The 248,505-nt window shown below is 34.8% G+C and overlaps 22 protein-coding genes and 2 long non-coding RNA genes across 33 annotated transcripts; 6 read left to right on the forward strand and 18 right to left on the reverse strand.

The window, feature by feature from the left end:
• Positions 1 to 2,843: 2,843 nt before the first annotated feature.
• On the forward strand, positions 2,844 to 6,934 carry LOC120337817 (uncharacterized). Its single transcript, XM_039405707.2, has 8 exons — positions 2,844 to 3,031; positions 3,492 to 3,553; positions 4,050 to 4,158; positions 4,939 to 5,026; positions 5,282 to 5,454; positions 5,881 to 6,026; positions 6,125 to 6,202; positions 6,755 to 6,934. Exons 1-8 carry the CDS (start codon positions 2,917 to 2,919, stop codon positions 6,926 to 6,928), a joined length of 945 nt encoding a protein of 314 aa, XP_039261641.1. The 5' UTR covers positions 2,844 to 2,916; the 3' UTR covers positions 6,929 to 6,934.
• A 3,805-nt stretch (positions 6,935 to 10,739) lies between these two features.
• On the forward strand, positions 10,740 to 14,741 carry LOC144428184 (uncharacterized). Its single transcript, XM_078117068.1, has 8 exons — positions 10,740 to 10,921; positions 11,371 to 11,432; positions 11,919 to 12,027; positions 12,620 to 12,707; positions 12,980 to 13,152; positions 13,576 to 13,721; positions 13,821 to 13,898; positions 14,456 to 14,741. The coding sequence occupies exons 1-8, from the start codon at positions 10,807 to 10,809 to the stop codon at positions 14,627 to 14,629; spliced, it is 945 nt and encodes a 314-aa protein (XP_077973194.1). The 5' UTR covers positions 10,740 to 10,806; the 3' UTR covers positions 14,630 to 14,741.
• Positions 14,742 to 20,222: 5,481 nt separating this feature from the next.
• Positions 20,223 to 23,194, forward strand: LOC120337832 (ubiquitin carboxyl-terminal hydrolase 16-like). Its single transcript, XM_039405726.2, is given in 2 exon segments — positions 20,223 to 21,048; positions 21,050 to 23,194. Coding segments are annotated over 2 exon segments (2,478 nt in total). The 5' UTR covers positions 20,223 to 20,292; the 3' UTR covers positions 22,772 to 23,194.
• Positions 23,195 to 24,170: 976 nt separating this feature from the next.
• LOC120337221 (AFG1-like ATPase) lies at positions 24,171 to 29,922 on the reverse strand. 2 transcript variants are annotated; one of them, XM_039404946.2, is made up of 11 exons: positions 29,786 to 29,922; positions 29,299 to 29,399; positions 28,935 to 29,120; positions 28,228 to 28,384; positions 27,169 to 27,296; positions 26,543 to 26,642; positions 26,140 to 26,281; positions 25,537 to 25,714; positions 25,112 to 25,252; positions 24,591 to 24,716; positions 24,171 to 24,500 (listed from the first exon to the last, which is right to left on the reverse strand). In XM_039404946.2, exons 1-11 carry the CDS (start codon positions 29,916 to 29,918, stop codon positions 24,348 to 24,350), a joined length of 1,545 nt encoding a protein of 514 aa, XP_039260880.2. In that variant the 5' UTR covers positions 29,919 to 29,922; the 3' UTR covers positions 24,171 to 24,347. The 2 variants fall into 2 exon arrangements, with proteins under 2 accessions (XP_039260880.2, XP_039260879.2); XM_039404945.2 differs by having other exon boundaries at positions 29,756 to 29,922.
• A 13-nt stretch (positions 29,923 to 29,935) lies between these two features.
• On the reverse strand, positions 29,936 to 32,311 carry LOC120337223 (uncharacterized). The gene has a single exon (XM_039404948.2). The coding sequence runs from the start codon at positions 32,279 to 32,281 to the stop codon at positions 30,764 to 30,766; it is 1,518 nt and encodes a 505-aa protein (XP_039260882.2). The 5' UTR covers positions 32,282 to 32,311; the 3' UTR covers positions 29,936 to 30,763.
• LOC120337224 (uncharacterized) lies at positions 32,311 to 37,072 on the reverse strand. Its single transcript, XM_078117217.1, has 2 exons — positions 35,474 to 37,072; positions 32,311 to 34,617 (listed from the first exon to the last, which is right to left on the reverse strand). The coding sequence occupies exons 1-2, from the start codon at positions 37,070 to 37,072 to the stop codon at positions 33,127 to 33,129; spliced, it is 3,090 nt and encodes a 1,029-aa protein (XP_077973343.1). The 3' UTR covers positions 32,311 to 33,126.
• Positions 37,073 to 37,101: 29 nt separating this feature from the next.
• Positions 37,102 to 40,623, reverse strand: LOC120337218 (uncharacterized). 2 transcript variants are annotated; one of them, XM_078116732.1, is made up of 2 exons: positions 40,425 to 40,623; positions 37,102 to 39,426 (listed from the first exon to the last, which is right to left on the reverse strand). In XM_078116732.1, the coding sequence occupies exon 2, from the start codon at positions 39,394 to 39,396 to the stop codon at positions 37,855 to 37,857; it is 1,542 nt and encodes a 513-aa protein (XP_077972858.1). In that variant the 5' UTR covers positions 39,397 to 39,426; positions 40,425 to 40,623; the 3' UTR covers positions 37,102 to 37,854. The 2 variants fall into 2 exon arrangements, with proteins under 2 accessions (XP_077972858.1, XP_039260875.2); XM_039404941.2 differs by having other exon boundaries at positions 40,362 to 40,623.
• Positions 40,624 to 44,269: 3,646 nt separating this feature from the next.
• LOC120337219 (uncharacterized) lies at positions 44,270 to 47,227 on the reverse strand. The gene has a single exon (XM_039404942.2). The coding sequence runs from the start codon at positions 47,165 to 47,167 to the stop codon at positions 45,302 to 45,304; it is 1,866 nt and encodes a 621-aa protein (XP_039260876.2). The 5' UTR covers positions 47,168 to 47,227; the 3' UTR covers positions 44,270 to 45,301.
• A 4,473-nt stretch (positions 47,228 to 51,700) lies between these two features.
• Positions 51,701 to 54,337, reverse strand: LOC120337225 (serine/threonine-protein phosphatase 6 catalytic subunit). Its single transcript, XM_039404950.2, has 2 exons — positions 54,197 to 54,337; positions 51,701 to 53,737 (listed from the first exon to the last, which is right to left on the reverse strand). Exon 2 carries the CDS (start codon positions 53,727 to 53,729, stop codon positions 52,812 to 52,814), a length of 918 nt encoding a protein of 305 aa, XP_039260884.1. The 5' UTR covers positions 53,730 to 53,737; positions 54,197 to 54,337; the 3' UTR covers positions 51,701 to 52,811.
• A 482-nt stretch (positions 54,338 to 54,819) lies between these two features.
• On the reverse strand, positions 54,820 to 56,609 carry LOC120337220 (RNA polymerase I-specific transcription initiation factor RRN3-like). Its single transcript, XM_039404944.2, has one exon. The coding sequence runs from the start codon at positions 56,540 to 56,542 to the stop codon at positions 54,824 to 54,826; it is 1,719 nt and encodes a 572-aa protein (XP_039260878.2). The 5' UTR covers positions 56,543 to 56,609; the 3' UTR covers positions 54,820 to 54,823.
• LOC120337222 (17S U2 SnRNP complex component HTATSF1-like) lies at positions 56,588 to 64,620 on the reverse strand. The gene is made up of 2 exons (XM_039404947.2): positions 64,423 to 64,620; positions 56,588 to 59,312 (listed from the first exon to the last, which is right to left on the reverse strand). Exon 2 carries the CDS (start codon positions 59,267 to 59,269, stop codon positions 57,701 to 57,703), a length of 1,569 nt encoding a protein of 522 aa, XP_039260881.2. The 5' UTR covers positions 59,270 to 59,312; positions 64,423 to 64,620; the 3' UTR covers positions 56,588 to 57,700.
• Positions 64,621 to 65,796: 1,176 nt separating this feature from the next.
• Positions 65,797 to 68,121, reverse strand: LOC144428293 (uncharacterized). The gene is made up of 3 exons (XR_013478247.1): positions 68,003 to 68,121; positions 66,945 to 67,130; positions 65,797 to 66,795 (listed from the first exon to the last, which is right to left on the reverse strand). It is a non-coding gene; the product is annotated as an uncharacterized LOC144428293 (long non-coding RNA).
• Positions 68,122 to 79,885: 11,764 nt separating this feature from the next.
• LOC120337547 (DBH-like monooxygenase protein 1 homolog) lies at positions 79,886 to 100,704 on the forward strand. Of its 2 annotated transcripts, none has more exons than XM_078117519.1 (15): positions 79,886 to 80,184; positions 80,651 to 80,767; positions 81,529 to 81,678; positions 83,373 to 83,463; positions 84,991 to 85,056; positions 86,775 to 86,884; positions 90,899 to 90,976; positions 91,555 to 91,738; positions 93,657 to 93,823; positions 94,265 to 94,353; positions 94,620 to 94,776; positions 94,919 to 95,018; positions 99,162 to 99,220; positions 99,302 to 99,385; positions 99,463 to 100,704. In XM_078117519.1, exons 1-15 carry the CDS (start codon positions 79,894 to 79,896, stop codon positions 99,667 to 99,669), a joined length of 1,950 nt encoding a protein of 649 aa, XP_077973645.1. In that variant the 5' UTR covers positions 79,886 to 79,893; the 3' UTR covers positions 99,670 to 100,704. The 2 variants fall into 2 exon arrangements, with proteins under 2 accessions (XP_077973645.1, XP_039261304.2); XM_039405370.2 differs by having other exon boundaries at positions 79,889 to 80,184; positions 86,772 to 86,884.
• On the reverse strand, positions 96,525 to 98,808 carry LOC144428325 (uncharacterized). Its single transcript, XR_013478274.1, has 2 exons — positions 98,233 to 98,808; positions 96,525 to 97,986 (listed from the first exon to the last, which is right to left on the reverse strand). It is a non-coding gene; the product is annotated as an uncharacterized LOC144428325 (long non-coding RNA).
• A 4,347-nt stretch (positions 100,705 to 105,051) lies between the features above and the next one.
• On the reverse strand, positions 105,052 to 112,106 carry LOC120338144 (uncharacterized). 2 transcript variants are annotated; one of them, XM_039406080.2, is made up of 8 exons: positions 110,838 to 112,106; positions 110,472 to 110,609; positions 109,869 to 110,037; positions 109,407 to 109,515; positions 109,083 to 109,254; positions 108,485 to 108,689; positions 108,039 to 108,181; positions 105,052 to 106,353 (listed from the first exon to the last, which is right to left on the reverse strand). In XM_039406080.2, exons 1-8 carry the CDS (start codon positions 111,446 to 111,448, stop codon positions 106,239 to 106,241), a joined length of 1,662 nt encoding a protein of 553 aa, XP_039262014.2. In that variant the 5' UTR covers positions 111,449 to 112,106; the 3' UTR covers positions 105,052 to 106,238. The 2 variants fall into 2 exon arrangements, with proteins under 2 accessions (XP_039262014.2, XP_077973647.1); XM_078117521.1 differs by lacking the exon at positions 105,052 to 106,353 and adding an exon at positions 106,423 to 106,881.
• Positions 112,107 to 112,245: 139 nt separating this feature from the next.
• On the reverse strand, positions 112,246 to 188,570 carry LOC120338145 (uncharacterized). Its single transcript, XM_078117522.1, has 9 exons — positions 188,555 to 188,570; positions 120,205 to 120,814; positions 119,547 to 119,684; positions 119,024 to 119,192; positions 118,549 to 118,657; positions 118,150 to 118,321; positions 117,526 to 117,730; positions 117,080 to 117,222; positions 112,246 to 113,134 (listed from the first exon to the last, which is right to left on the reverse strand). Exons 2-9 carry the CDS (start codon positions 120,804 to 120,806, stop codon positions 113,020 to 113,022), a joined length of 1,653 nt encoding a protein of 550 aa, XP_077973648.1. The 5' UTR covers positions 120,807 to 120,814; positions 188,555 to 188,570; the 3' UTR covers positions 112,246 to 113,019.
• Positions 128,621 to 131,913, reverse strand: LOC120338330 (large ribosomal subunit protein eL24-like). The gene is made up of 4 exons (XM_039406311.2): positions 131,762 to 131,913; positions 131,380 to 131,566; positions 129,437 to 129,573; positions 128,621 to 128,780 (listed from the first exon to the last, which is right to left on the reverse strand). The coding sequence occupies exons 1-4, from the start codon at positions 131,764 to 131,766 to the stop codon at positions 128,648 to 128,650; spliced, it is 462 nt and encodes a 153-aa protein (XP_039262245.1). The 5' UTR covers positions 131,767 to 131,913; the 3' UTR covers positions 128,621 to 128,647.
• Positions 141,956 to 151,072, forward strand: LOC120338121 (integrin alpha-X-like). Its single transcript, XM_078117063.1, has 10 exons — positions 141,956 to 142,218; positions 142,867 to 142,952; positions 143,818 to 143,969; positions 144,139 to 144,256; positions 144,637 to 144,811; positions 145,791 to 145,863; positions 146,190 to 146,332; positions 146,485 to 146,590; positions 149,644 to 149,761; positions 150,591 to 151,072. The coding sequence occupies exons 1-10, from the start codon at positions 141,956 to 141,958 to the stop codon at positions 150,755 to 150,757; spliced, it is 1,401 nt and encodes a 466-aa protein (XP_077973189.1). The 3' UTR covers positions 150,758 to 151,072.
• On the reverse strand, positions 151,211 to 161,547 carry LOC120338133 (DBH-like monooxygenase protein 2). 3 transcript variants are annotated; one of them, XM_078117064.1, is made up of 9 exons: positions 160,993 to 161,547; positions 160,689 to 160,763; positions 159,475 to 160,127; positions 159,128 to 159,211; positions 158,853 to 159,009; positions 155,824 to 155,920; positions 152,551 to 152,690; positions 152,307 to 152,402; positions 151,211 to 151,679 (listed from the first exon to the last, which is right to left on the reverse strand). In XM_078117064.1, the coding sequence occupies exons 4-9, from the start codon at positions 159,145 to 159,147 to the stop codon at positions 151,476 to 151,478; spliced, it is 714 nt and encodes a 237-aa protein (XP_077973190.1). In that variant the 5' UTR covers positions 159,148 to 159,211; positions 159,475 to 160,127; positions 160,689 to 160,763; positions 160,993 to 161,547; the 3' UTR covers positions 151,211 to 151,475. The 3 variants fall into 3 exon arrangements, with proteins under 3 accessions (XP_077973190.1, XP_077973191.1, XP_077973192.1); XM_078117065.1 differs by lacking the exons at positions 158,853 to 159,009; positions 159,128 to 159,211; positions 159,475 to 160,127; positions 160,689 to 160,763; positions 160,993 to 161,547 and adding exons at positions 156,389 to 156,538; positions 156,657 to 156,744 and having other exon boundaries at positions 151,225 to 151,679; XM_078117066.1 differs by lacking the exons at positions 158,853 to 159,009; positions 159,128 to 159,211; positions 159,475 to 160,127; positions 160,689 to 160,763; positions 160,993 to 161,547 and adding exons at positions 156,398 to 156,538; positions 156,657 to 156,744 and having other exon boundaries at positions 151,227 to 151,679.
• LOC120338129 (DBH-like monooxygenase protein 1 homolog) lies at positions 161,861 to 168,294 on the reverse strand. Its single transcript, XM_078117523.1, has 7 exons — positions 167,530 to 168,294; positions 164,788 to 164,898; positions 164,338 to 164,484; positions 164,002 to 164,142; positions 163,460 to 163,695; positions 162,968 to 163,330; positions 161,861 to 162,180 (listed from the first exon to the last, which is right to left on the reverse strand). Exons 1-4 carry the CDS (start codon positions 167,656 to 167,658, stop codon positions 164,134 to 164,136), a joined length of 396 nt encoding a protein of 131 aa, XP_077973649.1. The 5' UTR covers positions 167,659 to 168,294; the 3' UTR covers positions 161,861 to 162,180; positions 162,968 to 163,330; positions 163,460 to 163,695; positions 164,002 to 164,133.
• Positions 169,311 to 179,096, reverse strand: LOC120338125 (DBH-like monooxygenase protein 1 homolog). Of its 2 annotated transcripts, none has more exons than XM_039406061.2 (21): positions 178,977 to 179,096; positions 177,832 to 177,989; positions 176,658 to 176,768; positions 176,247 to 176,393; positions 175,891 to 175,978; positions 175,477 to 175,521; positions 175,240 to 175,406; positions 175,009 to 175,119; positions 174,750 to 174,896; positions 174,187 to 174,277; positions 173,926 to 173,976; positions 173,115 to 173,245; positions 172,828 to 172,902; positions 172,273 to 172,477; positions 171,897 to 172,060; positions 171,657 to 171,751; positions 171,376 to 171,526; positions 170,950 to 171,046; positions 170,350 to 170,489; positions 170,097 to 170,192; positions 169,311 to 169,809 (listed from the first exon to the last, which is right to left on the reverse strand). In XM_039406061.2, exons 2-21 carry the CDS (start codon positions 177,973 to 177,975, stop codon positions 169,606 to 169,608), a joined length of 2,460 nt encoding a protein of 819 aa, XP_039261995.2. In that variant the 5' UTR covers positions 177,976 to 177,989; positions 178,977 to 179,096; the 3' UTR covers positions 169,311 to 169,605. The 2 variants fall into 2 exon arrangements, with proteins under 2 accessions (XP_039261995.2, XP_039261997.2); XM_039406063.2 differs by having other exon boundaries at positions 178,991 to 179,093.
• Positions 188,571 to 203,069: 14,499 nt separating the features above from the next.
• LOC120338127 (DBH-like monooxygenase protein 1 homolog) lies at positions 203,070 to 218,302 on the forward strand. 3 transcript variants are annotated; one of them, XM_078117083.1, is made up of 21 exons: positions 203,070 to 203,166; positions 204,189 to 204,346; positions 205,340 to 205,450; positions 205,724 to 205,870; positions 206,118 to 206,205; positions 206,588 to 206,632; positions 206,704 to 206,870; positions 206,998 to 207,108; positions 207,221 to 207,367; positions 207,770 to 207,860; positions 207,990 to 208,040; positions 208,642 to 208,847; positions 209,072 to 209,146; positions 209,757 to 209,961; positions 213,223 to 213,386; positions 213,639 to 213,733; positions 213,869 to 214,019; positions 215,411 to 215,507; positions 216,840 to 216,979; positions 217,127 to 217,222; positions 217,521 to 218,302. In XM_078117083.1, exons 2-21 carry the CDS (start codon positions 204,203 to 204,205, stop codon positions 217,581 to 217,583), a joined length of 2,394 nt encoding a protein of 797 aa, XP_077973209.1. In that variant the 5' UTR covers positions 203,070 to 203,166; positions 204,189 to 204,202; the 3' UTR covers positions 217,584 to 218,302. The 3 variants fall into 3 exon arrangements, with proteins under 3 accessions (XP_077973209.1, XP_039261999.2, XP_077973210.1); XM_039406065.2 differs by having other exon boundaries at positions 208,717 to 208,847; XM_078117084.1 differs by lacking the exon at positions 203,070 to 203,166 and having other exon boundaries at positions 204,161 to 204,346.
• A 19,081-nt stretch (positions 218,303 to 237,383) lies between these two features.
• Positions 237,384 to 243,613, reverse strand: LOC120338126 (DBH-like monooxygenase protein 1 homolog). Its single transcript, XM_078117520.1, has 17 exons — positions 243,496 to 243,613; positions 243,320 to 243,364; positions 243,083 to 243,249; positions 242,836 to 242,946; positions 242,579 to 242,725; positions 242,025 to 242,115; positions 241,761 to 241,811; positions 240,972 to 241,102; positions 240,676 to 240,750; positions 240,234 to 240,438; positions 239,847 to 240,010; positions 239,485 to 239,579; positions 239,204 to 239,354; positions 238,726 to 238,822; positions 238,125 to 238,264; positions 237,870 to 237,965; positions 237,384 to 237,761 (listed from the first exon to the last, which is right to left on the reverse strand). The coding sequence occupies exons 2-17, from the start codon at positions 243,336 to 243,338 to the stop codon at positions 237,558 to 237,560; spliced, it is 1,944 nt and encodes a 647-aa protein (XP_077973646.1). The 5' UTR covers positions 243,339 to 243,364; positions 243,496 to 243,613; the 3' UTR covers positions 237,384 to 237,557.
• Positions 243,473 to 245,286, reverse strand: LOC120338134 (DBH-like monooxygenase protein 1 homolog). Its single transcript, XM_078116647.1, has 4 exons — positions 245,152 to 245,286; positions 244,135 to 244,245; positions 243,692 to 243,838; positions 243,473 to 243,583 (listed from the first exon to the last, which is right to left on the reverse strand). Exons 1-4 carry the CDS (start codon positions 245,278 to 245,280, stop codon positions 243,473 to 243,475), a joined length of 498 nt encoding a protein of 165 aa, XP_077972773.1. The 5' UTR covers positions 245,281 to 245,286.
• Positions 245,287 to 248,505: the final 3,219 nt, after the last annotated feature.

A 248,505-nucleotide genomic window follows, 5' to 3' on the forward strand; every position in this document is an offset into this window, starting at 1 on the left:
GGTGAATCATTGTCAGCTTGCTGCAAACCACATGCAACAAAATTATTACTTGTCGACGAGATAGTAATGGTGAGCGGTGGTTGGGAAGTGATGTTGCTAGGCTCTAATAAATCGAGGTTTACTAAAGTTTGACAGGGGCTGCGGTTTTCGTATATTTATCAAGTTTCATATATCGTTCCCGAAACCAGCCTTTCCTGCCATTTTAGCAGATTCTGAAAATTTATTAGAAATTTTGTTCACCATTGCAAATTCATAAGCCAACTTTCGAATGTCTTTAACCGTTAATGGGAAGCGTCTCTTTTCAAATTCGAGTATATGTTGCAAATGATCCTTTTTGTTCTGGCCCAAGGTAGGAGAACAACCAAGACTCCGTGATCCTGAAGCCTTCTTCAGCGTTCGATAAACATGACAGCGAAGTGTAGCCCTTGGAACCGAATATGTACTTGCTTCAGTCAGGAGTTTTCCTCCGCTTCGTACCATTTCAATTGCTTTTTTTATGTTTTTTCCATCCATTTACATCTATTACTACTTCTCTTCCATTTACGAGACATATTACTCGAACAACAATTCAAAATCTGAGACAGTGTCCCATTTTGGGGTGAAATGGACACTAAAAATAAGAAAGCATATTGTTTTGTACTGTTAGACTGAAATGAAACAACTTATATCCCAAATAAACACCACTCAGATAGTGTATAAATCTGACCAATTTTTATTTTGTAATTGCATAACCACAGAGCCTACGATAAAAAATTAAAAAATCACCCCCCTAATTGTTATGACGTCATGAAGTTTATTTCGAGCTCCCACAAGCAATCATCTGCGCAGTCGAACTATGCAAACGCCCTTAAAACCTCATGAGGTAAAGTAAAAAAGCAAACAAATTGTTTATTACCTTATACTTGGTGTTTTGGTCCCACAATTGACGTTGAAACTGAATATGATAGTAAATACCCACTTTTTCGCCCCTCCAAAATCGACCCCTTCAGAAAATCGCAAGCATGTTGACGAGATTTGCGGCAATGGCGACGTATTCGCTTCAGCGAAACTATGCTTAGTTACGTAACAAACGAGCAGTGAAACCGCGGCCGTAGCTCTTTTGGTGTCGCTGTAGGATCAAATCGAAAAAAGGTGTTCGCATTACCCCGCCTGTCCGTTCTCCCCCGACCTACTATATCTATAATTTCATGGAGGGTACAATATATTGAGATTATAGTCTTTTCAAACCCAGTGAGTGACTGGCTGACTGCACGATCGTTAACTGGAAAAAGTGTGAAACGAAAACATTTTTGAGTGATTGGATCACATCAGTACTATATTGGCAATACATAACACGCGACCATGATTCATTGAATGCAATGTGAGAGGCGTAGGATAGATGATTGTCGGAAATCCTTTCCCAAACATCGTCACAATGAAGCGTGGCTTTCTCGGATATTTTGGCCGCTCAAAATATTTTTCTATCAAGATTGTGCTTCGTCTACTCGCAGAAGAAATTTTAATATGACTAGAAAAGATTAGTTGTGTATTTGATAGAAGAAATATTTATATATATATATGGGAAAGCTTAGATATATATTGTTATGTGTAGCAAACGGAAATCACTTAAAATAATACTGAAATTATGGAACCAGTTTCGATAATACAGTTTTCGTACGGCATGGGTGAATATCTCAGAAGCTAAATAAGTTGAAGTGTATCAAATATATCTAGCCTCAGTATTACGAAACTAATATCCCCGACCTTTCAAATTAGATATTGGCCTTTGTTTCCGGCAGCTTTTCGTCCTCATTGAAATTGAGTGCTAACTTTGTGTGGTAATTTGGGTACGATTGGTTCTTGCTGCAGACGAAAATAAGCTTGACATGACTTCATTGACGAGTGAGGCGTGCAAAGCAAGGAAGGATAGATATAGTCATTTTGATTTCGTGATAAAAATCACGAATTTGTAATCATTTCTCGCCCATGTATTTGAGTCTGTCCTCGATGCCTCGGGTTTACTTGATTGCAAATTGACCCCTTTGAAAGATTGTTTCGCTTGTAATAAATGATATTTTCAGCTCTTTTTACCCGTTGCGAGGGCGAATATCAGTATTTTTTACAGCATGTGCATCATGCCCATACGTTGAACGAGAAAATAAATAATAGAACGTCGTGGTCCGAACCATGTTATTTGTGCAATCAATACTCCCGACCCTGGTTTTATATTACTAAACCTGTGGGAATTGTTGTTGATGATGTTTTATGGCTTATATAGTATTATTGATAATTTGTGAAAATGATTTTATGGCTAAAGTCGGTCGTTTTTCCAAATTTCGATCCGGTACTGAGCTAAAAAGTGACGCGACTTACTACTTTTGTCGTGACATAATCTTGATATTAAGAGTCAATTGTAAACAGTATTATACTGGTTCTTATAGTATTTTTGTGGCATTGACCAATGAGAAATAAAAATGCCACCCTTGGTCCTTTTTGAAATTTCGATCAGGTACGAATTTAAAACCCGATGCGGCTTACAAGCGAAAACAGCATTATACTATACGCATCAATTTCTATTCGCTTATCACTTTCATCACGTATAAACGGCTCCAATTCTCGTGTCAATGCGAAACCATATTTCGTTTTTTATATAAATATCCGGCAGTTCATTTCATACATTTGGATAATGAGGATTCTTGCGAGTGAATTCTTAGTGAGAGCTAGTAGACCTTGAATGAATGAATGCCAAGAAAATGATTCAATCACCGGATATTTGGAACGATTGATATCAACTGCATATTGTTTTAAACATATGCTTATTATAATGTTCGACGTTTATAAAATACGCTGTCGTTCATATTCTTAGCTATTGTAAATTTGAAAGGAATAAAACTCCTTAGAAAATATTGGAACGGTTCAGAAGAAAATATTGCTAACATGGACTCTTATGCTGAACATAACTTTCAATGGTATAATTATAAACGTCCCACATTCTGTGATCATTGTGGGGGTCTGCTGGTTGGTGCGACGAAACAAGGGAAGAGGTGCAGGCGTGAGTAAAATATATACGGTATTTATGTTGTACAATGATGAAATTTTAATCCGCAAGAAAAAAAATCTGTGAATACCAAGCGATCTTATACGCGGGGCTGACTCGGGTAGAATATTTGTAGAGTACTCGTTTTTATTTTTCAAAAAACAACACAATTATTATGATATTCATATTACTTCAATTACTATATGACATTTCAGGGCGCTCCAAAAGTGTGTGTACCAATATGGGGGTAACTAATTTTGTTCGCCTACTTTACATCAAATTGTGTAAAGGGAGTGGAACTTATGGGCAGGGGGTATATTCACTTGGCTAACATAGACAGTCCCCGAACTCGTAATAGAACTAAAATATCGAAAATCGGAATAAAATTATGGCCTGACACGAACCTGGTACATACACTGCGGGAGTGGTGTGCATATATATTTTAGTACTTTTGACTACCATGTATACAATTTAGGGTGCGATCTCGATATTCACGAAAAGTGCGAAGAAATACTTGAAAAACCCTGCATTGAGTTGGTAAGTCAGATATCTACTTGTCCCCACCATCCCATATTCTTTTCTCTTCCTCCACCTTTGTGGCAGAAAACAGCGACAGTGGAGTGAGTAATATCAGTTTCTAATAAATAATTCATATGGAACCAGCCAGTTTGCAAATCAAAAAAATAATTTGCAATAATATGAGATACCATTTCACGGATTCTTTTGAACCGTTCATCACTGCATTTCAAACGCGTTCCTTAGTATAGCGCATGGTGTTTGAAATGAAAGTGTTGAAATAATATTAAAAAGGTTGCCTTAAAGCCAGTCTGAATATGAATGCCTCCTCAGACTAGTGCTTCCTTTTTCTGTTACAATACATGACGTACACTTTGCAGTGTAGCGTCGCTTTTCGCTCAACTCAGTCTCAAATACACTCAAAATAGATGAAATCTAAATTCTATTATGCGTGTTGTTGATTCTAGCTTCGATAAAAAGATTCAAAATTCTGGCCTTTTATTATTTATTTGCCCAGGTGACAGGACATCACAACTTTCGAGAAAAGACTTTCACACAACTAACATACTGTGACTTTTGCAAGAATTTGTTGGTTGGATTTATCAGACAGGGAATGAAATGCTCAGGTTTTTTCGAATTTATTTTCAATGGAAATCGGGATATATTTATTCTATCTTCTTATAACGTTTGTAATAGTCAGAACTCAATTGTTTGTAGTTTCATACAAAGTTACATTTTATGTTTTATAGGGGCGATTAAACATTTTTATCTTATTGATTACATTTGTTGATATGCTAGCTGTTTCTTGGCTACTCTTAAAATAATTATCATGTTCTCTTTTCAATGCTACTTGATAATCACAAAATGTATATCTAAAATCTACCCAATTCATTTTAAATATGCCGTGGATGACGTAGAGAGGTACCAACATCATATTGATATATTACATTAGCGATTTACATATATATATAATATACTTCATTATTCTCCTCCGATCCTCAAATACGCTTGAAAGACGTGACATGCTTATGGCATTGTGAAATATTTGTATTGTTAGCTGTCCAATTTGTCGAAACTGAAGAATTGTTGATTTCCCCCTTGCCGACACAATTTTTTTCATCGATTTAACGAATGGCAGTGAAAGTTTAAACAATAACAGTTATGTATAAAAATGAATATATATATATATATATGACGATGACCGTACATTTGAATCCATGTGTATATCGCGGGTTCAATCAATAGGCGGGTGCTAAAACCCATGGGTTAGGTTAGTATGGGTACAAATATCCGTAAAACCAAAAAAAATTCCATAGGTGCAATGGCATGCAGCTGCAATTGTCGTGGGTTCAAATGTAATGGAACCATATATGACCCCGGTAAAATAACTCTTTATTTTCTCAAAGAATGTGGAGCGAATGTGCATGAAAAGTGCCAAGAAAAAGTTGAAGCCTTCTGCAGACAAACACAAAGCAGATTAAACAGAGAAACTGTGTAAGTAAATCATTCTTTGGTTTTTGAAAGGAATAAGCACATCAGTAAATAACATTTGCTTTAGGTTACTCATCTTTTTTATTTTACAAAGGCTCATTAGCTTCTAAAATGCTAAATAATGGTAGCTAATCAGATATGTCCAAATGAGAACTATTACTGTCGCGTTTCATAACCTACACAATATCTTTAAACAATTCATTTTGCGTCATCCAAAGAGTTTATTTAATTAAATTATCCATATTTTTCTTAATTTAGGCCGAAAACTAAACCACCACGATCGCCATCGCCGAGGCCGAAATCGCCACTACCGCCAAGTGAATTTCGTGTTGACCAACCTGCCGATTTTCAAGTAATGAAACCAAAATCACGGACTCCTTCAGTAAGCAGATACTCAGATGATATGGATTCTTATCCAGAATGTGATCACGGTATATACATTAATGTGACGCTAAGGTTTTTTATTCTGAAGAATTTTTTTTTAGTGAGTCCACGAGGATATGATAACATCAGCTTTTAAAGATATAAAAACGATTATCTCTAGAATTTAGCTTAGACATTTTATTTTTATATATATGTACAAGGTTTTGTACGCTTTTCACTCCAAAAAAATCATGAACTCCTTGGTAAGGCGCTACCATACTTTGAAAAAGCTGGACTATTTGCGGTTCATATTGATTCTCCAATATACTACATCATAGATATTACGATATATGATTACTTGTTTTTTTATATTCAACCTACGATGCAACAATGATAAGAGCGGCGCTTCAATCACTAAACCATTACACCCAGAAATTAAATAAGTATGTATGGAAAATAAAATGCAATAGGAAGACTTGTAAACGCTTTTTAAGATTCTATTGGCACTTCATCTTTGAGCCGACAGGCGTCTTCTACAACTGGTGCATCAAGTCGCCATGATTCAACAAATACACCTAACACATCGTATCCCTCAACGTCGAGTGAAGAGCCAAACAAAATTGAACAAATGAAGCAAACGGTTCGTACCAAATTCGAATACTAGCATAAACAGTGCGTTCTTTGTATGTCCTACCTCTCCAACTCTAAAGTAGTTTCACAAATTATTTCTCATTCTAGGTCGACGATGTGTTCGGAATAATGAAGAATACCTTCAACTCTGCTCTTCATAGGGGAGAAAATTTGGACAAGTTGCAAGTTGGTATCAAAATAAAAATAACTTGAATCGACCCGTCATCGTAATATGAACAACAACGTATCTAGCAGAAAACAAATATTTGTAACTGTATCTTCTACAGCAGTGGTTCTCAAACTTTTTGAGTCGCGCACCCTTTCTAGAATTTGTGAAGTCTCGCGCCCCACCTCAAAAATAACTAGCTAACAATAGCTACAAATAATAGATAGTAAGGCAAAAGTATGTTTTAATAAAAAAACACGTGAATGGAATGTAAATATCCAAAATAAAGAAATGTAAATATCTAAAATAAGTCGGAAATATCAAATGTAACAAATATTTTTTCTTTTAATTAGCTTAACCCCTCCTCAAAAAATTGTCTACGCCCTCCTACGTTTGTTTCTTACTATATATCGAATTCTCAGTAAAATTGTTAAATTCATTCCATTCTATATGCAGATATGACTCGTGCTTTGATATTGACTAAAACAAATTAATGATTTCCAAACTCTATTGTGTATATTTTAGTTTAAGTTATGCATAACATGGTATAGATTGCACATTCCATTCTACAGAAAAAGTCAAAAGATTTGGAGGAGAGAGCTAATCTTCTGGAAAAGACAGCCAAAAAAGTAAAATACAAGATGATGTGGAAAAACTACAAACTATGGGTCGCCTTAGCTGTTGCTGCCATTATACTAATTGTTATTATATCTGTTGCTGTGGTATTTAGTAAAAAGACTTCCTAACTGAAATGCAATTTGTCTGCACGGAGTCTTTTTAATTTTCAGCGTTTGCGATTTTGTTCTGAATGGGATTTGAGGTCACTCTTGGGGATAATATATTTGGAATTATACCAGTTCCACTTCGTCTATCCCAATTTTTTACTAACACTTCGTGATGTTGAGTATAGATAGAGAAACATTCAGATAACAGGTTGCCAATGCTCCCATGTTCTCCATTTCTTACCCCGTAAGGATGGTGTCAAATTATAGCAGATTATACCAAGACCATAATAACCACGGTAAAATAAGAACAAGACAAATTTCCAAACAAAGAAGTTCAGTTACCTCAAAGAAAAGGTCGAAAAGCTTATCGAACATTACACCAATGCGTGAATAAAAAGTTGTTCTGAAATACATTGCTTATATCTACATGAGGCATGACCCTAATTGCTGACAAATAAATTGATTAAAAAATAATATTTAATTTTATGCAATAAATGGGTCTACGATAGAAAAAGATTTAAAAATAGTAAAAGAAAGAAATTATTCTTAGATTCGGCATTGCTTAGATCAGGGTTCCCAAAGTTGACCGCGGGTCAAATTTCGAAGCAGAAGGATATTCGCGGGCCAGAAACGGGGAGCAGCAAAAACGGCTGGGGTTCAGGAAATTTTGAAAAATAGTCACTAAAATAGGTTGCAAGCTTGATTTTATATACACCCAGCATAGCAGTTTGTTTTGTAATAAAATTAATAATTATAATAGTCAGGTGATAGAATACCCGAGGAATAACAAGCACGACTTTCAACAAGGAATTTGTAACTGATAGTCACCAATAAAGTTACTTGCTCATTTTGCATACTTGGCTACTTATGGTTTGTTTTGTTACACAAAAAACATCCCAATGTATATAATATAAATATAAAAAAACGAAATTCCAACATTATTAATTGTGTATTTTTGTACAAACGTGTAATTCGGGTTGGCTCGAAATCAGATGTTCAAAACGTGGCTTCAGTTCATTACATTGTATCCACAACAACGCATTCAATTGATTATCTGCCAATCTGGACCGAAGTTTTGATTTGTTCGTTTTCTGAAATCGTTAAGCCATTTTAAATCGTTACGCAGGCCGTAATTAACCCGCGGTTTGGGAACGCCTGGCTCAGATAAATTAGTATAGCTACATATTTCACAATCTTTTCGTGAAATAAAGGAATTATTAGGGTGGAAACTGTCCAATTAATTTTAATTAGTATATTTTGAGTCTTCAAATTTAGAAAAATCCAGTCTTTCGCTTGTATTTAATAACACTGTAAACGGAAAATATCTGAGACGAGAATTATTGACCCTGTTAAAAAAATAAATACCTGTTGAAAATGTTTTGAACCGGTTAAATTAAAAAACGGAATAAAAAATTAAAGAAAATGAATAATACATACATCTCGTTTATTTTTGTATACAATTGACGCAAAACAATCATTGCGTTCAAAATGTCAACATTTAGCTGATTTTGACTTTTGTATAAAAAAATAAACATAGCAAAAAATGACCCCTGTCATTACCACAGATGTCGGTCTAATTGCGCGAGTAGAAATGTGAAGGTTTCCACATTTCATTTTCCAAATTGTATTCAAAATGCTTTCAAGAATTCTGAATAAACACATACATACAAATCAATTCCGCTGGATCAATTGGTAGACCGTAAAATGTCATATTCATTCCAGGGGGAGGAAACCCGATAGATGACTTAATCATATGGCGAATCACTGGTCACGGCCTTTTCTCCAATGACCAGTTCATGTCGGGCATGATAGATAGATTGTTTTGCAAACACCGCAATGCACACAAATTAAAACTTGAGAATTCTAGAGAGCGAGCAAAACATTCAAACAAGTTAAAGCATGATAGATATAATGTTCCCGCTCACCTGCACACTCACAAAACATACAAGAAACACAAACCTATTTAAACAATAATAATAATAACCAATTCATTCTGATACAGTATATGAGCATTAACCGTCTTAGACTTAGAGGGATGCAAATATGAAATTCAATTTTCAATCTTTTCGTCAGTGCGTCAATTCCATATGAAATAACTGTACCACACAATCAAACACTTTGTGTCAGAAATCATCACAAAATATGTCAATTATACCAAAATTTCTACATTTCAGGCCATTTTTTATAAACCATCAAAAACCTGGTTGAAATTTAAAATTGTTCGATGAAATGAATGCAGTCCAATAAAATTCCAATGTCTTTTGATATCAAAAATAAAATAAAATTACTTTCACTACACTTTTTAAAAAATTGATGGAACTCAACTTTTGCTTGGAATGGCGCATAACATGTCGCTGTAAAAGGCTATGGTAACCTAAAATTTGCGCTTTCGTGTTAGCAAACTCATCCACCATCTTCGTCATATCATTTTTTTCAAAAATCAGTAGCTTACCTGTTATAATTGTCGTGTAAGTTTTGGAAGAAAATTCATTCGCGCGGGCGCCATCACTTTTGGAGATTGAACACGCATCTGGTTTTCTACCGATACCACCGGTGCTAGGCCTAATTTCTCCTCAGTTACGTTCGGTATTAATTGTTTCAATTTTGGTTATATTTCGTTTATCTTGGTTACTTTAATTACTTTAATCGTAATTTCGCCGGTGCGATCAAACCACACGACGCCGAAAATCAACGACTCCGGCATTGTTACGTAATAAAACGATTTGGGCAGAACTAACATCAACATTTATAGGATGTGCATTACTGCTTTTGCGGCTTGAATTTCTAAATTTTAACCGCTTGGGGCCCCTTTTCGCTGTGCCCAAAAATTCCAGCCCGAAATTTCATATTGAGGGGTATATTGAGCATATGGGGTTAATTGAGTACAATGTATAAAAACCTCGCTAACTTTTTTGTATGTTGAGTGAATGGTTTGTACTTTGTAGCGACAATATTTCATATCCTATGCTTGCGTATAACTCACTTACCTACCAATGATAAAATTATTTTAGATGTTTGTATGTGAAATTTTGTTCGTGAAAAAAATTGTTTTGGAAACTTTCACGGGACACTTTTCTGATAGTATATTTTAAACTTTTTGTGATGCCTTTTAGTACCCTAGTAAAGACTCTCTTTGCCCCAGTAGATAATTTTTGTGTAACTCATTGACTTTTTGTTGTATTGATGTTTGAAAAAATCGAGGTGGCTCATATAGTATTAATGATATTTTGTTAAAATGATTTTATGGCCAAATTCGGTCGTTTTTCCAAATTTCGATCCGGTACTGAGCTAAAAAGAGACGCGACTTACAACTTTTGTCGTGACATAATCTTGATATTAAGAGCCAATTGAAAACAGTATTATACTGGTTCTTATAGTATTTCTGTGGCATTGACCAATGAGAAATAAAAATCCCACCCTTGGTCTTTTTTGAAATTTCGATCCGGTACGAATTTAAAATCCGATGTGGCTTACAATTTTTGCCATCCTAGTATTGAAGCCGAGCGAAAACAGCATTATACTATACGCATCAATTTCTATTCGCTTATCACTTTCATCACGTATAAACAGCTCCAATTCTCGTGTCAATCTCAAACATATTTCGTTTTTTATATAAATATGCGGCAGTTTATTTCATACATTTGGATAATGAGGATTCTTGCGAGTGAATTCTTAGTGAGAGCTAGTAGACCCTGAATGAATGAATGCCAAGAAAATGATTCAATCACCGGATATTTGGAACGATTGATATCAACTGCATATTGTTTTAAACATATGCTTATTATAATGTTCGACGTTTATAAAATACGCTGTCGTTCATATTCTTAGCTATTGTAAATTTGGAAGGAATAAAACTTCTTAGAAAATATTGAAACGGTTAAGAAGAAAATATAGCTAACATGGACTCTTATGCTGAACATAACTTTCAATGGTATAATTATAAACGTCCCACATTCTGTGATCATTGTGGGGGTCTGCTGGTTGGTGCGACGAAACAAGGGAAAAGGTGCAGGCGTGAGTAAAATATATATACGGTATTTATGTTGTACAATGATGAGCTTTTCATCCACAGGAAAAAAACTGTGGAAACTCTCATTACTACACCAAGCAGTCTTATACGCAGGGCTGACTCGGGTAGAATATTTGTAGAGTATTAGTTTTTATCTTTCAAAAAACAACACAGAAGTGTGTGTACCAATATGGATATGGAAGTAACTATTTTTGTTCGCCTACTTTACATCAAGTTGTGTAAAGGGAATGGAACCTATGCGCTGGGCTATCATGCGCTATCATGTTCACTTGGCTAACACAGACAGTCCCCGAACTCGTAATAGAACTAAAATATGGGAAATCGGAATAAAATTATGGTCTGACCCGAACCTGGTACACACACTGCGGGAATGGTGTGCATATATATTTTAGTACATATATATGCACTTTTGAATACCATGTATACAATTTAGGGTGCGATCTCGATATTCACGAAAAGTGCGAAGAAATACTTGAAAAACCCTGCATTGAGTTGGTAAGTCAGATATTTACTTGTCCCCACCATCCCATATTCTTTTCTCTTCCGCGACCTTTGTGGCAGAAAACAGTGACAGTCGGGTGAGTAATATCAATTTCTATTGAATAATTCATATGAAATCAGATACCGGCTAGTTTGCAAATCAAAAAAATAATTTACAATAATATGAGATACCATTTCACGTGATTATTTCAAACCGTTAATCGCTGGGTGTTTGAAATGAATGTGTTTAAATAATATTAAAAAGGTTGCCTTAAAGCCAGTCTGAATATGAATGGCTCCTCAGACTAGTGCTTCCTTTTTCTGTTACAATACATTACGTATACATTTGCAGTGTAGCGTCGGGCGTGTAGCTTTCATTTCGCTCAACTTAGTCTCAAATACACTCAAAATAGATGGAATCTAAATTCTATTATGCGTGTTGTTGATTCTAGCTTTGATAAAAGATTCAAAATTCTGGCATTTTATTATTTATTTGCTCAGGTGACAGGACATCACAACTTTCGAGAAAAGACTTTCACACAACTAACATACTGTGACTTCTGCAAGAATTTGTTGGTTGGATTTATCAGACAGGGAATGAAATGCTCAGGTTTTTTCGAATTTATTTTCAATGGAAATTGGGATATATTTATTCTACCTTCTTATAACGTTTGTAATAGAACTCAATTGTTTGTAGTTGCATACAAAGTTACATGTTATGTTTTGTCTGATTTATAGGGGCGATTGACCATTTTTATAATATCGATTACATTAGTTGATTTGCTAGCTATAGTTTTTGGCTACTCTTAAAATAATTATCGTGTTCTCTTTTCAATGCTACTTGATAATCACAAAATGAATATAAAAAATCTACCCAATTTATTTAAATAGACCGTGGATGACGTAGAGAGGTACCAACATCATATTGAAATATTACATTAGCGATTTACATATATATAAACCTTATTATTTTCCTCCGGTCTTCAAATACGCTGGAAAGACGTGACAGGCTTATGGCATTGGGAAATATTTGTAATGTTAGCTGTCCAATTTGTCGAAACTGAAGAATTGTAGATTTACCCCTTACCGACACAAATTTCTTTATCGATTTAATGTATGAGCCAATAAAAGTTTAAACAGTAACTGTTATGTATAAGAATGAATATATTGTCCCGGTAAAATTACTCTCCATTTTCTCAAAGAATGTGGAGCGAATGTGCATGAAAAGTGCCAAGAAAAAGTTGAAGCCTTCTGCAGACAAACACAAAGCAGATTAAACAGAGAAACTGTGTAAGTAAATCATTCTTTGGTTTTTGAAAGGAATAAGCACATCAGTAAATAACATTTGCGTTGGAGATAGCTTTAGGTTACTCATCTTTTTTATTTTACAAAGGCTCATTAGCTTCTAAAATGATAAATAATGGTAGTTAATCAGTTATGTCCAAAGGAGGACGATTACTGTCGCGTTTCCTAGCCTTCATAATAATATATCTCCAAGCAATTCATATTGCGTCATCCGAAGAGTTTATTTAACTAAATTATCCATATTTTTCTCTATTTAGGCCGAAAACTAAACCACCACGATCGCCATCGCCGAGGCCGAAATCGCCACTACCGCCAAGTGAATTCCGTGTTGACCAACCTGCCGATTTTCAAGTAATGAAACCAAAATCACGGACTCCTTCAGTAAGCAGATACTCAGATGATATGGATTCTTATCCAGAATGTGATCACGGTATATACATTAATGTGACGCTAAGGTTTTTTATTCTGAAGAATTTTTTTTTAGTGAGTCCACGAGGATATGATAACATCAGCTTTTAAAGATATAAAAACGATTATCTCTAGAATTTAGCTTAGACATTTTATTTTTATATATATGTACAAGGTTTTGTACGCTTTTCACTCCAAAAAAAGCATGAACTCCTTGGTAAGGCGCTACCATACTTTGAAAAAGCTAGACTGTTATGGTTCATATTGATTCTCCAATATACTACATCATAGATATTACGATATATGATTACTTGTATTTTTATATTTAACCTATGCAACAATGATAAGAGCGGCGCTTCAATCACTAAACCATTACACCCAGAAATTAAATAAGCATGTATGGAAAATAAAATGCAATAGGAAGACTTGTAAACGCTTTTTTAAGATTCTATTGGCACTTCATCTTTGAGCCGACAGGCGTCTTCTACAACTGGTGCATCAAGCCGCCATGATTCAACCAATACACCTAACACATCGTATCCTTCAACATCGAGTGAAGAGCCAAACAAAATTGAACAAATGAAGCAAACGGTTCGTACCAAATTCGAATATTAGCATAAACAGTGCGTTCTTTGTATGTCCTACCTCTCCAGCTCTAAAAGTAGTTTTGCAAATTATTTATCCTTCCAGGTCGACGATGTGTTCGGAATAATGAAGAATACCTTCAATTCTGCTCTTCATAGGGGAGAAAATTTGGACAAGTTGCAAGTTGGTATCAAAATAAAAATAACTTGAATCGACCCGTCATCGTAATATGAACAACAACGTATCTTGCAGAAAACAAATATTTGTAACTGTATCTTCTACAGCAGTGGTTCTCAAACTTTTCGAGTCGCGCACCCTTTTTAGAATTTTTGAAGTCTCGCGCCCGACCTCGAAATAACTAGCTAACAATAGCTACAAATAATAGATGGTAAGGCGAAAGTATGTTTTATTAAAAAAAACACGTGAACGGAATGTAAATATCCAAAATAAAAATATGTAAATATCCAAAATAAGTCGGAAATATAAAATGTAACAATTATTTTTTCTTTTAATTTGCTTCACGCCTTCTCAAAAAATTGTCTACGCCCTCCTACGTTTGTTTCTTACTATATATCAAATTCTGAGTGAAATTGTTAAATTCATTCCATTCTATATGCAGATATGACTCGTGCTTTGATATTGACTCGAACAAATTAATGATTTCCAAACTCTATTGTATATATTTTAGTTTAAGTTATGCATAACATGGTATAGTATAGATTGCACATTTCATTCTACAGAAAAAGTCAAAAGATTTGGAGGAGAGAGCTAATCTTCTGGAAAAGACAGCCAAAAAGGTAAAATACAAGATGATGTGGAAAAACTACAAACTATGGGTCGCCTTAGCTGTTGCTGCCATTATACTGATTGTTATTATATCTGTTGCTGTGGTATTTAGTAAAAAGACTTCCTAACTGAAATGCAATTTGTCTGCACGGAGTCTTTTTAATTTTCAGCGTTTGCGATTTTGCTCTGAATGGGATTTGAGGTCACTCTTGGGGATAATATATTCGGAATTATACCAGTTCCACTTCGTCTATCCCAGGCCTGCACAAATCAAATCACCACGAGGGCCACGAGCATAAATCTGAAGGCCCGGCGGGCCGCAAACTTTGCCACATACATATTTCACAAGATGAACTACAAATCAAAATAATATTGTGAAACAGTTAAATTTAATGAAACACTTTCATTACTGGGGAGCTTAAAAATATGAAGAATCTTATTTACCTGAGTAAAAACAAGGTACAGTATTTTTGCATATGAGATGGCAAATATGTATTTAGTGGTTCATCCACCTTGAAAACCCAGCCTTCATTTTCAATATTTCTTTTTTATTAGAATTAGGTATTGCGTGTTGCAGTATAAACTGACTGCAGAAAAATATTTTACTCAGGTTCAGTTTTGTAAAATCGTCCCAGGGTCTAGAGACGAATATCAGGGGTCGCGAAGGAAACACCAGTTTCACACAAAGTTCGATATTTACTGAAACTAGTGCAAAACATAAATTTCACGATTTCGAATATGATCGGGGTAGCGGCGCGCTTGCATAACAATGCCGGCTTTGATTGTTAGACCCGAGAAGTGGCGTGTTTCCAAATCATCCGCGGGCCGTATGTTGTGCAGGCCTGGTCTATCCCAATTTTTTACTAACACTTCGTGATGATGAGTATAGATAGAGAAACATTCAGATAAAGGTTGCCAATGCTCCCATGTTCTCCATTTCTTACCCCGTAAGGATGGTGTCAAATTATAGCAGATTATACCAAGACCATAATAACCACGGTAAAATAAGAACAAGACAAATGTCCAACCAAAGAAGTTCAGTTACCTCGAAGAAAAAGTCGAAAAGCTTGTCGAACATTACACCAATGCGTGAATAAAAAGTTGTTCTGAGATACATTGCTTATATCTACATGAGGCATGACCCTGATTGCTGACAAATAAATTGATAAAAAAATATTATTTAATTTTATGCAATAAATGGGTCTACGATAGAAAAAGATTTAAAAATAGTAAAAGAAAGAAATTATTCTTAGATTCGGCATTGCTTAGATCAGGGTTCCCAAAGTTCACCGCGGGTCAAATTTCGAAGCAGAAGGATATTCGCGGGCCAGAAACGGGGAGCGGCAAAAACGGCTGGGGTTCGGAAAATTTTGAAAAATAGTCACTAAAATAGGTTGCAAGCTTGATTTTATATACACCCAGCATAGCAGTTTGTTTTGTAATAAAATTAATAATTATAATAGTCAGGTGATGGAATACCCGAGGAATAAATAACAAGCACGACTTTCAACAAGGAATTTGTAACTGATAGTCACCAATAAAGTTACTTGCTCATTTTGCATACTTGGCTACTTATGGTTTGTTTTGTTACACAAAAAACATCCCAATGTATATAATATAAATATAAAAAAACGAAATTCCAACATAATTAATTGTGTATTTTTGTACAAACGTGTAATTCGGGTTGGCTCGAAATCAGATGTTCAAAACGTGGCTCCAGTTCATTACATTGTATCCACAACAACGCATTCAATTGATTATCTGCCAATCTGGACCGAAGTTTTGATTTGTTCGTTTTCTGAAATCGTTAAGCCATTTTAAATCGTTACGCGGGTCGTAATTGGCCCGCGGTTTGGGAACGCCTGGCTCAGATAAATTAGTATAGCTACATATTTCACAATCTTTTCGTGAAATAAAGGAATTATTAGGGTGGAAACTGTCCAATTAATTTTAATTAGTATATTTTGAGTCTTCAAATTTAGAAAAATCCAGTCTTTCGCTTGTATTCAATAACACTGTAAACGGAAAATATCTGAGACAAGAATTATTGACCCTATTAAAAAAATAAATACCAGTTGAAAAATGTTTGAACCGGTTAAATTAAGAAACGAAATAAAAAATTAAAGAAAATGAATAATACATACATCTCGTTTATTTTTGTATACAATTGACGCAAAACAATCATTGCGTTCAAAATGTCAACATTTAGCTGATTTTGACTTTTGTATAAAAAAAAACATAGCAAAAAATGACCCCTGTCGTTACCACAGATGTCGGTCTAATTGTGCGAGTAGAAATGTGAAGGTCTCCATATTTCATTTTCCAAATTGTATTCAAAATGCTTTCAAGAATTCTGAATAAACACATACATACAAATCAATTCCGCTGGATCAATTGGTAGACTGAAAATTTCATATTCATTCCAGGGGAAGGAAACCCGATAGTTGGCGAATCACTGGTCACGGCCTCTTCTCCAATGACCAGTTCATGTCGGGCATGATAGATAGATTGTTTTGCAAACACCGCAATACACACAAATTAAAACTTGAGAATTCTAGAGAGCGAGCAAAACATTCAAACAAGTTAAAGCATGATAGATATAATGTGCCCACTCACCTGCACACTCACAAAACATACAACCTATTTAAACAATAAAAATAATAATAACCAATTCATTCTGATACAGTACATGAGCATTAACCGTCTTAGACTTAGAGGGATGCAAATATGAAATTCAATTTTCAATCTTTTCGACCCCCCCCCCCCCCCCCTTGGAAATGTGAAAAAAATAAAATCATTTTTCTGTATCATAGATAGCAATTTTCCGTAGCTTGAAATGCTTTTTGGACCCCCAAGACTACTAAAAACACGCGTATTCCAGCGTTCAATCAGACCCGCTAGCTGTTTCAATCTAACTTGGCGAAGAAAAATTTCTTTGAAAATTTCTGGCTACGCCCCTCGCATCCAGCAACCACCGTGGTCATTGTGGTAATAAATCGTTAAATGGGCGAAGAAATGTTCTACAGCACTGCAAACATTCAAACTTTATTAACTTAAATCCAGTGCGTCAATTCCATATGAAATAACTGTACCACACAATCAAACACTTTGTGTCAGAAATCATCACAAAATATGTCAATTATACCAAAATTTCTACATTTCAGGCCATTTTTTATAAACCATCAAAAACCTGGTTGAAATTTTAAATTGTTCGATGAAATGAATGCAGTCCAATAAAATTCCAATGTCTTTTGATATCAAAAATAAAATAAAATTACTTTCACTACACTTTTTAAAAAATTGATGGAATTCAACTTTTGCTTGGAATGACCCATAACATGTCGCTGTAAAAAGGCTATGGTAACCTAAAATTTGCGCTTTCGTGTTAGCAAACTCATCCACCATCTTCGTCATATCAATTTTTTCAATTTGCTTCAAAAATCAGTAGCTTACCTGTGATAATTGTCATGTAAGTTTTGGAAGGAAATTCATTCGCGCCGGCGTCATCACTTTTGGAGATTGAACACGCATCTGGTTTTCTACCGATACCACCGGTGCTAGGCCTAATTCCTCCTCAGTTACGTTCGGTATTAATTGTTTCAATTTTGGTTATATTTCGTTTATTTTGGTTACTTTAATTACTTAATCGTAATTTCGCCGGTGCGATCAAACCACACGACGCCGAAAATCAACGACTCCGGCATTGTTACGTAATAAAACGATTTGGGCAGAACTAACATCAACATTTATAAGATGTGCATTACTGCTTTTGCGGCTTGAATTTCTAAATTTTAACCGCTTGGGGCCCCTTTTCGCTGTGCCCAAAAATTCCAGCCCGAAATTTCATATTGAGGGGCATATTGAGCATATGGGGTTAATTGAGTACAATGTATAAAAACCTCGCTAACTTTTTTGTATGTTGAGTGAATGGTTTGTACTTTGTAGCAACAATATATCATATCCTATGCTTGCGTATACCTCACTTGCCTACCAATGATAAAATTGTTTTAGATGTTTGTATGTGAAATTTTTTTTGTTCGTGAAAAAAATTGTTTTGGAAACTTTCACGGGACACTTTTCTGATAGTATATTTTAAACTTTTTGTGATGCCTTTTAGTACCCTAGTAAAGACTCTCTTTGCCCCAGTAGATAAATTTTGTGTAACTCATTGACTTTTTGTTTTATTGATGTTTGAAAAAATCGAGGTAAAATGAGTCTGTCGGAAATTTACCGTGGGGTAAATCGGGTATATGCATAAATGGCCTTTCCCACTGCTATAACACAGGAATATGAGGTTTTGTGTGACTTTTTTGAGCCCTAACACTTTTTTGTAGCCTTTATCATGTCCATCTTTCAATATAGGCTTCTATTTTTAATGAATATGAGTGTAAATTCACAATGGGCGATTGTAGGATTTTGAGAAAGCAGTTTTTTTCTTGTAACTAAAAAAAATAGTAAAAAAGAAAGCTGTGGACAACCCAAGCACAGAGTCCTACTCCACCAGTGAGCTTAGTGCATTTACAAAGGCTTCAGTTGACGTAATCACATTCACTGTCATCTCCGAAAACATGTAGTAATAATAAAAAAACAGCTGTCCCAGAAAATAAATTCAGGCGAAAACTATATAACGTCAATTGAAAGTATATACCATTACACTGATAGGATGGACTTAAAACGGATATGATTGGTAGAAAAACAGCAAATAGAAAGATCATATTAATAGTTCAGAAAAGCAGTAACAGAGTCAGAATTAGATTCGGCTTTATCGACGACGAGACAGAATATGAAGCAGAATTCTCACATAGTACTGTAGTACAGTAGTACAGCTGATTATAACAGAGGACTAACTATAAGTAGCATATTCTGACATTAATGAAATCAAGACCTTGACTGGCTGGTTGAAATATGGGGAAAGGGAATTCCTTGGCCAAGTTGTCCTCACCGATGTATATAAAATGAACTTTGTATGATACCAGTGTATGAAAGAGCTCAAAGATTTTGTGTTAGATTTAACCCAAAATAGGAACATAAAAAGTATCTCTATCAAGGAAGTTGTTGGCCAAGTCAAACCACCCATTTCTAGTCCATAATGAACTTGTATTTAAACTAAAAGCCTATTTGTGGTAAAAAGTTTATGGAAACCATAATTGTGATCTATAATACCAAGTTTAAAGTGATGTCAGATAATTATGTTCCAAGGTTTTTGTAATTACCATTTTTTAAAATAAACTATATGTACCCAAGTTTCTCATGAAGGGGTTTGATTTGGTTCTAGGGATTTCTTAGATTTGATTTAACTGGTAGATGTCAGTTTACTCAATTATCCTCGAAAAATGAGGTAAATTGTATACTGACTTCCAAAAAAAATTGCATTTTTAGGTGACTTGAATACATTAAATAAGACTCAAACTGTTATGCAAGGAAGTACAGAGTCAAAATGTTACAGTGAAACCATAATTTCATGGAGAATTGATTTCCCTCAGATTTTACACCCGTTCAAATGTCAAAAACTACTCAAATAACCCCACCCCCTTATCTATTTAAAAAGAAGAAAAAAGTCAGCGATAGAGAAGCCCGACCCGAACATAATGATTGACATTTCAGGCCAGAATGTGGCTAATACTGTAATAGATGTTAGTACACAATTGTTATCCTTATTCTGTTATTGCTGTCCATTTAGCAGTGTTATTTATTACTGTATTAATTATTTTCAATGCTACCACATTGTTTCAATATCTGTAGTGTAATTTGTTAAATGAAATAATGTTTAGTGATAGAAGTTCATTGCTGTATGACATTTCATGGTGACAGCATAATGGCAAAGAAGCGTACTACTAAACAAAGAGCAGCTGCTAATGCAGCGAAAAACTCAAAGAATGCAACTGCTGGAAATAGGAAAATTGAACAGCAGAGCGATGAAGTGAACTTGACTGAGAATTTGAATATACAAAGGGTGCGTGATGTTAAGAAAAATGTCCAAACTGCAAATATGGTGTATGCGCCTCCAAAGGGTCTTGTTAATTTAGGAAATACTTGTTTCTTCAACTCAGTAATGCAAAATTTATGCAGAACACCCGGGCTGCTGCACCTATTAACGCATGCAAGCCAGGAAAGTAATTTTGTTGTTGATGGAGAGAATATTCCTTCAATTCAATGTCGATTACCACCACTTTGCAAATTAACAGAGGCATTAAGTAATTTCCTAATCACCATGGAAGCAAGTGTGCAAGTTCCTATAAATAGCGCTGGTAGGCAAAGAAGTCGAACTGAATCTCCTAAGTCTTTGTTCAATCAAATCTGTACTGTTGCACCGAGATTCCGTGGATATCAGCAACAGGACAGTCAAGAAGTTCTCCAAGCTTTACTTGATGGTGTGAAAACGGAAGAGATAAAACGTCGAAAGCAGGCAATTTTAGCAAATTTGGGACTGCTGAAGAGAACAGCAAAAGACATATCTCAAGACACAAAGGAAATGGTGAAAAATTATGGACGACAAGCATCAAGGATACCAACAATAGTTGACAGTCTTTTCAGTGGCACATTACTCATTAGTGAGCTCAGTCTTATGTGATGAGTGTGGACAGATTACTCAAGTAACTGAGGATTTTCTTGACATTCCTTTGCCAATAGTCGAAAGTGTGCAAGCTCATCATCATAATGTAAATAATAAGAAATCAAACAAGGCGCAACCTATCAAAGATGAATTGAATTCTGGTGAAGATAACAAACATGAAATTACTAAAAAGGTGACTCCTTCAAGTAAACATGCAAAGAAGAAACAGAGACAGCAATCTCGCAAGAATCACCGCCGTAGAAGAACAAAGTCTCAAAATATTGAAGAGGCTTCGGAAAATGATGAAATCAAAGAGATAGTGACTGAAATGCAAAGTATGGGAATCAATGGTCGTGTTGGTACAGATTTTAGTACTAATCAAGCCAGTAACTGGGGTAACAAAAACTCTGACATAGAGCCGGAAGAAATAAATTCAGAATCCAATAATATCGTTTCAGAGCTACAACAGTGTAAAATTGAATCTGCTGAAATAGGTATCATCGTAGACACTGATGAGAAAATTGAGAATGAAAACAAGAAGAATGATGTAGTTTCAGAACTTAATAATAACTATTTAGTCGGTGAAAAAAATTCTCCTGATACTACTGCGGTGGCGGAAAATGGCACTGCCATAAATGAAACGACCAGTAGTTCATGCGATATTTTGGAAAATAAGGAAACTCAAAATGGTGGGGAAAATTTGCCTGATATTACCACAAAGACGATAAAAAACACTGTCGCATTTGAAGAAAGTAGTAGCTCATGTGAGGATATTTTGAAGAATAATGAACAAACTGAAGAGATTCATACTCCTGCATGTACAGACGGAAAAATTGTAGCAGAGGATGATGTTGTACAAATGCAGTTATCAAATGGAAATGCTGTTCAATGTGGTTTAATGAATGGGAACGCCGAAATTAAGCAGTCTGAAGATGAGCAAAACGCCGATTCTACCCCTAGTGATCACACTGAGCCATCTAGTGGCAATGATGAGAAGGAGGAGTCTGGTAACGAAATTGCAAAAGATAATTGCCCTTCACTATTTGAAACACCTAAAAAAAAGCCTGAAGTCAAATTCACAAGCTTTTGTTCGAAGTTGCCAATCACTGTGTCACCAAGATACGAACCTGGAAAACAAGAATGTTCCATACAATCCTGCCTCCACAAATTTACAATGGCTGAAATGCTGACAGGGAACAATAAATTTGGGTGTGAGGAGTGCACAAAGCGGCAGAGAAAGCTCAGCAATGATAAACCAAAAACTATGTATTGCAATGCGAGCAAGCAAATGATGATCAAAACTCCGCCTCTAATTTTGACTCTGCAATTAAAAAGGTTTCAACAATCCGGCCGTAGCTTGAGAAAATTCAGCAAAAGGGTCGAAATTCCTATAGAATTTGATTTGTCCCCATTCTGCGCTAGTGATGACACAAATCACACCGATGATAATGGTCAAATAATGTATAGAATCTATGGCATTGTAGAACACTCTGGCAGCTTATCTCGGGGACATTACACTTCCTATGTTAATGTTCGTCCTGTGAATAAAAAGTTATTGCAAAAACTAGGACTAAAATGTGAACTCAATAATATGAAATGTGGCGATGAATTCCATGATCAATGGTTTCATATCAGCGATACTTCAGTATCGAAATGCACTCTTGATAGAGCTCTTAATTCAAATGCTTACTTGTTATTTTATGAAAGAATATTTTGACAAATTAGATTTCTTGTAAAATTTATTTGTTCCATTGAATTAGGTTCATTTTTCTCAGTAAGCTGTTCATATATAAAACAATATTATGATTTTTAGCCAACTCTCTGTAATAGGAAATGATTACCTAATTTAACCATGCTATGCCTGAAAATAGCAGCTACCTCTCTACGAATAATTTAAAAAGCTTGAGACCTTCTGGCTAGTGTTATATACTGTTACTCTGTCTTATTATTCCTACCAGGTATTATTGTTCAGGCGCATAATATTCAACAACAGACTTTTTGGTAGTGTAGGCGTGATCTCTACCCTTCATAATCATGTTTTCAATGTAGAATTTTGGTTTTACAGAATCATGTCAAACCATTTGCATATTTACTTTTCTCTAGTCAATGATTTATTATAGTGCAATCAACCCTCTGGTTATTATTGTTGTGAATTTGGGTTGGTAAAGAAAGCCTTTTCTAAGGCATTAATCAGTTATTGTCTTCGCTGACAAATGATACCACAGAAAAATACAGTTAAACCCCCCCCCCCCCCCCCCCCCTAATCTTGGGCACTAGTTCTTTGAAACCAGAATGGGATTTTACCATGTGCAGCACTGACCTTATTTATTTCTGGGTCAATATGCTATATCTAGCATTACCGCTTACCAGGCAAAAAAAAGTAGGTGTGGCACGTGGCAATGTAGTAACAGGAAATTGGATTACAGAAAAAGCCTCTTAGTAGAGATGCTGCCCTTCAGAATCCAAAGTTGGGTTGGAGTTGTGGATGTTTCAAAAGAAACGCATGAATTTATGCTTCTTAGCGAGAGTGTCTAACAGTGAATTATCATAGCATAAACTGGTATACAACCAGTCCTTGCCAATAATTACTCTGCCTGATTGAGTATGGCAGTTGCTAAAACAAGATTTTTGGGATTATAGCATTGAGCTTCATAAGATTGACTGTGTATTTCACTGTCAAACATGACAAATTCCCCATTCCAAAAAATTCAGATAGTCATCTTAGTAAATAAGGAAAAAAATTTAATATTTATCCCGGGAGAGCAAGAAGCTGATAAAACAGCTTAATCGTGTGGCAAACCACGGCCTCTGGTTTGGTTACCAGTAACTGTCTGGTATAGGGATGGTTGACCAGTACTTTTTTGTTAGATGCGTATAGTCCGTCTATCCACCAAAGGATTGGAACCAGCGCATGGTAATCAGAGGTCTCATGGCAAGCCTATTCCAATCCTAGCTTGAAGTGGTAAACACCAAGTCAATACTGCCTCATTGCTTTTGACAAAATCTACTGTGCACTATTTTGCTTACAGATTCCTAAACTATATCAACTTGAATCAGTAACTTTAGAATCCTTACCCAATATTGATAAAATCCCTGGTATTGAAAACAAACTACGCTCTTGAATATGTTTAAAATTATTATTAATTTAAAATTATAATAAAAAACTTAAAACAATTGGAGCACTATTCCCAAATGGAATACCTATTTACGTCAACATCTTTTAAATTTATTATACAAATTCAGGCTTATGCCCAGAGAATCTAGAGATAAATCTTTACTATAATAAAACAATTTCAATTCACAGTCCTCTTGTTTTTGGCAACTAATTTGTCATGTTCATCCCAATATGCTTTCGATTGCATTTCTTTTAATCTCGAAACTGCTCTCTGAAATGCAAATTGTTCTTCTTCTCCAGAAAACACATTCAGATCTGTAGTTGTATCATCCTATCCAAATGAAAATAATACAAATGAAAATAATACAATGTTGACACAGTTGAAGAAATCCCAAAGTGATGAGCATTTGTATCAACTCACTTGTGTCAATGCTAAGTCATCCAGGATCATTGTATTCTGGAGCATGACTTGAGTCTTTTGTTCTTCCGTTGCTTGTACAAATAAGTTTATTGGGTCAGGAACTGCACCAGACATTACTAACCCAACCTTGTTAATTCAAAATATTAGAAATGAAATTGATTGAAATCTTTGTACACTCCATGATACATCAGAAGTTTAAATTACGGAATATTGCCATAATATCGCACAAATTGATACACCGGTAAATTATGGGCAGACTCTTCAATTTGTCACCCTTTGATGCAAGAGAAATCTTTGCAGCACGACACAACACTTTCTAAACATAACTTCTATTTTTGAGGTGTTGTAATGGGCAAGAATCCAAGATAAACACTCGAATAATTTTGTACTAAACATTTTGTGATGTTAGGTGAAATGCAAATACAGCTTATCAGTTTAAAGACTATCAATGTATTCTGGATGCTTGCTTTTTAAATCATTAACATCTAAGTTAAGAGTTAATATTGATCCTAAAAATATACCTTTGCGTCATAAAAAGTATCTATCAAAGTGATGAGTCTTCTAGCTTCTTGCTTTCGAAAAATGTTCAGTAGGGGTACATCACGGATTATTACCACATCAAATCGTTTAGCTAACTCAATGTAATCAACTGCGCCAACAGGCTGAAAAGAATGTAAATACTGTCTGTCATATTGCTAATAATGTGTGTTTGTGATCATTTTGCATTGTCGAAATGCATCCTGTAGTGTAGATAGTATTTAATTTATTGACAGCACACTGAATACAAATAAATGCCATCAATCATAGAAAATACTATTTAAATTTTCGAAATTGTAATCCTAGTTGGGACATCATGCAATATCACAAATGCTTGTCCAAGTTCTAGGGCCATTATTCGACTGTCATTTTGCATTTGAAGATAAATATAATTGCACTTCAATCTAACCTTCATACATATGTCTTCAAAACTAAAATCGGCTACTCCGCCATTGAATTTTGGAACAAATAAATCACGGCCTAGCACTCGCAACGTAGTAGGCTTTGTTTCATATTTTGTCTTCTGCAACGAGGCATGATAGTTGAAAATATCGTCCAAGTTTGAGTTAACATCATCGTCCGAAGATCTGAAAGGAGAATACTGGTATTAATAGGTAACATTACATAGTGTTTGAAATTTTTGAAACTGAGCAATAGGCCCAATTTGATTCGTTCAGAAAAGACAAAGTAATATTCCCTAACAATTTCAGTAATATTTCAAATTATTGAAATCACCAAACTTTTATTCTTAAATACAGCGTTTACTCATAAAGAAATGTATGGAGTATTTATTAAATTTCACCACCAAATATATTAGCTTTGAATAGGCAAATGTGTATAACTGAGCCTTTAGTTACCGGATACCTGAAATAGATGATAGCCAGGACTCCATAGTAAACAAGCTTATGTGCAGTTACCGTAGTTCATTAGCATATTTCCAAACAAAACATTCCATATGAAATAATGATTTAATGTTAAAATAATGTATATTCAACAATATTTTACAACTCACAACAAATATACTCTTCCATCACAGGGTGGACCTAAAAGTCTGTAATCAGTATATGAGTCTATGCAATGTGAATAACAGTGATGGGTTAAAATATTTATAAATGGTAAAAAGTTTGATCGTTGTAAACCTCCTTTGTACAAATCTGCAAAAGAAAATGGAAAAAACATTAACCAGTGACAATAAAAAAATATTCATATCCACACACTGTATTTAAATACCATAGAATTCACACAACTACAAAAAATGGAAAATATGCTTGCATAATATTCAAAACGATTACTAAGCTTTGCAATGGAATTTCATGATGAGTAAAAGTGTGGCTATAACCTTTCAAACGAGTAAAGCAATATAAAATTCTGCCAGGAAGTCGAAAAACTGTAATTTTCAACTGATTAACACATACCTTCAGGAGCTCTATTGCTTGTAGCAACCATAACAATACCGTTCTTAAATAACTCTGTGAATAGTCGTTTCAGGATCATTGCATCAGCAATATCAGTTACCTAAATAAGAGACAATAGAAAAAAAAATCAGGTTACCTCTTACTATGCAAATTGAGTATGAAGATAATGGCCATTAAATAGGATAGAATAGGATTTACATATTTATCCGGGGGAGAGGAAAGCCGATGAGCTGGCTTAATCATATGGCGAACCACGGCCTCTCGTCCGGTTACCTGTCCAGGATAGGTATGGGGTTAATTAGCCAGTTATTTGTTTTTTTTCTTCGAAAGCATGGACTTGATAATGGAGGAAGCCGTAACCGACCAGCGGTTACGTGAACCACCCTACGGCGGCAGAAGTCCAGCATTCCTCTCGCACATGATCATCCCCGCATGGGATTCGAACGAGCGATCCCACGAAGGGTAATCAGAGATGCAGCGGTGAGCGTATTCCTAACGCTTAGCGCGATGCGCCACACCGCCGAGCGAGATAAATGAAACTATATTCGGAGGTAAAAACAGAGATTAGTTTCAAGTGTGAAAAACGACTGGACTACTACATATTTATCAAATTTAAGCAAACTGACCTGAAATTCATCAAAGCAAAGAAGCCATGTTTCATCACTAATTTCTCTGGCAACTGGTCCTATAGGATCATATGGTTGAGGTTTAGAACCATGTTGTCGAGGTATTGACTGTTTCAAGCGATGGATTCCTGGTAAGATATAAATCAGATTCAGAAATAATAATTAAACATTTCTGATTTAATATTTCAAGCTGCCTAAGGTTTGTATTTACTCAAAATTATTAGCACATCTTTTTAAATATCAACATCCCATTGTCTATTTCCGTATTCATTCTGAATTAAATATATTATGAGACTTTCACTATGAAAAAGGTTCGTATTAACCAATGAAAAGTTCTGAAAATAGTATGGAAGTATGAGCAAGATCATTGATGAAGATCAAGAACAATGTGGGCACTAAACAACAGTCTTGATGATTCTGTGGATCACAGTCAAGACAGGGAGAAAATGTGCACCTATTGTAACATATCATGGTCTAGTAATTAGTGATGAGTTGAGTTGCTACTCCTCTTAATGCCACCATGCATAGCTTATAGATTTGGATTTCAGCATCAATGGTTCAAGCGATAATCAAAAGGGAGTCTCAAAATCTTCTTTCCTTTCCAGTTTGTCATAGATATCATATCTCAAATAACATAAGACATGGAATGTTTGCTTTGCGAACAGTATGGTCAATGGTTATTTAATAGACAGTCCTTCGAAATAAAGATCACTGCTCTTTCATGAATTAGGCACTAAATAGAATTGGTCATCTTACTTTGAAACCTGTTTTGTATTGCTAGATATAGAATTTGTTCTATTCATGCAGCAGGCAAGGGTGTCAAGTTCTGCTACATATCCTGTCGATCTTGCGACTAAAAATAGCTACTTCACACAATGAATAATTGCATACTGTATAATTTTCCATATATTTAACTTCACAATCTGTAATTAATTCGTGTTGACACTTTGATACATAATTGGCGGATTATTGAAGAATCTACTTGATTTTTGGTAATTGGACACCGGTATGATTAAGTCAACTATCAGCTTAAACAAATATGGTGGATAAAAATCCTACTCGCATGTACATCAAGCATGAATGCATGAAAATGAACACGTCGTTTGTTCTTAATTTTGCAGCAATGATAGAATAAATCCATTATCATAGTTTTCCCAGTTCCAACACTTCCATGAATATAAAGTCCTTTGGGAGGTTTAACAGCTGTTGAAAATATCTAAAAATGTGAAACATACTCAAAAGTGTAGGATAGAAATCACAGTTTGTCTGCATGAAAAGAATCGATTTAGGAGATAAAAATATGTTATTAAACGCTGTCGAATGGACACTTCGCTTTGTTGCTACAGCAAAGTTTTTGACCGCCTCAAACAAATAGAGGTTCAAACCATTCCCAGACCCCTCAAATATAAATCACAAACTGTGCAATTATAAGTGATACTAGTTGTATCTACTCAGTGGTTAAGACCTGTGGCAATATAAGATGATGATTTTAGACTTGCCTGGACAGCGGGTATATGTCGGAGTTTCTAGTGAGATTTTGTCCGTTATTACAAGGTGAACTTTACTTGTTTACAGAATCATGATTCATACCATGCATGTGAATGTTTCTTTAGTTAGGGATAAATATGAAATCCTTTTCCAAAAGTTGAAATCATTGGAATTTCCAATGTGTCAGCAGTCAGTAAAATAGGATTTAGATTTGTGACAATCCCAAAGAACACACTGCATATTATAAAACGAAGCTTTGATTGGGCATCACATCTTACATTTGAAAAAAATCCAGAAGAAGCTGTAGCCGGACTATATTTTTCTACGTCATCATGTAGTTTATGGAGAAGTTCAATCACTTTTCTTTGTTTTTCATCTTGAGCTATTAAATCTTTTTCTAACAATAGATTATATATAGTTTCAGGTTCTGCATTTTGAACATGTGATTGTTCTTCAATGATGTTCTAGGAAAAATATAATTCACAATTTATTTGTATGAATACACAAGCAGATTCAATAGACTACCGCAATTTTCAAATGCTGCAAGTGTATAATTTCACAAATTTGCTGAAGGCGATTAAATGAATTTAAGATACGAGTGATGTGTCTATTTTTAATTATATAAAAGCATGTGAAACCTACCCTAATTTCTTCAAATTGCACTTTATTAAGAGAGGTAGAAGAAGAATAAAATTTAATTTGCAAAATATTGAAGTCTTTCCCTTTTGATCTTGTGGCCAATCCTGAAATAAAAATATGATAAGGTATAATCGTTACAAATAGGAATACGAGAAGAAAACTCAATTTCTTTTCATGGAGAGTTTTCATTTCCAAAATGAATACTTTATTTACCAGTTCGTTAGCCATTTAAGTTCTTATGTTAACGTAAATGTTTTCAGGTATTTTAATAACTAATCAATGTAAAGTCACAAATTAGAATCTATGTTGAATAATTAAACTGGTTTCATCAAGTGCTAATCCATGCGCCTTCACTGTACAATTTCTTTTAGACTTATTTTTCTTTAAGTTGAAACGAAGATGCAGTAAAAAAAAAAAATATTTCAGCTTCGTTATGGACCGCATAATATAGGCAACCTACGCTTAGAAGACAAGTTGAACACCCACTGACCTTTATATAAAATTCTACATCTTGGACACAGATATAAATTTCTATTCACTAGCCTTGTCACAGCATTTGCATATCTGGCAGATACTATACCATTTTGCAGTGAGTTTCTGAAGAAAACCCCTACCAATGCCATACAATGGCTTTCTAAAATCTAAATCGAAAATAAAACTCAACTAATCAACAATGGTGCATGAATCCAAACTTTTCATCAAGAAAATCGGTAACAAAAAACATTCGGACTTAATTGGAATCAAAAACAAAAAGAGTTACCGGTATTGTCATACAAAACACAGTAAATAAGCACAGCAGATACAGTCATACAATATTGACGAACAAAACTGGTCATCTCAAACTCAACTCATATGTTGAAATAATTAAAAACACATCTCTCATTCAAACTGAACTATATCATATAAAGCATTTGACCAAAGTGAACCTATATCTGGAATGAGCCCACCAATTATGTATAAACGTTACTATAGTATATATAACGCAATCAATGCTTTATAAAAACAGGTTATTTTTAAAGTGACAAATTCATCATGATGGTCAATGTGACACCAATCTAAGTGATATTTCGTTTCTGATGGTCAAAGTAACATTACAAGTACACATTGACATACATTTAATAGATTGCTAATTATCTTGCTTGTCATATGGACCTAAAAGACCCTGTAGGTTTCCCTCTCCCAGGATGAATGTAATTTCATATAACTTTTCAAATTTATTGTTCACATGAACCATAAATTTACTTTACTGTCATTATGCAATTAACAACAGAGATTTAAAAAACTATATCTTATCATTTTTTCATCGAAAATGGTAATTAAACCTCGTATTTTTATTCTTTTTGAATTGGTTCACACAAACATAAAAGTAGGAATCATTGTCAAGTGCTAATTTACTATATTAAACTGTTTTAGGCATTCAGCAAGAAAATGAGTATGCAATGAGTATTTTGACATGAAAAATAACATATCACGATTCATCAATCACTTCTTCTAAATCTAATAGAGTCATGCTGTTAATATCTAACATCTCATTTTCCCCATCAATTTCTGTCTCATTTGAATCAATCAACACTTCGATTGAAGTGGATGAAACATTGTCAGTTTCAGTTCTAAATTTTGGTGTTGAATGAAAATTAAATAAATGATTTGAAAGGTGCCTTTTACTTTTGAATACTCCATCACAAAGATGGCAATGATGTCCCAATAAAACTGAACAATTTTCTACATGCAACTCATAAGGTTCTTTCCTTCTGTATTTTTTTCCACATTTTGCGCAGAGAAAGTTACAAGAGTTGCATTCATTTTTCATGTGTGTAATATAAGCACTACGGCTTTCATAAGATTTATTGCAATCATGGCAAGTGTGCAACGGTTTTCTCTCCGCATGCTTTTCTTTCCTATGAAGACTTAAACTGCGAGAAGATGTATAAGTTTTATCACATGAATTGCAAGCAAATTTTGGTGCATGATTCATGTGAGTTGCTAAATGATTCTTTAAAGTGCTTTTTTGAGTGAATTTTGCGCCACATTCAGAACACACATATGGCTTTTCTCCAGTATGAATTCTGCCATGAACAATAAGGTCTTTCTTGTAAAGAAACTTCCTTTCACACACATTGCAGACATGTTTTTTCTCTTCATGATTATGGTAATGTTTCTTCAACTTATTTCTGTTTTCGAAAACTTTCCCACAACCATCAAATGGACAAGCAAAAGGTGGTTCAACCGGAAATATCGAGTCATGTTCAACCACAGGTCTTCCACGATTCTGCATCTTGGGATATTTCGAAAGCAATGTGGTAGCTTCAGATGTAGTATCATTTTTTCCACCCCTTCGCTTTACAGAGAACAGCGATTGCAAATTGTCTACTTTTTCCATAGTTTTTTTCCGTTTATGTTTGACTTTTGTTTTGTTCTTCTCAGTAGTTGAAATTTCATTATGCAAATCAGCTGCTACGCTAGCAACAATAATATCAAATGCGCTAACATCATTTTCATTGTCAATATTATCCGATGCTGCTATCACTTGGGATTCATTGGTCATGTCGTATGAAGCATCTGTCAGCTCAACAACAATTTCTGCATCTTCTAGTATTTCTTCTGAGTTCTCATTATATTCATTATTATCCTCTTTTGAAGGAAGAGATACGCCAAGTGCGTAGCAAGATTTCACAAAATCATTCATTAAAGATTCATCGTTTACATCGGGAGGTTGACCAGTGTAAACATACAATAGTAAAGCATTGAATCCGGATACAGAAAGACCTTGTAAAGCTAACTGAACAATCTTTTTCTGAGATTTGCCAGACTCTTTAACAATTATATCGAATAGAGTTGGACATGCAGCTATTAAAACACACCTATGAGCCCAAAAAACTGTTTCTTCTACTGAAATGCTTATATCACAAAGAGTGGGATCATTCAACATTCCAAATATTTGTGAAAGAAGATCAAAACAATGATCTTTCTGAGATGGAAATATCATGATTTACAGTTATCACTTAATGTAGGAGATCTGAAAATAAAAAAAAGTAAAATAAAATTTATTAGCATGAATATCCATATAAATAATATTAAATACAATAACAAAGAAAAATGTGGCAAGGTCTAATATTTGTTGTTAAATAATAAGAGGCAAACTAGCAACGTAAACATGATTCCGATATCAATTTTCATCGTGCAAAATCAATATACGATATGAAATAAATAGAAGGCATGTAACAAATTACAAAAACTGATATTGGCTTGTTGCAGTTATTATATGATCATAGAGTTTGGTAACTACGGACACAGAGCTTCAGAGATCCTTCCGAGATGAAAAATATCATATCGAGCAACTTATATGATTTTGACGTATGCGCATTTCAGCAAATAATACGATATGGTTTGTGAAATTAGCTATTTTTAACACCAAATCATCTAATGAATCCAGAATCAGGAATAAAATTGTTATGGACTCGATTGCCTCTGCAGAAATGTGTATGTTGAATCCTTAATATAATGTGGAATAACAACCCACATTGCTAATTTCGCCATTAAACTACCGGTAATACCCAGGAGTTAGGGGCATGACTATGAGATCCAAATCATTGTGTGCAAATCTTGGCAATGATTTCTGAAAATATTACAATTGAAACTGAAATGTTGACTAAAGTAGCAACAAAATAGAAAAAATATTTGAAGTTGTGATTGCTACACAAAAAAGTAAAGCAACTTTTTTCAACGTAAAATGACATTTGAGCAACAAAATCAGGTGAAAATTGAGTATTTAAACATGGAAAATCTAGCAACTACCCTGAACGGGTTGGTCATTTGGCTGAAATTGGGAATCTAATCTTTCCCAATTATTTCTGTCTCATTTGAATCAACACACACTTGCACTGAAGCAGCTGAAACATAGTCTGTCTCGGTTTTATATTTTGGTGTTGAATGAAAGGAAAATATGTGATTTGAAAGATGTCTTTTATTTTTGAATACTCCATCACAAAGATGGCACTTATGCTTTAAAAACACTGAGCAATTTTCAATATGGAGCTCATAGGCTTCTTTTTTGCGATATCTTCTGCCACATTCTGCACAATGGAAGTTGCTAGAAATACATTCAGTTTTCATGTGTGCAATATAAGCATTACGGTTTTCATAAGATTTATTACAATCATGACAAATGTGTAAAGGTTTTATGTCTGTATGTTTCTCCCTGATATGAAGACTCAAACTGCGAGAAGATGTATAAGTTTTATCACATGAATCGCAAGCAAATTTTGGTGCATGAGTCATGTGTGTTGGTAAATGACTTTTCAAAGTGCCTATTTGAGTAAATGTTGCACCACATTCGGAACACACATATGGCTTTTCCCCAGTATGGATTCTGCAGTGAACAATAAGGTCTTTCTTATATAAAAATTTTCTTCCACATACATCGCAGGCATGCTTTTTCTCTCCATGAATAAAATAGTGTTTTTTCATCTTAATTCTGGTTTCAAAAACTTTCTCACAACCCTTAAATGGACAAGCAAAAGGTGGTTCAACCGGCAATATTAGGTCATGTTTAACCTCTGGTTCTTCATAATTTTGCATCTTAGGATATTTTGAAAGTAATGAGGTAGAATCAGATGTAATACCAGCATTCCCACTCCTTCGCTTTACAGAAAAGAGGGAAGGCAAATTGGCGACTTTTTTTGTTGGTTTTTTCTGTTTACGTTTAACTTCTGTTTTGTCCTTCACAGGTGTTGAAATTTTATTATGCAAATCTCTGTCATAATCACCAGCGGAGCTTAAGTCAGCTACTACATGAGTGATAATCTCATCAAGTGAGCTTACATCTTGGTCATTGTCAACATTTTCCAATTTTACAGACACCTGAAATTCATTGTGTTTATCGTGTGAAACATTTGTGTCTTCCAAAGTTATTTCTGCATCTTTCTGTAATTTATCCGAATTCTCTAGATAATCTTTATTTTTTTGCTTTGATGAAAGAGATACACCGAGTGCTCTGCAACATTTTACAAAACCCTCCACAATAGATTCATCATTTACATCAGGGGGTTGACCAGTATAAACATACAATAGCAATGCATTGAATCCAGAAGCTGGAAGACCTTGTAGTGTTAACTGAACAATCTTTTTCTGAGAGTTGCCCAACTCTTTAACAATTATGTTAAACAGAGTTGGACATGCAGTTATCAGAACACACCTATGAGCCCAAAATACTGTTTCTTCTACTGAAATGCTTATATCACAAAGACTGGGATCATTCAACATTCCAAATATTTTTGAAAGAAGATCGAAACAATGATCCTTCTGAGATCGAAATATCATGATTTACAGTCATTACTTGATATCAGAGATCTGAAAATAAAATATCAATTTACTAATTAACATGATATCAATTAAATAAGAGTAATAATATGTATCATAATAAATGAAACATGGAGAATATTTCAGGTACAAGCTTGACTGGGGATCTCTTGTAAGCTCTAACTTCTTTAAAGAAAATATAAAATCAATATATTTTTCCTAGAATAGAATATATTGTAAACGGTTCCATTACATTTGAACCCACGTACATTTGAACCCATGACAATTGCACCTGTATGCTATTGCACCTATGGAATTTTTTTTGTTTCACGGATAGTTAAACCCATGCTAACCCTAACCCATGGGTTTTAGCACCCGCATATAGATTGAACCCGTGGATATATGCATGGGTTCAAATGTACGGTCACCATTGTAAACATGTCCAATAAACTTATACTGATCATTTTGGGCAACTATTAACTTATTCATTAAACATAGGCATCTTATCATTTCAAATGATTTTAAATGTGTTTATCAAACTTCACAATTCCACCATCATTTTTAAAAGATTTTTATTATGGTTTACACAAAAAGATAAACATCAAGATCATGAACGATGGCAGTAAAGCAGCTTTCTTCAATGCATAGTGTGTTATGTTCAGGGTGACCCCAAAAAAGAAACCCATACAATAAGTTCCAAATGGCCTGGGTTCCGTTTTATGGTCATGCTGTATATCCACAATATGATTTTGGCGTCAAAATCAAGTACAGCCTATAAATCTTAAAGCGAAAAAGATCTAGTCCCAGCAACTACTTATTCAAACTCTAAAAATGTCACATTGTTAAAATCAAAATCCATTTCTTTCCTGTGTATTTATGCCTCATTTGAATCAATACACACTTGAATTAAAGGAGCTGGAATATTTCCTGTCTCAGTTCTATATTTTGGTGTTGAATGGAGAGTAAATATGTGATTTGTTAGAAGTCTTTTATGTTTGAATACTGCATCACAAAGATGACAATGATGATTCTTCAATGAAACTGAACAATTTTCAATGTGCAACTCATATGGTTCTTTTCTGCGATATTTTTTGCCACATTTTTCACAGCAGAAGTAACATTTATTTTCCGTTCGACTTTCGTTAGGTTTCTTGCGATCGCGACGAATATGTAAAGGTTTTTTGCCGTCATGTTCTTTTTTCATATGGACACTTAAATTGCGAAATAATTTATACGCTTTATCACATAAATTACAAGCAAATTTTGGCGCATCATTTATGTGTGTTTCTAAATGACTTTTCAAAGTGCCTTTGTTGGTAAATTTCATACCACATTCAGCACATTCATATGGTTTTTCTCCTGTATGAATTCTGTGGTGGTTAATAAGATCTTTCTTGTTCAAGAATTTTTTTTCACATACAGTGCAGATATGTTTTTTCTTTCCATGAATATATCGATGTTTTTTCATTTTGGTTATGGTTTCAAACATTTTTCCACAGCCTGCAAATGGACAACGACAATGGACAACGGGTTCACTTGGAGATAATGAATCATTTTCGACTACAGATCTCTTACGATTATGTATCCTAGTATATTTTGAAAGCAATGGTGAGGATTCAGACGTAACACCAGTTTTTCCAATCCTTCGCTTCACAGAAAAAAGTGCTGGCCCAACTGGAGATATTGAATCATTTTTGACTAAAGATCTTCCATGATTCTGTGTCCTCGGATATTTTGATATCAATGTTGAGGCTTCAGATGTAACATCAGTTTTTCCAATTCTACGATTCACAGAATATAGTGACTGCAAATTGAAATCTTCTCTCCCTGGTTCTTTTTGATGCATCACATTTTGTTGAGGTTGGACTTCAGTCTTTTCCTTTTCAGGCATCGCTATTTCATCATGTAAATCTTTGTCAAACTCATCAGCTGTGTTTAAATCATCCACTATACCATCAACAATGATGTCATGTGGGCTTACATCATGGTCATTGTCAATACCTTCTGATTCTGCTGTGATGTCAGATTCATTGTGTTTGCTATATGAAACATCTGTAACTTCCACAACTATTTCAGTGTCTTTCTGTATTTGCTTCAATTTATCATGAAAGTCCTTATTTTTCTTTGTTACAGGAAGAGATACGCCAAGTGCACAGCAAGATTTAACAAAATCAGTCATTAAAGATTCATCATTTACATCAGGTGGTTGACCAGTATAAACATATAATAGCAAAGCATTAAATCCAGACACTGAAAGGCCTTGTAGAGTTAACTGAACAGTCTTTTTCTGAGAGTTTTCAGATTCTTTAACAATTATATCAAATAAAGTTGGACATGCAGCTATCAGAATACATCTATGAGCCCAAAAAACCGTTCCTTCTATTGAGATGCTTACATCACAAAGACTGGAATCGTTCAACATTTTGTAAATTTTTGAAAGAAGATCAAAACAATGATTTTTCTGAGATCGAAATATCATGATTTACAGATGACACTCTATATCAAAGATCTGAAAATAAAACACTAAACCATTATCATGAATATCCACGAAAGAATATTAACTACAGTAGATATGAAGTATATTTCTGAATGTGTGGTTTCTACACGATAAAATATTTCAAGAAATTTAGGTTTGGAATCATATATTTGAATATTGACAACCCCCAGTCAAGAGCCTTCTAGACAATCCCCTAGAGGCAGTGCTGCCATAATAATGTCCTTATTTCTAAGATTTGTCCTTATTTTGAAGGTCTTTGTCCTTTCTAGTGCAGAGTATGATTAGACACGGGTCTCACTGGCATGAATGCATTTTGTTTATTACATTTCGTTCCTTGTTATTCTATTATTATGTTTCCCTGATGTCCTTAGTTTTGGGTTCATATCGATGGCAGCCCTGCCTATAGGTAAATATTTTTAACCGCTTTCTGTGTATGATGAGGGGTTGGATACAGGGGTGCAGCCAGGGGGGGGGGGGTATAAGTATCTTTTCACACCCTTATGCATTTAATAATAGAAATTAATGAATTATATACACCTCATCATTTTTATTGATTAAAAGTGGTGGATAAACCTCATAATTTCATGAAAAGTTCAATTCAACTTTAATTTGGTTTATTTTGGCAATATTGTTCACACCAAGAGAAAATAAATCTTTCACATTAAAATAAGATACCTTTGTTAAATGTACAAATGGTTGTTCACAATGGTATAGGAAACTAAATACAAAAATAAGCATAAATGGAGTATATGTGGACAAAAAAATCATGTCTCATCAACTACTTCTTCAAGTATCACGCTGTCAAAATCATACATTTCATTTTTCCCATTAGTTTCCACCTCATTCGAATCAATCAACACTTCAATTGAAGCAGTTGAAACATTGTCTGTCCTAGTATTATATTTTGGTGTTGTATGGAAGTTAAATTTGTGAGTTGAAAGTTGTTTTTTATTTTTGAATGCCCTGTCACAAAGATGGCACTGATGATCAAATGAAACTGAACATTTTTTTACGTGGAGCTCATAGGATTTTTTCATGTGATATCTTTTGTCGCACTTTGTACAACGAAAGTTGCAAGAATCACACTCCTTTTTCATATGTGAAATATAAGCAGCACGGCTCTCAAATGATTTATTGCAATTATGACAAATGTGTGAACATTTTTTGTCCGTATGTTTTTCTTTCTTATGAAGACTTAAACTGCGAGCAGATGTATAAGTTTTATCACATAAGTTGCATGGAAACTTGGGCGCATCATTCATGTGTGTTGGCAGATGATTTTTCCAAGTGCTTTTTTGGGTAAATTTAGCACCGCATTCAGTACATGCGTATGGTTTTTCTCCTGTATGAATTCTGCAATGAATGGTTAGATCGATCTTTAATAAAAACTTTCTTCCACATACATTGCAAATGTGTTTTTTTTCTCTGTGAATATAGTAATGTCTTTTCAACTTATCAAAAGTTTCAAAAATTTTTCCACAGCTATTAAATGGACAAGCAAAAGGTGGTTCAGCTGGAAGTATTGGGTTATGTTTTACTACAGGTCTTTTACGTTTCTGCTTTATAGGATATTTTGATATCAATAGAGTATACTCAGATGCAACATCATCCTCCCCATCCCTTCGCTTTACTGAAAAAAGTGACTGCAACTTGACATCTTTTTTGGCTGGTTCCTCTTGATGTTTTGCCTTATCTTCACCTCCTATGTTGTCATTTTCAGGCAAGACATTTTCATCATGCAAATCTTTATCAACCTCATCAGCTGTGTTTAAATTCTCAAATATATCATTAACACTCAGATCAACCGGGCTTTCAGCATGGTCATCGTCATCCGATTCTGCTGCAACTTCAGATTCGTTGTTTTTGTCATATGAAACATCTGTAACTTCCATAACTATTTCTGTATCTTTATGCAATTGCTCCATTTTATCATAATAATCTTTGTTTTCCTTATTTGGAGGGATAGATACACCAAGTGCACAGCAAGATTTTACAAAATCATGCATCAAAGATTCATCATTTACATCAGGAGGTTGGCCAGTATAAACATACAATAACAATGCATTGAATCCAGAAACCGAAAAGCCTTGAAGACTCAACTGAACAATCTTTTTCTTAGAGTTTTCAGATTCTTTAACAATTATGTCAAATAGAGTTGGACATGCAGCTATCAAAACACATCTATGAGCCCAAAAAACTGTTCCTTCTATTGAGATGCTTACATCACAAAGACTGGGATCATTCAACATTCCAAAAATTTTTGAAAGAAGATCAAAACAATGATCTTTTTGAGATGGAAATATCATGATGTACAACTATTTTTTCATATCGATGATCTGGAATCAAAATGCAATAATTTAATTTATTAAAATAAATATTCTTGAAGAATATAAATTAATTATGGAGTATGGAGTCAAAAAAAAAGTATACTGGCGAAAGAATGGCTTAAATCTTGTGTGAGGCAGGCAAAAACTTGAATGCTTTGATGTATACATGGACATGAATATTAGGAATTAATGCTGAATAGTTTGTAGGGAGAATAGCAGAATAAGCAGCACAACATTGATTTTCTTACCGGCACGTTTGTAAAAAAAAGGCCACAGCAATTCTTCTTAATATTGAGTTCTTAAGTAAAAAGAATTGCTGAAGCCTGTATGTGATAACCAGCCAGTATCAGAATTAAGATCTCTTATTTTTAAAGTTCAAGTGACATTTTGATGAGATGTGTTTCACTCCTTTAAAGGCAACCACTTACCTATATGTTGCGAGCTACATTTTAGTTACAAATAGCCTATTTATTAATTTCCCAAATCTTGCGTATGAGCACTTGGCACTAACCCTCAGAGGTCCCATAGTTGCATGTTAGCTCTCAGACCTTTCGCACATTCGCCAGGCTAATCAGTTAACATGTATAGATCATGTTTATGTGGTCTATAGAAATGTAAGCTTATTTCCTTTCACATGCAAAAGCTTGATCATATAATATATCGATTACATATTCAACATCATCAATAATTCTAATATGCCATTTGCTTTCCACATAATTCACATTTATACGGATTTACACTGCAATGCATCCCGTAATTGCAACTACCGGTAATAATGCATTTACTGCATATATTGTAACTAAATTCCTTTGTGCAATATCACTTCATTAAATGTACAGGTATTGATTTAAGTCTGATATTTTCAACTCCAGTACAATATAGATGCAATATAGGTATGTATATTATGAAGCTTTATCGTTGTCTACTCCAAAAATTTAACAAACCTTCCTTCTTTGTATTTAAATGGTACCAACAGCAGAGCATGCGCCTATAAAGTTGTCACTCACATTAGGTTCATTTGAACAAACTGGTAGTCCAGTATAAATGTATACTGATGTTCAGAATACGATACTATTTCATCCACTTTTTGAGCAACGCAACATCACATAAAATGTCATCCTTCACCATAGCGTTGAAGATATTTTACAGGAGGATGAACAACATAAATCCAAAACTATTTAATTTGAATCAACAATGAACAATTTAATACTAAGTTACATATCTTAATAGGACATATAATTCTAAAAACAAAAAACAGTTAGTTAAAGGAGTCGATCAAAGCAATGTAATTTCTACAACGGATGTCAAAACAATTAAATGAAATATTGGTTGACTCAAAAATGAATATTTCCAGCTAAAAATTCATAAGGATAGTGAACATTGAACTACCAATCTAAACTATTGTACATGAGTAGTGTGTTTCACATCAAATGTAGTAAAAGCTTCTGAATTGAAATGATTCAGAGTTCAAGAATGCTTCTGGGAATCGTAAAAGAGGATTACCAACAAAAATATATATTTCAACATTCCACACATAAACTTCAGATTCTACAAAATGTCTATACTGTGTACCATCACCTTCGTCTTGGTATATCCTATATAAATGCCTGTGCCACAATACTAATCTTAAACACGCTTTACCAACAGAAATTTTGATAATATGAAGCAACATTATAAATTTAATGTCTATATTATGACCTCTACAAGACTAGTATTTAAAAAAATATAGATTCAATGGTCAGTTTTATACCAAGTTATGGAATACATGCATGACCAGGTTTGAAACAGAAAATTCAAGCATGTAGCATTAGGCTGGTAAATCGGAAACTAGTAAGAAATAAATTTGTCTCATTAATATGTATTACATGAACCATGTCCATGAATTCACAACTGTTTTATACAAATTTAATTCAAAAGCAACTATGTAATATGTAACATTCAAGTTATCCAAAATTTTGTTATTAGTGACAAAAATAGGTATGAATTTGTCTTAATAATCCAGTTGGTCAAGTAAAAACATTCTTATTAGAAACAGAATTGCTCCACCAAGCAAATTTCACACCACGACCACAGTAATATTTCCTATTCCATTTTACATTTGAAACAGCTTAAACAGTGGCAGAAAATGATGAAAATGACCAGGGATCTGGAGAATTGAGTAAAATCTTATTCAAAATGTGATTTCGTTATTCAGATAATTAATATTATCAATTATCATGAAAAAAATGCTGGAATAAATATACTGGCATTTTGAGATTATTAAGATCTTGGATTCAAGCTTTAGCACATCCAACTTATGTTCAACCTTTCAAGCAAGATGTAATAAAATGAATAGATGAAGGTGAGTAACACTGTATTACTTTCAAATTTGGGAGCCCCCTGTAAATTTGAATAATTACATTAATCCTCTCTACAACATTAAAGTATGATACGGAAGTAAATTTCGTCATGTCAAGGTGAAGAAATCACTGTTCAATTTAACAGTCTTATGGACCAAGTAAAAAACAAAATTATAAACAGCTTATTCAATCTAAGCTGAATAGAAAAGTTTCCAATAATTCCATCCCTGTTATAAGTATTGGCTTGAAAAAATATAAAAAAAAGAAGATTTATTTACAAAAAAAAAACATTTTTCTCTAAAAATATCATCAGTGTCTAAATCAGAATCCAATTCCAGTTGACTCGAATGACTGTTCATTAACGACCTGCTCAACAGTTTGGTTGAACCAATGGGAGAAATTTTGCTGGTTTTTACGCTTTGTGGTTTTAGTTAGAAGTTCTTCGTCAAAGTCATGTTCTGCCCACAAATGCTCTTCCCATCTTTTTTTCGATTTAAAGCCTTGCGGACATCGGTTGCACATAAATTTGGCTTGAGTTTTACACTTTGAAACATGGCGAAGAAACGTATTTTGTTTTTTGTACGACATGAGACAAACAGGACATTCGTAGTAAGGAGACTGTTGCTCGTGAGGCATCCCGTCTGCAAGATCCCTCTTCTTCCTTTTAGCTCTGTACCTTGATGATACTTTTACTTTCTTAGCTCGAGGACTACTGATTAGATTTTCATTTTCTAAATTAAGAATGGGTGGTGATTTCGGAGCAGGAGGAGAAGAGGGTGTAGGAGCGGGGGCCTTTCCACGCGTCTTTAATTTCCTAATTGGCCTTGGTCTTGCAGGAGGTCGAATTTTCGGAACCTCGCCTTCTGGGTGACGAAGATTACAGTGCATGTTGAAGCTTTTAACAGATGTGTACTTGGTGTTGCAAACTTGGCACAAAACAATTTGCTTTACTTTACCATGCAACTGTCGTTTGTGCTCTTCCATACTGTGCTTTCGGGTGAAACGACGCTTACATACATCACATTGGTATGGACGTTCTTTCTGAGGTCTACCTTCTTTCAATTTCAAGTTTGTTGAATTTGCATCTGCCTCACTTTCAATTTTATCTTCAGCATGCTTTACTTTTATATGTTGAAGCAACACATCTTTTCGAGTAAATGCACTACTGCACTGCTCACACTGATGTTTGAGTGGCGCGGGAATTTTCTTCGGTTGTTTGACTTTAGGTTCATCCACTTGAGTTTCTGATTGCGGTTTTTCCTCTATTTTTGATGGACTGTTAGCACGCTTCTTTGGAGGTATCGTCACAACGACAGGTACTGTCTTCCCATTTACGCTAGCTAAAAAGTTCTGTACAACATTTTTAGGTTTTAAAATGTTGGGTGAGACGGCTCCCTTACCTCGTAGTGTGATATACCATTTTCCACATGGCTTGCAATGATAGCGAACTTCTTTACGATTTGGTACTAAAGATGAAGCCGTTGGGGGAGATATTTCCCGTAGAACTGCTTGGCATTTTCGACACTGAAACTGCTTAATTTCTGAGGTTTCAGGATCAGGATTTGAAGTTTGAGATTCCGCATTATCTGCTTCGGGCGGCGGTTGATCTTCAGAAGCATCTTTAGAATCATCCATTCCTTCCAAGTGAACTTTGTAAACCTGAGCAAACTTATTATCATCACTAGCAGTGGTTTTTGAAGTAACAGTTTCTTCCAGTGTAACATCTGCATACGAATGGTCTGGCTCAGGAGATTGAACAGCAGAAGCTTCTGCGGAAGGGACAGGATCCTCATGGGCAGAGACAGAATCTTCCTCAGAATGATAATCAATGAGAGGAGATCTTGCTGCCTCATTAGCCTCTTGCTGCTTTAAAATTTTGATCAAATCTCTCACAGCATGATCCTGGTTTTTCAATTGTGTCTTTCTAATTTTAGGTTTTGAAAGCCTAATATGTGGTGTATCAAGAACTTCTCGACCAATTGAGAAATCACCCAATGATGGCATTTCATCATAACTGGGTGAATCAGTGATTACCTGCTGCTGCAGTATAACTTCTATAATTCCATGTTCATTTTTGGGTAAGAGTGCCATCTGTACATCATCTTTTGGGGTCAGCCAAACAGTCTGCCCAGATTTTACTCCAGGAAATGGAATCTTAAATGCACAACATACTTTTACAAATTCGTCTCGAAGTTTGGTATCAGCCTCATCTGGTGATTTCCCAGTGTAAATATAATCAATCAATAATTGAAAAGATGACGGGGATAAACCATGCAGTTTCAGGGTTAAATAACTCAGAGGCGTTCCTTGTGTTGCCCTTGAAATCAAGTTATACAACAAAGGGCATACAGCCGAAAATATAACCCGATGGAGCCGAAATTCTTTTTGTTGAATAATGACAGTCAAGTCACATAAACTTTTTTGCAATAGAAAGTGATGAACTTGTTCAGTAATCCGTAAGCAATGCTCTTTTTCAGCTGGCAAAACCATTCTGATCTACCATAGAACTAGAGCTACAAAAGAGAAACACAAATTTTGAAGTTTCCAACATAAGTATAAAAAAGTTTTGAACGTATGTACAAATAGTGGCAACATTGATATTTATGGATAATTTCAACAGTTCAAATATTTTTTATTAGAACTGAACATCGAAATATTATGAATAAATGAACAAAAATGTATCCGGCCATTCACCAAAGGCTTATTTAGCTATAAATATAAATTGTGAGATGATAAAAATGCCAAGCTAGTCAGACAAATTGGAAAATAGCATTTGAAACATTGAAAAAAAATCTAGAAGCCTAAAAACAAAACAAAAAATAGAGTTTATCTAATACTACGGTGACATTAATTTGAATGTTCAGCACAATAGTTTTAATAAAGGTTGTGGTATAATACAAGTTTTGTCCAAATAATTCAATTTCAAACGAAGAGATTCCTAGCTATCAGTATTCTAGGTTTCAATATTCAAGTTCCCTTCTATCCATTATAAATGAAGAGTAAAATGGAACACAAAGTAAACACAGGCTATTCTTCATTCTCGGTTTAATATCAAAACGAAAGTAGTTTTAAATTTAAAATTTGCTATGTTGGGAAAGTTAAAGAAATCCATTATTGTGAGTTTTACAGTTGCACGTTATTTTCCAGTCTCAAATAACCTTCCTGATATACATAACAAGTTGGTGTTATACAGATCATATCAATAGAGAAGCAAACTGACTAGTAATTAAGGCAGGTTTCGGCATTTTACATTTATATCTTGCAATGAGAAAACTAGAGTTATTGAAAAAATGAGGCATTTTGAAATTTACATTTCTCACAAACTCTAAAATGTCCACCAGTATAAACACTTCACCTCGCAGCAATATAAGAAATGCACCATTTGCCGCACTTCGTGAGTATTTATGCACTCACAATAAGAATTAGCTAATGGGGCCTTATAAGCCCTAAATTCATACTTCAACAGATATAGCTAGCAGTAGTGCATATTTCAAGTTACCCAAAACAAGTATTCAATACCCACTGAATAAAATCGAAATCTATTGTTAAAACATATTTTCCAAATTGAGTATTTTGACGTCACATGCTTCGGAGGTTTCTACACCTCCTATAGATGACACAGCTGCTGCCACAGCGTCAAGTTTTTCAGCTTGAGTTTTGTCCGACATGCATTGATGCTCATTACCTTCTTCTTCCGTTTTAAATGTAGCACCACATTCGCCACAAATGTAATGAGCTTCTGGTCCATTACAAATGTATTCAGATTGGTGATGATCATCATCTGGTGTCTCTGTAAATTCAATTACAGTCTCACCGATGCCTTCATGAATTTCAACTGCAGATTGCAATTCCATTTCTCTTTGTTCATCTGTTTTTTTAGCACGAGGAAGTCTTGGCATCTGTTTTACCATTTCACTTTCTGGATGAGAGCGTTTTAAATGTTGTTTAACACCTAGTTCGTTACAGTATCGTTTTGCGCAAATTGGACATGAGTGGGGTTTTCCTTTCTCCACTGCGATTGCCATTCCCTCTTGTGTGTGTAATTTAGCATGATTTCGCAAGCCTTTTTCAGATCTATATTGTTGTCCGCATTGCTCACAGTAGTACAATGGAACATCAACAATGTGTACTTTCTTGTGACTAGTCAAAGTTGATTTCTGTGCAAATTTGGCATCGCAGACCTCGCATTGAAATGGTTTTTCACCAGTGTGGGTACGAATGTGACTGATTAAATCTTTATTATATAAAAACTTCCGTCCACAATGTTCACAAGCATGTTTCTTCTCATCATGAACTCTATAATGCTTTTTACACTTCTCTCTAGTATCGTAAACTCTGTCACAATTTTCATGAGGACAAGCGAAAGGTGGTTTGTTTGGAAATATTCCATCATTTGCAGCTTTTGGTCTTCCTCGTTTGAGACAATTGTCTGGATCAAATGGAAACGGCGAAGCGATATTCCTACCAAGTTTGGGCTTCAAAAATTGTTCATCTTCCACTTCAAAATCAATATCATTAGTATCAATCAATGTATTTCTTTCACCAGACTTTTTCTTCACAGAAAATAAAGAGCTTATATCCAGACCAGCAACATAATTTTTAGATTTGGATCTTCGTACTTTTCTTTTTTTCTTAGATGGCTCTTCGCTTTTATTAATGTTCTCTTTACCACGATTAAGAGATTTAATAGGAGATTCATCATCAATATCAGTGTCTGAAGAATCAGTTCCGTCAGCATTAACTGGATTATAAGATCTGTCAGAGTCTGAAAAAGAATCGTCAGGACGAAGAATGTGAACAACAAGTTGTGATTCTGGTGGATCATCATCTTCAGAGTTATCAGCGGAGAAAATTTCGACATATTCGACTTCTTCATTCAAATTTGAATTCTGTACATTGTCATCTTGGATTTCCTCAACGTCAGTTTCAACTTGAACTTCATCTGCATCTTCTTTTTCAATTGAATTTATTTTGTCATTTTTCTCAGCAACTGAGATATTTTCCTTTAAGTTATCCAATTCAACTTCCACTTCATCAAAAAGGCTTGAAGAGATAATAGAATTTTTATTAAAAATACCAAAAAATTCACATGCTTTTTCAAATGCCTTCATCCCTCTAATATTACTTTTGCGAGGTATTTTCCCTGTGTATACATACGAAACCAAATTTTTGATTCCTACAGCAGTCACACCTTTCGGGGATAATTTTACCGTTCCACCATGTTGTTTTTGATTTTCTCTGAGAATCATTTTTTTTAAAGTAGCAGAAGCAGCAGCAAAAACACATTTATGAACTTCAAATATTTCATTACCAGCAACAATGGAAAGATCGCAAAGACTTTGACCCTGGCTCAAGTTATACATTTGTGACATCATATTGGTACAATGGTCTTGAGGTTCTGGAAATTCCATGATTATGATAAGATTTACAGACAAGTGGCCTACTATTATTCTCTAAAACCTGTAGTTGTACAAAACAATCGTATAAAGTTATTCAAATCATATCTAACGAAAATGTTTCAAATTAATAGATAGATGAAAAATAAGTATGAGAGTAAATTTGAAGAAAATTGAAAATAAACCATTCAAAGGCTATCTATTTCAGTATCATCTAGATTTCTCCATCAAAATGGAATATTAAACTGTGACAGGTTTATTAATGTTGAGTACGGTACTGTTCTCCAATTCCAAAACTATTGTGAAACTGTTATCACTTCAGTGAACCAGATGATATTTGAATAAACAGAAAAAATAATTTAATAATATTGGTTGATTATTATTCACGAGGGTCAGTATGCAAGATTGGTTAAGTCATAGCAGCTCCCGGCAATGTCAGAATGTGTGTATGATGTATATAATTATTCATTCAGATATAGCATGAGCAATAAAAAATTCATAAAATATACATAGAATAAAATGTGTATGTGTGAATCAGCAATTTAAAATTTTGAAGATACTATAAAGTTGTGATGTTAATTATAGGTGACGTGAAATTTTTGAATCCAGGGAGGTTCCGAGAATTAGGACAATTATAGAGAGTTAAGTTTTTCAACTATTTATAACCGTATAATAGTTAAGTATATCTGATTTCTTCCCCTCCCCCCCAAAAAAAAACATACACAAAAATATTAAAAAACAAAAGATTTATAGATTGGGTGAAAAAACTGGCAAAACCTTTAATAAAGTTCAAAACATGTGAAAATACCAGCGCCAGTTTAGTTTTTCGATTGTACCTATTTTTGCAATTAAATATTCATCGGACAAGTACAGTACCATACAGTACGGTACCGGTACTGGGCTCAAACCTAATACACAAAGACAATTTCCGTTAGACAGTTAGAATTCGATCTGAATTAGTCATTGCTGAATTAATTACCACATTTGCATAAAAAACAAAAAAGTACCGGTACCGTACATGAAACAAAAGAACAACGAACCGGTACAGTATATTCTGATATTACCCATATTTATTCAATAGTGTCCGCAAGTTATAAATTTGACTGGCAGCCTTAGCGTCAATGGGGAATACTGTTCAACATAAATCAAACGAAATGCAGGTCAGCCGAAATCACCAACCCAGACACTTGACCGCATTATCTTTATAATTTGTGATATAACAATGTGCTCACGTCGGTTCTTTGCGTAAATGACATTTTATATTTCATGTGCGCCGCGTTTGCATCGTCCCAGCTTAAATATTATATTATTTATTATATTAGAGTTTAGAATCCCTGACTTCTGGACTTAGGCTGTACACCCTTTATCAGTCGTATACCCAACTTACGGTCCGGTATAAGATTTACATATTTATCCCGGGGGAGAGGAAAGCCGATATACACTTGGGTATACCGTATACCCGGTTGAAGAGCACTGGGCTAGACTACCGGTAGGCTACATTTATATTGAACCTGATGAAATGGGAAAAGTGGGTGATACCGTACAACATAAAAATTACGGTAATCATGAAGCAGTTCATTTCTTTCCTCATTATTCTAATCATCCCAATTAATTTGCATTTAAAAATCGCCCTCACCTTACATTTTCAATGTTGTACCAGTAATTTGCAGCAGAGTTTTTTTTTTTTTTTTTTAATTTTAAAGGATTAGACAAATAATGTGAAAAACACCTATCATGCCGTTACTGCGTTAGGAGTTCTCAATATTCATGTCTATGTAATTTTAGATATAATCCACTCTAAATTTCTCAAAGCATTATCGATTTATCGAGCAGATACCATATTCGTATTCTATCATTCCCCCACATAATATTTCATCTCTCAAGGGAATTTTTGTTACCCCTAAAACTCCAATTATCTTACATTTTATCATTGTTCTCAGAACAAATTGCATGTCAAGTATTTTGTCATATTTCACAGAATTTCTAAATTGCCAAACTGCATGTTTACCACATGCCATGATTATTGATATTGAAATACTGTCTAACTCCTGTGTGAAAAATAAATTTGCAGCAGAGTTGGCACATTTAAAAAAACAAACAAGCAATGTCTTGCAAGGACAAATATTAATGCGCTCTCCGAAATCGGTACGCCACCAAACGGGTGCACGTTTCAAAGCTACTGTACGGTACCGGTATTGTTTTTCGCATGAGTTATACCTTAAATATATACTACTACGTTATACAGATGTGGAGAAGGAAGCTAATATCACGAAACAGATTCAAAACTTTATCGCCTTGCAGTAGAGTGAGTCGAATAACACTGTTTTTGATATTTAACGTTACATCATCTGCCGGGCCCGGGCGCCGGCCTGAACAGGCGCCACACCCCATCTCCAGTCACCGAAAAGATGAGAGATAGAAACATTTCATTTTAACAAAACAATATTAATTAAACAAGAGAGCAACGCTCAAATATATGGACACGCGGACAAGAGCGAAGCAGTCCCTACCTTTGACGTTACCGTTACCGTACCCTCAAAAAACTTCCGAGTTTCCAGTCACAAGAATTTTCACAGTCAGCCGTCACGCTTGACTTGTTAAAAACCGTGTTCTCATAATTAAAAAGTAATACAGCGCAATTTTGGATGAAATATTAGATCTCATAAGATTCTTAGAAAAGTTAGGAATGAATAAAAGTAATAGCCTTCTGACAATCAAATATTTTAACCACTGAAAATTTCAAAATCAATCTTTCAATCAATCAAAATCATTCTTTAACCAGTGAAAATTTCAAAGCAATTGGTCCAGTATTCGAAGAGAAAAGCGATTTTATCATGAAGAAAAAGAAGAAAATCAACAAGAACAACAACATCCATAGGTCCACTCACGTGTCCAAAAAGGACGATAGTACAGATTTTTATAGAAATACAGCGCAGTGAATATTTAAACTTTGAATTGTGTTGGTCAGTATGCAAGACCTTTACAAGTTACCTAGGCTCCTGACCATAAACTTCGAGCGAAGCGGTAAATTCTTTGTTGGATAAATTTACTTTTGGTTCATGAAATCACAGATGGTCCTCCGGAGAAATACAAACGTCCGCATCTTCGGTGGCGTGGTGCATAGTGCTAAGCGTGAGGAATATGCTCACCATCGCACTTTTGATTACCCTGCGTGGGTTCGAATCCCGTCGGGGATAATGATGTGCGAGAGGATTGCTGGAATTCTCGCGTAGGGTGGTTCACGTAACCGCTGGTGGGTTACGGTTTACGGTTTGATTGTTACTTGTTTTCTCATTTAAAATTGCTTCAAAAGTATTGCCCGATTTTAAATCGCGTTCACTGTTTTGTATTGGATACGGAATGGACCTATGAATCGTTTGTTATTACGTTGTTGTTGTTTCTCATGGTATTTTCTTCTTAACGTTATGAAAAAATCGCCTTTCTCTTTAACTACTGGGCCAATTACTTTTTAAAATTTACAGTGGTTAAAGATTGTATTTTTCGCTAGGAGGCTATTACTTTTTCCTGTCTATATATTTGAGCATAGCTCTCTTTTTTGAGGGTGGGCTGGTAACCTTATCCTAAGTTATACTCGCCTCCCATTTATGTCATCATTCTGTTTTACCTGTTTACTTCTTGTGTCGTTTTGAATTATGTCTGAGAACGGAAATAAAATGACCAATTCCATACCCGACATGGACTGGTAACCTTGTCTGTTTACTGTTACTTGTGTCGTTTTGCTTTATATCTGAGAACGGAAATAAAACGATTGATCCTATACTCGACATGGACTGGTAACAGGACAAGAAGCCGGGGTTCGCTATCTGATTGAGCAGTCCCATTGGATTTCTTCCCCCGGGATAAATATGTAAATCCTATCCTATGAAAATATCTTCTGTTAATTAATATCTGAACCAACGTCAAGTCAACAAATTCTATTTATAAATTCTTTTATCGCAAGTAATTGCATATCTTGCTTCGTGACAAGGAATTTAAAATATTTAATTTTTTCTGTAAATATGAACGACTCCAAGAAAATGCGTGCTTGCTTTCATTTTATTGTGCTTTTAAAAAACGATTTGCTTTGACGGATTCCGTATATATTGGTACCGTACTATTGTGGGTTCAGCAGGACTTTTTCTCGACGTAAAGTCGTAGAACTTTATGAGGCATTTGATTTGGTCTGACCGGCGCGGCGGTATGACTCATCGTTCTTACTCTGCGTGGGAATTCCATGCCCGGATGATTATGTGCGAAAGGATTGCTGGACTCCTCGCCGCCGTAGGCTGGTTTACGTCACCGCTGCTCGGTTACGGCTTCCTCTACAATAAAGTCCATGCTTCCGAAAAGAAATAACTAACTAACCGTATACCCGACACGGAATGGTACTGGTAACCGGACGAGAGGCCGTGGTTCGCCGTATGGACTATGGTTAAGCCGTCTTATTGGTTTTCCTCTCTCCCGGGATAATTATGTAAATCCTATCCTGGTCGCAACTCTCCAGCCCATATAGAATCGATAAATTATAACATAGTAAAAACCAAGACATTGCGATTGACAATTTATTCCAATTATAGCTCGCTTGTGATCAACATTCTAACTTTCTCTAAGAATGATTGCTACCTGTGTCCCAACGGCTTTCACGTAGAATACCCGTCAATGGATGTATTGAGCATCTCATATGAGAGCAATGAACAGAAAAGCTTTAATGTTGACAAAGTTTGTAAATATATTGTGAGAAATCTTAGGACTTTTAATTCAATAATATTACCATACTTAACAATTACAAAAGTTGTTTAATCAGTCAAGATTCATAGGAAAATCATAACTCTGATGATAAGCTTGAAGATAAATAAGCAAAGTATGATTAAAAACAATACTAAATCAATATTCAGTTGTTATAACAAATAATACCAGGACTGAGAAGTTACTGGTAATGTATATTCGATAATTTAGCGAAGCATGGAAATAAAGCTTTGAGGAATTTTTTTTTCTGTCAAAACATCAGACAGAAATTGGCGAACTGCATTGAAACTGACCAACTCTCGCTGAATAAATGAAAACAATCATAATAAAAACTTTGCACTCGCGTCTGTGAAGTTCCACTTTCAATTATCAATTTCGGGAATTACCGTAGCTTTGATATTTTGATCAAAGACAGAAAAACAATGTCATAAATTTTCTTTCAAGCATGGACATTGTGGAGTGTTCAGCGAATTAATGAGCAAGATGAAAGAGAACCTAATAACATAACAATATTTCTTATGTGAAAAAGATAATAATTTCAATGTATATGATGATGAACTTTTTATAAAAAATCCAGAGTTATCAAAGGAAAACACACTGTAACTTTGACTTATACAATCATATTCATGCTGCCAATAGATAAAGGGCAGCTGGTTTGCTAGCCATCCACTTGAAACATATATAACGAGTTGTATAAGTAATATACTCATATATACATGTTCAAGCGGTTCCAAAATTTATCACTTTGGGGTCTTCAAGTGCATTACAAAGTACATCCTTGGATCTATATATTATCCTTTGGGTATTGTCTATCATCATAAAAACGCCAGAGTAAACTGAAGTGCACTCTGCTAGGTTGATATGGAATGTCAACCAATAATATTCATACTGAGATGTGACAGACGAAATCACATTATAAAAAGTAAGGTGCAGTGTTCCTGGGAGGTATCACACGCATATTATCTGGAACAGCCCTGAAGAGTTTGGCTTCTCTGTCATCAGGCGTACGAACAAGCAAAATGGAAGCTATATTTCCACATCTATAACAGTAGTTAGGTGCAGACCAGACAGTGACCAATTTCTCATCGAACATATACTTGTACCCTTCATGTACAAGTTGATGAGCACGACAAATCAATTTCAGGTTGTTGAGATGAACGAATTCGTTGGTCACTTTAGATCCAAAAAGCCAGCCGGCACCTCTTGGACTTATTGCCCATGTTTCCACATCTTCAGGGTCAGACCATACAAGATCACAGAACGCTCCTTTGTGAGGAATCTCTTGCTGCCTATCGATGGTGCGAATCTGATCCATGGTTTTCACATCTGGAGATAAACCACCATGTACGCACAAAATACATGAATCAATAATAGCTGCAACTGTGAGAAGGTCAAAAACTTTGGTGCAGTAACGCCAAGCATTAGCATTTCCATATTTCATTTGGCATTCATCATAGAAACCATAAACTTGCGTGATCTGTCTGCTTTCATGATTTCCACGGAGAAGAGTAATCTTGTCTGGCCATTTTGCTTTCAGGGTTAATAGATATGTGAATGTTTCCAAACTGAAGTATCCACGATCGACAAAATCACCCATAAAAATGTAGTTGGTTTCTGGCACCTCTCCGCCAGTCCGGAACAGTTCTAATAAATCATAAAACTGTCCATGAATATCCCCACAAACAGTCACAGGTGAAGAGACAGGTTGAACATTGGATTCTTCAAGTAGAAGGTCACAGACATAATCACATAATTTTTTCAAATCATTTTCTGGAAGATATTTACAATTCTTTTCAATTTCAATCATACGATCCAGGTCCAAGGGTCCCATGATAAAACCTAAAAACATAATAAACTGTAGTGTCTTTATCTAAATGCAATTGGCAGACGAAATATGAATGATAGTATAAATTCACAGAAGACACGTTATCAAGTTATGTATAGTATCTGTGATATAGATACAGTCGTAAACATCAATTTTGAAATGCTGTATATGCCATATAAATAATCGAGGCGGTGGAGTCAGTATGGCCATTTTAAACTCACAGCAATTTTGAGCAAAATTATAAATTTGGAGAGTCAAGATCTCAGACTTTTAATAAAAGTAATAGGAGACAAAACTTTCCTCAGTTTTTCGGTTCGCTGGCAGAGTCAAAGTTCTTGTTAAAAATCAATCAAAGACTTTTCAGAAGCCTTGGAGTTCCCTTGACTCCATCTCCACAGCATTTCAAATAAGAAGTATTTATCCTGATCATATCAAAGTTATCAGTATTTAATATAATTGAACGAGAAACTTACCTGGTCTGTTATAAAAAGCTTCTAGAAAAAGCTAGAAATACTAAAATTAATTCAATTTTTATAGTGTCTGCAAAAAAAAAAGTTGTACAATGATTTGGCAGGAAAAAATGCAACAAACATTAGTAATTATGTGATTGAAATCTCAAACTGTATCAGAAAACAAAAAGAACCTAATGAGAGCAATAGGAGAGAAATAAGAAAACAAAAAGATAGTTAGTTCATAACAGGCACATAATGATCATCAACATTGGCAGCAGAAAAGAAACAATGAATGTATCAACACAAAAAATTATCACGAATAAATCTACTTATGATTTTGTATTTAAAAAATCAGAAATTTTGACGTGTTATTTCTGGTCTGAACAAATATTTTGACAATACAACTAATGGTACCAGTTCCGTTATTAAAATTGTACTTAGAATCAAATCCCAACCTTATTTCAAAGATTGGGTTGAAAGACTGCTTTTTTCTCACTTCAAAAAATATAAGTATTATAAATTTTGTAGAAATAAGATTTTCTTTGGATGCATGTACAGGAATACTTGTTTCGTAGTTCTGACTTGTATAAAACAAAATTCCATCAAAGTAAAAGGATAGGAGTTGACTAAATGTGTCTTTTAGCTCCCTTAGAACGATGACTTGTTCAATAATGAAAATCCAGGAGACATTGACTTTCCACTGATTGAGTCAATAAAATGTTTATCTTGAGAGAATATACTTGGAATAGAAATAGGGCTTGCACTCATCAGCTCATTATCAATATGATGATCTTCATCTCTCGATTCATCTTTGAGCTCTGGTACGCGGCCTTCCCACTCTTGGTATATTTCTTCAATCATATGACTTGAACTCTTAAGCAAATATGGATCAAAAGGAAAAAAGCAATCAAGTGGGTTAACCGAAGCAGAGTTTTTTGATTGACCACACACAGGTAAAGTCATTCTGTTGTTTCTTTCTATTATTGTGTCACAATAGACAAGTTGATGTTGTCTCATTAGTGAAGAAAACATACCAACCACAGTGCTTATGCAAAATTTCAATGGATTCAGACGGCTCATAATAATATGTTCTAAATTGAATTTGCGCATTATTTCAAATCCTTTTGGAAGGTCTAATATCTGTTTATGCCTGAATATAATAATATAAAATACAGCTTGGCACGCACTATAAAATGCTCCGTGGCGTACAGTTTCATGTAGAGGTCCGATATAGTCGTATAAACCTTCTCTCTCTTTGATATAGCAATGTATCCATACAGTCATCGCATTTAGTATTGTCAGTACAGAATTCAAATGTAGATATTTTGCCCTTGCAAGAAAGCTAGCTATATATGACAATGACGTCTGTCGTAATATCATAGGTGCACTTGGATCTTGAACCTTTCTCCATAAATGGTTGAGAAAAGTCTCAGAAAATGATTTTTCAAAACTGCAGATATAAAAAATTAGGAATTGAATATGACTGCTATCATGAATTGGAAGAATCACTTTGTCAAAAATGGAGACTAATTCTTTTAATAGAGTGTCTGCTTGGAGTGATAACTCCCCATTTGAATAACAAATATCATGTATGAACTGAAGTAGAGTTTCCATCACAATATCCAATTTGTCAACAAAACCCTCTTTTTTCATTGAATTATCAGTTTCCATTTCAAATAGATCATGTTCTTCAGTAGTCATTGATTTCTTTATAGATTCTCTTGGACAGTGTGTATCTAGTTTTAAGGATTTACTTATGATAAGTTCCAAGATTTGCGGTCGCAAGTTAACCCGGTATGTAGTCAGAAAAAGCAAATTCTTGATGTACCAATCCAATGCTTCTTTGTCCTTTTTTATAAAGGGATAATGTGAAACTAAAAGTGGCAAAACTATGTTAGTTGTCAATGGTATAAGGGTAAAAATTTTCTTTAATGTGCCATGGATAATATGAAATATTTCTTCCTGGGGTACACAAGTCTCACACGATGTGAGATTAGACAAGCAAGATGCAGGAATAAAATGAGTAATAAGACAGTTCAAAACTTGGAGTTGGTGGACAGAATTGGCAGCAACAAGTTCAAGTAGAAATTTCTGAAATAATTCGATTACTTCTTTTTCTCGATTGACCCATCTTATGCTCAGCATTCGATGAACTAATTTCTTTTGATCCTGATCAAGGATATTAACAATGTCAATAAATTGTTTCAACATTTCACTGAGATGACTTGATTTGATTAATGGGTCTTCTATTTGTTGTACAATCAGCATGTAATTCTCAGGAATTCCACATTTATTTTCTTCTATAACATCAGCTAGATGTCCACCGAATCGCACAGACTTTTTACCGGAGCTCTTCATATCAGTCATTATTCAAAAACTTAGATTGTACAATATATCAAATATGAAGTATAATCTGGAAAAAAATATTAAGAAATTATATAAGAAGTACATGGATAATTGAAATTCAATTTATAATATTCTGGACTGTTTACGTTTTAAGGGACAACTTCACATATTCGGTAATCATTATCAAAAATGCGGTGATATTATCCACATAAATACAGAGCAAAGTTATTTGAAATCCATGGTCACATCATCCACTCAGCAAGCATAACATTGCAGTCGTAATTTGTATCTGAAAATGGAACTTAAAGAAATACACAACAAAATCGCAACCTAAAAATTAAATCTAATAGTAACATTTCTGAATTTTAAGCAGTATAGATTTCTGGTAATAGTATTCAAAAATCAAATTTCATAATGTATATTTCATTAAATATCAAAACAATATATTATTTTTCAATTATTGTGCCAAAGTTGTTTGTTTGAATCTATAATATACATCATACTATAGTGCTCTAGCAATAAAGCCATAATATGGCTGTTTGCTCTAAGCAAACAATAATGAATAGCCTAAAAACTTTGTATGTAGACAATTGTATTTTCAAAGAATTGCAACAGATTTACTCAAGAGGTAACCGTATCACTGGTGATAATAAAGGCAGAGCCATTTCATTAAGAACAGTCAACCCAGGTGACAAAGTTCAAAAACAAAAACAAGAAAATCTGTATGAAACATTACATTACCGAATGACTTGAAGGATTGTGAGAAATGAATAATGAGAAATGTTAATCTACTAGTTGTGATTAATTTGTACAATTTCTCCACAAAGAAATAACTCAATATGTTAAATTACTTGGCAATAAAGAATTCATAGAATAGACTTTGCAACATGGATATTGATGTGATTTTGCACGAAATAGATGTCACATTGATATCTTGAATGTCTTTGCATTTTGATAAAGATAACAATGGCCTTCAAACTTTTGAAATATGATTATGGTATGTTTTGAAATGAACCAGATTGATAGTTCACTGATCAGTCACAACAGCTGCTTTAACAATTTGAGTCAGCAGATCGAACTACGACACAATATTTCAAGCAGCATATATCAGCTATCTTCCATACCCTTATGTGACGAAGTGAAGTTACATTTTCATTCAACGAAGAACATTATACAACCTCATGATTCAGCTTCACTTTTCACTTCGGAATTTTCTCCTTCCTCCATATTTTCCTTTTTATTATCCTCAACAAGAAATTTCTCCCAGTTTTTTATTCGAACTTCTCTTTCTTTATCAGTCTCTTCGATTTGATAGTCCGTAACACCATCCCACGGATCAACAGAAATTTTTCTTTTTGCAAACCATCTTTCATTCATTGCATCCCTACATTTTGTAGCTTCATCAAAATCTTTAAATGAAACGGAACAGACTCCTTGAGGATGGCGATCAAATACAAGAACCTTTTTCACATCCCCAAATTTTTCGCACTCTTTGCGAAGATCGTCTCTTATTTCTGTAATAAGTACAGCATCTTCTTCAAATTCTTTAGGATCGAACATATTTTTAAATATTAGTACTCTTTCACTTTTTTTTACAGCGTCTTTTCTTGCTAGTTTCCAGTCAAGTAGCCTTTCTTGTTCTTTGTGAAGTCGTGCTTTTTCCTTTTTGCTCAGCATTTTTGGTTTTTTTGATGGATCATAAGATCCCTTGAGTTCAAAACTTGCTTTTTGTACATGAATTCTGTATCCCCCACGCACTAAAGTATCATCTAATAATTGCATTGCCAAATCTAACGATTCTTTTTTTAAATAACAACATAAGCCATCACCTTTTAAATTACCCTCCTTGTCTTTATACAACTTCAGTTTGGGTTTACCGGTATGAGGATTTGGCATTATGATTCCACACTTTGACATGATAGAACCAAACTCTTCTAAACTTACATCTGGTGGTAAGCCACTAACATAAACATTTGTGTTTTTATCTTCCGTAACTTTAAACCAGGTAGGATCAGACGCTTTCCTTTTGGTGTCTTTCTTTGTATTTTCTTTTTTATTTTTAACTTTTTTCTCTGCCACCCATTCTTGTTTATTTTCATCCCAATTGTAAATCACTCCAGTCTTAGGATCAGTGTATGATGTCGTAGTAAAATTTCCATGCCCAGAAGGATACATAACCTGACCATCCTCTGAAACCCAAAGTTGTTTTTCATAATCCCATTTATAAAGTATTCCCGTGTTCGAATCTGTATATGTATGTTCAGTCTTACTATCATTTTGCGACTCGTTTGTACTAGTAGACTCATTATTACTGTCTTTGTTAGTTGAATCGCCATTTAGTTCTTTTGAAAGTTCTAAATCCCATTTGCCTTGGTCACTGTTCCATACATAAATAACCCCATTTGGATCTGTATATTTGCAAGGCTCTCCATTTTCATTATGTTCTGGTTCCCATTTTGAAGTTTCAGAGTTGAAATGAAAAGTTACTTTGGTTACAGGATCTGTGTAAGAAGTGAATTTATGTGATGAATCTACTTCTGTTCCAGCGTCATAATTCTCTTGATATTTCATCATCAATTCGACACTTAATTTAGGAAACCAAGCCTTTTTCTTTTCGTCCCACTCATACTCCGTTCCATCTTCATCAACTTTGACCTTTGCACCCCCGCCTTCTTCCAGAGTATTTTCTTCTTTCTGAAGTTCTATCTGTCTCTGAAATTCCTCGTATGTTTCAGGATTCATTGCCATGACTGCGTTGATTGATTGTACAAGTTATGTAATTCAGGGTAATCTAAATATATGATAAAGAAGCATTTGTAGGTTATATATATTGAAACATTATCTGTAAAGGGGCCAGCATAAATACTGACCAAAACGGATGTGATCCGCAGAATTATAGACAATATTTCAATTTTAAAAAATCTATTGAATCATTTATCCATCACATACTCGATATAAAAAAATATGACAAAAAGCTTCAATATATTGTTTTATAACCGAGGATGTCACTTCCAATTCATTCTGCTCCTAAGTCCTAAGAACAAATAAATGATCCGGGTTTATGCTTTTAATTTACCTATGGGAAATTTTCTTTATTCTTAAAATTATATCTTATCAACATATTTTGTTTTCAGGCTGAAAGTTTAATGCTATAACTATGGGAAATGAAATATACCGGTAACTATTTTTTTTATTTTTAAATTATATTTCAGCAGCATATTTTTTTTTCGGGCTTCCAGGAAGATATTTCAGCAGTAGATTAATAGTCTATAAAATTATATGAACAAATGTATAGAAGCTAGATTTGATGTATATTGGCAGCAGTTGAAAAGATATAAATGGTAACAATTTCATGAGTTTTTATGTATATTCATAGCAATACAGGTATTAAATTCATAATCCCAAACAGTGTTGATTGTTCTATGACATAATAGATAAGGTATAATAGCTTAAAGGAAATGAATGTATATAAAGGCCAAGCAAGTCATATAAAAATAACAAAATGAGTGAACGGCATATAGGCTACCCAGGTGAAATATATTCATAAATTATGCAAGACGTCATAAGCATTGTAATTAGCGATCACTGATTGATCAAAGTCAATTAATTTTAGCCAACTAGCAGCAGAGAGATTCTCTCGAGATTTGGGATCACCTTTCAAAAAAATTAAGGGTTTACGACCAGCTTTATCTAACACCTTCAGATATGAATTGACATGGGAATACGTGGACTGATAAAAACCTGGTATATCGCATGCAAGAAAATGTAAACGTGGACAATTGGACATTAAAACTTTTACACAAGAAACAACAAATCTAGATGGCTCTAATAAAGATGATTGAGATTTTAAGATCAATTTCTCAAGATGCTGACAAGTGCAAATTGAATCTAGCAAACGTTTGGTGATCAATAACAAGTCATGGTTTAAGCGTAATTCATTCAAATTCGGTAAATTCTTCAATACATTTCCCAAAATCCTTGGATATTCACATAGCGATCCTTCTCCTACATGACACAATGTTAATGAAACCAATTTATAATTGTTCATGAAAATTGTGGAAATTTTGTGTACATTGTTCAAGTGTATATTCATTAGAGATAGAACTTGAAGATTTTGTAGTTCACCAATGCATTTTAAGGTTGCGATATCATAAACAGTATTCAAATGTCCCATCAGCTCCAATTTTCTGAGATTTGAACAGGTTTGGAGTGTTAGAGCAAAATCAGTGGTGATTTTAACTTCTGGACGAGTTCTTGAAATTCTCATACCTCTGGTACTACTTGACTTGTCAATTTCTTTGCTCGTGGTCCCAGAAATTTGATCTTCGGTCATATTTGGCAAAGTAATTGATAATGCATTCAATTTGGGCATGCTTTTGACAGACGTGGCAAGTAGATTAAAATGTACTAATAGTCCTTTCAAATTGAGTTCTTCAACATTTTGGAACCTCGAAAAATTACACCAAAACATGTCAGAAATAGTAAAAACTGAACCTATATCATCTTCAAGATCTTTAAACCCAATATTTAAGTATCGAAGCTTTGGATAAACGCAATCATGCAGAAGAGCGTGTATAACATCACCATAACAATTCTTACACAGAGTACAAATTTTAAAATCTACATTCAGGTATTCAAGGTTAGGCAAAACTGAAGGTGTATTTGCTTTACGACAAGGATGATCAGTGTCATATGGAATACCCCGCACAGTTGGAAGTATTAAATTCTTTAAATTTTCTAGTTTTATCAGTCCGTTGTTAGCAGCAAACCCATTTTCATCATAGTGAAGATTGGCATCGGAAAGCATTCGACAAATGCTTCCAATGTTATTATAATTTACAAAATCAATCACATAAGAATACATTAGCCTTGTTGTTGCATACGGTGAAAGATGATAATCCATGATAAAATTTTTCTGTTTTTCAGGTATATCAAATGAAACAGAACTTGCATATTTTAATGCGAACAATTCAAAAAGTATTGATACATAAATAATTATGTTTGCTTCACCACATACATCAATATGCAGGGTGTCTAACTTTATATTTAATTTTTGAACGTTCAACCTATATAGCTCCCGTATATCTTCGACATAAGAGGATATTACCAAGCTCTTTACATTTGGCGTTTTGCACAAAACAGATTTCAACTGAATGGGAGTTAGAATGCATCCTCTCAAATCCAACGATCGAAGAGCTAGTAAATTTGAAAACTTTCCAAACATTGATGATGGAAACCAATGACAATTATGAAAGGATAATTTTCGAAGCCATGACTTCGCATTTCTCAAAATTTGTAAGCATAATCGGTCGGACATAAAGATACAATTTTCAAAGTTTAATGAGAATGTCAACATTCGATCAGAGCAAAAAGAATGAAACTGTTTGTTTACAAACTGAATATTTTTCATTCGATCCTCAAGAGAAACATCTCGCAGTATCTTGATCCATATTTCATTCGGCAATTCACAAAATATGTTTGACATGAAGCTGTGAGGTTCTTTTACAGTACTGCAGTATTAATTTATTCTATATCTAGACATTCACGACAAAAAGGACATAAAAAATGGATATTGTTTATTTGTAGCTAGATGGTTTATTCAAATACTCCATAATATTTACAGATTTAAAATGGAGACTTCTGGAGGGCAAGCAAAACCTTTAAAAAAGTTTAAAACATGAGAAACGAGAATATCGATCGTAGACCTAAGACTTATCGATCTTAGATCGGTAATTAGTTAATAACTCGCTAATTATACGACATAATTAACCCAAAATCAATAGGCTTCTGGTCCGAGATATGATGTATGCACATGCAAAATTTGGAGCAGATTCAACCTCGCGTTCGCGAGATATCGCGTTCATCTAACAGACACATACACAGACAGACAGACATACATACATACAGACATAAATACCTATCAATATACTTACGGATCTTAAGATCGATAAGTAATAATGAAATATCATGGGCCCGCCCACCAACACACAGACAAAAATAAATTACAAAAGACACAAACCTAGTTAAAACGAGGCTTGGGCCAGAAATAATCAAACAGAAGATACCAAAATGTGTACTGGTATAGAAACTTCCGGGCTGTTATACTTTTGAAACACCTAAGCTATTGCAGTAATAATGACCTATTCGATACGGTATGCCAGCAATACGCTGTTAAGAAATGTTTACCGGTATTGTAGCGATACATATAAAAAAGCACTCAATTCAGCAATTTAATGCTTGACAGGGGCTTTGCATGAAAGAGAACACTGATTTTATATCTAATTACTGCAGTACTGAATTAGGTACAATCTGACCAAATGCTGATGTGCGGTAGCTTTTCCGGCTTTTATTAGTGGTAGTAACACTAACACATAATACAGTACTACTATTTTAATAAACTACAGGCAGACAGAAGTACTCCCTCATTAGTAGGCTAATCGTGTTTTGATCCAGTTTCTGTCACACAATAATTAAGTTATCGACTCCAGCATCTAATTTTCTTTTGCTTGCATGTATTTTACCACTAGTCTGCTAGTATTGTCAAAAAATTATCTAATGGGTTACCATTTCAAATCCTTTAAACGGAATTAATTCTATTCCGAATGGTATAGAAAGAAATTTGCCAACAACAACTCGATCGTAATTAAAACTGTAAAGTTACAACTGTTACGTTTCGGCCCGGCATCACATTTATCTGTGTTATAATAGTAATGTTAGCAGAGCTGTCTGTCATTCATGATCAAACTTTGGCATTATACGCAAAACAATAAGCGTTATCATGAAATATAAGAATATGGTTATAGGTTTAACAAAATTCTTCATCAATGAGAAACTTGCTGCATCTTATCGTTTTTATAATCCTGGGATCATGTTGTGCAGTTTTCAGCATTGCATACACTTAAACCCTGAAACAGCTTATTGTTAGATTGATTAAGGTCAGTTCTATCATTTTTATACCTAAAATATTGGTTTGTTCTTCGCATTGATTCGTGACTTGGTGGGTCACCAAAATAGGACAGTGGGTCACGCGGGTTAGTGGTTCGCCATCTCTGTTACATATAATTACCAATAATTATTCGATTCAGTTCATTTTTGCAGATTAGAAAATTAGACAGAAAATCAGAAAACAGCCAAAGTGGGTGTTTCAGCATTTTTTCATCCACTATCTTGAATCAAAATAATGCACAAATTTGGACATTTGAATCCTCCCATATAATATTTATCAAAGCTGGTGTTGCATAGAAAATGTCACATCATGATTGAGGTGACATGCACTCCAAGATGGCGCACAACCTGAACTCAAGTTGTGTAACACGTTAGGGTTCAGGTTATGCGACATCTTGGAGCGCATACTTCAGGAGTACCCAATAATAAATCATTTTTTTTCACTTGTTATCAATAAATTTAAAACTACTATCAGTTTGCATTTGAATCCTGGAATCTGTGAATATTGAGCGCATAGTACTTTTACTTTAAACTATTTCATCATATTTTACTGAATTTCGATATTCCCAAATTGTTGATATTCCGCATATCATTTCATTTGATTAATTTAGATTTGCATTTCGAATCATTTGCCAATATTGTATTTTGATTATTTTCTATGCAGCACCATTGCCAGAAATCAAAAGCCCATTGACATTTCAAAAATAAATGACATAAATGTCTCTTGAATATTGCATTCACACAAAACACATAGGCCTATACCGGTACCTGGTTCATTGATGAACCAGTGCACAATGCTTTATTTTATCTCCCTGTCTGTCTGTGGCTGTGCCTGTGGACAGTCCAATATGAATAACCTTTCAACATAACTCCTTATACTTATTTCCAATGTTAGTTTTCGATATTTTGTTCCAATTAATGGACTCGGTTAGTTGAAACTTACTTACAGCGCTTACCTGTTCCTGGCTTTTCTCTGATTACAGGCTTTAAAATCAGAACTTCGTCAAAGGTGAGTTGACTTCGCGTAGCGATTGTTCGGAAACGAGTTGTCTCATCCAACGATTAACATACGCTTTATCGTATCTTTTTCAAAGATTTTGGTGCCGGAATAAAATATGAAATGAAGTAAGTAAATAAAATACTGTTTTTTGTTTAGTTTTCGAATTAGATTATGATTATTACCGGTAATCATTTATGTGAATTTTCAAGGTTCTGAAAATCGTGGTTTTAATTACCCCCAGTTGAGAGAGAGAGAGAGAGAGAGAGAGAGTGAGATTTATTGCCACAAAAACAAAATCAACACTAATATAAACAATAATAGATAATAATACAATGAATAAAATATTTCATCAGTAATAAACAGCGATTGATTATTGTTTTGTGCGGGTCGGTGTGCAGGACCGATTAAGGTCATCTAGGCTCCCGACCCTTGTGTAAATGCTGTATATAAGGTTATCATGGCATAATATAGTAGCCTACCATGAGTAAATGCAAATGGGATTAAATAAAATATATATAAGATAAAGAAATGAGTGAATGAGTCGGCAATTTAAAGTTATTATTGGACACGTTTAGTGGCCATAACGATCGTTTCAAAATTTTGTTGTTATTGTTATTTTCTTTCGTCATTATCATTAAAAAATCGCTTTTCTCTTCGAATACTGGACCAATTGCTGGAATTTTCAGTGGTTCAAGATTGATTTTTTTGCCAGAAGGCTATTACTTTAATTTATTCCCGAATTTTCTATGAATCTTATGAGATCTATGAGGTTTTTAATCCGCCAAGCGTGACGGCTAACTGTGAAATTTCTTGCGTCTGAAAACCCGGAACTTTTTGAGGGTACTGTACCGGTAACGTCAAAGATAAACCATGCTTCGCTCTAGTCAACGTGTCCATATATTTGAGCGTTGCTCTCTTGTTATTAAAGTTATCAAAGGGAAATTTAGGATTTTGAGAGGTCATGTACCGATGTAACCGTAAATATATACTACTACTAGATGTCCAACTCCGCTCGCCGTATAATAAACAACCAAAGGCGATGTTGCACCTCCAAGTGGCGGGCGTCACGGTTGGTTTTGTTCAGACTAGAGGCTTGACGACGACGACGCTCCTGCATCATAGCTCGAACTAGCCCTGTTGATTGATGACTGATCGTAATATTTACTGAAGGACGAAGAAGTTCGATAAAAATGGTAAAAATACTTGTGAAAATGGAGACACAGTCTGTCTTGCAAATGACCAGGATGATGTGACAACTTCCCTGTCGAAGAAACAAGGCATCAAAAATGCGATGCATTGCAAAAAATGTCAGTCAGATGTAGGTAAAGTGGTGACGAAAATGAATACTTTGCACTTGATATAATAAATAAACGCTTAGTAGCACAGCATTTTGGTCTCACTCCATCTGAGGTATTGTAGCTTTCACAGAGGTTTTTTCTCCACTTGATCTATAATCAGGGCTGCCACAACGTCCTTATTTTTAGAATTTGTCCTTATTTCTAAGAAACATCTTTATCTCCAGTAAATTAAACTTTGAATTTAGTTTAGATCTGGAACTTCATAAGAGATAAAATGAGTAAATGTAAAAAATTTGCTGTGATGATTATGAGAAAGAATTCAACGGCGTCGAACCAAACGAAGGGCCAGTGATTTGCGCACTGCAGCTTTTGTGAATGTGACAACAATCTGGAATGCATAGGTAGAGCAGCAATTTCTGTTAATAATGCAACCCAGAAACACAAGGGGATCTGAAATCTTTAATTGACAAGTTAGACCAAAACACCTAGCAGGTCTGATCGCAAATGTTAGTTTATAATAGTCCCGATGGTCTAACTCTAAAAAGTGTTTCACGCCACGAAACATTTATATGTATGATATAGTAGAACAATTTAGAAGACTTTCATCTCACACTTAAAGGGGGGTCTGAAAAATTTTTGGTCTAATATGGTACAGTATATCACATGTTGAAGGTACCAGTATTTAAAGCCCTTCATACGCTGGAGAAGCAATGAAATGTTGTTGTTTTTTAAATGTGACTACAGAATGTGTTGCATGTAGCTGTATAGCATTTATTTTGTTAAAAAATCCTTGAGCTAATCACCTGTTGTAGACTTTCAGTGTGTAGAATAATTTATGAAATTTTAGCTGATCTACTGCAGTCTTTTGTCTCCTGATGTTTCAGAGAGTAGTAGTAGATTTCCGTTTTTGAGGGAAGCTACGTCAGTAGTGCTGTTGCATATGTCAAAAAAGGTATTTTGCAGTTTGCAAAACTTGGCGTTGCTTCAAATTCAGACATCTCCGAAATCCTAGCAACAGATGCAGGAAGAACCTACAAAGAAAAATTTCCCCTGTTCATCTGTAATTTTAGAAATAATAATTATGATCCAAGTATTTAAATGCTCAATAGAAGATAGATCTAATAGGTCTATAGGTCTAGATCAAATGAATTAATACCCAAAACAATTCTTTGTGCTATACCTGTGCTTAATATTTAACAGACAATTTTATCAAGCTATTGAGTTAAACATGTTGGTCTGTCAGTTTACATGGCTGTTTCAAATGTTTTTTTAGACATATCTTCATAAATTCCCTCTAGATGTGTTTCCATGCCAAAACCCCATCTGGTGACAGCAAATCATTCTTCAAAAGTGAGTTTCGAGACGTCTGCAAAAATTTATATTTTAGTTACGATATTTTGAAATAAATTGCCCACAACGACCGAACCTTGTCTACCATCTAAGCATGTATGTGTTTATACATAAGTATAACAGCCACTTCGACAAAGTATTATTTGAAACAAAAATGTAAATACCCCACAAAACAAATTGGAATTAATAAAATGTAACGGTTCCAGGAGAAATATTTTTGCATTCAATAAATGTGGTGGATTTTGCAGTAGCAAAAAAGTTATTCCTATTGATCACCTATCAATAATTTAAAAACACTCGACAAAATAATTCAAAACTTTTTGGCGCATCTAAAATTATAAATATATATATATGTTGAAGCCATGTTTAGATAATGGCAATAATAGGTATCCAATTTATGTGAAAAAGGTTATTAGTACCAGCGTGATATCAAGCAAAATGGATTGTCATGGCAAACGCAAAACATCTTTTATGTTGTAATATGCAGCTGGTGACTTCGTATACAATGACAGAATGAGTTTGAGAAAAAATTATCAAGATCAGTAGAACTCCATCATAAAACAATAACTAATTGAAGTTAAAATAAGTGTGTTTAATTTATTTTTTCCATACAGACGTCACAATTTCAATCTCCCATCAGTCAATTTATATTCTTGCTTACTGCTTTGATCACACAGCATAAATCCTCACACTGCAACTTTTTTATGATCCGAAAACACACATATCTCTTATCAAAATTTATATTCCTTGACAAATCATTACTGTATTCGGTACCTATAAGAACATTTACAAATTACTCTTTTTTATGCTGCACAATCGTAGCACAAAGCGGCTCTCTTCTAGACTACATCTACTCATGGGAGCTTTAAAGTGAATTTAAAATCTTACTGTCAATGTGCTTTCGAGTGCTGAACCGGTCCTAGGGCCTTCCCACTCAATTGATTGTTCTTCTTCTTTGTTTTGTAATCTGCATTCTATCAGTTCTATAGTCAAGTATATCGTGTAATGTTCCATGTGGACAACTAACTTAAATATTTTTTATTCTTTTATTTTTTAATGGGATAATATATTAAATATAACAAAAAGTATATAACCATTCGAGCAATCATAAGATAAATAATCCAATATTCATTTTTCATATGTCCATTCCATCAGTGTTTGAGGACGAGGTATTGATCGCATCGGCATACAATTCATCAATTTTCAGTATATTGAATTATATTATGTACAATAAAAGTAAAAAATTAAATATATTAGACATGTTCATTTTTACACATACTAAATTTACACACACTTGATTTATAGTTCAAACACAATTCCTTAGTATTTCAAATTCTCTGACAAAATTTGGTGTTTTCCTATTTTTTTCAATGTCGAGTCTGTAAGAGATTGCAGTTTTTATTTGTTTGATAACTAAGTGCTGATTAGGGGGACTACCTTCGAATATAACAGAATTTCTTTGTATCCATATTTTATATCTAGTGATTGAAATTAAATAAACAATAATATCTAAATCTCGTCTTGTAATGTTGGAATGTAACAAATAGCTTCAATCCAATAAAACACAAGATCCATAATCTTTCAAAAGTCTGGCTAACAGTATTTTCCATAAAATCAAAAACATAATCAAAATATTCACAACTCATAAATAGATGGCTAACAAATTCTGGTTCTTTTCCACATAACACACACATAAAACAGGCCACTGTCGTCTGAACTTTCATCTTCATAAAATTGGACTCCACGAAAATGGATTTTGCGACACCTGCACGGAAAACGAAACCGTCGAACATTTAATATTAAATTGTCCCCGTTATAACTTTCAATTTTACTTAATCATTGCAAAGAACTGAATATAGGCCCCGTGAATATTATCAATTTGCTAACAAATCCCAGAATTATATCATTTGTTATAGAATACGTCCTCGTAACGGGTCGAAGCATTTGAGCACCAAACGTTTAATATCACAGTCCTGGTGCACAAAACTAAGCCAGTTATAAGCACCATTAAAATAATAATATAATAATAATAATAATCATTTCCTGCAATATTTCTTATTCCAGGTTTTGTTTTTACTGGTAAAATATCCCACATTAACTTGAAATCAAAGGTTTTCATGTAGTTTGCCAGAATATTATTATGAATATTCTCACATGCAATATTTAAGTTACAATTGCGTAGAAAAATTAATCTATCCCCAGTAATAGAAATACCAATTTTTTTTATAAATAGTTTTATGCATAGGCCTACCTTCTTTTATATCTGTACCCTACTTATGTTATGTTTTCTCAAAAATTCTAATATTAATCTATACTCCCTTTGAGGACAAAATCAATGTAAACATGTATTTTTAGTTCTAATCCCCCAAAATGTACTAAGTTGTTGTCCAATATTGTATTCAACAAAGGACATACAAATATGATTGTAGTCCTCATTATAATCACATTCTCTAGCTTTATAATAATCCAAGACACTAATTACGTACATGCACATCAGTGGCGGCGCGTGGTCATTTTGACAACCGGGGCAAGCTACTGCGGGACCAAGTCACCCCCATCTACGGGGACAGGATGAGCGCTGTAAGTTCTCCCATCATTTTATGAGTATAAAAACCATTCCATCGGCAACAACTAATCGGCAAAAGTGACAATTTTTAACGATAAGAAAGTGTCTTTAAAACCGGTCCAAGTCAAGGGATTAATAAATATAGACATAGTTTATTTTGAAACCCCTTTCAAAAGGAAAGGCAATATTTACCCAGATAAATACAATGACATATTAACAGAAACTTCGGGAAAGCAGACAAAACCTAAAATAGGGTTTAAAACGTTACTATGAAGAAAGGAAAGTTAATGCAAAGATAAGGACATGCGTCGCTCACTCATAGATATATATGCTGCTAGACTTCTACTGCTTGAACATATATGCAACACGCCGCGGTTTTTTGGAAGCAAAATGCTCAATAACGCGCTGATTAAAGTCATGCATCCCAGAAATAACGTCTCTGTGAATGGATAAAACAGCCCAGGAATTTAATCTATCTTGCTTTATTGTGTTTCTGAGATACGTTTTAATACGCTTCAGCGTGCTGAATGTTCGCTCTGCGTCGGCGGAAGAAATAGGCGTCGTCAAAATGATGTCCAGAAATTTTGCAGACGCCGCAAAGGTAGTTACTAGAGTGTTATCTATGAGGAACCCATAGAGCGCGCAAGTTGATGTGATGTTCAAAACAGTTTGATTGGTGTATATACATCGCAATTCATTTTCCAATTTACCCACGTTTATCATGGGGTAAAATTTGGAGACAGTAGCCAACAAATGGATGGGAAAGTGACGTTTTTGAAAATTTTTTGGGGTTCATCAAAGAGAACGCGGCAAGGTGTTCAGTGCGCAGAAGATCGCCTATTTGATTCACCAGAATGTCACAGCATTCCTTTGCAGACAAAATCAAACGCTGCGTTGTTTGCCCGCGGCGTAAAGAAGCACTCCATGTGTCGTCGTATTTTATTGTTTCCCGGATACGAGATACAGCATCGCAGAAGTCTGAAATACACGACTGCACAGACGCTCCATCCATTAGCCTTGACTGCAATGCGCCGTATAATACATCCACGTGATAGAATATTGTGAAGAAAAGAGCGAGAAAAAATGAAAACTCACCATCTTCTAGCAGACGCTTTAGACCTGCCGCCTCCCTCACAGAGGGTTCGTCCCAAACCGAAGAGCTCTGAATGCCATTGAAACACTCAATGAGCTCAGACCTAATTTCGGACACGCCCTGCACTACGCGCGATTGGAAGTTCCAACGTGTTGGTGCACAAGCTGGGAGACCGCGGCTACATATCTGGCGAAGGAGGTCAGAGCGCTTCGGCGAAACGGAAAAAAAATGAAGAAAACCCTGAAACATTTGCAAAAAATATACGGACGAAAGGGGTATCAAGACACATATTTTCAATAACGAGGTTAAATTGGTGTGCATAACAATGTAAAAAATGCGCGTGAGGAAAATCTTCTTTTATATAAACTTGAACACCATGTTTCTACTCACTCATGACTGCCGCGCCGTCATAAGTTTGAGCTATCAATTTTGACTTCGCGTTGTAAGGCTGTAACACTTCTTTCAGTACAGCCGATATCCCGCAAGCCGTGCGATCAACGGTTGGTACAAAGCTGTGAAATCTCTCGGTAGGTTTACCATCTTTCACAAACCGAAAAATCACAGCCAGTTGGGAAACGCACGTGATGTCAGTTGTCTCGTCAGACTGAATCGAAAGGAACTGGCAATTCTCAATTTCCAGAGCCAAATGTTGTGAATAAATTTTATACATTGAGTCGAGCAAATCATTTTGGATATCCTTAGATGTCCCTTTCGAAACAGTTGCGGCATCAAGATGATCTCTCAATACTGTATCTAGGGATGCGGTGTATTCCACCATATCCACAAATACCCCTCTATTAGAAGAGCCAGCCCGGTCATCGTGCCCACGGAGGGACAGCTCGTGACAACCAATGAACTTCAAAACATCTATCAATCGACCGAGAACATGGCGGTTTTTCTCGACGTTTTGGTTGTGCCGACGAATAGAAACCGCGCGTCCTTCATCCAACTGTGCTGCAATATTAACATTTCCGAATTTTCGGTATTTTACTGCATTGTCCAGATGCTCTATAGAAGATTGATGATCCCTGGCACGCTCGGAAAGATGTTTAAGATCTCTAAAACCAAATTTACACCAACATGAGTCACGGGCGGTAGCAAAAAGTATGCAATAAAAACAAAAAAGTGCATTTTTGTCCTCGCTGTAACACAACCATTCGTGTTTTCTTTACCAAGTTTCTGCGCAGAATGTACGCCAACGCTTTCCTCCGTCATGGGATTGTTCCAGTGAACAATTTTTTGGTTGATAAGGCCCAAGACGTTGTAACTCTAATTTTTGTTCCAGCGGCAGCTGCGAAAACGGAGTGCGAAGTAGTGCATCAACCTTATCCATTATGAGGCCTAAGGCTAAGAAATGCGAAGCCGGAAAGAAGTAAGGAGCTCAAAAGGAATGTGGAAAATTGAAAGCAAATGAACTAAAGGTCTCTAACTGATTCAAATAGCGAAACAAGCGACAAAAACGAAGGCGAGGAAACTATCAACTCTTCAAGCAACTAAGGAACGAGAAGGAATGCGTGAATATGTCAACACGTTGTTGTAAGAAACGTCGGCATTGTGTCGTCATAATTTCGGGGCTAGCCCCGATGATTTAGTAAAAGAAACAGAAAACAAACGAGACAAACGCGGCGAGTGGAAGATAAAAAAGAGAATGCGATATACAATGAGCAACCGGGGCAAAATCGGCGTCGCCCCGTCGACGTTCGGCGAAGGCTTTGCCAGTGAAAAATGAACCATGTCGGGAGAATATGGCTAGTGTAGACAGTCTGTGCAACCGATATTGAGGTACTTTTCGAATATTTTTTATTATATCGAAAAATTGACGCGCCGCCACTGATGCACATTGTAAAAATGGGTATGTCAGTATGTTAATAATATCATAACCCCCCAAATTTTTTGGTTTGCACAAATTCCCTATTTTCAGTATGCTTCTTCCATTGAATACAAATTTTTCCACCATGTCATTCACCCTTTTTCCTATAGTATTCGGCATCGGAAATACTTTTGATAAATATAGAAACTGCGGCAACACCTTTAATTTTACTAATATACATTTGCCTTCTAAAGTCAACTTGGTATCCTGTAATTCTCTTACTTATTTTTCTCTTATTTATCCACTTATTTATCTCTTACTTATTTATAAGTCACTCACTTAATCTTGACGCGAGACAGCGCTTTCAGAACACAAAAAAACTCAGGAAGTCGCACGGTGATTTTCGAAGCAATAATAATCTGTCAGAACCAAGTCAAGCGTGTCGGGAATTCAACATCGGGGGAAATTTCCGGAGTTACACGGGGTTGATGTAACCGATCATGTTTAATGGAAGAATTAAAACAGTCAAAGATTTCAAAAAAGCTTTTTTTGGACACGTCTATTGGACACGTTTAGTGGCCATAACGATCGTTTCAAAATTTTGTTGTTATTGTTATTTTCTTTCGTCATTATCATCAAAAAATCGCTTTTCTTTTCGAATACTGGACCAATTGCTTTGGAATTTTCAGTGGTTCAAGATTGATTTTTTTGCCAGAAGGCTATTACTTTCATTTATTCCTGAATTTTCTATGAATCTTATGAGATATAATATTTCATCCAAAATTGCGCTGTATTAATTTTTAATTATGGGAACACGGTTTTTAATCCGCCAAGCGTGACGGCTGACTGTGAAAATTCTTGCGACTGAAAACCCGGAACTTTTTGAGGGTACGGTACCGGTAACGTCAAAGGTAAACCCTGCTTCGCTCTAGTCCACGTGTCCATATATTTGAGCGTTGCTCTCTTGTTTTATTGGACACAGACCGAGATCAAAAATTGAAAGATAGGGACAAGAAAATAATATCATCACAGATTCAGTAATGGAGTGCATGACGTAAAAGTATCATTTGACTCCTTTTGGCACCTTAATTAGTTCACATGAAGAAGCAGGGGAAAAATAATAACAATCGATGAATATTGTTTAATTGCTACCAGCATTCATAAGTATTTATACATACTTGAATAAGGATTCGAATATTTATGTATGATCCACAATTAAATATACAGCTCACTTGTTACACAATGAGTTAACAATATAAAAAGATTATTAGGTAAATTAATTTACGAAATGAAAGCATGGAAAAACACAGTGACAACCACTGAATACTGTATGGTGGCTACCAACATTCATAAAGATTTATAAAAATATGAATTAGAAATGGAGTATCAATGTATGATTCACAATTAAATATGCTATTGATAATGCAGTTCATCACTTATTATATAATTAGTTTAACATGTAAATAGGTTAATAAATTAATTTACAAAGAGGCTAACAACATTCACAAGTATTCATACCAAGGGTACTTGAAATAGAACTAGAATATTAATGTATGGCACCCAATTATATATGCAGTTCATTTGTTACAAGATGAATTTCAACAATATAAAAAGGTTATTATGTAAATTAATTTACGAAATGAAAGCATGGAAAAATCACAGTGACAATCACTGAATACTGTATAGTGGCTACCAACATTCATAACGATTTATAAATACTTGAATTAGAAATGGAGTATCAAAGTATGATCCACAATTAAATGGATGAAACAGTCATATTACATAGAAAAGTTATAAAATCATACAATCACTGCATACAATGGATGTTTCCCTAACCTTTCAGCCCCGGAAAATTCATCCTGTACTTTCTACTTTCAATCAATCAATCAATTTTATTTTGGTCGCTCTGGTATAAAACAAAACAAAAACAAAACATAGAGGACCTGGAGGACGAGCATAACTTAAAGAAAAGTTAAAAACGTGAAAATACGCGCCCGTCCACCAAAAACAGTCAAATAACACAATAAATCAAAAATACACGATACACAATCGGGCAATAACTTCAAATAAATAAATTTATGAATAACAGTGACAACAATGAGTTTATTTTAAAGAGGGGTCATACAGATGAAAAACATCGTATTTATATGTAACAATAAAATGAAGTGATTGTAGGAATAACTTTACCATGGAAAAATTGTTGATGCCCTCTTTAGGAGTGGTTTAGCAGGTTGGCGCATATAAACTGGTTTTTATGTTTCAAAAAAGTTTAAAACAATATAATTTTTTTATTATTTGATATTATTCAACCAAAAAAAAAAATTAATAATAAGCATATGAATAACTTATGCTACTTTATTATCCGGTTAACCCTCACAATCTTATCCGAATATCAAATAGCAAAATTCCTTTCGGTTATCCGGATAATCCAACCCCAGTTACAACCACTGAACTGGAAATATATATATATTTAATTATTTACACATCTCCGTGGTTACAACAGACTCCAGTTTCTACTGTACAGTGTTCCCAATAAGAAAATCAAACACTGAGCATGAATATTTTAAGGTGGAGCGCAGAGTTTTAAATGATTTACAAACCTCGTGGCAAGATAGATATAGCACACGTCCTATTGCAAACACCATGAAAGAGTCATAACAAAGATCTTTCGATGAAATTCAAATGCGCTGAAAAGCAAGATTTGCGTTACATGTTACATGTAACTCTAGAAGTTGCCCATTCTCTTATCCGGAGGAGGATTTCAAGCTGTTTTTGGTTATAATTTAATTTTTCACTTTGTAGAACAGACAAATAACTGATCTATACATTAGGCGCACTGGCTTATTAGGCGCACGATCGATTCAAAAAAAGAAAAGGGATTCAAAGTTTGCCTTTTGTTATGTATAATATGTCACTCTCTAATCTATATTTGCTTATTAGCTGATGTATAACGTGCACAGTTTGAAAAATAATTGTATGACACAATAAAGTATTAAACCGCCAATTTTGTGTAGCATATTATGACGTCATACTTGATTCCCTGAAGATTTGTGAGTTCATTGTTGAAAAGGAAGTCTCACAAGTGAAGCAAAAGAGCAATACCTAAATATCTCAACACGAAGTAAAGTAATTTAACAGTTTGTTACCGGTACCGAAAAACTTCCGACTTCCGCACAGCAAGAGTTCGCAAATTCAAAACGTCTTGGCGAAAGAAAAACCGTATTCCCATGAATGGAAATTAAACAGCGAAATTTTGGATAAAATATCACATCTCATAGGATTAACAGGAAATTTAAAAATCAATAAATATTAATAGCAACAAATAGTAATAGCCTGATATGGCAACAACAACAATCTTCAGTTTTCAAGTTGAACTTTTTGCAACTGAATGATTTTAGGCGTGTATTGTTATACAATTTTTGGTATCCAAATCGTATCTCGCCACCAATCCGATAATACCACTTTACTTCCAATAAATATCGGTAATAGAACAGAAGTCAGAATGATATATATATATATATATATATAAATCAGTGTTGTCGTCCGTGGTGATTGTTGTTGAAGAAGCATTTATGATAACTTCGGTGGTACTACAAACAAATAGTGACATATAAAAAACGTCAAAATATTCGTAATCATTGTTTGCAAGTTTGGCAATGTTCCTATAGCAATTTATTTTAGAATATATAGGGGTGATATACGGTATGTTATTTAATTCTTACCAAGGATATATCTTAGACTTCCCCCTCATCATAGATACAAATTTTGAATCCCAGTAAAATATCAAACTTTAACTTTAGAGTACACTCCGATTTTATATTTATTTGCCTGAGCAACTATGTTCTCTGAGCAACCATACCCGTTACAGATCTAAATTGAAATATTCTGTGACCCACGAGCATGTGTCATATTTTATCGGCACTTTAATGTGGTAAAATTCAGGTGATATTAATCCCTTTCCGGAAGGCAGGACGCGATTATTATACATGCATAGATCTCAAAATTCAAACGCATATTTAAGGACGCAAGCCTTTAGCCCGGGGCATACTTTGCATTTGACGCTGAGCCTACTATATCTCGTGACGGTCACAAATTATTTAGCGAGTAAGATCGAGTGGAAGCACAACAAAATATTCATCCTTGGACTTCGTTTTTAGCGTTACGGTGTAGACTACCAGTAGCTTTCAGAAGATTGTAAGATATCAGGTAAAATGACTTGAATATAAAGATGACTGGGAATGTAACGATGGAAATATACAACGTGCCGGCATCGAAGTTACACTCGGCTTAATATGCAGTATTTCACAATGTAAAATTCTTGACAAATGTTCAAATTTAAAATAAGGTTAGACTAATTTGATTTATTAATTACATTAAATACCGCCAGCATGACGTTAAAATATATCGACAAAACCATTCAATAGCAAGCTTTCATTCAGACTAGTTATCAAAGTAACTTATATTTGGTAAAACTTTTGCCACGAGACGAGTTATTGAACTTGTAACATATTCTTGTTAGGAATTTATCTACATAGTTAATAGTATAAATAGTGGCTTGAAATGATGTTTCCACCCACTCTACCAACAATGGGTTGCGTGAATATTTATTCCTTTTTTTACTTCTTTGATGAGAAAAGGTTTGTATAGAATATACCAGCTTCAAGAAAGTGTCGATAGTCATACTAATCGCAGAGGAGTAAAATATATTTTCGAAAGCGAAAAGTTGCTGCATATAGCGTGACTACTGAATAGCGGTAATAGTACTTTTTACAATATAAACTCAAATCTATATTAAAGCGAAGTTCTTAATTTATCAATTGAATGATCAGCAGACTTGGCATTGCTTTGGATTTTAATAGGAATTGGTAGTGTCTATACTTGTAATCAGCTCAATTTGTATATAACATCGACCTATCATTGCTTTCTTTTTGTTCCATTAATTACAGTCTTACAAACTTTTTGAGTTCATGCCATTGCATTCCGGCATTGTTTATTTACATTGACAGGATTATATGAATCACTTGTATATGTTGAGTTCGTTTATTCCACCTGGTTAAATCCTATCTGCCAATTTAAAGTCGTTAGATTTACTTCTAACGCAACAACCTAGCCGCAAATTCTGTTATCAAATCGCACACCTTCGTATATAAAATTTCGTAGAAATTTTTCAAAATTGACAACACCCACGTCTGTTACTGAATGTTAATCGTATTATGATAACTGCTTAGTTTTGCAAACTGTTTGATGTTTTTATTGTCGTAGCTCCTATTAATTTCTCAAATTTCATTTTAATATATTATTGATCGGTTTGATGTGTTCCCCTTATTTTCTGTATAATACAGATTCGAGCCTGTAGTATTTAGAATGCCAGGGGCGAATAACGGAATGATGAAAATAAAAAATTTGTCTTTATCGTTTTAAATTTTGAGCTTGTTTTTCCTTCAATTAAAATACTCCCATCTGAAATGGATCGAATTTGACATTGCTTTATTCTAATTGAATAATTAATAGACTTCTTGAGCCAAAAATATTTTACCAAAACCCATATCTCCCCTATATACATATGCAAGTACAAGTCAGAATAAATAATAAAAAGCGAACTACATTGGCATCTTAGTTTAATAATCTCGTATTAATTAATATCTGATGTCCAGCACGATCTCAACAAGTGAGCAAATGGTTGACTGTAAGCCAAGTTGAAAAATAAAGTAGTCTTTACATACCAGTGCTTTGTTTCTCGTTCAGTTTAAAGTTGCGGACACCCCATGAAGATGTTGCGTTTAATGATGGCATCACAATTTCAATCAAAGTGAAGTCTTGCTGTGACTATTTTAGCGATTTTCATTAGTAGTGAAATTTATATATACATGGATAATCAAATACAGCATGGGGTATGCTGTTAAAACTATTTGGCACTTTATGCACTTAGACGTAAGTTGTGAACGAAAGATTTTATTCCGAAAAAAAAAAACTTTCTTGGTAAACGTAAATTTTATAGAGATACAGGGAATCCTCGGGTTACGACGGTGGCGACTTACGCTGTTTCGAGGTTACGAACGCACTCTATACAAATATAAAAGATAATACTGTACTGTAATATCTTAGCCCTTAAACTAGATCATTGTGATCAAGAAAATCAGTGCTTTGGGCTCATTGGTTTTCGTCATTTACATCTTTTTTTTTGCATTATTTGTATATTTTATTACTGTACCATACTTTACAATACAGTACGATATGTATACAGTAATTTATGTACTGTACAGTATAATGTTCCGACTTACACTGAAGTTCGGGTTACACCGCTTCTCAAGAACGGAACAACGTCGTAAGTCAAGGACTCCCTGTAATTTGTAAATAACAGTACCCTGAATATTCTGCCGTAATATGCAACAATGATACATATGCAAATTGCAATGAAAATCACTTTTATTCGTCAACAATTAGTGTTTATTACTTTGTTCGAATGTTCATTTGTGTATATTGAAATATTCTGTGGGTTGAAAAATTCTGTTGTCGAGAATAAATAGCGTTTATCAAAATGTTATTGTTGAGTGCGAAGCCTTTTTTATATCATAAATAATTACGTAATAAATAGAATCGTACGGCAGTAACGAAAAAGGTAGTAAAGAAAAACATCGAGGATGCTCCCCATACTCGGGGCGATATAAATAAAGCTGCACTTTATAATAAGTAACACATTAAGTTAAACGTTTCGTGAAATGGTTGCAGATCTATTCGGAATTAGTTTATTCAACAGTTTGCTACTCCATCAAAGCTTCAATCAGTCTTCACCAAAAAGGACAGTATGTAAATATGGTTTACTACATATAAGCATCATTGTATTGAATTCCAACAAACTATTCTGGACATTTTTCGATTTTTTTGCTGCCAAGTATAGATTCAAATAGTAGCAGCACTTATAAAAATCTACCGCGCCTGAAATAAGCTGCACCCTTGCACATATATGATATTCATCGTTTCATCTTTAAATTTGAAACCTTGTTTTATAAGCAATTTTACAAACATTTGTAAAAATGTGACCAAGGGAATCATAACCGTTCACATTATTTCATGATTCACTCAGCAAATTCTTCCTACAACCAACTTCCCATGACAATGTTTATCCGTGTTGCGCATCCCCATGTAACACAACAAATGAAGAAAAAACTTTCAATGCCAAAAGTAAGATAAGATGGGTATGCTCTAGGTACTAGAATATACAAAATAAGGAAGCAAATAATATATTTTAAGCCATACACTATCTGCAATTGTTTACTTTTTAAGCGATTTTACGAGATTTCACACAATGCATGATTCTTGTTTGCAGCAAACCTAGACTCTCACAATATTCGATAATAATGGCTCTTTGCAGAAGATGCTTTTTGTTTTACTTCGCACTGCAAATGCTATCCAGTTCTTTGTCAATTAGTTTGATGGACACTCCGATTATGGTAGACTATACTCATCTTATGTGGAATTTGCCATCCATGGATTCAGTGGAGACTCCTGATAAGATGAAATTTGATCAATACGTAACTCTGAGTGAAGATGGAACTGTGAAGCTTGCATGGAATTTTACTGACGATAAAATAACTTTCAAGGTAAAGTTTGAAGCGGTTTCGTGAATTTATTGCCCGCTCGTGAATTGAAAATCATATAGTCCTTACGTTCGCCGTTTCACATGAACTATATACCAGACGACGACTTTTATTTGCGCTACATTACATCAAATATCACAAATACCACCACAACATACAAGGTCCGAGAAATACGTTTTTTCAGTTCGACATAGCTTATGCATCTTTCACATCAAAGAAGGAGTTAGGAATGCCAGACCAATAAAAAGACACTACGAGCACTTATTCCTAATAATCAATATGTATACTTTTTTGTTGTTCCTTTCACTATGGAGGCTAAAGTTTCATTTCACAGAAATGAAAAGGTAAAAAGGGAAAGATAAATAAAGTGTGTTATTAGAAAGCAAACCATTTTTTTTATTCTCCATAAACAAAGCCCAAACTTAGCCTTCCTTGTATTGCAGGTTTTAACTCGTTATTCTTTATACAGCTATCGGCGCAAACTCATGGATGGATAGGGGTTGGATTTGCAAAAACCCAAGTCGGAAATACTGGAGCAGATTTCATTGTAGCAGGAGATAAAAGTCAATCAAATTACTATGTCGCGGTAGGTAATATTTTCTAAGTAGCAACGAAATAAAAAATCACATAGCATCTATTGTGATACTTAAGGACCAGGATGCTAACTTATTGTATTCTCGTAGTCAGTATAAATAATGATAGAAAAGAATTAAATTTATGAAAAGACTTTGTCATACATACAGGCCACATAAGTCCAACATGTCAACAAAATAACGGTAACAAAACGCGATACAAATTCATCTAAAAATACGACGGTTATGCTGTGACCCGTTTTTAGGAGTGTTAATTTTTGTGTCGACTCAAATCTATATTTTTTAAATATTACTGTAAGTTTTATGTTTCTTGGTGTATATTTCCTAATAAATTTTTTATATTGCATGCGATAAGTCATATGCCAAATTTTATATTTTATATTATTTCCCCATATCGGCGACATGAGCCCCTTTCTACATTAGATATCATCTCACAACGTACATGTCGACGAACTTGATTCATAGAATTAGAATTTGTTTATAAATTTGGATTTTTCATTGATAATTTATATTCTGATGTAGCTTTCTCCCATAGTATGAAACTAAAAACCGGGCGAAGAGATTCAATTTTGACTTGTGAAAATTTGAAAGAGATTGGTTTGATATTTTGGCTATTATTTTTACATCTTCAACCCGAACAATTTTGTGTAAAAACAACCACTAATACGAAGGAATCTACTACAACTCATATCTATCTGTTGGATAGTTTTTTGACACTTCCATTTTCCTAATATTCATACAAATATGTTTTTAGGATATGCATGTTGATAAAAACGGAGAATATGCTGTTGATAAAGTACAAGATGTGAGTGTAATTGCAGTTTGGGAAGATCAGGATGAAACTTATGCGATTTTTTCTCGACCTCTTGTCTCGTGCGATCACGATCAAGATGTAGAAATTACGGTAAGTTTTTTTATTCGAATGGAAATTTCCTTAACTGGAATTATTATTTTTTTAGTTTGACAACAAAGGCGTAACAACGGACAATTAACCAGCTTTGCCCAGATTATGCATGGTGTTTGAAAGGGCATGAACAATGAGTGTTGGCTTTGCAAATTTTACCCATTCCAAAAAACATTCAAATAGTCTAAATGTGTAGTTTGGCAGATTTTTTATAGCGTACGGTATTACTTGTTTTTATCCACGAACACACATTTTAGCACCTGGTTTCACCCACAAATGCTAACATTTAAAGTAAGTTCAATTTGCAAATACGGATTTAACTTTAGCAAAAGCACATTGTTAAATTTAAATTTCTTTGAGGGTTGTTCAATTTTTAATATCTACAAAAACTTTCGCTAAGGAAGAACAAACTTCATTCAAACTGAAATGGGCTGATTCATGACGTCTTTCATCAACGTGTGAATCTAAATTTCGGACAAAACAAATTTTCGTCCATTTTGAAATAGAAACCAAACCAAATAAACGTCAATCATTTCTTATCCTTCAAAAGAATTTATCTATATTAGTTAACTTGTTAAAACTTGTCAATAACAAGTGATCTAGCGTTACGTATTCACTAAAATACTCAGTATAAGCCAGCCTATCAAACTTTAATTACCCGGTACAAAGACTTAATGACCTCTTTCCGTCTTAAGAAATTAGGCTCGATAATACCTGTGAATTTCCAAGCTTGGGCAGTAATTGATTTACATGGCAAAGATAAGAATATCTTTGATCCAATGAATTTTTTTCTTTAATGGTTATAATTTTTCTTGATACAAAACAAAGTGTCTTTGTAGGCGGAGCTGTTATTATTCTATTCTGCGTCATGAATGGCCCTATACTAAATTGAGGTTGAAAACTCATTTGACGTATATCCCATTTATGATCTGTTATAACGGCCAGATAAGGTCGTTCAATACAGACGAATTTAACCATCCAACACAATGGCACTGTTTAAAATACTTAAGCGGTCAACCGCATTGGCGCTGACAAGTTACATGGCGTCTGGAAGTGGCGTGTTATCGTTCGTTCACCCGGCTATCATTCACCTAATTAATTATTATTGGGAAAGTCCTGTAATTTGGACAAATGATGGAAAAATTGACATTACGTATAAAATATCTCCGCTTACTAATTAGGGGTGTAAACAATAAAGCGTAGATGTGGTTTGTAAGGATTCAAGCCACATGTTTTGTTAACATCAATAATGTGACGAATCGTATTTTCAAGATAAGTTATAGCTGAGAATGGATAACAAATTATTGACCAAAACCCATATGCAAAACACGACATCAGTTTTGCATAACAGATTAAAATACATTGCATACAGTGAGTTTTTGAGAGCCAATTTCAAACTCAAAATAAATATTTTCAGTAAAGTGAGCTCACGTGTAGCCTTAGAGTGCACTATTTCTATATATATTTTATTTATTTTGTGTCACGTTATTTAGTTTTACAATTATCATCAGCTGCCCCTTCGTTTTGAATAAAGATTTACCTATCTAACCCATAAAAATCAAAAAAAAATTTTTTTACCCTTCAAATGTTTGTTGGTTGGAATCTATGGTCGGAATACATAGTCTTTGATTTTAATTAACCAGAAAGCAGTTTGAATGAAAATTCCATGTATTCATAACTTTATTTTTTACCAGTCCGATACATTACGAATTATCTGGGGAGTTGGTGCTGTGGATCCACGAGGATCAGAGCCGGAAAGAGGAGAATTAATTCCTTCAAAATCAGGTATGACATGCATGATATATTATCCCATATAAATCCGTTTTTCATTATTGCCATAACGTCAAACAAATTCTAGTAGGCCACTTGTTCGATAACTGAAGACTACTATTAGGTACTAACTATTTATAATTTTGGTAAATACTGAAGGGAGTGTCCGAAATAGGTAGGTTCTATATACCGCCGTGAGGATCGAGATTCAATCCGATGTAGTACATGACCAACGGTTTCTTTATTTTCGTATGGCTAATTAACACTTCACCATGTTTAAAACATTGAAAATGTCGATTTCCGTTTAAATCATGTCATATAGTGAACGTGTTTCTAAGAATGCTACATAGAGTCAAACTTATCAAATATTTGAAACAACGTTTCAGTGTCAATGAGTGACGAGGCTAAAAATATAGGTTACGAATGTAATTTTATTTTCACGAGCAAATTTATTTTTATTTAATAATAATAATAATATCTCTTTATTCGACTTTGATCGTTTTGGACTCAATAAGACTAAAATGCAGTAAACTTATATTATGAAATCAAAGTCAATCTTACTGATTTCTTTGAATATAAATATTGTTTGCCTAAAATAAGACTGTGAGGCTTACTTGTCTTGATGAATTTCACTGCTGATAGCTAAAACAAGTTAATTCAATAATTTATCTTTAATCATCAACCTAACGTGTAATTTATTTTATACCGCATGTATTCGCCATTTTGTTTGCACCTCCATTTTGTGTATTATAAAGCGATCCGCGCAGACGAGACATTATATATTTCAAATTTTTTCAATGCATTACTGTGAACGCATTCGCCATTCATTCTTTTAACAGAAAATTTAAATGCGTTTACTGATCTCCTTTGCAATATAGCAAGATACTTAGAGCAAGCACAAACACAATGTTATAACCAGTACGCTATCGAGCCTAATAAAGCAGTGTTCTTCAACCGTGTATACCGAACCATAAGTAGGGTATACAACTGATAAGCGGTATACGAACGGTGTATAGCTTAAGTCAAGGATTCTGAACTCTAATATTATAAAATATTCAATTGGTGACAACAATGCAAACGCGGCGCTCATGAAATATAAAATGTCATTTGCGCAAAGAACCGACTTGAGCACATTGTTACATCACAATTCATCTATAATGCAGGCATGTGTCTACTCTGAGTTGGTGATTTTGGCTGTCATACATGTCGCTTGATTTACGTAAAAAAATATTCCCGTTGACGCTCGGGCCGGCAGTCAAATTTATTGCTTGCAAATGATCTTTGTTTCCTTGGCATAACACATTAGCAAAGTTTAGTTCGAGAAGCATGTATAACGAAACAATATGTAATGTAGAAATAAATGCGACTGAAGGGGGTTCTGGTAGGAATACACTGATATATACAGTTTCGCATTGGACTTTACACTGAATGGTAAAAATATCATGGAAATAAATAAAACAGACACACGTAATCTCATTTTCATTAATTTTGGCTTAACATATAATTTCTCGTATTATCTTTCTAAATAATTACTATTTTCAGGATCTTTGAATATAAAGTTATTGAATCCAATGAATCCCGCTCTTGACATCAATTCACCTGATTCAGGTAATTATTGAACTTGATTACTACGTTGTGAGATTATGCTGAATAACAATAAATGGTGTTTTTGAATTGTTTTAATATATACTTTTTTTAATAAATAATTTATCACTTATAAATAACTATACGAATCTGAAGTGAATATTTTTTATGTCACTTCAAAATTAAAATGGTAGACTAACTATGTAAAACGTTCATGCTAAAAGTGATATAAACATCGACTCGTTTGTTTTGATCGAATACCAAATGGTTCTAATATACTTCACAGCGTATGAAGTTGCTATCATTTATCACAAAATTACTACAAATTTTGCTGAAAAGTCATAGTGAAAACTATGGTCGAGAAATTGCAAACCTATTAGATTTGTTACATGTTGTCTATTCACGGTATGTCAGTTATAATATAAAACTTGGAAAGGATTACTAGAATATAATTCAATTTAAAGACAATTTGAATATTTATATTTCAGTATTATACTGAGTTCAAAATAATGTGTCAACGAGATAAGGAAATAACATGTCATAAACAGTAATAAATAATATTCATTTTTAAATTTCAGTTTTGAAAATGTTTATGCTTTCTTTGTCCGCCCATATTCAATATTTTCCAGCGAATCAAAATTGAAGTTCTAAAAGAATAAATTAGCTAAGAATGTAAATGTGATTTGCAATGCGACGATTAATTTCCTGTTGTTTTGGATTACGCTCTCCTGAAAGATTTAAAAAAAAATACATGGTTTGGTTAAAAATATACCATTAAAACAATGTGTGCTTGAAACACTAAAGGATTTACAATGACATCATTGTGTAGCGACACTTCCGAGAAGTGTTTTTACTAAAATCTTCGTGTAACTCAGTATAAAGAGCAATGTTCAGGTATGGTTTTAAAGCGAATGTAGCATAAATACACATCTTACAGCTATAAGCTATATATATTGTCTATTGTATGTTTGTACAACCTCAAAATGATAGTGAGTTTTTCGCTTTAAGAGTGAATCTTACCGTTTCTATCGGTGTAATCCATGCGTTGATGCGCTTGTATAATCTTCTGTGATGGATTAAAAAGATATCAGGAATCTGGAATGTATTTAACGTTTTGATATCAACAAAATATATTAAATATTTATCATTATTAAGCGATATATATATTTATTAATTATTTCTAAAAGGTAAGATGGTTGATTTGTGCCAATTCATTCATGCGAGTTACAACTTCACAATATTATCAATCTGAACCATGACCATTTCGCAACTACGGAAACAAATGCTCATTGTTATTTATGTTTGCTGAATTTTACGTTTTGATGAGTATTCGTCACGAGTTGAGAGTTAATATTGTGAGTTATTGCCAAGATGAAATAAGCATTACCATCAGCGATGCCCCGTATTTACTGATATATGTAAGAATAAAGTAAACATAACACTCTGCATTGAATTACCTGAATTTTCAATTTAAGTAAAAACCGATAAACTAACAATGAGCCGATGAAACGAAATATATAAATGTTTCGTTGTATTTCGCTTTGCTTATGAGGCTAAAACTGAATCTAATTTCAATATGCCTTGTTTGGTATTCTTCTTGATTATTTGAAAAACATTTTGCTCAAGAATTGTTTTTATGATCTGAGTTCATTATTCGTTTTTTCAAAATTGAAATTCTGTCATCCGGTCTTTTATGAAAATTTTCAAAACATTATAATCATTCATAAAATTCTTTTTAGAAGTTGAAACATTTGATCTAAAATTGGACAACATCCATGTAGAACTTGGAGAATATCGACATTGCACCGTCTTTCGATTTCCAGAAATTACAACAAAGAGACACATAGTACAGGTACAGTGAGACGGATATGCTTTAAATATTCGTCAATATATTTTGCAAGATTACATTTTATCTGCTCCATTTTTTTATTTGCGTTGTTTGTACATACCACATGAGTTATTGACAACAGAAAGGGGTGTGTTTGATGCGACACAAATTTCAATGTTAATTTCGTTTCAAGTATCTGTGGTTAAACAGTTGTTGGTGGCTTTGCAATCAAAATGGGTATTTATAACAAGTCTGATTATGTGAGAGGTTTTACACGTTATAATTAAAATGCAATAAACACAAACAACTTTTAAAAATGACAAATTTTATCGACCTATTATAAGGTCTTGTAATTTAGACTATATTGACATGCACCTTGATAAAAGTGAATTTTATCGTTGCCTGCAATATTTCGAACAATATCTTGCTGCAAACAAATTAATTTTTTATGTTGCAAACAGCTGTCTTAAGTTTATTTGCTATTTATTTTTATTATTCTAAAATTTTAAGTTTGTTTTTATTCAAAAATGCTGAAATGGTGTAACTGTGGCAAAATGATGTGAGCTGAGATTTGACATTATATTGAAAATTCAAATATTATCGTATAAGTTCATTGATAAAGTTGTAATTTTCCACACAAAATTTGTTTTTATTTTTTTCATTCCGTCAAACACTTCATGTTTTGTACATGCAAAAGGAGATAATATCAATGTACAACTATAAACAATGGCGCCTGTGGATTCGCGCTTTCAGTCTGTGGTTAGGTTCATTCATTTTATGCTCGTGAATAAATGCCAACATGAAGAAAAAAACATATATCACTAATAGCCCATAACTGAATGAGAACAAATGTTGGAAGATCTGAGAGGTTAAATCACAAAGTGATGTTTATAATAAAAAGTATCAAATTAATAATAATAGTTAATGCGATTAATTCGGATTAAAAACGGGCGGTTGTTAAAGCGGATTTTGTAAAGTTAATATTTATCCTATGTATTTCTATAAATTTTTTTTTAGGAAATACAAAAAACAAGTCGTTTTGGAAATGTCGTTCATATTAATCGAAGGTTTGTTGGAATTAATCCCATTCACCACATACGCCTAATCACATCTTTCAATGCCCGAAGGCTATAATTGCAAGCTCTGTTTTAAATGGTGGGTGTTGTCGGATGCAACAGAAATTTTTATTATCCGTTTATGACATTATCCGTCTTTCTTACTTTCGGAGTTATTATTAAAATATCTTGACAAGTGGGATCAACGTATAACTCAGTGTGTGGGTTTTATACAATCAATCTTTTGTATTTAAAGAAAACATGTATTGAAAATATATTTTTCATAACTCGGATTTTTACAAATTAACGCATACCTACTTTTAAAAATATCCTTCTTACCGAAATATTTTTTTTTTGCAATTTGAATAGACTCAAAATTTTTTTTTGTTTCATTGTGAGACTCAAAAAATTATTCTAAATCCAAATCAGCAACTACGACAAATATTTTAAAATATAACCATAGGGTTGATAAAAATTTCCCAAGCCCGACCATTTTAGCTACAAATGCTGTAGTTAAATTACTATTTGTTACGCGATCGAGTCATATAATCGTGTTGATCGCTACATCGTCGCGTCTTTCCAAACTATAATTGGATTCCATCCGGTCTTGGGAAAACTAATGCAAAACAAGTTTTTGTTGCACAGTTACATACTTGGCCCGCAGTTCAGCGATGGATCGGGGCGTATCTCCCATTAAAATAAAGATTTTTATCAAATTGTAGGAATGTTGTGGATGCATCGGTTAAGTATACTTTACAAGGAGAAAAGATCAAACTTAGGAACATTTGTAAATAACGAAAAAAATATTTTTTTTTAATTGAAATATTGAATGTCAAAACAATTGTTGGGAAATTAGTTATGAAAAATTCAAAATAGCACGGTGAATTTAGAAAATGGCGAAACGGAATTACGTGCTTCCTTAGGTTCTCTCAATGTAAACGTTTGAAGAAATTTTTTTAGGTTTGAGCTACAGACAATTGAAGCGTAAGAATCTTACCTTAGCAAGTTTATCGTTACTGAAATTCATATATCTCTGAAATTCATTACTATAGGGAGCATTTGACACGTTAATGATGAATTAAGCGAATATTGTCACTTTTTGACTTGGCGTTACTTTGAGTCTACTTACTATATTTCACCAATTAATCTTCGAGGCCAAAAAGATTATAACTTGAACATCAATCCCTGATTAATACGACGATAAGGCCGGAAAATCGTATAAAATTAAAACATACGTTATCTCATTGAAACCGCAAAACACTTCTTGGAAAGACATCGCTTGACATATCTGCTAAATGCTGCAAAATAAATTGAGAATGGCGGGATGCTGCGCTACAGTGACATTTTTATATATACGATGTTTTCCATACAGGCGGTTGAAATATGATGCAATTCCGACTGGTGCTTATTTGGTGTTATTTTATTCCTTATCCTTATACGGTTTAAAAAATTCGAAGTAACTTAAATGTTTAGTAGAAAGCTACACCGCTTATATGAAAGACCAATTAAGAGCCTAATTATAAGATGCACTATTGACCTTAGCGTCAAAAAGACTATCGTGTATATGTGTAAAAATTATTTTATTATACGTGACCCAACGGTAATATTTGAGAAAAACTGTGATAAAAATAATTTACAAATAATTAGATGGAGTCGGCGATATCCGCAGTCAGCCTAATGATAAATGAATTTGTCCAAATTTGATGTTAAAGGTTTGCAATTATTTTTAATTCCATTTTGATGAATTTCCGATTTAATGGTAGATTCCTAATTACCATTTTGGAATAATGTTTTGATGTAATTTTAAGTTAATGTTACATTGAACTTCCTCATTTTGTTCATTTTTCACCGACATTGAGGCGACATTGTGCAGTCAGTATACCGCAAGCGTCAGAATCCACTGAATTGTTTGTTAACTTGAGCCGAGATTAAACCAAGTGTTGCAAAAGAGTCGGTTTTCCGGATTGAGTAATGAGACAGAAAGCCTCGATGTAACGATGTCCTCCTTGTTCAGTAACATGATCATATGTACATCCATACATATTGGATGAAACTGATTACTTATTTAAACCCATGTTTGGTACGGCAGCATGAAATATTTCTCAATATAAAACAGTACAACTGCAGCGAGAATTTTCATAATAACATAATAGCAAAGCAACGATATAATTAATGGATATTGAAGATTATATCTAAGGATTAATCGACACAAACTATGACAGATTTTAGGACTATAATAATGCTAGCTTTGATGAGTGGTTGCAACATGAGTCATTAATCCGTATTGATATTCGTTCAATAAAAATAGGATTATAATTAGTCTACAGGATAAAGATTATGATAAACGTCAACAACTTAATATTGCTTATTGTTTTGTTTTATACCTTGCGGCATAAAATAAAAAGTGCAAATTTTGATATGTTCTTGTTATTAGGCAACGCTGTAAGTGTCGTTCAAACAACCAATTTACAGAGATACGTTTGATAGCAATTGACATTTTTATCAATACCGAGTCTTTTGTTGGATGTGTTTTTATACTTACCCATTGCCGCTGCATTTAAAGCTTCTAAATTTATCATCATGTATTACAAAGAAACCCATCATCCATTTTATAACAAACTTAAGTCAAATATCCAACAGCGCTAATTGTTATATACAAATTTAACGTTTTTAGCTGCCTAAGCCAAAAATTTAAAGAGTTGCATTCCATGCAAAAATGACAAGCTGTTCGTAATTCCTAAATTGCAGGTGTTTCACTCAAAATTGATTTAGCATTGATAGCAATAACAAAAACAACCTGCACCAAATTGGATACATCAGCAGATTTGTGAACATTCAAAGAGATTTGTATTAATGAACTCGCCTCGTGAATCTGTTTACCTCACAAGAGCTTTAAAAACCGAGCAGTTTTTTTCGTTCATGTTTATTTACTTCCATAAAAAGGTAATATCTTTCAATTTTTGTGAATTTTCTTTTTTCATAGTTCGAGCCGATTATCACCGAAGGAAATGAATACAATGTCCGTCAAATCACTATACGCCAATGCACAAGGATAGACCAGGTATTTTTGTAAACGTTTTATTTTTTAAACAAAGTAATTAATTGGGCCGCACCATTAAATCTAAACTACCCTATGAAGATATTTGTTTATCATACTCAGATTATATATCGAAAACTTTGAAAACTCTCGGTTTATATACGGCTTTAGGTTTAATATGTTCATTGAAATCATATACTGCAGAAAAATGTTTGATTCACCGATCATCAATTCTAGATTAGATCTTATTGGAGATATAGCTTTACGCATATTAAATCAAAATTAGCGGTATTTGACCATGTAGAACAAAAAATGTAAAATGCCATTGACTATGAAAATATTCGTACTTTTTTATGAAAAAAACAACAACTGAAAAACAGGCATTGGAATTACCCTGCCTCTTACACAAACACATAACAAGAAATAAATCGGATGAAAAGAACTCAGTCATTGAATTTTGTTTGCATTATCCAAAATCCGATCAAAACAATCAGGTTTAATTTTGTTTGCATTATCCAAAATCCGATCAAAACAATCAGGTTTTTATGCACTCAAAAACCAATTTTTTTTTATGTTAATTAACGCTTATTTTGATCTTACAGTCATTGTCCGCAACGCAACAAGCGACGTATAATTGCGATGAAGCAACATCTTGCAAGACAATAGTATTAACATGGTCTATAGGCATGACAAGATTTACTTACCCTGATGAAGTGGGTTATCCTGTTGAAGAGGATGCAACTTATTTTATGATGGAAATCAGATACGTAAATCCACAGATAGAAGGTAAGTCTTGGCAGTTGCTATTACAACTTTAAATATTGGATAAAGTTGGCGAAATAGTTAAAACAGCATAGTGAACCATGTATTTATTTCATTCAACCAATACATATTATTCATCTTTTAATGGAACTTCCAAATCGATGAAATTTAAAATCACCCGGGAGAGTATTGTTACTCTTCAAGGCTTGCAATTTATAAACGTCGAGTTTGGCGTAAAGGCGCTGGTTAGAAATAATTAATTTTCCGTCATATAGAACTATTCCTTGCCTACATAGGTGATACCTGAATGAGAGTTTTCGATATAGGATACCACCTCAAAAGTAAAAAAAAAATACACGGACACCTAGGTCAAAAAGACTAACCGGTAGAATATGTGCACAACACTGAAATCCGGTACCTCGTCAATCAAAATTCCAAATCAAGTCCACCGACGTAGCAAATCACATTGTCAGTAATTTTTAGGTAGAATATCGAGCCCCTTAGACTCGACCATCTTCGAGTACCTTAAATTAAAAACGATTAGTCCATTAGTCTCGGAGATAGGCGATTACTCCATAATGTGGCAAACTTATATTGTTTGCCACATTTTGCCAAACTATTGTTTGGTCCCACAATTAGTTCTTGGTGGCCTATTCTATAGTGTTGAATCTCATTAAATATCTGCTCGGTATTTCATAAAGTAACACAATAAGTCGAATCATTGATAGGCATTGCTGACGCTTTTGTAGCTATTATTCAACCAAAAAATATATAATCGAATGGAAAACTGAATGGGTTTATTCAATTCAAAATATGACTATTGACCAAAATGACACACACAGATTTTAGATTGTGTCTACGTTATACACAGTTTGATGAATGATCTCCCCCCCGAAATGTTCTAAGTATATATATCATTTGAAATAAAATTCTGGGCTTATGTTTACCATTTCGAGGTCGTAAAATATACAGACCTCTTATTTCCTCATAAACTAAGCCTCACTTGTTAATTTTACGGGAATTTACATGCAAATTTTTTAAAAACACATCAATATTTCTTTGTAAAATTACCATTTTGGCTGGAATATTTTGTATTTAAACCTCAACCGCAAAATTTTATTTATCGATTGATTTATTAATATACTGTTCTATCACGATAACGTTGACGTAAATAACCCATGAAACCGCATAATGCTATGAAAAGATTTTAAACGACGATAAAGTCAAATAAAACATTCTAAGATTAAAATATATCATAAACAACTATGATGTTTTTCAGTAAGTGGTATACATGGGTTTATGCGTAGGCTGTAAAGTAAAAATCAGGTTAGTTAAACAATGTTTGTGAACCTTGTTGTAAAATTTGTAGGCCTCTTTGGGTACAGCCCAACCAACCCTGATAGAATTACTTGACTGTATGAACACGTTCAATAATATTCGCAGAACAAGCGATACGGAGCGGTCGACCATTGAAATGAAAAGTGTCCCCCTTATTTAAAAATAATAAAAACAGCGAAAGTTTCGTTAAGAATCGGGTACGGAGGGACTTGAAGAAAATTTGATCAAAGCAATAGGAGACGTGTTACGGCTTTGAGTACAGAAAATGTAAAATTGACACCCCATTAGATACGGAGAAAGGCATTGCAAAGAAAACCGCAACAAAAATTTGGAAAGACCTGACCCAATCCGTGTCCAACACTTTTAATTTCATTCTTTTTAATTTACTATTATATTAAGGGTTTACTCGACGACGAGTTGTTCGGCCCACTCTTTGACTATAAATGTTCTAATCTTTATTTGAAATCATGTATGGTCAAAATATAAAAGAAACAAATGGGCTCTCAAATCGACCCATGGCGCGCAAAAAGCTAATTCTGCGTGAATGGACTGAAATTTATGATTATGATCAATTCCAAATTATATGAAACTTATTTTTAAACAGGTTTAATAGATTCGTCGGGACTTCGAATTTACTACACGTCACAGCTTCGTCAATACGATGCAGGCGTTATGTCTACCGGCAGCCTGGTTCATGAAAGTCAGATTATACCACCGAGAAGTACAAACTTTTTGCTGCAGGGACATTGCATGACAGAATGCCTTACTATGGTAACAAGTTTAAAATATGTTAGACTATAATATTTTCCTTATAAGAATAAGTGTTATAATGTTTCTCTGGTGCTTTAATTTCAAGCAACGTCCTGACTCCTGATGTATATTTTTTGACGCAATTTGCATTGACTGCACTTTTAATCTTGACTGGGGCTTATGGTATACGCAAATACGGGCTATATTCATTATTTATATGCAAATTACGGGACTCCCGTAATATGTGTACCAGATTAAGCCATCATTTTATTCCGATTTCCTTATTTTAGTTCTATTACGAGTTTGGGGATTGTTTGTGTTAGCTAAATGAATATACTCCCTGCCTATAAGCTTCGATCCTTTAATTTGATGTAAAGTAGGCGAACAAAATTAGTTACCTCCATATTGGTACACATACTTTTGGAGCGCTCAAACTACGTCAAAATAAAATTTATCTACCAGGCTCTTCCCCACGATGGCCACGTAACGATATTTGCCGCACTACTTCACGCGAGAGAAGCAGGACGAAAAATAAAACTACGTCATTTCAGGTAACATCTTTGTGGAAAGATTAAAGATTTTTTATTTTCTCTGCAGCAGACGAAAGTTATTGTACCTTATTGCATGTTGGCTACATCTGTTATAACATTCTCAGACTTAAACAATAAGCGGGCTAGGATGGAATATTGACAATGTTTATTTTTTTATATTGTAGAAGTGTATCTCCACTCCACAGAAAATAACTGACTTCCCTAGACATATTCGTAATGTATAACGATTTATCCACAATCGTAACCTGCTATTTCCTTTATGACAGGGACGGAGAAGAGCTCACTCCAGTTGCTGAAGATAATAGCTTTCTATCTCTTCACCAAGAAACTCAGTTTCTGGGACAGAAGATTGAATTGCACAAAAGAGATAATATGATCGTTGAATGTACCTATGACACATATGATCGCAACGATATAACTTATGTAAGTTGATGCAATTCTGAAGTGGTCACGTGAAATTGTAACTTGTCGCGATCGAAGATTAATCTTCTGCAAATGAGTCTGCATTTGCATTCTTCAAGATTCGATTAGTCATGATTGATAACGTTTTATTTCATGTGTTTAGGTCAACAATTCCAAAGGTGGAGAATCATGTCTTGCATTTTTAAGTTATTTTCCAAGAACAACTAAGCTGACTGAATGCGAGACTGCGCCGACAGAAAACGGTTGGTACACATTACACAACAGCTTCATGATCTTCTCAACTGTTGCCTTTGCTCAATTATCCTATTTTATTCATTGATTTCTCTATGAGTACAACCATGGGGTTTTGTAACACAAAGTGACTCTGAAATGAAGCTACTCAATAACGAATATCAAAGCAAGGCATACACAGAAAAAAACTAAATCGATGATCACCCACTATTTTACTTACCTTTATGGTTCAGTGTATAGGCCCGGTACATTTGAAAGATCGAGCACCCTCCGCGCCGAAAACAATTACTTTCTTGTGGCGGCTGAACAAGTTTTTGACTTAAATCATCTCTTTAATTTTCTGTTTTTCTGAACACCCTCCTTCAATTTATTTGGAGCCACATTTGAGTATTGCCCACTGTCACAAACTTGAAATATATACGTATGCCATTTGCTCAAATTTGTAACTCTTATCCAAGTATCTGTATTTTCTTGAAATTATCAAGAATTGTTAGTACCGGATTTGACTGCTTGTTTTGCAAACTTCCCTTCTGACCTACCATGACTATAAAATAAACGGGACATACTGTTTGCCGGCATAACCTCATCCTACTTCGCGACCAACACAGCGACCCAGTTAATTCTATTGTTGCCAGTTTTATAGCATTTCTGTTGATAGGTCAGAGAGAATGCCATATCCAACTGTAGCTCTAACGGACGCAATGGACCTTTCCCCGACCTTTGACCTTTATTGTTTTGATTTTGGTCGCTCAGACAAACATTGCAAATATTCAGGCTTGTGTAGGGCGATAGAGTGGTGCATTGCTCGTTTCAAAGGCCTTCGAATGGCATTTCACTGGTGATGGCGGTATTTTCGTGCTTATAACATATCGTCAAGTGATCTATTATTAACGTTATTCCGCCTTCACATTGCCGTTATCGTACCTAACTTAGTTCCAAAAGCCTATTTAACATACAGAAATGGAATCACTCAGAGATGGCTTTTCTATGACTTGGTTCTCCTTTTCTTTGCCCCAGCTGGAGAAGGATACAAAACTTTTCATTGAAAGGTGATATTTAAACTTATATGGTTGAAGAATGTCAGAGGACTGGGAGACCTGCGTGACTACTGGTACCACATCCCATGGTTCATAGACTAATAGGTACCGGTACCGTCCAAGTTAAGACTGAATTGGTGGGTTTAGTATAGAAACAAATGAAATGCAGGGGCAGTTTAAAAAGTCTTTTGAATACATTCTTGGAAACATTGCACAAACTACAGCTATCTGTAATTATGAACAGATGAATATATTTTTCAGATACATTCATGATGGGTTAGTCGTCAATCTTGGTTCAACGCTAGATTTCAAAGCCAAGTGCTATAGATAAATTCAGGAGTCTCTGCCACCACATCATCTTCAAATAGTGGTGTCGCTGGATAGTCACCAAGTCTCTGATGCAATTTGTACATGCTAGGCACTTAAGTTTATGTCGTATCATAGAAACACAGATTTATTAGCTCAGTAAGATGGGTGCAAATATACTATTGAAAGATTAGATTCAACAGGTTTATTGAGGTATTATAATTGATTACATACCGTACCACATAAAGTTACAGGACCAATAATGTTATAGTAATAAACATGGTTTAAAAATTGTTACATATTCATCAGAACTACTGGTGCTTGTTGCCATATCGTTGGACTAACCAAGACTTTGATGGGAATAAAAGATTTTCTGCTGAGCCAAGCATGCACAGGCCTTCCCCAGCATTGGTAACAACCTATATTGAGGGAACAATATAAAACATCCAACAGTTTTGTCGTCTGTAGTTGGTGCTAAGCCCACAAAGTTAGATTGAGCCAGAGTTCCAATCATACAGTGTGGTATCTGATAGATTTTACAATATAGTTTATTCATTCAGTGTAGAAATAGAATATAACAGATTATAAAAAATATATGATGAAGGAACAAGCAAGTAAATCCAAGCAAATGACTACAAATTATACAGTTTTCTAGATATTGTGTTGTATAGGATAAAAATACACACCAGATATATGCTTTTAGGCACAACAAACAAAAACCATGAAAGCAATGGAACGTCAAAATATTAGAATTAAATTCATTTCAGAATTCCATTCACTGACATAATGTATCACAATGATTTTACTTCTGAGTTATTTTATTAAGCTGCCTGGTTTCATCTCCTGATAATATGGAAGAATTGCGCTCACTGAGCATTACCTCATTGTTATATAGACAGATGGGCAAATACCCACCACTTGGTTCGTTTCTAAAGTTATCAGGTGATTATGAACAAGTTGTAATTTATATGACAGTGATGAATGTAAAACAACCTAACAAAATAATGATATTTATCACACACCACAGTTACTACCAAGTGCAGGGCCAACTTCTGGTGACTTTGCAGTGCGCACAAAAAATTATATTGCAATCACCAGGGTCACACCGGACATGGCATACATTCGAAGCATCCTCCATAAAGTAACATCATTTTATTACCAATGGATTGTAAAAGATTCTGCATGAAGTCATAAGTCTTCAATATTAATTTTCCTTCTTTATTCATCATTTTTACAGTTAGCAAGTATGACACCAATGCTGGAAGAAGTATGTGTTTTCTCATTTTGAATTATGTTAAAAGTGTTGCCCGATTCTGAATCTTGTTAATTCTTCCGTGCCATTTTTTAATAATTATTTATTTTTCTGGTAGGTAGCTGCGTACTTTTTGAAATCTATTTTAAGTTATGCTCGACTTCCAGTTTTCTCTGCATTTTGTTTGCATGTTGACTTTTTGTGTTGTTTTATACCAGAGAACCATAATAAAATGATGATGATGCTTGCTTACAATTTTCTGCTGTCTGACAAAGCGCTGTCATTTTCTTCAGTGGCACTTGAGGTAGTTTCAACTAAAGAGTCTGGGGGCAGATCGTCAGATTCGCACGTCTCTGTATCAAATGAAGTATCTGGTGACAGATCCTGTTAAATTATGATCCAAAGTTGAATTATGGTATAAGTAATCCTTCCCTCACAATTTGTTGGTGCCTTTTTGTTGGGCAATAAGAATCTGATATAGTGTCAGGGTATTCATCAGTTGGTCCATCGCCTCCATGAAAATGCATGATGGAACCCGGAACGCATTGCTTGTATGAAAATTTATTTCATATAAAAATTAACATATTGAATATATCATAGGTATCGAAAACAACATTAATGTTGGCCTACCTTGGTACACACGTATGCATTTCTGGTGATTTTTCCTAGATTGAGTTGACTGTGAGGCCTGTTGCATTCCTTCATCCACCTCATTGCTTTTCAGCGGTCAATATGTAGCTTCGGAAAAAGCACAAATCTTACTCCATTTGAACGGCAGGGGTACCGGTACAGGTTGTCAGACCGGAAAATACCATATGCAAAGAGTTAGTCTACTAAAATAATTCACTAGTAGATTCTGTTTAATAAGAATGCAACATCGTATCGAAGGTGAATTCTTTCGTATGGACATACGGCAGGCTACCGGTACCCTTGATTGCATCAGCATAACTGTCTACTATTTTTGGGTTCGAAATAGCAGTTGGTTGATCTGTACGGTACCGTACCTGTAAGGTGCCTGCAACGGGTACAGCCTTTTAGTATAGATATATAGATTTCGTGAACGTGATTTGCAACAAGTAACATACAGTATTACCGCTTTCTAATTCTCGCAGCCCTGTGAAGAAAACAAAAAGCGAAAAAAAGGACAAAGATCTGCCTAAACCGTCAGCAACATGTGCGGAACGCGTCCAAAGTTGTCTGAGCGACTTTTCAGCGGAGAATGTTTGTTTACATCTGCTCGCTTGTGATTGGTTGAAAATACGGATGTTTTGATGTCGGGGAAAGGTCCATGGATTATATAACATTTATCACTGAAATGATATGTTATCTTAAAAATATGCGAAGTGTTTTCAAGAAGTGATTTTTTGGGAAATAGCAAAATTATACTCCAAGTCTGGAACTTTGGCATTGCATGAAAAAGTTTTCTGAATGAAAAGCCAGAAAGCACCATATGAAAGAAAGAGATCAACGCTTTGTGATATTAATATAAATTGGACAATAACTTGCCGAATTCGAGTATTCTCTGACTATTATTCACTATTGGTGTTTTGTCATTACAGTAATCATGTCAACAGTTGGTGCAGCAAGACCTGAAGAAATGGGAAAAATTGCCGAAAGGGTAAATTTTTGTTCAAATTCTTCACGTAATTAACTTATTTAAAAAAATTACATGGTAAATATATTTTTTTTAAATTTGCAGTTTGAGTGGACGAGTCAGCAAACTCGCGAATATAATAACCGATTGCTACAAAGTAAAGTTTACGTTCATTGTGGAGGTTCACTGGTGAGTAATTACTACGGTATGAATACTAATGTAAGTTTCCTAAGCTTTATAAAATACCAAATATTTTCTTATCGCAGCTACAAGGACCTCGTCCCATTCCGGCTATTAAAAAAGTTTTTGTAGAAGAACATAAATGCAGAAGTGATAAATTATTAGACACTACTACAGTGGCTTCTAATCAAACTACTACCGATAGTGGAGCAGGCGCCAATTTACCTTTGGGAAATTTCGTAATTTGTGTTCTCATCTTTTCAGTTTTATTGTCATACTTACTTTGTTCGTGATATTCTATTATGACTCTTTTGTTAAAACGCTTTTCATTGCCTTTATCGCAAAAGCTTGGGTTGAAGTCTACCCCAAATACCTCAGTCAAGTTGGTAAATAGCAGCAGGTTTGTTTTAAACTGACGACGACTCATGTGTTGAACTTGAAATCCCAGCGAGACGGCTATGGACGAGTTGGCCCATTTATATTTGCCGATAAGTTACAAATATAATTTTTTGAAATGGGCAGGTATGGCTATTTCTGTGTTCAGGCACGTAAATGTTCTTGTTTACACTATTGTAATATATCATGCGAAGCTGTCGCACGGCGCACCACATAATGAATATGATATTTTTTGTTATCATCGAAACCACAGTCTGACTTTAGAGAGGTGAGATGATTTGCAGCTACAACTCGCTCCCTTTAAATCAGTGATGTAATTTGTCAACCAGATCCTCATCGTTAATAATAAAATGCTGTGAACCCATGTCGTTTTTCAGTTTTTTCAAGGTGCACTTTATATATATACAAAAATATGGAATAGGTGATATACTGCAGCTTTTCCTTTTACAATTTTTTTGCAACCGATTATTTGGTTGTTGATAAGATGACATATTTTGTTTGTTCAATCAATTTCAATTCGCTATTTTCTTGTTTTTAAATTTAAGTTATTGCCAAATACACTTGCTTATAACTATAATTTATTAGGTTAGGCAGTGAAAAATCTACTCATGACGTAATATTGCATTCACTCGTTCCTTATGACGTCATAATAAATTCCCACGATTATGTGAAACAAGAAATCACATAAAGTCACAATTTTTGAATTTCTCCTGAACGAAATCCTACGTACGCCACTGGGCATGATGAATTTCGAAATCATAGAAATATTGAATTCATATGTATCGTATGTTACTTTAATGCATTTTTTCATTTTAATGAAGGAAAATAAGAACTAGAGATCCTTTCATGTTTTCTTCCTGAATAACTGTCAACATTTTGCATTTTTATACATTTTGCGCATTGTCTTGTCAAATATACTATTTTCGAACAGAGATTGTAGTATTTATTTCGCTTTTAGTCTGAACAGAGCATATCCAAAATTCTATGAAACATACATAATGTTAGACCTGTAGCCTCTATCGTTATTCATTGCTCTCTTGTTCAAATAATAACGGCAGAAACGCTACACGAGTCTCTTTCGCACTCCCAATTTTTATTATTAGAAGTCGCTTCGAACACGGTTGTATGCAGCCCCGAAATCGCAAAAAGACACAAGTCACAGCCACACGCAACCTCTAAACTAAAGTCTTCATACTTTGGTTTCCCGCAATGCTTATTGTGTTTTGTGGGCACTAATTACTGTATTTACCTTTTCTCGCTGTCGCAATAGCAGCAGTGAGCATAGCTCTTACCCTGCTGACTTTGTTTGATATTGGCAAATTCCTTTTCATATTCGAAAGGGTTACGCTTACTTAATGTCTAAATTGTGGTTTGTCCTTAAAACAGTATCCCTGAAAACTAAAAGCAACTATTGTAACTGTGTCAGTTTGCCTGGAAATACCGCAAACCCTGTGGCGTAGCAAGACTCTCCCCCCCCCCCTCAAAATATTTAGTGGAAATGACCCTAAAAACTCTCGGACTTAAGCTAAAACAACGTTTTTTATTTCGTCAAAAAGCATAACATGTCGCTATATGAAGGCTATAGTAACCTAAAATTTGCGTTTTTGTGCTTTCTCGTTAGCAAACTCATCCAACATCTTTGTGATATTAATTTTTTCAATTTGCTTCAAAAATCAGTAGCTTACCTGTTATAATTGTCGTGTAAATTTTGGAAGAAAATTCATTCGCGCCGCCGCCATCACTTTTGGAGATTGAACACGTATCTGGTTTTCTACCGATACTACCGGTGCTAGGCCTAATTCCTCCTCAGTTACGTTCGGTATTCCCAAGTCTACTTGTTTCAATTTTGGTTTAAATATTTCGTTTATCTTGGTTACTTTAATTTTTTTCATACGTTCTTCCTCTTCTGCTCTTTTTCTTCGTTTCTGTGCGCCACTGAGAGGTTTTGCTTTCGACATCATTCTGACAGCTTTTGTAATTGTGCCGGTACGATCAAACTAGAAACGTAACGATACCACTTTTGTCCACTTGTGTCAAAATTAATACATGCGTAGAGGGATAATTGTGTCGGAATTTAGTTTATCGATGTTGACGGACTAAATGACACTCGTACTTGACGACAAACAGTCAGAATTTATACCCGTGCCAAAAGTCCATGTGCCGTTAATAAGGACCCCAATTCCACTGTATGATTTAAAACTGGGCGCCTAGTTGCTTTTTGTTATGTGCTGTGTTGATATATTTCTTCATAATTACTATGTAAAATTATAAATGTTAATATAAAAAGTTGACAGCGAAAATAGCCAAATTAGTTGGGCTAGTTTGGCTGATAAATAGCTAAAAACGCGTGCATCATATTCTCTCGCAGGGGTGGGGACATGTATGGCTCATAGTTTACGATCTCTCCAGACAAAAAATAAATTCAAAAGTAGTATTCCAACTTATCTTTTAAAACATTCTGGATCATATCAAAAAGATAAATATATCGGAAATATCGGCCTTAATCTAACCTATACCGATACTTGGCCGATACCGAAAAAATGGACGATATTGCCGTTACCCGAAACCGATACATCGGTACATCTCTAGATCAAACCACATGACGCCGAAAATCGACAACTCCAGCATTATTACGTAACAATACGATTTGAGCAGAACTAAAATCAACATTATAATTAGATGTGCATTACTGGTTCTGCAATGCAGCTTTTGGTTTTGCGGCTTAAATGTTTAAATTCTAACCGCTTGGAGCCCCTTTGCGCTGTAAGCCCCCCGCGACCGCGGGGGTGGATGCTACGCCACTGCGCAAACCCCCCGTTAACAAAAACAGTTGCGCAGAAAGTCAGCGAATCCGAGATACGGGGTCACGATTAAACGTAGCTAATTGATACCTCACCATAATACAACAGCGAAGCGCGAAGAATGATAAACATCGTTCCTCGTAAGCTTTGAACGAGAACGAGTTATTCATGTTTCTACGACAAAATAGTCACCAACTGAAAAATAAGCACTTTTCTTAGAAATAAGCACATCGTTACTTTATAAGACGCGGGCTAGAAAATAAGCACAAATCTTAGAAAAAGCGGGGGCTTAGAAAAAATGGGGGGGGGGGGGCTGCACATTTTAGGGGAGCAGCAGAACCAAGCTGTAGAGTTGCTCTTCTAGATGTGTACTTATTTAATTAAAAACTAACATTATGTGTTCTGTGGTGATGGTTATTCAACAAGAGTTGTTTAATAAATTAGCCTAATAAATCAATAAAATTTTTTCTCGTGTATGATGACATCTATAATCTGTTCATCACCCAAAATATTTTAGAAGTTATAGGTATAGGGGCAGCATTATCAGAAACTATCCCCGGGCAGCAGACTAGTTTGGCACGCCCCTGGTCACTAGAGACGGAGGCCAAATTCTGAATTCGTCGGAGTGGTAATTGGAGACTTTCAATGACGGTAAAACAAGTCAAAGAAACTCTAGAACAGGGGTGGCCAACCTATGGCGCATGCGCCAAACGTGGCGCATTGCATGATTAGAGGTGAAGCATTGCATCTTTCACCCTTTTCATGCCAAAATTGTTAATTGCACTTGGCTTCTCCACGCCAAGCCGTTTTTTTTTGCGATTTACATGGTGACTTTTGATTGTACCTAAACTCTATTCTCCTTACTCCACGTCGCCCACTTACGGCTTGTTGGAATTAGAAACAACAGGCGATTATCGACGTTAGCTTTTTGACGGACTTTATGACATTCATTCTAGACTTTTAGCAAAAATTAGTAAAATTTACTATTTTTCCCTACCGGAGTAAAAAGTTCAGAACTTTGGAAAAATAGAAAATCGTCATTTATCAGCTTGAAACATGGAATTTCCATTGCCCAGACTTCCCAAATATCTCCCAATAACCACTGAAAAACCAGTTGAATTGGCCAAGCCTAAAAAATTTATTATAAATCAACCCACAACATGCTGAAAATGACCTCTAAATACCACCCTTTTCATCCAAACTTCAAATGACCGTTGTCAACAAAAGCGAAGCGTAAAATCGCTTGCTGTGACGCAAGTACTAATCTCGAAGAAGCCTGGAGTAAAATCACGCGACGCTAGGCCAATTAGAATCGAGAGTAGAGTAGAGTAGATATTGATACTAAAGGCCTGTTGTCACAATATTTTTAGTTGATGTTACTAACCATCTCAATGATCTAAATTTGAGACTGCAAGGCAAAAGCAAACTATTTCCAAGCTTAGTAAATGACATTAGCGCATTCAAGATGAAGTTGAAACTTTTCGTTTCCCAGTTGGAAAAAGAGGATTTGTCCCAATTTCCTCACATAAAAGAACACCGTGAATGTGCTGCTGGTAAAGGCAATTTGGTAATATACACAGAAAAAATCAAGTTATTGCAAGAGTCATTTGAAAGTCGTTTTCATGATATTTCAAAAGAAGAAGATTCTGTACTTGCTTTTATAAACCCATTTTCACTTAGTGAACTAACCATAATGAAGATGCCAAGCAATATACAATTGGAACTAATTGACTTGAAAACTCATCCATCATTGAAAATTAAATTTGATGAGCTTTCTTCAGTCCCAAGTGCATCTGACATGATCAAGTTCTGGCAATCGTTACCCCGTGAAAAGTTTCCAGAACTGAGAAAATTTGCCCAGGGTTTTATATGTCGTTTCGGAACGACATATAGATGTGAACAAACATTTTCTGCCATGAAACTAATTAAAAGCAAAGCGAGGTCAACACTTACAGATTTAAATTTGAAGAATGCACTGCTCCTCTCAGTAACAAACTTAACTCCAAGAATAAAAAAACTGGCGAAAGTAAAACAGCAGCAAAAGTCTCATAAAGGCGGTACTTAAATGAAATTGATCAGTTTTATTTATTATACTTCCTTGCTTAATTTCTATTCATGTGAAGTTGTAAATTGTAAAAACTACATATACGTGTGTATATATGTGTGTGTATTATAAACTTATATAATTTCAACAAGAAGCGGACATTAGGCGTGGCAATACAAGAGATTTACGGCGCATCTGAAACATTATGTTTAAAACGTGGCGCATGGTATGTGAAAGGTTGGCCACCCCTGCTCTAGAAGAATTAAGTTGTCTATGCGTCTTTAACAGTCAGTCTATTACAGATTGTAACAGCCGTTCTTTGTGACCTGGACGACACCGACACTAGATATTTATTAACAGTTCAATAACGCGGTCTTTCAAGCCCCAAGTTCGTATCCTCATTCCAGAAAATCACACAACTCGAAGTATACAGTTGACACGGTTATCTTAATACAAACGTAAAAACAAATCAATACAAAATACTTGCAATAAATAAATAATCATACACGATTGGGCCTTTAGAAAGCCTACCCAAATTTATGAACACAAATATCAAACATAGTTAATTAACAAGTCGAACCAAATTACTATTAAATAACTTTCAGCCTTCAAATCAGAAAGAGTTACAAATTATAACATACCGAATTTGTCTGCTATTACAGGCTTAAATTATTATAAGTTGAACATGAAATCATTCGTCAATGAAATCCGAACAAATCAATTAAATAAACTATAACTGTAAAAACAATCACAAAGGCAATCTAATGCTCATATAAACATCCCTAAACTAGGCCTATGTGGAACAGCCATATTCTACAATATTTTATCGTCCTACTGTCAAAACAGAAAGTCAAGGTCGCTGAACAATTTAAACTTATTTACAAATTACAACAAAACGAGCGCCACTCTCTGCAAAAGTAAAGCGCTATCTAAAACAAATTCCCGTAACTATCCATGTCTAAGCGAGACATGTCTGGGCAAGCAATTGCCACGAAGACTATCACAATTGCTTCGTAACAAAGTGTGTAGGAGCAATCACGGGAAATTACGGCGTCAACAATAGCAAATAAATTACTACACAAGTTAACAGACGCAATATTTGAGTCAATACAAAAATCAAGTGAATGCGATCCTCGATGTAACAAGATGACTTTCATATTTCAAAGATTATTTCATTAAAATATTATTTTCTCGAAGTTCGGAGCCAAAATATTTTAAAATGCAGTCGGCAGTTGAAAAAGTATTTTTCCAGATTACCTGGTTCTGCCTACAACTTACTGATTTAAAGATGTGTTTTGGCTGTCTGATCAGCAATTCAGTAGCAATAATTTGAATATATATATATATCATGAAAAAAGCATATAAAAAATCATTTATAGATTGTTAGCAATATTGCATTAATAAACCTATGCACGAGTCCTTTTTTAATCAAAAAATATTAGTATTTTAAAGCACGAAAAATGCAATATATCAATATTGATTATACGTTGATTGTTCGTAGTATATATATCACTTGCAAGTTGCAACATTGTTCTTCCGCAAAGTAGACATCCGTAGATTGTGGACTGATTATTAACCCGCGAGCACCTTCTCCTTTCACTCGAAGCGTGAGACTCGTCAATTACTTTTTAAGTTTGGATTCAAAGACCAGGTCATCAAACTCTGTTCTTATTCCAGTAATATTTCCAAATAATCTTGATTTAATAACATTGGCCGTCCATGTTGTACCTTGAGACCTACAAGTGATGCAGAAAACAATGTAACAAAATATGAAAGGCTGGATTATACTTCAATGTGAAACCATAATCAATGAGGGCATATAGATATATAACTATACTTCGAAATATTTCCACGTTTAATATCACGCTTTCTTTGATATCCATTTGATCACGATCTATTTTAAAGATTGTTTTGAAAAACATACTAGACTTACTATTGAACTGTAGCTCTAACGGACGCAATGGAATATATAACATTTATCACTGAAATGATATATTATCGTAAAAATATGCGAAGTGTTTTCAAGGAGCGATTATTTTTCAGGAAATGGCAAAATTTTACTCCAAGTTTCGAGCTTTGGCATTGCATGAAGAAGTTTTCTAAATGAAAAGCCAGAAAGCACCATATAAAAGAAAGATATCAATGCTTTATGATATTAATATAAATTGGACATTAACTTGCCAAATTCGAGTATTCTCTGACTATTATTCACTATTGGTGTTTTGCCATTACAGTAATCATGTCAACAGTTGGTGCAGCAAGACCTGAAGAAATGGGAAAGATTGCTGAAAGGGTAAATTTTTGTTCAAATTCTCCATGTAATTTACTTACTTTAAAAATTCATCGTGAATATATTTTTAAAATTTGCAGTTAGAGTGGACGAGTCAGCAAACTCGCGAATATAATAGCCGATTGCTACAAAGTAAGGTTTACGTTCATTGTGGAGGTTCACTGGTGAGTAATTACTACGGTATGAATACTAATGTAAGTTTTCCAAGCTTCAGAAAAAACAGAATATTTTCTTATCGCAGCTAGGAAATTTCGTAATTTGTGTTCTCAGCTTTTCAGTTTTATTGTCATACTTATTTTGTTCGTGATATTCTATCATGACTCTTTTGTTGAAGCGCTTTTTACTGCCTCTTAGCGTGTCTGGATGACACGCTTAATATCAAGTTTTCTTTGATATCCATTTGATCACGATTTATTTAAAAGATTGTTTTGAAAAACAGACTAGACTTATTATTGAACATTTAGTGAGAACTTTACTACAAGATTAAAGTCAAATAAAAATTAAATGCAAGTTTTACAATTAAAATGTATTTCATTTATAAAATAGCGTTTTATGTAGATATTTATATTAAAACATTTTTATCTTAAAAAGTAATTTAGTATATATATTTGCGATAAGCAAGCATGACTAAAATGTGACTAAAACTAAACAATGTGAAAAACGAACAATCGTTTGCATCGCTTCCCTTGAGCATATTAATATATGCTGATTATACCTACTTCGGTAACAACACTTTTATTAGTTAGAATTATTTTATAAACATTGCTTATAATATTGAAGTCGAATTCAGACAAAAAGTTATCATGCCATTTTATACGAGCAAGCAATTAAACGTAACATACTTTTCCTCATTGCAAAGAAATCAAATTTGTTGAATTATGAAATTAAAATTCTAACAGTTTGACTAAACATAAACTGATTTAAATATCGAGTTGAAAGCCGGTATGTCATCATAACTCATGGTTCCATGCTAAGTTCAATTCAAGTTCAGAGATTCGTTACGCAATTTCCACACCAGATCGATCACCATGACAATACATTAGTATTACAAGTACATGAACAAATCGCGATTGCATAGCATATTCGGTGTCAGCATTTAACAAAAAATAAATAAAAATAAAATGAAATTACCCCATGAATGCGAATCCACGAGAACAAATCTCCATTTCAGTGGTTGAAATAATGTCGTCGAAATGTTTTGTTAAAAATTCACAATTTTTGTATTCAGATTTCAAAAATTGAATAAGCTCCTTGGACGAAAAGATATCAATCCCCTAAAACAAAACAAAAAAATACTTTTTATTGCTTTTTAAACAAAAAATTATGGTATTAATACCCGGTTAGCAACTCCAAAATGATATATGAACAAACATCAAAAAATCGATAATCAAAATGAAGACACGACAACATACCAACAAGTTTACCACAATAGTGTCATTTTAAACGAATAGTATAATTACAAAACAAATATTCCCAAAGTTACTGCTCTCTCTCCATTTTTCTTGAGCATATAAATATCTTCTGTATTTTAAATGTCAAATAATGTAAACGATGTGGAGTATAATCTTAGAACTCACTCTGTTTTCGCGCAAGAGCTTAGATAACGGTTTCATCATCAGCAATGAATTTGGTGGGGCAGCATAATAAACATGAGTTATATTGAATCCTTTCTTTTCAATATCATCGAGTTTTTCTCCGATCTTTTGAAAGAAGTCTTCTATCGTAAATGATTTTGCTTGACTACAAATCTTTTTATTTATATCTCGATTGTTACAGTGGAATCTAGTTCAACAATTCAAACAGTAAATTAAAATTTTCTGTTCAATACAATATATCACCAAGGGGGACTGAAATTTACTGTATTCCTTTGGGAATGAAATGATTATTGAGGTACCCAAAGACCCGAGAAGAAATACGAGTATAAGCATAAAATAGTAAAAACACCTCTTCTTGCACATCGATTTCGATTTGCAATTGCAAACCAACAAAGCATAGCATTTAAAAAAAGACAATATAACGTTTTAAAATGACTGTTAGAAACAATTAATAGAATTAATTATTTGATAAATTATCTACAAGAGGTTTGGTTGATTATATTAGTTGAATATATTTTGTTGCTAAAATGAGACTTTATGGTACTCGGGTTTCCTATATATATGTTAGGAACTTGCTCACTCGGAAAGAAAATCTCTTTCATTGTATCTCCAATGAATACTCAGAAATGGGTTTCCATTGATAACTCTGCGATGAAAATGTTCAGCAATTTGTCTTATAAATAAAGGTCTTTTATAGTGGCTCAGAATAGATTCAAATAGATCAACGTCATCAGGAAGACTTGAATTTCTAGCTGAAAAGAAATTGTAATAATTGCCTCTCAGTTAATCATGTTGATGGTATTACCATCAAAATTTACTCCATTTTATACCAAGTTCAATTCGATTCCAATGAATAAAGCACTGATAAACACTATTTCGTTGATATCAATATTAAAAAAAATACCTTCATAAAACGGTTTCGACGGTTTTGAAGAATGAAGTTTGATACGTTTGCCTCTTGCATTATAAGTTCGCAGGTCGAAAATTGGATAGGGATAAACAACACATTTTGCCTGCGAAAAAGCAAACTTTATTCTAGACTATTTTCGAAGCTGTAACTGTTTTTTTGGACGAATGGCAAAGACCTACATAAGAAAAACGAGCATAATGTAGAAAATATATGTCTTTCTTATATTAAAATACCTGAAAAAATGAATAAAAAATTGAAAGTAAAAGATAATTTTTAATTAAGCATAATCGCATGTAGCTGAAGCTTTTTGCATGGTAGTATATGTATGTATTTAAATCCACTTGCACGTAAATTCAACTCGCTGTCATGTAAAAAAAGAATTGGGAACGAAAAACTCCTAACGCGCCCTTCCTAACGAAAATAAAACATTTTTATCACAGTATCATACAAAATTACTTGAGTCTTGAAATACATTTGAACTTCTCTAGCGGTGAATGTCAATTCATTCTTCTCTTCCGATGTTCCATTTGGAGGCAACAGTAGTTCAGACAGGTCTGACAAACCAGGTGAGAATCGCATTCCCGAATGTCGCTTGATGTCGTCGAAATGGTTGATCTTCATATACCTGCACCAAATAATATATCCATAACAGATATCCCGGATTTACCTCAATATTTTTTTTTGTGTGTGTGTGTGGGGGGGGGGGGGGCTATATTTAATGGAAAGGCATATAAAACTATCGACTGTTGTTGCAGAAGATACAAGCTTCTATATATAGTTTTTAATTACATACCTATTTTCACATACTCCTGATTTAGAGCTAAACAATAATTGCAATTTTTCTTGAAAGACGTACTATGGTTTGACGTTTTATCATAACTTAATTAATGCGTATGAGTTGGAAATAATAAAGTTGATCAACGTAACTTAACGGACATACCAACAAAACTATAAGAGGAAAATATAACTCCCTTTCTTACCTATGTATGAAAGTACGCATACTATCGGATAGCAATAGTATATATTTGACAACATTTTGACGATGTGTTAATATCTTACTTTGTATTCATAATTGCATCAATTTTAAATCCACAGGCTTTTTGGAAAGATTCCAGTGTAATACAAGAAATAAATTTACAATAATATTCCGCGTCTACATAATGACTTGGAGAAGTGAATTCAGTTGAATAACGCTGCCTAAAATAAAGCAAAAATAGAAATTAATTAATTAGCCACGACACTGGAAAAATGAATAGTACACTGTTCTGTGGCGCAGACTATCGTGCTTGGTTAGTCGAGCGTTCCCTTACGTTTTTCTTGAATTCAAATCGTATTTTGTTTAGATCTGATGTTATAGAAAACGACGTTTATTGTCAACTCTTCATTGTTCACTTCTTTGTACGATATTGAATATATTCAACTTACTTATCACGATAATGTTTTACAAATCTCGGCAGCACGAACGTTCTGTTCAACACAACAGCAACAAATATCGCCTCAAAGAATCCAAACAACTGGTTGTTGGGTCCCCATCTTCCTACCGGGTATAAAAATTTATCTGGCCTTAAATACAATGTTGGATTCGTAAATACCGGTCGAACATCGGTGGTGTTTGAAATTTGTTCTGGTAATTTGGCTGGGTTGTTCTCATAACTGGAGATGTTGATATATGGGAAGTTCCAGTCTAGTTTACAGCTACTTGTGCTTTCACTACCAAGATGATGCTTAACGTTAATTTCATCTCGGGTGACTAAGTTTACCGAGGTTGATTTCTGTCGCGTAGTTTCTGGTTGTCTGGTTGTCAACCCGCTAAAGTTAGTCGATACGGAAGATATATTTTCCACTATAGTCGTATAGAATTTGTCAAGTTGGAGATAATCGCGGTCATCGTTATGAGCATGGATATTTTTTTGCTTCAAAGGAAACCTGCTATAATTGTAATTCCAAAATAGTGTTATCCACGTTACGAAAGCTAAACATATCACAAAGCTAACTATTAACTTGAACTTTTTTCTTTGAAAAATAAGCCACATCATCGAATCGTCTGAAAAATATAGCGATTATTATTCGAATTAACTGTCAATTTGTATATAAATTGTATAATGCTACTGTTAGTATTGTAGTTTAAATACTTGTTATTACGAAGAAAAGTGGCGAATGGCAGAAAAGCAGCCAATGAATAGAAATATCTATGTAAACTGTCAAAAAACAATAAATAATTCAATAAACAATAGCATTAGTAAATGCATAACACAGCCTCCCACTTGAAATACATATATATAGAACCAACGTTACGCAGCCGTAGTTCGGAGGCGCAAAATATTTAAAACCCGTATGTTGACACTCGAATCCAGACGTATTTGTAGCGAGATATAACTCCCGCTGTACAGCGTATTATACTTGTCTTTGAGAAAACTATTAAATGTAGATAGTTCCCAGTATAATAAAGAACAACTTTAACCTAACAGACTGAAAGTAAACCTGCATTCTTTGGTTATAGATCGACTCTGTCAACTGTTAAGATTGCTTGCTACCTGTACGAGTTTTCCCAATCGTTCAATACGAGGGCGATCAGGCGGTTAAAATCAGTGTTTTCGCACGGTTGGGCTACCTTCTTATCACCGCATTATTTCTTCCCGAAAACCGTGTCTAGAATATACAATCTCTGCTACATTTGAGTCGTCGTTGGGTGTTTTCGCTCTTATTTCAACCTACTAAATTTCATAATATAAAGATGGCTTTGAACTCGGATCGTTGGCAGATTGTAAAATGGAGGTCAACTCTACCCTTCTTGTTTAAACAGCCTAAAGGCTGAATATTTCAGATATGCAGATTAAAAGTTATTAGCTTTTAGAATATATTGTAAGCTCACTAATTGAAACCCCGAAAAGGACAAAGTCAAAAACTCAGTGATACACTCATCAGAATTGATAGAAATTGAACTGGGAGAATGCAAAGTTGAAGTCAGCACTAATAAAACCCTCGAAATAAATAAAAGTTATAACACATTAAAATTTATAATTAATTACTGAACGTTCGCTAGACGTTTGTTGGTTTAATTGACAGAAAACGATAGCATTGCCTACAACCATGCAGGGTTGTGGTGTCTAACATGCTGCAACCGGACTCAAGATTCTGAATTCGTCGGAGTGGGAATTGGAGAAGTTTGGAATCGAAATTTTTTCAATACGTAATCGAGGGTTGATTGAAAATTTTCCCAGATTACCAGCCTACAACTTACTGATTTGGAGAAGTGTTTTGGTCGTTTGATCAGCAATGCAGTAGCAAAAATTTACATATATATGTCATGAAATTAGCACAGAAATTCGAATATTATGATAAATCATATATAAAATATAAAAAATCAGGTATAGATTGTTAGCAATATTGAATCAATAAACTTATATATAATTCCATATTTCATCAAAGAATATTCGTATTTTTAACCCGAAAATGCATTATATCAATATTGATTATAAGTTGATTGTTCATGACATATATATCATTTGCAATATTCCCCTTCCGCAAAGTAGACATCCGTAGATCGTAGACTCATTATTAACCCGTGAGCACCATCACACTTGACTCGAAGTTTGAGACTAGGCGATTACTTTTTAAGTTTGGATTCAAAAACCAGATCATCAAACTCTGTTCTTATTCCAGTGATATTTCCAAATAATCTCGATTTAATAACATTGGATGTCCATGTTGTACCTTGAGACCTATATGTAATGCAGAATACAATGCACCAAATATAAAATGCTTGAATATTCCTTGATTATAAACCCAAATATGGGTAAATGACTGTACTTGGTGTGATTTCCACATTTAACAACCAGATTTCTTTGATATTCATATCAATATAAAAGATTGTTTCGAAAATCAGACTAGACTTTCTATTGAACATTTAGTGGGAACTTTACTACATGATTAAAAGTCAAATAAAAACGTAAATGCAAGTGTTACAATTAAAATGTATTTCTTTTATAAAATAGCGTTTTATGTAGATGTTTATATTAAAATATTTTTATCGTAAAAAGCAATTTAGTATATATATATGGGCGATAAATGTAATATTCGGCAATGAGCATGCTTATTCAGGGTGACTAAAACTAAACGATGAGAAAAACGAACCACCGTTTCCATCGCGTCACTCAAGGATATTATTATATGCTGATTATAACCACTTCTATAGCAACACTTGTTATTAGTTAGAATTAATTTATAAACATTACTTATCGTCACACTAATAAAAAAATTGCCTAAGTCACTTTTTGTCGATTTTGAGATTTTGGTATCGCTGGATTCGTTGGGGAAAGATCTATCTTTCTATGTTATTTAAACATTCATATCTGGTATAAATCAGCCGCTAGGGGGCAAAAACGAATCTGCCTATCTCAGGAAGTGGACTTGGGCAGATTTTGGTTTTGCCTAAACTGACTATAATTGAGATAGGCACATTTAAACACGCCTGTCCGCATCCAGTTTTTGTACGTTCTGGTGTCGTTACGGCACTCTTCGACTAGCAACGCTTTCTGGTTCAAGTAGGGTGTACTGCAATATATATTTATTTCAACATCTGGACGCTACCGGCAAGTAATTGTAGTGGTCGAATATTAACAGTATGGAGTCCAGGAAGCTGAGAAACTATGCTCTACTTGGAAATGCTTCTGCAAATGATAGTGTCACACGTGGTAAGTTATTGAACGCCAAAAAATGCGGATTTATACGGCGATAGTAGCGAGCGATCTTAATATGTATTCGTATTTAATTTTCACAGATGAGGTGAATGAAGTTGGAAGTTTTATAGAGCTTCAGCTCGATGGTTGCGAGGGGGATTCCGATGCATATTTATATAGTGAAAGTGGCTATTTACCGTTCCACGAAATACTGGATATTGATGTAAGTCTCGATAATCTGGACACGACGAGTATTTCGAACAATACCAATGAAGGCTCTACAAGATCAGATGGCACTATTGAAACCTATGACGAGCCCTCACCTAACCGAGAAAAGAGACCAGTGCACGATAAATGGAAACAAAATAAAGGAAAAATCAGGCGCCTCCGTGGAAAATCATATAGAAACTGGAAAGAAAAGAATGTGCCCAATCGTCAACCAGGGCCACCATGTAGATCTGCATTCTGTAGCAAAGTCAAAACTCGCCAGTGTAACGTTGTAGATGAAGATCAAAGACTTGCTATGTTCATTAAATTTTGGTCTATGACGACTTGGAATGAACGCAAAATATTCATAAATACTCTGGTTGGGACACATGAGGTTAAACAACAAAGATCTTCCGGTGTATCTAGGAGAAAATCTTCATATGTTTACAAACTAAAGCTTTCGAATGGTTCTGAGCTGCCAGTCTGCAAAGAAATGTTTGCTTCCACGTTTGGGATGCCTTGCAGAACTTTGGTATCTTGGATTAAAGATAAAACCTCTTCTAACCAAACAGCTGTTGTTCAAGCAGGTCCGAAAAGTGGAAAGTGTGTAAAAGTAAGTGAAAGGGATAGAGAGTTTATAAAAGAGTGGCTCAGCACACTACCAACTGTAGACTCGCATTATTGCAGAAAATTGCCAAGTTACAGAAACATAAATATTTTGTATCCAGGCACCACAATATCTGCCCTCCACAGACATTACCAAAATGTTGCAGAGGAAGAAAACAGGAGGGTCGTTAGTGAAGCTTATTTCAACGAGATTTTCCACAGATATAAATACTCAGTTTTCATTCCCCGAAAGGATCAGTGTGATAAGTGTGTAGGTTACAAACATGGTAACATGAGTACAGTTGAGTATAACTGAATCAAACTGAAGGATGATGCTAGAAAAGAAAAAATAACCGACAAAGATTCTGCAAGTGCAAATAAATCCGTTTGGACGATGGATCTACAGGCCGTGCTTTTATGTCCTAGAACGAGAGCTAGTACCTCATATTACAGAACTAAGCTACAGGTACACAATTTCACTTTATATGATACGAAATCAAAAGCAGGTTACTGCTACGTCTGGAATGAAACTGAAGGCAATCTTTCTAGTGAAGTATTTGCTTACTTGCAGTTTGAGCATTTTAAGCGAATCATTTGTAATAATCCCGAGCTGAAGCATATCATAGTTTGGAGCGATGGATGTGGTTACCAAAATAGGAATAGCACGGTAGCCAATGCATATTCTAGTCTGGCAAGAACTTACAACATAGATATAGAGCAAAAATTTTTGGTGGCTGGACATACACAAATGGAATGTGACTCGATGCACAGCGTCATTGAACGAAAGATCGTAGGCGACATTTTTTCTGAAAGAGATTTGATCGTACTTATGGAATCCGCAAGAATCCATCCATCACCCTATCATGTTCGCCAAATGAGGCACACTGATTTCAAAAGAATGAATCAATTGTTCCTTCAAAGCATTAGACCCGGAAAAAGAGTAGGAGATCCCAGAGTGCATGATTTGCGTGCCCTGAAGTACGAAAGTGATGGTAGTATTCGTTACAAGCTTTCGTTTGAGAAAGCAATTTGGAAAGCGCTACCATACCGTGTACAGAATGTTCAAAGTCAATGGGTGCCAATGTTCAGATCTCGTATTCCAGTTTGTGCAAGGAAATTTAATGATCTTCAAGAAATGAAATCAATTATGCCAATTGACTGTCATCCTTTTTATGACAACCTTCCTCACGAGTAGATTATACAAACTTAAATGAAGTATACTACTATAAATTCATGATTACAGTTGTTTGTTTATGTTGATGTTTTAGGTTCAAAAGAGTTATTTATGTTTTGATTCTATTATATTGTTTGTTGCTTGAGTTGTGAAATTTTACATTCCTTGTATCAATTGAATACAATTCATCTGGCCTGTGGGCTGACATCTATTCTTATGATCATCAAAGCCAAATTATGATTAAGGAGGAATATCGAATTTTTGACTTGGCTTTCGTGTCATATTAATTTAATGGAAGTCACTCTCTCATTATTTGCCGAATGGACTTTTACAAAGTATATAGGTCAAGCGACTGTACAGAGAAAATATAGGGCGAAGATGTGAATAATATTGCCTAACTCAGGGTGCGGGAATAAAAAAATGCCTAAGTCAATTTTAGCGCATATAAAATAGAATTTGGAAGTTATAGATATCCTAAAATAATTAAAAATTTGATAAGATAAATCTAGAATAAATTTTTTTTGAAATAGATTGAAAAATGGGAAAGTTATGAAGTTTTTTTTGATTTACTCAAAATGTTAAAATTTGACTTAGGCAATTTTTTTATTAGTCTGACGTTATGCTATCGAAGTCGACTACAAGCAAAAAGCTATCATGCCATTATATACTACCAAGCAATTAAATGTAACATAATTTTCCACTTCACAAAAAAATCATGATTTGTTAAATTATGAAATGAAAATTCATCATTGCGTATGTATGTAATTCAAACGATTTGACTAAAATTCAATTGATTTAAATATCGAGTTGAAAGCATGTAGGCTATGTCATCATAACTCATGATTCAATGCTAAGTTCAGATATTCGTTACGGAATTTCCACATCAGATCGATCACCATGACAATACATTAGTATTTACAAGTACATGAACAAATCGCGATTGCATAGCATATCCGGTGACAGCATTTAATAAAAAAACATAAAAAAAACAATGAATTTACCCCAAAAATGCAAATCCACGGGAACAAATCTCCATTTCAGTGGTTGAAATAATGTCGTCGAAATGTTTTGTTAAAAATTCACAATTGTTGTATTCAGATTTCAAAAATTGAATAAGCTCCTTGGACGAAAATATATCAATCCCCTAAAACAAAAAAACATTTTTTCTATTTATTTTAAACAAAATATTTTAAAGTATTAATATAAGCTAGCAACTTTAAAAAAATGATATATGAACAAATGATCACCAATAATCAAAATGAAGACACGATAACATACCTACAACATACGACAATATTATCGTTTCAGACGATCAGCATAATTACAAAACAAATATACCTAAACTTATTATCGCTCTTCCTCCATTTCCGCGGAGCATAATATACACACATTCTGTATTTTGAATGTTAAATAAGGTAAAAATATGAAGTATTATTTATGCACTCACTCTGTTTTTGCGCAAGAGTTTAGATAATTGCTTCATCATCTTCAAGGCATCGGGTGGGGCAGCAAAATAAACATGAGTCATTTTGAATCCTTTCTTTTCAATTTCTTCGAGTTTTTCGTCTATTTTTTGGATAAAATCTTCAGATGTGAAGGATTTTGCTCGACTACAAATCTTTTTATTTATATCTTGATTGTTACAGTGGTGTCTGGTTAAAAAATTCAAATAGTAAATAAACAATTTACTGTATTTAATTGAAAATAAAATGAGACATGAAATAGCCAGGACTTTGTCGCGTCCCTGACATAAATGAAATATTACCACTTTTGAACTAGTCATGCCAATTTCCAAGTGCTAGTGAATGTCAATAATCACAAAACACAAAATAGCAAAAATATTGCTCCTTACAAGATCCATTTTTGTTTTGCATTCGCAATCCAACAAAGCAATGCATTGGATGAAAAAAATTGAAGATTTAGAAACGAAACGTTTAGAAACAATGATATAATTGAATGATTGATAGATTATTTACAATAGATCGAGATGTTTATTTCAGTTAAATATATTTTGTTGCTAAAATAGGAATTTATGGTTCATGAGTTTCTTATGTGTTAGAAATTTGCTCACTTGGAAAGAAAATCTCCTTCATTGTATCTCCAATGAATACTGAGAAACGGGTTTCCCTCGATAACGCTGTGATGAAAATGTTCAACAATTTGTCTTATAAATAAAGGTCTTCTATAGTGGTTCAGAATAGATTCAAATAGATCAACGCCAGCAGGAAGACTTAGATTTCTAGCTGAAAGGAAGTTGTGATAATTGCTATTGAGTAATTCCCATTCGTATTATACACAATTTACTGTGATTATTCAATGGTAAATGAGTGATTATGGACCTTGTGGTAATGCTATTAAAATTTACTCCATTGAAGTCAGTTCAATTCGATTCCAAAGGGCAATAAGTAGCAACGGTAAACAGTTCTTTGTTATTGCCAGTACATAAATATTTTGATTATATAAAAAATACCTTTATAAAACGGTTTAGACGGTTTTGAAGAATGAAGTTTGACACGTTTGCCTTTTGCATTATAAGTTCGCAGGTCGAGAATTGGATAGGGATAAACGACACATTTCGCCTGCGAAAAGTTAAATTATATTTTAGTATATTTTGCAAACTGACAAAAACCTAGATAAAAAAAAATGAGCATACAGTAGAAGCACGTGCCTTTTATACAAAAAATATATCATGGCGCCTCCTGAAAAAATTAGCAAAATATTTTTTAATTAAGCATAATTACATGTAGCCGAGGCTGTTCATCGGGTAGTAAATGTATTTATTTATAAACGAGAATCCAAAAAAAATCCACGTTTGTATAATGAAAAACAAACCGCATAAATTCAACCCGCTGTCAAGTACGAATAAAATTGAGAACGAATTAACTCTTATCGCGCCCTTTTTAACGAAAATCCAACATGTTGACCACAATATCATACAAAATTACTTGAGTCTTGAAATACATTTGTAGTTCACTAGGTGTGAATGTCAATTCCTTCTTCTCTTCCGATGTTCCATTTGAAGGCAACAGTAGTTCAGACAGGTCTGACAAACCAGACGGAAATCGCATTCCCAAATGTCGCTTAATGTCGTCGAAATGGTATGTCTTCATATATCTGCACCAAGTAATATACGATAAACAAATATTTATGGAGAGGAGGATAAACTTTTGTATAAGCTACAGATTTTTTTGCAGAAGAAAAAAGCTCCTATATATACAGCATTTTCAAATACATATCCATTTCCTTATACTTCAGGTTTGGAGTTGAACAATGATGGCAACTAAATGCGTGTGACTTGGAAATAATATCATCTGTTAATAGGAACCTATGGGACATAAACAATTAAGGTGTATAATAGCAAAATATCAAATCCTTTCTTACACATTGCAATTACTGTTACCGATGATACCACCGGATACTGATAGCATTAATTGTATTCGACTACATTTTGCCGATATAATACCTTACTTTGTATTTATTATTGCATCAATTTCAAATCCACACGCTTTTTGAAAAGATTCCAGTGTAATACAAGAAATAAATTTACAGTAATATTCCACGTCTACATAATGACTTGGAGAAGTAAATTCAGTTGAATGACGCTGCCTGAAATGATAATGAAAAATATAAATTATTCTCCATACTGGCAAAACGAACCCGATTAGTACACTGTTCAGTGGTGCAGACTTTTCGTGCCTGGGTAGTCGGGGGTCGCCTCACGTTTTGTTTGAGTTCAAAATGTATTTTTTGTTCTGATGTTATAGCAAACGACGTGTTTCAGTATGCTGTACATTTATTTGAACTGTCATCTGCTTATCGTTTCAAATTTTTTTCAAGCATTGAAATTACATTTACTATTGTTTAGCAATAAAATTATCTATCAAATTACCATTGCTGAAATAGAGAAAAATATTTTTCCAATTAATGCCAATGGAATACATAAAATGAATAAAAATTTATGAAGAACCTGTGTAAATTATTATATAAAGCATGTTCGAGCGAAAAAACCTCATTCCACCGTGGTTTAGCAAGTGGTTTTAGCAAAATACCTGCAGGCTTAAAACTCAGCAGCCTTATTATCAACGCGGCTCACTTCTTTGTACAATATTGAACATGATCCACTTACTTATCAAGATGATGTTTTATAAATCTGGGCAACACGAATGTCCTGTTCAACACAACAGCAACAAATATTGCCTCAAAGAATCCGAACAACTGGTTGTTGGGTCCCCATCTCCCCACCGGGTATAAAAATTTATCTGGCCTTAAATGTAATGTTGGACTCGGAAATATCGGTCGAACATCGTTGGTGTTTGAAATTTGTTTTGGTAATTTGGATGGGTTGTTCTCATAACTGGAGATGTTGATGTACGGGAAGTTCCAATCTAGTTTACAGCCTCTTTTGCTTCCACGGCTGAGATCATGCTTAACCTCCATTTCATCACGGGTGACCAAGTTTATCTCTGATGATCTCTGTCGTGTAGTTTCTACTGTCGCATTACTGAAGCGTGTCGATACGGCAGACTTAAATTCGACTGTAGTCGTATAGAATTTGTCAATTTGAAGATAATCGTGGCCATCGTTATGAACATGAGTATTTTTTTGCTTCAGAGGAGACCTGCTATATTTGTAATTCCAAAAGAGTGTTATCCACGTTACGGCAGCTAAACCTAACACAATGCTAACTAATAACTTGACCTTTCTTCCTCGAAAATTACGCCACAGCATTGAATCGTCTGAAAAAATATAGCGATTATTATATATATTACTTGAATCAACTGACAATTTGTCACATATATATTGCGACTGTTAGTATTGCAAAAACATTTGAAATTAGGAAGAAAATTGCTAAATGACTGCAAGGCTATCAACGAATCAAAATATCTTGTAACTTTGCAAACCGTCTAAAAACGACAAACAATTCAATAGACGTGAACAGGAAAATGCGAAAGACAGCCTCCGGCTTCCAATACATATACGTCATGCAGCATTCATTCGGTGCTGAGTATAGTATTGAATGCGTACGATAATTAAAACTCGTATGTTGTAGCGAGATATACCTCTTGCTGTACTGCTTATTACACTCGTCTTCGATAAAACTATTGATGCAGATAGTTTGCAGCATAATAAAGAACAACTGTAACCTAACAGAATGAAAGTAAATCTGTATTTTCATTCTTTGATTATAGATGGATGGTTTTAGCTGTTCGTGAGATCATTCTACTTGTACGCCTCACCGCTCTAAACCAATTTCCTTATGGACAGGCGACCGATCAAGCGGTTAAAATCAGTGTTTTTATATGGCTGGGCTCTTACGATCGCATTATTTCTCCACAAAAACCATGTCCAAATGGCTGCTGTAAGCTACATTCGAGTTACAAGCTATATAATATATGAAAGTAAGCTTCGCAAAGGAATTTCGATGCTATTATTACTTCCAGGTTTTTATTTCAAGGAATGACTGCAAACTGAAAGATAAATAGGAAACGCCAATGATCTTGAACGTTTGTTATTGTTTTGAAAGCGAATTTCTATTAGAGTGGCTCTTACACGAATACCGTTCCAAAGTTCAGCTATTAAAACTCATCAACGACCCTGACTCATTTTATCACCCGAAGCTGCCCTTGCTTGCGATGCTTGGTTATACAGTAATGCCTATCTAAAAATCACAGCATTTTATTATAAGTTAATATTCGTTCGCTGATCCATGCACGTATCCAATGTAGAGAAAACTCTGCACACGTAAAGACTCTTTGTTAACTAAGTAATAAGCTGATCCTAAGATAATTTCGATTTTTGCCTTACCAATATTCGATATTATTCATTACTATTTGTGCAGCTTCAAACATTTTTACTGATTACCGTCCAATCCACCGAGAACGCACAGTCTCATTTACAGGGTAAATGCGTAAGCAGCAGTACGAGTATTTGATTTCAGAATAACAACAAAACATGCTAACAACACCGCTTTTACCAATGGAACGGCAAAAACTATTTACGGCGATAGACTTTGATTGCCTATCTGGTCGTATAACAGTCAACATATGGTGTATCTGAAATTCACTCCGGAGGGATATATGTGTATACCGCATGCATGTACATATGAGCATGGTAAGTCACCCACGATAAATAATTTATGACATTTCATCCACTTATGTTAGCCGAATTATAACCAGTGTCTGGTGTGTTTTGTAAACGAGGGTGACAGAAAGCGAAAATTAGCGGAGAGAGAGAGAAAGAGAGACCCATAGTAAGTTTGGACAATGCCTGACATAATCAAGTCATCCGCCTGTGGCATATATATTTAAAATTTGTGTTCACTATAATTTTAAATATAACAAAAAGAGTTGATGAAACCTTCTCGTCGTGTGTAATGCCTGCTATTATGAGTGGGTGAATCGTTACATTGCAATTGGTGGGTTTGATATAATATATATCACTACATGCATATGTAAATCAAAAGAATGCAATACCTGTTTGCCGACGACGTCTAAAAGGGTCGAGTTTGATCGTTAATTCCTAGCGAACAAAAATTATCGTCTGTATAAATGAAGTCATATATAGATTTGTAGATGTTATGAAAATGGGATTTCGCTTCATTATTTCATTTTGCCCATACGTAAATATGAAATCTTCCAGGAACACTGAAAAGTAAATTTTGTCCCCCGACACAAAAGCGGTTGCCCATCCCTGCTATAGATTCTGGGCAAACAAATCGATTGATAATATAATTGCGATCGTCTTTGCCGTGTACAAAACATGTCCGCAACCTTGTAAATAATGCATTTCTATGAATACAAACAGGAAGTGTTAGAAGTCGACTTTATGTTTCAAAAAGTGCAAAAAAACCTTGCCCCTAATACAGATGCTATTACTTGTTATTGTTAACTCATAACTTTATTATTTCTCTCGCACGTATATACAAAGCATGGTATTATTACCTATAGTATACTATTACACTAATATTCTTACAATATTCGATCTCGATATTCTTATGTTTTTTACCTATTTTCAAATGCATTTAGACCTTTCCTGAAATATGATAGTCAGTTTAAACTTCGTCAGTTGAGATTAGTTCTACACTCTCTCTACGCTTGAGCGCTTAGTCTTCAAACGTTTATTTACTATTCCAACCTTGGCAAATAAAAATCTACTTCAGTTAACAAAAGTACAGCGTCAAAATGATTTTTCGATAAAATTCCGCTCTGAATATTTCCGTGCTCATGCATTCTGCCTATATATTTCAACCAAAAAATGAAGATATTGATTAAATGGTGTTATTCACCGACGTAACATAATTTAACGCATATATATTCTTTCTTAAAATGTTAACTTCGGACCAAACATGTACTTTGATGAAATCAATCAATGAGGCCAAACCAATAATTAGTCATATTTTTAGACAATCGTAGACAACAGGCAAATGTTGGCACGATTTCAATGACCCGATCAATGGTCATTAAATGACTTGATATAGGATGTGGCGCATATCAATTTGTATCAAATGTTTCAATATACCAAAATTTATCTATCCGTTTGATTCCTAACAAATCCCGCCTGCGTCTTCTCAAAGTATTTGGTATGCTTCAGAATATGACGTTATGGTATAAATATGCAAAACTTATCCTATTTCTATTTTAACTAACCGAATCAAAACTTCTACGGCAACGAAACCAAACTCAGATTACTGTGACGAAGCCCATATGACATGTTGCTCGATATGCGATACATCTGTCTAGAGTAAAGCGTATCACATTAAATTTGTCAGACGCGAAAGCTTGTAATAATGAACACAAATCATGTAATATGAATGTGCATTTCCCTCCTCTCCGAAAGATTGTACGCATGTGCAAGGAATAAAAATTACATGAATTATTGCAAATGTTCACTCACAGGCTAGAAGGGAAATATTGTTTGTTTATTGACATTCGAAAGTCAAAACGCAGTCTTTGCAATATACGTTACTAACTTGCCACACATGGAAAGAGTAAATGCGTCAGCTCTATAATAAAAAATATATAAAATATGGCAAATATACAACACTTTATGTTGACCCCAATTTTATTCATACGTCATGTTCATTCAGCTAAGTTTATATTTGCAAACTCCGAGTTGCAGGATTATGCGTGACAGGAACGCGAATGTCGTGCTTTTTGAATTTACATTCTGTATACGAGCCTGTGGCGTAGCCGTAGAGAACACCAGGCGACTTCATAAAACTGTCGTATATCCGAGTCCAATCAGTTTGAAAAAGTTAAATTATTGAGAAATCAATATCTCATTACATTAATTAATCATAATTCTATTCTTTGTTATTTCAATATGTCACCTATATTCCTCCCAAATTACTCTTTTCTTTGCTTTCTGAGTAATCGCAAGCATACAAAATATTCATGACGGAATCCCAACTACCATTCAAATGCAGTTAAAAAGCTAGTGACTGATACTGACATGCTGTATATGCAAATCTTCGTTACAGTCTAACAAATAATAGCGTGACTGGTGAATCCAAACACTGTTTATGCGCATGGAAAAAAGGTGATAGCGTTGCACTACCAAATTAAAAGGATTTACAATGATTTGTTACTGCCAGGGCTTTTTAGTCCGCATTATTGGCTAGCAGCTGTCCAGAATCGGCGCATGAGTCAAATTATTGAACTCCTTGGGGCCAAGAGATCTAAATGTGGAAACCCATAAAGATAACTCACAACAAAAACTAAAAAGGAAACAATAACCCCCAAATTTTCAAGCACAACTAAAGAACTTTGGATACGCCAGAGTTTGACTATTTCGTAAAATGTCTTGCTTTGAAGACAGCATCTTCCATACAAACAAAATTTAACATTGCTTCCATAGTCATAACTACCACACATTAACAACTTTTGATCTAATACACCAGCAGTGGAGCGTTTTTAATACCAATGAGAAGGTTGTATTTAACTTATGTAGTGACTTTCAACTGTACCTGGCTGCTGGCTTCAACAATACAGTCGGTGTAGGCTACCCTGTAGATATTTGAAATTGGATCCATGAGAGAATATTATATTTATAGCGTTAATGAATATGACAAATGACTCATTGAATTACCTGATATATGTTATGTATAGGTAGCCTTCAAAATCATCCTCTACATTTGTACAACAGGAAAATACCGCGGCTATCAGGAGAGAGATGGCTCTGCGGTATAATCTCAAGGGAGCGATGGTGACTGGTAAATTCGTCAAAGCCATGCTCCCCATAATAATAACCACTAAAATCCCCAGCATTTAACTTTTGATATGATGTCGGAAACTTGAATTGTCTCATGAGAAGATATTCACTAGATAGGATTTAGATATTTATCTCGGGGGAGAAGAAAGATGGCTCGGCTCAATCATATGTCGAACCACTCCCTCTCGTCCGGTTATCAGTCTATTGCGGGTATGGGATTAGTTAGCCGGTTATTAGTTTCAGATGCATGGACTTCATGGTGCGAAGAAACCGTAACCGTCATGCGGTCACGTGAACCACCCTTCGGCGGCGAGAGTCCAGCAATCCTCCCGCACATAATTATCCCCAACGGGATTCGAACCCAGAGGTGCGGTGGCAAACGTGTTCCTAACGCTCAGCGAGGTGCGTCATGCCGTTGAGCCAATACAGCCTTCTGGAGGTCCCCGTATTTGCTGAAAAATTCTTATGCAAGAAAAGGATTAGTGGGATTTGTACATGAAGATCATAAGAATGAAAAGAGTTGCTTCGACGTTAGTTTGCAAACTTTGGAGAGAATCTCAATAAGACCCCAGATTTAAAAAAAAATGTACAAGCGATAGGTGCATTTTCATAGTTAGTAAACGAATTGTGTTTGCATCCGGGATTGAATAAAATTACTTTAATTTATCTCACCGATAACTTTTGCTTTAATTTTTATAGCGAATTCAACATATGCCCATAAAAGCTACGCTCGTTTGTCTTTTTTTTTGTTGTCGCGGACGCGAAGGGCGTGTCAACGGCTCTGGAATGGTACATATATCACGAAACTGGGCATTGTACTCAGCGATATAGTTCCGGTATGCTTATTTTTGCTGTTTCGTTACATTTTTGATCAAAGCAAAAAAATATGGCTATGAAATCAACATGCGGGGCAGACAAGCGTAGTTGGTACCGGTATCTATTTGGAACCCACGGAAAAGCAGAAAGGAAGGATTGTACCGTAAATATATATATATATATATATATATACTACTACGATTGTACAAGGAATATATTCAACAAATCATTGAATCATAAGAAATATGAATTCAACAGGAGAAATATTTACTTTTAAGGAAAACTTGTGCACCATGAAGTTACTAGAGACGTCTAGATTCCTGCGGCTATTGAGTTCATTTTCGTAAACCTTGAGAACTGACAATCCATGTTTACAATATTGTGTAGACGCTGTATATAGTCGATTTTATGGCAACACTCGATAGTTTGTTTTTTATATTTTCAAGCACGAAACGCCGGCAGAGATTTGCACATTTTCATCTAGAAATAATTTGTTCGATTGTTCGTTTACATGCCGCCCCACTCATCACACGCACAACCGCTTTTCAATTTACTATTTTGTTTGTAAGTAATTTGATTATGAAGTTAGACGTCTGAATAATGACCAACTGTTTATATTATTCGTTTGTTTGTTGCGATTTCTTTTCATTCTTCTTCGGTGAGTGAACGCGTTTGATACGTTATAAACTTATTTTTCAAGTTTTGTTGACTGCCCAGATTCCTAACCTTTCTCTTTTTTTGTTTTATTAAATTGAACAAAATTAAAGTAAGACCATCAGATAACTTCTGTCGCTCGCAAGCAAAAACAATAGCCCACCACTGATCATCAAATAAAAGGCCGATTGGAGTTCTTATTTATACGGCGGGTCCGTGTAAACCAGGGATTCCCAATCTTTTTATCTTAATTTCCCACTGAATATTGACTCCCTTAAAAGAATAAGTTTTTCGTCAATAATAATTGGTAAGACTTTCTGTAATAAAGGCTTGCAATTGGTGTGAAAGTTGAAACCCCGTGAGAACACTCATTGCGCCCTCTAGCACCCCAGGATAGTGACGATCCGTGTAAAAAAAGTGTTATTCACCGAATAGAACAATTCAACACATAAGATTACAAAGGACGCATCAAAGTTAACAATATACCGTCAATATCAATTTTGCTTTTTTTTTTGATATGATAGACCGGATGTCTGAATCTATTTTGAAAAAGCGCATAGCTATTGGACAAAGAGACCCGTTCATCTTTGACGCCCGGACTTTTTGGTCCTTGCTATTCCCAGGACAACTGGATAAGACGCAGTCACTTTAAACTTGTTTGGAATTGCCCCATGATGTCGAATATCAATTTGCTTCTATTTTTCGTTTCGTTGGATATTGGAAATATGTTGCTTCATAGAACCATTGGAGATGGTCTTAGTGCAAACAACGCATTGCGTCAGTTGCTCAAAATTTTTCTCTAAAAACGTGAAACGTAGCCGAGATAAATATGATCGTACTTTATTTATACATTACCCTTTTTCTTTATTAAAAGTTGACCACAATGACCGGACGGATCAGACATTTGTTCATCAGAGCGTATGCCTACCCAATATCTCCAAGACATTTGAAAATAGACTGTGCCCCTCAGTGACTCTTCAACGAAAATCTTCTTGCGTAATATTCAGAGCCTTGGAGACATGTCTGCGAGGTTGTTATCGGTTGACCAAAGATCAAAATTAGTTACACGAGCACGATCAGAATAACATGGCCAAAGTTTCGAATAATTGAATGGGAATCTTTTTCTGCTTCATGGCTTATATTGTGATTTTCATTGTGTAATATATATTGTGTTATTGCGCGTCTATATTTAGAGGAGCATTCTATTTCCCACCAGGATCCCCAAATTTCCTACCGGTTGGGAACCACTGGTGTAAAGTAATATTTTAACCATGTTTGAGTTCTAGATCAGGGGTGAGCAAGGTTTTTAGGCCAGGGGCTAAAAATTTCGCCCACCTAGACTAGCGGGCCATGTCAGTCTGACGTAAAAGTTACATTTTGATAACAATGTTCATACGGTGTTACAAAAGCAAAGTGGAAAACAATAAGCCTGTGTCAAAAATTATCCAACTGACCGAATTTTGCCCACCCCTGTCATAGATGTAACAACTTCTATGAAAATGGCCTAATTTTTCGACAGCAACCTCAACAGGACTGTATTCAAGTGAGGCGGAAAGTAGACAGATACCCAGAAAGCTAATATTAAAGAGTTAGCGAGGGATACGATTCGCGACACATAAGTGTAGTATTAAAATGGAACAGCGAGGAATTTTAGCACATTCTCAAAATTTCGGATACCTAGGGGTCAATACAAATTGCCATCAGATTGAGCTAATACCACAACTGCCTTACCAATGACTAATTCTGATTAACAAAAATATCTATCCCAGTCATAGAAATCATAGAACGAGTCCAGTCACCTCACTCACCTAACCCAAACATATAAAATATCCTTAACAAAAAATATTGCTGACGCCAGGAAATTTTTGTACTGTTCCACATTATAGAATTTATTTTTTGCCACTAAACATGGTTGGAGCAGCTTTTCTCATTTTTTGAGCAGTTTTCATTTTTGGTTGTGATTTCTGTGGCTTTTGAGATTTCTTTGTTTGCTCAGACTGCCTCTTCTTCTCCTTGGCAACCCTGGAAATATTGTTATGAAACAATTAATTTTGATTTTTCTAAGCACAACCTTGGTGACATCATAGTTGAGCAAGCAGTTTGTTGGAGCCAGGGCTGTGGCGTCTGAAAATATTCGCAATAGACTCCCAACAACATGAGTTAAAACTGATTTCAGTCCAGATTCTTGGTTTAGAAATACAAACTACCGGTACTGAAAAAACATTACAGAAATATATTTGTGTTGGTATGCAGCAAGACTTTTCGAATCACTCGAGATAGAAACATTCTGTTGCGAAAAATTCAACTACAACCCCGAAGTCAAAAAGAATCTTATTTTGATACCAAAAACCTTAGCATATGCAAGCCTTTTTTTTTAACAGACTGATAAGAACGATCAGGTCAATTATTCCTTTCGAGTTTTAACACAAAGTTTTGACTTATTTTATCTGCAATTCAAACTCCCGTAAAGTTTCAAAATATAGACTCGGCTCTATTCTAAAAATCAGTCCTGACAGGGACGTAAGACTACATAAATTGCCTTTTATTATCACATGTGTATAACAGATGTTATCAATACACTGTACACCACCCACGAATAGGATGAGAAAATTACTTAAACATTCCCATCTTAGAATTGGTTGGGTAACTGGATAAGACTGAATGTGATATTGCATTACCTGATAGCTTGCTCTCTTTGTGCTTTACGCACTTCAGGCTTTTGGTTACGCTTTGCAAGAATTTCACTCCATGATGCTCCCTGAATGGCTCTCTGGAACTTCTGTGTGCGACGTGTCCTCTTCTTGACTACTTCTTCCTGAAGTAATAAAAAAGAAAGTGATTTAAAAAAAAGGTAAATGAAAATGGGATTCTATAAATAAGATATCAAATCATGACTCCCATTGTATTCAAGCATCCCTACAATAGAGGTAACATATACATATCCAGCAGTACAAAAATTATAGACCAAGGAAATTTTATTTTTCAAGCAAGACGAACACATTCACGACATCATAAAAATAATCTTATTACAGTAACATGTTAAAATGGTTGCGCCTTGATAATTAAATTAAAAACAGAATTCAAGATCTCTTGGTCTTATAATTTCTATTTTATTTTCCATACCAGGCTAAAATAATGACTTTGCTACGTCAATAATTTTTAAAACGCAGTCAGGATAAGCATGCTATAGCCTATAATTGATTAAAAATTTCTTAGAATTTTGTGTAATACTGTTCAGTGTTCACCCTCGCTGTGAAATATGCCTAGATTGAGAATAGTTCATCAGAAACATTTACGCGTGCTTATAGCTTCATAACAACAATTTTCAAGGATCGGGTAGCCCAAGGCCATTTTTCTATTATCCTGAAAGAGGGCCTAACAAACAAAATTTCCTGTCAAACTCAAATCCTTGACTTTTCAACAATTAACTTTAAACCTCACTAGCCAGAGACTTCTTTGTTAGAGCTCAGCTACAAACAAAAACAAATAACTACTGTATTTTTATTCTTGTCCTTGTAAGTTTTCTGAAGACTTCTTCTCGAAAACAAAGACTCTGAAGTTATCATCGAATACAAATACTCATTATTTTAAACAATATGCTATTGCACATGTTTTCATCATGCCACCTATCTGATGAATGTAACAGCCATCGAGTATTTCGGTGGTATTACAGTGGTTTTGAAAATATCACTTAGTGATAATAAATATATACAGAATAGCTTTACATCTTTATAATAGGAACTGCACAAGACAATGCGAAATGGAAAAGGTAAACAATTAATAGGATAACAAACAAAAAATAGGATACGATTTACATATTTATCCCGGGGAGAGCAGAGCCAATAAAAAGGCCTAATCATATGGCGAACCACTAGATATGTCCGGTTACCGTACCAGCTTATGTCGAGTATGGGATAAGTTAGCTAGTTATTTGTTTTCAGATGCATGGACTTGATAATGGAGGAAGCCGTAACTGACCAGCAGTTACGTCAGCCACCATGAGGCAGGGAGGATTCCAACAATCCTCTCGCACATAATTATGCTCCCATGCGATTCAACCTGATGTTGAGTAATCAGAAGTGCTGTGGCGAGCTTGTTCTCAACGCTTACTACAGCACAGTCTACCCGATTCAGAGAATAGCCCCACATTAAAAGAAATTATATAAGTGAGTGCAAAACCCTCCTTAATGAGACGGTCCAGACCTCCATATCGACAAACCGGCACTGCGCAATAAATTAAAAAGGAGCGCAATCTAAAAGCGTCACTATTGGATTAGACTACCCAGATAAATTAATCAGATTCAAGAAAAAACCAGACCGTAAAATATAACCCTAGCATTTAGGGAAGTTTTCAGCAATGAACCGAAATTTTGACCACTTTACTGCCATTGCGATTAATTTGAATTATTATGAAGACAAACATGGCGCAGTGTGACACATCTGCTTTCATTTCAGAGACAAATGATGTTTGTTTTATTAAACCAAATGTCGGAACATCTGGGAATCTGCCCTACTGACATTGGCGCGATTCGCCACGACTTCAACTAGAGGATAAGTCAGAATTAAACATGAGTTAACAAGAACCCAGCAATCTAACATGCAGTAATAAAAAACAACTAACCATTGTGCCTTTCTTGTGTTTCCTACGATACAACACAGTCCAGCTTATTTTCCTGGGATTCTTCTTTTTTACAAGAAGAGCAGCACATTTTGCATTCAACAAGTTGAACACCTTGCCATCGAGACGAGCAAAACGCTTCCCGTGACCCGGGTATATCTTTAATCCACTGAACTGACAGAGCTCAGTCCTTAGAAAAAAAATACGGAATCAGAATTGATGGCTAAGAAGGGTTAAAATTCGCGACAACCGACAATGAAATATACTAAATTACATAAAAATGATAATCACAATAACGCATGAGATTATATGTTAATAGGAATAACGAATATATGCCGAATTTATTGTCGATGAAGTAAGATAAAAGTGATATATATGCACCTACCTCATCTTGTCCGATGGCAGAAAAAAAGGCCGCGTCTGGTTCGAGCCTAGTTATCACCAATGTTGACAGTCAAAGGTCGTAACGGTTCAGTAATTTATTACATGCCACAGTGATCAGGGAAAACTACTAACTTTTACAAAATTATATTAAATCTAAGTACCGATATCTCACCTAGGAAATGAGCGCTGATAATTTATTTTCCCGAAACAGGCAATTTTAAGTTATACTCTATATTTTGGGTTAACCAATGACATAGCTTCACTCAGTTTAGAGGTTTGAATTTTGAGAGAAAGAGAGAGATTTCATCAACCAAAAAATGTAAAAAATAGTCATCAGTAAAATAGCACTAGCAAAAAAATCTTTTTTTTTGGTATGGACAGGAGGAAGCGATACGACAATACGGTCATCGAAGTCAGCTCCCACCATATTGAAACCGGCTTTCAAGTCGACCGCAAAATGAAAAAGACAAAACAAATTTAATAGCGTAATAACTAGTACTCATAAACTTGTCTCAATACTTGAATATATATCAAATACTAGGACGAACACGCGTATAATCACACCGATAAAGCGTAGCTTCGCAGGTACAAATTCGATGAGGAATGAATATTGTGTAGCCTACTGTGAGTGTACCGGACTCATTATTTTTAATACGTATTGAACGTCGCCCGTTGACGAATTCTTTACTAAGTCCGTACACACTAAATGCGTAAACGTTAACAAGAAATTGCAGCTGTACGTCCATTTTTTGTCTTTTTCTGCGTCCGTTGTGCATACGGATACTTAATATTATAGTATTCATGTGATGAATAAGAATAACTTTAACTCTTTAAGATATAACCGAAAAAATAAAGATCATAATAGAACAATTAATCTGTTTCATCTTGCTTTTAAAAATTGAACGAACAAACATGGAAAAATCTCTTCTTAAAATGAAAACTTTATTGCTTCGAAATATATAAAATATTGACCTTTCCAAAAATTTGATGTTGTTGATTTTCAGGTTCAGATAGGATTTTTCATATTTACCACACGAGGGATATGGTATCCGACAAAACTATTAAGGTAAGTATCAATATTGCAAGTTCATGTGTAAGACTATTTGTAGTAATAATTTTTAATGTGAAAGCTCAAAGATGGTTGTACTTGTAAGCGAAATTGTAAAGCGGGGGTTCTCGGTTCTCATAACGTTAATACATTTTTCTGACTTCTGAACTGGTGCACTCTACCAGAATATGAGAAACCAATTGTTTTAAATAGTCATACAGAGCGATGTTTATGCACACACATAACATGTGTATATATTTTTCGTATGTTTGATTCCGTCAACTTTTTATGTCTTAAAATTGCAACAAAGTGTGAACAAGGTGTGGCATATGATGTCATGCAAGATATATAAATATCTCGGCCTACTTTGATGATGTTACAAATTAACATGCTTGAAATAGAATCTGTTCCAAATAGATCAATAAATTTCATGTTGTTTCCGTTTTAAATAATACACTTTATTATTGCTTTAGACTCGAATATAAACGTGCATAATATCGATTAGAAAATTATGAGATAACGTCATCGACGTGACAAATGTTTGCTTTGCGAAGTCGGGAGAAACATATATATATATTTACTATACGAAACAATCCTCAATGTTGGGAAAAGTTGGAAATAGCTTATTGAATATAGACCAATTTAATGTTACCTTAACATTAATGATGGGTTCTTTTATTGGACACGAAGTCGACATATAGATCTGATGTGGAATGTTTAAGATTTCAATGTATTGGGATCATTTTCAAATGTTCACCACACACGTTAAACTCAATATTCACGCAATCAAAACATCACCCATTTGACAAAAAGGTGAAAAATTTGCACTGATCCGTTGGGGTCTGATTAAAAAGTTTTCCTCAGTACCAAACATCGCTGTTCCAAGTAGGTTATCCGTCTTAATTAAAGAATTAGGAATTAATATGACGTACTTGGCTCATCTATGTATTCATTTACAATTACTCATCTCATAATGGCAGACAAGCAAAACTCAACTATGTGGCCTCGCCCATTTTTTCAAAAATTGTTTGTCGTCATGACAACCTAAATTAATGTCGGTATTTTGAATTTTATGGCATAGTTTACCAGTAAACAATTTATGAAATAATTTTATTCCCATGTATTTTTTTTTTTTTTTGCTGTCCGAATAATATTACACTAGACTCAAGTTGCTCAGTTTTGAACACACACGGACCCCATTCAAAGTAAGCTGCAGTAAACGAAATGGTAATTTTCCCGTATAAGAAAACATTGCCCTAATTGCCATTGAAAATGCTCACACTGTTTATGGTATTATTTGTGTTCAAATGTATGCGATTTGTACTAATCGAATTATTTAAAGTTTTGCTATTCCTATTCCAGTACTCAATTGGTTCTAGACCGGATCAGTTATAATTTGGACGCTTACCACAAATGTAAGATTAAATTTTAACGTAAATATTGCATTGCCTCGCCCGACCTCCAGACCGAGAGGTTGTGATTCGAATCCAGTCTTTGCAGAGTCCAGCCCCATCGGCTGACTTGTTCAAGCAATTTGCTAGTGCCAAATTCATGTCGTCGTTGGATTCGAGGCAGACAATCGTACACGAAAGAATTGGTATTATAAGAGATCGATCTGTTTGGTTTTAGAAGTTATAGAAACACGTTCTCGATCAATCCACTCGATTTACCATTCAATATATATATATGTATTCTAAACAAAACTAGTCCAAATCTTCTAGTTTTTATCATGAAAATTCTTGTAGATATGAAATTAACTAGCATAAACAGATCATGGTTAATTAGCCGAATGTCTGACGCAGAAATGCCTCGTTTTGGCACCGAACATTCTGATAAATTTGCCAAAAATAGTTCTGTAGTCGGTATTGCTTACGATTTCAATTCTTTACGTCCTTCGACCGGTGTAATTGTTTTATTACGTAGGAATGGTTGAGATAATGTCTTATCATTCGATCTCTGTTCATATATATTGATTTCATTTCAATCTCTTCCAAGAAATTTGTCAAGTATTATACGAACCAGGTCAAATATGGCTTGTCGCTGTTACTTTTAAGGCGAGACTATATTGTGGAATAAATAAATAATTAATTGTATCTTTTTTATACGGGGATTATTCTTGCTAATGCAATCATGAATAGTCACCCACAGGTAACTGATATACAGCGCTTTCATTTGGTTTCGTTGAGCAGTGTAATAATAAATAAAAGAGTTGCTGATTCACGAATAGCCAATTAACCAATATTTCGTCATGAATAACATTGTTATATGCACGTAATACATGCCATTTAATTCACGATACTGCCAGTATGCGACATTTTATCCGTCTGGGTTCCCACCAATTAATGAACTCAATGAACGTTCCAGACTATTGATATAAATCACTGATGAGAACCAACAAGAACGAAACCAGAAATATGGTAGCTGCCGAATTTATCTGCCTGAAAATCATGCGGGGATATATCTAATAATAGTTTTACTTTCTTCCGAATACGGCTTTTCATTCGACCCAGGAAACAAAAGTTTTGCAATAAATACACTTAAAATCTTGAGTACAGAGGGTAGACCGATTATTCGATTGTATCTTACTAAATGTTTACGTTAGTTTCAACCCGTGTAAGTCCTCTACCTCCGAGTAGCCTTCCTGCGCAGAGTACCGTTTGTGACAAGATGCAGAATAGATTGTATATTCCATGTAAATGTGTAATCATAAAGTAGTGACATTTTTTTAACAAAAGCGTGGTTGACACTGAGTATTATTTGGACGTGGATATAAAATCATACGGAAATCTGATATGGCATATAACGCAATGGAGCAAATACAAATGTTATTGGTTTTTGACCTCAACATATACGAATTACTGAAGTTGGATCTGATCGCATTGATCACTGTTTTAAAACAAACTATTCTAAATCAAATTTATGACCATAATCTGAAAACGACAATTTGGCATTTCATATTTTCTTCGTTATACAGAATAATTAATTACATGTCAAAAAGTTGAGATCTGGGTCGACCAACATTTATACATTCAGGTTGAAAATCATTCAACCCGAGGTTGTAGCTTTACAGCAAATGCCACATGCCGTAGATACCAGGTCAAAATAGTTGAAATAAACATATTTTCCAGAGTCCGGAATACGCCCTTCAATACAAACTTGCGAAATTAATTGGAAATTGATGGGATGTGAAAATGTTTTTTGACTTACTCGTACATTGAATTTTATGTAAATACGTTGACAAAATACCGAAATAAAAGTATACCAAATGCCTCAAACCCATCCTGTTTACCATAATTATATGATACAATAGCAATTTATTTTTCAAAGATTTATAACTCTTCAAAGACGACCAATATTTACATTTAAAGTAAAAAATATATATATATAAAAGTCGAATTAAGTTTTCAATAGCAAATGTTATAGGAAAATAAATATTGAGTATATCAATAAAAACTAATGTGTACAGCGGACTGGATTGAAAAATATATATAATTGAATATTGCTCCATCGCTGACATGTTTTTATTAATTCGTACTTTTTGCCAAAAATTGGTGACAATACTCTGAATCATTTCAATGGCATAATTTATATTATAATCATGTGCGTATAAATATATGTTCATGCATAAACTCATGCAATGAATATAAACCTTATTGATGTCTCGAGAAATGGTCGCGTTGTGAACCTATGCGATATTTTCATTATTTGTCCTGTACTGGAGTTAGTTGTTATGTTACGTAAAATTTAAATTCATTTTGCTGTTATGTTTTAGGAAATCCGGTTTATAAATAATACCTAAAATTTACTATATGATGTTATATATATTCTTTATATCAGAACACGACCTATAAATCAAAAAATCAATATTAATTATTCCCAGCTGTTTTGGTATGGAACCTGGCTGAGACATAATTATTTCCATATATCATATATATCAGACAAATTTGACTTCAATTTACATATATGATATGATATTTCAATACAACTAGTAGTATCGCGCTACGGTAAATATTAACAAGGGAATACGCTATTGTTTTTCATCTTATCCTACGATAGATGCCGCACATGGATTGTCTGTGTTTTGTAGTTGAATTTAAAAAGAATTACTCCAACCTGATTGTAGAATTGAATTAATGAGTAAAAACTATAAAATTTGTGACTACCTTCGGCTGAAAATTCAAATTAGTTTTTTTGAAGGTTTTGTTTTGAAATGTATTATGCTTCATTTGTGGTACTTCAAATCTAAGCTTGGATCAAATTCAAAATTATTCTGACCTCAATTTTGAAGGTGACATTTTCATTAAAACTCAATCGCAGGACAAAAAATTTTCAGAACAATCAAATAACTTTATTGCGTCATTAAAGTCATATTTAAGCCGGTCGCGTGCCTCGTCACGAATTTTCCATGAATGAATCGCAAATATATATTCCGTTTTATTAGCTTAATTTAGATATATTATAGAAATAGTTATGTCTGGCGGCCGATCACGCAGTGTGATTCATATAAAAAGTCGCGTAAATTTTAATTATGTCTATTTGCCGAAAATTTGATTGTAGATTTATATCAAATTTGATCAATTTGATAATTTCTACTTCCGTTTTTTAATATTTTGCCGAAAATTAGTTAGTCAATTCATTCTCATCTATTTGATATGTACATATAAGGCAGTGAGTTTAACATTTTGAATAAAAATATTCGATAAACTGTAAACGTTGAGAAAGATTGAGTTTTGATATAATACCACAGTTGCAATTGAAGAGAAGAAATATAGGTGGTATATTCTCCGACTTGTTCACGAAAGGAATAATCAGGCTTGTCCATGGGATGGGATGGGACAGCACACATTTGTATTTCCCATGGGACACGAGGGACACAAAATGCCGTAAGATTTTTGGGGAAATGATGGTGAAACATTTCGTTATGGACTTTATGTCTATATATTTGAGCAGAATTTACTTGATAGTTATAAAGAGCAAAATGTATTCAGCATTGCCAATATACTTTGTGAAAGGCAACAAATTTTGTCGTTTTGAATGTCTCTTTGAATGTCTCTTTGAATGTCTCTTTTGAATGTCTCTACTTACTATAGTAGACGATAAAACAGAATTCAACAACTTTCATTGAATTTTATTCCAATGGGAATCCCATGGGATGGGTTGGGACAGGCATAAATTGCTACAGGCAGAAAAATATGTCCCATGGACAACCCTGGGAATAAAAAAAAGACTTTGAAAGCAGTTTTCTTACTAGTATTTGTAGATGATAACAGATAATGCAATCAATTGCAAGAGTTGAAAATAGTCAATTCTTTCTGTAGGTGATAAGATGTGGTAATTCACAAAAGATTTATTGGAGACACAGTGAACCTGTGCATCGTTGTTGACTTATTGTTGTTGTTCGCGGTGTGTATTAAGTTGTTGTGACAATATTGGTTTCCTTTTAAACTACAGGATCGATTTTTTTCAATTTCCAATGGTTAATTGAAGAGTGTTATGTTTGCTAAAACAATGCATATAATATTTTTGAACTTTTCGAGCAATTAGAAAAATTACTATCTCAAATTTTTCGTTGGTAGATTTTTGGGAGCAGCTGGTAATCTAACATTGTACGTTTATAGCAATGACACCAACATTTGTTTCTGCTTTTTTATATTAAGCATTTTATCGCATGTTTCATAATAAGGTTTTTATAATGTTGAAGACAACCAGTGTTCAAATTGTTATTTTTTTAATCTATTAACGATAAATAATGTTTGTACTTCATAGGTTTTAAATAATATTTTATCGATTTTTACTGTCCGAAACTGTCTAGCTCTAGATTTACAAGTATTATCGTCGCACTTATGACATAATTAATTCGTGGGCGCAATGGCCTAGTCTAGTCATTTCCTAGCGGTTTAAAGCGTTGAATTTACGGTTGTGGGCTTGGTGTAATAAATTGGGTAAGTAGTGCGCAATGAACGAATCTAGGCACTGCCGAACCGAAAGATTCCGGTCCTTCCAAAAATACAAAGCCTTGTTCATAGTGGAAACATAGAAAAACGCGTGCAAAAATTTAAATTTTGCAAATTATATTTGTTAATAAAAGAATGTATCTTCGTATCTTCGACCAACATGACCATGAATCATGATTGAGTTTAAATGTGAGTGATGGAACGTGACAGTAATATGGCTTTTATTTCTTAATATTCGGCAAACGTGACATTTTTTCTTTCTCGTCAACCATTCACTATGAACTAAATGGTCGAAATACATCAAAATTGTCTTTTTAAATTGTTAACTCATTTTAACTTTTTGCAATAAACATATTGCTAATAATCATACATATGAATAATGAGATAGTTGTTGTGTTTTCCGCACTCGGCTTTATTTCTTATTGACAACATTTTCACACATTGTCGATGCTAATCATACTTGGTGGACATGTTAACTGTGGTGTTTTCATATATTATATTTAAATAGTCTTATATACAAGTTGTCTTATTTTTGAAAAATCATTATTGTCAAGTGTTCATCAAACTATCATCTTATTTTATATATACATAATTTTTGTCCATCGGTAACCTTTGTATTATGATTAAGAAACATCTGTCAAAATTAATGTTCAATATAGCAGAATAACAAATACGTGTTGTAAACCGGTATCAAACATATTTTGGGAATGGTTCTGATGACGCGGCTGAAAATATCTAAATTATGAGTTTTGACGCCTTAAAAGTTGCATTTCCGAAATGAATGACGTATTTGGCATTTTCTTGGTGTGTGAATGAATCACTTAAAATTCGGTAAATAAAATCGTTCACCTACGAAGCCTTGCATTGCGGCAAAGCCACTTTTTATAGGGTGTCGACCGAAAATAACCAAATTTGAAAATTAAATCATTTATGTAAGAATATTTATCTCAGATTGAGAGATGGGGCTATACAGTCTTAGTGACTGAAACATATTTCATCATCGATGAGTGACGCCATCGCACTGAGAGTTGGACAATATTTTTCATCATAAATATGATCAATATTTTACAATTGATCACGACGCGTCAATTGGAATTAGACTACAATCGCTGACCGAAACTGAATTAGCATTATAAATTAGTGTTCTTTTCATGACGTCTCTCGCAATCTGTTCGAACTCGTGAGTGAAAGTACATTTAAAGGAAAAAATACAATTTCCTCACTTCAAAACTGATAATTGTGAAAATTAGAGAAAAGCACTTTCAACACTTCTCAATCATTGGGAAGAAGATGAAAAATATCGGAGATGATTTTGTCAAATGTTTTCAAATTCTTCTAATTTTGAAAAACGTTGCATTCTACGTAATCGCAAGCTATAGCTAAATAGCGCTTGTCTGCTCTGCTAGTTAACTGAGTTGTTTAATTTCTAAACTTCACTTAATATATACATCTACGTTAGTTCATTTTGTGCACTATAATCTTGAGAATCAATCGTTAATTAGAAACGTGCTGCAATATTTATGGTGGAATTCGGAAAACACCGTTGATGACACGCAGACTGCTATATATTCGTAGGCGATTAGAAATTTCCAGCGCATTATAAAAGAAATATAATACATTTAAAATTTTGTACATCACGTATTTAAGAATGAGTTCTATTCCAAGTGCCATGTTTCAAATTAGGCATTTTCGATTATATGACAAACCATATTAAATTTATTGTTTTGAAGATGATTGTGTTGATATGCTGTAGTGCTGCGAAGCTCTTGGTTGCGTGCGTTAGGTGTACTCGGGCGTCAGTTATGTAAAAGAAAATTAGGTAGAAATTGTTAGACGAGACAAACTTTCTATATGAATAAATTTTGTGGAATGTTTCTGCTCTTTGAAATGCAATTTGATTACCTCAAATCTTTAGTTGATGTCAGGCAATTCACTATTCTTTTACGAGTAAACATCTACATTTTGTTATTAGAAAAACTTGGATTTCAAAGTCATATTGAAAAATATGAACAAAAATTTTTGAGTCCTTAAATTTTCCAATTTTGTGGTAGTTTAGAAGTCACAAACATTAACTCAAACGTAAAAGATAATTGATTTTTAGTGCAGACTTGGTCGTTTGTGCAACTGTTGTTTACATTGGGATCAAATGAGAGAAGATTGAAAGTTGTAATATTTAATGAGCAACCAAGTCATTTAATACTATTATTCTATATTGAAGTTTGAACAATATAATATAGTAGTTTTAATTAGGGTTCTTTTCGATAAATAGTTGTTACTACTGGGCAAATCAATTACACAAACAAAAAAATCAAATATTTGTTTCCAATTCTGGGGTAAAATCAGTATTTCATCATTTTAAATTCACAAGTTTGATTTGGGAAAAATCAGTACGTAGGTAAGCTACGGAATATGGGAGCATAGTGAAAACTGCCATTCTTGCAGTGTACTGCACCCATTTTCATATTATTTCATATGTCGTAAAGTTTTAGGTCGTGAAGAATGCATTTAATTTAACTTAAAATTCATACAGTACAGGTTGTAAGTAAATCAGAGAACAGAGGTATATTTTACTGTATATGATGTTTCACAAAAGCATTCGTAAATTGGGTGAAGTTTTTTAGAGTAAAACAATTGTTTGGAAAGACAGACTCAAGGACTTTGACATTTATGACAGGTAAAATCCATCGGGGTGCATAGTGAGTCGATGTTCACGGGTAGAGGGGATCGTAAACGCTCTCCAACTGAAGCGAGGCAGACGAAGTAACCAATCCAGCAACCAGTCTGATTACATCAATTTCGATGATTAGTAAGATAATTTTACAAGGCTCAACGAGCAGAAACATTCCAAAATTTTCCAAAATTGAGTCAATACGCGTCGATTTTATAACAAATACAAGTTGAATGCATGTGACTGCAATATCTAAAAATAAGCACTTATCCCCAAATAAATTGCGTCTAAGAATTGTCTCAAATCATGCAAATTGTTAGCTACGTTATAGTTAAATATGTTATTATAAATTTGCTGCATTCTGTTTAAAAGGACACGACTATCGACTTAAACTTTGATAATCGTGACTTAATACGTTGATGATATTGACATTTATATATTTGATATTTTTTATGATATACTTACTCTTTAATATATCACAGCCCATAACGTGTTCTCCGTGTTTTCAGTTATACCGTAAAAAATATGGCTAGCTTAAAAATTAGCAGTTTCATTTCCAGTGTAGCAGTTTCATCCGCGGTGTTATTTATTATCGTATTACTTCAAAATTGTAAAGTAGTACACTCATTCAACGTAGCGACTCACGAAAGCGGTCTCCGATTTTTTCTCTCATCAGTTGCTCGACCAAACGAAATTAACAAGATTCCGAGTCTACCTGAGGACGAACCTCCTACATTTTTCGGATATAATATACTTTTCCATCGAGCTCGGTTTGGTGGAGGTGTAAAGTGAGTCAGTTTTTATGTTCAAATTAGAAATTTTCCATATTGTTTGAGTTTTTTGTTTTATTTAATTGTTTGGAGAGTACAGGCCACGCGTGCTATCTTTCTGTCGTTATCGCTCAGGGCTTTGAGGGGAATGGGTAAATTGAGTCACCTCGTTTATCAACTTCAACGCACAAACCTATGGCTGTGATGCCAGATAAGATTGTTGTTATAATTTTGGCTGTGTTGCATACTCAATGCGGTTTCGATGACATGCCATATGGATACATCGAATGTTATTGTACAGTACTGGACCTACTACTTTGGGAATCTTTGCGAAATTGATGTTGAAGTTGTTGCCATTAATATTTTTGCAACTATTGAACTAGTTTTCAGTACTTAAAAATAAAAATGAAGTCGTTTAATTGCTGTTATTTTTTATTCTTAATTACAATTCATCCAAAACTATCTTTTTTTTAAATTTGTGCGAACATTGTTACTTTCCCATCTACAACATTATACTGTAATTCCCTATTTACTTTTTATTTGAATTTTTTTTTTTATAGATTTAACCGTTCTTGATATTTTTGCGGTACTTAAAAGTAGTCATTTAAAATAGTTTTTATATATATTTCACCCATCTAATCAGTTTTTTTTTCTCCTCATTTTTAGCTTGATTACCGGTTCACCCAAACGTATGAATCCAGCGAATCCTCGTTCGCAACATTTAGGACCAGAAAGATATAACTCTTCAAAAAGTATGTAACTGTTTAATATATTTCAAATGTTGAACATAATATATTTGAATTCTATAATCGCCTTAATAATTATACAGTATTATGTCTGAGCTACGCTGTTTCTGAAAATTGATTGTTTTCTGAGTCAGTTGTGAGTCAGTTAATTGTGTATTTCCTAGAATGATACGAACATGGCGTTGGTATAATAAACAGTATCTTCATAAATATTTTTTCACTTTTTCAAATAGGTCATCATCAAAATGTTTCTTAAAAAATTTGACAGCCATGGATTACACGGCATGGTTACTTATGAATAGTAAAAATGCTAACACACGTGTGATGTATTGTGTCTGTATCTATGTGAAATTAAGAAACAATTAATGGCTATAGTTTTAGTTATTAACGATTATCCTCTTTTGAACTCGTTATTGCTAAAATTTAATCATAATTCGTGTATTTGAATATAAATTTAGCTCCGCGACAATACATTTTTGATTTAGAATAAAATTCAGCAAAGGTTGATATGGGTTTGAAATGCGCAATATTTTACGATGGAGCCTCTTTTTGTAAAGCTTTTAAAAAATTGGTGCCAAATTTATTGGTAATATCATTTGAACAGTTTTGGCACAACTTGCAAATGATAATGACATGTTTAACAACTTATTATTTGATGGATATTAGAAAGTCACGTTCTAAATTTTTGAAATCAACAATCCATTTTCTTTAACTTAACAATGAAACATGTTTTCCATGAATTCTGTGTCCGAATTTAGCCGACTGTTTAATAAAATAGTGTATGAAAAGTTATAGAGTCTATATGAGAAGACAGAAATGTCCTTTTGAAATCTGTGATCTTTAAAAGGGTGTAAATGTTCCTACTTTTCAGCACAAGGAAGTATGAACGCATGTGTTATCCCGAGATCCGTTTTTGTCAGAGAAGATTCTCACAGGATGTGCCAGGAGTTACATCCGGAAAATACAGAACCCGGTGATGGAGTTGGCTTGTCATTTGCTATCAACAGACAAGGTCATACAGTGGTAAGTTGGCATGAAAATTGTCGTATTCAAAAAGAAGTTAAACTAACAAATAATTTATTAAATGAAACGTATAAAAATAAACTGACCATTTAATAAATGAGAGATTTTTGGTATTGTTTAATTTGCATTGAAATTTTGTTCATCCACTTGAAATTACTTATATTTATAGACTTGTCCGTATCCTCGACCGAAGGATTGCGATACCAGTCGCTACAATCCAGGTTTCTGCTTCTTAGGTTCAAGAGGCGGGAAACGATGGTCAGGAATACAACAGAACGTCAATTTTGGTAAAATCATTAGTAATTTCCTTTTTAGCTCTCACTTTATATTTTAACTGCTGCTCACAAGCCTATAGTTTTATATCGTCCAAATTTGTCTTTAGTGTGGCAAAATTGAAGCAATCTTAATAACAAACAGTCAAAATAGCAGTGTCCTTCGATACAATATTTTAATAAGATGCGCCGAAAATTTTCCAAATAAAATTATTGCCAATATCTACAATTACATAATATTTGTTTTACACATAATTAAATACATTTTGAACACGTCATAAGTGACCTGGGAATTGAGATGGCAAGAGTGCCAAATTTTTTTGGAATGATTTGAAATATTGATATAGTTTCGTGCAATAAAACAGATTTTTTACAAAAAATGATTTCAAATTCAGATTGCCCTGTCAATGGACTTGATATTGTCTTTGTTCTTGATGGATCACAATCTATCGGCGGAGAGAACTTTGAAAAAGTGAAAGAATGGGTTTTACAAGTCATTGAACGATTTAACATTGATACTGGTGCAAATAGAGTTGGTGTTATACAATACTCTCACTTTTATGAAGGATGGTACGCATGATTTATTAGTTCATTTATTCGTTTTCGCTTTCAAGCCACAATACACAGTTAGTAGAAGGTTTTTAATCGCTTGCTCTGAGTGTACGTAAAAATTGCCAGAAGTTTTTTCTAATAACTCCAGTTATTTAGAATTTATTATATCATATACGCCTCATGATCGCATTGACCGAGCTGATTCAAGTCTCCGTTCAATTTGTATTTGCTGATTCGAAAGTTCATCCCTATAAATCGTTATTGCGTCAGTAGCACTTGGCACTTCAGTGTTCTTGAAGATGATCAAAGATCCTTTTTTGTTTCTGAGTTTTAGTTCGCGTGAACTTGCTTTAGACAAACATTAACGAAAGAAGGTTAAATCGTGGTGGATATCAAATAGTAAATCCTTCTATACGCCGAATATTGTGCTCATGTTATTATGCATAGCTGACCGATTCCAAATTTTTGTATTATCATAGTATTCATGAACATATTATATGAAATTGAATACTGTCAAATGCTAATTTATGAAATTACCAAATCAACCGAATAAAGTATGCTGACTACATACGTTTAAAATTCCAATTACCCATTGTAATTTTTTTTTCTCCGATAATTTGAAAATTGTAAAAAAAATAGTGTATCGAATTGAAATTTACATAGAACCAACTGAACATTTTTCTGGATTTGTAACAAAGGCGATCGATCAAATTTTAAATGTCAGGTTGATTATTTTGTTACATCAAGGAGGTTTCGGAGTGAATGACTTTTCATTGAACTTATGGGATTTTTTGCAAATTAATTCTGACTGATTTTGACAAATATTCCTACATTGTATATATATATATATATATCATGAGTATTCATAGACATGCATATCATCAGTTATATAGATTCACATTCACAATCGGCTTTGAGACAAAATCAAATATACCAACTCTTATTCCGAGTAGTATAACTCATTCTGTTTTCTAAGTGCATTTATTTTGATTCTTAGGGGACTGGACGATCAACCTTTCATTAAGACTGAAATTGCACTTGGAGAAGTTCGAAAATTTGAGCAATTACGAGTAAGATTCACTTGAAAGGCTCTTTACATATTACTTAATATAACTTTGAGAATCTGAATTACTGTTAGTTGAATTATTATCATTTCCACACAAACTGACATACATCATTACACATACTGTATTCACAATATTGAACTTGGATTTCATATGCCACATTACATTTTGTAAACTTTAGTTAAAGTAACCTCAAATGCTATTATGTTCGTTGTTTTCTTGTATTCTTGGTAACAAAAAAACTTGCTATGATATATCAACCAAATCGACGTTAAGCAAATTTCATGGGAGGAAGGAAAATCATTGACTAGCTATTCTTTTTTCATTCACAGCAACATCTAACTGAAGTTTCGTTACAAAACTATACAACATATACAGCTCATGCCTTGAATAAGACAGTAATGGATTTCGAAGATTCTGGAAGACTTTTTGATCCTTCAACAAAACAAGTATTGATTCTTCTGACTGATGGAATGTGAGTACATATTAATAAAGGTTATTATCCATAACTGACAACATGCCAGTTTTCTAAAGGAATGTTTTTTGTTTGAAATCGATACTTGTACTATTAAAATAAAAGTACATGAATAAAATGCCGTCTTACTAATCTTGTTTTCCTTCCTCAAGATCAACAGACAAGGAATATCTACCATATTCAGCAAAGTACGTTCGCTCATTTGGAATACAAACGTACGCGGTTGGTGTAGCAGATGCCGTACAAAGTGAACTGAGGGTAGGCTATCTGGTTTCTGCAGTTTTAATGTGGCATCGTATACCTACATAAAAAAGAGATTTGTGTGGCCCAAATACAAGGTCCTATTTATACACTATTTGAATCCATTCACGTTTTATTCAATTTCGACGAGGTATGGGTTCAGTTTGTTCCTCCAGAAATACATTCCAAAAAAAGTCGATGACGTGACTTCAAAACGAATATTGATCCATAACGCTGTATGTAGATTGACAAGGCCTGGTCTGTGTTTCTTTTCAAGTTGATAATGTGAATATTACTAAGAATCTTAACTTTCATGTAACGCAATTTCTAAACTTGATTTGAGGTCTAGCCCAGGGGTTCTCAAACTTTTGGTGTTGCGGAGCCCTTGGAAAGGTTGACTATTATTCACGGAGCCCCAAAATAAATGTTAAAGTTGTTACTTTCAGATTAATATTCCTGAGCAAGTTAAAAGTACTTTACTTAATTTAAATGCTGAACCTTAGGGTTAATACAAGTCATACATAAATCTAAATTTCAAACATAAATTAAATTTACACTAAAGCTGTAAATTTGACACTTGACAAACATATTAATAAATAAGGGGTCGAATCTTTTCCCTTTTGACATTTTTGGAAGACTTAAAAGGGCGCTAATAACGTGCGCAATTGCATTTTGTTACAATCGTCGATTTTTTCGTCAGCATGGCGTGTCTTTGAACCTTTTAACATCTTTACGCCGGTGTTTATTCTCCCTAAATCAAAAATTTCCCTCGGCATATGTATACATGTATAGTTACACCAGGGGTCACCAACCAACCGAAGACTACTTTCTGGGTACAGATTAAGCCAAGGGCTACCAGTTCAATGTACACGTCTAAAAAATTCAGTTTGCTCGATTAAGCCTAAATTATTAATAATTAGTGGTATTTAGTCAAGTAGAGACACTGATAAACTCTAGGATTCCTCAAAAAATCAAACGATTATCACAACGTTGAAATAAATTTCTATCAATGACTCTTGCGTTGCATTTTAGAACTGAGTGTTTTCAAATTGATTTTAAAGTGATCACTACTATAATATCCTACGAAACCAAAATGCACCTGGGTTATTTACAAACACAAACCTAGGATAAAATGGACTTTGTACTATCGAATGTTACAGAGTGTTGTACTGCGGCGCGTAACTTGACACTGTAACACTGTAACACTGAGCGAGACTTACATATCATCAGAAAGGCGTGTCCCGTGTTTGTTCCTGGTGAAGTACATATGAAAAAATGTCGATTTACAAAGATAGGTTGAACCAAACAATAGTCTCAATATTTATCCAAAATTTGTCACCGTCAGGGGCAGCCCTGTCTTTACGGCCGACCGGCAGCAAAATTTTACCTGCCATTGGTTTTCAATTTGCTGCCGCGGTAACGGCATCTCTCCATTGGTATGTGGCAGCTAAAAAGTCTGTCGCCGTGGGTTTTAGCTTGGCCATGGTTCGGGAATACCGCCGGGGTTTTGCGGCAGCTTTAGACGCCACAGAATACTAAAACTGAACTTGAAAAAACGCAGATTAGTGGAAGGTGATATCCGTGTGTCATAATTGGAAGACTATTAAATAACCCGTCACATTGCTGAGGTCAAATCAGGTTGATTGTCACAATAATTAATATAGTGCCATTCCCAGTTACCATATAAGTGTGATTAGTACAAGAATAGCAGGACAAAAATTGATTGATGTAACTTATTTCGGAACAAACCTGCGGGCGTCTCATGTGGTCTTCACGGGCGACTTGGTGCCCGCGGGCAACGGGTTGGTGACCCCTGAGTTACACAATGACGACGTTATTCGCTTTTTTGTTCTCGTGGGGAATTATGAGTTCAATGTGAAAAACATGTTACCATATTATAGTCATCGTTACGAAATGCTAAAAATAATAATTAATAAAGCGATAAATCCGCAACTCAAATTTCTTGATTGAAAAGCGGCATTCTAAAATAATAAAACTAAAACTTAAAATGGAAGATCACAGGTTTGGTTTCAGCAGACTCACCTCAGATTGAAAACGTATTTATAGACATTGTAAATCACAAAAATTGGTGTTATGTTAGGTTTTCATCGTAGTAACTGCGAAATCGAAACAGAGGCAATTGTGCGCGCGATGTACCTTTTCCCCCATTATGAAACTACCGACGGAGCCGCACGCAATCAATTGTGCGCGCTCCGCGATGTACCTTTTTTTTCATTCTGAAACTACCGACGGAGCCGAATGCAATAAAATAAATTTCAATTGTTCGTTAAATGCTCGCATCGGTCATGGATTAAATATTTTACGCAATAGAAATCTCGTTATCCGTTTTTTTTAATCGCGAAAAATGTTGGGCGGAAATTTCCGATTCCAATTTTGAACCACCACCCTCTTAAGAATCCTGGCTGCGCTCCTGCTTATAAATAATCTCATTTTTTAATTCCGCCTCTTTGCCATATTTCGAGGCTATTTTGTTGTCAGATTTTATCAAAGCTGTTATTGCTTCTTATTAGAACAGTTACAAAACTAGTCAGTATTTTGAAAAGTAATCCAATAGCTCGCGGAGCCCCTGGGTTTCTCTCGCGGAGCCCTGGGGCTCCGTACGGAGCACTTTGAGAACCTATGGTCTAGCCTAACTCACAAACATGACTAAAACGTTGGTACAGACGATTTGTTCTGATTCTGGGATTTGGCCGGCCGGTGATCAAGTAAAACTTGCAAACTTGGTTATTACAGATGATATGAACTTTACAATGCAATTTAAACTTGCTATCGTGATCGTTACAAACTACCAAAGCCAATAAATAATGCGGCATTTTAATTAACTAAGTCTTGATCAATCCGCGATTTAGCCTATAGTAATTGTAAATATCTGGCAAGTATGGGCCGCTGTTATATAGTGTGCGCTTAATAGTTACTCTTGCACATTAGGGAAATAATTTCAGTTAGTATAAAGTGATCACTGCAATGAACCTGGAAATACCAATAATATATTTTAGTTGGACAATGTCAGTCTTATTCTCTGCTTTGGAATCACGGTTTGCTTTTTTCAGACTATTGCTACCGGTAACGTAATGAGCAACGAACGTGTATATCAAGTTGGAGATTTTAGTGATTTAGCTGATATTGTTGAACGATTGCAGGGTGACATCATTGAAAATGCGCTGGAAGGTAATTAATATTTTAGCATTCTTATACTTAATATATTTTATATATAGGCTTACCATATGTCCCGCTTTAGGCGGGACGGTCCCGCTTTTCAGCGTTCTGTCCCGCCGTCCCGAAAAGTCAGCCAAAAGTCCCGCTTTTCCAGCATAATACACAAACATGTTCTCGTTACTGTTGTTTCTGTGTAGCGCAGGTCTAGCCTACTTACTGCAGGTGAATTCGTTCGTTTCCCGCTGATTCCTATTGATGGCAGACGTATCGCATGCATGTAAAACCAATACTAATTAGTCTAAATTCGAATTAGTTGTACCGGTATCGTTAACGTCAATTCCTTCCTATTTTCCGAACTGAACCCGATATTTGGACAGAGAATATGCGCATGAAATTTCAATAACAATATGGTCAATAAAGACAGCCGAGACAGCTTTAAATGTAGGAATGTAGAACTATGACTATGTAGTAAAATCGGAAAATGGGAAGTTATAAAATCACAGCTAAGGGGTTGTTGTCTTTCGAGGCGTCCCGATTTGAAGACACAAAAATATGGTAACCCTATATATATAACATAAGCAAACACAATACCGTTCAGTAAAATCTACTTTCTCGACCATGTCGACTCAATGACTAGGGTAAATTGGAGACATTCATCATTGCTCAGGTAATCGAATTGCGTAAATTGTATATAATTACGACGAAACTTCTATATATTTGTTTCGTTACAAAGCTACATGCTCAATCATACCTTCATATATATGTCGGTTAGTTTCTCATTACAAATATCGATATATTGTAGAAGCAGACTTTTTGACACATACTTTAATATTTTGATTAGGATTTCACTCAAGAAGCGACTCCAACAAACTGTCAATGGCCCAGTCTGGATTTTCATCAACTTATGGAAAACGAATGGTAATATACCAATTTCTTACATACATATGTGATTGGATATGTGTAAAAATGTTTGATCATCAAATTATCTCGAGATATGTGTTGTGCTGATGTGTGCATATGTGTTTGTGTGTTTAACCGATAGTGCGATGGCGGTTGCGGAATACTTTCACTCTATTCATTATCATGACTAGTTAACGCCCGGTAAGCGTGTAAATAATCGAAAATGATGTGAACGTCTTATGGAAAAAAATATAAGATCTTCAATGGAAGTTGGTTAGTATTATCGAAAGATTGGAATAGGTGACACATTGATTGAGAATTGGAAGGCTGACTGTGAACTGAAGACGTCAGTGCTTGCACAAGGTATCTTGAGGTGAGTTATATTTTAAATCTTGGAAATCAATTTACTGTAGTGTATATGGGATTCTTGTGGGATAATAATTGTAGAACACTCAGAGCTGCGTTTGATTAGAAAAGGACCTGACTTCCACAAAAAGCACAAAACACATTTTCTATAGTGTAGATACAGAAATTATTATATATATTGTTATACCTCATTTATTCAGAATTAAAGGTAATAATACTCCTAATAAAAAGTCAAGTGAAATGGCTATGCCAGGATTTCTTCATTTATCTGCTGCATACTATACTTCCATATATACCATGTTTCATATCAAAAAGGCCGCATTTTTTATTTGATTAATGTGCGGAAGATTGACAAAGTTATAGTCAAGAGAGCTTGAATACATTATATTCAATTAACATATGACATGATATGCCAGTGAGTTTCACAAATAATTCGACTAAAGCATGCTATACGCCACGTTTAAAGAGAAAGTTTCGCGGCAATCAATATAACAAGAATGAGAGCGGCATCGATAACGACAAGCATAGCAGGCGAATCAACCTCTTTTGATGTTGACTCAATTTTGATTGGCGTTCCATTATTTGAGTTTTCTTCACTAGGTGAACACATATTCTTTTCTTTAAATGGTTCATACTTTGGAAACACGATGTCTTGCATGTAACCCTGTTAGGAACAAACATTTAGGTGTATGCTTCTAGGGTAGGAAGCTGGATATTATTCTGTCATAATATATTTATGATAAAACAGGTAACTTGGTCTATTTCTAAGACCAGTACACCTGGAAACTATCTCAATTCTGCATTATATCACTATCACTTCCAGGCATCGAATTGTATTCATGTAGATCAGGGGTGACGAACCCAGCATTTGCTGCCATTTTATCAGTCACTGTTGAGTAAGCGGGTCGCACAACTTTTTAGTCATACAGTTGTTTGTTTTCCTTAACAAAAACAAACAATTGTATCCATAAGGATGAAGATATTTAATGATATATTGCAGCATAAAATAAAAATAAAAGAAACCGTCAATGAATATTTTGCTCAGTGACATTTTTGGAAAGTTATTTGCCTTACGAAGCGCTTTATATTAGGATGAACTAAAAATTTTGAAAGTCTCAACTGCATACTAAGATTTCAGTCTGTCAGTCTTGATCTGTATCAATCAAGTTCGGTTGCTAGTGGCGCTATTACACTCGGCCGCGAGCTTCACTCGGATCGGGTGTTCAAGATCAGAATTTTCGTTCGAATACCGCAGCATTTTTTATTCGAAATTTATGTAAATATTATATACCAATAACAGTTTCTGCCTGTATGTGCAAAATGGTCTCCTTTTCGATTCAGCCATGTACTTCTCCGCAAATTTTCTTTTCTCATCGGTCCATTCAACCTTAAAATGGAGTACACAAATTGAAATTTTATTTACCTAACATATATATATTAGAAATATACTACCTCAACATTGACAGTTAAAATTTAACTTTGCGTAGATTATATTTTTGATTTACACCAACTAAGCCATTTGGCATAGGACTTACTTTGTTTAAGACCGTTGTAGCCAAAACATCCATAACTTCTACCGGCCTCCCTTGTGCTTCCTTTGCAATACGGTCACCTTCCTCTTCAGTTACGGACTCTCCTAGTCCCCAAACTAGACTGACAAAGAATTCCTCGGTTTCTGAATGACATTGTGTATTATACATAGTTCAAATCCCTTCGTGGTGCAAGTACGCTCTTTTCAAGTTGGTGGGTTAGTATTTAAAATACAGAAACGTAACCACTGCAAGTCGCATTCTACTAGACTAGAATAATATTTTACAACGTGACGATGCGAAATCTTAGGTAGTTGATGCAATTTATTTTTGGAAATAAACTAAACTAAAGGTGTAGGAATTAAATTAGACCGATAATTTATATTCAATGATCATACGCTTGTAAACATGCTTGTCGTGAGGAAAAGGATTTTAGATTTAAAAGCGAAGAATATAAATAATACATTAAAAATATACAATATATATGTATCATCAATATACAGGGTGATCAGACCAAGTGTATAGACAAATATTAATTTCGAAAAAAACAACAACAACAGTGTTTGAAGACGCCTATCTTCTTCACTGTAGAGAGGGTAAAAGATGAATCAATACGTGTATCTGGAGTTATTGAAGGAAAAGTTAATGCCCTGGGTGAACAAATTGTTTGAGGAAAGTGAAATTACCACTCAGCACAATGGTGTCACATCTCACACAGCTAATCGTATCCAAGAATGATGTAGGGGAAATATCACTGAGTTATAGCTGAAGGAATTATGGTCTTTTTTCTCTCCTGTGATTCTTCTGAACCTCGTGGACTTCGCCATCTAGAGCAGTGGTTCCCAAACTTTTTTGCCAATCGCCCCCCTATAGTAGTTTATACAACTTCATCGCCCCCCGGCAATACAAAAAATATAAAGTCAGAAACGAATATATTACAGCTCAAATAAGAAGACAAATCATAGTTTATAGTGTTTTTTAATGAAATAGATGAGCTTGGTGTAGTTCAGCGAGTTTTTTATTGTATCTAAAATTACCCCGTTTACTGGTGGAAAGGCGATTTCGTTGTTTTGATAGCAATAGTAGCACGGCTGAAAACCCCTTTTTCACCATATAATAGGTCGGAAATGAAAGAATCCAGGGTTCTACCTCCTCAAAAACCGCCGTGTACTCTTGCCTTACAGTATTTCACTTCCTAAATTCACCCTATTTCACATTAAAATAATGAAAACAAAGTTAATTTCCCCGAACTTATAATAATGAGTTTCGTACATCTCATTCATTCGTACAGCATGATGACATGCACCAAAATACTTTGGTAAAATTCATCCTCGATTCCTCATCCTACCACGGCCTCCAGTCCGATCACCAGTCCATAATTAATCAGCCATTTGTTTTTGGATTCATGGACTCGGATGTGGAAGAAGTCGTGATCGACTATCGGCTACGGCTCGCGGGACAAAATTCAGGGTTGCCAGTCTTTTGCGGGTCGCATATACTTTTTGAAAGTTAAAAACGGAACAGCGCGGGAAAACTGCGACAATTCGTGAACTCAACTCAGTCGTCTTATTAAAAAAATATTACAATGACATTTAATGTGACACTGTCTTGTTGCTGCATCACGCTGAATAGCTTTACGACGCCAAAATTGGAACATTTTCTATATGGGCATCACTAATCCCAGTTCTTTGCTTGTTCTTTGTAATGTTCATTTTTGAAAAAAAATTGTTCGCACAAATATGTACTTCCAAACATCGAAGTGAATATTTCCGCATGATTTGTGAAATTTTGATAAAGATTTCTTTTAAGAAGATACATTATTACAAAATTTGGGCAGTGATGAATGTCTCGAATAGAATATGAATTTTATTTTCTTATTGCATTGCAATATATATATTCGAATATTGACTGCGCTATTGAACCTCTGACCTCAGCATCAACTTTTCTTCGTGTTTCCATTTGTCTAATTATAATTAAATTGTGGGCTCGTTAAACGAGTAGCTGTTCAATAGAATTTTTAGGATATAATAAAATTTAGTCCAAACGTGTCTCACGATAAATTCTGTTACGTAAAAAAATGTAATTTACTCCTCGAGCGTAGATTATAAATAAAAAATTTTCATCGTCAAAACCGCCGTTTGGATGTTTACCCGGACATAGACTTCCTTGTTTACTTCGTAACATTGGCCAATCAGCAAGATGCAAAAACGTAACAATGCCCTCTTTCACATCCGCTCACACACGCTCACTCAGACAGATTTTCAGGCGTGGTCGTGAACATTACCTAAGTTTCGCTTTTTGAATTATGTTCGTTAGTTTTTAGTTGTTTTTCGGAAATTTAAATATAAATCAAATAAATCAATGATTACTTTGTCTTCTTCCTTTGAGTTTCAGTTTAATTACAGGAATCAAAAATTAGTGTAGAAATAGCTGTGATAGACTATAGGCTAAAATTCTTTATCGGTACTTTTAAAAAACAGATTGTTGAATGGTGTGTATTAGAATGATAATTTGAAACAAATACCCCATTTTACAGGCAACAACTCGCGAAACCACTCTTAAAATAAACACCGAAAATTTCAAAATGGTAAAGTATGGGAAAAATTTTCCGCGGTCAAAGGTCGGGGAAAGGTCCATTCAGCGAATCGTCTCGGGCCAGATTATTTTACTCCGGCCGTATTTTGCCGACCACTGGGATACGCAACTACCGTCCCTTACTGCGAAGACGAGTCCAGAAAACCTTTCGCGTGTGATAATCGCCCACGTGATTCAAGCCTGCGAATGCACACAGATTACAGAATCAAGTGCGCCGAACATAAAACAGGTTTCGCGAAATCGCCCCCCTATCGCCCCCTTCGACTTTTTCGCCCCCCCCCCCCTCTGTATCGTTTTCGCCCACTGGGGGACGATATCGCCCACTTTGGGAATCACTGATCTAGAGTATTCTGGAGAGTAAAGCCTGTTCTTCCAACCCCACGAGTGTCAAGGCTTCAAAGCGTAGATTGTTGACTTATTTGGGATGGAATTTCAGAAAACACACACACATGCCTCGTGCACTCAAGTTCCGAACAGATTGAGGCGTGTAGTGAAGGCAAAGGGAAGATATATCGAAAAACAACAATGAATTGTATTTTTTATCTTTATAATGTTAATTTCAGCTAAATAACTTTTTTCTTTTTTTAGCTTTATATTGTAGATATTTAAATAAATGTTTGTCTACACTTGGTCTGATCACCATGTATATAATCGTCGGAAAAAGTAAAAATTAACTCATCTCACCCATAACTGGAACACGAGAATCGCAGAAACCCAGTTTTAGTGCAGGGTAATAGAACACGAATGCTGTACACATTTCGTTTCTTGTTCCCAAGCCGCCCTGAAAAGAAATAGCAAATAGAAAATAATGCAAAATATTTCATTTTATATTATTTCATACTCCCCAAAAATACTGATCACATTGGTTGTTGGCTTACTGGCCAACTAAATTTTTTTTGCCGTGCTTTATTTACGCAATAAATAGAATGTTTACAGAAACTCGTAGTCTGAGTCAAATTTTTTATATCCGGAGTCACAGTCAGAACTTCACTTACCGGGTTCCGGAGTTGAAGGGGGGGGGGGGGGGTATTTTTCGGATCCACTCCTCGCCCAGAACAATATCAAACGTTCAAAATGAATCTTTAAACTGCATTAAAATCAATTGACTTTTCTGGTATGTTTCAAACTACAGCAAATATCTGTTCGATTATAGGCTATATATATATTATGCAATTAATTGAATTTTTTAAAACCTATTAATAATATCAAAATATCACTTTAGCAAGTTTTTGATTCATAAATAACAAACCGTGGTTACATTGGTTTTTCCGATCGTGTCGTAGTCGCACTGCATTATGAAAGAATCGTCTCTACGTATCTTCACATCCGTGAATTGAGCTTCTTGATATCAAAGTCGTAATGATCATCTTTTGCAATAGGCTCCAATTCCTTTTTGTCTCTGCAAGTTTAGAATCACTTGAAAAATAGGAGTTCAGTATGGATAAAATTTAGTATGCATATGTTAGGTTTTTACGGCTTCACTTATTATTTCAACTTATACTTCTAAGGCATGATACCTGAAATGTCTCAACTTCATAGATTTGGATGCAAGGTGTTACAGTAAACACCGACGTTTCTTTAAAGTCTGTATCATAGAATCCCTGTGTAAAAGCATTAAAAGAGAAGCAATTTCAATATCCGTAACAATCTATACATATTTCAGATTACCAAATAATTCGTCTCGACCAACGTGTCAATTTTTAATTCATACATAATTCGATTCAATACATAACGGTTTATCATTTGAAGGTTTGAAGCATATTAAAAATTCTATGTATATAATATATATACAATATTTTTTGGATTAATGTTATTATTAGATTTAAAACTGCTCAGTACTGTCACATTATAATCCGTGTACAACCTGTGAAAAGCATTCGTTAGAACAATGACCGTTGATTCTGAAGCTGTCGGCATTCGGAGGAATGAATATGCCCTGGATCGATTGAGATATTGTAATTATTCCAGCATCATATTTTCGAAGGTTTTCTGTGCACGATGATATAATATCCTGATTCCAAATATTACATATATATATATATATATATATGTACATATTAGTGGCTCTTCGATATCGATACGACAAGGCCTTATGGGTACGGAGAAAAAGTTCAGCCGTACAAGCGTACATCAGGGGGGAAGATTGCTAAAGCATTTATCTTTAATTAAAGTAAAACAGCAAAATTTCGGGGAAAACTGAACCATAGGTCTCATTAAACATTTTGAAAACGTGGGAACGCTTTTTAGAAACTCTTTCTATTTTTAGGTACAGAAAATTTGAAATCGTTTTGTTCATTATTTGCGGAGTAGAGCGATTATTACCGACAACAAACCAGTCACTTCAACAACGAGGGAACAGCAATATTTTAAAGTAAAGCTTATGCAAAATACCCGGTAAATCCAGTTCGTGTCCAAATTTACATTTTAGATGACAAGATCAAAGATAAATGAACTTATTCGTGTTGACAAAAATGATTAAGTATAGAAAAAAAAGAATCCATGTATAAAACTACCTTTATTATCAATCTGTATAACAGCATTAATCAGTTTCAAATTTTTTGCCTCTGAAATTACATAAAGATTCTAACTGAATAATATAAATATATACTGGTATCTGTTTTAATGATAGGACTATTAAACGTCGTTGCTGAGCTAGTTTCCAATCCAGTTCAAAACGATGAAGCAATGGGGTTCTGGTTGGTATATTAATTTTTATACGTGGGATAATTAATTGGGAGTTTCAAAAAAGCAAGTATTGCACTAACCTCTGTTTCTCATATGATAATTAGACTGGCCTGGCTGCATTCTAACAATATCGTTTCCACCATACGCCCAAATTACTCGATAAGTTCCTTCCTGTAAGAGTGAATTATATTTAGAAAAGATGATTTCATAACCTTCTCAACTGCTCCGTGGCTTTTGTAAAATAGACAGGCAATTTATGCCGTGGTTATGACAATGGAAATCTTTCCAATTTGTCATATTCTATCAATTTGATCATACCCAGGTTGTGTTTGACTTAGAACACATCGCTAGACTGAAAATTTCGAACCGGATCAATTTGATCATACCCAGGTTGTGTTTGACTTAGAACACATCGCTAGACTGAAAATTTCGAACCGGATCAATTTGATCATACCCAGGTTGTGTTTGACTTAGAACACATCGCTAGACTGAAAATTTCGAACCGGATCAATTTGATCATACCCAGGTTGTGTTTGACTTAGAACACATCGCTAGACTGAAAATTTCGAACCGGATCAATTTGATCATACCCAGGTTGTGTTTGACTTAGAACACATCGCTAGACTGAAAATTTCGAACCGGATCAATTTGATCATACCCAGGTTGTGTTTGACTTAGAACACATCGCTAGACTGAAAATTTCGAACCGGCCCAACGCTAGAAATAGTAGATAAATAGAAAAATCTATTGAGCGGCTTTAGAAATTGAAAAATTCTTTGTCATTATTGACGTAAACAGAAATCAGTTGAAAAACGTAGCTACAAATATAAATGATGATACTTTTGTTTAAATCAGCGACGCATGCCTCATTTTTGAGGTTACAGATTTTTCTGGTATGTTTCAAACTACAGCAAATATCTGTTCGATTATAGGCTATATATATATTATGCAATTAATTGAATTTTTTAAAACCTATTAATAATATCAAAATATCACTTTAGCAAGTTTTTGATTCATAAATAACAAACCGTGGTAACATTGGTTTTTCCGATCGTGTCGTAGTCGCACTGCATTATGAAAGAATCGTCTCTACGACTACGTATCTTCACATCCGTGAATTGAGCTTCTTGATAATCAAAGTCGTAATGATCATCTTTTGCAATAGGCTCCAATTCCTTTTTGTCTCTGCAAGTTTAGAATCACTTGAAAAATAGGAGTTCAGTATGGATAACATTTAGTATACATATGTTATGTTTTTACGGCTTCACTTATTATTTCAACTTATACTTCTAAGGCATGATACCTGAAATGTCTCAACTTCATAGATTTGGATGCAAGGTGTTACAGAAAACACCGACGTTTCTTTAAAGTCTGTATCATCGAATCCCTGTGTAAAAGTATTAGAAGAGAAGCAATTTCAATATCCGTAGCAATCTATACATATTTCAGATTACCAAATAATTCGTATCGACCAACGTGTCAATTTTTAATTCATACATAATTCGATTCAATACATAACGGTTTATCATTTGAAGGTTTGAAGCATATTAAAAATTCTATGTATATAATATATATATAATATTTTTTGGATTAATGTTATTATTAGATTTAAAACTGCTCAGTACTGTCACATTATAATCCGTGTACAACCTGTGAAAAGCATTCGTTAGAACAATGACCGTTGATTCTGAAGCTGTCGGCATTCGGAGGAATGAATATGCCCTGGATCGATTGAGATATTGTAATTATTCCAGCATCATATTTTCGAAGGTTTTCTGTGTTTCTGCGAACTCCCGAACTGTCGATAATATTTGAAACAACCAAGCATATTTTGAATTTAAGTTTAATGCTGCTTCATCAAATGCAATCGATGTGTACAGTGTGCACGATGATATAATATCCTGATTCCAAATAATATAAATGTATTAATGACTTTCCTCACGTTAACCTACTTAGATATGGATATACGCCACAATATTCAAGGTTTTTAATGTAACTTTGAGTTAGGTTGCGCAAAACTAACTCCCTATCCGTCTTCAATGCCTTTATGCTTTTTAATGTAATGTTAATACTTTTGATTTGCCTGATTCTTCCTTACCAGGCTCCAAATCCGGATTATCATATTGGGTTTCTAGCAAAACGTATTTTGGCCCATCTTTTCCCCCGAGCGGATATCCGGCCTCGATTGGAAAACGAACATTAGACATTCCTACAGCCCAAACAACGAACATTTTTGAACAGCCCGCCCGGAATGGATTCATTTCTGCGAAGCATTTCAGATCTTTTCCAAGCTGCGAACGAACCTGGAAGTCGGAATAAAAAATATTTAGATATTATCTAGTTATGAGAAGTGTTTTTTTGAAATGTGCATGTGTTAAAAGGTAGAAAATCTTTGAAAATTTGTTGAATTATTTTATTTTTCTAACGCAGTTTGTAGCTATTGAAATAACCTAACATTTATTAAGTTGAGCATAGCAAAAACTAGCGGAGCAGCATCATTTTCTTTGCAATTTTCTTTATGCTTTCGAAATCGCCCATTAGATTTACTTATTATTCGTTGAATGATGATCACCATTTTGCGGGATACATGGTGATATCTGCGAGCTAATTACGACACAGACCGCAGCACATTAGCTCCTACAAAATGAATATTTGATTCACGCCAAATTTTAGTGTAGCATTTTCACTTTCCCTTCGGCAACTCCGGTAAATCTTATACAAGTAAGCTAAAAAAGTAAATGAATGTGAGATGATATTTGGAATTAACGATATCCGGCTTATCCGTATCAGTGAAATTGTTTCCGTTCGCAAGTCTTACCTGCTGTCTTATCAAGATACTTTACTGAAAAAAGAATAATACAAACCCTCAAGTCTTCACATAAAAATACGATCAAATGATGAACCTTCTTTTTGTTCCCCGGAGTGATGACAATGTCAAACTAGGAAATATACGAATATAAAATTAGACCAGTATATATATATATATATTCAAAAATGACGTATTCGGGTTGTATTTCACTTAATAGCGTTTTGTTCTAATGATAACAACTTCTGATATGTCATGATAGTGGCTACTCAATCATTGAATACGTCTGTAAAGTTACAGTCTTTCAATTTAGACTCCAAAATAAGGTTTACGACTGCCATTTCCAAAGTATTTCTTCTTACCCCTATTACATGATGAACTTCCGGTTCCTCTGGTAATTTGAATAATTTGCATAGATAGAATGTATCAAGATTCGGAATTCGAAAATTTGTTGATCGAATATCACACTGCTTGTAAATCTCCTCGGCAAGGTTTGTTTGGAATTAGCAATATTAGCTAGGTTATCATGGCAATTTGCGAGCACTGCGATGCATTGTTGAACGTTATGAATTCCGTCTCAAGTTTAGGAAGATTGTTTGAAAGTTGACGGTTTGCTCGAATAAAATAATTTTTAGCAATATTTTTCTGTGAAATAGTACTGGTTTGATTTAGAAAATTTTCACCCAAATATGTAATGAACTGGCTATACGGTGCAATATATATATATATATATATATATATATGTACATATTAGTGGCTCTTCGATATCGATACGACAAGGCCTTATGGGTACGGAGAAAAAGTTCAGCCGTACAAGCGTACATCAGGGGGGAAGATTGCTAAAGCATTTATCTTTAAATAAAGTAAAACAGCAAAATTTCGGGGAAAACTGAACCATAGGTCTCATTAAACATTTTGAAAACGTGGGAACGCTTTTTAGAAACTCTTTCTATTTTTAGGTACAGAAAATTTGAAATCGTTTTGTTCATTATTTGCGGAGTAGAGCGATTATTACCGACAACAAACCAGTCACTTCAACAACGAGGGAACAGCAATATTTTAAAGTAAAGCTTATGCAAAATACCCGTTAAATCCAGTTCGTGTCCAAATTTACATTTTAGATGACAAGATCAAAGATAAATGAACTTATTCGTGTTGACAAAAATGAACAAGTATAGAAAAAAAAAGAATCCATGTATAAAACTACCTTTATTATCAATCTGTATAACAGCATTAATCAGTTTCAAATTTTTTGCCTCTGAAATTACATAAAGATTCTAACTGAATAATATAAATATATACTGGTATCTGTTTTAATGATAGGACTATTAAACGTCGTTGCTGAGCTAGTTTCCAATCCAGTTCAAAACGATGAAGCAATGGGGTTCTGGTTGGTATATTAATTTTTATACGTGGGATAATTAATTGGGAGTTTCAAAAAAGCAAGTATTGCACTAACCTCTGTTTCTCATATGATAATTAGACTGGCCTGGCTGCATTCTAACAATATCGTTTCCACCATACGCCCAAATTACTCGATAAGTTCCTTCCTGTAAGAGTGAATTATATTTAGAAAAGTTGATTTCATAACCTTCTCAACTGCTCCGTGGCTTTTGTAAAATAGACAGGCAATCAGGCAATTTATGCCGTGGTTATGACAATGGAAATCTTTCCAATTTGTCATATTCTATCAATTTGATCATACCCAGGTTATGTTTGACTTAGAACACATCGCTAGACTGAAAATTTCGAACCGGATCAATTTGATCATACCCAGGTTGTGTTTGACTTAGAACACATCGCTAGACTGAAAATTTCGAACCGGATCAATTTGATCATACCCAGGTTGTGTTTGACTTAGAACACATCGCTAGACTGAAAATTCCGAACCGGATCAATTTGATCATACCCAGGTTGTGTTTGACTTAGAACACATCGCTAGACTGAAAATTTCGAACCGGATCAATTTGATCATACCCAGGTTGTGTTTGACTTAGAACACATCGCTAGACTGAAAATTTCGAACCGGATCAATTTGATCATACCCAGGTTGTGTTTGACTTAGAACACATCGCTAGACTGAAAATTTCGAACCGGCCCAACGCTAGAAATAGTAGATAAATAGAAAAATCTATTGAGCGGCTTTGGAAATTGAAAAATTCTTTGTCATTATTGACGTAAACAGAAATCAGTTGAAAAACGTAGCTACAAATATAAATGATGATATTTTTGCTTAAATCAGCGACGCATGCCTCATTTTTGAGGTTACAGATTTTTGACTTATAAATTATAACTATACAGGTTTTGACTGTGTCTAACTGAAAGTACTTTACATACACATATGTTCTTGTCATCATTATCACACGTGACTCGTTTCCTGATAACGGTTGCCATGGTGTGTGTTCCATTCTCCCAACTTTCAAGCAATTTAACATCCTGCTGTTCGTCAACATCAGGTATGCCATTTTTATCCGAGTGACAGTCTTATTATGTAAGATTAATTATAGTTAAAATCAGGTAACCTAATCTAGTTTTATAGTTTAATGTTTCGTTAACTACATAACAAACATACCACCAAGACATAAATGTCTTACCAATACGTAGGTTTCGCTGTTCAACTTTCCTGCGATAATTAAATCCGGACATAGAAGATGTCTGCGAGAAACCTATTTCTATCCAACCCGTTGTAGGAGCAATAAACTGAAACCATAAAAAAGTGAGAAAATTGAATAAAACGAAGGAGAGCAAAAAAAGGAATAACGAAATGCGGTATCACGAAAGAGACAATCAAGAGATACAGCGAAAATCCGTAAGAATGAGAAAACTCACTTGCAATGATATATTCTCCTCGTCAAAATTCTATTTTAGTTGCACAGTTTCTTCTGCATCAAGCCAAACACTATAAGGAAAATTTTCATCGATCACACCAAGATGCACTTCATCTATATTTGCTTTCGATACGGGGATGGTTGGTGGCGTAGTAGTGGGCGTGGTTGCTGTCAAACGTGACGCGTTTTTACCATCCGTTTCTGGTTTTATTCCAAGAGTGTTCAATAATCGACAACCTAAAAAAAATAGATAAAAATAATGTTACAGTAATTTACAGTCATGTTAATGTTACAGTCATTTCAATTATTATTTTTAGATAATTTCGACTTTGGAGGCTCAATTATTATATACGTTTAGTGTTGAAGTGCGTGTAATATTGGATTGCGAATACATTTGTATTCTTAATGTTTTGGTTCATAATTTATTTGCATAGTTGCTTATCTGTATTACGTATATTTAAAGTAATAATTTACCTCTTTTTAATTCCCTCTGCTAATTATTTTAAATTTGATAAAAATTTTTAACGACGGAAAATGACATACCTCTGTTCGTCCAATGATAATCTTCACATAATATTTCTTCTGTTTTGTCTTTATCACCAAAAGCCCAAAGAAAGTTATTGTCTCCTTTCCAAATTAGATTTTGAATTATTTTGTTTAAGAACATAACATGCGTCATTGGTACTATAAATAAAAAGAAAAAAGAACCGTTTTTGTTCAACATAGTGTGAAGTTTCCATTTTTAACTTTTTACATATAGTTTCGTAAATAACAAAATACATTTACATTTTCGTATTCAGTTAAGTTATTAATGTAAATTAAACTTAAACCTAATTTGATATTCCTATATGTGTGGATGTGAACAGAAAAACACTTTACAGATATCTCGTTGTCTTTTGTTGTATCTTTAGATTTGAGTGGTCGTTTAATTTTCATGTAGGTTGTTCCATTTTCAGCACTGTTGAGTATTGTCACATCTTGATTGATATCTATTCGCATCATTCCCGTCATTTCAGAGTATGCATCCTGTGAGAGTGAACATTTAAACTATTTTAATATATATGCATACTTAAAAATTGTATAAATAAACATATATGTTTTTAGAAATGAAGCAATACCCAAGATATATCAAGATACTTCATTTTCTGATCAATGTTACTCATGTATAACAAATGAAAGACGTTCTTCGCTGGCTCTCGTATTAAATAAAGGAAATTCCAATAACGAAAAAGGGTTTAAATTACTATTCTAGATTGATACCGTTTCGAGCACGATTTAAAAAAATAAAGCACTTATTGGCGTTAAAATGTCATTAATCCATGTTCTTACCCAGGCGTACGGTTTTTCATCCTTTATGCCCATTATGATGAGATCTGCTTTTTGCATCGTTTTTGTCTCTGAAAATCCAATTCCGACCCATCCCAAAGTTGGCGCGGATACCTTGAAAAATACCAATTATGAATCTTCTATCTGTGATGTGGGATTTATAATTTATTGTAAGAGTAACAACTATGACTTCATTCCAAAGGGGTTGTAGTGTGAAAATGACCAAATCCGTGCGAAGACATAAAGTATTCTACATTTTGTAATTTAATTACATAATACAAAAAATATGTTTTTGAATCAGATTAAATCTTGCATATATTGCCAAAACATTATATAAATAATATAATAATACATTATATAATAAAAATATAGGTATAAATATGTCAGATTAGTATCAACTAATGGAGCGCCGCCCTATATTTATTCCCTTTTAAATTTTGCTTCATCTTAGATAATTGCAGATATTCAAAATTTACAAGATTTATTAGGGCACTGTAACAAACATGTTTAAATTTAAAATGTATGATAAGGCAAAGACTGCCATTGCCATTGCCAACGTAGACTACGTTGACAGCGTAATGTAACATTAGTACTTGTAAACGCTGGATAGCTTAGTGCGAATCAAAAATTTCTCTATTTGACGAATGAAGAAAAGTCAACTAGTGTACACATACTTATCGCGTATTAATCGAAACTTAAAACACGATAAACAATATTCTATTACTTGTCGAATGTGATATGTGATAGCTTCCTAGGAACTGCTTTCAGATGGCTTATGACACATTCTCTCGCAATATTCATTCGATGCGACTTATCAAACGTTAAACCAAGGCCCTGTCGCATGGCGTCGAGCAAATGAGAAGTTTCGGCACACAACCCACACTTGGTATACATTATAGCGGAATGTATTTGATACGCTGACCGCTGCATATGTATTTTTAGTTCAATAAGGTTTTCTCTTGAAACTAATGGTCATCTCACTTTGATTTTGGAAAAGCGGATTAAATTGAAAGGTATAATTTTCCCCAATTTGCTGTAGTTTTATGCCTATGGTATAGAGATAAGTATCAAATACAAAATGTATATACGCAAATTATTTTGGACTGTTGAAAAAAGTGAACTAAAACAACACAAAGTCGCATCATTTAACATGGCGTGGAAAACTTTTGATAATACAATCTCTCGCTCTACCGTTAACACTACTGGAAGCTAAAACAAGAATAATACCAACCCGATACCTTAACAATATTCAGTCCATATTTTTTAAATATCTATGGTATCCTGAATACCTAGAGAGTATCGCTCGGAAAACGTTGCTCCTTCCCGTGAGAAAGGGCGGAATAAGTATGATAGATATTAAACTAAAATCTCATGCATGTCTTTTCCAAAAACTGACCACAATACTTAGCATAAATGCCCCAACCGAATTCTGGCACTTCGAGGCGCTATATACTCTCGGCGCGAGAAAAAGAATCTTCGACAAGTCGCTATACAACAACTCGGCACCCCGTGCACTCCAAATTGACCAGCACTGGCAGCATATCCTGAATATTGGTTATATTATGGACCTTGGCCAATCCGAAAGGGGAGGAGCAACCTTGCGCTTTCTTTACGATAGGTTAAAGTAAAGTCTTATGAATTCGACCGAACAGAAATATGTGAATGGCCAAAAATACACTTAGCAGATGACCGACTAAAGCAACACTTTTCAAATGCCGAACGACAAACGTCATATAGGATTAAGAGAGATGGGTACCTCTTTGGCCACAGGAAGTGGAGGTTTGATATTTTACGAAACAACGAAAACTCTCACTTACTGAAATTGAACTGCAGATTCTGTAGAGAAAACCCGGATACCACTCCCCACATCTTTCTGAGGTGCCCCCAATATCTAAAGCTTCATAACTCAGTTAGCCAAACACTGGAAATTATAACAGGCCACAAATTACCATTAAGTCGGCAACAAATATTCGACAACACTTTTGAAGATAAATACCAACTTGTTGTACTCAAAATTTTCTCTGTACTAAAATCTGAAGTCATCCAACTAAAAATTGAATTAGACAGGCAAAATAGATATGGAACCGTCTGCGATATAGAAAGTGTATATCAAAGAGTAATATTAAAATTTACTCAATAAATGGACAACATAATACTTACGCTTGTATCAGCCCAAATATTTGAACTCAGGTCAGACTAGAAAACTCTACTACTTCAGAACAGAGTAGCGACTTAGCCACCCATAATAACTGCATCCCCGCCCCCCACAAACGGGAGCGTAAAACTGCTAAAACCATCACAACCCCTACGGAAATGATGAAAAGGTAGCTTCACAGTGGATGTCATGCTGTGTGCGCGCTACACGTCTTCACATAGTATGTACCGAAGCCAGGGCAGCGGAAGTTGAGCTATGCATGGCAATAACGGAAGCCCTGGGCTAACGTCATGCTATCTGGCAAATAGCGTGTAGAGAAGCTCGGGGTCGAAGTTTTTACCGTGCAATGCATAGCATATACGGAAGCTCCCAGATATGTATGACGGTCGTGTACCCCGCGACATGACTACGAAGCGTTAGTACCGATGTGACTCGGATATAACGTGTCTTCGAGACACTGATCCGAGACCAGAAAACTCCGTAAAATCCGTAAAAAAAAAAAATGAAAAAAAAAACAAAAAAAAAAAAAACTAAGATCAATTTCATGACAAAGCACAATTAAAGCCCATACAGCGTATACTTTCACTTACTTCAAATATTATATCTTCGCCATCAAATTGCCAACCAACTGTAAAACCTTTTTCCATATCTTCTGAAAACTCCAATTTTGCTTCACTTACGACAGCAAGCAATATCAAAGACGCTGAAGTTAGCAGCATGGCCGTAATGTTGTAGGGTACCCTCGAAGTCAAAAAAAAGTGACGGTTGCCTTAGTCTATACAAAAAGTGCTTTAAACACCATAACAAGTAAAAATCATCATAACGATTGGCAACATGCCATGTTTTCGGCATATAATTTGCGCATGGCGAGACGAGCCTTTTACTATCAAATGTGACCATTCTCGCAAGTCACACGGTATTTGAATATAAACTTGATCTAACACGAAATATTCCCTACTGTCGTGACAAGGCAATATTGCGTGAAGTTTCTATCACGTGGCATGCTCGCTCTCGGATTACTTCGAAATTAAATTATCTCAGAAAGCAATCAATAAATATAAGAAAAAAAAAACATTATATAATTTTTTGCTGGAATTTAAAAACAAAACTTTCTTATGTACGTACAAAGGTTACGAATTTTGTTGTTATTTGAAACGTATATTAATTAACATTGCCGCAGGCTTGTTAGCGCAAAAACAAGGTCACTTTGAATATGGCAACTTTGCGTTGCAATAATGCAGTTTCGAACTAAATATGAGCAACCTTGTCGATGGATCAGCTCCATTAAATAAACAACTTCTCAACAGCGTTTTGTTTCTGTTCCAACAGATATTCGACGAACTCCAAAATTATGAAAAAGCAACAGGGCAAAAAAAAAAAAACAATATCGAAAAAACTCAAATACTTTGTCTTGCAAACAAAGAAAAAGAACTGCTGTTATCCCCTTTCAAAGCATATCAGAGGGAAATAGTTGAAATCATAGAAATATATTATGGCCACGGTCAAGATACTAAAACATGGTATGAAATGACACCAAGAAGCTATATATTTTATCGGATTAAAAATGAAGAAAATCAATGAATATTATACAACAGCAGAACACCAAATCACCAAATCATACCAAAAATGTGGCAAAAATATTTGAAACCACTAAAACAAATAACTAACTCTCGTGTAACCTGATTTCTAAACTTGAGTTGGAGTCCAGCCTAACTTACAAACATGATTAACACAAGTAATTCGCCCTAAGGATGTAGACAGCGTGTGCCACCGAAGCCGGAACATATCGCTATTTTACGCAAAAACGCTGGTGCAGGCGATTTGTTCCGATTCTGGGATATTCGTTCCTACCAAAGTCAAGAAATAATGCGTCATTAGATAATAATTAGTATTATTTTAGTAATTGGGTATGTGTAAAAATGTTTGATTATTAAATTACGTCGAGGTATGTGTTGTGCGTATGTGTGCATATTGTGCGTGTGTGTTTTACCGATAGTGCAATGGCAGTTGCGGAATACTTTCCCTCTATTCATTATCATGACTAGTTAACGCCTGGTAAACGTGTAATCAATAGAAAATGATATGAACTTCCTATGGCAAAAAAATCAAGATCTTCATGGGAATGGTTAGTATTATCGAAAGATTGGAATAGGGGACACATTGATTGAGAATTGAAAGGCTGACTGTGAAGTGAAGACGTCAGTGTCTGCACAAGGCATCACGAGGTGAGTTATATTTAAAATCTGGGGAATCAATTTACTGTATATCAGATTTTTGTGGGATACTAATTATAGAACACTGAGAGTTGTATTTGATTACAAAAGAACCTGACCCTCATAAAAACTACAAAACACATTTTCTATAGTGTATGTACAGAAATTCTTATATATATATATATTGTTATAACTCCTTTATTCAGATTTAAAGACAATAATAATCGTAATAAAAAAACGAGTGAAATGGCTATGTCCGGATTTCTTCATTTATCTGCTGCATATTATACTTCCATACCATGTTTCATATTAAAAAAGGGACGCGATTTTTATTTCATTATTGTGCGGAAAATTGACAAAGTTATAGTCAAGAGAGCTTGAATACATTATATTCCATTAACATAAGACATGATATGCCAGTGAGTTTCGACCAAAGAATGCTCTGCGCCACGTTTAAAGAGAAAGTTTTGCGGCAATTAATATAACAAGAATAAGAGCCGCAGCCATAACGACAAGCATAGCAGGCGAATCAACCTCTTCTGATGTTGACTCAATTTTAATTGATGTTCCAGTAATTGAGTCTTCTTCCCTGAGTGAACACACATTCTTCTCTTTAAATGGTTCATACTTTGGAACCACGATGTCTTGCATGTAACCCTGTAAAAAACAAACATTTCGATGTATGCTTTTAAGGTAGGAAGTTGAATATTATCCCGTCATAATATATTTGTGATAAAACAGGTGAACTTAGTCTAATTCTAAGATCAGTACACCTGAAAACTAACTGACTTCTGCATTATATCACTATCACTTCCAGGCGTCAAATATATATTTCGATAAAAGTTTTATTAAAAACAATTCAAGGCTAGTCAAAATCTTGCCGTAGTCATTATCCTATTTCTATAGAGATTTTCAAATATATATTCAAAACGTAAATATTATACCAATAACAGTTTCTGCCTGTATGTGCAAAATGGTCTCCTTTTCGATTCAGCCATGTACTTCTCCGCGAATTTTCTTTTCTCATCGGTCCATTCAACCTTAAAATAAAGTACATGAATAGAAATTTTATTTACATGACAGATATTAGAAATATACTACCTCAACATTGACAGTTATTACTTATAATTAATATTTACCGTTGCATAGATAATATATCTGATTTACACCAACTAAGCCATTTTGCATATGACTTACTTTGTTCAAAACCATTGTAGCCAAAACATCCATAACTTCAACCGGCCTCTCTTGTGCCTCCTTTGCAATACGGTCACCTTCCTCTTTAGTTACGGACTCTCCAAGTCCCCAAACCAGACTGACAAAGGATTCCTCGGTTTCTGAATAATATTGTGTATTATACATAGTTTAAATCCATTTGTGGTGCAAATTTTTTCATTTTTTTCAAGTTGGTGGGCTAGTATTTAACATACAGATACGTAACCACCTCAACTGGAATAATATTTCACAGTGTGACGATGCGAAATCTTGGGTAGTTAAGCGGAAGAGGCAAGATAAACAGATGTATGCGATATTTATCAAAACAGAAGAAAAACAACGCTACAATTTGTACCAAGACTATTCTATGACAGAAAATTTTTGGATAATAAACTAAAAGTGTAGGAAATAGACCGATAATTTATATTCAATGAGCATACGCTATATGTAAACATGTTTGTCGTAAGGAAAACGTTTTAGATTGAAAAACGAAAAATTCAAATATGATATTTAAAATACATAATAAATGTATCATAAATATATATATAATCGTCAAAACAGGTAAAAACGAACTCATCTCACCCATAACTGGAACGCGAGAATCGCAGAAATCCAGTTTTAGTGCGGGGTAATGGAACACGAATGATGTACACATTTCGTTCCTTGTTCCCAAGCCGCCCTGAAAAGAAACAGTAAATAAAAAAGAAATAACGAAACATATTTCATTTTAAAGTAACTCATACTTTCCAAAATACTGTCTACATTGAACTCATGTTAGATAACTAAGATTAATTTGTCGTGCTCCATTTACGCAATAAAATTGAATTTCAAGTCAATATTTACATTTTATGCTTCGTCTTGACTGATATGTTTTAACTGTAATCGTATGTTGTAATTATACCCCAGGATCTAAGTGGGAATTTCCGGCATTTCAATCTAATTATATATATACTGTATATATAATGCAATTAATTGACTTTCTCGAAACCTATTACATAAATAACAAACCGTGGTAACATTGGTTTTTCCAACCGTATCGTAGTCACACTGCATTATGAAAGAATCGCCTTTACGTATCTTCACATCCATGAATTGAGATTCTTGATAATCAAAGTCGTAATGATCATCTTTTGCAATAGGCTCCAATTCCTTTTTGCCTCTGCAGGTTTAGAATCACTTGTGAGATGGCGTTTGAGTATGGATAAAATTTAGTATATATATGGTATGTTTTTTACGGCTTCACTAATTATCGTTATGTGTTTTCAACGTATACTTCCAAAGCATGATACCTGAAATGTCTCAACTTCATGGATTTTGCTGTAAGGTGGCCGTGTAGTGTCACAGAAAACACTGTCGTTTCTTCAACGTCTGTACCATCGAATCCCTGTGTAAAAGTTTAAAATCTAATAAAAATTCTGTGTATATGTATATATATATATATAATTCTTTTTTTTTTTGGATAAATGTTATTTATAAATTTAAAAAAACAGCTTTTTTAATTACTGCCACATTAGAATCCGTGTACAAACCTGTGAAAAGCATTCGTTAGAACAATAACCGTTGATTTTGAACCTTTCGGCATTCGGAGGGACAAATATGCCCTGGATCGATTGTGATATTGTAAGTAATCCGGCATCATATTTTCGAAGATTTTCTGTGTAGTAAAAGCGAACTCCCGAACTGTCGATAATATCTGAAATCATCAAGCATATTTATAAATAAGTTTAATGCTGCTTTAAATGTAATTGCGGTGTACAGTGTGAACGATGATATATTATCCTGATTTCAAATAATAAAAATATATGATTTTGCTCACGCCAATATGCTTCGTTACGAATATAGGACTCAATATTTCAGGTTTTAAATGTAATATTGATATTTTTAATTTGTCCGATTCTTTCTTACCAGGCTCCAAATCCGGATTATCATAATGGGTTTCTAGCAAAACGTATTTTGGCCCATCTTTTCCTCCGATCGGATATCCGGCCTCGATTGGAAAACGGAAATTAGACATTCCTACAGCCCAACCAGCGAACATTTTTGAACAGCCGGCCCAAAATGGATTCATTTCTGAGAAGCATTCCAGATCTTTTCCGAGCTTTGACTGATCCTGAAAGTCGGAATGAGGTATTTTGATTTTATTTTGTTATACGAAGTGGATTTTTAATGTGCAGGTGGTAAAAAGTGGAAAATCTCCGATAAATTACTTCATTTTTTCAAAACTCAGTTTGAAAAGCGAGCTTCGAGCTAATTGCGACACAGACCACAAAGCATTTACTCAACTACGAAATGAATATTTATTTCACGCCAAATTTTTGTGTAGTATATTTTTGTGATATTGAGAATTAACGATAACCGGCTTTTCCGCACCTGTATAATTTAATTCTCTTTTCATACGCAAGTCTTACCTGCTGTCTTATCAAGATACTTTACTGAAAAAAATAAAATAGAAATACAAACCCTAAAGTCTTCACATAAAAACACGACCAAATGATGAACATTCTTTTCATTTCCTGGTGTAATGACGATGTCAAACTGGGAAATAGATAAATATAAATTTGGACTAGTATATTCAAAAATGACGTAACCGGGATGTACTTCTCCTGGGTAGCTTTTTGAACTACTTCTAATATACCATGGTAAAGTTGGCTACTCACTCATTGAATACATCCCTAGAGTTACAGTCTTTCAATTCAGATTCCAAAATAAGGTTTACAACTATCCTTTTCCAAAGTAATTCTTCTTACCCCAATTACATGATGAACTTCCGGTTCCTCTGGTATTTTAAATAATTTGCATAGATAGAATGTATCAAGATTCGGAATTCGAAAATTTGTTGGTCGAATATCAAACTGCTTGTATTCCTCCTCGGCAATGTCTGTTTGGAATTCAGCAATATACACTAGGTTATATTGGCACTGCGATACATTTGGTGGTCGTTATGAACTTGTCTCAAGTTTGAGAAGATTATTGGATAGTTGATGAATTGCCCTAATTTATATATTATTGCCAAAATTTCCTCTGTGAAAAAGTACTAGTTAAAATGTTTTACTCAAATATATTCAGAGTAATGAAGTACAGTACAATATGAATACGATGAAGCATTGCCCAAATATATGACATCGCTAATCGATACGGCAAGGCCTTATGGCACTGAGGAGACATCGCCTTACAAGCGTAACGAAGCGATGAGGCGGGAATAAAGAATAAAGCGTTTTTTTATTATTTGAGTAAAACAGCAAAGTTTCGGGGTAAAATGAAATAGCCGCTTCCACAGGTTTCAGAGAAAATTTGAAAATGAAAAAGTGGTGGTAGCTTTCTAGAATAGGAAATTTGAAATGGTTTTGTTCATTATTTACGGAGAAAATCGATAATTACCAACAACAAGACAGCCACTTCAACAACAACATGAGGAGCAGAAACAATTTAGAAAAGCCAACCCTATATCCAGTTTGTGGCCAGATTTACATTTTGGATACAAGATCAAAGATAATTAAACTTATTCGTGTCGACTAAAATGAATAGGTGTAGAAGAGAAAAATCCATGTATAAAACTACCGTTCTTATCAATCTGTATAACAGCGTTGACCAGTTTCAAACTCTTTGCCCCTGAAATTAAATAAAGATCATCATTTGAAAAAAATAAATATATACCTATATATGTTCCAATATTAGAAGTATTGAAAGTCGTTGCTGAGCTAGTTTCTAATCCATTTCAAAACGATTTAGCAATGGGGTCCGGAGTGCTATATTAATTATTCTATACAGATATATCATAATTTATTGGGAGTTTTAAAAAAAAACAAGGATTGCACTAACCTCTGTTTCTCATGTGATAATTAGACCGGACAGGCTGCATTCCAACAATATCGTTTCCACCGTACGCCCAAATTACTCGATAAGTTCCTTCCTATAGTAGTGAATTATATTTAGAAAAGGACGATTTTATAACGTTCTCAACTATTCCTCACCATGAAACATGGCCTCCGTAAAATAGACAGTCAACCTGTGCTGGCTTATGGGAATGGAAATCTTTCCGATTTGTCATATTCTATCAATTTGACTATACCCAGGATGTGTCATAGCCCATCCATAGACTGAAAATTTCGAACCGACCCAACGATAGATATGGTAAAAAATGAAAAAAAAAAATGGAGAGGCTATAAAAAATTAAAAACTCTGTCATTGTTGACGTAATGAGAAATCTTTTGAAAAAAGTAACTACAAATATAAATGATGTTATTTTTGTTGAAATCAGTGATACGCGCATGTTTCATTTTTGGTGTTATAGTTGGATATTGGATTTATGGTCTGTATTTATTAACTACTACATTATAACCATACAAGTTTTGACTGGGTCTAACTAAAAGTACTTTACATACACCAATGATCTTGTCATCATCATCACACGTGATTCGTTTCCTGATGACGGTTGCCATGGTGTGTGTTCCATTCTCCCAACTTTCAAGCAATTTGACATCTTGTTGTTCGTCAACATCAGGTATGCCATTTTTATCCGAGTGACAGTCCTATTTAGTAAGATTAATAATAGTTAAAAACAGGTAACGTAAACTCGTTTTATAGTTTAATGTTTCGTTAACTTCATAACAAAAATACTAGCAAGATATAAATGTAATTTACCAATATGTATGGTTCGTTGTCCAACTTTCCCGCGATAATTAAATCAGCTCCGGACATAGAAGATGTCTGCGAAAAACCTATTCCTATCCAACCCGTCGTAGGAGCAATAAACTAAAAACATAAAAAAGTAAGAAAATCAAATAAATAGAAAGAGAGCACAAAAAGAATTGAGGAAATGCGGTATCACGGAAGGGAGATGCAGCAAAAATCATTAGGAAGTAGAAAACTTACTTGCATTGAAATATTCTCCTCGTCAAAATTCCATTTCAAATGCACAGTTTCATCAGCATCGAGCCAAATACTATAGGGAAAATTCTCATCGATTACACCAAGATGCACTTCATCAATATTTGCTTTCGATACGGGGGTGGTTGGTTGCGTCGTAGTGGGCATGGTTGCTGTCAAACGAAACGCCGTTAGTTTACAAAAATATTGAAAAAAAGTTTCGATGAAGAAATAAAACTTTACCATCCGTTTCTGGTTTTATTCCAAGAGTGTTCAATAATCGATAGCCTGAAAATGCATAAAAATAGTTTTATAGTAATTTACAGTCATGTTAATGTTACAGTCATTTCTATTCCTATTTCTAGATGATTTAGACTTTGGAGGCTCAATTTTTTATAACTTTGGTGTTGAAGTGCGTGCTATATTAAATTGCAAATATATTTGCATTCTTAATATTTTGTTTCTTAATTTATTTGCAAAGTTGCTTGTCTGTATCACGTGTATTTATAATAATAATTTACCATTTTTACTTTCACTGCTAATTACTTCACAACTAATATGAAAATCAATGGAGGACTTCTAATGAAAAATACCTTCAAGTATAGTTTTTAGTGATTAAATCAAAGGTGAATTTTTAACGATGAAAAATGACATTACCTCTGTTCGTCCAATGATAATCTTCACTTAATATTTCTTCTGTTTTGTCTTTATCACCAAAAGCCCAAAGGAAGTTATTGTCTCCTTTCTAAATTATATTTTGAATTATTTTGCTTATTAACATAACATGCTTCAGTGGCGTTTTCACAAAAAAGGAAATATCCCGCAAGGTAATGTGAATAAGATGAAAAAGGGCCTTTTATGTTCAGCATATTGCAAAGCTCCCATTTTTAACTCGTTCCGAAAAAAAAAACGTACATTCACATTTTTCTATTCAGTTAAGTTATTAATATTATTTAAACTCAAAGTTTATTTAATTTCAAATATGCGTGGATGTAAACATAAAAACACTTTACAAATATCTCGTTGTCTTTTGTTGTATCTTCAGATTTAAGTGGTCGTTTAATTTTCATATAGGTTGTTCCATTTTCAGCGCTGTCAAGTATTGTCACATCTTGATCGAAATCTATTTGCACCATTCCCGTCATTTCAGAGTATGCATCCTGTGAGAATGATTATATAAATAAATTATGTATGTATATTCACAAATTGTATAAACAAACATATACAATGACCAAGATTTAGGATACCCGTTTTTTTGATCAACTCATTTAACAAATGAAAAACGTTCTTCGCTGGCTCTCGCATTAAATAAAGGAAATTCCATGAACTACAAAAAAATCAATTCTATATTGATACCGTTTCGGGTACAATTTGAAAAATATAGCAACTATTGACGTTAAAATGTGATTAATCCATGTTTTTACCCAGGCGTACGGTTTTCCATCCTTTATGCCCATTATGATGAGATCTGCTTTTTGCATCGTTTTTGTCTCTGAAAATCCAATTCCGACCCATCCCAAAGTTGGCGCAGAGACCTTGAAAAATAGTTATTACAAATCTTCTATCCGTGACGTTAGATTTATATTGTAATGAAAAAGTAAGTGATTTGTTAACCACGGGGTTATAGTGTGAAAATGCCCAAATGAGTGAGCAGACATAACGTGAAATACATTTTGTAATTTAATCACGTAATACAAAACATATGTCTTTATTTCAGATAAAAGTTTGTAAGTATTGCCCAAACATTTTATTTATCTTTATAAAACAAAGATAAAAAAAAAAAGTATAAATATGTCAGTTTTATATAAATTACTGGAGCTCCACCCTATACTCATGCCTGTTTGAATTCTGCTTCCTCTTAGATATTTGCAGGTATATAAAATGCGCGAGATTCATTAGCGCAATGTAACAAACATTTTTGAATTAAATTGTATGGTAAGGCAAAGGCTGTAATTACCACGAGTCTATAGGCTGACAACTTAATGTTACGTTAGTACTCGTAAACGCTGGATAGCTTGCTGCAAATTAAGAAGAAAAGTGTTTTGAAATTAATATAAAATGTAAGAGTCCAGAGTCACTTTTAATTACTTTGCCTCCGGCTGCATACTTATCGCCGTATCAATCAGAACGTAAAACACGATAAACAATATTGTTTTATTTTTCGGAAGATGTGATAGCTTTCTAAGAACGTGCCTCCGAAGCTTTCAGATAGCCCATGGCACATTCTCTCACATTATTCATTACATGCGACTTATCACACGTTGTCTTAAAACAGGGCCCTGTCCTCATGGCGTTGAGCAAATATAAAGTTTCGGCACACAACCCACAAGTGGTATACATTATGGCGGAATATATTTGACCCGTTGATCGCTGCATGTTTTCTTTTTCAAAATTTAATTAGTTTTTTCTCGAAAACTAGTGGCCATCTCACTTCGCTTTTCGAGATGCGGATTGAATTAAAATTTACAATTTTTTTGAGTAGGCATCAGCTGCAAAATGTATGTACACAAACAATTTTAGACTGTTGATAAAAAAGTGAACTAAGATCAATTTCTTGACAAAGCACAATAAAAGACGATACAGCGTACTTTCACTTACTTCAAATATTATATCTTCGCCATCAAACTCCCAACCAACTGTAAAATCTTTTTCCATAACTTCTGAAAACTTCAATTTTGCTTCACTTACGACAGTAAGCAATAACAAAGACGCTGAAGCTAGCAACATGGCCGTAATTTTCATTGTATTATTTATACCTGTGTAAGAATAATACAATTACTGTTTTAAAGTACCCTCAAGCCAAAATAATCGAGACAGTTTCCTAAATCGATAGAGAAATAGTGCTTCAATCACGATAAAAGGTAGGAATCAAGAATAAACATCTACGAAACCCATTTGTCATATGATCTATGACGTAGGTGCTTTCAAACAATTATATATAAAGTGCACCACAAACTTATAATAGCAATCTTCTGACAAAAATAGGCTAAAGCGATTCAGTGATATGTCATTTTTTAAGCATATAAGATGCGCTTGCAGACAGCGAGACAAGCCTTTCACTATTCAATGTGGCCATTTCCGCAAATCGCACGGTATTCAAAAGCAAACTTAATCTAACACGAATAATTCCCTACTGTCGTGACAAGGCATTATTGCGCGAAGTTTCTTTAATATGAGATGCTCAATCTCAGATTACTTTAAAATTAAATTACCTCAGAAAGCAATCAACAAACATAAGAGAAAAAAAATTGTATAGTTTTTTGCTGAAATTTGAATAAAAATCCTTTATATGTAGAAAAGTTACGCAATTTGTTGTAATTTGATACGTATTAACATCGCCGCAGGCCTATTAGCAAAAGTGCTGGGTCACTCTCAATATTACACCATTGCGTCGCAACCAAACGAAGTAGGAGTACAATAAACATCGTCGGTATTTGTCGATCTTTTCCATTCATAATACGATGGTGCTCACTTTCCTTTCACCGACTGATTTATTCATTTTAGTGCAATTGCTATTCTGGCATCTATTTTCAAAGATTATTTTGGAATACGTGTAACGAAGATTTGACTTAGACTTTAAATATATAAATGAATCATCCTAGATAAAACCCATTATCATTGTTTGCTATCGTCATATCGTGATGTTATCTCCAGGAAAACGATGTTAAAACGACCTCATCTAATATAGATAACTGGATTTGTTCAGTATACAATCTGTTTGTTTTTTTCGTCCTTAATATTACCTTCGTCTACTTACAGAGCAGAGAACAAAAATGCCAGTATCAGTGATTGTTTTTCCTTTTAACAATTTATTTCGCTGTTCCACTTGGCTATACGATGTCCATATTAAATTGCTTCCAGACAAAAATGTACCAGACGATACGATTACTTCAGGTGCGTGAAAAAGGATTAGATAAATGAATAGGTAATTATCGGAAACGCCCATTTTAACGCGAAGGCAATTGGAAGGTGCGAATTATTGAACAGAGTATTTAAGTGACGTGTTTAATCGCGTTAAAACTGATTGAATTTTCTGAGTAATTATATATTCACAAACAACTAATTGTTGCATATTCCTATTATTTGAGACCCCCCCATCAGTATATGAGATGAGATATAGTTGTGTACAATAACAAGTGAGCAACGCTCAAATATATGGCAACGTGGACCAGAGCGAAGCATTCCCTACCTTTGACGTTACCGGTACCATACTCTCAAAAACTTCCGAGTTTTTAGTCGCCAGAATTTTCAGAGTCATCCGTCGCGCTTGACGGATTAAAAACCGTGTTTCCATAATTAAAAGTAATAGATCTCAATTTTGGATGAAATATTAGATCTCATAACGTCAGGCCAATAACCGAATTGCGTAAGTCATTTTTGGCGGTTTTGAGTTTTTTATAAAATAGGTATTTATGTAATGCTGCGCACCTGTCTGTTAACTCAGATTTTATTTTAAGAATTACGAAACCCATAAATATGAAGATTTTGTCTGATATGCAAATTTGTTCAATTGTTTCGTCATAAGGAATTATCATTGTTAACGCATGGTTATTGTGACGTCACAAGGACAAAATAACCTCGGCGAAGGATTTTCAAGTTTTTGCATCTCAGATTCTAGCTCAGCGCTTATAAATTTGAATTTATACTACAGTATAGGAAGGCGTGCACTTGTGATATTCACTGTCTGAGTCCAATCTTAGTCTTATTTCGGTGAGTGTGCAGAGCGTGTTATATTGATGGAATATATATTTTTAAACACAAAAAATAATGTAATTGAAACAGATTAGCTATTTTGAGGATTAGACATCGTAGATACTAAGAATTACATTCGTTTTTGAATTGTTTGGTTTTCAGGACTGGTCCATATAGTCAAGTCGCAAAATTGCGTATGTCCCCAAGTCATAGACACATTTCTGCCTAGGTCACAGTGCGCCATTATAACGTCACATAACTGCGTCATACAAATTAACTTAAAACCGGCTACGATCAATAACTTGAACTATGACAAATTATTGACTCTCAATGGCATAGCAATATCATTAGGAAGTTTTTTACATTTTTTATCAAAACTGCTAAAAATGACTTACGCAATTCGGTTATTAGCGTGACGATAAGATTCATAGAAAATTTAGGAATAAATAAAAGTAATCGCATTCTGGCAAAAAAATCAATTTTTAACTACTGAAAATTTCAAAGCAATTGGTTCAGTATTCGAAGAGAAAAGCGACTTTATCATGACGAGAGAGAAGAATATCAACAAGAACAGAAACATAATATCAAAACGATCAATAGGTCTACACACGTGTCCAATAATATATTCTTGATTGAATATTTTTTGATGAAAGATTTCAGATTCGTTCAAAAATTATAAATTGTATCATTGATTATTTATGTAGGTCGATGTTTGGGGTAAAGGCCTGTGAAATGCCTAATAAAAACATGTCCAGGTTAAAATTTTTGTGTAAGTGGCATCATTTCACTTTCTGCTGTAATATTCGGTCTATTCGGACCAAACGATCTCCAAGCTATCACACAGTGGAACATACCATGACATATTTATTGTGCGTCTAAAACAAACAAAAAAAATCTACCCAGAGTGTCATAAATACGGAGATTATGTTGAGAACATCATGAGAACTGGAAGTATTCCATATTCTATTAAAATAGATGGTATTTATTTAGAAAATCATCCCATTTCCTCATTTTGTTGTGGCTATATAAGTAGTAGAACAAGTTATATGAGTATAAGCATTTGCATACATTAGATCTGGGGTCGCCAACCTACAATATATGGACCAGGTGAAGTTCGCCAGGGCAGGACATCCGTCCCTGGACATATTTGTAACTATAAAAGCGGAAAAGTTTTCTTGTTTTGCATAATATCTGTTATTTTGAGTGCGTGCGTCTTAGTTTCTTTCTTCTTTGTAAACGACCACTTTTATATATTATCACCGTATGCACATCAGATATCTATGATATCGCGTATGTGAAAATAAACTTAGATTCAAGTGCCAACGGATGCAAACGTACGATGTGCAAATATCGGGCCACGTTAACAACCCGCCGCTGCATTCCGTGTCACTTATTAATAATAGTCCGGCAGAATCGGGCCTATTGTTTTGGGACATAACGTATTTTTTATTGTTTAGATATAATGTATATGACATATATAATGATACCCAGGTGGTTGTGGAGTATATAATGTTGAGCAATTTTTTTTAAGTGGATTTAAAGTAATCGGTCCAAGATGACGCACATCTTGAACCCTGCCCTGGTAAACATACAATGTTCAGGTTGTGCGCCATCTTGGTACGAATACTTCAGGAGCGCCTTTTCGTTAAAAACAATTATTTCACAACTACATGGTTTAGTTTTGCATACATAGTAACATTGAATCTCCTTACAATGTCAGAAATTCAATTTTAGTAGAATAAATGGTAGTTTATTTCACTAATACAAGCCAAGATCCATCGACAGCATCTAGCCACTTTCTATTGCGCTCTTCAAACTACATTTGCGTTGCCGCGCGCATTTCGTTTTCCTAGTTTAAGCTTAGGGACTTGGGAAATATTTTATTAGTTGAATTGGATTGGAATATTTGACTTCGTCTTTCACTCCGAACAAGGCCATGTAAAACCATCTACTGGTATCTAAAGATGTGTAACGTGTTTTCTTTTGGAAGAACCGCAACCTTTGAACCTGCGAAACCTAGATGTGCACGTGTTATGCCAACATAGTTGAGTCAAACGTTTTGAATACTAGTACATCACACACATTTTCCTGTGTGCTTCGGTTGTACGTAGTAACGCGCACATGCATCAAATTCCACTTGATTTTTGAGCTATAAGGTTTTTGACGAGCTTTTGTGTATGATTTCATTCCATAGAATTTGTATGCTGTTCTAAAGAATACTAGTTTCAGCTTTTTCATTCATTCAAACCGCGTGTTGAAAGTAACTTTTGTAATATTGCGTGTTGGTTTCCAACATCCTTAAATCGGTGATGCCAGTAAATCTTTAATACAAAAAGACCAGTAACATCTGCAATAAAAACAGCAGTACCCACTCAAATGACAGCTGGGGGATGGATACTCTTACTATCTGCTCCATCGCGTGCTTCTTACAGTCTTACCAGTTTACATGAGTGCCAATTGGTATCTAAGCTCAGCCAGAGACAAAAAGTTTCGGACTGCAGTTGGCGTGACGAAATGTTTTTGAATATATATTCTACAATAAGATTATTTGATTGCATACTACTGAAAGTTCCGCCTTATATGTCTTTTCTCATTGCACTATTCCTTTACTGATATTCGATAATATGACGCTCATTTGACATAGTTCTTAAAGTGTGTAGATGGGTATAATCTTTTCCACGCTGTTTAGATGGGAATGCGCGAATATATATAAGAATTGCTAATATTGGTTTGCAATGCGATGAAATTCCATCTTGGCATTTCTGCCTCTCGCAATTGCTGCGTATACTTATCGGGGAAGTTCTGTGGCGTGGTTATCAAATGAAAAAAAAAACATGGGAGTATTTTTTCTACTTCTCTACTACTATCAAACCTTGACATTTTGTGAAAACGTTTTTCCATGCAACCTTTTTTTTAAACATTCCTAACAACCACAATTGATTCTGTTATTAAACTTCCGGAACAAACACATAAAATCATCAACAGATGCATATCACCAAGTAGATATTGCTGAATTAATCTTTGTTTTACCATTTTTCATGTAATTCTTTTTGGTAAGCCTGTTATCTATCGTAAATACAGCACATTTGACAATGTTGTAGTGTGACTATTTTGGCCTCACATTTTTGATATTTGTAGTTAGAGCTCTTGGGGCTCTGCCAAAAAAGTTACATACAAAATATTGGTTGTAAATTGCAAAACATGATCATGTTGTTGGAATAACTTGGCATTTTACCACCCGTATATCATTCATTGTTGAGAATATTAATAAAATCATAAAATTTAAAAATCCGTTTCCGTGAAATTTTTGTTGTAGCTGCTTCTAACAAAGAAATTCATGTGACCAAGCCTCATTGCACTGTATCCGACACTAATAAATAGGACACCCAGTATGATACAATAAGAATAACAAGGGCATGAATACAAATCAGCTGATATAAGAGAGTATTGCACCATCATTGGCAAAACTTTCTCTCGGTCAAAGTTCTTAATACAAACAAACAAATAAATAAACGAGAGCAAGTCTAAACATGTTTATCGGGACCAGAATAACTAAAACTAATAGGTTAATCACTAAAGTTAACTTTCTGCCTGTAACAATGACAACAGGCAAGAGAAGCAAGGTCGCCTCTTTTAGTTTATGACAGGGTTCCTTAAAAGGGACCCCGTCCTCCTTGGAGGCCGCTGATCGGTTGGTTATCTGGGAGCACGAACAAACAGATGGAAATGCGAATATATAATAACAAGAGAGCTATGCTCAAATATATGGACAAAATAAAAAGTAATAGCCTTCTGGAGAAAATTTTTATCTTTAACCACTGAAAATTTCAAAGCAATTGGTCCAGTATTCGAAGAGAAAAGCGACTTTTTAAAAACGTGTCAAAGAACAAGAACAACAACAACAACAACATAATATTGAAGCGATCGTTATGTCCACTACTTGTCCAACAATGTATTTTTATAGAAGAGAAAAAGCAAAAGTGCTGAGAGTCTTTGGTAGTTTGAAAAGCATTGGCATGGAACATAAGAATGAACTACATTCTTTCCCAGGGATATACTATAAAATATAGCAAATTTCTCATTCTTGTTCTCGTGATATCACTATCTTTCACTGCGTCGTCGTGATTATCCCGCTGCATAACAATTCTCGCTAACAAATAATTGACTGTTCTCCACCGGGTGTATATCCACTTGAACCACTGGCGACTGCATTAGCAGGCTTGTATTGTTAATTGCAACAAAAACGGGTATTTTGAAATAGTACTCTTTATTTTACGCGTATGTTTCGACAGTATTTCCATATACTGTATATGGGTCGCTACCCAAAGCTGGGCTCAACAAATGCCTAAAAGTTATTGATTTTATTTCCTATTAAATTTGGTGATTGCGTAGTTTGTGCACCAAGATTGCGCACAACCTGAACATAGTATTGTAACAGATTATGGTTCAGGTTGTGCGTCATTATGATGCACAGGTTTGACGAAAAACACTAATGCAAATATCGAGCCGTAAAAAAATTGCTCAAGGCTGCAAACTCCACGCCGATGTAGAAATGATGGGCAATGACCCCAAGATGAATAATCACAAATTAAAAAAAAACTTTATGTCTGAAATCAAACTTGGGCCAAAAAGGTCCCCTTATCTGTTCATAAAACATAGCGAGAGAATGTTTTTATTCTGGAAATAAGTCGGCTCAGGCATATGAATCATATATATCTCGTAAAATTGTATTTTCCTTTGCGATTAGCTCGTAAAACTTAGTAATTTTCTTTTCGGTCAGCTCGCAAACTTGTCAACATCCCTGATTTTGATCAGTTCCCTTGGTATCGGCCCTCACATAATAACACGTTTGGGTTAGATGTTTTCAATGCCGATGAACCCACGTCCCTTGGCGAGTTCGGATCAATGGAGATTGCTCTCATTTTCTTCCGAACTTTTGCCTTTCTTGTCCTAGTAAAATGTATGTACTTTCGCGTCAGGGATCGCGTCGCCAACCTAGTTTGTAGTATGGATTCTACGTTTTTTGCTCGCGTTACATGCTATAGTGTTTTGTTACTAGAATAGTCATTATATGCTGGCGCAGTTCACATCTGGCCGTACGCTGATGCTAAGCCACTTTCTGTAACGATAACCCCTTCACTGCCTTGCATTACTCCCTGCGAGTAAGTCTTTTGGTATCTGACGCAAAGTTGTTTCTGTGAAGCATTCTGCAGTTGCTCCCATGGGTGGAAACCTTCGCTCGCAAATGAGCATTACCCAAGTCTGCAGTGGGTTACCAAGACGCACTGTATTTTCTCTCTTCTTTCTCTTTTTTTTGTCTTTTAGCGTAGCGTGCATTTTGTTCTTTGTTTTGTCTGGCGACATAGTATGTGTGGCCCACGCGCCTGTTTCATTTGACGTAAAGGACATTTCCATTCAGAATGCGCGAGGAAGACCATCGGAGGTAAAAACTATTTGAAATCCTGATAAGTGATTCAGCCATCTTTGTATCATTATTGGGTTTTTCGAGTTCTCTTTCATTCTCTTTAGTGGGCCAAATACTCCCGTATTGTCTGTTTTGATAATGAATGGTATTGCGTACAGAATAGACTGCCACTTATCCACCGACTTGTTCAACAATTTTAAACCTTTGTACATGAGTCATACGCTCTTGCCGCTGGAGTGATCCATTTCTGGCTGAGGTTCCTTCCCCTTTACTGTTTGGAACTGGATTGCACCAAACCAATTTTCCGAAGCATTTGTCTCGATGTATAACGGGAATTTCTGATAGACATGGTATAATATTCTTGTGTTGTTCAATTGACTTTGTGCGATTTTATATTCTTCCACTGATTTATTAGTCCACATTACTGGCGTTACCCTACCACGCGTGGCAGGTACTTTCTTAGAGCGTCGAACTTCGCCAGTTTCAGGCTTAGCGCAGCAGGGATATGACCTGATATACACCATAAGGATTCAATCCAGCATCTAATTTCGTATATATTCCGAGGTGGAGCCAACGTATATGTAATCCTTCTACAGCTATTCCGAGGAAGGCGTTTGATACTTCTGTCACATCGCAATGAAAATAGGCTTTCTTTATGCCAAGAAGCGTTAGCACTTCCCTTTCCTGGGCCATTTGCGGGGGTGGTATTTCAATCGGTTTAATTGCAGCATTAAAGTTTGAAGATTTTGTACGACCCTCCAAGATTATTGCCAGCTTGCTTTAGTCGCTTATTCATCTTCTAGGGCGCTACAAATATCGCTAGTTTCCTTTATGAAAACACCGTCTCTATTACTCCGAGGTCCAAGAAATATTTCACGGCTCCTTCGAGTGCTTGGCCCTTTCCCTTCAGGTTGTACAGTCCCGAGACAAAATGTTTTACTGCCGACTTCTTTAACTCTATGTGTCCAGCTTTTGCGGCGATGATAAGTGACCCTTTAGGTCTTCTAATTCCCTGGCATAGGGGCCATTTACTTGCCCGTCCATCCTTCTTCCGAGATTATGGTATTTTCAGGTTAATTAAGTTCTGATTGGCATAGACTTCTTTTGCAAGGGCTATCGCCTCAGCGCCCAACCTTTGCCATTCTTCTCTTACTTTGTTTGGCGTGCCTTCTTTCAATATATAATTTCTTATTAGTTCGTACGTCGTAACTTGTCTATTTGGTTTAAGCATGACGGATGATTTTCCTGCACTCCGTGAGTCACTCTTAGGTTCCCCGACTGTCATTGCCAAATCACTCATGCACGACGATGAGTTATTCATTTCTGTGGTTATCGATTGCAAGACTTGCACCTGTCCCAGTCATCCGAGTCCAAATTAGAGGAATCTCTTTCCACGTGACAAAAGGAACTTCAAGCCCATCCATATTTACTATCATTAGTAAATTTACTTGGCAACATTCTCCTATGCCCTTTAGGTTCATAGTAAGGGGTCGGCGGTTTTCCCAACTTGGATTATTTTGCTATTTTCATTGTCATTAATTTCGGTACAGCTGAAAATATGGCTCCATTTTTTCATCCCCTAAATACATTAGTTCCCCCCCACCACCCTTTCACAAAAATACCAATAAAATTTATGTCATCAGAGTTTTTCGGCCTCCCCAAAAAGCTGAAAAGAGGCAGGTTTTCATAGTTCATAATATTTAAACATTAAACATTCACAGGGTAAAGTTTTTTCGGGAAGTTGATGTACCGGTCCCATCAACTTCCGTACTAGTTTTCCGCCAAATCCAGGCCTTGCTTCATCTTGGATAAAGTTAATCGGGGCTGTTGCTGCATTGATTGTAGCTCGAGTTAGTTGCGAGTTCCAGTGCGACCTCTTTCACCAATGGGTTCTATCCCGGGTTTTTGGTCTGTACCCGAAATATCTCTCACACAGGCTAGCTCTTTCCTCTAATGTTGGGGCCCTTGGGAGTCAAGGTACTTATTCAACTAATTTACATCGCGTAACCAAACCATCAGCGGATGGCAACCGTTTAGGAATCGGGACCACTTTTCCTCGCATTCTTGTAATAAATTATCAGCAATTTTCTCATTCTTGGCTTTATTACCCATTCTTCCTTATCATTTTTGTTCAATGCTATATTATTGATCCATAGCATTGATTTTACCATGCATGTTAGTCGCGATGTACCCAGGTGCCTTGCACAGGTAACACACTGATAGTGATTGACCGTTACTCGGTATGATGTACAGCCCAAGCGCTGCGAAAATGTTTGGTTGCGCTAAAAAATCATTTCGCCCACCTTCTTCATTTGCTAACACTGCGAGAGGTTGTTTCATGATCAGTCAATTGATGCTGTCGTGACCCTTGTTGCTGAGGATATGTTCGTGGCGATGTTTGCTGTGAGCATTATTGTGGTGGCGTACTCTGTGGAGATGATCGCGATGGCTTAATTCGCCCTCTCTCTCCTCTCTGGGTTTGAGACATTTTCCACGGTCTCTCTTTCTTTTTTGCTTGCCTTGTTATGGGCGCTATTGTCCGCTGAGTCGACAATTCGCTATTTACAGGGTACGAATGGTTCAGATATCCTTGCAGCGATGGGTGTATATTATATACATTCACCGGTGGGGGTGTGTATGCCGGTTGCGACACGAGCATCGTTGCTATTAGCGAGTTGACCGAGGCGTTCGGATATCTTCCTCGCCTGTTCGTTGCCCCTACGGCTTGGTTATCCAACAACTCGAAAATTCCAAAATTTTGTGGCAACCTTTCTCCAAGTATAACGTTTTTTGAACCAAATAAACACCATTTTTTATAAATGAATTTGTAAGTATGACATATAAACATACAATACTGGAGTCTTCCACGTGAGGACTGGTATTCTAGACTGGCGAGTCGGTTCTTCGGTGATGCTTCAGTAGCCTTGTTCCTAATCAATACTTATTTCATTAGTTAATCAGGATGGGAAACGACTAAGGCTACTTGCAGTTTGCGTTTCCCCTAAGTGCTGTCTTTCCACGGCGTTCCTTTGACGTAGTGCATTCTTTGTCCTGTCCCTTTTGCAGACATACAGAAACAAATTCCGATGTTCACCGGTCCCGTCGACAAAGGTCCTCGCCCTTGTATGTCAATCTTTGTCTACACCAACTCGAGCCTCAGAACGACCCGATTCTGCCTATCTTATTTACTTTAATGGTTTAAACCTTAATACAACCAAATACTCCAATATTAGTTTGGTATACAAATATATACAAAACACAATTTAACCAAACTAATATACACATTTAATATATTAGACCGTTGTCTACAAAACATTTTATAACACCAGCTTGATCTCAGAAATAATATATTTATCATTCAATATTCTCAATATATACTAATCACATAATACTTTGACAAATGTCATGTTATGAAATATTCGATATACATTGGAATATCATTACACACGCGAAAGATATTCGGCATATGATGTAAAATACTGTAACAAAATCACATTGTTCATCGATGTTAGTATTACCATATAAAACACAAGACCTAACGTAGGGTGCTTGTGCAAAATCAACCATAGACCTTCAAGGATTTTAAATCGGTGTAAATTTCCCATTATAAACACCTAATATGGTGCGTTGGACTTGTGAAAATGTAATCTGACATGGCCATTGCTCCCAAAACAATCCCAATGGTGCCTCCTTTTTTCAAGTGTTTTTTTCTGCATCGTTATTTACCCGTATATAGGTATGTATACAACTTAGAACTTACTGGTAACTACATTCGGGTTCTTTTCATTATTTTTTAAAATGCTGGGGGACAATTGTTTAAAGACACTTATGTCGATAACATTCAGCAACAGACACCTCGATTTACAATGAAATAAACCATAAGTTAGTTGCCAACATTTATATTATAAACAGGACGATAACACTGGCCACGCATGTTTAGTGCCCAAGGTTTCTAAGCTGATTTAGGTTAATTTAGGGGTGGTGAGTACGAAAATTATACTAGTTTTCTCTCATCAGGTCAAATTGTTGAAATATTTGCTATTTTATAACTTTTTGGTGCTTGGGTTGTGTGTGCACCAAGATGACGCACAATCTGAATCTTTACCTGATACACGTACTATGTTCAGGTTGTGCGCCAACTTGGTACACATTCTACTCAAGCGCCCCCTTTTTACCTTAAAATTAAGGGGATTTCTATATCCATTTCAGCGTTATAATTGCAAGTATAGGTTTTAATTAGGTTTTAATTGCAAGTATAGGTTTTATTGCCATACGATTATGACATCACCCACCTTAAAAGTAAAAGTCAAATTTGCTATATAAAGAGATAAAGTGGACACCGTGTAGCAAATAAGCCTGCCGATTGTTGCATATTTTGTTAAGTAAGACATGAAATAAACAAGCTGCTATGTTTTGCTTCAGTTGCAGATGTTTGGAGCAAAAATTAAGCATGGCTACATCTCTTCTCCAAGGCGACATTGTTTAAACAATTTGAATTTATTTTGCTATATTGCGGAGAATATACATTGCAATCCAACAGAAAAAGGATCAGTAAATTTGTGAAGTGTGCTTATCTTGCCTACTTCAATGTTATGCTGGGTGATCAGGATAAGGTATGGGCACCACATATTGTATGCAAGCAATGTGTTGAGCATCTTCCATAGTGAACAAAAATGGATAGAAAGTCACTCTGTTTTGGTATTTTAATGGTCTTGAAAAATTATTTTGATGACTGCTACATCTGTGCAGTAAACACGAGGGTAATCAATAGGAAGAACGGTAGATCGTTAGTTTATTCAAACCTCGAGTCTGCAATTAGACTAATTCCACAATACAATGAAATTCCTTTTCCAGTGTTTGAAGGCTTGCTCGAATTGGAATTGCCTGGCTCTGAAGAAGACTAAACCTCCGTTTTGTCCACTGATAGTAGTGAATGCGCTGTTTCAGACGTCGGTTTTTATTCTTTTTCACTGCCATAGTATTTTTCTCGTGGATAACTGAATGATCTGACTAGAGATTTCAACTTTTCCAAAGAATCTCCTGAATTTCCAGTTCCAAGACTCTCATAACCTTCTATAGAAAACGCCTTATTGAATTTTGTCATATTTCACTCAGGAAAAAGACATAGTATATTGCAACGACGTTGCCGGCTTGCTGCGGCAGCTTGGTGTCCAAAATTGAAGCCTTTTTATAAACAAATCCAAAAAAAGTTTAAAATGCGTTTTTCTTCACAATTCTGGCTCCTCCTTGGGTTGAGCGTTACAAAATTGTGTTTTCTCCTCTTACATAAAGCTTGGCAGTTTGTGAATGCTCTTGAGAAAGATGGCGATTGTTTCAAATATATTTGCAGGAAATTTTCAAGTCTAGCCGCAGAAAAATTAAAAGCTGGAATTTTTGATGGACCCCAGATTCGAAAGTTAATTATTGATGCAACTTTCTGTAATTTTATGAATGCATGAACGGCGTTTACAAATGTAGTAAATTTTTTTGAGGGGAAATTAGAGGCGCCCAACGACAAAGACTTTGTTGAAAAACTACTCACGAGTCTCCGTCAACTTGGTGCAAATATAAGCATCAAGTTGCATATTTTGCACAGCCATCTTGCCTGTTTTCCAGAAAACTTGTTGGTCTATTAAGCGCGATGATGCCGGGGCCTCCCATTCTGGAAAATCAGCGAAACGTCAATTTATAGTTGATGGCATCTATTAGTTAGCATTTATTACAACAATTATTTACTAATTGTAAATATTTTGGTGAGATTCCATAAATAAGTTCAATGCATTTACAGAAAAATGTTGTTTTCTTCAATTTGTTTATCTTTATGGTAGCTATCGGTCATCCTGCAGAGAGTTGTATACCATAAAAGAAAAACTAGACCTGATAGAGAAAAAGTAACAGCATTTCTGGAATCAGCGCCCTCAAATTTGCTGAAAATGGTTAAAACATCTTAGGCTCCATAAAATTTTTTTTCGTCGGCTAGTGTAATATATGTTGCACACATCAGCCATTTTGTTTTCGCCTCGTGGCCGCCATTTTGTTCTTAGGTCTGGTTATATTAGGAATTTTCAACTGTTCCATTTTACAATTATTTATGGGTTTTAATGTACAAGTTGACTTTTTATATAAACTTCTGTTTTGTGTGGGTTATTTGCAAAACTTACTAATTTTGTAGTGACAAATTTCACGATAATGATAGTGCAACAATAGAAGTATTTCTTAAATTCTTCGATGATTTAGTCTTTGAACCAGTGATGGTGAAGAAACAAATAGGTCCGCTCAACAACATGTACAATGCCACATCAAGTATGGCAATATGGACTGATACCATAATGGAAGAAATGAAAACATTTTCGAGGCTTACTCTGCTTATAGGTCTCATACAATACCCGAAGAAAAAAAAGTATTGGAAAAAAGATCCACGTTAGTATCATCTCATTTCCCACCAAGTTGGCATGAGCTACAACAGATTTGCCTTCCTACTGAGAAATTGGCACGTAGCAAATAACCTCAACGCTCAACAAAGTGATCGATTGCATAAAGTTGCAAAGTTTTTACAGTTGTTCATTTCAAATATCAATCGATTTATGTGCTTACAGGTAAAATACCAGTGAATGAAACTATGATCTCTCACAACAAGAACAGCAAGTGTCGGACAAAGGCCTAAAAAAATTCTCATGCTCCAAGCCAAATCCTCAAAAGAACAGATGAAAAAATCTCCAGGAAGATATGCCATCGCTATTATGAAAACGATTTACATGAGAACTATTGATGTGGACCCTGACATTGGGTTGATATTTTGCATTCAAAACTTTCGTTTGTATGTTTTTTCCTCATGATTGTATGTGCCAATGTGGAACATTCGATTTGTGCAGTGCATGTAGATATGATAAAATGCAAATGCTTCACACGTTCTGAGCAATAAATTTCTTTTCTATGATAAGGTCTAACGTTTTCTGTGCTGTTTAAAAAACTGGCTTTTTTGCATCACATGCGATGCACCGACGTCAGAGCAGTATGTCATGTGTATCACATTTAATGCATCCCTTAAAATAAGTCCATCTTTAAAAGATATTATCTATGCAACATCAAATCAACAACTACTCTTGTTGAATTTTTTTTTTAATATATATTGAATGAGGAAATTTCTTTCTGATATCAAATTGAAGGGACCGATGAGAAAAGAAAACTTGCGGGGAAGTACAAGAGTGAATCGAAAAAACGCGTAATTTATTCATACGTGAAGAATTGTTGGTAGGTATATTTAATTTCGATTATATATTTGAAAATTTTAATAAAGAATATATATAATAAGGAATACGGCAAGATATTTGCCGTTCGTGAATTGTGCTAAATATGTCTATACTCTATATGTTTTAGTATAAAAACTTAAATCGCTATAGTGATAGCGTTTATTCTACTATAATTCAAAATTGAGATTGCTTAAGGATTGGACTGGTCCTCCATACACATCCTCCGTTTTATTACAAAAGAGTCTATGCGTTACTATAACACACTTAATTTTTATTTTGTTTTGGTGATACACACAAGATATCGCGATTCCGAAATATGAACCATTCAAAAAAAAAAAAAGATGTGTGCTTACTGAATGAAAAAAACTTAAATAATGGAACATCACCTAGAATTGAGTCAACCAATATCAATTCACCTGTAATATTTGTTGTTATAGCTGACTCTGTATTTATTGTTACATCATTTGCGGCGGAATTTTCTTTGTAATTGTACCCTGGAGCATGTTAATGTTTCCGAGTTGTCTCGAGCAACTTTGTCATTCTATATTGCATTTTTCAAACTCTTTGTTTTGGGACTTATTTAGGAATTTGTTCTGGGACTTATTTAACGAACTATAGAACATGTTACGAATATGACACGGCGAGAAAAACATGTTATACAGGTGATTGATGATGGAAACTTGGCATAACTAGTTCACTCACTTTTAAAGTATTAACTTCAAACCTGATAAAAAGAATTAAAACAATAAGAGTGCATAGTATATCCACTACACAGAGAGTTCTTTTGTGCTTTTTGGTACAAGATATTTTTGTACATGGGTAAATTGTTTTCCAAGATTTGTAATCTAATTCACCCTAAGATATTTTTACTGCAAATAGGTTTGCTATATAGTCATTGATGTTTTCACTCCACATTCACGGAAGCCCCCTTTTGATTTCATATACTACCATATCGGAGGGTTCAAACACATAGGTAGATCCGAAAAGGTGAATATTTTTGGGCAGTAATAATCGGAAAAGCCATTTCTTTTCCGTGGAGTTTGAGACTAAGTGATTCCAAATGATGCATATTATCAGTCAGAAAAGTTGTACGTGATATGACTGATAAGTCATCTTGCACTAGTGCAATTCTACTCTACGAAGCGTTTGAGAAAATTTCTCAGACATTGACGCCTCACTTTCACATGCATTACCATGTCAATATATGAACTTTCAAACTTATCAACCAATGAACGAATCCGTCTGTGTTTCAATGCGTGAGCAATAGTAAAATTACCTGTTCGTTTCACAGAATCCCTTGTCACTTCGATCTGCACAATTGCTCTAGATCAGTGTTTCTTCATCTGGGTTCGATCGAACAGCTGGCGTACGGTATATCAGTTCCAGGGCTTCGATGAAAATCATATGAAACAGTTGTATATATATCTTAAAACATTTTTATTAACCACACTACTAATAATGCTAAAAAAGCTATTTGTTGTATTAGGAAAAAATAAAAACTAGATTGTCAGATGCTTGCTGATGATCGAATTAATCTTCTCTGTTCATTGTCTCGATGTTTTACAAGTAAAAACACGTTGCATTCTCACATGTTTCCATCCCCGATAAAAATATTCCCAACCAATTCTCATTAATTGAAGAATTAAATGAATATGAAATCAAAATAACACGAACTAATCGCAAATGAAATGGACAAGGATATGAGCTAACTGCACGGCCGCATGGAAATTAACAATGAACAAATGTTTTATTTCATTCATCAGTATTCTTATATAGATAAAAATTGTAAAAGCTCATAGCTTTTGAAAAAAAAAAATACATCTTGTATCCTGTTAACAGATGCCGAATCGAATGCTGAGATAAAGGTTAAACAACTGGCGGTGTTAGGAGTGCTATCCAGTATAACGGACGGTATAAAATTTCTGCGAGACAAAAGGTTATTAGCAAGTCATATGCATTGTTCAAAGTGCAAGAGAGTTATGACTGAAGAGATTACGAAAACAAATAAATTAGATGTTGTGAGATGGCGTTGCAGGCAAAATGACTGTAGAAATACTGCAGTCATTCGAACGAATTCATTTTTAAAAAGGAGTAAAATTGATTTAATGAATTTGATAATATTAATTTACTGCCGAGCTATAGACATACCGCAACGATAGATATCTTACGAACCGATGTACGCCCGCGCATTGTAGTCGATTGGCTACATTTTTGTACAAAATATTGATAAGTTCGACCGAATTGATAAGAGAATTTAAACGAATCGTAGAACCGAGTTTAGTTGTGGCCATCGACAGCTAATCGAAAAAGAAATTTGGTTATTTGGAGGAATATGTAGACGAACAAAAGAATTATTCATTGAACTAGTGCCGAAAACAGGTGGAACAAAAGCCACAATGGAAGATTTGATAAAGTCAAATAGTGAGCCCGGTACGAAATATGGAGCGATTGTTTTGCCTTCTATTGCGATATAGTAAAAATGGGACTAGGGTATAAACATCGGACGGTAAATAATAGCAAAATGTACATTACCGATGAAGGCGTCCAAACTAATGAAATTGAAAACAATTAATCAAATGGCAGAGAAAAGTCCAAGTGAATGCATGGGGTAAAAATGGCGATGATTGTCCTTACCTAGATGAGTAGCAGTGGAGGCGAAAGTATCCTTACCATACACATTTCATGAAGATATTTGAAGCAATATCAGTGGATCTTAAATATAACGTAAATGACTTGAGCAGTCAATAAGACGTTCATGCTATACAAAGAAAGGATTCGAGACTAATGTGTTTTACATTTTTACGAACTCTAAAAATAACCAAAGCGCTCTGTGATGAAAATCTTTTAATTTTGACTACGCCCATACAATGAGCAAAAAATTATTTTGTTTGTAATTAATTCCTTGAAGTAGCGGCTTTGCCTTAACTTACAAAATATGGCAGGGTGGCACGTGTTCCAGGGGAAAAATAAAAAATTTAACGACGATAAGAACTTATTGCACAACCCAAGCCGCCAACAAACGGCCAAATTCGAATATGTGGGAATAGTTCTCGCTTCGCTTCCGACACCGAAGGACCTCTGCTGCAATACCATGTCTACTTAGCCAACAAGTTGCAAATCGACGACTTTTAACGACAACTCATCATAAGCCGGAATGAACTCAACTCACGCATTTGAATAATAAAAAGTTATTCCTCGATCTTCAAATGGATTCATATTTTTTTATTAAAGGGGAGGGACATATTGATACCCGTCTGCGTACTCTAATGAATCTTGAAAACGGACTTATGGTGATGTGTTAAAATTGTATATTTTGGTATTATTTTTTTTTACTATGTATTTTTTTTATTGTTACCGGCTGAGATAATGGCTGCCGGTAGAATATTTCAATATAAATTTTAAGCGTTTTTGTAATTATTATTACGCATTTGGTTTGTTTGTTTATTGTTACTTTTTTATTCTGAATCTTTCCGCTGAATAAACGAGCTCACGCATTATACTAATGGCTGAATTCTGCTGTATCTGTGCAAAAAGACTTAGACTTATACAATTCTTTGTATTTGCTACGTATTACTAAAGATGATACCGGGGAGGAAAAATAAGAATCCCTGAAACCAATTTTGAAAAAACAGTTTCATTGTATTATGGAAACCCGTTTAGGTTTTTAATATTTTATAATATTTACGAAAGTGCTGAGTTTAAATGTTATTTGTATTTGAAGCTACATAGATAGGGAATGTCATAGCCTATGGGATCATTGGAATTCTGAATACCAGACGTTCTCAAGAAAAAGCAGACATTATTATCTCGTAGTAAAACTACAATATTTACCGCAACGTCTAAAATAAAGTTAGGTAATTGAAATATTATGATAGTTTGCCAAAAGGCAGTTTTTACTATCAGATGAAACAAATTGTATGTAATTGGTAATTCCAAAAGGTTCATAAGAAATTGAAAATAAAAATTAATCGTGTGATAAAAAATCCAATTCCGCATCTGCTTATCAAATTGAGTTTATAAATAACTCCTTTTTCAAACTTGTCATCTGACGTGAGAAAAGCCTATTCCCATTTCAATCAGTTCACACATATTATGGAATTGAAATATTTTATGAATAAAACGTTGGAATTTCTAATTAATTTTAATTCAGAGCGTAGGTAGTGGTATTGTTATTTTATGTTTTTATTTGAATTACACACTACTATTGTATTATATTGTATTACGCTTTAAGGAATTTTCCCTGTCCTGTGAATTACATGTGGTACAGATCACATACTGCTCTGACGTCAGTGCATCACTTGTGTAAACAGCACAGAAAACGTTTGACCTTATCATAGAAATCATAGAAAAGAATTTTATTGATCAGAACGTGTGAAGCATTTGTATTTTACCATATCTACATGCCCTGCACAAAACGAATCTTCCACATTGGCACATACGATCATGAGGAAGAAGAACATTAAAACGAAAGTTTTGAATGCAAAATATCGTCAGGGTCTACATCAATAGTTCTCATGTAAATCGGTAAACATTCCAAGCAAAAAAAGCTTTTTGCACTCTATGCATTCTGTAGAGACTGTTTTGTTTTTGTTGTTGCTTGTTGTCGGTCAGAAGTTTTGGAAATTTTTTCATAATAGCGATGGCATCTCTTCCTGGAGACTTTTTCATCTGTTCTTCTGGAAATTTGGCCTAGAGCATGAGATACTTTTGTAGGCCTTTGTCCGACACTTGCTGTTCTTGTTGTGAGAGATCATAGTTTCATCCACTCGTATTTCACCTGCAGGCACATAAATCGATTGAATATTTGAAATGACAACTGTAAAAACTTTGGCAACTTTATGCAATCGATCACTTTGTTGAGCGTCGAGATTACCTCCTACGTTCCAATTTCTCAGTAAGAGAACAAATCTGTTGTAGGTCACGCCAACTTGGTGGGAAATGGGAAGATAATAGCGAGGATCTCCAGAAATGTCTTCATTTCTTTCTTTATGGTATCAATTCATATTGCCATTCTTGATGTGGCATTGTGCATGTTGTGGAGCGTACCTCTTTGTTCAAAGACTCAATCATCAAAGAATTGAAGAAATACCTCTATTGGTGCAACATCATTATTGTCGTAATGCACAATATTTTTACTTAGTCCACTTCTACCATAAAACGCAATTTGAGCTTTTGCTGTAACGTCTTCTTTCCAATATGTACAATTCTGTCTTTGTGGCTATTGTATGTTTGTTGGGGGAGGAAGAACAGGATTGGTATCGTTAGAATCGGATTCCGAAGCCCAACAGTCAATTGTGGATGTATCATTGTCTGTTGGTTGAAATTCTTCGTCACTGTCAGCCACCACTTTCGTCACTGTTTGACTCACTATAATCGTCATCATTATCTCTCTTACGTTTTCCGTGAAAAATTCCGTATTAAATGAATTGTACGAAGAATCCGTACATGAAACTGAGACTGACGCAACGCATACATATACAATTGCAATAGGACCTACAGCTCCCCTGTTATCGCCCCCCCCCCCCCTCCTGCGCAACTACGCCTACCAGACGAGAAGCTTTCGCGAATTCTTGGGCAATCCACCCGGATATTTCTCAAGGGTCTATGATGGTCGTGGAGGGTTCGATCACTAAAGGATTAAAACGATATGCATTCAACTGCAGGAAGAGGCAGCAGTGTTTTCGATAGGAGTGAAGGAAAGGACGTCGTAACTGACAGGATGGTACGTCATGGGCGCCTGCTTTACGACCTATGTTCGAGATATACCGAGCATTGCGTGAAATGGACATCCAACTAGACGGCGAGATCATGTAAGATCCAGACAATGTTTGTAACTTCAGGGCAAAGCTACTCGAATCGTTGAGAATGTTAATGCAAGGCAAAGAACGTTATACTTGGAGGGAGGTTGTCAAGGAAATTTTGGAATTCCGAGTTGTTGGATAACCAAGCCGTAAGGGCAGCAAACAGGAAATAAAAGGAAATGTCTTAGCGAGATGGGAGAGGGCGAATTACGCCAATACGCGAATTACGCCAAAGCATCAATTGACTGAACATGAAACAACCCCTCGTAGTGTTGAAGAAGTTTCTATGATAGCAAATAAGGTGGGCTAAATGATTTTTTAGCGCAACCAAGCATTTTTCTTCCGCTTGGGCTGTACATCAAACCTAGTAATAGTCAATCCACTATCATTGAGTTACCTGCATAGCATAGCACCTGGGCACATCGCGACTAACTGCATGGTAAAAGCAATACTATAGATCAATAATAAAGCATTGGGCAAAAATGATAGGGAAGAATGGGTAATCATTATCATGCCAAAAATGCTTGAGAATTTAGTACAAGAATGCGAGGAAAAGTGGTCCCAATTCCTAAACGGTGGCCAGCCGCTGAAGGTTTGGTTACGCGATGCAAATGAGTTGAATAAGTATTCCTCCTCCCAAAGATCCCCAAAATTAGAGGAAAGATCTAGACTGTGTGATTGATACAGACCAAAACACGGGAATATAACCAATTAGCAAAACAGGTTGCACTGGATCTTGGAACTAACCCAAGATACAACCAATGCAGCCCCGATTAAATATATCCAACCCAGCAGGGCATAACAAGAGATGCATTTAGCGAAAAACTAGTACGGAAGTTGATGGGACCGGTACATCAACTTCCCAAAAAACTTTACCCTGTAAATGTTTAAACATAATAAACTATGAAAACCTGCCCCTTTCCATTTTTTTGGAGAAGCCGGATTCCTCTAAATATATTTGGATTCGAATGGCCGGGACAGGTGCAAGCCTTGCAATCGATAACCACACAAATGAATAACCCATCGTCGTGCATGAGTAGTTTCGCAATGACAGTCGGAGAACCTAAGAGTGACGACTCTTTTGTGAGGTCCGACGCGGAAGGGCAACTAAAGTATGTGCAGACTCACCATGCGTTTCTGGCCAAGAACGGAGTTCAAAAGGTTAGACACCCAAGCAAACAAAAGGGTCAAATCCGGAAGATAGAGCCCCAGCCCGGACTCGAGGGGTCAAGTCTTGGACTATTGGGATGGATCACGGAGTGCAGGAAAATCATCCGTCATGCCTAAACTAAATAGGCAAGTTACGACGTACAAATTAATAAGAAATTATATATTGAAAGAAGGCACGCCAAACGAAGTAAGAGAATATTTGCAAAAGTTGAGCGCTGTGGCGATAGCCCTTGCAAAAAAGTCTATGCCCCGCCATAACTTAATTCACCTGAAAATACGTAGTGCCCCAGATGATGAATGAGCGACAAAAGCAAGAAGCGGACTGGTAACAATCTTGGAGGCTCGTACTAAATCTTCAACCCTTGAATGCTGCAATTGAATTGATTAAAATACCACCCCCGCAAATGACCCAGGTGAAGGATGTGATAACGCTTCTTGGCCTAAAGAAAGCCTATTTCATTGCGATGTGACAGAAATATCAAAAGTCTTCCTTGGAATAGCTGTGAAAGTATACGTTGGCTCCACCTCGGAATATATACAAACTAAGAGGCTGGATTGGATCCTTAAGGTATATAGCAGATAATTTCCCTGTGCTAAGACTGAAGCTGGCGAAGGTCGACGCGCTAACAGGGAAAGTACCTGTGACGCGTGGTAGGGAACGCCAGTAATATGGACTAATAAATCAGTGGAAGAATATAAAATCGCACAAAGTCAATTGAACAACACAAGAATATTATACCATGTCGATCAGAAATTCCCGTTATACATCGAGACAGACGCCTCGGAAAATGGGGTTAGTGCAATCCTGTTCCAAACAGAAAAGGGGAAGAAACCTCCTTTCAAAATTGTTTACCCAATAGCCTACTCCAGCCATAAGTGGGGCACTCCAGCGGCAAGGACGTATGACACATGTACAAAGGTTCAAAAGCTTTGAAAAAGTCGGTGGACAAGTCGCAGTCTATCCTGTACGCAATACCATCATACCAATATCATAACAGACAATACGGGAGTATTCGGCCTATTAAAGAGAATGAAAGATAACTCGAAAAACCCCCCAAGTCCTCGATTGCTGATACAAAGATGGCAGAATCATTTATCAGGAATTCAAATAGTTTTACCTTCAATGGTCTTACTCGCGCATTTTGGATGGCAACAAAAAAAAAAATGCACGCTACTTTAACAGGCAAAAAAATGAAAGAAAGAAGAGAGAAAATACAGCGCGCCCTGCAAGCATAGAGAATGCTCATATGCGAGCGAAGGTTTCCACCCATGGGAGCAATTGCAGAATGTTCTACAAAAACAACTTTGCATCAGATACCAAAAGGCTTACTTGCAGAGAGTAATGCAAGGCAGCTACCGTTACAGAGAGTGGCTTAGCATCAGCGTACGCCCAGATGTGAACTGCGCCAGCGTATAATGACAATTCTCGTAACGGAATCCTATAGCATGTAACGCAAGCAAAAAACGTGGAATCCATACTACAAACTGGTTTGGCGACGCAATCCCTGACGCAAAATTACATACATTTTACTAGGACAAGAAAGGCAAAAGTTCGGAAGCAAATTAGAGAAATCTCAATTGAATCGAACGCGCCAAAAGACGTGGGTTCATCGGTATTGGAAACAACTAACCCAAACGTGTTATTATCTAGGGGCCGATACCAAGGGAACTGACCAAAATCAGGGAGGTTGACAAGTTTGCGAGCTAATTGCAAAAGAAATTAACAATTTTACAAGATAGATAGGATTCATCTACCTGAGCCGACTTATTTTCGGAATAAAAACATTATCCCGCTGTGTTTCATGAACTATTATCAAGTGATACGGAATGTAGCGGCGGGTTGTTAATTAACGTGGCCCGATATATGCACATATGTACTTTTTCACCCGTTGGCACTTGAATCTAAGTTTATTTTCACATACATGATATCATATATATCTGATGTTTATACGGTGATAATATATACAAGTTTTCGTTTACAAAGAAAACGAAAACTAAGACACACGCACTCCGAAATAACAGATATTATGCACAACAAGAAGACTTTACCGTTTTTATAGTTACAAATATGTCTAGGGACAGATGTCCTGCCGTGGCGAACTGCACTTGGTCCACAGATTGTAGGTTGCCGACCCCAGATCTAATGTATGCAAATGCTTATACTCATATAACTTGTTCCACTACTTATATAGCCACAACAAAATGAGGAAATGGGATGATTTTCCAAATAAATACCATCTATTTTAATATATTATGAAATACTTTCATGATGTTCTCATGATGTTTCCAACAAAATCTCCGTATTTATGAGACTCTGAATAATGTTTTTTGTTTTGTTTCAAACGCACAATAAATATGTCATGATGCGTTCCACTGTGTGATTGTTTGTAGCAGCTTGGAGATTGTTAGGTCCGAATAAATATTACAGCAAAAAGTGAAATGATGTCACTTACACTAAAGTATTAACCTGGACATGTTTTTATTAGGCATTTCACACGCCTTTACCCCAAACATCGACCTACATAAACAATCAATGATACAAATTAAAATTTTTGAACGAGCGAATCTGAAATCTTTTATCAAAAAATATTCAAAAATAAATTGTTGGTCACGTGAGTGGATCGTTTTTGATATTATGTTGTTGTTCTTCTCCTTCGTCATGATAAAATCGCTTTTCTCTTCGAATACTGGACCAATTGCTTTAAAATTTTCAGTAGTTGAAGATTGATTCTTTTGCCAGGATGTAATTACTTTTATTTATTCCTAAATTTCCAATGAATCTTATGAGATCTAATATTTCAACAAAAATTGCGCTGTGATACTTTTTAATTGTGGGAACACGGTTTTTAATACGCCAAGCGTGACGGCTGACTGTGAAAATTGCGACTGTAAAAATTGCGACTGTAAACTTTTTGAGGGTACGGTACCGGTAACGTCTAAGGTACGGTCTGCTTCGCTTTAGCCCACGTGTCCATATATTTGAGCGTTGCTCGCTTGTTGGACACGAAGTGGACATAACGATCGTTTCAAAATTTTGTTGTTATTGTTATTTGTCTCCGTCTCCATTTTTAAAAAATCGCTTTTCTCTTCGAATACTGGACCAATTGCTTTGATTTTTTCAGTAGTTAAAGATAAAATTTTTCTCCAGAAGTCAATTACTTTGTTTTCGCTATGACGTCATCAAAATTATTGCCATTGGGTGGCGCTACGTGTCCATATATTTGAGCATAGCTCTCTTGTTATTGTATGCAATTATATCTCATCTGATATACTGATGGGGGGTCTCAAATAAAAGGAATATGCAGCAATTTTATTGTTTGTGAATACATAATTCCCTAGAAAATTCAATCTAATTTAACGCGATTAAACACGTCACTTAAATTCTCTCTTCAATAAATTGCACATTCCAATTGCCTTCGCGTTTGAATGAGCGTTTCCGATAATTCCCTCTTCATTTAACTTCGATCTAAACCTTGTTCACGCATCTGAAGTAATTGTATCGTCTATGGACATCGCATAGCCAACTGGGACAGCGGAAAAAAAATTGTTAGCAGGAAAAGCAATCACTGATACTGGCATTTTTATTCTCTACTGTGTAAGTGTCGAAGTCGAAGGTAATATTCAGGACGAAAAACAAAACAGATTGTATCATGAACAAATTCAGTTATGTATATTGGATGAGGTCGTTTTAACATCGTTTTCCTGGAGATAACATCACGATATGACGATAGCAAACAATGATAATTGGATTTATCTAAGATAACTGATTTATGTATTCAAAGTCTAAGTCGAATCTTCGTTACACGTATGACGAAATATTCTTTGATATTCGAAGCCAGAATAGCAATTGCAGTAAAACGAATATATCAGTCGGCGAAACGAAAGTTGTAGCTGTCTGAAACATCGTAATGTGAATGGAAAATCTCAACAAATATTGACGGTGTTCATTGTACTCTTACTTCGTTTGGTTGCGAGGCAATGGTGCAATATTAAAAGTGACCTAGCTCTTTTGGTAATAGGCCTGCGGCGATGTTAATACGTATCAAATTACAACAACTTACGTGACTTTTGTACGTAAATAGGATTTTTTTTTAAATTTCACTAACAAATTATATAATGTTTTTTTTTCTCTTCTGTTTATTGATTGCATCCTGAGACAAATTAATTTCAAAGTAACTTGAGATTGAACATGTCATATGATAGAAACTTCACGCAATATTGCCTTGTCATGACAGTAGGGAGTTTTTTGTGTCGGATGAAGTTTGCTTTTAAATATCGTGCGATTTGCGGAAATGGTCACATCAAATAATGAAAGGGCTTGTTTCGCTGTCTGCAAGCGCATCTTATATGCCGAAAACATAACCAATAACTGAATCGCCTTTTCCTATTTTTGTTAGAAGATTGCTATTATAAGTTTGTAATATATATACTTTATATATATCTGTATAAAAGCTTCTAGGTCTTAGATCATATGACGAATGGGTTTCGTAGATGTTTATTCTTGATCCCTACTTTTTGTCGTGATTGAAGCACTATTTCTTTATAGATTTAGGAAACTGTCACGATTTTTTGACTTCGAAGGTACTTTATAACAGTAGTAATATTATTCTTACACAGGTCTGAACATTACAATGAAAATTACGGCCATGTTACTAACTTCAGCATCTATGTTATTGCTTACTGTCGTAAGTGAAGCAAAATTGGAGTTTTCAGAAGATATGGAAAGAGGTTTTACTGTTGGTTGGGAATTTGATGGTGAAGATATAATATTTGAAGTATGTGAAAGTACGCTGTATAGGCTTTAATTGTGCTTTGTCAGGAAATTGATTTTAGTTAACTTTTTTATCAACAGTCCAAAAATAATTTTTGTGTGCATACATTTTGCATCTGATACCTGGAAAAATTTAAATTTAATTTTCGAAAAGTAAAGTGAGGTGACCATTAGTTTTCAAGAGAAACCCCAATAATTGGATTTTGAATAATAAAATATGCAGCGATCAATAGTCGAGACGTAACTATTTATTTGTTCAATGCCATGAGACAGGTCCTTGTTTTAGGACAACATGTGATAAGTCGCATGGAATGACTAATGTGAGAAAATATGCCATAAGCTATCACACCTTACGAAAAGTAAAACAATATTGTTTATCGTGTTTTACGTTCCGATTAATACAGCGATAAGTATGCAGCCGGGGGCAATGTAGTTAAAAGTGACTCTGGACACATTTTATATCATTTCAAAACACAATTAACATATTTACAAATGTGCAGATTAGTTCACTTTTCTTCTTAATTTGTAGCAAGCTCCAGCGTTTACGAGTATTAACGTAACATTAAGTTGTCTGTCTAGACTCCTGGCAATGAAAGTCTTTGCCTTATACCATACATTTTAAATTCAATGAATCTAATGAATGAATCTTGTGAATTTTAAATATCTGCAATTATCCAAGATGAAGCATAAATGGAGGGTGGTGTTCCGGTAGTTGTTATGAATCGGATATATTTGAACTTTATTTTAGATATAAAGACCTGTTTCAGATATATATATATATAATGTCGTGGCAATATATGCAAGATTTAATCACAATTAAAAACATACTATCGTATTACTAGATTAAATTACAAAATGTAGCTCACCTTATGTCTTCTCGCGCGTTTGAGCATTTTCACATTATAACCTCGTTGGTAAAAAATCACATTTGTTACTTTTTCATTACATTATAAATCGAACATCACATATAGAAGATTCATAATTACTATTTTTCAAGGTTTCCGCGCCAACTTTGGGATGGGTCGGAATTGGATTTTCAGAGACAAAAACGATGCAAAGAGCAGATCTCATCATGATGGGCATAAAGGATGGAAAACCATACGCCTGGGTAAAAACATAGATTAATGACATTTTAACGCCAATTTGTTTTTCAGATTGTGCCCGAAACGTTATTCATTGAATAGTAATTTAAATATTTTGTCGTTAATGGGATTTTATTTATTTAATACGAAAGCCAGCGAAGAACGTCTTTTATTTGTTTCATGAGTTACATCGGTCAAAAACGGAGTATCTTAAAAAAGCTCGGTTATTGTATATGTTTGTTTATACAATTTGTAAATATCCATACATACTTACATAATTGATATAACCATTCTAACAGGATGCATACTCAGAAATGACGGGAACGGTGCGAATAGATTTCGATCAAGATGTGATAATACTTGACAGTGCTGAAAATGGAACAACCTACATGAAAATTAAAAGACCCCTCAAATCTAAAGATACAACAAAAGACAACGAGATATTTGTAAAGTGTTTTTATGTTTCCACGGATATTTAAATGTTAAATTAAATTTTAGTACAATTGCATTAATAATTTGACTGAATAGAAAAATGTGAATGAATTTTTTTTCGAAACAAGTTTAAAATGGGAACTTCACAATATGTTGAATATAAAAGATGCTTTTTCCACATGTTTATATTATCTTGCGTGATATTATTTTTTTGTAAAATCGCCACTGTTCATAAGCAAAATAATTCAAAATCTTTATTAGAAAGGAGACAATAACTTTCTTTGGGCTTTTGGTGGTAAAGACAAAACAAAAGAAACAACAGAGGAAGATTATCATTGGACGAACAGAGGTAATCTCATTTTTCATCGTCAAAAAAAAATCACCTTTGATTTTATCACTGAAAACTAAACTAGAGGTTATTTTTCATCAGAAGTGCTACATTGTTGTTATTTTTGTTGTTGTAAAGTAATTAGTAGTGAATATAAAAAAAAGTAAACTAGTCATAAATATACGTAATACAGACAAGCAACTATGCATATAAATTATGATACAAAATATTAAAAAATGCAAATGTATTTGCAATCTAATATAGCACGCACTTCGACATTAAAGTTCTTTACAAATTGAGCCTCCAAAGTCTAAATCTTCTCAAAAGAGGAGTTGGAATGACTGTAACATTAACATGACTCTAAATTACTATAACATTATTTATATATATATATTTTTTTCAGGTTATCGATTATTGAACACTCTTGGAATAAAACCAGAAACGGATGGTAAAATTTTATTTCTTCATCAAAACCTTTTTTTTAATATTTTTGTAAACTAACGGCGTTTCGTTTGACAGCAACCAAGCCTACAACTAAGCAACCAACCACTCTCGTATCTAAAGCAAATATAGATGAAGTGCATCTTGGTGTGATCGATGAAAATTTTCCTTATAGTATTTGGCTCGATACAGAAGAAACTGTGCATTTAAAATGGAATTTTGACGAGGAGAATATCTCATTGCAAGTGAGTTTTCTACTTCCTACTGATTTTTGCTGTATCTCTTAATTGTCCCTTCCGTGATAACGCATTTCCTTATTATTCTTGTGCTCTCTTCCTTTTTTTCAATTTTCTTACTTTTTCATGTTTTCAGTTAATTGCTCCTACGACGGGTTGGATAGGAATAGGTTTCTCGCAGACATCTTCTATGTCCGGAGCTGATTTAATTATCGCAGGAAAGTTGAACAACGAACCCTACGTATTGGTAAATTACATTTTATCCTGAAAGTGTTTTTGTGTCGTAGTTAACGAAACAATAAACTATAGAACTAGTTTACGTTACCTGTTTTTAACTATGATTAATCTTTACCAAATAGGACTGTCACTCGGATAAAAATGACATACCTGATGTTGACGAACAACAAGATGTCAAATTGCTTGAAAGTTGGGAGAATGGAACACACACCATGGCAACCGTCACCAGGAAACGAGTCACGTGCGATGATGACGACAAGATGATTGGCGTATGTAAAGTACTTTTAGTTAACAATCAACAAATGCAGACCATTAATCCAATGTGAAAATATAACACCAAAAATGAAACATACGTGTATCACTGATTCCAACACAAATATCATCAGTTATATTTGAGTTACTTTTCCTAATTTTCTATAGACTTCATTTTTTGTATTTTCTATTATTTCTAGCGTTCGTCCTGTTTTTGATTTTCAGTATGGCATCGGCTCTCTAAGTCTAGCCTATTCCGAGTATAGTTAAATTGATAGAATATTTCATATCGGAAAGAAACCTATTCCAATAACCACGGTAAGTTTCCTGTCTGATTCACAAAAGCCACGTTCCATGGTAAAGAATAATCAAGCACGTTATAAAACCGCCCCATTTTAAATATATTTCACTACCTACAGGAAGGAACTTATCGTGTAATTTGGGCGTACGGTGGAAACGATATTGTTGGAATGCAGCCTGGCCGGTCCAATTACCATATGCGAAACAGAGGTTAGTGCAGTTACATAGTTTCGAAATGGATTAGAAACTAGCTGGGCGACTACGTCAAATACTCCTATTATTGAAACATATACTGGTATACATAATAATATTTAGTTGATTAACTTTATTCAATTTCAGGGGCAAAGAGTTTGAAACTGGTCAATGCGGTTATACAGATTGATAAGAAAGGTAGTTTTTAACATTTGTTTTCTCTTCTATACATATATACATTCTAGTCGACACGAAGAAGTTCAATCATCTTCGATCTTCAAATTTTCTGTATATATATATATATATATATATATATATGCTTGAAAATAGAAAGAGTCTTAAAAAAGTGATCATCACTTTCCCACATTTTCAAATTTCTAATGAGACCTATGAAATCGACTATTTCAATTTCGAAATTTTGTTGTTTTACTTTAATTAAAGATAAACTATTCGGCATTCCTTCCTGCCCGACCGCTTCCGTTACGCTTGTACGATTGCGACAGAACTTTTCTCGGTACCCTGAGGCCTTGCTGTATCGACGAGCCACTATTATGTCCATATATTTGAGCTCTGCTTTGTCGTATTCATATTGCATCGTATAGCCACTTCATTGCTCTAAATATGATTTGATGAAATTTTTTGTATCAGGCCAGTATTCTTTCAAAGAGGAATTTTGCTAAAAATTTTCCTTATTGGGGCAATCCATTAACTACATCCAATAATCTTTTTACCTAATTTAGCTAAAAAAAAATTATTGGGGCAATCCATTAACTACATCCAATAATCTTTTTACCTTGAGACGAAATTCATAACGACCACCAATTAATGCATCGCAGTGCCATTATAACCACTTATATTGCTGAATTCCATAAAGACATTGCCGAGGAGGAATACAAGCAGTTTGATATTCGACCAACAAATTTTCGAATACCGAATCTTGATACATTCTATCTATGCAAATTATTCAAAATACCGGAGGAACCGGAAGTTCATCATGTAATTGGGGTAAGAAGAAATACTTTTAAAATGACAGTCGTAAACCTTATTTTGGATTCCAAATAGAACCACTGTAACTTTACGAAAGTATTCAATGCTTGAATAGCCTACAGCCCTACACTACCATGACATGTTATCATTAGAACAAAACGCTATTCAAAAAAATACAACCCGAATACGTCCCCTTTTAATATATATATACTAGTCTAAATTTGTATTCATCTATTTCCCAGTTTGACATCGTCATTACTCCAGGGAACCGAAAGAATGTTCATCATTTGATCGTATTTTTATGTGAAGACTTGAGGGTTTGTATTTTTTTTTTCAGTAAAGTATATTAATAAGATAGCGAGTTGGACTTGCGTATGAAAAGAAAATTAAATTTCACAGATACCGATAAGTCGGATATAGTTAATTTAATTCTTAATATCATCTTACATTCATTCTTTAGCTTACTTGTGTTGGCTTTACCGGTTGTCGTCTCAGGGAAACTAATAACTCTACACAAAAATTTAGCTTGAATTGCATATTTATTTCGTAGTTAAGTGGATGTTCCATGTGTCCCGATAAATGGTGGCCATCGTTCTGCGAATAATAAATGAACCTAGGGACCTGTGCCATAATTAGCTCTCAAATATTCCTATGTATTCCGATAAATGGTGGTCATCGTTCTCAAAATAATAAATGAACCTAATGAGCGATTTCCAAAGCATAAAAACAAATTGCAAAGCAAAACATGCTACGCCGCTTGTTTTATCAATTCTCCACTTGGCAAATATCCTTTCGATAGCTTCAAACCGCGTTTTGAAAAAATGAAGTATTTTATCAAGTTTTCGAAGATTTTCATAACACCTGCACATTTTAAAAATCTACTACTTATGGCTAGGTAATATCTAAATACCTAATTCCGAATTTCAGGGTCATTCGCAGCTTGGAAAAGACCTGGAATGCTTCACAGAAATGAATCCATTCTGGGCCGGCTGTTCAAAGATGTTCGTTGGTTGGGCTGTAGGAATGTCTAATGTTCGTTTTCCAATCGAAGCCGGATATCCGATCGGAGGAAAAGATGGGCCAAAATACGTTTTACTAGAAACCCATTATGACAATCCGGATTTGAAACCTGGTAAGGAAGAATCGGGAAATTAAAAATATCAATATTACTTTAAAAACCTTGAATATCGGGCGCATACGTATTCATATCTGAGTATATTGCAGTGGCGGCGCGTGGTCATTTTGACAACCGTGGCAAGCTACTGCGGGACCAAGTCACCCCCATCTACGGGGACAGGATGAGCGCTGTAAGTTCTCCCATCATTTTATGAGTATAAAAACCATTCCATCGGTAACAACCAAACGGCAAAAGCGACAATTTTTAACGATAAGAAAGTGTCTTTAAAACCGGTCCAAGTCAAGGGATTAATAAATATAAACATAATTTATTTTGAAACCTCTTTCAAAAGGAAAGGCAATATTTACCCAGATAAATACAATGACATATTAACAGAAACTTTGGGAAAGCAGACAAAACCTAAAATAAGGTTTAAAACGTTACTATGAAGAAAGGAAAGTTAATGCAAAGATAAGGACATGCGTCGCTCACTCATAGATATATATGCTGCTAGACTTCTACTGCTTGAACATATATGCAACACGCCGCGGTTTCTTGGAAGCAAAATGCTCAATAACGCGCTGATTAAAGTCATGCATCCCAGAAATAACGTCTCTGTGAATGGATAGAACAGCCAAGAAATTTAATCTATCTTGCTTCATTGTGTTTCTGAGATACGTTTTAATACGCTTCAGCGTGCTAAATGTTCGCTCTGCGTCGGCGGAAGAAATAGGCGTCGTCAAAATGATGTCCAGAAATTTTGCAGACGCCGCAAAGGTAGTTACTAGAGTGTTATCTATGAGGAACCCATAGAGCGCGCAAGTTGATGTGATGTTCAAAAAAGTTTGATTGGTGTATATACATCGCAATTCATTTTCCAATTTACCCTCGTTTATCATGGGGTGAAATTTGGAGACAGTAGCCAACAAATGGATGGGAAATTGACGTGCAAATTTTAAAAAATTTTTGGGGTTCATCAAAGAGAACGCGGCAAGGTGTTCAGTGCGCAGACAATCGCCTATTTGATTCACCAGAATGTCACAGCATTCCTTTGCAGACAAAATCAAACGCTGCGTTGTTTGCCCGCGGCGTAAAGAAGCACTCCATGTGTCGTCGTATTTAATTGTTTCCCGGATACGAGATACAGCATCGCAGAAGTCTGAAATACACGACTGCACAGACGCTCCATCTATTAGCCTTGACTGCAATGCGCCGTATAATACATCCACGTGGTAGAATATTGGGGAGAAAAAAGCGAGAAAAAATGAAAACTCACCATCTTCTAGCAGACGCTTTAGACCTGCCGCCTCCCTCACAGAGCGTTCGTCCCAAACCGGAGAGCTCTGAATGCCATTGAAACACTCAATGAGCTCAGACCTAATTTCTGACACGCCCTGAACCACGCGTGATTGGAAGTTCCAACGTGTTGGTGCACAAGCTGGGACACGGCGGCTACATATCTGGCGAAGGAGGTCAGAGCGCTTCGGCGAAACGGAAAAAAATGAAGAAAACCCCGAAACATTTGCAAAAAATATACGGACGAGAGGGGGATCAAGACACATATTTTTAATAACGAGGTTAAATTGGTGTGCATAACAATGTAAAAAATGCGCATGAGGAAAATCTTCTTTTATATAATTTTGAACACCATGTTTCGACCCACTCATGACTGCCGCGCCGTCATAAGTTTGAGCTATCAATTTTGACTTCGCGTTGTAAGGCTGTAACACTTTTTTCAGTACAGCCGATATCCAGCAAGCCGTGTGATCAACGATTGGTACAAAGCTGTGAAATCTCTCGGTAGGTTTACCATCTTTTACAAACCGAAAAATTACAGCCAGTTGGGAAACGCACGTGATGTCAGTTGTCTCGTCAGACTGAATCGAAAATAACTGGCAATTCTCAATTTCCAGAGCCAAATGTTGTAAATAAATTTTATACATTGAGTCGAGCAAATCATTTTGGATATCCTTAGATGTCCCTTTCGAAACAGTTGCGGCATCAAGATGATCTCTCAATACTGTATCTAGGGATGCGGTGTATTCCACCATATCCAAAAATACCCCTCTATTAGAAGAGCCAGCCCGTTCATCGTGCCCACGGAGGGACAGCTCGTGACAACCAATGAACTTCAAAACATCTATCAATCGACCGAGAACATGGCGGTTTTTCTCGACGTTTTGGTTGTGCCGACGAATAGAAACCGCGCGTCCTTCATCCAACTGTGCTGCAATATTAACATTTCCGAATGTTCGGTATTTTACTGCATTGTCCAGATGTCCATAGAAGATTGATGATCCCTGGCACGCTCGGAAAGATGTTTAAGATCTCTAAAACCAAATTTACACCAACGTGAATCACGGGCGGTAGCAAAAAGTAGGCAATAAAAACAAAAAAGTGCATTTTTGTCCTCGCTGTAACACAACCATTCGTGTTTTTTATACCAAGTTTCTGCGCAGAATGTACGCCGACGCTTTCCTCCGTCATGGGATTGTTCCAGTGAACAAGTTTTTGGTTGATAAGGCCCAAGACGTTGTACCTCTAATTTTGGTTCCAGTGGCAGCTGCGAAAACGGAGTGCGAAGTAGTGCATCAACCTTATTCATTATGAGGTCTAAGGCTAAGAAATGCGAAGCCGGAAAGAAGTGAGGAGCTCAAAAGGAATGTGGAAAATCGAAAGCAAATGGACTAAAGGTCTCTAACTGATTCAAATAGCGAAACAAGCGACAAAAACGAAGGCGAGGAAACTATCAACTCTTCAAGCAACCAACGAACGAGAAGGAATGCATAAATATGTCAACACGTTGTTGTAAGAAACGTCGGCATTGTGTCATCATAACTTCGGGGCTAGCCCCGATCGGCCCTGATGATTTAGTAAAAGAAACAGAAAACAAACGAGACAAACGCGGTGAGTGGAAGATAAAAGAGAGAATACGATATACAATGAGCAACCGGGGCAAAATCGGCGTCGTCCCGTCGACGTTCGGCGAAGGCTTTGCGAGCGAAAAATGAACCATGTCGGGAGAATATGGCTAGTGTAGACAGTCTGTGCAACCGATATTGAGGTATTTTTCGAATATTTTTTATTATACCAAAAAAACAACCGGGGCATTGCCCCGGTTGGCCCTATTGACGCGCAGCCACTGGTATATTGTCGTGAGCAAAATTATACCCACATTTTTATTGTTTTGAATCAGGATAATATTTCATCGTTCACATGGTACACTACAATTGCATTTGATAAAGCAGCATTAAACCTAAATCTTGATTGTTTCAGATATTTTTGACAGTTCGGGAGTTCGCTTTTACTACACGGAAAACCTTCGAAAATATGATGCTGGAATAATTACATTATCACAATCGATCCAGGGCATATTCATCCCTCCGAATGCCAAGAGGTTCAGAATCAATGCTCATTGTTCTAACGAATGTTTTTCACAGGTTGTACACGAATTCTAATGTGACAGTAATGTGGGAGCAGTGTTTAAATTTAGCAGAAAAGATTAACCCCAAATAATTATACATAAAATTTTTATTAGTCTTTAAACCTCAACGCAGTGGCAAAAAACTATAAATCGTTGTGTATTTAATTCATGCCGCGTGCAAAATTAAAAATTGACAGGATATTATAAATATAAAAATTGATTGTCTCGGATATTAAAATTGCATCTCCTTTAAAATACTTTTACACAGGGATTCGATGATACTGACTTTGAAGAAACGACAGTGTTCTCTGTAACACTACACGGCCATCTGGCATCAAAATCCATGAAGTTGAGACATTTCAGGTATCATGTTTTGGAAGTATAAGTTGAAAACACATAACGATAATTGGTAAAGCCGTATAAAAATATAACATATATATGTATACTGAATTTGATCCTTACTAAACTCCTATTTTACGAGTTATTTTAAACTTGCAGAGACAACAAAGAATTGGAGCCTATTGCAAAAGATGATCATTACGACTTTGATTATCAAGAATCTCAATTCACGGATGTGAAGATACGTAAAGGCGATTCTTTCATAATGCAGTGCGACTACGATACGATTGGAAAAACGAATGTTACCACGGTTTGTTATTTATGAAACAAAAACTTACTAAAGTGATACTTATATATTAATAATAGGTTTTAAAAAATTCAATTAATTGCATTATATTATAGCCTATAATAGAACGGATATTTTCTGTAGTTTGAAACATACCAGAAAAGTCAATTGATTTTAATGCAGTTTAAAGATTTATTCTGAACGTTTGATAATGTTCTGGGCGAGAAGTGGATCCGAAAAAAAAATATTCCCTCCATTAACTCCGGACCCCGGTTAACTGAAATTCTGGCACGACTCCCGGATGTGAAAATTTTGACTTGACCAGGAATTTCTGTAGAACATTTCAGCTTCTTTTGCCACGATTGAATGTCGGAAATTCCGGCCTGGACGCTGGGAAATTCATAACATACGACTACAGTTAAACATACCAAAACCCAACACAGTCGGATGGCATATACACAGTATTATTCATGCCTAGTCCAACTCTAAAATATATTAATGGTGTTTTACAGTTAATGTTCTATAGTTAGAGTCGTATATTTCACGAAAAAGAGACTCCAGTCGTGACGCAAAGTGAGAATGGTATAAATAGCGTCGAGTTCAAAATCGCCAGTCAGAAGTGTGATATTGTTAACGCCACTCAGACAGGAAATCAATACATTAACTCCTTTATAATGACTTACTATTGGTTTAGCATGTATTTTCAGTCATATATACCATTCCTGGCGCTGTGATGTTTTGATAAATATGATTTCGACTGCACCATACTTGGCAGAGGTATCGAGATTTTTTAAACGTGAAAAAAACGTAAAACTAATGGTAATTTTCACGTGTAACGGCGCGCATTAGAATGTTTACGTCTTTCTACGCGCATTTCCGTCGGAAAAAGTAACGTTTTTTGCATTGTAGGGGGCGTGTGCAGTGATAATTATAGGTGTGGCGTCGACAAAATTGTCAATTGAAGTGTTGAACTTATAAATTCGGTAAATACAATCGTAAAGTTTAGAGTAACCATTTTTGCTATAATAGTGGTTTTGGTGTTGTTCTGTTGGAAAATAACACAAGAAAACGTTGAAATAAAAATTAATTAATTAGGAATAATTATTAACCCTCTACTAGACACAAAATCTCGCAAGTTCAATAGAAATTTTGGCGAATAAAATTAAATTTTTTTTAGAGGAGTGCGTTTTACATATTATATTGCTGAATAGAGCTCTGAAGCTTTAGGGCTTGATGGTTGACACAAAAAAAAAACCATGTAAAATCGCACCAGACCGGCCGGCTATGTTGGATTCTAAGACAAAGCATGAAAATGTAAATATTGACTTGAAATAAAATTTTATTGCGTAAATGGTGCACGACAAATTATTCCTAGTTATCTAACATAAGAGTTTTTTTTATTTGCTGTTTTTCAGGGTGGCTTGGGAACAAGGAACGAAATGTGTTCATCATTCGTGTTCCATTACCCCGCACTAAAACTGGATTTCTGCGATTCTCGCGTTCCAGTTATGGGTGAGATAATTTTTACCTTTTCCCCACGATTATATACAATAATGACACATATATTATATATTGTTTATATTTTTCGCTTTTGAATCTAACACAGTGCTCTTCAACAGGGGTTCCGTGGAACGCCTGGGTTCCGCAATACATGCAGTAGGGTTCCGTGAGTTTATAGGGTTCCTTAGGGGTTCCGCGTTTTTTTTTTCTCGGGGAGAATTATTTCTTGCCTAAGCATGTTGATGCTTCATTATGAATATTCTTAGACCATCGTGTCTCATTCAAACTCCAAGTAGGCTAGTTCGTTAAACAGGAGCTTTAGTCACAGTGCAGTTAATAGACAAACAGAAATATTTTCGGTTGTTGCGTCACTTTAGTCATTGTTATGCAACTAACAAGAACGCTATTGTTGCACCATAGTTACATGATGTTCAGAGTATGTAGTTATTGCTCGAGACTACAAACTAGAGTTGTTGTTCAGCTTTTGTTGGAATATATTAAAAATATTGTGATACCCAACTTTTTAATATTTAGTCAATACAGATGAAGCAAAATAGTATATTTTTTTTATGTTAGGCGAAATAATAACAATGGTGAAGGTCAAGACGGTAATGAGCAAAGTAGTTCAAATGTAAAAAGAGGCATTTTCTGCTTTACCAACTATTAAAAACAAAAAAAGAAGTTGTTTAAAGAGTGTAGACATGAGTATGAGAATTACATTGAGCGCTGTGGAACCACGATTCAATAAGATTGCAAAGGAAATGGCAAGAACAACCTAGGCATTGAATTTCACGCTTGTTACCTTTTCTCTGTTTCGTTGTTGAAGTACAAAAATTTGAATTACAAATATTTCGTGTAGCGAGTATTTCGTGTTTTTTTCAATTTTGTTAATTGGGGTTCCATAAAAAATGAAAAATTATATCAGGGGTTCCACAATAACAAAAATGTTGAAGAGCACTGATCTAACATCATGTAATCGAGGCAAGCATGTTTACAAGCGTATGATCATTGATTATAAATTATCTGTCTATTTCCTACACTATAAGTTTAATATCCAAAAATTTTCTGTTATAGACTAGTCTTGGTACAAATTGTAACGTTGTTTTTCTTCTGTTTTGGCAAATATCGCATACTTCTGTTTATCTTGCCTCTATTGCATCAACTACCCAAGATTTCGCATCGGCACGTTGTGAAATATTATTATGTTAGGATGCGAATTGCAGTGGTTACGTATCTGTATTTTAAATACTATCCTACCATATTGGAAACAGCTGGAAGAACTTGCACCACAAATGGATTTAAAGTTTAAATTTTAAACTATGTATAATACACAATATCATTTAGAAACCGAGGAATCATTTGTCAGACTAGTTTGGGGACTAGGAGAGTCTTTGGGTAAAATGGAAGGTGAGCGTATTGCAAAGGAGGCACAAGAGAGGCCGGTTGAAGTTATGGATGTTTTGGCTACAATGGTATTAAACAAGGTAAGTCCTGTGCAAAATGGCTTAGTTAGTGTGAATCAAAGATATTATCTACTATCCAAATTTAAATTTATAAATGTCAATGTTGAGGTAGTGTATTCTAATATCTGTTGGGTAAACAAAATTTCAATTTGTGTACTGCATTTTAAGGTTGAATGGACCGATGAGAAAAGAAAGTTTGCGGAGAAGTACATGGCTGAATCCAAAAGAAGACCATTTTGCACATACAGGCAGAAACTGTTATTGGTATAATATTTACTTTTCGGATATTCGAAAATCTTTATAGAAACATAAGATTGACTACGGCAAGGTATTGAATGGCCCTGATTTGTTTTTAATGAAACGTTCATCGAACTATATACATGAATACAAATTTGACGCCTTGAATGTGGTGATAAGATGCAGGAATGAAATAGTTTTCAGGTGTACTGATCCCGGAATTAGACTAATTTTACCTGTTTTATCACAAATATATTATGACGCGAAAATATCCGGCTTCTCACCCTAGAAGCATAGGCTACATCTAAATGTTTGTTCTGTACAGGGTTACATGCAAGACATTGTTGTTCCGAAGTATAAACCATTTGAAGAAAAGAATATGTGTTAACCCAGTGAAGAAAACTCAAATAATGGAACGTCAATTAAAATTGAGTCAACATCAACAGATTTGATTCGCTTGCTATGCTTGTCATTATGGCTGTAGCTATCATTCTTGTTATATTAATCGCGTCAAAACTTTCTCTTTAAACATGGTGTAGAGCAGGGCTACTCAACTATTTTACCGAAGATCCGCATACAAAACTTCAAAATTATTTGGGTCCGGTCTTTCCAGAAATTATATTTCGGCATCCTTTAACACGCACTTCCTCGGCCGACTAATGCTTATTGGCTAATCAAGATTGTTTATTATGGCGTTAGAGTTCTCTTTATAAATATTTGAATCTATAAAAGTTATTTTATAAAACGAAACTTCAAAAGTGGGGCTAATGATTCAAAATGAAGAATTAGTCGCGGTCCGAATCGAATACTCGAAAGGTCCGGATTCGGACCGCGGTCCGCTAGTTAAGTAGCCCTCGTGTAGAGTATGCTTTGGTCTTTAACTTTTTCGCATTATTGTGAAAGTCACTAGTATATCATGTCATATGTTGATGGAATATAATGAATATAATGTATTCGAGCTTTCTCAAGTATAACTTTGTCAGTTTTCAGTACTTTAGCGAACAAAATTAGTTTCCTCCATATAGTCCCGCAGAATCGGGCCTTAACATTGCTTTGGGACATAAAGTTTTTTTTTTATTGTTCAGATATAATGTCGATGACATAAATAATGATACCCAGGTGGTCGTGGAGTATATAATGTTGAGCAATTTTTTTTTTAAATGGATTTTAAGTATTCGTACCAAGATGACGCACAACCTGAATACTAACCTGGCATACATCCAATTCAAAACTACATGGGTTAGTTTTGAATACATAGTAACATTGCATCTCCGTACAATGTCATAAATTCAAATTTAGGAGAATAAATGGTAGTTAATTTCACTAATATAAGCCAAGATCCATCGACAGCATCTAGCCATTTTCTTTTGCGCTTGTCAAACTACATTTGTGTTGCTGCGGGCATTTCGTTTTCCTGCTTAAAGCTTAGGGACCTGGGAAATATTTTATTAGTTGCAATGAATTGGAATATTCGACCTCGTCTTTCACTCCGAACAAGGCCATGTAAATTCATCCACTGGTATCTAACGATGTGCAACGTGTTTTCTTTTGGAAGAACCGGAACCTTTCAGGTGCAGCATTGACTTTGGCCAAATTAATATATCCTTGTGAAGATAGAAGGTATGCGGATGCAAAACCGAGATGTGCACCTGTTATGCCAACATAGTTGAGTCAAACGTTTTGAATACTAGTACATCACACACATTTTCCTGCGTGCTTCGGTTGTACGTAGTAACGCGCACATTTTTGCGCACATGAATCAAATTCCACTTGATTATTGAGCTATAGGTTTTTGACGAGCTTTTGTGTATGATTTTATTTCATAGAATTTGTATGCTGTTTTAAAGAATACTAGTTTCACCTTTTTTATTCATTCAAACCGCGTGTTGGAAGTAAGTTTTGTAATACTGCGTGTTGGATTTCAAATGGTTTATTTATATCCATCACTTGACATCGGTGATGCCAGTAAATCTTTAATACAAAAAAATCAGTATCATCTGCAATAAAAACAGCAGTACCTACTCAAATGACAGCGGGGGATGGATACTCATATTATCTGCTCCATCGCGTGCCTCTTACTAGTTTACATGAGTGGGTATCTAAGCTCAGCCCGAGACAAAAAGTTTCAGACTGCTGTTGGCGTGACGAAATGTTTTTAATTATATATTCCACAATTAGATTATTTGATTGCATATTACTGAAAGTTACACCTTATATGTCTTTTCCCATTGCACTATTCCTTTACTGATATTCAATAATATGACGCTCATCTGACATAGTTTTTCAAGTGTGTAGATAGGTATAATCTTTTCCACGCTCTTCAGATGGGAATGCGTGAATATATCTGAGAATCGCTAATATTGGTTTGCAATGCGATGAAATCCCATCTTGGCATTTCTGCACTTCGCAATTGCTGCGTATATTTATCGGAGAAGTTCTGTGGCGTGGTTATCAAATGAAGAACACATGGGAGTATTTTTTCCACTTCTCTACTGCTCTCAAATTGACATTTTGTCAGACCTTTTTTCATTCAACCTTTTTTTTGAAACATCCCCAACAACCACAATTAATTCTGTCATTAAACTTCCGAAACAAACAGATAAAATCATCAACAGATGCATATCACCAAGTCCTAAGTAGATATTGCTAAATTGATCTTTATTTTACCATTTTTCATGTAATGCTTTTTGGTAAACCTGTTATCTATCGTAAATACAGCACATTTGGCTATGTCGTAGTGTAATTTTTTCGGCCTCACATTTTTGATATATATTTGTATTCAGATCTCTTGGCCTTGTGGCTCTGTCAAACAAAGTTAGATATAAAATATTGGTTGTAAGTTGCAAAACATGATCATGTTGTCGGAATAACTTGGCATTTTACCTCCCGTATATATATCATTCATTGTCGAGAATAATAATGAAATCATATAATCTAAAACCCGTTTTCGTGAATTTTTTGTTGTAGCTAAATTCGAGGGACAGCATGACAACAGGCAAAAGAAGCACGGTCGCCTCTTATAGTTTATGACGGGGTTTCCTAAAAGGGAACCCCGGTCGCCTTAGAGGCTCCTGATCGGTTGTCTGGGACCACGAACAAACAGATGGAAATGCGAGTATATAATAACAATGTATTTTTATAGAAGAGAAGAAGCAAAAGTGTTGAAAGTCTTTGGTAGTTAGAAAAGCATTGGCATGGAACATAAGAATGAACTACATTCTTTCCCAGGGATATACTATAAAATGTAGCAATTTTCTCATTCTTTTTCACGTGATAGCATTATTTTTCACTGCATCGTCGCGATCATCCCGCTGCATAAGAATCCTTGCTAACAAATAATTGACTGTTCTCCACCGGGTGTATATCCACTTGAACTACTGCCGACTGCATTAACAGGCTTGTATTGTTAATGGCAACAAAAGCGGGTATTTTAAAATAGTACTCTTTATTTTACGCATATTTCAACAGTATTTCCACTTATATGGGTCGCGACCCAAAGCTGGGTTCAAAAAATGCCTAAAAGTTATTGCTTTTGTTTCCTTGTAAATTTGATGCTTCCGTAGTTTGTGTACCAAGATGGCGCACAACCTGAACATAGAATTTTACCAGGTTAGGTTTCAGGTTGTGCACCATTATGATGCACAGATTTGATGAAAAACACTAATACAAATAGCAAGCCGTAAAGAAAATTGCTCAAGGCTGCAAACTCCACACCCATGTAGAAATGATGGGCAATAACCCCAAGATGAATAATCACAAATAAAAAAAACTTTATGTCTGAAAACAAGGTTGGGCCCAAAAAGGCCCCTTATCTGCCGGACTAATATTGGTACACACAGTTCTGGAGCGCCCAAAACAATGGCTTTCAGAAAGCAGGCAAGCATTTATCGGACTAGTTTGGGGACTTGGAGAGTCCGTAATTATACAGCAAAGTGAGCGTATTGCAAAGGAAGCAAGGCAGAGTCCGGTGGAAGTTATGGATATTTTGGCAAAATGGGTCATGAACAAAGTAAGTCCTATATGGTCTTTCGGCTAAGTTGGCATAAATGACGGGCTACTTCCTACAAAAGCTATACTTCCCTGTGATGTTTGCTTTGTCATTCTAAAGCATAATACAATAGTTGTGTGTAATTCAAATAAAAACATAAAATAAGAATACATCTACATAAGCTCTGAATTAAACTTAATAAGGAATTCCAACGTATTATTCATAAAATCTTTCAGTTACATAATATGTGTGAACTGATTGACATGGGTATATGCTTTTCTCACGTCAGATGGCAAGTTTGTAAAGTAGGTATTTATAAACTCAATTTGATAAGCAGATCCGGGATTAGACTTTTTATCGCACGATTAATTTTTATTTTCAATTTCCTATGAACCTTTTGAAATTACGAATTTCATACAATTCGTTTCACCATATAGTAAAAACTGCCTTTTGGCAAACTATCATAATATTTCAATGAACTTTATTTCATACGTTGTGGAAATTTTGTGGTTTTATAACAATATCTGCTTTATCGTGAGAACGTCTGGTATTCAAAATTACAATTATCCCATAGGCTATGACAGGGATGGCGAACTACTAACCCCCGGGTCACATAGTGACCCACCGCGTTTTATTCGTGACCCGCCAAGGCACAGATAAAATACTAACATATCAGTGATAAAAATTGTCTGGTCATCGTCTGGTCTGGTTCGGAAGTGCATCCATCTTCAGACTGTTTCACGAGTTATAATAAGAGAACCAAATGCTACTTTGCATTTTATTAGTTACTCGCTTACAATGTCGTTGAGAAAACAAAATCTTTCAGACTTTAAATAAAAACCTAGAGATCTGAAATAACAATGGGGCAGTGTGAGAGTGCCTTAAATGTGGTTGAAAGATGATCGAAAATATAACTTTATCATAGTCGAATTCCCTCCAACTCTTTGTAACAATAAAATAATTTGCCGCATCATCCTGAACGTTTTTGGTAATTCATACGCATGTTTTCGTACTCATAACTTCACAAAATCGCGTGCCATAAAAACTCTCTGATAGAAGTACTGCATAAGTAAAGCACAAAACTATACCAACAGAAGCTTTGAGATTTGTTTCGAAAGTTACCTATAGATGAAAACATTGAACAAATATTCGAGACCCACTCTCTTCTGTTCCGCGACAAAAATATAATTTTTGACCCAATGATTGGGAAAGGTCCGCTATCCCTGGGCTATGACATCCCTTGTCCGTGTAGCTTTAAATAAAAATAACATTTAAACTCAGCACTTTCGTAAATAATATAAAAATAATAAAAACATAAACGGGTTTCAATAATACAATAAAACCAAACCAAACGGGGTCGTACCGTTTGAAATTCGTATTTTTTTTTAGATATTGTTCTACGTTCCGACAACGTCGTACGGTCATAACACTCCGGTGAAAACTACTTTTTCCCAGTGCTTTATCACCTCAACGTAATTTAACACCGCCCGACTTCAATCATACCTTATCAATCAATCAATCAATCAATCAATCATTTATTCGTCGTCACAAAAACATCAAATGCACAAAAAATTGGTACAATAAATAAATATAATAATAATGATATTTGTGCGACAGGAGTCGCGAGGGACCATATTAGGTCTTCAAGCAGCGACACCTAAAGCGCTGTTACTGGTTCAGTGTAAAAAAATAACTACATTTGCTACAAACATTGACTATGCAATAGTCGTTATGATGAACTATTTTGAATCATTGAAAAAATTCGCAGCAAACGCAACTTTACTAAAATCATATAATAGAGAAAAAAAAAAGAAAAACAACTCAACTATAAATTTATAAAAAAGGCATATTTGAATAAATGTATTATCGCTGTTAGTTACATAATAATGACTCTATCTCCGCGTATATGTTTGTATTCGGGAATGAGATATGTTCCAATAGGATCGGCCTGCTCATGAATGGCTAATCTGTGTCATAATTTGGGATTATGGCTAAATTAAATGTATTTTGGGGGGTCAATAGTATTTCATAGTGGTCTGCATGTGAACAAAACCACTTTCATAACTCAAAATGTTTGAGTTTGAATTATCCATGCTTGATCCGAGTGTTCTTAATTACGGTGACGTCATCATATTTTTTTTCATGTATAATTTTTATTTTGCAACAAGGTCAATTTTATTTGTATGAGTATTTCGAAGCTCAAAAATAAACAAAGAATCTGTTGTTAGTTGAAAACGAAGTATTTTGAACGCGCGAGCAAGGTTCTCCGGCTCATAATAAACAAACAAAGATACCAGACAGCAGGCGATCAAATGCTCTTCGATAAAACGAATATCACTTCACTTACAAATCCCAGTCTTGTTTTATTTTGAAGGTGACGTAAAGCTCTTCTAAAAGAGAACTCTTTCTCTCGCATATCAATCACGTGTCGACCACAGCGTTAAAAGTGAGAATCTTTTTCAGGAAATTTTTTGAAATTTCTCTTTTCTTACCGGCGTACGGCCGTGCACATTTGCTCTACGTAATTTGGGCGCGTTTTAGTGGAAAGCGACGAAAATAAGCTTTTTAAGGACACATTAATGATGTTTTGGCATTTTTGGTTGGTGAAATAATAAAAAAATTATAGAGGGGTGTCAAAATGACCCAGGGACACCCGAGATCACTAGGTTTTAACTCGAGAGTAGAAATCACAAGCTGTCGATGCTAATTGAAAACGACAATAGCATCAGGCTTAACACCGCCCGTTTTGATGTTTATGATAAGTTATCGCTGTTAGTCTGTTAATGATATTGGCACTATCTCCGTATAGTTAGCAATGCAGAAGAAACTCTGTATACGAAAAATCCAACTCATTCTTTTTAAAAAATAATGCTTCGACTAACTTGAGAGGCTTAAAAAACATGTATGATGATATTATTCGTTTATTTTAGGTTAATTTTTTTGCAGGGGTGTCCAATTCAAATTAAATATTCGAATATCGCGTCTTTTGAATATCGTTATTTCGTGTTTATAAGAATACCGAATATGGCGCACATATACCACCGCCACCGTCCACGCTTCGATTTAAAAACATTTGAAAATTATTTCATTTTTTATCGCAATCAAAAGTTACAATAACTTACAGTCGTCATGAAACGATTTCAATAAACTTGAAATGCTTAAAAAACGTCGAGGACGTTTTTGGTTGAATTTTTTTTTACAGTTATTATAGTATATTTCAATTTAGTCAAGTTAGGCTGTGCGGCCTCAGCAATAAATTTAAAAACAGATTGTATGGTAATTAATTGTTTTCATCCTCAGTTTCCATAGTTACCGAACATACCGGGAATTATTTTCATTTTTTGCAATTTAAAGGGTATAAAAGAACCCTTAAATATTATTTAGTATCTATTGGAGATTTTATCGTTATTCCGACGTCGTTGATGAGAATATCGTTGATTATAAGTTGGCGTTATTGATTTATAATCAAAAATGAAGTATAACTCATAACATGGAAATTTTAAATCAGCGATGACTCGAAAAATAAAACACGTTTTTCAGTCTTAATTCTCCATTATTGGCGGATCGAAATTTGGAAATCGGGTTCCCTGATTTGATTATTAAAAATTGTTTGGAAATAAATACCACCAACTTAAATTGAACGATATTGTCATCAACAACGGATGCCGATAAAATCCATTAAGCTATTTTATACGCTCTAAATTACAAGAAATGAAAAAATTCCTGTTATGTTTGGTCACTATCGAAACTGAGGATGAAAACAATTAATTAGGACCCAATTTCCCTATAGATTTATTGCCGAGGACGCCTAAACCATCTCGACTAAGTTAAAATAGGCGATAATAATTGTAAATTATTTTTAATCTAAAATGTCCTCGACGTTCTTTAAGAATTTTCAAGTCGGCGCTTATCGAAATCCTATGTAGGCTGTGATATATTGTCAAACCACACATGGCTGTCTTGGTCTTCGATTGTGATAAAAATAAAATAATTGTAAAAGGTTTTCAAATCAAAACGTGGACTACAACGCTAGGATATGTGTGCCATATTCGGGATTCCTATAAACCCGAAGAAACAGCATTTGAAGTTCGCGTTATTCGAATTTTAAATTCGATTTGAACATCCCTGTATTAAATTAACCTAAACCAAACAAATATCACTATACTAGTTTTTTCGGTTTTTGGCCTTTCGTATGTTGAAAATATTACGTTAGTCAATACTATATATTTACGATACTATATATTTTCACGAAAATAATTTTTGTAAATTGGGATAACATTTTTGCCCTGCTTATTCGAAGGATTAAGAAAATAACTAGTCAATTTAGCTTGTTTTTCTGTAGGTCTGCTCATGATGAACGACAAAATACCGAATTGTAAATAGTCGATTGTAACGGATGTTTTCCCGACCATCAATTTCCTTGTTTATTCCGCAACAATGGCCAATCAGCAAAAAGTCAACGATGACGTTAAAGTAGACAGCAGCCGCTCAAACACTTCGTTCGCTCAGACAGATATTCAAGCGTGGTTGAAAACATTTCCTCGGTTTGCGTGTCATTTATCAGTTTTAAATGAAGTATTTTAATTGTCATTGTGTCTTCCGGTGAGCTTTAGTTTAGTTGTAATAATCAAAAATTAGTCCCGGGAAAGCTGCGAGTGACTAGACTAAAACCAGCATGTAAATCAGTTTGTAAGTGCCAACTGTCCAGAATACTCGCAAACTAAGCATCCCAACTTTTGCAATAGTAAAGTATATGGGGCGAATTTTTCTGAGCTTCAGGGCTGAGAAAAGTCCATTCGCAAGAAGTGCATTTCCTTTTTAGTCTTGACGAACTCGATCAACCAGCAAGGCGCGGTTTATTCAAGGCGTTTCACTATCTACGAGACGCAAGGCGAGGGAAATGAAGAAAATATTTAACAGCGTTTCGTTAATAATACGGCGTTTTACTACCCACGAGGTTCGTTACATAGCGAAGCGCCGTTAATGAACGAGGGGCAAGGTGAGCTAAAGCCTGGATTAATCGATGGCGTTTTTCTATTAACCAGGACCAATATATAAACTATATTATGCAATTAACTGACGTCGATCATTTCGGCATGAAAATAAAATGACGAAATCAATAATATAGCTTGTCAACTTTAGCTGGAAAAGACGTGACACATTCCGATTCAGAGCTACAAGAGCTAAAGTACGGCACAAATAAATGTTTTTGCAAGTTTGCTTATAAATACTATGATTACGGTAGCTAGAAACAAAAATGGTATTTTAATGTGATATTTAGGTCTGTTTCGATGAGATTCGAATATTTTATTATGTAATTGAGGAGAGACAAACACGCAGCTATTTCTCAACAGCTCTCAATTTCTCGCGTGTTTTTTATACGCAACAGGAGTCCAGAAAGAAGGTCGGAGATTGATTTGGAATTAATAGAAACATTGAAAATTGGCAGCAAAGCGATTTTTACTGTTTAATTTCGTCATAATCGCTACTTTTTTTGCCCTGTGAACGTTTTCATATTACCGCCTTTGTTCTTGTGCGCAAGTATTACCGGTAATTCTTGCCGATCGGGTGAGATCGAAGTTTCATTGGTAGAACTATATGCGTTCAAATCGGCGACAGATGTTAATGACATTAAGAAGCGCTTTTAAATTCCAATTTTATTCTGATTTTCATCTTCTGCGCTGGCTTGGATCTAACTTATCGCCGTTTGCAAATTAAACGTCCCAGCTTAAAGCGAATAATATTATCATTATCGCACACATTTGTTAAGACGATAATTGAGTTTCTTATGCTCCATACTGGTGTCAGTGTTATTTCCGGAATAAATCATTTAGATACTGCGATTACGTGAATCCTGAATGTTGATTTAAAAGCTGAAATAAAGTCATTTCTACGTGGTCATTAGGCGAGATGACGATGAAAAGCACTTCTTTAACGATATCTTACATGCGCGACCTGATGCCAAAAAAATTGTAAACAATTTTTTGCCCAATTGCTTTTGTGCTGATTAGACGCTGATTAGAATTAATCACCTCGAGTTTTAACGTTTTCTTTTCCAACAAAACAATACCGCGACCAATATTATAGCTAAAATCGTTACTTACAAATTCACAATTTTATTTACGGAATTTGCAAATTCAACACTCCACTTGACGATTTTGAGGATGCCACGCCCTAAATATTACAGCAGCAAAAGCTTCCAAATGCAACGAATGTAATCAACTCCGATGATGACTCCATTCATGGTCGAGTATAATGTTCACATTTTTGAAACATTATTTGGTCAAAAATGGAATGGATCACTAAAAAAACGCCGAGATAAAGTCCATTAAAAGGGAATATGGCCTGTCATTTCTTATCTGGTTACAAGTTTGTTATACCGACTTTCCAAAACTCTGACTCGCCGTTTTCAAATCGACGCTATTTATATTATTCAAATGACGTCATAATACCGCGGAAGGTCGCGGAAGGTCTCTCGCGGAACACCAGTGTTCCGCGGACCACCGGTTGAAAACCACTGGGATATACTATGCACTTTTATTGAGTCAATACTTTTATCAGGTCTGAAGTTAATACTTTAAAAGTGAGTGAACTGGTTATGCCAGGATTCCATCATCAATCACCTGTTTAACATGTTTTTCTCGCATGTCATATTCGGAACATGTTCTATAGTTCATTTAAGTCACAGGACAGTCAAAAATAAGTCCCAAGACAGAGAAGTTGAAAAATGCAATATAGAATGACAAAGTTGCTTGAGACAACTCGGAAACATTAACATTCTCCAGGGTACCATAAAAAGAAAATTCCGCAGCAATTGTTTGAGTTTATTTCATTGAGTGAAAACACATATATTTTTTTAAATGGTTCATATTTCGGAATCGCGATATCTTGTGTGTATCCGCAAAACAAAAATTAAGTGTTTGATCGTAACGCTTATCTATTTTGTAATAAAACGGAAGATGTGTATGAAGGACCAGTCCAACTCTTTGAGCTATCTCAATTTTGAATTATTGCAGAATAAACGCTATCCCTTTAGCGATTTAAAAGTTTATGTTAGAAAATATAAAGTATATATAGACAATTTTAGAATAATTCACGAACGGCAAATATCTTTCCGTATCAAATATTATATATAATCTTTATGAAAATTTTCATTTACATAATCACAATTAAATATTCTTCCCAACAAAAGTTTCTTCACGTATGAGCAAATTGCGCGTCTTTTCGATTCATTCATGTATTTCTACGCAAGTTTACTTTTCTCATCGGTCCCGTCAATCTGATATCAAAAAGAAATTTCCTCACCCAATATATATTATAAAAAAACAACCTCAATAAGAGTAGTTTTTGAATTTACGTTGCCTAGATAAGATCTTTGAAAGACGAACTTATTTTAAAATGACGAAACAAACATCACGGGGAAGTAGCCTATGTCACCGTGCAAAATCACGTTTGCTCATTAAAGCGTCATTTATACCAACTTAGCCGGAAGACCATATAGAACTTACTGTAGGTAAAACGGTGCTATCACCTAACTATGATGTAGAGTGATATCGTGTGATCCAATCCTTCGAACAATACCATGCTTGTCAGGGTATGTCTCATCAACTATAACCTTCGGCAATTGTCTGCGAGGGGAAGCATCATCAAACATCAACACCAAATCGCCAACTTCAAGATTTCTTTATGTGGTGTGCCATATTTGTCTTTCTTGTAGCAGAGGCAAATATTCTTTTTTCCATCTATCCCAGAATAAATCCAGGAACTTTTGTGAATATCGCCATGTTCTCCGATATTCATAAATTTGTCTGAGGGCAGAGATGGATCAAGTTTGGCAATTAATATTGAATTTGGTGTTAAAACATTATGGTCCTTGGGATCATCACCAAGTGGTGTAAGTAGTCTTTCGTTTAATATTCTTTCAAAGGCAGTTAGAAAGGATCAAAATGAATAATCTGTAAATGATCGACCATCAGTGATTGACTTCTCGAACTAATCGCTCCACGACACCAGATTGATGACTGGCCACTGGAGGTGAGAAGTGCCATTGAATTTCTTTTTGAGATAATGACTTGTCTATTACATGTTGATTCCAGTTTCTAATTCCATCTATCAACTACGTCTCTTCGCCTATAAAATTTGTACCATTATCGGAAAATACGTGGCTAAGTCTTGAGCGTCTGGCTGTGAATCGGCAAATGCAGATGTATCAAGAGACTCTGCAACTTCAAGATGTATGGCGCGTGTGGCCATGCAAGTAAAAAGACGTCCATAACGTTTGTATTTATTTCAACCAAGCTTGACCTTGATTGGGCCAAAGTAATCTAGAAATGTAGATTCGAAAGGTTTCTTTCTAGGAACAACATTGCAGCTGGGAAGCTCTGCCATCCACTCACTGCTCACCTGTACAAGCAGGTCTTTCTCAGCATTGTATACACTCTCTGATAACTTTTCCAACGGCTGATCGTCCCCGCAATATCCAAATATTTCTCTCACTGATGCAAGAACATGGAGAGTTCCAGAGTGACCTGTATGATGCATGTCGATGACCAGCTTTGTTACATGAAGGTGTGGTGGCAAGATGATTGGATTCTTCTGTTGCTCTGGCAAATCAGATTTCTCAAGCCGTCCTCTCATATGCATATTACCATCCTGTATGAAAGGGTCACACTTTAGTAGAGGCAATTTCTGTGTTTGTGCAACTTTAATTGTCGATGGACAAGAATTTACACTTTGCTTGAAATATTTCATTTCCAATGCCATTGATTCACTTTGAACCAATTTGACAATTTCATGCGTAGCATTTCTCAGTTCCTCTACAGAAATGAATCCAGATTCAGGAATTTGGTCACATTCGAGATACTTCCATTTCATGTATCCTTGAAAACGCATCAACCAAACCATAGCACGCTGTAGTTTTTCAAACTTGGAAAATCTAATGAAAAATGGGGGGAATGGAGATTTATATTCACAATCAGTAGATAAATAGTTGACTCTAAACTTAGATGCAATTGGACAATTATCACCTGGAATTGTAACATTACAAGGGCGAGCGAGCCAAATGGACTCATCTTTGCGCAAAAAACTCTGGGCCATCAAACCAAAGATTAGACTTGGAAACTATATTGGGCATGAGACCACGGGAGGAAATATCAGCAGGATTTTTCTTAGTACTGACATGTAACCATTGCTCAAGTTTTGACAATAAATGAATAGTATTGATCCTATTTGCAACAAATGTCCTAAAATGTTCTGCACGGTTGTTCAAAAACTGAAGCACAGAAGTTGAGTCTGTCCAGTACAGAACTTTATTACTTTTATAGTCTAACTCTTTAACAATAGATCTGGCCAACTCTGAAGCAGCAACTGCAGATACCAATTCAAGACGTGGTTGAGTAATGGGTGGCTTAGCAGTGACACGGGAAACCCCTCTCACAAAAACGACATGAATGATATTTGCTGCATCAATCATACGCAAATAACTCGAACAACCATAACCAAGTCTGCTAGCGTCACAGAACAAATGCAACTGTATCTCACTGGATGTGGAATCAGCTGGCTTAAAACAACGAGGAATGGACAAATCATTTAAGTTTGATAATGAAGCGATCCAATTTTCCCAACTTTCTCTAGGTGGGCCAGAAATTATATCATCTCAGAAATAACCTTCATCGTACAACTCGCGAAGAATAAGTTTTGCGGGCAAGATAAATGGCTGGACAACCTTAGTGGGTCAAATACTTGACTAACCATTGACAAAATACCTCTTCGTGTTAGAGGTCGAGTCTCTACATTTATACGTATTAGTTACGACTAACAGTTTCAATAGTGACAGAGTCAGCATTGGCTAAATTATCATCCGCTACCTTTCATTGCGCAAATGTAGCAACAGATAGAGAGCTCTTACAACCAAATATATGACTCAACATTTTTAGCTCAACAGGGTCTCGAGATAAATCATCATTGGGCCACCATAGAAATCGCATGGAATCATAATCTGGTGGATTTACCCGAATCCTATGAAACATTTGACGGATGTCACAAATTATAGCAACGGTTCCTGTCGGAAACGCAAGCGAACACCTTCCAATGTATTAGTATTGAAAGGATCTGGTAACAAGTTGTTATTCAAACAAGTGCCTTGATCGGCTGAACAATCAAATACTACCCGAAATTTTTGACCAGTATAGTGATGTGGTAAATATGATGATCTGTTACTGTGTGGCAATTCATGTATGGGTATGTATTCTGAATAACCATTCTGGATGTATTCATGTATTTTATCTTTTTATTTTTGGAAAAGATCTGGGTCTTTCAGGAATTTTGACTAGAGATATATTAGCTTCTTTTTAGCTAAAAAACTCTTATTAGGAAGGGTTACATTATCAGATACTCAGGGTAAGGCAATTTGATACCTACCATTCACCATTTTCAGTGTATCTGCCATAATGCTCAATGCTTTCTTGTCATCGACAGAAAACTCTGTAGTACATGGATCAGCATATAAATCAACAAAATCATGACCACAAATATGACACATAGATAAATTAGTACTTTCTTCGATAGAATTTGCAGAACTATGACCTGCTCTAGGACCTGCTAGAGCCCAACCAAACATTGTATGATGGTTGGTGAGCCTTGTTCACCAACACATGTGTCTGAGACGGGAAATTGTCCCAATACATCAGAACCTATCAGCACCTCAATAGTGCAATTTACTTCAGGGAAAGATAAACCTTGCAAATGTGGATATTGTTCCACTATTTGCTGATGTGGTATAGAGTCACGTAAATCAGGAATACCATCAAAAGTTAAAATATTATTTACACATATTTTGTTAGGCTCGTTAATACCAGTATTAGTGAAAGATACACTCTTTCTTGTGTGGGGCTTGGAACCACTAGGAGTGTGAATTGTAAACTCCTCAGTTTCTCCTCGAAGTCCTAAGCTTTTAGCAAGATCAGTGGTGCAAAATGAGCGTGACGAGCCATAATCAAGGAAAGCATAAGTAAATGAGAAACAATTCAGAATCATTAGCAGAAACCTTGACTGGTACGACCATAAGTCGCACAGGATATTTTTCGATATTAGAGCAAATAAAATTTGCATGCACATTACTCACGCCGGGCCCATTTGAGCCGCTGTGTTTCACATTAGAATTAACAGGTTTCTGAGAAGACAGGGTGTCATCATGAAGAAGTGTGTGGTGTTTCTTTCCACAGTTGTTAACTTGACATGTGTATGTAGACATGCAGCTGCAATCATTCACGTTGTGTCCTGCACGCAAACAGTTGAAGCATGCCTTGTATTCCCGAGCGAAGCCTCTACGCTTTGGTATCTTTATCTTTGAACTTCGTGCAGTGATACAGAAAACGTGAATCACTGCAACATAGACATTGGATTTGAGTGTTTTTGGTGAATTTGTTGTCACTTTTCTTTTCCCTTGTAGTTGCAATTGTAGAACTTGTCCTTGTGTATGTCTCAGCAGAGCGAGGTTTAGTGTTAACCTGCTACCTACTTTTGACATATCGTTCGGCCATGAGCCGACCATAAAATTGTATTGCTTTGGTGAGCTCTTCTTTCAACATATTCTAGTACAGAGCTTCCCAATCTAGGGGCCGCGGCCAGCGATTCCGAGTGAATATACATCATCATACCGTGTATTCCCGAAAATAAGACATTGTCTTCAATTTTCTTTCGAACACTGGGGCTCATTTTTGGGGGATGTAGAGAATAACGAGTTTTTTTTAATACACAAAATATGAATACCGAAATATATAAATAATATGTTTACATATGATAACAATTTAATAGCACGTTTTCATTTAAAATAGCTGCTACATATAGATTATTAACCATTTAAAAAGTAGATTTCTTTCTATCGACTAGGACTCCCGTGGTTTTCGAACTTCATTGTATTGTGACGCCCTCCAGAAATATGCTCAAGTTGCGACTTCGCGTGAAACATACCGTACCGTATTGATACATTCAATATAATACCTTTTTTGCAATGAGTTTTATTTGAAAGAACAAACAAAACCTAACAACAGTCAGTGAAATAACAATTATTGGGCCATGGTAGAAAAGCCTGCTTTATATAAATATGAAATTCCCAAAGAGGTGGGGTGCGCAACGCTTTTTAAACCAAGGAAAAATAATCGTTATCTACAGAAAACCGAATTTTCTGAATATTATAACACCATCACGAAATTTCGCGACGCCCTAGCAGAATTGAAACTTCCACGGGATTAGGTGAACAAATTGCGCTATCTACAAAGTCTTTTTTTCAAGGCGAGCGGTTGAATTAAAATCATCGAGCTTGCATAACAATTGCATATTATGATCGTTTGACCCGATTTGCGCGCTTGCATAACAATGCCGGCTTTAAACGCTAAGCTAGCGGTTCCGGAAAGTGATTTGCTCAATGCGCATCAAAACATATTACATTTATTCCAAATGTTTTATTGTTTCTTATTAAAGCGAATGATGTGTATATAAATCAGATTCATTTTACCGTTCTATATTATTTTCTTTCTGTTACGTTGTTACGTAACAGGTGAACCCTAATGCTGCAATTTCGTTGACCCCAGTTTATTCATTTGTTGAACCGAGTTTATCGAACATGAGTGAGTTTTGAGCATTTTAAAAAAAGCTAGGCAGAGTTAGGCCTACATGTTTATAAACCTCGAAAGGCATAAAGTACATATTAACGATGACAAACTTGTGTTTTATTTTGCGGCAGCATAACTTTTTAGTGGAGTTGCGCCATTAGTTTTTTCCTTGATGATTTGGTGCCGCTGCAAACCGCTGCTTTATGCTAAGTTTGATCAATAAGAGTGAACAATTCCGGATCAGGACCAGGTCGTCGGTGGGCAGACATCGTAATTTATCATTAGGCCTGCATAAACAAACATTGCGCCACAGCTGAACTTGCTATGCAGCAAGAAGCATTCGCACTCATTACATTAAATAATCTGAGTGCGGATGTTTTTGTTATTGAGTAGCCCTATTAAAAGTCAAGAATTAGCTGTGTCAATAAAATATAAAAAATGCATATTTTGAACTGTTTAGCATTATTGGCGTGAACAAGGGCCGCGAAAAATTTTAATATATTAAAAGGGGCTGCGAGCTCAAAAGTTTGGGAAGCCCTGTCCTAGTAAATGCATGTAGGATGGAATATGACCATTTTACATGATTCATCTCTGAGATAGTTCATTTGTACATGATATGGCAAACAATAAAAAAGGTCTCGTAGATAAGATTGTGCATCAAGCATGTGTTCCTTTTTTCAATGAGAAAGTATGACATAGCAATTTCTCATCTTCACAGCAAGGTCATAAATCGCTTCAGTATCGTTAGCCATTAGCTGAGGACCAGCAGTGAGTTGCTTTATGTTTTCTTCAATAACCAAAGTTTGATTTCCGGATCTGAATTCCAAAGTTTTTTTTGCCATGTCATATCCTCGTTGACGTCACAGGCCTGGTGGAATGGCTCTGCAATGGTTCAGGTGCTCTCAGGTGCTAACTTGTGGATGAAAATGTTTTGTGAATGATTTTAGCTGTGACTGACTGTTGTTAACTGCTGAGCTTGTGTATATTTGCATTCTGCTATTGCTTTGAAGAAAACCATTGTCTGCCAGTTTCGCAGAGAAAGCTGGAGAGCTAGAAAACATGGGTTGATGGGAATGCAAATGACTCTAGCTTGTTGCAATTGCCGGGCCGCTATACAACATTGGTCCACTCGGGTGAGTGGTGATATGGGTTGGCATGTCAGCCGTGGTAACACAGTTAGATGCAGGGTGCATCAAAATACTTTGTGATGTAAGAGGGATAGAATTCACAGCCTAATCTCTGATCTGTAACACAGGTGGAGGTGAGATGCTAGTGGTTTGTGAATGGCGGACGCTATGCCTTGAAGATCGGACACTACTTGCTATAGCTATTTCTTGAGTCTTTTATTGTAGCTGGCAATTTTTAAAGATATTTCGACTTGCAATTCAGCTAGACGTTGCTTGTTTTTGATCGAATTCCGCTTGCAGCCTAGATTAAGCCAATTGTGTTTGAGCCTGCTCGACTATTTCAGCAGCTTTTAGTTCAATTAAACGCGCCTTTGCTAGACTTAAAACAGATGACATAGATGAAAAAGATTGATGAGGGTGACAAGATATTAAAGATTTTTCACTTTTGTGTGATTTACCTTGACTGAATTGATGTCACACAAGACTCCAAATAGCTTTGGTATTTGATGTCCCACAGCCTTTGAGTTTCTTCAGCCCTTGTCAGTTGTAATTTAGCCGTTTCAATTTCTTCTTATGAAACCGGGACAGATGCTCCAAGAGAAATATATTTTTGTAATAATACTTGTCATGAATTTAATGCAATGTCCAAATTTTCCTTCACTTTTACAACAAGTACATTGTTCTTAACATTAGTCAGTAGTGGTGAAAGTTCGTGACAGAGATCAGCCACACTTTGAGAATATACTTCACATTGTTGCTTAAAGGTTTGTGTAATTTCATTTGTAGATGCCATAGTCGAATAGTTTGATAGTCTAGTTCATTTAGTGTTGCACACGTCAATTTAGATTAAATCCAATATGTAGGTAATAAACAGTGCTATCACCTAACTATGGTGTGGAGTGATATCGTGTGATCCAATGTGCGGTAACACCAGAAATACTTATAAAGCCCGATCCCAAATAGTTCATCCAACATTTGTTGCTTTGACTTCATTGCATTATCGCAGTAGTAATAATATTGGTGAGTCAGTTTATTTTAGTTATTACACATAATTTAATCTAATTATGAACGTCACTCCAAATATTGACTAAATAAATAAAATCAAACATGAAAACATAACTTACAAAATAGCAAATTCCAAGAGCTAAACGACGAAGATGCGCTCTCTAAAACCACGAAAAGAAGAGAGCGGCGTGTGAGAGGATTCACAGATGCCAGATTATGGGTCAGAATATACAGCCAAGTTGGCTCAATAAAATATATATTAGGGACTCCTCATGTATTAACCATAATGGGATGGGAATATTACATGGAAATAATTATTTATTAGTATCAAATTTGGGATATTATTTACTTCATTTTAATCGAATATGAATGTACGCCTATAAAATTGAACGATTATCGCAAGACTGGCATGACTGCGATAAATAGATTTTGCGAAACACATTTCTGGAACACAACCTAGTACCCATATTTAAAATGAGGAAACATTTCTTACACTTACTTTGTTCAAGAACAATTTTGCCAAAATAACCATAACTTCTACTCTTCCTTACTCCCTGTGCAATACGCTCAACATTCTGTATAGTCATGGACTCTCCGAGTCCCCAAACTAGTCCGATAAATGCTTGCCTGCTTCCTGAAAGACATTGTTTTGGGCGCTCCGGAACAGTGTGTATCAACGTGGAGTTAACTAATTTTGTTCGCCTACTTTACATCAAGTTGTGTAAAGGGACTAAAGCCTATGGATAGGGGGTAGCTTATTTATGCACTTGAATAACACAGAGAGTCCCCGAACTCGTAATAGAACTAAAATAAGGAAAATCGAAATAAAATTATGGCTTATGGCACTAACCTGGTACACACACTACGGAAGTAGCCTACCTTGTTTTGTGCATAACTTTTAAAATGAAAATAAAATGGAAAAGTAACTTCAAATTTCAGAATATCAGAAGAAAATTAAATAAAGTGACGTAGCGAGACCTGAGGCAGTTGACGTAACATAGGTCAGAGTAATAAAATGATGAGGTATTTCTAAGAGTAGAAAAAAAAACAATGTTACAGTTTGAATCAGAAGGCTATTCTGAGACGGAGTATGAATATTGCTAGAGAATTGAAAAGTTGACAGTGAAGTGAAGACGCCACGCCTGCATATTTACACGTGGTATCTTGAGGTGAGTTATATTTTAAATATGGGAAATCAATTTTTTATGGGATTTTTGTAGGATTTTAATTGTAGAACACCCCGATTACTTTTCTGTTTGTAACTGCAAAAGCACACCGACTTACACAAAAAGCACAAAACACTTTTTCTACTTACCAAAATTTTTATATATATTGTTATATTGTTTCAACTATTTTATTCAGAAATGAAGGTAATACTCGTAGAAGATAAGTAAAAAATTTATGCCAAGATTTCTTCATTTATCAAGTGCATGCCATGTTTACATCGGAATTAAATTTCCATAATATGTTTCATACAAAAAAGAGACGCCTTTTTAATTTCAATAAAGGGCTGAAAACTGACAAAGTTATACTCAAGAAAGCTCGAATACATTATATATATTCATTATCTTTCATTAACATATGACATGACTTTCACAATAATGCGGAACGAAGCACACTCTCCACCATGTTTAAAGAGAAAGTTTTGACGCAATTAATATAACAAGAATGAGAGCTGCAGCCATAACGACAAGCATAGCAGGCGAAATAACCTCTGTTGATGTTGACTCAATTTTAACTGATGTTCCAGTATTTGAGTTTTCTTCATTGGGTGAACACATATTCTTTTCTTTAAATGGTTCATACTTCGTAACCACGATGTCTTGCCTGTAACCCTGTGAAGAACAAACATTTAGATGTATTTAAGGCCAGTCAAAATCTTGTCGTAGTCATTATCATATTTCTATAAAAATTTACAAAAATTCAAAAAGTAAATATGATACCAATAACAGTTTCTGCCTGTATGAGCAAAATGGTCTCCTTTTCGATTCAGCCATGTACCTCTCCGCAAATTTTCTTTTCTCATTGGTCCATTCAACCTTAAAATACAGCACATAAATAGAAATTTTATTTACATGACAGATATTAGAAATATACTACCTCAACATTCACAAATATTACTTACAATTAATATTTACCTTTGCATAGATAATATCTTTGATTTATACACCAACTACGCCATTTGGCATAGTACTTACTTTGTTCAAGACCCATGTAGCCAAAACATCCATAACTCCAATCGGCCTCTCTTGTGCTTCCTTTGCAATACGGTCACCTTCCTTATTGGTTACGGACTCTCCAAGTCCCCAAACTAGACTGACAAAGGATTCCTCGGTTTCTGAATGACATTGGGTAATATACAAAGTTTAAATTCATTTGTTGTGCAGGTTCTTCCAGCTCTTTCCATGTTGGTGGGCTATTATTTAACATACAGATACGTAACCTCAACTGGAGTATTAGTTCATAATATGACGATGCGGAATCTTGGGTAGTTGATGCAAGATAAACAGATGTATGCAATATTTATCAGAACAGAGGAAAAACAACGTTAGAATTTGTACCAAGACTAGTCTACGTCTGAAAATGTTCGGATAATAAACTGAACTAGAAGGAAATAGACCGATAATTTATATTCAATGAGCATACGCTAAATGTAAACATGCTTGTCGTGAGGAAAATGATTTTGGATTAAAAAACAAAAAATATAAATAATAAATATTCAAAATATATAATATATGTATCATATATATATATACATATTCGTTGAAACAGGTAAAAATGAACTCATCTCAGTCTCACCCATAACTGGAACGCGAGAATCGCAGAAATCCAGTTTTAGTGCGGGGTAATGGATCACGAATGATGTACACATTTCGTTCCTTGTTCCCAAGCCGCCCTGAAAAGAAACAGTAAATAAAACGAAAATTATGATGAAACATTTTTCATTTTAAAGTAACTCATACGAGTCTAGGCCGAAATTTCCGGCATTCAATCGTGACAGAAGAAGCTAAAAGTTCTACAGCAACTCCTAGTCCGAGTAAAATATTTTACATCCGGGAGTCGCAGTCAGAGTGTAAGGTCATTTTTTTACATCATAGCCCGCGCAAAGAATATTATAAATCGTTCAGAATAAATCCTTAAAACTCCATTAAAATCAATTTACTCTTCTGGTAAGTTTCGAACTACAGCAAATAATTATTCATTTAATAAAAAAATATATATACATATTTTATGCAATTAATTGACTTTCCTAAAATCTAGTAGGTAAATAACAAACCGTGGTAACATTGGTTCTTCCAACCGTGTCGTAGTCACACTGCATTATAAAAGAATCGCCTTTACGTATCTTCACATTCATGAATTGAGATTCTTGATAATCAAAGTCGTAATGATCATCTTTTGCAATAGGTTCCAATTCCTTTTTGCCTCTGCATGTTTAGAATCACTTGTAGGACGGGGTTTAAGTATTAATATAATTTAGTATATATATGGTATGTTTTTTACGGCTTCACCAATTATCGTTATGTGTTTTCAATTTATACTTCCAAAGCATGATACCTGAAATGTCTCAACTTCATGGATTTTGATGCAAGGTGGCCGTGTAGTGCCACAGAAAACACTGTCGTTTCTTCAAAGTCTGTACCATCGAATCCCTGTGTAGAAGTATCAAAAGAGATTGAATTTTCAATATCCGAACAATCTATACATATTTCAGATTACCAAATAATTTGAATAAACCGACTTGACTTGTCAATTTTTAATTTTGCACGTGGCAGTGATTCAATACATAACGATTTATCGTTTTTTGCTTCTGCATTAATGTTTAAAACCCAATGAAAATTTTGTGTAATCTTTCATGTTAGTAATAAATTTAAAAACAGCTTCTTTCATTACTGACTAATTAGAATCCGTGTACAAACCTGTGAAAAGCATTCGTTAGAACAATAACCGTTGATTCTGAACCTTTCGGCATTCGGAGGGACGAATATGCCCTGGATCGATTGTGATATTGTAAGCAATCCGGCATCATATTTTCGAAGATTTTCTGTGTAGTAAAAGCGAACGCCCGAACTGTCGATAATATCTGAAACCATCAAGCATATTTATAATTAAGTTTAATGCTGCTTCATAAAATGTAATTGCAGTGTACAGTGTGAACGATTATATATTATCCTGTTTCCAAATAATATAAATGTATATATGATTTTGATCAGGCCAATATGCTAGGATACGGATATACGACTCAATATATTTTCAAGGTTTTGAATGCAATATTGATATTTTTAATTTTCCCGATTCTTCCTTACCAGGCACCAAATCCGGATTATCATAATGGGTTTCTAGCAAAACGTATTTTGGCCCATCATTCCCCCCGATCGGATATCCGGCCTCGATTGGAAAACGAACATTAGACATTCCTACAGCCCAACCAGCGAACATTTTTGAACAGCCGGCCCAGAATGGATTAATTTCTGTGTAGCATTCCAGATCTTTTCCGAGCTGCGACTGGTCCTGAAAGTGAGAATTAGGTATTTTGATATTATATACTTATACGAAGTGGATTTTCAAATGTACAGGTGTTAAAAGTTAGAAAATCTTTGATAAATTACCCAATTTTTTCAAAACTCAGTTTGAAAAGCGAGATGCGAGCTAATTGCGACACAGGCCATGACAGAGCATTTACTCAACTGCATACGCAAGTCTTACTAGCTGTCTTATCAAGATACTTCACTGAAAAAAAGTACCAACCCTGAAGTCTTCACATAAATATACGATCAAATGATGAATATTCTTTTCATTTCCTGGTGTAATGACGATGTCAAACTGGGAAATAGATGAATATAAATTTAGACTAGTATATTTAAAAATGACGTATTCGGGTTGTATTTTTTCTGGATAGCGTTTTGCTCTAATGATAACAACTTCTGATATGTCATGGTAGTGTTGGTAACTCACGCATGGAATACGTCCGTGAAAGTACAGTCTTTCAATTCAGTCTCCAAAAAAAGGTTTACAACTGCCATTCTCAAAGTATTTCTTCTTACCCCAATTACATGATGAACTTCCGGTTCCTCTGGCATTTTGAATAATTTGCATAAATAGGTTGTATCAAGATTCGGAACTCGAAAATTTGTTGGTCGAATATCAAACTGCTTGTATTCCTCATCGGCGATGTCTGTTTGCAATTCAGCAATATACACTAGGTTATATTGGTACTGCGATGCATTGGTGGTCGTTATGAATTTCGTCTCAAGTTAAGAAGATTATTGGATAGTTGATGGATTGCCCTTATATTAGATATTTTGTCAAATTTTTTTTTGTGAAAAAGTACTAGTTTGATTCAATTTTTTTTACTAAAATATATTCAGAGTAATGAGGTACAGTACAATGTGAATACGATAGAGCAGTGCTCAAATATATGAACATAAAAGTCGCTCATCATTACCGATAAGGCAATGCATTAGGATAGGGAGGAAAAGAACGTTTTACAAGCGTAATGGACGCGGTCAGGCGGGAAGGAATAATAAATCGTTTTACTTTGATTAGAATAAAACAGTAAATTTTGGGGATAATTGAAATAGTCAATTCCACAGATCGAAAGTGAAAAAGCGGTGGTGAATTTGTAGAGACTCCTTCTATTTTTAAGTACACAAAATTTAAAATCGCGAAGAAAAGATAATATTACCAACAGCAACAATTTATAAAAGGCAATCATATATATCAAGTTCGTGGCCAAATGTACATTTTGGATGACAAGATCAAAGATAATTGCGCTAATTCGTGTCGACTCAAACGATTAAGTCTAGAAGAGGAAAATGCATGTATAAAACTACCTTTATTTTCAATCTGTATAACAGCATTAATCAGTTTCAAACTTTTTGCCCCTGAAATTACATAAAGATTATAAACGAAATAATATAAATATATACTGGTATCTGTATTCAGAGTATTGAACGTCGTTGCTGAGCTAGTTTCTAATCCATTTCAAACGATGTAGAAATGAGGTCCGGGTTGCTGTATTGATTATTCTATACGCATGACAATTTCTATACGCATGACAATTGGCAGTTTTAGAAGAAAGCGAGGACTACACTAACCTCTGTTCCTCATATGATAATTAGACCGGCGTGGCTGCATTCCAACAATATCGTTTCCGCCGTACGCCCAAATTACTCGATAAGTTCCTTCCTGTAGTAGTGAATTATATTAAGAAAGAGGTGATTTTATAACGTGCTCAACTATTCCTTACCATAAAACATAGCTTTTGTAAAATAGAAAGTAACTTATGCCGTGGTTATGAAAATGGGAATCTTTCCAATTTGTAATATTCTATCAATTTGACTATACTTGTTAGAGCCTACCGAACTGCCTAATTTCGAACCCGCCCAACGCTATATATATATAGTAGAAAAAGTTGAGAGGCTATAGAAAATTTAAAATTTTTTTGTCATTGTTGCCGTAAACACAAATCAGTTGTAAAACGTAACTACAAATATAACTGATGATAATTTTGTTAAAATCAGTGATACGGATACGCGCATGTTTCATTTTCGGTGTTATAGTTGGACATTGTATTTATCGCCTGTATTTCTTGAATGATAAATTATAACTGTACACGTTTTGACTTTGTATAAATAAAACTACTTTATACACCAATCATCTTGTCGTCATCATCACACGTGACTCGTTTCCTGGTGACAGTTGCCATAGTGTGTGTTCCATTCTCCCAACTTTCAAGCAATTTGACATCTTGTCGTTCGTCAACATCAGGTATGACATTTTTATCCGAGTGACAGTCCTAATTGGTAAGATTATTCATAGTTAAGAACAGGTAACGTAAACTAGTTTTATAGTTTAATACTTCATTAACTATATAACAAACATACAACCAATACATAAATGTCTTACCAATACGTAGGTTTCGTTGTCCAACTTTCCTGCGATAATTAAATCAGCTCCGGACATAGAAGATGTCTGCGAGAAACCTATTCCTATCCAGCCCGTCGTAGGAGCAATAAACTAAAAACATAAAAAAGTAAGAAAATAAAATAAATAGCACAAATAGAAATGGCACAAAAGGAAATAAGGAAATGAGTTATCACATAAGGGACAATCATGATATACAACGTAAATCCTTAAGAAGTAGAAAACTAACTTGCAATGATATATTCTCCTCGTCGAAATTCCATTTTAAATGCACAGTTTCTTCTGCATCGAGCCAAACACTATAAGGAAAATTTTCATCGATCACACCAAGATGTACTTCATCTATATTTGCTTTCGATACGGGGATGATTGGTGGCGTAGTAGTGGGCATGGTTACTGTCAAACGAAACGCGTTCAGTTAACAAAAATATAAATAAAAAGATATGGTGAAAAAATAAAATTTTACCATCCGTTTCTGGTTTCATTCCAAGAGTGTTCAATAATCGATAGCCTGAAAAATAGATAAAAGTTAATGTTACAGTAATTTACAGTCATAATAAAATAAATACAATGAAGCACCTCCAATAAAAACTAATTTCAAGTTTAATTCAGTGAATTTTTAACGATGATAAATGGAATTACCTCTGTTCGTCCAATGATATTCTTCAACTGTTATTTTTTCTGGTTCGTCTTTATTACCAAAAGCCCAGAGAAAGTTATTGTCTCCTTTCTAAAATAGATTTTGAATAATTTGTATTTAATTAAGTTGATATGTTAAATTAAACCCAAACCTAAATTAATATTCAATTTTACGTGAATGTAAACATAAAAACTTTACAAATATCTCGTTGTCTCTTGTTGGATCTTTAGTTTTAAGCGGTCGTTTAATTTTCATGTAGGTTGTTCCATTTTCAGCACTGTCAAGTATTGTCACATCTTGATCGAAATCTAACTGCACCATTCCCGTCATATCGGAGTATGCATCCTCGAGTGTAAATATTTAAATTATGTTATTATGTATGCAAATATACAAATTGTATAAACAAACATATATATACATGTTTTTGAAAATGAAATAATAACCGTGATTTTTTAAGATATTCAATTTTTTGATCGTTGTAACTAACTCATTTAACAAACGAAAGCTGCTGTCTCTTGTATTAAATAAAGGAAAATCCATTAAATGCTCAAATTACTATTCTTTATTAATTACCGTTTCGCGCAAGATTTGAAAAAATATAAAAACTATTGGCGTTGAATTGTCATTAATCCATGTTTTACCCAAGCATATGGTTTTCCATCTTTCATGCCCATCATGATGAGATCCGCTTTTTTCTTCGATTTTGTCTCTGAAAATCCAATCCCGACCCATCCCAAAGTTGGCGCGGAGACCTAGAAAAATAGCAATTATGAATCTTCTATCTGTGATGATAGATTTATAGTGTAATGGAAAAGTAACAAATATGATTTGATACAAACGGGGCTATAGTGTGAAAATGCCCAAATCCGTGCGCAGACATAACGTGAACTACATTTGTAATTTAATAAGGTAATACAAAAAAAATGTTTTTTAATTCAGAATAAATCTTGTAAATATGGCCCAAACATTTAATAAACTAATAACATGTGTCAAGTGAATATTATTCTCCCTATATATGATATGCCTGCCATCTGCATGCCTTTATATCTAAATCAAAGATTAGGAAAATTTTAAATATGTCAGATTCATATTGCTACCAGAACGCCACCCCATATATATGCCTCTTTAAATTCTGCTTCAGCTTAGATATTTACTGACATGTAAAATGCGCAAGATTCATTAGCGCACTGTAACAAATATGTTTGAATTAAATTATATGGTAAGGCTAAGGCTGTCATTTCTACACTGACAACTTAATGTTACGTCAGTACCAGTGAACCTTGCACAGCTTACTGCAAATTAAAAATTCATCTATTTGTCGATTGAAGAAAAGTCAACTAATTTGCACATTTGCAAATAGCAAATAAAAAGTCGGCTCACAGACTACAAGTGGTATACATTAAAGCGGGATAAATTTGACCCGTTGATCGCTGCATATATTTTTTTTTAATTGAATTCGGTTTTCTATCGAAAACTAATGATCATCTCACTTCGCTTTTCGAGATGCGGATTGAATTTACAATTTTACAATATTTTTGAGTAGGTATCAGATGCAAAATGTATTTTTCTAAGAAAATTTTGGACTGTTGTTAAAAAGTGAGACAAGTTCAATTTCTTGGCAAAGCACATTTAAAGCAATACAGCGTATTTCCACTTGCTTCAAATATTATATCTTCGCCATCAAATTCCCAACCAACTGTAAAACCTTTTTCCATATCTTCTGAAAACTCCAAGTTTGCTTCACTTACGACAGTAAGCAATAACAAAGACGCTGAAGTTAGTAACATGGCCGTAATTTTCATTGTATTATTTAGACCTGTGTAAGAATAATATTACTACTGTTGTAAAGTACCCTCGAAGTCAAAAAAATCGAGACAGTTTCCTAAATCTATAGACAAATAGTGCTTCAATCACGATAGAAAGTAGGAATCAAGAACAATCATCTACGAAACCCATTCGTCATATGATCTATCCCCTAGGTGCTTTTATACAAATATATATAAAGTATATCACAAACTTATAATAACAATCTTCTAACAAAAATAGGCTAAAGCGATTCAGTGATTCGTCATGTTTTCGGCATATAAGATGCACTTGCAGATAGCGAGACAAGCTCTTCATTATTCAATGTGGCCATTCTCGCAAATCGCATGGTATTTAAATATAAACTTTATCTAACACGAAAAATTTCCTACTGTCGTGACGAGGCAATATTGCGTGAAGTTTCTATCATATGAAAGCAACCAATAAACATACGAGAAAAAAATTTGATACGTATTAACATCGCCACAGGCATGTTAGCACAAGATCAAGGTCGCTTTCAATATTGCAACATCTTTTAAAGGTGGGTTATCATGCAAACATTTTTGTAGCAAATTTGATTCTATATAATTTATTAAGAGTTTTGGCGTTTACCGTTTGCATAAAATGAACTTCGTTTGCAAGACTTTGAAAGTCGACCCTGCCGAAATCGAACGCAAATTAGTATGTCCCGTTGATGACGTAGTGGTGAGAACTCGTCGGCGAAACTTTGCATTAGGTCAAAGGCAATTATATCATTCTGTGTACTTATTTTGAACCGTGTGCTAGTTCTATTTGGCGGCGCATTCGGAGGAAGCTTTTGTGATTTAAATCAACACCAATATCTTTAAATAGTATTGTTGCATTATGAGAAATGTATGTAGTATTGTTGCATTACAGTAAACTCAACTAATCGAGGTCAAGACGTACTCGAGTTTTGTGCCGGACCTTTTGCTGCAATATATTTTTTGGTGAAAAAGCGCATACCAGGCAATTTTTTGTCTCAAAGGATCTAGATTTTATAATTGATGTGTGTTTACTCTGCTTATCTGATCCTATAACTAGTCTTTTCGGTATATATAGACTATCTGACTATACCGGTATATGCGCAAACACTACCGTAACGTATGGAATGTGTAGTTGGTGGTTACAGCAGAATTCACGGTGATGGATCTTTCTCGAAGCAGGAAACAAGGAGAAAACTATGGATAAACTTTTCGCAAGTAACCTTTTCTGAAGTTTCTCCATGGAACTAAAAGAAGACCTCTGGGTCGAAGGATCGTTTCAGCCTTAAAATTATGTTGGAATCCATGCAAACTTCTACGCACAGCCCGAAACAACAATACCTCATGCAGTTGTTCAAATCTGTTTTTATTTATTTTTAACATTTTATTGCAAGTTTTCATCATATGTAATTCATTCATGCCAATAAATGTGTTGTCACGAATCTCCATTAGTTGATCGATAACAGCTGGACTGTGTTGTTAATAGCAGTGTGCACTGGAAAACAAATGATTCAAATCAAATTGATAGAACTGACATAAAAAAAAAGATCAGGATAATATCACCAGACAGTTTAGTAAAGTTCAACATATAACAGTGTTTTGTTGCATAATAATGTGAAATGAATATAAAAAAAACTGAACCATTATTGGGATTCTACGTTTATCTGGTAGTAGACTATCACTCTTTTGGTAAATGTATAATTGGCAATTTGTATTTGGTTCATACAAAAGTGTGACTGGGTATCATCATGCTTTGACTAAATATTTTATCAAACAATCGATCAACAAAATAAAGTGGTAAATACTTACTCTAGAATCAGTTCTTTAAAGCCTTCTGACGGGCCGTCAGTACCGGTACGATCATTACATAAAACGTCGTGGCTTGATCCCCTCACATTCAGAACTCCTTGTGGATTAGCATTTATGTTTAACAATACATTATTGTTTCAATCTTTATTCAACTACGCGATGCGAAACTAAATTTAAACGCCAAAAACAGAGGTTGAACACCTACTCGCCAATGACGAGGAAGCTAATTTCTGGAATGTGTTCTCACTACTACGTCATCAAAGGCCGTTACCGTACCGTGGTAGGGCCGAACCCGAACCTACCGAACCTGTGTTCGATTGATTTTTTTCTTTACTAGTTGGAAAAAATAAACTTGACTTGTGAAAATAATCTCAGATGCGAACGTCCCGAGTGCAAATAAATATCTGTAGGTGCAAATTTTATTCCTAACTAGTAAACAAAAACGAACTTCAGTTTTAATAAATTTACATAATATATATAGATTTCACATATTACACAAGTCGCCGACCCTTGCATTTGAGTGTCGAACAAAGTGTGAAAACATATGCTGTGGTAGTACTTTAACATTAAACGGGAGACGCACATGAAATGGGGAGGCAAATTAAATTTTAACAAACTGAACAAGTGGTAAGAATTCATTGATTAGTTTATCTAGTGACTTGAGACGTCCTGGTACTTTTGAGCATTGTTACTTATCAATTTTAATCGGTATTTGTCTGTCTGTATGTCAGTTTGTCTGTTAGATGCACGCGATATCTCACGAAATCTGCTCCAGATTTTGCATGTGGATTCATCTTATCTCGGACCAGAAGCCTATTGATTTTGGGCAAATTATTTCATACAATTAGCGAGTTATTAATTAATTAGTGATGTGACACAAGGTGTTACTATGGAGTAAGAGCGCTGTTTTGGGGGATCCCCTAACTTTCGATCTATAAGTCTTCGGTCTCTGACCGATATTCCCGTTTTTCTATTGTTTACGCCAGAAGACGCATATATGTTATATATATGTTCAAATGCTGCAAATGTAACTGTTTGTTCATTGTTTTACAGAAATAGAGATATCATATGATTCAGCACCATCATGAGGCTGTTCAAAACGGATGATAACAATTTTAAACAAAGATCTTTAACGAAAGATTTTTTGCCTTAAATCAACACTGATTTTATATTAACTTATTTACGCTTAATTCTTTAATTAATGAGAATTGTTTGGAAATATTTTTTATCGGAGATGGAATCATCGGAGAGAGAAGATCAATTCCATCATCAGCAAGTTCAGATCCTCTTGATGTTGTGTGGTTGATGTTGTTGCTTCCTTGGACAGTTTGTGGGCAATTTTTAGTGTTGGGATGCTTCCACATTCTAGGTTTTTTGTTGATGTGCCTGCCCATTAAT

The sequence above is a fragment of the Styela clava genome, chromosome 10, assembly GCF_964204865.1.
Source record: "Styela clava chromosome 10, kaStyClav1.hap1.2, whole genome shotgun sequence".
In the NCBI taxonomy this organism is placed as follows: Eukaryota; Metazoa; Chordata; class Ascidiacea; order Stolidobranchia; family Styelidae; genus Styela; species Styela clava.

Bases quoted from the DNA above. Each gene is read 5' to 3' on its own strand.
- LOC120337817 (XM_039405707.2), top strand. From the start codon at position 2,917: ATGGACTCTTATGCTGAACATAACTTTCAATGGTATAATTATAAACGT. The intron at 5,027-5,281 runs GTAAGTAAATCA...TTCTTAATTTAG, and splicing joins AGATTAAACAGAGAAACTGT to GCCGAAAACTAAACCACCAC. The intron at 6,203-6,754 runs GTTGGTATCAAA...TCCATTCTACAG, and splicing joins AAAATTTGGACAAGTTGCAA to AAAAAGTCAAAAGATTTGGA.
- LOC144428184 (XM_078117068.1), top strand. From the start codon at position 10,807: ATGGACTCTTATGCTGAACATAACTTTCAATGGTATAATTATAAACGT. The intron at 13,722-13,820 runs GTTCGTACCAAA...TTATCCTTCCAG, and splicing joins TTGAACAAATGAAGCAAACG to GTCGACGATGTGTTCGGAAT. The intron at 13,899-14,455 runs GTTGGTATCAAA...TTCATTCTACAG, and splicing joins AAAATTTGGACAAGTTGCAA to AAAAAGTCAAAAGATTTGGA.
- LOC120337221 (XM_039404945.2), bottom strand. From the start codon at position 29,918: ATGGCATTGGTAGGGGTTTTCTTCAGAAACTCACTGCAAAATGGTATA. The intron at 26,282-26,542 runs GTATGTGTTAAT...TTTCTTTTGCAG, and splicing joins AAGCAATAGAGCTCCTGAAG to ATTTGTACAAAGGAGGTTTA. The intron at 25,715-26,139 runs GTGAGTTGTAAA...TTCTCCTTTCAG, and splicing joins GATGGAAGAGTATATTTGTT to ATCTTCGGACGATGATGTTA.
- LOC120337223 (XM_039404948.2), bottom strand. From the start codon at position 32,281: ATGATATTTCCATCTCAGAAAGATCATTGTTTTGATCTTCTTTCACAA.
- LOC120337224 (XM_078117217.1), bottom strand. From the start codon at position 37,072: ATGATATTTCGATCTCAGAAAAATCATTGTTTTGATCTTCTTTCAAAA. The intron at 34,618-35,473 runs GCATAAATACAC...TAATGACTGTAA, and splicing joins TGTGTATTGATTCAAATGAG to ATCATGATATTTCGATCTCA.
- LOC120337218 (XM_078116732.1), bottom strand. From the start codon at position 39,396: ATGATATTTCCATCTCAAAAAGATCATTGTTTTGATCTTCTTTCAAAA.
- LOC120337219 (XM_039404942.2), bottom strand. From the start codon at position 47,167: ATGGAATTTCCAGAACCTCAAGACCATTGTACCAATATGATGTCACAA.
- LOC120337225 (XM_039404950.2), bottom strand. From the start codon at position 53,729: ATGGGACCCTTGGACCTGGATCGTATGATTGAAATTGAAAAGAATTGT.
- LOC120337220 (XM_039404944.2), bottom strand. From the start codon at position 56,542: ATGACTGATATGAAGAGCTCCGGTAAAAAGTCTGTGCGATTCGGTGGA.
- LOC120337222 (XM_039404947.2), bottom strand. From the start codon at position 59,269: ATGGCAATGAATCCTGAAACATACGAGGAATTTCAGAGACAGATAGAA.
- LOC120337547 (XM_039405370.2), top strand. From the start codon at position 79,894: ATGATTCTTGTTTGCAGCAAACCTAGACTCTCACAATATTCGATAATA. The intron at 93,824-94,264 runs GTAACAAGTTTA...TTTATCTACCAG, and splicing joins TGACAGAATGCCTTACTATG to GCTCTTCCCCACGATGGCCA. The intron at 99,386-99,462 runs GTGAGTAATTAC...TTCTTATCGCAG, and splicing joins TTCATTGTGGAGGTTCACTG to CTACAAGGACCTCGTCCCAT.
- LOC120338144 (XM_039406080.2), bottom strand. From the start codon at position 111,448: ATGATGTGGCTTATTTTTCAAAGAAAAAAGTTCAAGTTAATAGTTAGC. The intron at 109,516-109,868 runs GTAATTTTGTAT...GCTTTTTCGCAG, and splicing joins AAATGTATTTCAAGACTCAA to GCAAAATGTGTTGTTTATCC. The intron at 109,255-109,406 runs GTATTTTTTTTA...ATTTCTTTTCAG, and splicing joins GTCGAAACCGTTTTATGAAG to CTAGAAATTCAAGTCTTCCT.
- LOC120338145 (XM_078117522.1), bottom strand. From the start codon at position 120,806: ATGCTGTGGCGTAATTTTCGAGGAAGAAAGGTCAAGTTATTAGTTAGC. The intron at 119,685-120,204 runs GTAAGTGGATCA...TTATCATTTCAG, and splicing joins ATAAAACATCATCTTGATAA to GCAGCGTCATTCAACTGAAT. The intron at 119,193-119,546 runs GTAAGGTATTAT...TACTTGGTGCAG, and splicing joins GATGCAATAATAAATACAAA to ATATATGAAGACATACCATT.
- LOC120338330 (XM_039406311.2), bottom strand. The intron at 129,574-131,379 runs GTTAGTTGTTTT...TTATTACTTCAG, and splicing joins AACACAAGAAAGGCACAATG to GAAGAAGTAGTCAAGAAGAG. The intron at 128,781-129,436 runs GTAATGCAATAT...CAATATTTCCAG, and splicing joins CAAAGAGAGCAAGCTATCAG to GGTTGCCAAGGAGAAGAAGA.
- LOC120338121 (XM_078117063.1), top strand. From the start codon at position 141,956: ATGGCTAGCTTAAAAATTAGCAGTTTCATTTCCAGTGTAGCAGTTTCA. The intron at 144,812-145,790 runs GTACGCATGATT...TTTGATTCTTAG, and splicing joins TCTCACTTTTATGAAGGATG to GGGACTGGACGATCAACCTT. The intron at 149,762-150,590 runs GTAATTAATATT...TATTTTGATTAG, and splicing joins CATTGAAAATGCGCTGGAAG to GATTTCACTCAAGAAGCGAC.
- LOC120338133 (XM_078117064.1), bottom strand. From the start codon at position 159,147: ATGAAGTTGAGACATTTCAG. The intron at 152,691-155,823 runs GTGAGATGAGTT...AATGTCATTCAG, and splicing joins TTCTCGTGTTCCAGTTATGG to AAACCGAGGAATTCTTTGTC. The intron at 151,680-152,306 runs GTATATAATATT...TGTTCCTAACAG, and splicing joins ACAGGCAGAAACTGTTATTG to GGTTACATGCAAGACATCGT.
- LOC120338129 (XM_078117523.1), bottom strand. From the start codon at position 167,658: ATGCTGCTAACTTCAGCGTCTTTGATATTGCTTGCTGTCGTAAGTGAA. The intron at 164,899-167,529 runs GTAAGTGAAAGT...GTATTTTTCAAG, and splicing joins GCGAAGATATAATATTTGAA to GTATCCGCGCCAACTTTGGG. The intron at 164,485-164,787 runs GTAAGAACATGG...TCACTCTCACAG, and splicing joins ATGAAAAACCGTACGCCTGG to GATGCATACTCTGAAATGAC.
- LOC120338125 (XM_039406061.2), bottom strand. From the start codon at position 177,975: ATGAAAATTACGGCCATGTTGCTAGCTTCAGCGTCTTTGTTATTGCTT. The intron at 172,903-173,114 runs GTAAGAAGAATT...TCTATTTCCCAG, and splicing joins AAGTTCATCATGTAATTGGG to TTTGACATCGTCATTACACC. The intron at 171,527-171,656 runs GTATCATGCTTT...CTAAACCTGCAG, and splicing joins ATGAAGTTGAGACATTTCAG to AGGCAAAAAGGAATTGGAGC.
- LOC120338127 (XM_078117083.1), top strand. From the start codon at position 204,203: ATGAAAATTACGGCCATGTTACTAACTTCAGCATCTATGTTATTGCTT. The intron at 207,861-207,989 runs GTTAGTGCAGTT...ATTCAATTTCAG, and splicing joins TTACCATATGCGAAACAGAG to GGGCAAAGAGTTTGAAACTG. The intron at 213,387-213,638 runs GTTGTACACGAA...ACTTTTACACAG, and splicing joins CTAACGAATGTTTTTCACAG to GGATTCGATGATACTGACTT.
- LOC120338126 (XM_078117520.1), bottom strand. The intron at 242,947-243,082 runs GTTAGTTTTCTA...TTATGTTTTTAG, and splicing joins AGGAGAATATATCATTGCAA to TTTATTGCTCCTACGACGGG. The intron at 241,812-242,024 runs GTTAGTGTAGTC...ATGTAATTTCAG, and splicing joins TTATCATATGAGGAACAGAG to GGGCAAAAAGTTTGAAACTG.
- LOC120338134 (XM_078116647.1), bottom strand. From the start codon at position 245,280: ATGTTACTAACTTCAGCGTCTTTGTTATTGCTTACTGTCGTAAGTGAA. The intron at 244,246-245,151 runs GCAAGTGGAAAT...CTATTTTTCTAG, and splicing joins GCGAAGATATAATATTTGAA to GTCTCCGCGCCAACTTTGGG. The intron at 243,839-244,134 runs GTAAAACATGGA...TTTACACTCGAG, and splicing joins ATGGAAAACCATATGCTTGG to GATGCATACTCCGATATGAC.